At 38.3% G+C, this 288,358-nt stretch overlaps 2 protein-coding genes across 2 annotated transcripts; one reads left to right on the top strand and one right to left on the bottom strand.

The window, feature by feature from the left end:
• Positions 1–115,058: 115,058 nt before the first annotated feature.
• Positions 115,059–138,561, top strand: EIF3M (eukaryotic translation initiation factor 3 subunit M). The gene is made up of 11 exons (XM_046015606.1): positions 115,059–115,189; positions 117,701–117,833; positions 118,791–118,929; positions 119,211–119,334; positions 119,490–119,584; positions 130,694–130,777; positions 131,781–131,880; positions 132,496–132,577; positions 136,661–136,804; positions 137,838–137,898; positions 138,367–138,561. Exons 1-11 carry the CDS (start codon positions 115,148–115,150, stop codon positions 138,485–138,487), a joined length of 1,125 nt encoding a protein of 374 aa, XP_045871562.1. The 5' UTR covers positions 115,059–115,147; the 3' UTR covers positions 138,488–138,561.
• Positions 138,562–138,709: 148 nt separating this feature from the next.
• Positions 138,710–261,286, bottom strand: CCDC73 (coiled-coil domain containing 73). Its single transcript, XM_046015605.1, has 17 exons — positions 261,149–261,286; positions 237,188–237,259; positions 232,078–232,149; positions 230,171–230,206; positions 229,102–229,176; positions 214,206–214,244; positions 204,301–204,436; positions 203,981–204,060; positions 171,794–171,922; positions 171,235–171,294; positions 169,762–169,866; positions 161,682–161,792; positions 156,356–156,490; positions 147,880–148,054; positions 144,853–146,352; positions 142,774–142,907; positions 138,710–139,175 (listed from the first exon to the last, which is right to left on the bottom strand). Exons 1-17 carry the CDS (start codon positions 261,284–261,286, stop codon positions 138,954–138,956), a joined length of 3,219 nt encoding a protein of 1,072 aa, XP_045871561.1. The 3' UTR covers positions 138,710–138,953.
• Between the last annotated feature and the right edge of the window lie 27,072 nt (positions 261,287–288,358).

Raw genomic sequence — 288,358 nt, 5'->3', positions numbered from 1 at the left:
TTTTATTTGTTTGACAGACAGAGACCACAAGTAGGCAGAGAGGCAGGCAGAGAGAGAGGGGGAAGCAGGCTCCCTGCTGAGCAGAGAGCCCGATGCCCGATGCGGAGCTCGATCCCAGGACCCTGAGATCATAACCTGAGCTAAAGGCAGAGGCTTAACCCACTGAGCCACCCAGGTGCCCTCATTACGTGGATATTTCTTAGTAAGTCTTTTAGATTTGGGCTCCAAAGTTGGTGCCACCCCATAATCACTGTGTCTCCTCAGGCAAATTACATACATCCCCAGGCTTCAATTTCTTTATCTTGAAGATAATAATATCTACCTCCAAGACTGTGAAGAATAAGTGACTTAGGTATCAAAGCATGAAAACTCATGCTTGGCCAGGAAGTGCTCCGATTTTAACAATGGGGATGATGACTGCTATTATTATTGCCTGCAGAATTTACCTGAGGTTTAAAAGTCCTTTGGAAAAAAATAAAAAATAAAAATAAAAGTCCTTTGGGGACCTACTGTCTACAGTGTGGGACACACACTGGACAAGTAAGAGTGAGGGCAAGTGGACAGACTCTAACTGGGAGAAGACGGAATTGGAGTGAGGATGGTCAAAAATGGAAACAAGTGGGGGGATTTGACAGTACTGCAGAAGTAAAATCAACAGACTCGGCAGTGAATTGCCTATGGGGGTAAAGAAATGTCAAGGAAAGCTTGGGTGGCTCAGTGGGTTAAAGCCTCTGCCTTTGGCTCAGGTCATGATCTCAGGGTCCTGGGATCAAGCCCTGCATTGGGCTTTCTGCTCAGCAGGGAGCCTGCTTCCCCCTCTCTCTGCCTACTTGTGATCTCTGTCTGTCAAAAAAAAAATCTTAAAAAATTTTTTAAAAAAATGTCAAGGATGACAAAGTCCAAAACCTTATGATAACATGTTAATTAAAGCATGAAATAAATCCTTATTTTGTTTATGACCTCTCCTGCCCCCTAGCTTTTCCTAGTGTGGTACTCTTTTCTTTCTTCCCATAACAAAGAAACACCATAAAAATAAAAATTAAAAAAATAAAATAAAATAAAGAGCCAAAGGAGACACCAAGACGCATAAACTATTTGGCAAAATAAAACGGAAAACCAGGAGACTTCCTCTACCTGAATTTTGGCTTTTTGTTGCCGCTATGTGAAGAAGACATCATGATCGGCCAGAAAAAGTGAGTGTAAGACAACAGGAGAAGAAAAAATAAATAGAATTAAAAGGTCTGAATTGACAATAGCATAAGAGATAGTTTTTAATTTTTAATGCCTGTAATACAGTTGGGCTGGGGGTGTAGACAGCAGGTGGAGAATAGAGAACAAAGCCCTTTGAGGCTGTGCAGGGTACGGGATGGGGCCAGACGACTGACTGATGGGGAAGAGGGAAACGTTCTGGAGGTCGAGTTGGGACATATGGTTTCCAAACCCCATCTTGGCACCAATGAGTGTTTAAGCCCAGAGCTTACCCACAAGGATTCTACAAGATAGCTCTTGTGTGCCTGGGTTCTGTAAAGCTGCCGGGAGCCGAGGGGAGGTCTGCAGTCCTCAGGAGGAACCCATCTCACTGGCACGTGAGTTGCCCTTAGTATCTCATGGGGCCTCACTGGCTGGAGGGTACTTAAAGGGAGCCACCTTCCTCCAAAAGAACTTCCATGCCCTTCTGCCGCTGTCCTCCCAAAGAGACGCCTGTTAAAGGTGGAATGTTTCTGAGCCGTGGCCCACTAGGAACTGCTGAACAGTGGAGTTTATTTCTGAATGAAACAAAATACCTATTTTTTTCCTTCTGCCTGGGTCTATGATTTGGCTGTGTTTAGCAGAGGAAAGACATACTTTGAAATTGTAGCAAGCATCTGAGCAGATTGAATTTAATGTTGGATACACATGTCGAGGAAAGTCTCCTTTGACTCCTGCTCCTTGTTCACTGGGGTGCAGTGTGACGCTCCACTGAAGGGCCCGCTGATCTAAGCCAGTGCTAGCTGTTAACGGCAAAGGGCGGGAGCGAGGGGGCAGCAGGCTGAGTCCAAGGAGGGATGCCCTTCCCCAGGATGCTTCTAGACACTCTGCTCAGCTCCGCCGTGCCTGGTGAGACAGGGCAAGAACCTAAAAGCTGCTCAAGTTCTAGCTTGGCTACAAACATGCTGTGTGGCCTTTTCCCACAGCTTAGGTTTGGTTTCCCTGGTCCAGGAGATAAAGGGACAGGACTACATGAACTATAAGATTTTGTTTTAGGATTCTGACATTTGGAGCATCAACGGATGCTGGAAAGGAATGCCAGCCATGAGTGTAGGATAAAATTTGGCCTAAGTGTTTCGGAGGGCATTAGCTTTCAAATATTGTAATGGGCATACCCTTTGGCATATAGGGGTCAATTCTTGGGGTATATCCTATGGAAATACTAGCAAAAGTTTGCAAATTTGGGTGTTTATAACTGCAACATATCAGCAACAACTTATGTGTCCACTAGTAGGAAAGTGGTTAAATAAATGTGCTACACAACCATAATAAAGAATAAAAAGTAGATAATACTTTAATATATTTTTATAATAATATATAATAGAAATATCCAAAATATATCTTTTTTTTTAAAGATTTTATTTATTTATTTGACAGAGAGAGATCACAAGTAGACAGAGAGGCAGGCAGAGAGAGAGAGAGAGAAGCAGGCTTGCTGCTGAGCAGAGAGCCCGATGTGGGACTCGATCCCAGGACCCTGAGATCATGACCCGAGCCGAAGGCAGCGGCCTAACCCACTGAGCCACCCAGGCGCCCCTCCAAAATATATCTTAAAGTGAAAAAGTTAAATTGTTGAGTAAAATATATACAGCTTGATTATGTTTTTTCCGAAATGAAATCCAGATATGTGTAACATATTTTATATTTAATTATATATGCATATGCATTACATTTAATTATATATGCATATATATATGCATACAGAAAAGGTTGAGAAGGTTCCACACCAAAAATAATAGTGGTTCGCTCTAGGGCTGCACAGTTCAATATGGTAGCCTCATGTAACTACTGAGTACTCACAGTGTGGCTGGTGTGACCGAGGAACTGGGTCTTAAAATTTTATTTAATTTTAATTACTTCATATTTAATTAAAAACCTGTCCTTCAACTGTATGTTTTAGGAGATCTAAATACAGACAAGTATTTTCTTTTTTTTTTTTAATATTTTATTTATTTGACAGAGAGAAATCACAACTAGACAGAGAGGCAGGCAGAGAGAGAGGAAGAGAGAGAGGAGGAAGCAGGCTCCCTGCGGAGCATAGAGCCTGATGCGGGGCTCGATCCCAGGACTCTGGGATCATGACCCGAGCCAAAGGCAGAGGCTTTAACCCACTGAGCCACCCAGGCGCCCCCAGACAAGTATTTTCAATGAGAATATAGCATCCATTGAGATGTAAGTCTAAAATACACATCAGATTTAGAAGGCCTAGTACTCAAAAGTGGTAAATATCGCAATAATAATTTTCTATTTTATTAATAATTTGATAATATAGATTACATGTTGAAGTAAAAATAGTTGAGATACATTACATTAAATAAAAGATATAATTACAATTAATCTCACCTGTTCCTTTCTACTTTTTTTAACATGGCTACTAGAAAACTTTAAATTACATATACGGCTCACATGATATTTCTAACACGTACTGCTGCTTTGGGGAATGTGATAGAGGAGAGGCTAGACTAACTTTTCATTTATATACTTTTGCATTGTTTGATTTTGTTACAGTAAGCCTGGATTACTTTCATAATTTATGAAGAATAAAGACCTTTAAAATGTGATAATAAAAAATTCATTTCTAGGATGTATTTTGATATATAAAGAAAATATTTGAGAAAACACTCCCTCTAATTTGTTTCTTTTGGGATGATGTGTCAGGGTCTGAAATAAATGTTTTACCATCAGGTCATTATAAAGTGGAACTCACATCGTGATGTGTCTGTGATTTACCAGTATCTTCTAATCGCTTGACCCTTTCTTGGACGACTGCTATCCTCAGCAAGTATACTTCTGCCTGACAACCATCCCAGCTGTGTTGGAAGAGGATTGTTTCTCAGAGAGTAGGAGTTAAGCCCACGAGAGTTAGGAAAAAAAAGAGAAATAATCCTTGAAGAAATCTCCCCTCTTCTCTCCAGCTCCCTCCTCCTGCATCAAGATTCCCCAAAGCTTTGGGGATCTATAGTCCTAGGCTGAACTTCCTACCTCGCTAAATGACAAGGCCAGGATGTTAATGTTCCCCACGCAGACACGTCTGTGTTATACATAAAGATGTCTGTGTTACACATAAACACGTTATGGCTGTAACAATATCACTTTCAAAGGAGCACTAATCCAATGAAGTCATCGAGTCAGAAAACATTTGTTTCTCCGTGTCTTGTGTCTGAGCTGTGTGTGAGAGAGAAGAGTGAGAAGGAGGGGCAGAGGAAGGATGGAGGTAAGGAAGAAGAGAGAGAGAGGACAATTTTAAAAACCCCACTTTGCAGAGACAGCTTTTCAAACTGTGCCTCTGGTTTCTTCTTTGTTTGCTATGGTGTCACTTCCTTATGCTTTTTCTGTTTGAAAAGTTGATGATAATCTTTTCTCTAAAAAAGGCAGATATACAGGTGACCCAAGTCAATATGTTGGGTAGGAAACTGTGGGGTTTGAATGGATGTCACAAGGTGACAGGTAGAGAAGAAAACATTGGCAGTTCTTAAAGTTCATAAATAGCCAACTCCATGTTTCCCTAAAACCCTAGATCACCCATATCATAGCTCATGTCTGCCTAGATCATATTCGCCTGTTTCTATCTGTCTTCCTTGGTAGGTCCTCCTATCCCCAGCACATTGCACAGAGTCTTGCAAATAGTAGACTCTTAATAGAAGTTTGTGGATTGAATGAGTGAAAGAATGAACAAAGGAATAAATGGATCTACCATTCAAGGGTCAGTCTTTTTTTTTTTTTAAAGATTTTATTTATTTATTTGAGAGAGAGACAGAGAGAGAGCATGAGAGGGGAGAAAGTCAGAGGGTGAAGCAGACTCCCTGTGGAGCTGGGCCCTGATGTGGGACTCGATCTTGGGACTCTGGGATCATGACCTGAGCTGAAGGCAGTTGCTTAATCAACTGAGCCACCCAGGTGCCCCTCAAGAGTCAGCCTTATCTAAAACATTAATGCAATTAGAATTTCATCTCAAAAATGGACTTGTAAAATTTTCCATCTTACTTACACTATATTTATTAAATGCGTATCATGAGCTAAAATAAAAGATGTCTAAACAAAGCCAGATTTTACACATACACATACACACACACACACACATACACACACATACGGTCCCAGCCCTTATGATGTTTACCATCTGGGGAGAAAGGGAAGGTAGGGATCAGATATAAAAACATAAAATTAAAAATCACAAATCGTAATAAGTGCTCTCCAGGATATGATCAGGGCTAATGATAGAGAACAAAGCAAGGGGCTGTGCCAATTTCACCAAGCCAATTTTTCTCTTCTCTGAGCAAGTGACATTGAAGTCAAAGCCTGGAGGTTTGGGAGTCAATTCTTAAATAAACAAATTGGAGGTGAGAGGGTCCAGGAGAGAGGAAAAGCCTTCCACACACCTGGGAGCAGTGCCTGCTGCTTCTGTGACTTACCACCCAAATGTGTAATGTAATTTGAATTTGACTTGATTCATTTGGGTTTTAGGGTCCATGCTAATTTGCATGCCTGACTAGGTGTCAATGTCTGTTGGAACCCACGTGCTCAGAGTATAAAGAGGGTGATTTCCCTTATGAGAAGGGCAATGTGATTATAAGGGGATGTTCTGGGAGTGGGCTGAGGGGTGGCTGGCACGAGGCTGGTAAATTTTGCTCGCTTGTCTTCAAGGTTGTTTCATCCCTCTTCACATTAGCTTCTGCATTTCAGATCTGCTCACTATTCAATTTCTGCTTTCAATATATATATTTTTTGTTGACAGTAATTATATGAGATTCACAAGAGTATTCTTACTTTTCACTTTATTTATACTCCTTGTCCCTTTTGAATATTTTAAAATATGAGTTTTTATACCTTACCTTATAAAACTAGTAAACACAATTGTGAACTAGATGTGTAGTTCTGTTTAACATGGTGACCCTATGACCATTATTGGGAATTAGTTTTCTTTCTTCCCGATTATTAATGCAATATAATTTCAGTGCAATTAGATTTAGAAAACTCAAGAAAAAATAAAAATAAAATAAAATTCTCTCTAATTTAATCATCCGGAGATTACCACTGATAATATCTTGTTATATTTCTTTCTCAATGCCTTTTTAAAAATAGAATCAAATTCTATTGTTAATTTATAATTGACCTTTAAAAACTAGAAACTCAATATATGTAGGCACCTTTCCATGACAATAAATGCCGACCTTTTGTATGGCTCTATCATAATTAAAATTAGTGGATATTTAGGTTGCAATTTTCACCATAAAATTAACTTTTAATCTACATTTTTAATAATATTTATTTATTTATGGGGGGAAGGGGCAGAGAGTGAAGGAGAGAGAAACTCAAGCAGACCCAATGAGTATAAACTAGATGTTTGAAAATGTTCGAAAATCTAGGCTGACCAAATCAAATTCAGGGTTGTTTCCTAATGTCACTAAACAATTTAAACAGCAAGTTTCTCTTAAAACGTCCTTTCTTTCTTTTTTCTTTCTTTCTTTTTTAAGATTTTTTTATTTACTTGAGAGAGAGAAAAAGCAGGTGCATGGGAGAGGGGCAGAAGGAGAAAGAGGGGAAGCAGACTCCCTGCAGAGCAGGGAGCCCCAGGCAGGCGTCCGTCTCCTGATCCTGAGATCCTAACTTGCGCCAAAACCAAGAGTGGAAGGCTTAACTGACTGAGCCACCTCGGTGCCCCACAAAATGCCCTTTCATAAAATATCAATTTCTCAGGAGGTTGGTGGTGATGCATAGGGCGCAATGCCTCTGAAATCTGTCTAATGCTTAGTTTGAAGATTTGCTCACATCTGTTGTGTGGAGGGGGTGGGGCGAGGGTAGGGGTGAGTCCCCGCTCTGATCACAACTGTTACTGCGTGGCCACCATGTCAGGCAGGGGAGGGGCGGGGCAAGAGGCAAAGCTCCAGGTGCCCAGAAGTGGGCCGGCTGGAGGATTCTAACCATCAGAGGCCTCCACCTGCCAGGACTTGAAAAAGAGAACCTCCACCGGTTTCCCTCCAACAAAACAGAACATCAGCCAGCGCCAGTCCTCCTCGTGCAAGATCAGCCTGGCTCAGGCCGATGAACACACAGAGATCCGTTCCACCTTCAAACCTGACATTCCCCTTAGTTACCATCCTGTGATTTCCAAAAGTCTATTTTCTGTTTCTTTTCGGCTATAGCAACCTGCTCTCCTAAATAATTGCTTCTTTATCTGGTGGGGCAATTACAGTCTGTGACTAACAGCTGTGGTTCATAAACATGAGTTTCACTGTTTGGGTCAGTAGTTCTTAACCTTTTCTGAATGGCAACTCCCCCAGCTGATCTTGGCATTAAGAGAAGCACCTTTCCTGAGCACTCGGGTTGGTACTCAATAGAGCAGTTTACTCTTGGAGGGTTCTGTTTTCCCAATATAAAGGAGTTGATTTTTATTAAGTTGCGAGTCCTGGCATCTAATACCAAACATATTTCTGGATGCTGATTTTATTAGTGATTTTAACTTTGTCCATTGAGCTTTCCTTTCTATTCCAAATGGTCTACAATAGGTATGTCTTTTTTTAATTTTAATTTAACTTTATTTTTTTTAAAAGATTTTATTCATTTATCTGACAGAGATCACAAGTAGGCAGAGAGGCAGGCAGAGAGACAGGAGGAAACAGGCTCCCCGCCGAGCAGAGAGCCCGATGCAGGGCTTGACCCCAGGACCCTGGGATCATGACCTGAGCCAAAGGCAGAGGCTTTAACCCACTGAGCCACCCAGGTACCCCGGTATGTCTTTTTTTTAGATTTAGGGAAAAAAATGGTCTTTCAAAAAGTAAGTCTCAGGCTTGATGAAGAGTCTTAGACCTGACACCAAAAATCACAATCCATCAAAAAAGAGGTATAGATTACAGTTCAGAAGAATTCAAAGCTTTTGCTGTGTGAAAGACTATGTAAAGAGGATGACAAGACAAGCCGCGGACTGGGAGAAAATACTACTTGCAAACCACACATCTGACAAAGGATTTGTATCTAGAACAAAGAATGCTCAAAGGTCAACAGTAAAAACAAAGAATCGAATTAGGAAATGGGCAGCCTATAAGAGACATGTCATTGAAGAGGGCATACGGGGGGCAAAAAAGCACAAGAAAAGGTGTTCAGCGTTACCAGCCATGAGAGAAATGCATTTGACCATGACCAGAAACCACGACACTCCTCCTGAGGTAGCTAAAGTAAAAAATTAGTGACAATGCCAAATGCTCACAGGGAATCGGAGAAGCCAGATCTCTCATACATGGCTGGTGGGAACGTAAAATGGTACAGTGACTTTGGAGAACGGCTTGGCAATTTCCTAGAAAACTGAACGTAGACTTTCCGTATGACCCAATTAATCCCTGGGCACGTATCCCCCAGAAATGAAAGAACCCGAACAGGAGTATTCATAGCAGCTTTACTCGCCGTAGCCAAAATCTGCAAAACACCAAAACATCCATCAATGACTATTTCATACCTTTTTGATGTATTTGTTTTAGAATGTGAGAATGTATTGCTTAATTTTTGATTTGGAATAAAACTCACTTAACATAAAACATCATTTTTACTTTCTTGAGTGCACAATTCAGTGTGTTTTTAGTTTATTCACAGTATTGCGCAACCATCAGCATTATACGATTCCAAACATTTTCATCAGCCAAAAGGAAACCTCACACCCATCGGGTCATTTTCCCTCCCCTGCAATAACTAATCTCCTTTCCACACAATGATTCCAGGTATATGAACAGTGCCTATGCATGGAATCCTACAACAGGATACAAGAGTCTGCTGTGCCTGGCTTCTTTCACCCAGCATAATGTTTTCAAAGTTCATCCCTGAAGTAGCATGCATCAGAACTTCACTGCTTTTTGTGGTCGGATAATATTCCATTGCACAGATATATTTAATTTTAATTTTTTAAAAGATTTTATTTATTTGACAGAATGAGAGAGAGAGATCACAAGTAGGCAGAGAAGCAGACGCCTGATGGCGGGGCTCGATCCCAAGACCCTGAGATCATGACCTGAGCCAAAGGCAGAGGCTAACTCGCTGAGCCACCCAGGCACCCCTAATTTTAATTTTGGATACAATTTTTCTTTGTTCCCTTCCTGCAGGTCTCTTCTACATTGGTCAGTTTAGCGAACTGCCTCCAGCCTGGACTGCTGACCTGTGACCTCCCATTACTCAAACCCAGGCTGACATATGTGGGCTTCGTTCCCTCACTTCTCAGCGTCTCCTCCTGAAATCAAGACGCTTCCTCGGGTAGGTCATTAATTGGGACTCAGAGGATCTCTACAGGGGAGGTCTCCTTGTGGCACATCAGAGGTGACTGGTATCAAGGTGGAAGGGAGGGGAGACAGCCAGTCTGTCTATGGAGCTGAACCAATTTGTAGTCTCCTAGTCACTTGACTCACCTTTCTAGAACAAGGAGCACTGAATCTTTTTCCCAAAGCAAAACTTTCCTAAGCTGTTTTGGGAGCACACACATTTTGCCTGAGTGTCCTTACTCTCTGCATGGTGCTCCTGAGTCCAGAGCTATCTGTCCCACGGTGTTGCAGTCACCAACTTACCCACTACCAAGCACCGTTTCCTTCCATCACTGATGTCATAGCTGGGCTGAGCTGACTGTGCCCATGGTACATTGGTGTCTTAGTGAACACGAAGCCCAGTTACTGGGCCCTTATGATGTGTAGGCCCCAGACTGAGCCCTTTGCCTCTGACTTTGGGCTCACAGCAATTGCATCAGACCAAAGCTGTTCTTACTCCCCGTTTAGATTCAGAGGCAGAAGCTCGAAGAGTTTCAGGGTCCAGTCCAAGATCATATCACCACTGAGTGACTTGGGGAGGTTGCAACACAGACCAGACCGATGGGTCATCCAAGTGCACTGAGAGCCTAGGCTCTGCAGCCAGACTTCCTGGGTTCCAATCCTGGCTCCTTGTCCATTACCTATTTGGATTTGCCTCCGTTTCCCTACCTGAAAAATGGGACTAATAATAATACCTACCTTGTCGTGTCATTGTAAAAATTAAATACGTGAATCTGTTATGGCCTGAGAGCTCTGTGTCTGGTGCATACTAAGGGCCATGTGAGTGATCACTGTTGTCATGGTTGTTTTTATTACGTTGAGTCTTAAAAATAGGACAGTGAGGCAAGAAAAAAAATGACCCGAATAGACACCATTTCATGTTGCCTCATGAGCTCTCTTCTGGCCAAGTGACACAGCACGCACTTCCTCCAAGCTGCTGCTCCCAACCCCAGGGGCTTTCAGCCACCCACAAAGCCAAACCAACCATTTCCAAAGCCACATTCTTCAGGTCAGCGATAAGTCGCTGTAGTAACAGGAAAGGGGACAAGGGGAGCATAACTCTTTCCTATAAGAGCCAGCCACAGATTTTCTTTGGAGAAGCATATTATGTGGTCACCCGGGACATTGCCTTTTGTCCATATTTAGGATCACCTAAATAGCTTAGGAGCACGGATGCTTTGTGTTTCTCTATTTCCACAACACAACATGGACCATCGGTGCTACAGGAAATACAGCCATCAGTGCCTTTAACTCTAATCGGATTAGAGAACCAATTCCAGGAACTCCAGAGCCGGTTCAGAAAACTCATCTTTACCAAAGGGTGTCATGAGACATTACCTGCCTCACAGAGACGGGTTACAAAGGTTAAGAGACCTGCAGCTGAGGCTTTCTTCACTCCTCTAAATTGGTGATGGCTTCAGTCCAGGCCAAAATCAGCTTCAATTTGGAATCCCAATCAATAGCCCTGTGAAGGACTTCGCTTTGAAGGGCCCTAAGTTGGCTGAAGGAAGATAGGTCTCACCATCAGATGGGCTAATGCAGGTGGGTCTCCTTGAGCTCAGGGAGCTACAAAGACTTTTTGGGCAGAGCGATAAGAATGTTACTGCTGGTATAGGACCATATGTCAGGTTTATAGCTCTGAGTCCCTCACACAAACTCCAGGCTCTCATGACCTTCAGGAAAGACAAGGTTTACAGTTGATCTAATTGAGAAGGAAGAGGCTCTTTCCAGAATCCCTGAGTATAAGGAATGCCTGATTGAGGAGAGGGGGTGAGAGAGGTGGCAACATACCCTTAGGACTGGTGTCTAAGATAAGTGCCCGTAGGGGCGCCTGGGTGGCTCAGTGGGTTAAAGCCCCTGCCTTTGGCTCAGGTCATGATCCCAGGATCCTGGGATGGAGCCCCATGTCCGGTTCTCTGCTCAGCAAGGAGCTGGCTTCCCTTCCTCTCTCTCTGCCTGCCTCTCTGCCTACTTGTGATCTCTGTCAAATAAATAAATAAAAGATTAAAAAAAAAAAGATAAGTGCCTTTAGAATTCCCTGGGGTGGGGGAGGGGACATCTCTATAAAGAATCATAAGTCTTTAAGATTTTAGAAACTTACCTTGATGTGGCTTTATCAGCATTCCTATTACATGCGTTAGTAGAAGGTACTTATCTCCATGGCACCATCACCTAACTGAACTCTTTTATTTTATGATAAAGAAGCTGAAGCCCAGAGTCAGACAGCAATATAGTAATGAAGGCCCAGAACACAAGATGGCAGCCTTCAGTCTAGTTTTCCACACTCAGAGCCACGCTGCTAAAAGATGATTCTAAAAATGTCCTTCTACACAGATCATTCCTCCTCTCTCACAAGGCTGGTGGGTCCTTCCCCGCAGATAGTTCTTTTTTTTTTTTTAAGGCACCAGGCACTGCCCCCCAGCAGATAGTTTTATCCACAAACTATTCAGAGTCCTCTAAAGCCTGTCTCACCAAGAACTGGAGCTTCTGCCGAGGTGGGGAGGGAGGATTCACGGTTGGATTGAGAATGGAAGTAATTAAAAGGCTCAACAGAACAATCCTGCTGATTCAGAATGACTAGAGAGTGGTCTTCCTGATTACCTAGTGTTTCTGCTCATGCTTACTGAATGAATGAATATATGGAGAATTGAAATGTAATACGAGCTGTGCTACTCAGTTCAATCGAGTCTTTCTTCCCCTAGTGTGCCGAGGTCATTATGATGAGTATGGGTTACCGTTCTGGAGAATTCAAACAATGGCGAACAGGGTTGACAATTTTCCCTTTAGCAAATTTTTGGTAATTTACTGACCCTGTTGTAGAAGGTGAGGGTGTCTAAGCTTGCTCTTTTCTTTTTTAAAAAGTGCCTCTTACACTGTTGGTGGGAATGCAAGTTGGTGCAACCACTTTGGAGAACAGTGTGGAGATTCCTTAAAAAATTAAAAATAGAGCTTCCCTATGACCCTGCAATTGCACTGCTGGATATTTACCCCAAAGATACAGATGTGGTGAAAAGAAGGGGCATCTGTACCCCAATATTTATAGCAGCAATGGCCACAGTCGCCAAACTGTGGAAAGAACCAAGATGCCCTTCAACGGACGAATGGATAAGGAAGATGTGGTCCATATACACGATGGAGTATTATGCCTCCATCAGAAAGGATGAATACCCAACTTTTGTAGCAACATGGACGGGACTGGAAGAGATTATGCTGAGTGAAATAAGTCAAGCAGAGAGAGTCAATTATCATATGGTTTCACTTATTTGTGGAGCATAACAAAGAAGATGGAGGACATAGTGAGATGGAGAGGAGAAGGGAGTTGAGGGAAATTGGAAGGGGAGGTGAAACATGAGAGACTATGGACTCTGGAAAACAATCTGAGGGTTTTGAAGGGGTGGGGGTGGGAGGTTGGGGGAGCCAGCTGGTGGGTATTACGGAGGGCACGTATTGCATGGAGCACTGGGTGTGGTGCAAAAACAATGAGTTCTGTTATGCTGAAAAGAAATTTTAAAAAAAAAAGTGAATCCCTTCATATCTGTCTGCTTATCTTTCTTTTTTTCTTTAAGATTTTATTTATTTATTTGACAGAGATCACAGGTAGGCAGAGAGGCAGACAGAGAGAGGAGGAAGCAGGCTCTCTCCTGAGCAGAAAGCCTGACGCAGGGCTCGATCCCAGGACGCCACCCAGGCGCCCCCATCTGCTTATCTTTCCCTTAGCCTTTTCTTCATAATAATATCGTAAGGAATGTACACACACACATCTAGTTATCTGAGACTTCGGTTGATTGGACCCTAGTTAGCCAGTTAATGGGACCATCACACAGAGGATTATGTCTTAAACATCTCCCCTGAATTCTCTGTTAACAAGACAGGAGACAGGCCATGGGTCACTTGATCCTTTTTACTTCATTTAGGAACATGAATCTTGAGGCCAAGAGGCAGAAACCAGCCCATTGGCACAACTGGCAACTAGACACAAAACAATTCAGTGATGGGTTCAAGAAAAATGAGGTCAAGTTTAAAAAATAATTTAAAAAAATTCAATGACCAGGGTGCCTTGGTGGCTCAGTGGGATAAAGCCTCTGCCTTCAGCTCAGGTCAGGATCCCAGGGTCCTGGGATTGAGACCCGCATCAGGGTCTCTTCTCAACAGGGAGACTGCTTCCCCACCCCCTCTCTCTGCCTGCCTCTCTGCCTACTTGTGATCTCTGTCTGTCAAATAAATAAATAAAATCTTTAAAAAAAATTCAATGAGTAGTTCAGGTACACTTTAACTCATTACGTATTTTTGAGCAGGCAATGAATGAAACACAAAGAAGAGTATGTAGAGAAATGTTTCGTAAACTAAGTTAACAGAGGCTTAGTGACACCTTTTTTAAAATTTATTGCTTCTTAGCTTAAGCTAAAATGTTTTAACATTTTATAAAGTAATTTTTTAAAGTCACCGATCAAGATTTATCTACATTCAGATAGATTCTGCTGGCTCATGTCCAAAAGACTTGGCCCTCCTGAGGGTAGTATCCTTTGCTTTTCTTCGAGTATCTTATTAACACTTTTATGTCTCAGGAATTATGCCAAGTATCAAGGCTACAGAGGAATAAGACCCAGCCCCTGTCCTATGGGAACCGACATGAGAGACTAAACGCTCAAACATTTTCTCACTGTCACCATCATTTTCTTTCTTAAAATGCCATCCATCTGAGCTTCATAGACAATGCTCCTTACACGTCCTGTGGTTTCTCCGCAGGGTTCCTACACACTTGCTGCTTAGTTCTCTTTAAGATGTACACGTAGTTCAAATTAAACAACTTCTCAGAAATGCTGCTGTGCCTTTTTTTCCTGTCTTTACCTCGTCACACACCCTCCCACCTCCGGCCTGGTTCTTTCTTTGGCTCTTGATCTGAAATAACAAGGCACTAAACTGAGTTGAGAAGGGCCTGCTTGTCTCAGGTGCCCCACATGGTGCTCACTGGTAAGGGTTTTGTTATATCTTTCTTTCCCAAGTTTGTCCTAGCCTATTTATCCCTAGACTGTTTTCTTTCATATTAATTAACCATTATTATTATCCACTGAAGCATTATTTGTAATAGCTAAAAAAAAAAAAAAAAGGCAAAACAGAAGTAATCTCTATCTTCATCTGTAGTAAGGGAGTTAACTCAGCTATGGCATATCCATACAATGAAACTCTCTTCATGCTTTAAAGAGTGAAAGGTCTTGGGGACGCCTGGGTGGCTCAGTTGATTGAGGGTCTGACTCTTGATTTTCACTCAGGTCATAATCTCAGGGTTGGAGGATCGGGCTCCGTGCTCAGTGCTCAGTGGCGAGTTGGCTTCTCTCCCTCTCTTTCTTCCTCTCTCTCTGCCCCTTCCCCTGCTCACTTATGCTCTCTCTCTAACATAAATAAATAAATCCTTAAAAAAAATAAAAAGAATGAGAGGTGTCTCAAGATGTTGAACGCATAAAAACAGAGATTGGAATGGGCCGTCAGAGGCTGGACTTTGGAGGAAACAGGGAGATGCTGGTCAAAGGTTTAGCTATGGCAGGATGAATAAGTTCTGGAGATCTAATGGACAACATGGTGGCTAAAGTTGGTAGTACTGTATTGCATTCTTGAAATTTGCCAAAAGAGTAGATCTTTTCAGTACAATAGTAACTCTATGAGGTGATATGTTAAATAGCTTGATTGTGGTAATCCTTTCACACTGTACACATAGATGAAAACAACATGTGTTCAACACGTCAAACATACAGAATTTTTATTTGTAACGTGTGCCTCAATAAAGCTGGGGGGTGGAAATGAGAGGTATGTATGATACATTGTAAAATTTTAAAAGGCAAGTTAGAAGAACAATATGTTCTTAAAAATACATGTGTGCATCTGTAGAAAGTGATGTGAATACACCCATACAAGTGTTTGAATGAAAAACATTTTAGGAGATAAACAGACTTAACAATGAGGAGTCTAGCAAGTGAGGCAGGGAAGGAACAGATGAAGGAAGAAATGCACTTTCTAATTCTGCACTTTTCTATTGATTATTTTGACAATGAATAGATATACTTGTTATAAATAAATAAAAAGGAGAATATAATATTTTCCTAGAATTTCAAAACCATATATTCTTCTGGACTTTTTAAAAAAAGATTTTATTTATTTATTTGACAGAGACAGAGAGAAAGGGAACACAAACAGGGGAGCAGGAGAGGGAGAAGCAGCCTTCCTGCTGAGCAGGGACCCCCAAAGCAGGGCTCGATCCCAGGACCCTGACATCATGACCTGAGCAGAAAGCAGACGCTTAACGACTGAGCCACACAGGCGCCCCTATTCTTCTGGACTTGCATAGCTGTTGAGTTTTCACATACTTTGATAATACCCTTATCTCCTCTTTGATAGCTTCAGGGAATTAAGGCCCCAGGCTAACAAGTGTGTGCCCCCCTTTCCTGTCTGTTGCTTCTCCAGGTTCCCCATCCCCTGGGATAATACAGAGTGTGTTTCATTCAGACTCATTGTACACCATTCCCAGAAATCGTGGTCACGTAATAGATGGACATCCTGGAAAATCTATTCTCCAGGCCCTGAAAGGAAGCCAGAGTGGTATGATTTTCAACTCACAGATCAGGAAACTGAGGCATGGAAAGTTGACCGGGGCTGCACAGGCCACATGAGAGGTTAAAAGTCATGAGATGGGGCACCTGGGTGGCTCAGTGGGTTAAGCCGCTGCCTTCGGCTCGGGTCATGATATCAGGGTCCTGGGATCAAGTCCCGCATCGAGCTCTCTGCTCAGCGGGGAGCCTGCTTCTCTCTCTCTCTCTGCCTGCCTCTCTGCCTACTTGTGATCTCTCTCTGTCAAATAAATAAAATCTTAAAAAAAAAAAAAAAAAAAAGGTCATGAGATGTGGTGGAAAAGGTCTTGGGTTCAAAGCCCTGAGCCCCAAGTTGAAGTTCTTGACATATTACATTTTCTTTAAGCAAAATTTTAACTCCCTGAGCCCCAGTTTTCTTGTTGGTAAAATAAGGATTAGAATGCCTGCCTCCCAGAGTGGTACTATTATATGAGAGTATTTCATTTTTTTCCCCATTGTAAAGCACCATATATATCATAGGACCAACAATCAGAAAATTAGATGTGAACAGCCAGACCATTGTGGTTGCATATACAACTAGACTTTGTTTGATTTCCTTACACTCAAAACACAAATTTATAACTGTCTTTCAAACATCTTAGAAGTAGTCGCTTTGCCTTGAACGGTCTCGTTCTTTAAACTCAAGCTTTTTAGTTCTCCGCCCCAAATATTTCTCTTCATGCGTTTTAAAAGAGGCACAGAAGTATCAGTTCCACAAGGAAGGCAGCAGTACTCTACTAGAATGCCATACCAAATTGGAGAGAAGTCTAAAAGCAGATTAAAGTTGTTTCAAATGCTTCAAAGAGGAGGAAAAATCTAATCCCCCAAGGCTTCTTTAAATCCAGAGTCCTTAATTTCACAAAACTTCCCAACTCTTTTAAAAGGCCCAAATATCATTTTACAGTGTGAAGGAGTAATGGAGCACATTTCCCAATTTTTAAGAACATTCTTCCTTCCTTAAAAAAGGGCTCGAGAAAGCTGGGTCTCCCCTCACAAAGGAACTGACCCAAGTGGATGACGACCTGCCGCCTTAGCGGGGAGTGGGGGCAGCCGTCCCCAGAGCCCTGAGCCTGGAGTTGATGGCTAACGACTACCTGGAGAATTCCTCAAAGAAGCAGTGTCAGGCCCTTTCCCTGTTATTTCTGGGCGCGATTTTCACCTCCGTCATTGTGTGGAAGAACGCCCAGTCCCTCTACTGTGTAACACTGAAGGAAAGAAAGTTTCCAAATGAGAAGAAAAACAAGGCTCGTTGTAACAGACGCAAGTAGGACCCCTTCTACTGCTTTAGAAAACTGTTCTTCCTAAGCTATCTTCACCTGCCCAGAGAGGCCATCCCTTGTCCTGAAACACTTCTCCTGACTCTTCCCTTGCTGACCTATGGAAGCAATGATAAGAGCCCCCATTAGAGCACGAATACGGGTTGAGATGACTTCAGTACCAATGACAAAGCATTTGACACTTTGTCAAAGGGCTTACATGAGGCAGATACTATTATTAGCCCCATTTTACAGATGACCAAGTTGAGATCTGAAAGCCTAATGCAGCCGCCAAGTGACACGTAGCTACTTAAGGGGTTGAGCAGGTACTCGAACCCAGATCTTTTTGACTCTGAAGTCCATGCTTAGCCAGAACAATGCACTGCCTACATACAGACCACATGGCAAGGCCCTGGTTGAACACTTCTGTTCTACTTCATCGCTGACGTTATTCCGCTAACAGGTATTACGGTTAACAATAGCGGCCTGTGTCCCTTCTAAGGATGCTCAGTGGCTTACACACCTGGTCTCATTTCATGCTTCCCAGCAGGTGTAAATGGAACAGACTACTCTGACCCTGGAAATAATTTCTGCCTCTTCTGTCAGACTTTTCTTCTCTCCTGTTCTCTTCTCCCTCTTTCTTCATCTCTGAGATGTTCTGGTTGCATTTTTGCCTTGCCTTCAGACTGGCCTAACATGCAAATCTTGTCGTGAAGAAGACGGTGACGGGAGACATCTTTTCAGGTGTCTTCTGCTTTAGCTGCCGGGGAAGTGAAGAGTGTCCCCCTCTGCTCTCCGTCTTCAGGACACCTCCCCGCGGAAAGTGCCAGAACGGTGACCTCAGCCCACAGCTTGAACGCTGATTGGAAGTCACCCAGCTCCCGAGGTGATAAAGTGTCCTTTCTTTAAAAAAGGAGATAAAAATAGCTAAGAAACAACACTTTCCTTAGTTCTCTGAAAGGTTGGCATCCTTCCAGGACAGACTTATGTACTTTTTGTACTCGGAGGAAAAAAAGAGATGGGATCTGATCCAAGAATGGTCCTACAAACGAGAGAAATATGGAGCAAGCAGCTGGAGCCGAGCGGCCAAGTGGTACCACCAGCTGCAGGCCCATTAATTAACATTCCCTGGTATGTAGCAGCTTCGGTGACCTTGATTCTTGTTGAATTCACAGAGATAATTTTTACAGAGCCTCCACTTTTCTCGCCGCAGTGTATTTACCCAAGGAGTACCTTGCATATTTCCCCCCATCTCTCTGAGCAGTAAATTTATTCTAATTGCGAAGAGATACAGTAAAAGCCTGATTGAACACTTGGCAGTTTATAGAGATTTATTTCTGGGGCTTAAGGGGGTTTTTAGAGTGTGTGACTGGAGCGGGGTGGAGGGGAGCTGGGGAAAGGAGCCCAGGAGAAAATGTAGATTTAATGGATCTATAAAATGACCCCTCTAGATAAAGGCTTGTTCCAAAGACTCTTAAACAGCCTGACCCAAACCAGGGTCTGTGACAGCCAGTCCGACATGAGGTGTCTGAAGAATTGCATATTCCTCTCTGGGTTTTCGGGTTTCCATATGAAATTCGTTATTCCCCACGCAGAGGTGGGACAGGGGTGAGTCTGTTTTCCAGAAAGAAGAAGCATATTTAACTACAAATTTCTAAGTACTAAAAGCTATGAAAAGAGGCTAAAGTAAACCTCCAGCACCAGCCCTTAAAATCACTCAGCCTTTTCTCTAGCCTTCTGGAAGCTGCATTCCGAATTTTAAGCAAACTATCCTGGAAGGTGAATCATGAGAGCCTGCCTTTTGTACCACGATTTCTGTCCTTCAAAACCTAGTTATCCATGACACTTCCAGCCGATAGTGAGACAGACGGACACACTCTCCTCATGGGGCCTTCTGCTCAGAGTCGACTTTGCCTGTACACACCACTGAACTTTTCCACGAAATCCTTCTAGGCTTTTGATCCCATGAGTGACATTCGTCTTTTTGCAAAGCAGCTGCTTTGCAAGTTTTGCTGAAGATGAATTTTAGGACTTTCAACTGTTAACTCTGTTATATTGTAAATCTACTCACCATACTAAAATAGAGACCTTTGTTCTGGAAGAAGACACAAGATAAAAAAGGATACAAAGTAGATGCTAGTGAGGAAGAAGCCTGCAAAGTTGGTGACTGGCCTCTTTGGCCAGAGGCTAAATGGGGAGTGCGTGAGCGGTCTGGGATGTCCCCTGCATTTTCGCTTTTTCTCAGGAGTTGGCATAAGGAGACCTTAGGAACATGTTTTTTTAAAAGTTTTTGAAGTTTAACACATAGGGGGGAAAAAGACCATTTAACAAGTTGTTTTAAAGTTAACACCCAAGTCAAGGCATATATAATATTGCTAACTTTCCCCCATAAGCCCCTACCATGCTCCTCGAGAAAGCTGCTATTGTGGTGTTTATGGGAATCACTTCTGTGCCTTTTAAAATAATTAGTTAGCACCTAGGTGCGCATCTATATAGAATAGTTTAATTTTATATTTTAGAACTTTGTATGGATGGAACTCCTGCCCTGTTTCTTTGTACCTGGCTTCATTTGCCATTACATGTGTAAGAACCATTCATCCATTTTGTATGGAGCTAAAGTTCATATTCACTGTGGCCCAGTCATGGTGGCACGGTATTTTTTTATTTACAGAACTGTTACATGTACTGTTGGGGGATGGCAAGGTTATTTCCATTTGGGGGCTGCTGCTAATAAAGCTACACATGAAAATTGGCTCGACTGGCCTGGTTGGTGCCTAACAATGCTATTTGAACAAAGCTTGAATCAAAATTAGTGCTAGGTTTAGGGACATCTGGGTGGTTCAGTTGGTTAAGCGTCTGCCTTCAGTTCAGGTCACGATCCCATGGTTCTGGGATCGAGCCCCACATCTTGGTCCCTGCTCAGCAGGGAGCCTGCTTCTCCCTCTGCCTGTTGCTCTCCCTGCTTATACTCTCTCTCTCTCTCTCTCTCATACACTCTCTCTGGCAAATGAATAAATAAAATCTTAAAAAAAACAGGTTAGTCCTAGGTTTATTGACAGAATGGACAAGATTTGTCATTTGTCCATTCATCCAATAAACATGAACAAAACTTCTACTGCAGGACTAGTGAATATGTGACACAAGCTGGTCTATGCTCACAACAGACATTACCATTCATATGGGCGTCCTTTCCTGTTGAGTCTGACGTGCCTTCAGAATTGTTCAAAGCATGGTCCTCAAAGCAGCTACTATTAAGGATCAGAGATGGGAGTGTGATGGTTAATTTTCTGTCTTGACTTGGCTAGGCCACAGTGCCCAGATATTTGGTCAAACATTATTCCAGACATTTCTATGAAGGATTTTTTTTTGTTAGTTCAGATTATATTTTTAGTTAAGATTTACTCAAAGTCAGTAGACTTTGTTTGGACTTTTTATTCAGTAGACTTTGAGTAAAGTAGATAACCCTCCATAATATGGGTGGGCCTTGTCCAATCAGTTGAAGACCTAAGAGAAAGAAGACTGACTTTCCCTGAGAAAGAAAGAATTCTGCCAGAAGGCTGTCTGGATTCAAACTACACCTCTTCCCTGGGTCTCCCACCAATGGACTACCCTTGCAAATTTTGAACTTGCTATTCTGTGGGATCATGTGAGCTAATTCCTTAAACTCCCCCCCCCCCCACACACACTGGTTCTGTTTTCCTGACTAATACAGGTGGCATGATATTGGCATAAGATTGTCTGATCGCAAAGGAACAGAAAGCTTCTCAGACTAAGTAAAAGGGATTTATTGTTGATAGAGTGGAATCTATTAGAATTAAACATCAGGGAATACTTTAAGATTTAGTATTACCCTCCTCAATAGCAAATCATTATAGCACTGTTTTCATCTGAGGTATTTTCTAAAATAAAAATGTGAGCTTAGGGGTGTCTGGCTGGCTCATTTGGAAAAAAAGCATGCAACTCTTGATCTCAGGGTCATGCCTGAGCCCCACCTTGGGTTCTACTTAAGTAAATAAAACTTTAAAAAAACTGGCGAGGGGCGCCTGGGTGGCTCAGTGGGTTGAAGCCTCTGCCTTCGGCTCAGGTCATGATCTCAGGGTCCTGGGATCGAGCCCCACATCGGGCTCTCTGCTCAGCATAGAGCCTGCTTCCCTCTCTCTCTCTGCCTGCCCCTCTGCTTACTTGTGATCTCTCTCTATGTCAAATAAATAAATAAAATCTTAAACAAAATAAAAAAATTAAAAAACTGGCGAGTGTATATACAATTTCTCCCCTAGTTTGTGAGTGTCGTCAGATGTTCTCAGCCAGTGAGATCTAGAGCAGAGAAACTATTCTGACCTTCTCAGCCATTGAGCATTAATGTGTACTACTGGGGTTCTTTCCAGCCAAGAAGTTAAACTCCTCACTACACTGGCAAAGTTGGATGTGTCCTATGATATATATTGTTTGTTTTTTTCCTGCCCTAACCTCCCTTTCTGCCATCACTTTTGTGTTCTGACAAACAGATCTGACCCAGACTGGCTGACCAGAATGTATAGCTAATAACACCGGAACTCCTGCAAAGAAATAAAGGGGAAAGTGTCATGTTAGATGTTAGGATACAGGTTTTCTGGAAGCTGTAGGTCCTCCTACGCATTGGATAAAGAAGCAGAAAATCTAGCTCAGCAAGTAAATTGGGATATCGCTGGGGGAGTCTTTGACTTAGGTAGGTCTTCATGATGGGTCAGGGAAGCTCAGGATTGACCAAAAATATATGACAAGGAGCTGGAAGAAATTATGGAAGAGAGGCTGGAAGAGCATTGGCTGGTGTGCAAAGCCTGCGTCACATCTCTATGGGGATGGTGCCAGCTGGGGCTCCTCAGGCTGCTGCTTACTAGGGAGGGGTGATGGCCAGGCTTCTGCTCTGAGTCATATGCTTCTCCACCAGGTTCCCTACCACACTCTCCCCTCTGCAGATCAGCCCTGTCTGTAAGGCTCCTGGTTCCCACAGCTCCATCACTGGTTTGGCTTTGGATTTTTGTAGCAGGTGTCATTGATGTCCTGCCCAGGTCCTCCGGCCCACCTTGGAGTTCACCTGCAGGAGTGGTAGACAGTCCCCATGGACTGGCAACTCCCTACCTCCAGTATCCATATCTCTCTGCTTTTTGAAGAGTTGTTTTGTTTTGTGTTGTTGTTGTTGTACCAGAAAGCTTGCTGGGGGCACCTGGGTGGCTTAGTTGGTTAAGCGACTACTTTGGCTCAGGTCACAATCCTAGAGTCCTGGGATCAAGTCCCGCATAGGGCTCCCTGCTCAGTGGGGAGTTTGCTTCTCCCTCTGACCTTCCTTTCTCGTGCTCTCTCTCTCTCTCATTCCCTCCCTCTGAAATAAATAAGTAAAAATCTTAAAAAAAATAAAAATAAATAAAATTTTAAAAAAAGAAAGAAAGAAAGCTGTTGGACTGCAGGCATGTGCATCCCCAAACAGGGGCTGTCAGGAGTCAGTGCATAAACGCCCCAAACTTCCGGTTCTCCAGCAGGATCTGAGGTATGGCCCACATGGTTTCTCAGGGCGGGTCAAGAGGGATTAAACCACAGTTTCCCATGGTGGTAACCTGCTTGTTAACATACCTTATATTGGCTTTTCTCCCTGCTCTGTCTCCCTTCCCCCACCCTCCCTTGTACTTCCTCGAATGACCTCCCAAATGAACTTCCTGCACCGAAGTTCTTGTCTCAAGGTTGGACTTTGGAGGTCACAGTTTTATGTGACCTCCCAGTGGCCACACTTTCTGACTCCTAGCCCTTACGACTCTTAAGTTCAGAATCCTGTAAGCAAATCTGATTTGTCCAGATCAAGGGTGACACATGTGTTCCTGGTTCACTTAGCTATGGGTTGGGTCGCGGAGGCAGTGGGCTTAGTGTTATTTCGGACATGAATGACTTTTCTTGTACATCTGTCTTCTCCATGCCAGGTGTCGTGCTGGGCAATCGGACACAGAGAACAAAACCCAATTTCTGCCCTTAAAGAGTTTTAGTTGAGAAGTAGACTTATAAATAATACTTATATCACAAAATGGTAGGTTCTAGAACAGTGGGGGGAGGGTTAACAAATGTTATGGAAGTAAAGTAACTATAGGTTGGGGCACCGAAGGGTGGGTAGAAGCTCATCCAGAGAAAGGGTAGAGAGAGGATTTTCCAGGTAGAGGACAGAATGAGCGATGAGAGAACACAGGCATTATCTTACCTTAGCAACTTCTCTTTGTGTTTTGTTTTCTTTCTAAGAGGAAGAGTGAGGCACCACGGGAGAACCTCAGGTGCTCTGGGTTTGAGCCTTCCGTTATTTTCCACATCAGTGGGAAGGTGTCCACATGTTTTGAAGCCAAGGGACATATTACTTTACAGTAGAGGGAGAAAAGTTAGAGGATGTTGGAAAATGGAGAACTGGAGCATAGAGCCAGGATAAGCAGACTGTGTTATACAGCTCATGGCAACTGCTCTTGGAGTCATTGGGAGTATTATTCATTATCACATAAGTTAATGCTTTGGATGAGCGCCCGTGACAAGCCAAACTGCCTGTCTTCCACAGACCTGCAAGAGACTTCTCCTCACATGGAAGGGGCCTGACGGTGAGGATGACTTTGAAAATATTTAAGCACCATATCACAGCTAGCAGACCAGTTAAGACGACACAGTCCACAGACACTGGGATGCTTGCACAAAGTATGTGCAGGCCGGACCGCAGCCCTGTCTTAGGGACCATCAAACCCAACACTGGTTTGGCAGGAGAGGTTGAAGGACTAATCTGAGACCATGGGGTGACAGGACTGGGAGTGGGAGCCACTCCTGCATTCACCCGCCCTCCCTCTCCGCTGCACATCAGACTCCTCCCAGGCCTCAAGGCCCGCATGGGACAGGTGCGCTACGGGTTTGTCCTAGACTTGACTCATACCCACGGCTGCCCACAGACAGGGTGTCTGATTCTTGAGGGATCCCAAGTGGGGAAAGCTTTGGTACCTCCCCTCAAAATTATAGCTCTTACACTGCTTGTGCTCATGTTGAAAATTCTTTATTCACTAGTAAATAAACATCTATCATTTATGTTTTTATCTACATCTACTATTTATGTTATGTAATGTATGTGGTTACAAGCATAATTTATTTGCACACATATCACATAACATATGGGAAAGGATGCAGGGAATAGTCCATTTTTAAGTTGCCTATCAGATGTGTACTATGTCTCTATTATTTTCTTTAAATCCACCTAATTCTGACTCCAAGTCCCCATCCTGCCAGGCTAGTGAGAAAGGTAACTATCTACCTCCCTCTTTTCAATCCAGAGGCTTGGGCGGAAGTCCAGAAGTCTTTTGCAAGACCAAGGCTCTGCCTTATCATCATTATTCATTTGTTCAACAAATATTTATTGAACACCTACCACGTGCCAAGCCTGGCTCTTGGAGCTGATAAGTAATGATGTACAGAAGAGGTTAAATCCTTGCCCTCTGTTCCAGGCTGAGGAGCACTCTGTTCCTCATTGGTGAGTCTGAGATTGGGCCTCCCTCGGAGCTCACGCAGCCCCTCCCCACTAGATGCTGCCTATCTAGGCACTGCTAGGAAGCAGGGAGAAAATCTCCCATCTAGATGATCTGCACTCCTTCCTGAGGGGGACCTCTTCTCCTAGACTCATCACTTCTCAAAGTCATCCTCCCTGAGCCCTCCCTCCCCAGACCATCCTTCATGGTGCCTCAAGCCACAAAACTTTTTTTAAGATCATAAATGTCATGTTTATTTCTTATCATAACATCCGTACATCAGAAGTCTCAAAACAAAATTATCTTGTATTTAATTCAATGACTTTTTAAAAAGCTGTGGTGTGGTAAGAATCATGTGAAATTTACCATCTTAGCCATTTTTTAAGTGTTCAGTGGCATCAAGTACCAAGGTGCAAAACTTTTATCCCAAGAGGTTGCAACCGATTTTTAGCTCTGCCCAAATTTTCCAAGCAAAGCACTGCAAAGCCTAGAAGTCTGTTTGAATGAAGGGAAAGGGAACCAATGTAATATTTTAGCCAACCACCCTGACATACAAACATTGTAACTGTCAAAAGAAGTTACAGTGCTGACTTGTCCCTGCTGAACTTTATGCCACATTCCTACCATACACATTTGGTCAACACATGTGCGTAGGAGTGTGCGTGCGTGTGAGTGTGTGCGTGTGCGCACGCGTGTGCGCATGTGTGTGTGCACATGTGCACCTGCATTTGTCCAGCAGCTGGGCCTCAGGAGACTCTGAAAGGTGGTTCTGTCCGTTACCAGATCACTTTTAGTCAGGGTCCTGCTGCCTCTTGCTGATCTCCTGAGAAGGAGGTTAACCTCCACACCACTCTAACCTAAATCCCACGGTCACTAGCTGGGAACGTCCCCAGTAAACTCACACTGGGTCAGGTGTTTTCTGATCAAGGCACAAGGATTATTTGGGGACATCTACATTGTAACTGGGGACGCTGATGACTAAAAAGCTCCCAGGACACAGAAGAATGGATCTGTAAGGACCTAATTTCGTTCATTGTGACAGGACAAGATGTTTTGGATGGAGGAATAGTTTCGTGCTTCACTCTCTTTTAAGGATGCTCATGCGATTTTCACATGTTTATCCAGCAATTTAAAACATGTGTGTTTGGGGGGTGGAGGTGGTTTGCAGCACTCTTCCTTGGCAATTTCATCTTCTGCAAATGGTGTAAACCATGACTGCTGTGCCATGGACTCTGATTTCTGACTTCCTCCTGATTCTGTTTTCATAAACCCAGCTTCCTGCTGGATACCTCCCCCAGGATACTCACGGAATCTCAAATTCAGTATGTGCACAACCCAAGTCATTATTTCCCACCCCTGAAACCAAGCGCTCTTCCTGGTGTTTCTATTTCTTTTTTTTTAGAGAGGGAGAGAGAGCATACATGAGAGGGTGTGGTGGGAGAAGGGGTAGAGGGAGAGGGAAGGAGAGAATCTTAAGCAGGCATCCCGGATCCTGATGCCCTGGGGCTCCCTCTCAAGACCCTGGGATCTTGACCTAATGCAAAGGCAGATGCTTAACCAACTGAGCTACCCAGGTGCACCTGGTGTTTCCATTTCTTTTAATGGCGGTGTTCTCACCGTTCTTTGTGTTTACAATCTTCAGATGATCTCTGGGTCTTTCTTTTCCCTCGCTTCCCACATCTGGGTAATTAGAATATTCTCCAGATGTGATCTCCATAAGATCTCTCCATCCACTCCTTCCTTTCCATCCCCACCACCAGTGGCCTCGTTCTGGCCCTCCTGGGCTCTTACCTGAACCATTACTGCAGCTTCATAGTCGTTTTCTTCACATTGGTGTCTGGTCACTACTGTAGTGGTCTAGCTCAGTCTTCCTGGTTATGTTTTCAGTCATATTGCTAGACAGTGAGCTCTGCATTTTATTCATTTTTATATCCCAGTGCCCAAGATGGTATTTGGTACATAGTAGGTACCCAATTAAGGCTGGATTGAATTATGTTGTTTTTCTACTGAAATTTTTCCAGTGGCTTTCCATTCCCTACTGAATGAAGCTACAGCCTGGCATTCTGAGCCTCTGTTTAATAGAGTGGGTTATCACTTAACTAAACTAACTGCTTTTCTGCAAATATTCTCTCTACTCCCCGAAAGTGAGTTGAAACTAGAAAATGGAAGAGACATAATATTTGAAGCCACAGTGGCTGAGAATTGTTCAGAACTGACAAAAAGATTTAGGAAATACAGCCATATACCTAGCAAGATACATTAAAAAGAAGTTTATACCTTAGACAAGTTTATAGGGAAACTGGAGAACACAAAAGACAATGAGAAAATCTTAAAAGCAGCTTGGAAGAAAAGAAATATCACCTACAAAGGACTGACAATTAGACTCTTGGTAGACAATAGTAACAACAGTAAATGCAGAGACAGTGGGATAATATATTCAAAGCATTGAAAGGAAAAACTGTCCCCTGTATATCCAGAAAAGCTTTATTTCATGAATGAGAATAAAGTGAAGACATTTTCAGATCAACAAAATCTAGCCAAACTTTACTAAAGGAACTCATACCCATCCCTCCAAGATTCATCTCAAATGTTATTTCTTCCATGGAGCTCTGGCCTGATTCTCCTGTTTTAAATTTTAGTAGCAATTTATTTGATCCTGTCTCATGATGCTTATCAAATTCACAGGCCGAGAATACATGTGCCTTTTCATAACCTGCCTCACTGCCCACCCCCGGTGCTCCTGACCTCTCTCATTAAAGACCCTAGGAACATTTTCGTGTCTAACTCACCTTAACTTTTTGTATAATTCCTCTCATGATATGTGTGTGTAGTAGGTGTTTATTAAGTATTTGTTGAAGCTCACTGGTCAGTCTTCTCCTATGGTTTTTTTCCTCTGTGTTTCTTAAACTACATCTCCCCAAAGATGTTCCCTTCAAAGAGGGTGTTATGATCAAACGCTCTTCAAAAAAGCTGTGTGGAGTGCTATGTCTCCCTGTTGGAGATCCACAGTTTAATATGCGTATGTTTGCAGTTCCCTAAATTATCCGATCATACAACAACTCCTTCTACTCTTTACCCAATGAATATCTTAAGCGACTGGTGTTTCTAATGACACATTTATAACAGAAGACAATGACTTATTTGAGTATAAGCCAGAGAGTCAACATTTTGAATCCCAGTTCTGTTAACAACTAAGCACATAATTAGTTTTAAGTCATAGGTCCTCTGGCTCCTTATCTGTGACATATCAAAGCAGATCATATCATATCATAAGCAGTCCCCTCAAACTCTATAAAGTTCCATGAATTAAAGAGCATTGTCTCTTACAGTCAACCAGTCAGTCATTCCACACATATTAAATTCCTTGTATGTGGCAGTGTGTGAAATACTGGGCATAGGGGCACCTGGGTGGCTCAGTTGGTTAAGCCGCTGCCTTTGGCTCAGGTCATGATCCCTTTGGATCAGGTCATGATCAGGGTCCTGGGATCGAGCCCCGCATCGGGCTCTCTGCTCCGCGGGGAGCCTGCTTCCTCCTCTCTCTCTGCCTGCCTCTCTGCCTAGTTGTGATCTCTATCTGTCAAATAAATAAAATATTTAAAAAAAAAAAGAAATACTGGGCATATAATGATGAATACGATCAGCATGATTTCATTTTGCTATCTGTTGAAGATGATTTTCTAGAGCTCACTATGAGAACATTGGTCTTTGGCTTCCAGAGTCAAATTACCTCTGGTTAAAAATTGAGCATTTACTATCTCTTTATTATGTATATCAGGTTGTGGAATGAATCTTTAGAATCAAAATTTATGGTCTATCTAGGCTTATGATTTTTTTATCCAAGAGTTCCATTGTAAGAATCAAAAATTTAACATCATCTCTTAAGTGTCTTTAGATTTTCATCTTTTCATCATAACTTTAAATGTGTGTCTTCCATTGTCTTTTGTAAAAGACAATCCTCTGTAGTTTAAAAAGCAAATTCTAGCGATATGGCATCAACTGAGCACTATTGTGTATCGACATTGTCCTAAGCATTTCACATATATTATCTCATTTAATCCTTATGACAACCATGAGAACCAAGTGCTAATATGATTCCCATTTTACAGTGATTCAATAACTTGCCCAAAGTCACACGGCTGGTGAAGTTGGGCTTTGACCCAATGCAGAATGGATCCTGACTCTGCACTCTCTACTCTAATATTTAGCTGCTGCTCTTCTTTAGACACTGTCCAGAAAGTTTTCTGATGGAAAGTTAAGAGTTAAGATCTCTGAAGAGCTGAACAACCATATGGGATTTTTAAACATCTAACTTCAGCCAGGTAGTATACAGTGAGGAGGTAATGAAAAATTAAAACCTTTTTTTTTTTTTTGGCTAAGTAGTAATCTTTATGGTTCTGAACATACCCATGTGCCAGAGAACTGCACTTCAGATAATAAGTTAACATAAAATTGGTGGTACAGTTTAAACCTGACAGCTTTCTGGGTCTGATAGATTCTGTGAAAGTAATTTTAAAGATAAGATTTTACTCTCAAATCTGAAATCAGTTCTTTAAACACTTCCAACACCATCCAGTCTTTATGAACTAGTTTCAGTTATATGGAGAAAAACTACAGTGCTAGGAGGAGAGGAATCTTTTCATCATAAAATATTGTATTGCCAGAAAAGAAGCAAAATAATCAAAGAAACGTGAACCAAACAATGTCAGTGAGAATTCTTGGCATTTAGTTTTTGAAGCCATTTTGCATGGAAATGAATAGAATATAAACACAGTACTTCATCTAGGATATGGCAAGAAACGTCAAGATTGTAATGTGCATTAAGATAACATTCCAAACCTATCCTTTCAAGTTTTCAGCCAAGAATTTGTTTTTACAATTTCTTTGCAGTTGGCAAACAGCTAGACTCTGCTTGAGATATTAGTTTTCATGCTTATGGTCCCAATCCCATTGTGTGTAACTGTTCACTCACTGTATGACCTTGACAAACTAACTCCCCTCCACCCCAATCCAAATTAAGGAGGTGGATCCGTTAGGTCCCTTCTGATTTTAAAATTCTATGGTTCTAGCCTATGGATTATAACATGAACACCATAAAAAGTGCTTGTTAGAGGGGATTGGATTTTTTAGAATTCAGGCTACTTAAACATCTTTAATTGACCTACCTTTGAGCCAGTTATAAAGAGAATGTAAATCACAGCAGCCAAGGCCCATCCGTGTTTTATTTGTTTTTGGTCCTGGTCAGCAGCTTCTGTGTTTATTTCAGATCCCCAAGCACCTCTGTCCTTCCCAGAGACAGTCTGTCCGTGTGCTTCCTTGACTCCCCAACACGAATGGGGTCTGAGAGACTCTGGGCAAAAGAACCAGGGATCACACCTGCCACAGGCCATGAGATGACCTTGAACGCCTTCCTAAACTGCAAGGAGGTGTGGACCCTGGGGGACCCTGTCCGATTGCCCCTCCAGACTGAAGTGCCTATGCCCTCAGCTGCGTTGAGGGTTGGCTGCTGACAGTTCTCCAGCTCAGACCTTCTCAGGAGAGAGTTTTTGGATGAAGAGAGCAGCTTTGCCCAAAGCCACCACACTTCTAGGGCATCCTACATCTAAGGATTGCAGATTCCGTGGAGAGGCTGGTTAAGGATCCTACTGCCTCAGTGGGGTCCAACTCTGAGGGGCCAGTCAGTGCCTGAGCTCCGCGCCTGTGCTGAGCGGTGCAGCTTCTCCCGCGGCCCATAGATGTCGCTCCTGAGCACTCCTCCGTAAACTTCCCGCCCCAAGATCTCTTTCTCAGAGTCCCCTTCTGGGGATCTAGACCTGCCACAAAGACTTATTCACCTGAGGTGGAACTGGAGATCTGCTTAGTTCAGTGCTGGGTCTAGAGGTAGATTTCATCTTTAGCAAAATAGAAGTAATAAGTACTCCAGAACATTCTTTATTGTAAGGAAATGAGGAAATGAGTCCAGAGCACATAGGAAATGATTAGCAGCGATAATTTAACGTTTATTGAGCAATTTCGTGCCATGGCATGTACTTCACCACACAAAAACTCCATGAGAAAGATAATATCCCTATTTTACAAATAAGAAAACCGAGATGCAGAAAATTTAGGTAACTTCTCCAACGTCACACAGCTCAAAAAGTCAAGAATTCAAAACCAGGCAGCAAGACTGCAGAACCAGCGTTCTTAGCTAAACCCTTGCTGTCTCCCATGGCTAAGGAAAAAAAAAAAATTTTTTAAATTTTTTTATTAACATATAATGTATTGTTAGTCCCAGGGGTACAAGGTCTGTGAATCGCCAGGTTTACACACTTCACAGCACTCACCATAGCACATACCCTCCCCAATGTCCATAACCCAACCACCTCCCCCTACCCCCCCAACCCTGTTTGCTTGTAAGAGTCTCTTATGGTTTGTCTCCCTCCCAATCCCATCTTCTAAACAAAAAATCTTAATGTATTTGCATGACGATAAATAAAAGCCCAATCATGTCCCCTGATTCCAGAAAGACATTTAGCAAGGTAATTGTAAAAGAAAAATTTTACGAAGAATTTTTGTACTCCTATCATTTATATTTTTGTGTTACTACAGATTATGTGTTACTATAGATCCTTTGTGTTACTATAGATTAGGCTTATTTTTGCTTCGGATCAACCCTTTCTTATTAGGGGAATAAATGAAACAGTTGGAGGGTGGGGCACCCACCCTCGATGTGGTAGTAGTTCATCCATTAGACCATCTATTTTTGTTGTTTCTATTTTAAGGAAACATGTGCTGAATTTCTGTTTTAGTGATCATGTACTAAGTATAAGGTTATTGTCAATAAAACAATGACATGTTTCATTATTAGATAGTAATTTTGCATCCTAATAGGGTTTAGTTTAGATCATATTACCTAGGCTTTTAAATATCTCCCTCCCTGGATCATTGGGAAGTACACCGTAATGGGGGAGAGGGGCACTCTGGCAAAGGTCCCTGCTGTCCACTCCTGACCCCTCAGTTATAGTCAATTTTTGTGTTCACTTCAGACTAGCTGTCTGTTATTATCCAATGGAAGGCCTTTGTTTCACATTTCACTTCTAACCTAAGCAGATTTATGCCATAATTTTTAATCTTAGGGGATAATGTGTTAACAATGCTTGTTTGGACCCCTGTTATACCTTTAAGGTCAAGGAAGTCTGTTTTACTCTTTAAGGCACAATCTGTTAAAGTTTTTATGATTTGCTAACAAAGTGGTTTTTCATCTTCTGCTATTAGATAACTAAGGTATAAGAGAGCTCCTTCTACACCAAATAAATTAAACATCTAAATAATTTACAGCTCCAGGTATGTTTGCCAGACTAGCATAACTGAATAAAGTCAACAGATTAAATGTTCCCTTGGCAATCTGTAAGGGTATGAGATACAGCACCTGGGCTGCTCCGTTGGGTCTCGTTATTAAATCACAAGCAAAAGCTCAGAATCCCAGGGTCCCAGGTGGCAGGTAGGAGCTGACTTTGGAGGACAGAGTCATAGCAGTCGTTACCCATGACTTAGGAAGCGAGAAACTCTTAGCACGATTGAGATAGAGAGAGAAAGAGAAGGAGAGAGGGAGGGGGGAGGAAGAGAGCGAGACAGAGAGAGGGGTGTTGGGGAAAGACTATATGTTTCAATGACGGAAGATTCTAGTTCTTTAGTTATGTCATTAAACTGGAAATTCATCAACATAACTGTGTATTTGTGCAATCTCTGAGCAAAAGTTAAAAAAGGGGAATATTTTGTGTGTGGAACTACTATCCACTGTCAAGGTCAGACCAAGAACTTGCTAGAAGAAAGGACAACATTTTCCTCTTTCTAATTTCATAGAAAGGCTTCGACCCGCACCTGCTTTTGCCTAGAGAAGGAAGGTTTGATCAGCAGAGCTGGTGGCAGCAAGAGAAACATTAGAGCACAGGATCCAAGGAGTTATGTGTAATATCCAGTCTAATTCTTGGGAAGATGTCAAATGCCAGAAATCAGTCATCTCATCTTTAACAAATGGAATTTTTCAACCCAAAACATGGTTTTAAATTGGCACATTTACTGATAGGATGATCAGTATGGTTTGGGGGAGGATCCAGCCCTGCCACAGATGGGGAAGAGGGGGTGAGGAGAAGCAAGTATAAGTTTAGGCAGAGGAAACCCTGTTTCTGGATCATATTCATTGCGCTCAGCAGACAAACAGGGTCCCATTCAAAAACAATAAATACCTCTCTCCTCTCTAAAGATCTCATGGAAATATAAGTGCTGTAAGGAGAATATGAAAGGCAGAACTCTGCTTATATTTCTTAACTCTTGTTGGCACAGCTTCTCTGGAGATGAATGGGAGAGCAAAGAGGAAAAACAACCATTCCAGGTGTATTGTATACTGCTGTCTTTAGTAATTACTAGACTTCCGGTTCTACGCTAGCCCCTTTGGGGTGGTGTAAGAATTGGAAGGAGAGTGGGGACAAGGGTGGGTGTGTGCGTGTGTGATGATTTAGTGTGCCTGACCTACAAAGTATCTGAATTTAAGGTAAAACCATTAAATTGGGTTCATTGCTGAATTCTCACGGGGCACAGTAACCTTTTCATTTTCATTTAGGAAGAAAGGGTGGAAGAGAAGCTTCCCATGCCTGGTTTGTAAATACGGCCTTGAAAATGTCCGCAGACGTATTGTTGTCTTGTTGAGTCTGCAGCCAGGAAGACAGAAATCACTGCAGGAAAGCAGGTGTGAACGTCCCCCTACTTCAGAGACAGCTCTCTTTGAAGCTGGAAAATCAAGGACGCTGGTACCTTCAAGGAAACAAGGATATAATTATCAAAACCCCCAACTGGCCAGTGACCTTCCATTCCTTAGGCCACCCTACTCCCTTGGCTGGCATCAGCCCAGGTCCTCACAGACTCAGCTCTGTGTCCTGGACCGCTCAGACCGAGGAGCAACCCCCTCACACACCCTTTGAAAGCATTCGTAATCTCTTTCTCCTGCAGTGCTCTTGCTGACATAAATCCGCCAGCCCCTTGGTGGGGGGGGCGGTCTGAGCCCTCCATGGAGGGAGGCCCATTCAGGCCAAGTGGAGTCTGAATGGCTTAGCGGTAGGATTTATGCTTCCCCTCACCTGTGCCGTCTGTCTGTGGCCCCTACCCCAGTCTGATTTTGAAGGTTTGAACATGACCCCCTCCCCCAGCTTTTTGCCAAGCTTGCCATCCTCACCTCAGTCACAGGGGCAGACGTCTCAAGGCCGTTGGAAGCTAATAACAGGGACTCTCAACTCCTTTTTATATTTGAAATGTTGAAAGCAGAAGCCTAATAAAATGAGTTCAGAAAAACAAAACCTGCAATAAATTATCATTTGAAAAGAGTGGCTAAAGAACTCATCTACTCTGAATACCTAGGGGCTCTTTCTCAGCTACAGCGATAATCCAGCATTTGGACTCCCTTCCCTGTGCAAAAGCCTTGGCTGTGTTCTCTTAGCATAGATTCTTCTCAGCTTCTATAAACCAAGTGTCCAGAATCAAGAGTTACACAACACTCCCCACCCAACTCCTTCACACTGTACACACACACACACATACACACACACACTCACTCGCTCCCTACCCAGCCTTGGTCCTAAGGGGTCCACTGAATTGTATTATTTCTTTTTGACCATAAAGAATTTATCCTACATCATCATCCATCAGCACTCACTGCAATTTTACATCTTATTTATTTTAAGATAAGAGTAAAAGTCTACTTCCTTGACCTCATAAAGACTACTTATGTGTAAACTGATTTATTTAATGAAAAAACACCAGAAGCATTATTCCCTGTAAAAGCAGAAGCAAATTAGAGATGCCCTTATCACTGTTGTTTTTACTCCATGTTTTGGAATTTCTAGACCAGTCCTTGCTTCTCAGGACACATTTAGCAACGTACGGAACCAATTTTGGTTCTCCTAACTTTGACAACTGGAGTGCCGTTGGCCCCTGGTGGGTAGAGGCCGAGAACGTTGCTAAATACAGCCCCCACAACAAAGACTCTTCCAGCCCCAAATGTCAGTAGGGCCTAAAGTAAGGAGGAACCTTGCTCTATACAATGCAGTATGTGAAACATAAATAAGAGAAATAAAGCTTAGAAAATAACTGATTTTTATTGTCATTAATTGCAAAGAACATGTATCATCTAGAAAAGCAACCCCCTCCAAATTAAATAAACATCATTAAAGTTCATAAAATAGTAAATAATGTACCTGGATAAGATGTTTTCAATTATGTAAGAGACTTAAGAGTCTTTAAATTTTCCTACAGTTTTGGTTATCTATTCTACAAAAACTTCCTGAGGACAAAAGGATTGGTTTTATAAAAGAACACTTAGGAGATATAAGATGATTTTTACATTTTAAAACTATGGGAAAAAATTAAAAATTTTAATAACTAAGTCTAAAACACTGTAATACAATATTATAGGAAACCCAAGTGGACATATCTTCCCCAACTATAAGCTGGACTTTGAGAGCTTTTTAAAAAAGTTTATTAAAGCGTGAAAGAATTGTTCGGGGGTAGTAAATACACACACACACACACACACACACACACACACAATCTCTCTTTCTCTCTCTCTCTCTTTTTAGCAGATCAAAACTTCCTCAGTATTTTTAAATGAAGGTAGTATTCAGATGCATTATTGGAAATTGAACTAGTCTATCACAATAGATCATTATGATCCAGTAGATGAAGCTTCTTGAGGGGAGGGCCCATATCTTATTCATCTTCCTATCTCCATAACTGACACCTCCCAAAAACCCAATGTTTGTGAATGAATGAAATAAAGAGAAAACACTAACAGTAAGAGATGGTCTTTGAACTCACTAGTCAGAAGTTAACATAGAGCCACAACAATTATAATTCAACATCTAAGAACCCACATCTGAAAGGATGAATAATAGTCAAGATTTTAATAGGAGGTTTTGCCTCATGTTGCAACTATAAAATGTACAGGCTGAAAATAGAGCGAGTGAACAAGAATCAACCAGTGATATTTGACTAAGAACAGTAAATTCGGTTTTTAAATGTTGAGGACCTGAAAGAGCCTATAAATACCTATATGAACATAGCCTAAATATATCAATGGTTTCCTTGATCTTTCATTCATTTTCATGACAAGCCTTCAAAACTTGAGGGGAAGGGAGGGAGGAAAGAAAAAAGGAAGGCCAGGTGGAAAGTCACAATCAGGAAATAATCAAAAGCTTTCGCTTTACCCCTTCCATCCAATCTCACAGGCTCACCCGAGAACGTTCTATCCTGAATTTTTTTTTATTATGTCCTGAATGTTTAATAGCATTAATTCCACAGTTTCAAGGGGTTGAAAACCCTACAATCCAGTTTAATATAAGGTCATTCAAAAATCCCATATTGGGATAGATTCGTGATCTGAGAAGCCTCAGACAAGTTCACCAGGGAACATATTCCAGTATGTTCTCTTGGTCTGTTTGATATAAATTTCAAAGCTTAGGGACAAGAAAAATCGCAGTTACTATTCATTGAGCACTTGTTATGTGCCAGACATCTTCCTAGGGAATTGTTCGTACATTTTCTCAGCTAGCCATGATATGATAGCCTTCCAGATGAGGAGACAGATGTGATGGAGGTAATACAAGAGGGCCACCCATAAACAGGCAGAGCCAGCCACACCTGCCAACCCCCAAAGCCAGACTCCTACGTACCACATTGCAGGTGTCTCCAGGATATCATATTTCTCTCCATAACCCACTCTTCATGGATTTGGTCATAAAATCTCCAGATCAGCAAGCATTGCTGAGACCGGGAACATAAAGGAAGTGCACGAAACAGTCCTGGGCTAGAAGGACGTGCTGTCTTCTTGAAGATACATGATAAAGAGCAGGTGGTGAATAATACCTACTATAAAGACTTCTAAAGGAAAGTTAAAGCATGTGTCAGAATGGATGATATAGCCAATAAACATGTGGATGACCAAGAAGCAGAAAGAGAAAATACCAGATGGCATTGGTAGGGAAAGTCTCATTGAGGACCTTAACCTACCAAAGATTCGATAGGACACTCGCAGGATTTAGACAGAGGAAGAAGTAGAGGTTGTTCAAGTCAGTTTCTCCCCACCAGGGCTATTAAGCCAACAGTGGTCAGGTGTGGGTCTGTTCCGAGCAGAGCATGGCCAAGAGACAGCACCCAGAGTGACACCAAAACCAGAAGCCAGGAAGGCCACCCCTGAGGTGTCCATATGGAGGCACTGGGCCAAAGGCAGGAAGCAGGAACAGGGCAAAAGGTAGGAACTCGAGAGTTCAGTCCAAAGTCAGAGAATTGGGGAGGAAGGGAGAAATGAAATCTGGAGAGCCTTCCCAAGCGGCTTCATCCTAAAGGCAGACACCCCTAATGAGACATGGAGCCCCAGCTCAGAGTGGGGAGCATGCTGTGAAGGAGTTGAGGAAGGCTGTGCAAGAATGAATGTGTGAGTATGGTCCAAGGTCTAAGAAGGGACCAGCTAGTCTAAAACGTAGGGTGCATCTATGGAGAGTAGTATCAATTGGATGAGGCCAGCTGAGAGACTAGAGGACCATGGGCAACAGCCAGCTTATCAAGACACAAAAGCAGGTCTAGAGTCCTATGAACAAGTATCCATTCCCATGATGAATCTGACTGTTTGAGACGGGTTGAGTCCTTTTTTGTATTCCACCACCTTCCAAATTGGGAATCTCGGCTCTGACCCTTACCAGCTGTATGGCCTTGGGAAAATTACTTAACCTCTCTGTGCTTCAATGTTCTCATCTTTAAAATGACCATAATGATTGTACCTACCTTGTAGGTGGGCTGTGAGGATCGATCCTGTTCATATATGTCACTTGCTCTGCACAGAGCCTGGCATGTGCAAGCGTAATGTGAGGGTTCGCTGTCTACGGTTCCTTCCCCATTTCACCACTGTGTAGGTTAAGGATTCATAATTGTGGGGGAGGTGGGCAGGAAGACAAAGAGGGGGAGGGTATCTTGCAGCCATTCCTTCTCTGAATCACCCTGAATTATAAATGCGTCTTTTGGAAACTGTCCAGCTCCTGAACATCTTGCCTGTGTCCAGAGCAGCACAGAGAAAGCTGTCAAGTTGGCTGTAGAGACTGCACATTTCTAACAGCTTTGGATCCCAGTATCCCTGCCTGGCCTCTTGCCCCGTCAGCAGTGTGCTGGGCTGATGTCTAAGTGAGCAAGTCCCTTTCTGAAGTTCTCACAATTCTAATCCCTAGCTCTGAGCCGCCAACACGCTTTCCACGTGATGCACATGATGTCAGCATTATTTGCTCATATAGATCAGGTCTGTGTTTCATTCCATGTAATAAATGTTGCTGGAGCAGCTGTATGGCCCACATTCGAGTGGGGAGACAAATGATAAACCAGATAAGTAAGTAAAATATGAAGTGTTTTAGACAGCAAGAAGCATTAAGGAGAAAAAAATCAAATGGGAGAGGGGGATTGGTTGGGACAGGCAGAGTACAATTTTAGAATTGGTGGTCAGAGAAGGTGTCACTGAGAAGGTGACCACTGAGCACAGACAGGAAGAAAGTAACACCACCTAGGTGTGTATGTGAGAAGAGGATCTTTCTGGCAGAGAGAAGGACAAGAGCAGAGGCTTTGAGGCAGGTGTATGCCTGCCATGGGGTTGCAGGAACAGCCAGGAGCCCAGTGTGGCAGAAGTGGGGTGAGTAGGGAGAGCCAGAGGGAGAGCAGGAAGGTCATGGGACAGGAGCACTTGGCCTCAGAACCCCCAGTAAGGATTCTTTCTAGGGGGATGAGGTGCCGCTGGAGGGTGTGGACGTGATTTGACTTTTACATCTGACCAACTCTGTCTTCCTACTGGGTTAGAAATACACTGAAGGGATAAGGATAAAACAAGGGAGAACAATGAAGAGGATATTGTAATAATCAGATAAGAGGCGAAGGTTGACAACAAGAGAAGGTAAGGGGCGGCAATGAGAGTAGTTAAAAGTGTCAGATGGCTTGAATATGTTTAGAAGGTATACCCAATAGGATTTCCTGGTAGACCGGACAGGGGTGAGAGAAAGGCAAAGCAAAGCAAAACAAACAAAAAACCAGGAGACAAGGGTGCCTGGGTGGCTCAGTGGGTTAAGCCACTGCCTTCGGCTCAGGTCATGATCTCGGGGTCCTGGGATTGAGTCCCACATCGGGCTCTCTGCTCAGCAGGGAGCCTACTTTCCTTTCTCTCTGCCTGCCTCTCTGTCTACTTGTGATCTGTCAAATAAATAAATAAAATCTTTAAAAAAAAAAACAAACCAGGAGACAAGAAGGACATCAGTGACTTTGTCGCCAGTAAGTGAGAATGGAGTTGCCTCTGAGATGAGGATGTTTGAGATGTCTGATTCAACATCCAGGAGTGAAGAAATCTGGGCTGCAGGTAAAAATCAATATCAAAAATAGGTCTCAAAGCCCATGCTCTAACTAATACCTTACAAACTTGGAATTTGGGGACTTGTACCTATTTTGTGTGGGAGTGGTAAGAACAGCTTTCCGGAAGTAACAAGAATAAAAAAACTAATTAACAATCTCAAAACTTAGTTTCAGTTATGACTTTCAAACTCTTGATCTTTCCAAGCTTTCTCTGATTATTGAGGCCCTTCTCTTACCCTCTTACTCAAATAAAACCTATCTATGCCCAAATCGGTTCTGGCATGAAAATAGTGGGGCTATCACTCCCAGTGGGAATGAAGGTACTTTTCACAACAAACTTTACATAAACAATGGTTCTTGTTTATGTTAACACTCTTGTGTTAACACTCTTGGAGGACCACAATGAATTCAGGCACCCCTTCCACTCTTCTGTTCCTTAGGCTACTGACTGTCTAGAACTCTTGGCCATTTCAGAGTTTTTCTATTTTGACAAGGGAGGAAGATTGCAGGTCAACCTAATCATTCAAAAAACTATGCAATGCATCAGGAAATTCATCAGTGTCCATCTCACTTGAGTTTTCTTATCTAGGCTATAGATTAGAGGCACTGTGATTTTTTTATTAAGATAAAATGTATTATTTGCTTCAGGGGTACAGGTATGTGAATCATCAGTCTTACACAATTCACAGCACTCACCATAGCACATATCCTCCCCCATGTCCATAACCCAGCCACCTTATCTGGATTGTCTCCCTTCTCAGTCCCATCTAGTTTCATTTTTTCCTTCCCTAGCCCCCAAACACCACCCCGCCTGCCTCTTAAATTCCTCATATCAGAGAGATCACCGGATAATTGTCTTTCTCTGATTGACTTATTTCCCTCAGCATAATACCCTCTAGTTCCATCCACGTCATCGCAAATGGCAAGATTTCATTTCTTTTGATGGCTGCGTAGTATTCCATTGTGTATATATATATATATATATATATATATATCTCACCTCTTCTTTATCCATTCATCTGTTGGTGGACATCTAGGTTCTTTCCATAGTTCAGCTATTGTGGACATTGCTGCTATAAACATTCAGGTGCACGTGCCCCTTCGGATCACTACGTTTGTATCTTTAGGATAAATACCCAGTAATGCAATTTCTTGGTCATAGGGTAGCTCTATTTTCAACTTTTTGAAGAACTTCCATACTGTTTTCCAGAGTGGCTGCAACAGCTTGCATTCCCACCCACAGTGTAGAAGGGTTCCCCTTTCTCCACGTCCTTGCCAACATCTGTCATTACCTGACTGGTCAATTTGAGCCATTCTGACTGCTGTGAGGTGGAATCTCACTGTGGTTTTGATTTGTATTTCCCTGATGCCGAGTGATGTTGAGCATTTTTTCACATGTCTGTTGGCCATTTGGATGTCTTCTTTGCAGAAATGTCTGTTTATGTCCTCTGCCCATTTCTTGATTGGATTCTTTGTTCTTTGGATAGTTTGATAGGTTCTTTATAGATTTTGGATACTGGCCCTTTATCTGATATGTAATTTGCAAATATCTTCTCCCATTCTGTCAGTTGTCTTTTGGTTTTGTTGACTGTTTCCTTCGCTGTGCAAAAGCTTTTGATCTTGATGAAGTCCCAATAGTTCATTTTTGCCCTTGCTTCCCTTGCCTTTGGTGATGTTTCTAGGAAGAAGTTACTGTGGCTGAGGTTGAAGAGGTTGCTGCCTATGTTCTCCTCAAGGATTTTAATGGGTTCCATCTCACATTGAGGTCTTTCATCCATTTGGAGTCTATTTTTGTGTGTGGTGTAAGGAAATGGCCCAGTTTTATTCTTCTTCATGTGGCTGTCCAATTTTCCCAACACCATTTGTTGAAGAGATTGTCTTTTTTCCATTGGACATTCTTTCCTGCTTTGTTGAAGATTAGTAGACCATAGAGTTGAGGGTCTATTTCTGGGCTCTCTATTCTGTTCCATTGATCTATGTGTCTGTTTTTGTGCCAGTACCATACTGTCTTGATGATGACAGCTTTGTAATAAAGCTTGAAATCTGGCATTGTGATGCTGCCAACTTTGGTTTTCTTTTTCAATATTCCTCCGGCTATTCATGGTCTTTTCTGGTGCCATATAAACTTTAGGATTATTTGTTCCATTTCTTTGAGAAAAGTTGATGGTATTTTGTTAGGGATTGCATTAAATGTGTAGATTGCTTTAGGTAGCATAGACATTTTCACAATATTTGTTCTTCCAATCCATGAGCATGGAACATTTTTCCATTTCTTTGCATCTTCCTCAATTTCTTTCATGAGTACTTTATAGTTTTCTTTTCTTTCTTTTTTTTTAAAAAAAGATTTTATTTATTTATTTGACAGAGAGAGATCACAAGTAGATGGAGAGGCAGGCAGAGAGAGAGAGAGAGGGAAGCAGGCTTCCTGCTGAGCAGAGAGCCTGATGCGGGGCTTGATCCCAGGACCCTGAGATCATGACCTGAGCCGAAGGCAGCGGCTTAACCCACTGAGCCACCCAGGCGCCCCACTTTATAGTTTTCTGATTCTTTGCCTCTTGGGTTACGTTTATTCCTAGGTATCTTATGGTTTGGGGTGCAATTGTAAATGGGATTGACTCCTTAATTTCCCTTTCATCTGTCCTGTTGGTGTAAAGAGATGCAACTCATTTCTGTGCATTAATTTTATATCCTGACACTTTACTGAATTCCTGTATGAATTCTAGCATTTTTGGAGTGGAGTCTTTTGGGTTTTCCACATAAAGTATCATATCTTCTGCAAAGAGTGATAGTTTGACTTCTTCTTTGTCAATTTGGATGTCTTTAATTTCTTTTTGTTGTCTGATTGGTGAGGCTAGAACTTCTATTACTATGTTGAATAGCAGTGGTGGTAGTGGACAGCCCTGCTGTGTTCTTGACCTTGGGGAAAAAGTTCTCAGTTTTTCCCCATTGAGAATGATATTCGCTGTGGGTTTTTCATAGGTGACTTTGATGATATTGAGATATGTGCCCTCTATCCCTACACTGTGGAGAGTTTTGATCAAGAAAGGAGCTGTACTTTGTCAAATGCTTACTCAGCATCTATCGAGAGTTTCATATGGTTCTTGTTCTTTCTTTTATTAATGTATTGTACTTACAGCCCAGAAATAAATCCCACTTGGTTGTGGTGAATAATCCTTTTAACATAATGTTGTATCCTATTGGCTAGTATCTTGGTGAGAAGTTTTGCATCCATGTTCATCAAGGATATTGGTCTGTAATTCTCCTTTTTGATAGGGTCTTTGTCTGGTTTGGGCATCAGGGTAATAGCTGGTCTCATAATCTGAGTTTGGAAGTTTTCCTTCCATTTCTATTTTTTGGAACAGTTTCGGGAGAATAGGTATTAATTCTTCCTTAAATGTTTGGTAGAATTCCCCTGGGAAGCCATCTGGTTCTGGGCTTTTGTTGGGAGATTTTTGATAACTACCTCAATCTCCTTACTGGTTATGGGTCTGTTCGGGTTTTCTATTTCTTCCTGGTTCAGTTTGGGTAGTTTATACGTCTCTGGGAATGCATCCATTTCTTCCAGATTGTCAAATTTGCTGGTATGTAGTTGCTCATAATATGTTCTTACAATTGTTTGTATTTCTTTGGTGTTGGTTGTGATCTCTCCTCTTTCATTCATGATTTTATTTATTTGGGTCCTTTCTCTTTTCTTTTTGATAACTCTGGCCAGATGTTTATCAATCTTATTAATTCTTTCAAAGAACCAGCTCCTATTTTCCTTGATTTGCTCTACTGTTCTTTGGGTTTCTATTTCATTGATTTATTTATTATTTCTCTTCTCCTGCTGGTTAGGCTTTCTTTGTTGTTCTTTCTCCAGCTCCTTTAGGTGTAGTGTTAGGTTGTGTACTTGAGACCTTTCTTGTTTCTTGAGAAAGGCTTGTATTGCCATACACCTTCCTCTCAAGACTGTCTTTGCTATGTCCCAAAGATTTTGAACAGCTGTGTTTTCATTTTCATTTGTTTCCATGAATTTTTTAAATTCTTTAATTTCCTGGTTGACCCATTCATTCCTTAGTAGGATGCTCTTTAGTCTCCATGTATTTGAGTTCTTTCCAACTTTCCTCTTGTGGTTGAGTTCTAGCTTCAGAGCATTATGGTCTGAAAATATACAAGGAATGATCCCAATCTTTTGGTATGGTTGAGACCTGATTTGTGACCCAGGATGTGATCTATTCTGGACAATGTTCCATGTGCACTAGAGAAGAGTGTGTATTCCTTTGCTTTGGGATGGAATGTTTTGAATATATCTGTGATGCCCATCTGGTCCTGTGTGTCATTTAAGGCCTTTATTTCCTAGCTGATTGTTTGCTTAGACAATCTGTCCATTTCAGTGAGGAGGGTATTAAAGTCCCGTACTATTATTGTATTATTATTGATGTGTTTCTTTGATTTTGTTATTAAATGGTTTATATAATTGGTTGATCCCATGTTAGGGGCATAGATATTTAAAATTGTTAGATCTTCTTGTTGGACAAACCCATTAAGTATGATACAGTGTCCTTCTTCATCTCTTATTATTGTCTTTGGCTTAAAATCCAATTTATTTGATATAAGGATTGCCACCCCAGCTTTCTTTTGATGTTCATTAGCATAGTAAATTGTTTCCCACCTCCTCACTTAAAATCTGGAGGTGTCTTTGGGTCTAAAATGAGTTTCTTGCAGACAGCATATCAATGGGTCTTGGCTTTTTATCCGTTCTGGTACTCTGTGTCATTTACATTCAAGGTAACTATTGAAAGATATGAATTAGTGCCACTGTATTGCACTGTAAGGTGACTATTATTGCATATTGCCTCTGTTCCTTTCTGTTCTGTCACTTTTAGGCTCTCTCTTTGCTTGGAGGACCCCTCTCAATATTTCCTGTAGGGCTGGTTTGGTGTTTGCAAATTCTCTTAGTTTTTGTTTGTCCTGGAAGCTTTTTTATCTCTCTTTCTATTTTCAATGACAGTCCGGCTGGATATAGTACTCTTGGCTGCCTGTTTTTTCTCATCTAGTGCTCTGAATATATCATGCTAGTCCTTTGTGGCCTGCTAGGTCTCTGTGGATAGGTGTGCTGCCAATCTAATATTTCTACCATTGTATGTTACAGACCTCTTGTACCAAGTGGTTTTGGGATTTTCTCTTTGTCATGGAGACCTGTAAGTTTTACTATTAGATGACAGGGTGTGGACCTATTTTTATTGATTTTGAGGGGGTTCTCTGTGCCTCCTGGATTTTGATGCTTGTTCCCTTGGCCAAATTAGGGAAATTCTCTGCTATAATTTGCTCCAGTATACCTTCTGCCCCTCTCTCTCTTTCTTCTTCTTCTGGGTTCCCAATTATTCTAATATTGTTTCATCTTATGATATCACTTATCTCTTGAATTCTCCCCTTGTGGTCCAGTAGTTATTTGTCTCTCTCTTTTTCTCAGCTTCTTTATTCTCTGACATTTGGTCTTCTATATCACTAATTCTTTCTTCTGCCTCATTTATCCTAGCAATAAGAGTTCCCATTTTTTATTGCACTTCATTAATAGCTTTTTTGAATTTCAACTTGGTTAGATTTTTAGTTCTCTTATTTCTCCAGAAAGGGATTTTAATTATCCAGAAAGGGATTCTCTAGTATCTTCCATTTTTTTTTTTTGAGCCCAGCTAGCACCTTGATGTCATTCTGAACTCTAGTTCTGACATACTTTTTTTTTTTTAAGATTTTATTTATTTATTTGACAGACAGAGGTCACGAGTAGGCAGAGAGAGGAGGAATCATGCTTCCTGCTGAGTGGAGAGCCCGATGTGGGGCTCGATCCCAGGACCCTGGGATCATGACCTGAGCCGAAGGCAGAGGCTTTAACCCACTGAGCAACCCAGGAGCCCCTGACATATTTTTTTAAAGACTTTATTTATTTATTTGACAGACGGAGAGCACAAGTAAGCAGAATGGCAGGCAGAGGGAGAGGGAGAAGCAGACTCTCTGCTGAGCAGGGAGCCTGATGCAAGACTCAATCTCAGGACCCTGGGATCATGACCTGAGCCAAAGGCAGCCACTTAACCAACTGAGCCACCTAGGCACCTTCTAGTTCTGACATCTTACTAATGTCTGTATTGATTAGGTGCTGCCTCTTGTTCTTTTTTTGAGGTGAGTTTCTCCACCTTGTCATTTATCCAGATAAGAATAGATGAATGAGAGAAAAAAATACTAAAAGGGTAGCAACAACCCCAGAAAAATAGAAACTAACCAAATCAGAAGAGACCCAAAACCGGGGGGAGAAGAAAAGAGAAGGGGGGGCAGAATGTGTGTGTGTGTGTGTGTGTGTGTGTGTGTGTGTATGTATGTGTGTGTGTGTGTGTGTGTTAGACTGGTGACGGAACAGGGCCACACAATTGATTTTGGGTGTATATTGGTCTATTAGAAGAAACTGTTCCTAAAAATTTTAAAGAAAGAAAAATATATATATATATATGTATATACATAAACACACACACATACATATGGGTTAAAATGATGAAGGGATGAAATATGACCATAAAGATGAAAATTTTAAAAGATGGTAAAAAAGGAATTGATAAGACAAGAAGTTGGTTGAAAAAAGAAAAAAAAAGAGGAAAGAATGTGATCAGGCTGGAGACTAGAACAAAGCTATGTGCTAGATTTAGGGTATATTTTGATCTGTTAGAAGAAACTGTATCCCAAAATTTTAAAGAAAGAAAAACCTATATAAATCTATATAGAAAATAAGGTTAAATACAATGAAGGGATAGAATATGACTATAACAATGGAAATTTTAAAAGATTTTTTAAAGGTATTGATAAGATAAAGTAGTTTAAAAAACATTAAAAGAGGAAAGAGGAAAAATTTTAAAAATAGAATAAGAAAAAATAAAATAAAAAAAATTAACTTTGAAAGACTAAAGAATCTTGGGAAAAAAGCCGTGAATTCTATGTGCTATGTTCCCATTGCTCTGAAGTTTTGCAGTTCTCATTCAGTGAGCTTGGTCTTGGCTGGATGTTCTTGCTGATCTTCTGGGATAGTGACCTGTTGCAGTGATTCTCAAATGTCTTTGCTGGAGGCGGAATTGCACCGCCTTTGCCAGGGGCCAGGCTAAATAATCTGCTCAGGTTTGCTCTCCTGAGCTTTTGTTCCCTGAACGCTTTCTGTAGAGCTTTGGGGGATGGGAATGAAAATGGCAGCCTCCCAATCTCTGGCCTCAGAGGAGCTGAGAGCTCAGGGCCCTACTCCTCAGTGTGCCCTTGGAGAAAAGCAGTCAATCCCTCCCATCTCCTTGGTCTCCGCACCCCACACTCACCCGGTCTGTGACCAAGCATTTCTATCTCTGGCGCAGAGTCCTGTTTGGAGTCTCCAAACCCAGCAGATTCCTGCAGCATGCTCCTGCACTGCTCCTCCCAGAGGAGGAAGGAGGGGATCTCTCTGGATCTGCCACCTGTGGGGTCCCTGCTCGAAGAGCAGTAGTCTGACCCTGCCTCTTAATCATGGCTTAAGGTAACGCTGAGCTGAGAGCCCCCTTCTTGGCTCCATCATTGCAGCTGGCTTCCCCGCTCTGATACCCGGGAGCTCTGACACACTATGACACCCCTGGTCCTTTTGTGTCCCGATGGGTCCTGAGACCACACTGTCCCTGCAAGGGCTCCACTCCCCGCTTAGCCTCTGGAGCGATGTCCCTCAGTGGAACAGACTTCTAAAAGTCCCGATTTTATGCTCTGCTGCTCTATGCTTCCTGGGAGCCAGCCCCTCTGCCCCCCACCCCCCACCGCCTCTGCAGTCTGTCTTCCCATTTGTTGCCTCGGTTTCACTTCTCCACATGTCCTACCTTCCAGAAAGTGGTCGCTTTTCTGTTCCTGGAATTGCTGCTCTTCTTCTATCTCCTGTTGAGTTTGTAGGTGTTCAGAATGGTTTCATAACTATGCAGCTTAACTCCTGGGACCTGATGATATTTAGGTCTCCTGCTCCTCCGACATCTTGCTTCCCCACCACTGTGATTTTCTAAGACTGCACACAGAAGAGGAGGGGCAGCTGATCATTGCAGGCATAAAAGACCGAGCTAGACCTAAGAGCAGATGTCTTCTCTCACAGATGTAGAAAGTTTGGGTGCTTATATCCTTTCTGTCCTTTGCTTAGGAGGGGGATATGCAATTTGGATTCACAAACATGTATTGACTTATTGACACAGCAGGAGTTAAGTGCCTTCCTTATGTTACTCTCATGTAATCCTCACATCAGCACTGAGAAGTGTAGGGTATTATTTTGCAGTGGGGGAAAATGAGGTTCAGAGGGCACAAGCAAACTGCCCAAGGCCAAGCCAGCTGTGAGTGGCAAGAGTTAGCCTTCCAACCAAGTCTTAAGGGGCTCTTACTCCCATGCCATGTTTTTGCCTCATAATATGAACAAATAATGAAAGGTTTAAGGCAAAACAGATGGTCTCTAAGCCCAGTGGTAGCCGAAGATGACTTGTCTTCTCTTTAGAAAGGAAATATCCATGTGGGAGAGGTTTCACCTCAGAATGTGGAGATTACACTCTTAGTTGCCAGGAGAAGGTGGGTAAACACTTTATTCAAAGCCTCAAAGATGTGATAACAGAGACAAGATTTTTCCTTTTTTCATTTGCCCAGGAGAGTGTCAAAATTCACAACCATAAGACACACACCCCAAATGTGTGTGTATATCTGTGTGTACATGGGTGGGGGAGCAGAGAACACCAGTCAGTACTTACTCGGGGTAGGTCCAGATGGTCCCTGACTATCATCGTTGGATTTATGATTTCTCAACTTTACAATGGTGGGAAAGTCACATGCATTCAGTAGAAACTGTACTTTGAGGGGTGCCTGGCTGTTTCAGTTTGCAGAATGTGCAACTCTTGATCTCAGGGATCTCAGAGTCATGATTTTGAGTCCCACGTTGGGCATGGAGCCTACTAAAAATTTAAAAAGAAAGAAACTGACCGTACTTTGAATTCTGAATTTGGATCTTTTCCGGGGCCAGCAATGTGCTTCTGTCTTGTGATGCTGAGTGAGGCAGTGAGCCGCAGCTCCCAGTCAACCATGCAATCACAAAGGTCAGTGACAATTATATTCACAACCATTCTGTCTTGCAGTTTTAGTACGGTATTTAACAAATTATGTGATATTCACTTCATTATAGAATAGGATTTGTGCTAGATAATTTTGTCCAGCTGTAGGCTAAGGTAAGTGTTCTGAGCACATTTAAGATGGACTAGGCTAAGCTATGTTCCATCAGTTAGGTGTATTACATGCATTTTCAACTTACTGTATTTTTTACTTAGGATGGGCTTATTGGGGCATAATGCTATCATAAGTCAAGGAAGATCTATATTCTCTTAAGTCCTTTCCATGCGTGATTGCTCTTAATCTTTGCATATGTTCTTTGAGGCATTCTCCCCTTTATGTTCCAGAAAAACAAACCAAGAGTCTTTCAGGTTAAGGTTTGTGTAATTACTTATAGTACTCAAAGCTTATGAGAGGCAAGATTCCCACCCAACCCCTTGGTTGTAACTCCCATTTTCCCTGTAGCCCAAAACACACCATTTGAAAATAGTACTTTTATTGAAATGGCTACCCTTACATGTCACCCATAGACATGTAAACTGATAGCTTGCAGACTGAGACCATGGCACTTTTGATCCAATTATAAAAGTAAGCCTATTCCTTCAGTCCACTAATTTCATATCTGAGAATTTTGCCTAAGGAAATAATCAGGCATATGTGTGCAAAAATTAACGTGCAAGTAAATTCTATACATTTTTATTTGAGTTATTTATTTTTAAGTTATTAATACTGTTGCTAAATTCTTAGATTCAAATGTTTACTAGTAGCTAGGTGAGATCCATTATGGTACATCCATGAGGGAAATGTTAGGAAGTCATTAAAAATTATGGTGTAGAAGAATATTTGATAACAGGAGGATACTGCTATCATATATTCAGTGAACACAAGCAGGTGTTAACCCACTGTAGTATACCTACAGGATATATAAGTATGTGTTGAAAAAAATACAAAAGAGATACACTGAATTTTCTGAAAAGACATGACCTCACTTAATTCGACTGAAAGCTGACAAGAAGGCTTCCTTGACCAGAGGTTCAGTGCAGTGTCTGTGTGAGGTTCTGTCTTCAGCATGTCTTCCCACCTCATGGAACAAAATCCAGATTTCTTAACTTAGGCTGGAAAACCCTAAACAATTCTGGTCTTCTGGACATCCATCCACCCTCCTTCTGTGTTGCTCACTATGCTTCCCCTACACAGGCCCTTTTCAGCTCCTGGACTGCATGTGCTCAACCCTAGTGCTGCACAGGGACTTTGCACATGCTGTCCCTTCTACCAGGAATGTTTTCTCCCATTCTAATGATTGGTTTCTTTCTTCAGGTCCCAGCTTAAATGTCACCTTTTCTGTGGAGTTCTTCTTTGACTGCCTCACGTAATGTAAGTATTCCCCTCTATTCTCCCCCATAGTATCCTGTTCTTTTTCTTTTTTTACACACGTGATAATTTGTAATGACATATTTATGTATTTTACTTGTTCAGTGTCTGCCTTCTTACGGAAGGTAAGCCCTCTGAAGCTAAGGTCCACATCTGGTTTGCTCACCACTGTACTAAGTATCTACTCATGGCAGGCACTCAAGAAAGACTTGTTGAATGAATGGATAAATGAACAAAGATAACACAAAATTATTAGGCACTGACTCTACACCTAGAAAAGTGCTGTGGAAGGTTTAGAAGGTCTTCAGAGAAAGGAGACAGGAACTAGATAAACAGTGGCTGATTATCAATGTAAATCAATATAACACACAGGCTATAAGAATTCATACAAGGAAATGCTTTGCTTATCTCTAAACTATTTTCTAAGAATGGCTCATTGGATGTGAACTATGTCCTGAATCCTAGAAGTAATATGAAGTGGAGATATCACTGAGCACAGATCTCCCATTTTTCTTTCTTTTTTCTTTTAATTCAATTAATTAACGTATAATATATTATTGGTTTCAGAGGTACAGATCTGGGGTTCAACAGTCTTATATAACACCCAGCGCTCATTACATCACATGCCCTCCTTAATGTCCATCAGCCAGTTACCCCATTCCTCCACCCCCAGGTCTCCCATTTTTCTAAGGGTATCCAGTTCTAGATACATCGGTTAAAGTGGAGCCAACCTCTACCACTTGGAATGTGCTCACTTTTGCCCCACACAGTCCCTCCAAATCTAACTTCCTTCCTGAAGCAAGAGGAGAGAACCTGCTGCACTTGTCCAAAAAGAGCTTGTCCCAAATCCCTAGAGCTGTGGTTCACAAGTAGAAGTCATGAGTCTTCTGAAGACCCACACAAAATACCAGAAGGGTAGGAAAAGAAAAAAACGCAAAACAAAACAAATCTCTTTTCTGCTAAAAGAGAAATCTTCATAGATAAAACCTGGCAGAAGGCTTAAGAACAATTGTAGGGAAAAAGAAAACAGTTTATTCTACACATTTTATTATTTTTCCTGTAGCAGACTACAAAATGGCAACCTTTATCTGACTCTAAAAACAAACACATAGGGTGAACTTGGGGCCCATCAGTGTTTGGAGGGAATGTTGCCTGTGGACATGAATTTGGGTGTTTGCGGTGGGGGGCTGGGATGGCATGAATATTTTCCAAGCCTTTTTCAAACAGTAACTTGTATCTGCTACCATGCTATCAATTTTTCCAACAGTGGATTGCAAATTCACCTCATAAATCAATCTGTACAAGAGGTCAGAAGCCAACCACAGCCAATTAAAACCTCTCAGCAATAATTCATCTAAGATCTGAGTAAGGATTTTTTTTTTTAACAAGTCCTAGGAGGCTCTTGTTTATTCTAATCAGATCAGAAGAGGAAGAACTAAATTGGGTAGAACCTGCATTTTTCTCTTATCCCAGAACACAAACTCAGATGTTTTTATAGGGAAAGGAAGGGGAAAAGGAGAGAGATATGAGGAAAGAGTGGGCTGAGAAATCAGAACACTTTCTGGGCCTAAAGCAGTGTTACCGAGGCTCTCCCAAGGCCAGACCTGTGCCTAACTGGCTCATTCTGGGGTGCTTCGATTCCAACCTCTTTGGCGTCTGAGTCTTGTCAGTATTGTGCCCAACAAGTAAATACAGTTCAACTACGATTCAGCGAGTGTCTCTGACAGGTCAGGCCCTATGGAAGCTTGAAATAAATCCGGTATGTTTGTTGGTTTTTAGAGGACTGTAGATTACAGGTTACCCAGAGGTGGGAAATTGCTGGAACAACTAGGAGGCTGTAGAGCAAACACTCTAAGTGTGTAAATACGTGGCTGTACGCGCACATATTCATATAGTACAACTCTACCACCGTAATGATAGTTTCGCCGTCGTCCTGTGTTGAAAGCGGGGCCAACTCAGAGAAATCACAGCTTTCTGAACTTCTGTTCTGCGTCTGGGAGATGGGGATAACATCCCGACAGCATAGGAATGAGGGAGATGAGACAAGATGTTGGCAAAGCGTCGGCGTGCTCTCTGGCCCCCACAGCGGCCGCCAGTTCTGGCTGTAAGGAAACACACTATGGGATTCTGGGCCCCCCGGCAGTGCTCCCTGCTCCTCAGCTCACTGGGTTTTGAACTCCTCCCTCCTTCAACAAAGTAAATAGAAACATTGGCTTTGTCTTCCCGGTTGCTATCTTTTCGATTTCATCCAAAGGGTTCCAAAGCATTAGGTTTGTCAAAGAACTCATAACTGTTTTATTTCTCTGTAAAACCAGAGTAGTTTAGCTATTTATGATCTGGTTCCCTTTCCTGGGACATTCTCTTTGTCTTCAGCTTTTTCCAGATTTTGAGACACATGCAAAGGAAAGCTGGCAGCAAGAGACACTGTCTTCCTCACCAGAGGTCTCTCGGCAGCTACCGTCTCAGGGTGAGGAGATGGTGTGTGTGCTTGAGCCGAATTTGGCCACAGAATTTGGGTTTACCAGGGTGACCAGGCCCACCACCACACCAGCCAGGAGCGAAGAGCCTGTCAGAAAACATGGTACACCTCAGTCTCTCAACTGCTGGAACAGATGGTATTTCAATGACACTGGCCGGGATGAGTCTAAGAGTAGAGTTAGTAGTCACTTTTCCCATCAAGTCCTGGGCGATTCCTGAGAAAATGCACATGGAACCAAATCCCATTCCACACCCAGGACTCCAGAGAGGGGGAAGGAGAGCGGAAGGTCACAGTGGATGTGATCAGCCTGATTTCGTCCCTCTCCTGTTCGGTACAGATCACCAGCAGGGAAAACACACCCAGAGAGATAGGAGTGTTCTTGGCATGAGGTACTCAGGTATCTCTCTCAACTCTGCCAGGAAGACAAGACACCAGCACTCCCTCCCACTCGGCCACGTTGGGGCGAGAGCACAAACAGAGACCCTGCTGCATGAATCAAGGTAAGAGCTAGGGGAAACTCACGCATCCTGAGAGAGAAAAGCACTGTGACACCAAGCCGAAACCCCTAAATCCGGCCTAGCGCGAACAAGGATAAGGAGGCTCCTTCCAGCTGGAAACAGAACAGCCCTCATAGAGTTATTTATCGCTCGCCCACCGTGTTTATTATTGTTTGAGAGCCAGAGAAAGTGGCTGTGTTTACAGCAGGTTACGGGGATATCGGAACACTCCACAGGGGATTCGTGAGGCTCCTGGAGCCTGACAGAGATTAGGAAGCATAGAGACGCCCCTCCTAGACACACACATATTCTCTAATTACACTCCGTGTGTGTGTTTATCCGAGGACTGTGAGCTTCTTGAAGATAGGGGTGATGCTTTATATCCTCTACATCCTCTCCCAATCGTTCTTTACAGGAAGTGAGACTTATGAAGCAGGAGCTTCATAAATATTTGTGAAATGAGCTCAGTCAGAGAACAGAATCTGCTCCGATTGTCAGTAAAAACAACTTAATCTTCAGCTACTACTGCAGAATCTAGTATGTGAGGAGCCAGATTAGCCAGGGCAGGAGGAAGAGAAGAGCAAAAGTTAAAGGTAGATGCTGCTCCTGGCCCTCCCAGTGGGGTGAGGAGAGTCACACCACCTTTCACAGCTGACTCCATCTATTAGTATAATTTTTTTAAACTTTCTCACTAAAATCTTTTGAACGTTGCGGTCAAATCCCCACCATTTCTCATTTTAGACATAAGGCTTGAAACATTTTTTAAAAAGGAATATATGGGGGGGAAAAAAAGGAATATATGGAGATCCCCTCGCACAGTGCCTGGAATATGCCCCCAGACGCTGGTTTCCTTCTCATTTTCCCTGTCTTCTGGGCTTTAATTCATGGAAGTTGGAGTAACCTGATGCAGAGTCTTTCCTAAAAGCACAATTTGGCAGGAAAAAGGAGGATGAGGGCCAAGTAGACGTGTCAGTGAGGAACGCAGGGAAAGGTGCTGTTCTGGTGGACACTCTAGTTTGCGAGAAAAGAAATATATGTGGGAATATCTGCAACCTCAAGGCCACTTGACTTGATGCTTAACAGCCAGGCTGAACCCAACATGCAGGAGAAATCCAGCTGACAGAAATCTTCCTCAGACTCTGCTCAGAAAACGCTTTCTATGGCCTAGGTCATTATCGTAGTCATGTATCTTGTCACTTATCTCCCCACTTTGAAAAAGAAAATACGTTCACAGACTTTATGAAGAAACTTGTGTTCACAGTGGAAGGTATGGCACAACAACTAATAACAGAAGGAAGTGAAACCTTCCCATAGTCCTCCAACCCCACCCCCATTTTGAACAAGGAAATTTGAATTTTTGCGAAATTTAAATTGGTTGTGGCCTATAATGGCGTTTACTCAGAGGAAATGTGGATTTATAATGTGAAATAATTGTGGTTTTTGTTTGAAAGTTCTTTAAATTCTTTATGAGGCAGAGGAAATAGAACGAAGACACCCAGATTCTATAGAAATTTTTAAAAATACATAAAAATATGAGAATAACATTGTGGATAACTCTGTTTTCTAGCTAACTTAAACTCTGATATGGACATAACCCAGTTTTTGAGAGATCTTTGACAAAGTTGATATTTCTCAAATCTGTGTGAAACTCCTTATAAGTACTGATTGGAAAGGTATAGAATTTAGTCAAAAAAGTCAAAGTGAGAATCTGAGGCTAATTTTTTCCTCTGATTTTGTTTGATTCTGTTAATTTTTTTCTATTTTTTTCTCTCCCAGCCATGTGTTTTCCAATGCCATCATTTTAGCTTCAAATACTGTAACTATACTTTTAGTTTATCACAATTTTGCATTTAGGTGTAAATAAGATCTTTTATTCAATAAATAGTGATTGGATTGCTAACTCTGTACCAAGAACTGAGTTTTAAAAGGCTCTGAGTCTATATTTTCATACAGTCCTTCTTCTTAAAACATAGTAATATTTCAATATACTTTTCATATGCCCTAAAAAATAAACAAGCGAAACCAACTGGGATGTAGAGGGAACTTATGAACACTAACATTAACAAACACTGACAGATGAATACCATAACTACTCTAAAAACAGGGGATGAAAAGAATTGACTTAAGTAACTATGGAAAACAGTATCTTGACTAGGTATTGTCAGGCTAAAGGCAAAAAAACACCATTCAAATGCTGTCTTCTACTTAAAAATCTGTATCTAAAAAAAAAATCTGTATCTCGTTAAACGTTTACTAGAACATTTAATAAATGAATAGGCTGTGGATAATCACAGCTGGGTTTCTCTGTGTTAGAGAAAGAAGTTACAAGTAAAGGAAGGGGAAAAGTTAAAATGAACCCTGTGGATTAGAACCCAAGTTATCAATATAAATTCATATTATTATGTACACACACATATATGTAGACATATGTATACATGAATACATGTATTTTATATGTATGTACACACACATAAACACAGATATGTACACATAGGAAGATACATACAGAGATGTAGATGGTACTGATGGATATATATGCATGGTTTAAAATCAGAATACTTCCTAGCTCTGTCTACTGAGAGGGCCTAGAAGCAACGGCCTCCAGTCACAATGAGCACAACTAATGCCCAGATCTTGGTTTGTAAACACCATTCTCCAATAAAAGGAACCAAGGCTTCTTGGAGAGATAGTAGGGCAGGGACAGAGCCGGGAAAATATAAGATGAGTCTGGAAAATGTTGTGAAGCCAGAAAGGAGGGAAGTGCTCTAAATAAGATGGGGGCATGTCAAAAGAAAACAAAAGCCTACTTACGAATATTCCTAATGGACAAGTTTGGACAATCTGGACAACAAAACAAATACTGATACCATTGGATTTTGCCCATAGAATAACATGAATATTCATGAGACCAGACTGCTATAAATATATGTGAATAAATAGGTAAATAAATAAATGACTAAGAAGAGATAGCTCTTTCTCATAGTAGAATTCCAAAGAATGGATGTAGAAGTAAATGTGGAAGTAGAAAATCACCATTAGGTAAATATTACAGTAATTCTTATTGCAGACAAGTTTACAGATGAATGGTTAAAAAATGCACAAATAAATAAATCAGTGTACAGGGGCACCTGGGTGGCTCAGTCAGTTAAGCAACCAACTCTTGATCTCACTCAGCTCAGGTCTCAATCTCAGGGTTGTGAGTTCCAACCCTGCATGAAGCCTTAAAAAAAAAAAAATCAGTGGAAAAAATAGACGATGTGCAAAGTCTCCTAGTATCTCTGTCAAGATATTTATTAACTATGAAGGGAAAGGTTGTAACTTTATAGTGGATAAACCTTTGCAGATACCAACTTAACCAAGTAACCAAAGTTACACTCTCCGATAATAAAACATATCGACATCATAAACCCTTGATTTGAGAAGGACAGAACATCATTTCTGTAGTGTTCTTGCCAAAAATTTATAACCTTACTTCATTTGTGAGAAAAAAATTTAAAAATCCAAATTGAGGGACATTCTACAAAATGAGGAGTACTCTTCAGAATTGTCTGGGTTATGAGAGACATGAAAATCCTAAGAAAGGAGATAGGAGATTTAACAGGTAGATGCACTGGAGAAGCTGCATAAGATCCTGGAATAGAAAAAAGAACATTAGTGGAGAAAGTAGTGATATTCAAACTGTATCAATGTTTGAAAATTATGCTATGGTTATGTAAGATGTTCACACTCACAGAAGTGGGGTGAAGGTATCCAGGAATCCTCTACACTATTTTTTTTCTTTTCTTTTTTTTTTTTAAAAGATTTTATTTACTTATTTGACAGAGCGAGAGAGATCACAAGCAGGCACAGAGGAAGGCAGAGGGGGAGGGGGAAGCAGGCTCGCCGCTGAGCAGAGAGCCCCATGTAGGGCTCGATCCCAGGACCCTGAGATCATGACCTGAGCTGAAGGCAGAGGCTTAACCCATTGAGCCACCCAGGCGCCCCTCCTCTACACTATTTTGACCACTTGTTCTTGTAAATTTAAAATTAGCTCAAAATAAAAGTTAAAATAAGATTTAAAAATATTTTAGCCCTCAAAGAGAATTTAATAGGAAAAAGATAGTGGAGGAAATTGAAGGCCCCACCTACATAGTACATTCATTGCCACATTTGACTTCTCTTATTCTGTTTTCCCATAGCACTTACTACCTTCTAACATATTATATAATTTACTTAGTTATTATAGTTAGTGTGTATGGCATGCTCCCCTATAGAAGACAGGAGGGAGGGTCTTTGTTTCGTCTACTGGTTTATCCTGAGATTCCAGAATAGCGTCTGGCTCAATGTAAGCAATCAATATATATATGTGTGTGTGTGTGTGTGTGTGTGTGTGTGTGTGTGTGTGTGTGTATTTGATAAATGCATGAATGAAAATTTGCAAAAGAATAATTACAATGCTCTGGTTTCTCTTCAGATCGCATAAATCTTTCGCCTTTTACTAAAGAATAATTGCAAGATAGATATATTAAGTAGATGCAACAAGCTCAGATGCCTTCAGGGTTTGGCCAGGTAACTTAAATATGTGAAGGGGTGTCTGTTTTGTTCACTAATGTAGCTCAGGTGGCCCAGAGAGGGCCTGGTACACTTAATAAATTATTGTTTGCTAGAAGAATTAATGTAAGTTTTTTTTATTAATTGGGTGCAGATCACACATCTGGAATTTCAGTAGTGTGTTGATTGTAGAACCATGACTACCTTGACGTATCAACATGAAAGGAGGAAAAAACTAAATGGATTGGTAAATGCCAAGATATTCTGGTTAATACTCCTATCTGCTCCATACTAAAATTTTCACTTTCTTTTAGATTCAAAAACTAAGTTTGTTGGTGGGAAATGATATTTCTCAAAAATGCTATATTAAGATGTATGAGAATGTCACATATTGCTGGTGGCAACATTAATTGCTATAACATTTCTAGAAAACAATTAAGCATTATGTATCAGGATCTTAAAAAAAAAAAAAAGTGCTTAGGTTTTCACAAAACAATTCCTTTTCCGGAATCCATCTTCCAAACTGAACTGTGTAGATAGAGTAACTACAGAGTTAGTTATGAGTTAGAGATAGTTAAGAAATGAAAGATAGACCAAAAAACTAAATCAATAATGGGAAAATGAGTAAGTACATACAGTATATTCAAGTTGTGGATTATTTTCCAGACACTACAATCCATGTTTATGAATCGCTTTTAATACCATGGGAAAGGGTTTGTATTAGAATGTTGAGTGAGAAAGAGGAGGATACAATTGGGGTGCCTGGGTGGTTCAGTCGGTTAAGTGGCTGCCTTCAGCTCAGGTCATGATCCCAGGGTCCTGGGATCGAGTCCCGCATCTGGCTCTCTGCTCAGCGGAGAGCCTGTTTCCCTTCCTCTCTCTCTGCCTGCCTCTCTGCCTACTTGTATTCTATTTGTCTGTCAAATAAATAAATAAATAAATAAACCTTAAAAAAAAAAGAGGAGGATACAAAATTGTGTAGGTAGTATTATCACAATAATATACAATATGATTTTTCAAAAGTGGAAATATGCACATATGTAGGCTCTTTGGAATTTCCCCCCTTGCTTCTCTGTACATTTCTTTACTTTTCATTAACATACACTAGTTTTAAAATCAGAAAGGATGTTAATGATAAAATACAACACATTTGATTGATTAATCTTAAAAATACTATGAAATAAAGAAAAAGTCAAATGACAAAATAAAATTTATTTAAAAACTTATAGTATTACCAGAATAAATGCCAAATGGATCCAGGATCTAAATGTAAGAAATAAAAGCAGAGCATTACTAAAAGGAAAAGTGGACAAATTCCTTTATAATCTGTAGTGGGGGAAGCCTTTCTAACTATGACTCAAATCCTAGGAGCAATAAAAAGAAAAAAAAAACTAATAAATTTGAGTGCATTAAGGCCTTTTAACAGAGAAACAAAACATAGGCAAACAACAATAACAACAAAGATAAATGACAAGGGTATTTGCAACTTTTAATATAAAGGGCTAATTTCCCTATTGCTTAAAGGACTTTAAAATTTGAGAAGAAAAATGGCAAAACCTGAAAGAAAAATGGGCATAAAACATGTCCAGGCAGGGGCGCCTGGGTGGTTCAGTCAGTTAAGCCTCTGCCTTTGGCTCAGGTCATGATCTTGGAAGGGGGCTCTTGGGATTGAGCCCTGCATCTATCAGACTGACTTCCTGCTCAATAAGGAGTCTGGTTCTCCCTCTCCCTTCCTCTATTCCCTTGTGCTCTCTGCTCTCTCCTGTGCTCTCTCTCTCTCAAATAAATAAATTTAAAAAAAAAAAACATGACCATGCAGTTTATAGAAAAAGATATACAAATGACTCTTAAGTATATGATAAGATGCTCAACTTATTTCATAAGAGGACTGTAAATTAAAACCACACTGAGACACCATTTCTTACCTATTAGCTGGCAGAAACCCAAAGCTTGATAATACCGTGAGGCTGTGGGGGAACAGGCCTCTCATACATCACAGGTAGGATATAAGAGTGCATTCCTACGGAGGAGAATTTGGCCATAACTATCAAAATTACACACACATTTATCCTTTGACCCACCCATACTCTATGAGAGTGCCCTTCTATTTTTCTTTTTACTCTCCTTGCTCATAACCTTGTGTGCAGTTTACAGCTAGTGTACTATCAAGGCATTCTAAGGAGACCGAGTCTTACTCTTGCCACTTTCTACAGACAGATCTTTCTGGGAATGATCAGATGGGTCTGTTTGGAAGTCAGTGCTGTTTTTCCATCACCAGGGGGATTGCTGCGGAACGCCGCCCCCAAAGTTCATTATCTCAGCATTTAATGTTTTGTTTTTGTTTTTTCAAAATACAGAAAAGTAATTAGAAGACATGATGGGCAATAACCTCTGTGCCAAATTACCTTGTTTTAATTTGATGATGCTTTTGAATTGTTCAAGCTCAAATAATTAATTTAAAAACTGCCAGTCTCTTGATAGGATTTTTTTTTTTTTTTGGAATGTGCATGCCAAGTATTATAAAGAATGTTTTTCATGGTAAAATCTTAACCCCCTAAGACACACAATGACCACCGGACCACTGATCTGCTTCAAATATTCGAAAGATAATAAGCCACAAGTTCACAGGAGAAAATTATTGCCTGGCCAGCCTCTAGCAGTCTAGGTCTGACTATTTCTTTAGTGACATTTATAAAACCCCATTTCTTTAATCAGATCGTATGAAGACTGAATCAGGTTTCAGATTCACTTCGGGTTGATAATTGAGCTCATTCCTGAAAGGCCTGAGGAGCACAAAAGCACTGAAGTGAAACCATGGAAATTAGTGATTTGAATAGGAGAATGGTGAACTTTAGTAAAGCAAACATTCCCCATTGGGGCTCTCATGGAATAAGCTTTGCCAAACTCTAATAAGATTAATGAAGGTAAAATTAAGGCAAACACGGGGAACCTTATTTTCTACGAAAGGAAAGAAGAGAGAAGGAGAAAAAAGATCAACCTCATTTATACCCTTAACTATATAATTATGGGTCCATGTGGAGGGGCGGGCAGCACTCTCCTTCTTGCTGGGGGAATGCAACGACTAGTCCTTTCCCGAGTTGTGGGTTTGCCTTTGGAATAGTTGGCTTCCCTGAATAATACAGGACCAAAATTCCGGGCCATCTTTTGTAAATGTTTGTTCTCTACCAGGGCAGGGCGACTTCCTAAGTGGGTAAACTGGCTGGAGATCTGAGCAAGTTTAGAAAGGAGAGCCAGGCCTGACCTTGAACTTCATGGGCACTGCGCAAGGCAGCGCACACACCCTTCACCCTGGCTTGGGGCCCTGATGCACAGCCCCAAGGAGCTTCCTAATCAATCACTCACATCCCCTCACCACACTGTCCTTGGGGGAAGTCTCCAAACCGGGTAGGCACACCCTGCCTTAGGAACATTCTTCCCTCAGCTATCTGTGTGGCTTTTTCCTGTCCTTCTTCAGCGTCTCACTCAAATGCCCCTTCTCAATGAGGCCTTCCATCAGACCTCCACTGCCCCCAACACCCCCGTCCCCAGCTCCATTTTTCCTCTTTCTCATTGTTATTGCCTTCTAACTTAGTATTAATGATCGTATTCACTGTATTTATTATAGGACTCCCCTGGTACAACATAAGCTCCCTGAGCACAGGTTTTTGTCTGTTTTCTGCTGTGTTCTCACTGATAGAGGAATGGTACCTGGTGCACAGAAGGCATTTATTAATTTTTGGCTGAATAAGTGAATGAATTATCCTGCACTTGCCTTAACGTGACTCTATCCATCTTGATCACGATTGTTTTCCTTAGTGGATTTTAAGCTCCACACAATCAGGGATGGTATCTGTGTCCCCCAGTAGATCATCCCAACACCTGGCACCAAGCTCAGCACACGAATAGGCCTTCCACAATCACTTATTGAATGAAAGAATTAAACCATCCTAACAATCTTTCTGAAGATATCAAAATGGGAATAAAGAGCCACAGATTCCAAGTAACTTTGGGAAAATCTTTTGATCTTAGTGGACTCAGCTTCTGCATATAAACAATGATAGGATTGGACCAGAGCAAAACAAGGTCCTGTCTAGTCTTGGGATTCCATGGACCCATGCCTTCCTAGTGTGTCTTCCTCTCTTATCCAGTTTATTTTTTGAGTATAGTTGACACATAATGTTACATTGGTTTCAGGTGTACAACTTAGTGATTTGACAAGTTTATACATTATGCTATGCTCACCACAAATGTAGCCACCATCTGTCCCATTACATTACTATTACAATATCATTGACAATATCATTCCTTATGCCCTACCTTTTATTCCCAGGACTGTCATTCCATAACTGGGGGCCTTCACCCGTTTCTTCTCAACAACTCTTAAAAGTCCAGATCAAGTATGGTTACTAAGATGTATGCTCTTAGAAATTGTTTGATGTGGAAGTTGGGGTTCCCAACAGACATTTTAGACAGTCCCAGAGGTTTGAGACATGTACATGGGATGGAAGAAACTGGCTCATCTGTTGACAAGAGAGCCACTGCCCAAAGTCTTGAGTCTTTTTTTTTTTTAAAGATTTTTATTTATTTATTGGACAGAGAGAGATCACAAGTAGGCAGAGAGACAGGCAGAGAGAGTGAGAGGGAGGCAGGCTCCCTGCAGAGGAGAGAGCCCGATGTGGGACTCGATCCCAGGACCCTGAGATCATGACCTGAGCCGAAGGCAGCGGCTTAAACCACTGAGCCATCCAGGCGCCCAAGTCTTGAGTCTTTCTAAGGATGGATAAATTGATTTCAGATAAGAAAGTTATAATTTTCTTTTTTGAGAAATTTTTAAAAGTTTTTAATTTATTTTATTTTTTAAGTGATTTCTATACCCAACATGGGGCTTGAACTGATGACCTCCAGATCCAGAGTCTCATGTTGCTCAGACTGAGCCAGCCACGCACCACCCCCCTCATAAGGATTTTAAAAAATAGTCCTATGTATAGTAGTCTATCTGATTGCTAGATCATTTTTATTGTCGTTTGAGATTCAGAAATCTTAGACACGTTACTTCAGAAAATCACAAGACCCACAGAAGTGATAAAAATTGTAGAGTTGAATGTCTTCTGCAGTTCATGAGAACTGACTTAGGGGTGTCTGCTCATTTATTCGGGGCCTTTTCAAAAGTTATCCCTTTGTTCTAAAGTCTAGGTCACTGTCCTGGTTTCTAGTGTCAGATGCCCGTGTGGTCTACCAATACCTCTTGAAATCATGAACTAAAGTCTTGATCAGTTTTCACAGCAGGTGTAAGAAATGGTGTAATTAGTAAAGCATGTAGCAAGATACTTTCATATTTCTATCCCTAGTTTATTTTTAATGTTCTCACTGCTTTAAAAACTCACTGCAAATATTTGGCTTTGATTACACTATACTTACAAACCTGCCAGTTTTTTGTGGGCCGGGAATGCCCATGCTTTTATTGAGTCTACATTCTCAATAATCAAGAGCATGAAAATATTCTGAAGTTGACTGCATTCTGTTTTACATTTTTAAATTCATTCTAACTCAGATAAAGCTACGTTTGAATGGTCCTTGCCTGATCATGACCAGTGTTCCCTGGCTTCTCCAAATCATCAAGTCTATCCCATGCTACACCACCTAGCACCACCGAGCAGCTTCCTCGGGATATGGCCAGGTCTCCTTAAACCAGGTGGCCCACCACAGATTGAATCCACCCCCAATGAGGTCTTCAACAGAGACTCAACCAAGCTGAAAATTGATGGGAACCAATGTTCGATGGTTGAAGAGATGACATTTGAAGACTCAAGGCAAAAGAGTTCTCTGGAGAGGGAACAGCATGTGCAAAGTTCCTGAGGTGCAAATATGCTTTATATGTACAAGAAGTTGAAAAATACCGGTGACACAGGTGTATGGGAACTGAAAAGTCACATGGAACAAACCAACCTAAATAAATTTTATTCTTCATTCCCAAGTCTCTGCGGCACAGTTTGGTATAAGTGACAATACTGGCAAGGCTAAATGTTTTGGATTCAGGTTGGAGTTCCCCAAGACAGAGATTAGATCAAAATCCTATTTCTGGGCTTCTTAGGCTGACTAATCTTTAGCTGGTGGTTGTTTAAATAAAGTTTCTCTACCTCTGATCTAACTTCTTTGCATTCTAATCTCTACTCTCCCCTTTCTATTCTTAACCCCCTTGGCTTCCAACACAGCTGCAATGTCCAGCTGCAATGTCCACAATCCAGGATCACCTGAGCTGGTTCACAGCTGTCTTCCTGCCCTATCAGAGCTTCTTGATAGATGACCTAGCAGGTCAGTTTCCTGATTGTAGCCTCTCCCTATATCTGAGAGCTGTTCGTTTTCACCCTTTGTCTTCCTTCCACTTCTGCCTTCTCTCTCTCTCTCTCTAACTCACACTTCTGGCAGCCCTACATCCATACTCTGTCTGGTCCAGGCTGCTTCTAGGTACTCTAGGCTTTGATGGCGGCTTTGTGCCTGGAGCCCACTTCCCCAGCCCGAGGACCAGCCCAAGGGCAACATTGAAAGAACCACTATTGGGTTAGAAGCAATGCTGGCAGCACATAAGGAATTGGGGCTGGGACATCTCTGAAACAACCTGCACGGTGTTTACCTTCAAATATTAACCACCTCTAGGGCACAAGTTTCTGTAGCTCAATCAATTCCATCTCCCAGCTCAGCACCTCCTTATTTTCCAAGCCAAGCAACTTGATATTTTGTTATAGATTTGCATTATCTTTGTTTTGTGAATATGTTAATGTTGCATCCCAACAAGATGTAGAGTTCTTGAAAAGCAAGAACAGTGTCCTGTATTTGATTTGTAAATTTTGTCAGCCTTAATAGTGTTGTGCGTATATACAGATCGATCGTTGTCTTAATTCAGCTGGGAGTTTTAGGCACCGGAGCAAAGGTGTTGGCGAGTGTAGTCCTTCTTGGTAGATCTGTGTCACTGGAGCTAAATGCTCCCTCTAAATGCTGTCTAAAGTTAGAAGCTGGGAGGCTGAGCAGTAGAGCACTCCCACGTCCCTGAAAGGTCCACAGTTGCACAATTCAGGACAAAAGGGCAGCCCTTCCTGCTTCATGTGATAATTAGATTGTTCACTCATTTGGTAATTCAGTGAATATTAGTATTTTCTGACTCATGCTCCTCTACTGTGTGTGAGGCAATGTGCTAATCACCATGGAGGACATACAAAAAAATTCTGAACCGTGATGACTGGGGTGCCTCGCTCAGCCTGAATTTCGATCAGATAAAAATCTCAGCTCTTCCTCTCGGAAGAAGACTGGGGGCAGAATCTGCAAACAATGGGCATCACACGTCAGTATCTGGGCTGCTGGCTGGACTCTGTCTCTGCTGGAACGTGCTGTCCGGGTGGAAAGCAAAACGATGGATCAAGACCTTTTTAAATCAGGACCGCCACACTTCAGAACTTCCCTTTTCTTCTTGTAGCAGGATGTCAAATGCATTCCAATAAACCACAAGAAATCCTGATAGGAGAAAGGAAGATTTTTAACTACTTCATGTTCACAGACTTTATCCTAAAATGGACTTCCAAACTTTATCCACGATCACAAATGTAATGAAACAAAAGGACTTCAAAATCTGTTTCACTACACTGGGATACTATTATGCTCAAGACATGTGCTAAACAGAGGTTTCATTCATTCATTCATTCAGTCAGTCAGTCGGTTAGTCAGCCAGTCATTGGGTTGTTTGTTCTTTCCTTCATATAGTTATTTATTTAACAAATGTTTACTGAGTGCATACTAGGGGCTGCCCACTGTGCTAGGAACTACAGGTAATGTAAAGATGAATAAGATACCACCTCTCCGGGCTTAAAGCACTTAGAAAATGAAAGAAGGGATAAAACATGTCCTTAAAAAACTATGGATAAGGGGCACCTGGGTGGCTCAGTGGGTTAAAGCCTCTGCTTTCGGCTCGGGTCATGATCTCAGGGTCCTGGGATCGAGCCCCGCATCGGGCTCTCTGCTCAGCGGGTAGCCTGCTTCCTCCTCTCTCTCTGCCTGCCTCTCTGCCTACTTGTGATCTCTGTCTCTCAAATAAATAAATAAAAATCTTTACAAAAAAAAAAAAAACTATGGATAAAATATGTGATAAATTATCCTAGAAAATTAAAGGGCTGGGAGAACAGAGATCTGGCCTGAGACAAGGGCTTCATAGAGGAGGTAGCTGGGGCCGAGGAGAAAGGGTGGGAAACGAGGATGTGGAAATGGGAATGGGGTTGAGGATGAGGCATTTTCACCACCAACATAATTAAGCTATAGAGTATTTATATCACACCCGGAAGCTCCTTCATTTCTCCTGTAGTCAGTCTCACCATCCCACGCCCCTTTGTTGTACGGAAACCGTGATTTGCTTTCTCATATAGAAATAAGTTTTGGCTGCTTTAGCTTCATTCAGAGGAATTTTACAGTATCCAGTCCTCTGGATCTGGCTGTTTTCATCCAACATACTTTGGGATTCTTTCATGTAAGTGTTCATTCATTCCGGTAGTTTGTTCTTTTTAATTGCTGAGCTGTATTCTACTGTATGGGCGTGCCACAATTTCTTTACCTATTTACTTGTTTTCCGGTTTTAAAAGATTATGAATATGGGGGCGCCTGGGTGGCTCAGTGGGTTAAGCCTCTGCCTTCGGCCCAGGTCATGATCTCAGGGTCCTGGGATCGAGCCCCGCATCGGGCTCTCTGCTCAGCAGGGAGCCTGCTTCCCCTCTCTCTCTCTCTGCCTGTCTCTCTGGCTACTTGTGATCTCTCTCTCTCTCTCTGTGTCAAATAAATAAATAAAATCTTTAAAAATAAAATTAAATTAAATTTTAAAAAAGATTATGAATATGAATATTCATGACCAAATGAACAAGTCTTTGTGTGGACATACGATTTCATTTCTCTTGGATAATACCTAAGAGCAGGGGTGTCTGGGTAACTCAGTGGGTTAAGCCTCTGCCTTCGGCTTGGGCCCTGATCTCAGGGTCCTGGGATCCAGCCTCGCATCAAGTTCTCTGCTCCGTGGGGAGCCTGCCTCTCCACCTCCCACCCCCGCCTACTTGTGATCTCTCTCTCTCTCTGTGTCAAATAAATAAAATATTAAAAAAAAAAAAAAAAGAAACCTAAGAGCAGAATTCCTGGATTATATGAAAAGTGAATGTTTTCATATAAAAGCAAATCCAAGTTGTCTTCCAAAGTAGCTGCACCATTTTACACTCCCACCAGCAGCTGACGAGAGTTCCAGTTACTCCACATTCACTCACACTTGGTACTGTGATTCTTTCTAATTTTAGCCATTTTAATAGGCATGTAGTGCAATCTCACTGTGGTTTGTTTTTTTTTAAGATTTTATTTATTTATTTGACAGAGAGAGAAATCACAAGTAGACAGAGAGGCAGGCAGAGAGAGAGGGAGAAGCAGGCTCCCCGTTGAGCAGAGAGCCTGATGCGGGGCTCGATCCCAGGACCCTGAGACCATGACCTGAACCGTAGGCAGAGGCTTAACCCACTGAGCCACCCAGGCGCCGCTTTTTTTTTTTTTTTTAAGATTTATCTATTTATTTATTTGACAGAGATCTCAATAGGCAGAGAGACAGACAGAGAGAGAGGGAGAAACAGGCTCCCCGTTGAGCAGAGAGCCCGATGCGGAGCTTGATCCCAGGACCCTGGGATCATGACCAGAGCCGAGGGCAGAGGCTTTAACCCACTGAGCCACCCAGGCACGCCTCTCACTGTGGTTTTAATTTGCTTTTCCCTGATGACTAAAGATGTTAAGTATTTTTTTCATAGCTTGTTAGCCATTGCTATAATTGTTTTAGTGAAGTTTCAGTTTCAAATTTTCTGCCTATTTTAGTTGGTTTTTTGTTTTATTATTGAGTTGCAAGTGCTCATTATATATTTTAGGTTCAAGTCTCTTATCAGGTTTACCTGTTACAAATATTGCCTCCTAGTCAGTGGTTTACTTTTTCTTTTACTGTAATGGTACTTTAGAAGAGAAGAAGCTTTAAATTTTAATGAAATTCAATCTACCAAGTTTTTCATTTATGGTTTATATTTTCTGTGTCCTAGCTAAGAAAACTTTGCTTTCCCAAAGTCACAAAGACTTTCTTATATATTTTCTTCTAGAAGTTTGTTTAACTTTGACATTTCAGCATATGATCCATTTTCATTATGATTATGATTAAATTTTATGTAAGGTTGGTCGTAAGGGACAAGGTTTTATTTTTTCCATATGAATCTCCAGTTGGAACACTTCCACCTCCTGGGGGAAAGAAAACTCTTTCCCTGTTAGATTATTTCGACACTTCTGTCAAAATTCCCACAATCTGGGGCACCTAGGTGGCTCAGAGGGTTAAAGTCTCTGCTTTCGGCTTAGGTCATGATCCCAGGGTCCTGGGATCGAGCCCTGCATCGGGCTCTTGGCTCTGCAGGGAGCCTGTCTCTTCTCTCTCTCTCTCTCTGCCTGTGTCTCTTAGCCTACTTGTGGTCTCTGTCTGACAAATAAATAAATAAAATCGTAAAAAAAAAAAAATTCTTACAATCTGTTTCAGTCTCTTTCTGGGCTCCATACATATTTATTCCATTCATCTAGGTATCCATCCTTACACCAAATCTACGCTGTTCAATTTATGTAGCTTCACAGCAAGTCTTTCAATCAGGTAAAGCAATTTCTCCAACTTTTTCATCTTTTACAAGAAAGCCAATTTGATTTGCCTTCATAACAACCTGTTCACCGAGAGCAACAGCACAGATACAGCTGTGAATGATATGCACACCACCACCAATTTCAAATACTTTTTTACTCCACATTAAGTTTCTTCACTTAACACAAGCATTACTTCCCCCTCAACACTGTGCTCCACCAAAATTCATATTTGTGTTATTACCAGAAACATAAATTATTTTATCTTCAGTGCTGAACTTTTTTTTTAATTTCTTTTCAGCGTAACAGAATTCATTGTTTTTGCACCACACCCAGTGCTCCATGCAATGCAGCGCTGAACTTTTAAACTAACTTTATGATCGCATTCACAATAATGGAAGAAATGGCAGGCGTTTCAGCCTTGACCAAATGAACTTCCAAATAGTTTATTTACTCTTATTTCATGAATTGGATTAAAACGTGGAATCACTATTGAGATTAATTTCAGTGTCTATTTGAAACAATTACTATAATACATATAAATCAGGCATCATTTAATTATTTGCAAACTTCTGCTAATGGAGCCAATGTCTTAACAGCTTTTGCTTTATTTCTTGTAAACGCACAAGAAAAACAAATATATTGGGTGTCTCTTGTTCACTTCCGGTCATGTCAGCCTCCCTGGTTCTGCTTGGGTGCCACACTAGAGCACCCTCAAAGTCTTCCGTCTCAGCTCTGCACCTTCAGTTTGGATTTCTTCCTTGTGCTCCAGAGCTTCCTGGTAAGACGTCTTGCAGAATATTTGGCATACATGTACTAGCTAGAAGGAAGATAATGGTCCCTGGAAGGAACTTATGACCAATGGGACCAGTCACTAAATATTATCCCTTTCTTCATCAGAAGGGCTTTCTTGAGATGAGCTTAATATGGCTCATCAGGCAATCTCATGGACTGAACGATAAGTCACATGGAGTAGTGACCAACTTTGATACACTCCTGTATGTTGACTCTGCCTCCTTCCCTCCTTTGCTCTTCCTGTCCCGAATTTCTCCTACCCAAATCTCATTCACCAATAAAATATTTGAATATAAAGATTTATCTCATGTAGAGAATTCAAATTCAAGTAGTCAAATTAGAGGGATCTGGGTGGTTCAGTTGGTTAAGCGACCCACTCTTAATTTTGGCTCAGGTCATGACCTCAGGGTCGTGAGATCGAGTCCTGCGTCTGGCTCTGCACTCTGTAGGGTATCTGCTTCTCTCTCCCTCTCTCTCCCTCCTTCTGCCTCTCCCCCTGCTAGTGCACATGCTTTCACTCTCTCTAAAATATATAGATAAATCTTTTAAAAAGATATAGCCAAATTAATTTATAAAAAGGAGAAATCAGGGGCGCCTGAGTGGCTCAGTGGGTTAAAGCCTCTGCCTTCGGCTCAGGTCATTAACCCCGGGGTCCTGGGATTGAGCCCCGCATCCGGCTCTCTGCTCAGCAGAGAGCCTGCTTCCTCCTCTCTCTCTCTCTCTGCCTGCCTCTCTGCCTACTTGTGATCTCTCTCTGTGTCAAATAAATAAATAAATAAAATCTTTTTTAAAAAATTAAAAAATTTTTTTTAAAAAAGGAGAAATCATCCTTTAACAAGTGACACCTGAGTATAACTTCTGAAGCTGGTGTCTTGTCTTCTTAAACTAACTACTAACCTAATACTTCTTCAGAACATTATGTCTTCTAGTTTTCATCAGTCAGTGATATTCACCATAGATCCCATACAGATGGGATGCAATATTATGTGCAAGTTCATCGACTTCAAGATGCAAATATTTTTTATAAAACAAAACTTCTGTCCCTCTTTCCTCCCCCTTCCTTCCTTCCCACTCTTCCTTCCTCCCTCCCTCCCTTCCTTCCTTTCTTCCCCCAATCCTTTTCGTTACTGCTGCAGGGAATACTGTAGTGTGCTGTCCAGATTCCCCCTGCAGGACCGTAGCAAGGTTCTCGCAGGTGCTGGGAATGCTGGCTGTTGACAGCTCACAGTTAATTCCATATCCAGGAATTGCCCTTGGCTGAAATATTCAAAGTCATGTTCTTTCCCCCGGTGTGTGTGTGGGGCCGGGGGCAGGTAGCTCCCACCCTATAAAATCGGCAAATGGCAGCAGGATGGAAGGTGGTGGTGAGGTATAAAGATGTGGCCCACTTGCCTCACTTCAGGACAGTCTTGATAGAGCAGGCGATTCCAGAACCCCCATGGGATCAGCTGAGGCTTCGGCTGCACCTGCATCACAAATCAGTTTTCCTACTGCCCAATCCTGCTTCCCTCGCTCCCTCACAGGTGTTGTTCCCAATAAACTCCCTGGAGACAAACCTCCATTTCAGAGTCTGTTCCTCAAAAATCCAGTCTAAGACAGCTGTCGAAAGGGTTTTTTGCAACATTTTTAAAAAGCATTTCTAAACAATGAAATAAATGTTATTTTCATCACGCAATAAATAATAAAGCCTCTGACCTCTGTACTAAGAGCGTTGAGGCTATTCTCTATTCATTCTTTGGTAGGACAGCTCAGCCTGTATTCCCTGCATACATTGCATGTACACCTGACCCATAATTTCCTCATTGCTCTCTGACCCACCCACTCATGGTCTGGCAGGTGTACCAACAGACCAGCAGAAACAGCATCATTGACTGTCTCTCCCACCATCTCTGGAGATAGAAGGACTTAGCTGGCATGACTGATCCTACCTGAGGGCACTTTGGTTTTCATCAGCAAGCACTCTGCACACTTGTCCTTGAAAGGAAGGTGTTGATTTCTTTGCACCTTGAAAGGGTCCGGTAAGGAGAAGAGGACTTGTCTCCAGATCGAACTATGCATTAAGGTGAGAATTCCATCCATTACACAACCATTTCACATGCAGTGGAGATCATGACAGAATCCGGATGTCCAGAGTGGAGGTCTGTCAACCCCCCCCCACCCAGCTACTCATTCCACTATTAATAAAAATATCCCATTAAAAAATGAAACACAAATGCTGGTACAAATGCTGGGTGGGAGTTAGGAAAATAGGCACCAAGTGTGTCTGGGGTAAACCAACACACACAGTCACCCTAATTTATAGGTAACAGAATGACAATGAGGCTGTGTGTTCAAGAACATTCTCTCATACCCTACAACCTTTAGTGGTTGCAAGAGTGCCCTTGGCAACACCAACACAACCAAAATAGCTCGGAAGAAAACTAAAATTCTCCATCCTATAGTACACCCTTGGGAGATGTCACAGAAGTTAGTGATAAGCCAACAGCATGGTCTTGATGAATATTCAGTGGGTAGAGATCTTTATCCATACAGGATGTAAGATAACCAGGGTCTTAATGATGAAAAACAACAAACCCAAACTGCCAAGGGTCAATAGCCAATTTCCAGAGTTTCCGTGATAAGTACATGTCAAAATTTCCTCCAGTCTAGGGTGATGGCATCCATGGCCAGTGGGAGCTGAATCAGAAGTTTAGATAGGTAAAATGACCATTTTGGATAAGGTAGATTTAATTGAACAACTTAAATGTGACTGGTTGCATTCTATTTATGTTAGGAAAAAAGTAAATATTTCAAAGGGTGAAAAAATCAAGCAGAGTTTGCTTTATCAACACAGGTTCTGGGCCTCTCCACTACGGATTCCAATTGTGTTATTTAAAATCAGAGGCCTGGGATGCCTGGGTGGCTCAGTCAGTTAAACCACTGCCTTTGCCTCAGGTCATGATCCTAGAGTCCTGGGATCGAGTCCTGCCTCGGGCTCCTTGCTCAGCGGGGACCCCGCTTCTCTCTCTGACTCTGCCTGCCACTCTGCCTCCCTCTGTCTCTGACAAATAAATAAATAGAATCTTTAAAAAATAAAATAAAATCTGAGGCCTCTGTAGCAACTGTAGAAATACCTAGCTTTTACACTTGAAAGAGTGGGGAAGGGAGTCACTTACCACTTACATTAAATTTAGAAAGATGTCAACTAAATCTTTTAACCCAATATCAGACACAGATTTCTATGCATGTGTTAGAACTTCATACACTTTAAAAGGATGTCTGGGTGGCTAGGTCCATTGAGCCTCCAATTCTTGGTTTCGGCTCAGGTCATGATCTCAGGATCTTGAGATTGAGCCCCAAATTGGGCAAAGTCTGCTTGAGATTCTTTCCCCCTCCCATTCCCTTCCCTTCTCCTGTTCCTCCCCTGCACTCTCTCTCTCTCTCTCAATCTCTCAAATAAATAAAATCTTTAAAAAAATAAGAACTTTACACACCTTAAATCTCTATTGGAACCCCATGGCCTTGTGATCATTAAATTAATTAATACATGCAAAACACTTAGAACAGTGCTTGACACCTGGTAAATAACTTTATAAATATAAGATGCTGGTATTAATTTTCTCTGGGGGAGAATTAGAAACAGGAGAAATTTCAGAAATAGAGTTAACGGGGAAATTTTCAAGCAACTTTTGAAATGTCTGTTTGGGATTTTTCCATTCATTATTCATTTATTCAACAAAGTATTTGTTCAGCACTCGGTTGTTGTAACTATTCTGATTATTTGAGGCTGCCTGTCATGTACTCAATATAATTTAATCACACCAACATATGATCAAAACAATTCTATTGTCGCATCTAATTCCTTAACCAGCTGCAACGGACTCAGATAAACCATATAATAAAAATTTATGAAGAAAATAGCGTTTAAAATAGTTTGTAGATTAAATGAATTCATTCTGATATTCAATTTCCAGATAATAATTGCCCTTCAGAAATGCCAGCAAGACACAAGAAGCTGTAAAGTCAGAGAAATGTGAACATTAACCGAACAGCAGGGTCAGTTATGATGTCATTAAATAAAACACACACTCACATAAGCAGAAGCCAAATAGACCATAAAACAGTTGATTCCTTTCCACATAGAAAGACCAAACGCATCTATCTTAAGAGTGGGGACAATGTATGCCAATTAAGTTGTATATTAGATATTTTCCATCAACTGAACAACTATAATCAGAAGCTCCCAGGATTTGATAAAAAAAAAATACATTTAAAGCATGTGACAGTATAAAATAATTTTAGCCAAAACAAAAAAACCCCCAAAACACCAACAAAGTATCAATAAAAACATTTGATACACCTAAATATTATTTTAATATAATGGGTTAAATAAGATACATCAAAATGAGAGTATAATAGATATAATTAGTAGTCATCTGTAAGTTTTGGTAAAAACTTTGGGCTTATGTCATGATCGCGGGGTCCTGGGATCGAGCCCCACATCGGGCTCTCTGCTCAGCGGGAGCCTGCTTCCTCCTCTCTCTCTCTTTCTGTCTGCTTCTCTGCCTACTTGTGATCTCTGTCTGTCAAATAAATAAATAAATAATGTTAAAAAAAAAAAGTCCACCAAGATTAAAATAATTTACATGAGGGTGAAACCGATGGTGGAAGTACAATGAAAATATAAATTCAAGTGGAAAGAGAAATGATATAAAATACTGACTACTAAAAGAGTAGATTTGTATAATATTTCAAGGGCAAGGAAAGGCATCAGATCACTGAAATACTTTAAATATTTAAAGTCCAGTTTTAGGGACTCCTGGGTGGCTCCATCGGTTCAGTGCCTGCCTTTGGCTCAGGTCGTGATCCCAGCGTCCTGGGATGGAGTCCCACTTCAGGTTCCCTGCTCAGCAGGGAGTCTGCTTCTCCCTCTGACCATGCTTTCTTTCTCTCTTGAATAAACAAATAAAATCCCTTAAAAAAATAAAAGAAAATCAGGGACAACTGGGTGGCTCAGTGATTAAGTGTCTGCCTTCAGCTTAGGTCATGATCCCAGGGTCCGGGATCGAGCCCCGTCTGGGGCTTCCTGCTCAACGGGAAGCTTGCTTCTCCCTCTCCTACTCCCCCTGCTTGCATTCCCTCTTTCGCTGTGTCTCTCTCTCTCTGTCAAATAAATAAATAAATAAATAAAATCTTTAAAAAATAAAGTCCAGTTTTATTTTAAAATGTCAGTGTTTACAATGAACCAGAAATTATTTCATCCGCAACTTTCTAAAGTTTCATTTCATTTCATATCATTTCATGATAATACTTCTTTTTAGAAAAAAAAAATTATTTCTTTATTTATTGAGACTGAGAGACTGAGAGAGCAGCAGGGAGAGGGAGGGGGAGAGTCTTGAGCAGAACCTTCACGGAGCACAGAGCTCGACACGGGGCTCAATCTCACGACTCTAAGATCACAACCTAGCCAGATGCCTTAAGCGACTGTGCCACCCTGGTGCCCCATGGTAACACTTTTTGACGGTCCACATAAATTGTGCAAGGGGATGCATAGTTTTTCAAAATGGAGTTGGTATGTATAAGAGCGACGCCCTGTAAGATCCCTGTGGCTCTCCCTGTCTGCAGACACAGGGTCCACATCGAATCCAGAAGGATGAAGAATCCGCCGGAGCCTTGAACTAGGGACTGGGCGGGGGCAGCTCTTGCAGCGCAGCAGCAAAGGCTGGGAGACCGAAGAGGAAGACTGACATAGTGAAGACAAGTGTTTCAGTACAGCTGGAGTGAGGCGCCGGGCCGGTAGCTGAGGCCATGGGGGTCGACAAATTCCGGCTGAAAAGTTAGAATAAGCAGAGAGGCGGAGGGCAAGGATGGAGCTTCGGGGACAGAAGAGTTCGAGAGGAACCCCTAGGGACACTAGAAAAGTATGATTCAATCAGTGGGAAGGGAATGGAGAATAGGTATTCTGAAAGCCAGCTGGGAGAGTTTTAACAAAGGGAATTGACAACAGTGTCCATTGGACTTAAAGGTAAAAGGGTTTGCTGTGGAATGTGTTAGTTAGGGGTCTCTGGGGGGCATGCCTGAGAAAGCAGTTTAAGTAGCAAAAGGGGTAGTGTGAAAAGTCAGAGCCAGAGTTGAACCCCGAAGCAGGCAGCTGCAGGAACTTAACTGGGAGCACTGGCGGGATTCCTCAGGGTGAAGCCATGCACCAGCTCAGCCCCAGTCACTCCCCCAGTACCTGGGCTTCTATTCAAACGTCTGAGAGATTGGCCCAGCTCAGGTCAGGTGTCTTCCCTTCCATTATCAGCCACGGCCATGGGGTATGGTAACACAGCACAAATGGCTGGTAGGGGGTTATTCCTGCATATTTGGGGCTAAGTTAGAGAAGCGGGACCCACTGTGAGTAGGGAGCCACCCTCGCCGGGGTCTCCCACAGATTGCCTCTGCAGAAGTCACAGGATCAGAAGTCAGACTGCAGTGTTCAAGGAGTGAATGGGAAATGAGAAAGTCGGCTTTGAAGAACTTGGCCGTGATAGGACAGAGAGAAGTGGTAACCAGAGTGACTGGATTAAGAGAGGGTATCACCAATGGAGCCTTCTGTACACGTCCAGGGTTTCCCCTCTCTCCCATGCACATAAGAATCTGCTCTTAAAATCCATCTATGATAGTTTCTCAGTGTGCTTGAGCTATAAAATTGTTGATGGCAGCAGAGGGAGTGGGGTTGGAGGTAGGAGAGGATGGACTCTAGATACAGAAGTCCTTCGTATCTCCAAGGCACAAGTTTCTAATATATAAAATGGGGAATAATAAGAACTGTGGAGGAAAAAAAAGAATTGTGGAATAAGCAAATGACAAAACATATGTAACTCTATAAACTGTAAAAAACCAAACAAATAATATAATAAAACATCCATAACAAACATGCAAAGTAGAAGTGGCTCACATACACAAACTATACTCCTGAAAACTCTATGCATTTGTTAGTCCAGTGATATTTTTGTTTTGGAGAGTTTAGAACTTTGGAGCTGAAAAGGTGTATAATGAGTATCTTCACAAACTCTGATTTTGTTTAAAAGAAATGTGCCCAGGGGCGCCTGGGTGGCTCAGTGGGTTAAGCCTGGGCCTTCGGCTCGGGTCATGATCTCAGGGTCCTGGGATCGAGCCCTGCATGGGGCTCTCTGCTCAGCAGGGAGCCTGCTTCCCCCTCTCTCTCTGCCTGCCTCTCTGCCTGCTTGTGATCTCTGTCTGTCAAATAAATAAATAAAATCTTAAAAAAAAGAAAAAGAAAAAGAAAAATGTGTCCATATCTGCACCTGGGTGGCTCAGTTGGTTAAGCTACTGCCTTCATCAGGTCATAATCCTAGAGTCCCGGGATCTCATGATCCTAGAGGCCCATGATCGACTCCTGCATTGGGCTCCCTGCTTCTCCCCCTGGCCTTCCTCCCTCTCATGCTCTCTTTCTCTCTCTCATTATCTCTCTCTCTCAAATAAATAAAATCTTAAAAAAAAAAAGAAAAAAGGAACGTGCTCAGAGACGCTTAATAACTCAAAGTCACACTGCTACTAAGAGACAGGATGAGAACTTGACTCAAACTTTCCTTAGTATGCAACTTCTTGCATTTGATTTACGTGTTGAAGTGTAACATACTTTTTCTGCTTTAAGCATATGTGTTTTTTTTCAAGTTCTTTCCACTATAGTGAAATCTACGTCTGTGGAAGTAAGAGAGAGATCTACGTTGCATCATCTCAAAGGGGAAGAGAAATTTCTTTGGATCACAGAGTCTTTGCCTTCTAGTTGTAAGGATAAAGAAATCACACTGGTATAGCTAAAGGGAATGGCTACTTTGGGCCAGCAGCAGCCTGAAAATATGTAGCCGTCTTGGGCGCACAGGTTTGAATCTTGGCAGGGTCAACATGATAGCTTAACCTTTTAAGACAGATAAGTTGAGTTCTTGGAATGCCCCTGTTTAGTGGGCTTGCAGGGGTCTTTTGGATGAGCCCCTTGCTAAGTGAAGTCTGCTTTGCATCAACTTTACACAATCTCGAGATAGTCTAAGACTGGATCTCCACGAAGCCAAAGTCAGCAATAGGAAATTCAGTCTATCAGCTCTTTATTTGGCCTGGGAGAAATTGCGGTATTGACTACTGCAGCAGTATTTACTGGAGTGAAGTTTGGAAACTGTCTACATGCTCAAAAATTAGGAAATGTTTCAATGAATTATGGTCTATTTGTATGAAGGAATATTGTGTGGCCAATGAGATTTTGCTTCCTTAGAATCCAGGCATCTTCTACAGTTAATTTTTTAAAAATCGTTTAATTTCTATTTTTGACACATGTTGCCACAGCATTGACTAAGCCCGGTGAAATCTTATATAAGTCCCTCTATAATGCTTCCACTTACCAGTTATTGCATTGTCTACTCCATCCTGTAGCCTCTTAACCATGACCACCACAGAAAACTTCTGAGTTCCAACAGAACTCATGAGGGTGAGGTGTATTTGTGTAACTCCAGAAGTGGGATTTTAATTCTTTATAGTATACTGAAAGATGGGAAAACTCTTGAAAAGTTAAAGTGTTACATAAATTTCAGGGTCATTTTCTCTGTTAAATACTTTTCCTAGTCTAATTAAATAATTAAATACTTTTTCTACTAAGTACATACTTTCTCAGTGTCTAATTCTGGCACTCTAAGAACAGTACTAATAAATGCAGACAGGTTCTGATCAAAAACTCTGTAATACCAAGTTTTAGAAAATATATGGAGAAATTGAAACGCTCAAACATTGCTTGTAGGAATATAAACTGATGCAGCCCTTTTTGGAAAACAGTTTGGCAGTTCCTCAAAATGTTAAATATGGAGTTACAATATGATCCAGAAATCCTACTCCTAGGTATATATACACGTATGAGAAATTAAGATGTTGTCCACACAAAACTTGTGCATGAATGGTAAGAGCAGGCTTATCATAGCCCAAACGGAGAGCAGTCCAAATTTCCATCTGAATGGAAACTGACCAATGGATAGACAAAATGTAGTATATCCACACGATGGCATTCTATTCACCCACAGAAAGGAATGAAGTACTGATGTCTTCTACAGCATGGATGAACCTGGGAAACATTACACTCAGTGAAAAAAGCCAGTCACCGAAGACCACATAGCGTGAGATTCCATTTACATGAAACATCCAGGATAGGCAAATTTACAGAGAGAGAAGGTAGAGTAGAGGTTGCCTGGGGCTGAGGGGTGTTTGGGGAGAAAATGGGGATTGACCACTAATGGATAGTTTCCTTTCAGAGTAGTAAAGTATTCTCAGATGGATTGGGGTGCTGGTTACACAGCTCAGTGAAGATACCAAAACCCGTTGAACTGGCTGCTGTGAATGGGCGAGATGTAAGGTATGTGAATTGTAGCTCAATATGGCTATTAAAAAAAAATAAACTCAGATACAGAAAGGCTCTTTGATTAGGAGCAAGGTCACACACACTGGGAAGTGGAATACTGAAAGGTTTGAGGTGCCTGAAAGGTAAGATTTCAGACGAATGGGGAAAGGCGTATCCGAAGCCACCAACAAATGGGGAAAACACCCAGTCGAAAATTCAGATCAGAAGTGCAACAGATCCAGACTAATTTGTAAGACACTGTCAAATGCTGGATGACAAAGCTGGTGCAATTACAGAAGCTAAATATAAACAAAAGCGTTCAGCTGTATGCCTGTCCCATCAAAATCATTTAAGTTACCCCAAACGTCCGTGGAAAACCATGATTTGCATGGTATTTGGTAATACCAGCTCTGTGATTTCCTTAACCCATTGATCCTAACCTGCCTATCAGAAGCGGAGACAACGTTGATATATCTTTTGCCTTAGCCAGAGGGAGGAAGACATTCCCACATAATAATCACATCCTTATAGAAATTGAAAACGTATGTTCCAGCCATGGTGGTCTTACAAAAATATAAACACATACAGAGCTTCTCGATTCCGTGTCATCATTCATTTTGCTCACTAGAATGACCAGAGCTTTGCCAGGCTACACGATGATGGATCGCTTTTTCATAAAAGGATATTTTATGAAATATTGAAATGTAGCCCATTTCTACCTGATAAATGCCGGGACCTGTAAACTTTGAACCCTCGTTGGCCTTTGTTGCTTGTGACCTTGTTTAAATGATTAATGTTCTTTTAACAACTGTAGGCTGCAAGAGGAGGGCTGCACAGACTGTGTACAGATCCTTTATTCGAGGCAAAATCAAGTTGTTCAAACAGAGAACTGCTCACGAAGTACGCTCTAGGACGCGCAGAGTTGTATCATTTTTTACTTCAGTCGCCCTACCAAAGGCCAGTGTTGTATTTTTGTGATGCATGTTTTTTATTTTAAAAAGTTGCAAAGGTCCCCTCCGTTTTTTAAATTCCTGCCCCCAAAATTGTTGACACAATTTCTCCGTCATCCCCAAACTCAAAGTGAGTAGACAGATAAGATTATTTTATCACACACTTAAAAATATTATTGTTTTATCAAAGTTCAGGAGCATTTTGTGCCACTCTGCCGCTATCATCAAAGTTGGGGAATTGAATCATTACGGAGCTATCTGAAGTCTCAGGCCCCACAACTCTATCCACTGTTAATATCCATCACTTAAATATCAAAGATCTGCATTTGCCAGACGTCAATAGAACTCGCGTTCAGGGACTCGATGAAAAATGGACTGGATCTTTCTTCATTAACATCACTCTGGAAATAGTGAAGACATAACAAATTTTTCTCACTGGTTTTACACCAAAACTGAAAACAAAAGCAAAAAAAAAAAAAAAAGTTCTTCTGGCCTACAAAATGTTTTATGAACCCAATGTTGCCTGAAAAAACTCATAGGAAATAAAATTGGAAGTCTTTAGCAACTTGCTTGGTATACATCATTACTTCCACTGGGTAAAAGGAGATGTGCAATTCTAAAATGAATGTGTTTAATAAAATACATTTTCTTAGGACTACAGCAAGAAAGATCCTCCTTGTTTAGGGATAAAGGAGAGTGAGAGGGTTACCCTATTCTGGTTAGGGGGAGCAACTATGCTTTAAAAATATCACCTACCATGAAATCAATGGATTAACACATCAGCACTACAGACAAGGCATTTCTTTTTTTTTTTTTAAGTTTTTGTTTAAATTCCAGTTAACTAACATACAGAGTATTATTGGTTCCAGGCATAGAATTTAGTGATTCAACACTTCCATACAACACCCAGTGCTCATCACAAGAGGTGTTCCCTTTAATCCCCGTTCCCTGGTCCCCCATTCCATCACACACCTCCCCTCTGGTAAGCGTCAGTTTGTTTTCTATAGTTAAGTGTCTCCAACAAGACATTTCTTACCTTATTCAGGATTCACATCACTGTTAGTAGGGTTTGGGGTTAGCAATTTACATAAAATATCACTAGAGGTAAGTTGCCTTTTTTTTTTTCTTAATGGCTCCAAGGTTAAAGTTGAAAATACCAACTTGAGGTTGTGCAGAGATGTGGCCATACTGAATGTCATTTCCACATTTTCCAGTAAATCACTTCATTATCCATAATAATAATCTTCACTGGCTTTACAAGTAATTGCTTTGCTAAACTTAAAGGAAGTCTGATTTTAATTTGCTATCTACATCTACATTCTCATATTCTTTTTATAGATTTTTAACAAGTTATCAGTAGAATCTTCTTTCACTCAAACATAAGTGAAAGTTTTATCTATCTTGAGACATCACTAAAATAATTTATTGCTGGGGAAACAAAACCTTTTGTCTCAAAATATATTTCTTCCCGACAGCTGTGGTATTTCAGGGAAAGCACCAAAGCTATGATGGTCTGGACTGCAATCAACCATTCTTAATAGGAAATTTTACAGACTTTTAATAAGATATCCTCAAATAATTTATGGGGCGAGGTTTTGAAGTGAAGAGGCATTGTTTGGCAATATGTTCCTCCTCTAATCTCAGGAAATTTAAATAAAAGAGTGCTCATTTCCTCTGAACTCAGCAGTTCTCCTTAAAAAAAAAGATTAAGAAAAACACCTGTTAAGACAGTTCTAAAACACGGGTTACTTGCTTCAAACAAAATTGTGCTAAAACAAACAAATAAACAAATACTTTAGTACCACTAAGGACTTCTCTTGTAAACTTGCTGGTCTATCACAGGTTAGGAATTTCCACAAGCAAATCCACAAGGCCAGGGTCAGTTGAAAATCACCAGAGAAGAGTCTCCTGCTTACTAAATGCATAGAGTAATCCCCAGGTCACCCTGTTCCATTGGACTAATGGTTCCAATCTGTCCTATGTCATGGCCCCCACCCCACCCAGCTGTGTTTGGTTTGGTTTGGTCTGGTTTGGTTTGGTTTGGTTTGGTTTGGTCTGGTCTGGTTTGGTTTGGTTTGGTTTGGTTTGGTTTGGTGTTATCTTGATGCTACTCTTCATTCTTTCCATTAAAGTCATACATTACATTTATCTTCTTTGATTTTCCACCACTTTGTTGGTTTTGTTTGATTGGTTGATTTTGGCTCAAAATTTTGTTTTCCTACTAAAAAAAAAGGTGGAAGTTTGAACTCTCTTTACCTGTCATTATAATGGTAATTTCCTCATTTTAGGATATGCCAACATTCATTCCATTTGGTGCCTGCATGGAGTAGAATATGGACTAGAACCATGTCTCTTGTGCTTTTGCGTGCACGCAAATCACTTGGGTATCTTGTTCAAAAGTTAGTTCTGCAAACTGGTCACCAGGGGGGGGGAGCTGGGTAAGGGGATGGGCAAAATAGGTGAAGGGGATTAAGAGTACACATATCATGATCGGTACTGAGTAATGTAAAGAATTGTTGAATCACTATATTATACACCTGAAACTAATATAACACTGTATGTTAATTAAACTGGAATTTTTAAAAAATTAATTAATTACTTTTTTAAGGTAGTTCTGACCTAGTAAGTCTGAAATGGGGCATCTCTAACAAGTCCCCCTCAGATGATGTCAATGCTATGGGCCATTGATCCACACTTTGAGTAGCAAGGACTAGATGATATCAAAGATCACTACCAATTTTAATGCCATATCCTGGGGGGTCCTGTGGGGTTTCTGTGGGGGTCCCTGAAGAGTCTATGAAATGTTCCAAAATCCTGATCAGAAAATTTTTTAAAATTTGAAAGTCACATATATTGCCCTTCTTCAAGAAATTCAACCAGGAGAATAAAAGTAAACCTAACACTAGCTGATTAGCAGCAAGTATGATGTTGAACATATCTTTGTCTTGGGTCAAGAGAAAATTATTTTATTCATTCTCATGCTACCTCTATCTCTTCCCCTCTCTTTTCTTCCAGTAACCTTGACCTCTCTCCCACACACATATTCAGTTGGGTAGCTCCTGTACTTACATAAATTTTGCTTTCAGTCATCAACCATCATCCAGAAACTCACAGTTGTACTGTTAGAAGAAGGTACCAAGGTATGACTCTGATCAAATGTACACAAATTTACTCAAAGCATAGTTGTATTCTCAGGGAAGGATGGGAGGAAATGTGGATTCATCATATATGCTCCTAAGATATCCTGAGGCTTTAGCCACTAATCCAGGAGACTTCTTCCTCCAGTACCAGCCCATTCCTATATCATTCATACTCTCTATGCAGCTAGAGATGGATGATTCTTAAACTTCCAGCCAAGATATAAATCAAAACTCACCCCAAACTTTAAAAGTCATTGACTAGCTTAGAATCTACTGTTGTGGATTGGATTTCATGGATTTTTCTTCTTTTCTCTTTAGAGTAAGAGATATACTAATTTAGAAAGGTGGAAAACTGGCATCTCAGTTTTCTCTTTCTGTTTTCTGTATTTTTAAAAATTATAGATCAAGGGAGATGACTTCAATTTTCCACTTCACTTTGTACATGAATACCCAGTTTAATGAAAGAAAAGACTTCAAGAACAGTCATGTGATAGTGGCTAAATGTAAGTGAAAAGAATTTTTAAATCTTTCAAGAAATTACTTTTTTGTATCACAGTCATGTGATAGTGGCTAAATGTAAGTGAAAAGAATTTTTAAGTCTTTCAAGAAATTACTTTTTTGTATTAATGTATGACAGGCCTTAGGTCAGATCGCTTGAACTATTCAGAGACTAAAACAACTGAGGTCTGACATAAATTCAAAGGCTTTCAGCAAAAGGGCAAAGCAAACAAAATGATGGAGGATGGGACAAGGGAGAAGGAAGGGAAGAGCAGGCTAGAACTGAAACGACTGCCTCTCCCTGGGAAGGTTTTTCTTTGGAGAACATTTAGAGTCGTGAGGGAGGAAGGGACTATCAGCTTAGCCAGTATAACCAGTCCAAGGGATCAACAGTAAAGCAGATGATGCAAAGGGACGACCCTCAGTTCCAATTATTTATTGCTGCATAACAAGCTGTCCTGAACTTGGTGGCTTAAAACAACAGCTCTTCATATTGTGTCTTATAATTTTGTGGGTTAGACTTTTGAGAAAGGCTTGACTATTAGGGTACAGAAGTCACTTGGGGGTACTCATCTAGTAAATGGTCTTATTTGTAGGATCCACGATGGCTTCACTTTCGGGTCTGGTGACCAATAGGGATGGCTGTAGGGCTAGGCTCAGCTGGGACTGTCAACCAGAATGACTTCATGAGGCTTCTCCGGTGTGGCAGCTTGAGGGGTCAGACTTCTTACAAGAGCCAGTGTCCCAGTGAACAAGGTGGAATCTGCATGGCCTTTGATGACCCCATTTGGAGGTCACACATATCGCTTCTCTATACTCATTTTGTCGAAGCAGTCATAAGCCTGCCTGCTTTCAAAGGAAGGGAAGACACATAAACCCTAATTCTTGAAGGGAGAAGTGTCAAAGAATTTCGGTCATCTTTAAAAACTGCTACACCCTCAAATCCATGAGATACATCTAGAAAGGATAGACATCTCAAACAAGTGTGCCTTTTTTTCTCTGTGCATGTGTAAGAGGGTGCATTTGAAATGAAAGCTGCATCTCCTTATTCACATTATATTCAAATACATGAAGTTAATTTTCTAAAACTTTATTACTCATTTTAGGAATAACTCAGTTACTATTTTTTTTAAAGACTTGATTTTGGGGCTCCTGGGTGGCTCAGTAGGTTGAAGCCTCTGCCTTCGGCTCAGGTCATGATCTCAAGGTCCTGGGATCGAGCCCCGCATCGGGCTTTCTGCTCAGCAGGGAGCCTGCTTCCTCCTTTCTCTCTGCCTGCCTCTCTGCCTACTTGTAATTTCTGTCTATCAAATAAATAAATAAAATCTTAAAAAAAAAAAAAAAAGACTTGATTTTGGGTTACCCGGTAGCTCAGTTGGTTAAGCATCTGTCTTTGGCTTAGGTCAAAACCCCAGGGTCCTGGGATTAAGCCCCACATCCGGCTCCTTGCTAGGTGGGGAGCCTGCTTCTCCCTCTCCCTCTGCCTGCTGCTCCAACTGCTTGTTCTCTCTCTCTCTCTGCGTCAAATAAATAAATAAATAAAATCTTTATTTAAAAATATTTTATTTTTAAGTAATCTTTACACCCAGCGTGGGGCTTTAACTCACAACCCCAATATCGAGACTCATATGCCCTACCAACTGAGCCAGCCAGGTGCGCCATCAGTTACGGGTTTTTACATTACCCACTACTGGTATTGTATTCTATTGCCATCTACTTTGTAAAGCATGCAGATATTGGTAACCATTATCAGCTACAAGACAATAAATTGTAGCTCTTGCTAATAACTGTCTATGTACTATAAGGTATTTTTCACATTAGGATTTTACTTAGTTCTCTTGAAAAACAGATAATGAATGGATTGCAAAGCCTTTTTTTTTTTAAGATTTTATTTATTTATTTGAGAGAGAGAGAAAGAGAGCATGAAAGGAGAGAGGTCCGCAGAAGCTGCAGACTCCTTGCCCAGCAGGGAGCCCGATGTGGGACTTGATCTTGGGACTCCAAGATCATGACCTGAGCCGAAGGCAGTCACCTAACCAACTGAGCCACCCAGCTGCCCAGTCTTTTTTTTTTTTTTTTTAATTGAGGTGTAGTTGATATACCATGTACATTAGTTTCAGGTGTACAACATAGCAATTGTACAATGTACTAATAATTGTACTAATGTACAGGTGGTAAGTCTATACATTATGATAAAATCTTTTGATACCTATGAACTAACTATTACATGGAGACACAAATTATTATTGTTAGTAATGTGAAAATTAATAAAAGGAAATCTCGCTTAGAATGGGAGGCTGACAGAGGAGCTTTCACACCCCACCATTCGTCATCAGCTGCAGACCCCACAAGAAGAGAGGAACCTTGCCCTGGAAGAAAGGCTTTTCTCCTCTGCCTACAGCGGCCCAGCCGCTGGGAGGCAGTCACAACTCAGCCAATGAAAAGCCGTCATACTTTGAACTCCCAGTTTAAGCCAATGGACTCTTCCTTTCTAACAGCACCCCCTCCCCACGCCCCCCCCCCCCACCTGCCGCATGAAAAGACCTGTCCTCTGCTTCGCTCTGCAGACTTAAGCTGTGATGTGCTGTGGTTTTCTTATCTGGAACTGCCATTCGGTGCTATTCCCAAATAAACCCATTTTTTTGCTAGTAAAATGATTGGCAGTTTGCTTTTTTAAGGTTAAGAGAATGGTAGTCATTGTGTGTTTCGTGGCTTTGTGCCAGATACTGTTTTAGATCATTGAGCTACGATTTCCAAACTCCTGCCCATAAATTTTTAAGTAGGTTATTGAAGTTTTATCAGTAGAAGTAACTAGTAAAATAAAATCCTAGGAATTTTTTTTTATGAAAGGGAGTGATATAAAATGATATGTAGAACTTTATGTAAATCACTCATTATCTCACATATTGCTTTTCTCTGTTTTGGCAACAGCTGAGATTTGCATGCAGTTAAAAAAATTAAGTTGGCAAGAATCTGAAAAATCAAGGGCCTGGCGCAAGGTCACTTATCAGGGAAAGCGGCACCCTCACACCATCTTAAAGTATGTCTAAGCTCCTGATTCTCATAGATAATGTATTCCTTAACAACCTCTCTTTTTATTTGCAAATCAGTTCAATATAAATACACTTGGGGAGTGGCTGGTAATGGGTACCGTGACCGTTTTAAAAACTTTTTTGGCAAAAAAGACTCCACTGAGCTGTACATTTTTTTAAAAATGAATTTTATGGTATGCGCGTTGTATCTGAACAAAAATGTAACTATACAACTTACAGAAAAATTAGGGAAAGGAATGTTATTACTGAAAACCTGAAAAAAATTACTTTAATTAGCAAGTGAAGTTATTGTATACAAGATGTTGTAGAGCCTAATCCAATTTATATTTTCTATCATTGTGCTGACAGCCACAGAGGGGTATTAAATTCTGCAGGAGGGAAGATGAATAGTGAGTTAATCTTTGCCACTTGTCCCCACTTACTATCATCACACCAGCCACACTCCCTAAACTGCTCATTAAAATGTCATGGAAAGAATGTGACCCAACCTTTTCAGCCTGGCTCTAGGCTGAGACCTAGAAGACTACGAAGGCTACCAAATCAATATGGAAACTCACTCTATTAGATCAACTATTCAAAGTAAGGCTTACTTTGTAACTGAGTGGAATCCAAAGCACCAAAAAACTCCCACCAACCTGAAAATTGCTACGTATGGTTATTAGGATTTGTTTGCTTGTTTGTTTAATACGAACAGCTTCTTTTTTTTTGGTCTTTTCTCCACTTAATTGGTTTTAATCTCTTATTCAGGCTCATACTATATTAAAAACACAGTTTTCATTTGACCCTTTTTCTCCCAGGATGCTTGCCAATAACTAGTACTCAGCAGGTATGACAGTGGTACTAAAGTACTGAGCTATTACACACAAAATGTCTTTTAAATTTCAGACATAAATTGGTTAAGAAAAGTTCTTGCATGAAGTTACCAAACCCTAGGGTTGTAGCTATAATTCAATAGTCCCTACCATATTCTACTGCAATAAAAATATTGTCCCAGATTTTTGCCCCTGGAGATCAAGTATATGATGGATTTGCCTCTGGAAATAGGCGTGGTACTGCTTGGGCACAGAGAGAGTAGATCAAAGTCCCAGCAGAGCAGGAAAAGGGTGTCAGCAAACACCTCCTTCTGAGTTGTAGGGTACAAGACACTCAAGCAGGGAAGTCATCTGGAGAGCCTGGCAGTGCCCTCTCTTGGGCTTCTCAGGTCCCTATGGGCCCTGAGTGTCCTTGTGATGCCTACAGCCCTCTGATGCATCCCTCCACTCAAGCTGTCACCTCTGACCATGCCCTCTGCTCCCTAATTAGTCCTCCCATATCTCTCCATCAAAGCTCCTATTTCCTCCCCAATCTCTCCCCATAAATGTTAAAAAAATGATATGGAATATTGACAAGATGATGCTTTGAAAACTGCACAACTCTCTAGAAAAGGCCTTTATTATTGTAACTCAGGATAGTGTATTTGCATATTAACAGAGGCTGTTTGTGGTGATACTTTGGCCCAAGGTAATGGTAGAATGGTAAGCAAGAGGAACGTTTTTTGGGGAGAGAGAGGTTTCTCATCCATCCGTCCATCCATCCATCCATCCATCCATCCATGCAGACATTACATCATACAGCTGCTATCTACTCTGTGATGTTATTAAACATGTAAGTCTTCTAAATTTCTGAATAGAGACTGAACTTTACATCTTGAATACTGAATTGCCTATTATTGTATGTTCACGGTCCATAGGACTGAGAAAATGTGGATCACTCACTTCAGTGAGTTTCTGTGTTTATCAGAAGCTTATCATTACACCAGGAGGTTAATTGTCCCAGGGGTGCCTTCTACTCTAACCCTTTAAATTGCCTATCCCACCAGGCACCACACCCTTGCTCTTCCTAAAAAGAACTCACAAAGGGGTGCCTGGGTGGCTCAGTGGGTTAAAGCCTCTGCCTTCGGCTCAGGTCATGATCCCAGGGTCCTGGGATGGAGCCTACATGGGGCTCTCTGCTCAGCGGGGAGCCTGCTTCCTCCTCTCTCTGTCTCTACCTGCCTCTCCGCCTACTTGTGATCTCTGTCAAATAAATAAATAAAATCTTAAAAAAAAAAAAACGCACAAAGAGCAGATGTCTCCTGGAACCCATGAGGCCCTTTCCCCACATTCTTTCATCACTGTGTTATTTCTCTCCAGTCTCAGATCCCTGGCTTCACCCCCTTACTCCATCCTCACTCCCCCTTCTGTCTGAAGACGGGGGCTTTTTGAACTTCAGATTCTCACCAGATTCTAAAGTCTGTTCCCTGTCTCCCAGTTTTGGTATCCCACTTAGTTTCAGAGGAGAACCTCCACCTGCATGGAATCTGACAGGGACCAGCTCAGTCTCCCAGCAAAGGGGTGGGAGAATTCCTACCCCAACACTAGTAACTGCTATGTAAGATAATTATGGGTTACAGAATGTCTTCCTTAGATTCAATTTTGCTGGGACAACCTGAGAAAATGACTCTTATTTTGTAAGATTACAAATCTCATTTAACCGACCTTAGACGATGCTGGAAACAGGACATATTCTTGTGTGTCTTAAACAGAATATTGCACAGCATGGTATTCTATGCCTTACATTTAACTTCAGGAGGTATATTGTTGCTGAAAGGTTGCTGTGCATATAGAGGTAGAAATAAAGAATACCAGGATCATCATCATCATCATCATCATCTTCTTCTTCTTCTTCTTCTTCTTCTTCTTCTTCTTCTTCTTCTTCTTTTTTTACAAAAATAAGATACCTTCTGATGCTTCATAAATTAAGATAAATTTGGCCAATTTAGACTTGGCCCAAAAGTCTTTACACAGACAATGCTGTTCTTTTTTAAAAAAAAAAAAAAAAGAAAAAAATTTTTTTAAGAACATTGCTTAAATGTTGCCCTTGGCATTGTACATTAGGTGTGTTTAGTTGTTGTGGAGTCACTTAAGGGTATGATATGAAGGTTGGATCCATAGACTTTTAAATGTAAATAAACTGGTTTGAGTTTAGCTATCACCAAACAGACATGCTCAGAAGAAATCTTTGTTCTCCCGTGATCCATGCAATTTCTATTTCCAAGTGGTAAACATAGTGGATTAGCACTTGGCAGCCACCCACCCTCCTGGTAGGAGTGTTCTTATACGGCAGAGGCTGGAAAGCTGAGGATAAGGACGCTTCCTAGAGTCACTTGAGGCTAGGCGTATTATTTCCTAGGATTGCCATAGCAAATTACCGCACATTAGATGGCTTAAGACAATGGAAGTGTATTTCTTACAGTGCTGGAGGCCAGAAGTTCAAAATCAAGGTGTTGGCAGGGCTGTGCTCCCTTGATGGTTAGGGCAGAACCCCTGTTTCAGCTTCTGATGGCTCCCGGAATTCCTTGCCTTCATCTTCAAGTGGCCTTCTCTTTTCTCTGTGTCTCTTATGAGGACACTTGTCATTTGATTTCTGGCCCATCCAGATAATCCAGGATAATCTCATCTTGAGATTCCTAACATAATTATTTCTGCAAAAACTCTTTTTGCAAATAATGTCACATCCTCAGTTTCTGGGTAGACATATCTTTGGGGGAGCCACCATTCAATCCATTATGCTGGAGTTTCTGGATGTGAAGTAGGTTATGGTCATTAGATGTACTGTGTAGATGTTGGAATGCAGAAATGCAGAGGGAGCCATCTTTCCACTTCCTTGGCTGAAACTGTTGGTCGTCACAGTTATGAAAATCTTGGGATTTACTGCAGCAAGTTAGTAGGGGACAGCCTTTAAATTTGTGCAGATCAAGTCAGTTGCTGTACAATGGCATGTAGCTAGAGCCCTGTGTTTGTGACGGCAGCAAGAAGGAAGGTGATTCCCACCTTCCTAATTGAGGCAGAGGTAACAGTACTCCTGGTGGATCGGCTCTTTGGTGGTTGTTCTGAGAGTAATTCTGGGTGTCCAACTATAACCTTATATAAAATCACTTTCTTTTTCAAATATCAACTTGGGCAACTAAACCCTGCCGATTCATTCCTGTTTGGCCAATATATTCCTACACGTTTTTTTGAAAAGAAAATACTACTATTTAAAATAGTATCACTTTAGAGTTTAGATTGAGCCCCATACTGTCTCCTATGTCTGGCTCATGGTGACTAGACCACAAAGTCATTTGAACAGTGAAGCACAAGGCCTTTTTTTTTTTTTTGCAATGAACTTGTCTATATGGTACAGTATTGGTGAATAACTGATAACAACACATTTGCCAAAACCTAAAGAAATTCATTCACAGCACAGAGTGAATCCTAATGTATTGCAAATTTTTAAAACTCCTTTAGGAGGCTAGGGGATCCTCCTGGAGAACATGACAAAATTATCAACTCCATTACAATTGTATGAGACAATCTCCCTGAAGGAGTGGGGGAGAAACATGCTGACCCCAGTAACTTTGGAAATGAGTAGTCTGTAAGATTAAAGGCCAAAAGGCCTTTTTAAAAAAATCACTTAAAGTTCCCCTTTTTAAAAAAGATTTTATTTATTTGATGAGAGAGAGACAGAAAGCCAGGGAACACAAGCAGAGGGAGTGGGAAAGAGAGAAGCAGAGAGTCCTATTCCGGGCTTGATCCCAGGATCTGAGCCAAAGGCAGACCGTAATGACTGAGCCCCCCAGGAGTCCCTTAAAATTCCCTTTTAAGTGATTCTTTGCCTTCTTCATTCTTACCTGGGACATTCTGTATAGAAGACATAAGAGAATCCTGGCCTTTTCTCATAAATAACCTGCATATTCTCAAAAATGCAAAATTTGTTCTAAGCTAATGCAGAAGATGTACAGTGGTGGCCCCAGGGCCTGATTCCAGCCACAGACACATTTTGTTTAGTCTGCACAGTGTTTTAGGACTACTGGAATTAGTTGTTTATATTTCAAAATCTGAAGATAACATATAAAAATATGGATTTCCGGCTTTTTAAAAAAATCAGAAGCTCTAGCAAGACTCAGCCCATATTTGCATCTGGCAGTGTGTGTGGCGACAACGGGCAGCAGCTAAGAAGATGTCGGCTTCTTTGCACAGACCTGTTCTCCCGTCTGCCATGGGCCTCACCACTCAGGTTGCCTTGTAATTTAAGATGCTGCCCTGACATCGGAGTTTGCAGCTCCTGGGATACTGGAGAGATTCGGGGCGATCCTCTGAAATCCTGTGAACAGGATGAATTTTGTTCTTTCGGCCAACCTCATTGCCCCTTGCCACACCTTTCCCCATCTATCAGCCTCACTTTACCCCTCTTTCCCAAGGCTTCCCAACTTGCTTCCTGTTTTCCCAGAGAAATGTAATCCGGCCACGTAGGACTCAGCCTTGCATCCTTTGCATTTGCAGAGAAGAGAATCTAGAAAAGCCTGTTTTTAACTGAAAGCAGTTCATCTTTAATGACACTATTCTAAGCACCAGGAGCCATATACTTGGCCAAAGCCTTTACGTCACCATTTTACCTTTTCAGACAATAGGTCTCTGTATTAAAGCTTGAGAGGTATGTCAATTTGAATTGAGATTCTTTTGTGGTTTTTTTTTTTGTTTTAGATGTGGACATAGTAGCAGTGAAACATACTAGCTAGTGAGTGTGGAGGGTTGGAAACCACTCATTAAATTTATTGGTTCTTTGATGTCCCGTTCATAGCAGACTGTCATGGTTATTTTGCCAAAAAAGTCAAAGTCATCAAGTCAAACACATCAAGTTGTGTTTTTAAATGGGGATTGATACACTTTTATGAAAGGGACTTTGTGTGGAATTTTAAAAGGACATCCATTTCCCTTCTTCCTAAGTACAGTAACCTTGCCGTGGCCCCTTGAGGCCATTCAACACCAGCGTGAATCCGCTGCTCCTTTGTGAATTTCACAACCCATCCCACAAAATGTTCTGACTTTTTCACCTAAATATCAAAAACTTTCAGTTAGCCAAGAGAAGAAAACATCATTATCAAAAGCCTTTCTCATACTCGATTCTATGGAAACCACTGACCATATATAGGAAAAATAGCGGGCAGCTGAAGTTTAGATTGGGGCATTCATCTTTCCTTTGCGATAAAAAGTTAGGCTTGGCGACTCAGGACCTCGCTACACGCTTCATTGGCAGAAATGCTCTGTTTCTGCTTGAAAGCGTGGGCATTTCAGAAGTGCCTCCCCTCGCCAGGATGAGTAAAAACAATATCATTTTCCCTGATAGCTGCTGAATTGAAGGGAAGGATTATTTATTTAAACTTTTGAAGCATGAAGCAAAATGCCGCCAGTGTCCATCCCAGGAACCATAAGTCAGGGGGAAGAGTTTACGAAGCGTTTGGTCAGCAGGGTGATTCCCACTGTCTCGTGTAAAACACACACGCAGCAGGAGCCTCTGAACCCCTATTAAAAAAAGCAATAGTTTCAGCTCCTTAGTTCCCACTACTGCACAATCCCATTACCTCTTCTTTCCTCGCAAAAACATGTTTTGAATTATTCCTCTGCTGATGGGTGATGAAAAGCTCTTTTACTACTTGCTAACAGTCACTGTTATTACTAAGAACAGTGCTTCTGCAAGCCTTTGCTCTTCCCGCCTCCCACCCTGCTGCTGTAAGGACCCATTTTATAACCCTTAAACTGTCCCTGCTCCCCTTCCCCCAGGGGACTTAAAAACAAGGCCCAGAAACCAGCTCCAGGTGTAGAGGCCACGAAAAACAAGGCTGTACCCACCTCGGGTTTAGCCCTGACACAAGTACAGCCATCTTGGCAAAGCAAAAGCTGGCACCTTGCACTGTAAAAGTGGGTTAGCATAAGAATGGCCGTCCTGAAGGCCGGGAAGCCATTTTACTGAGCATCCCTAACAGGCCATACTGCATACGTGACTTGAAATAAGAGAAACTAGCTAAAACCTGGGAAAACAACTTAATCATATACCACCAGGGAGGCTAGGTGGTGGCACCACAGGGACCAGATGTTAATAAAAAACAAAGAGTTAACTTGCAGAGATCACAAACCTGCAAGACAGAGTCTCCCTCGATTTACAAATGTCCTAGTGATTTACAACAAAGAAGCCATCTTCTCAATAGCCCAATTTCCAGAGACAAATAGCTCAGTTCCTTGAGGCCTAAAGTCGCCCTCCCCACCATAAAACTGAAGGAGACTGAGGCGGAAGGAAAGGTAAATAAAGTTAAATTTCTTCTAAACCTAAATCTCACTTAACTGCCAGGGTGACGCCGGGGTGGCAAAAAGTTAAACAAAGTTAAGCTGTCAAAGTAAGGCACAAGATATGTATGTAGCTATGAAAAAGTGCCTTGAAAATGCTATATAAATCCTTGGCTTTGAGTGCTCGGGGTCCTTGTTGAAACCTGCTGCGCTGGGCAGATGCTTGGACCCCAGCTAGCTGGAAATAAACCTTGCTGTGTGACTTGCATTATCGAGAGTGTTCTCTGTCTCATTGAGGGGTGGTCGACTCCATACCCTAACAGCTGCCAGCCCCAAGGAACGCCACCAGTTTGCCAAATCCCATCACGTTAGCACTTCATTGCTCCTGTGAGTTCCGCATGTTCCTTAAACCTGGCTCTGGGTACCTGCATTCGGACCTCCCACCTGGAGCCTCCAAACACCTTCTCTCCAGAGCGGCTCCAGACAAAGTCTGAGTTGCTGAAACGGACACGGAAGGTGAAGCTTAACGATTCCGAGAAGCCTTAGGAGGCTTGCAACTTTTCTGATTTTTTTTGTTACACTCCGAGTTACATGGCCCTACTTCTTATCTCTCATTTTAGGATGAGTTTCTGTGTTTCCTACGGTCACTCTAACAAATTACCACAAATTCAGTGGCTTAAGACACAGCAAATGTTTTCTTTTCTAATTCTGGAAGACAAAAATCCAGACAAAGTCCTTTGGAGCTAAAAATCAGCAGCAGCCAGTCCCGTTCTTTCTGGAGGCTCCAGAGGAAAATCGATCGTTTGCCTTTTCTGCCTTCTGGGGGCTGTTGGCCTTCTTTGCCTTATGGCCACATACCTCCCATCTCACTTGGGTAGTCATATCACCTTCTTCTCTTCTATAGTCCAATCTCCCTTGGTTTCACACTTTGAGGACACTTGGGATTATATTTAGGGCCTATCTGGATAATCCGGGATAGTCTCCCCATTCGAGATCTTTCATCATAAGAGCAACAAAGTTTCTTTTGTCATAGAAGGTAATATGCACAGGTCCCACGGATGAGGATATGGGCATATTTTGGGGAGCACACGCTTTCTGCCTACCATAGCTTCCAAGTGTTAATCAACGATATTGTTATTATTTGCTTCTAGACTATGATTTCCTTTTCAAATTTAGACATTCAAAGAATATAGTGCTTTATCAAAGTAGTAACACTTTCAGGGGGAAAATCTTCAGGAATCTTGTGAGCTGCTTTAAACGGGTGGTTCTCTAAATGTCCATAGTTTTTTTGTTTTGTTTTGTTTTTAAAGATTTTATTTATTTATTTGACAGAGATCACAAGTAGGCAGAGAGGCAGGCAGAGAGAGAGAGAGAGGGAAGCAGGCTCCCTGCCGAGCAGAGAGCCCGATGAGGGACTCGATCCCAGGACCCTGAGATCATGACCTAAGCCGAAGACAGAGGCTTTAACCCATTGAGCCACCCAGGAGCCCCAATATCCATAGTTTTCGATATTTGAATCTACGACTTTTTTGGGTTTTGTTTTTTGGGTTTGTTTGTTTGTTTGTTTGTTTTTTAATTCAAAGAAGTCCCATTTTCCATAGGTCTCAGATTATGTCTTCTAAAGACCATTTTACCACAAAAAGACTAGAGCTCCTTGTATAAATAGTTGATGCCAGGAGTAGGGGAGGAAATCTGCTAGATGAGCCTAGAACATTTCAGATAAAAGCTGGAAAAGAATCCTGAATTTTTTTTTTTTTTTTTAGATTTTATTTATTTATTTGACAGAGAGAGAGAGATCACAAGTAGGCAGAGAGGCAGGCAGAGAAAGAGGAGGAAGCAGGCTCCCCGCGGAGCAGAGAGCCTGATGCGGGGCTCGATCCCAGGACCCTGAGATCATGACCTGAGCCGAAGGCAGCGGCTTAATCCACTGAGCCACCCAGGGGCCCCTCCTGAATTCTCTTAAAAGGAGTCAAGGGACAATTTGCCAAAGCTCCTACTGGCCTATAATCACAATGGATTGAAATATAACGAATACATATAAATCCATGAGTTTTAATTGATATTTAAAAAATATCTCCCTTGTTATCTTTGGAAGATGCTAGGGAATCAACTTACTACTTTAAAATCTGGTCAATTAAAGGCAAGAATCAAGCATTTGTCCTGCTTCTCTTATATGGACTATATCCTGGGGTAATCAAATAGTTGAATAGAGAAAGTTTCTCTTTATAGGATTATTTCAGCTGATAAATAATGAAGGAATTCTAGAATTAGGAAAATCAAGGTAGTCCCTAATGAACTAGTGAATCGTGCAACCCTAGTGAATTAACAGATCTATGTAATGATGATACACAGTTGCTAATATCACAAAAACTAAAACAACCAAGTATAAATGCCTGCTGACAGAACACACTCATAAACCACTACTTATAAAACATTCTTCCAAAATGAATCTAATCAAAACTCTGGATCTAATAACCAATTCACAGGAAATGGAAAGACAAAAGAGACACGTTAAACATACTGGGTTAAACGCAATTTGTAAAATCTACATGTGAGGTTCCCTATAAAACCAAAATGGCAAGACAAAAAAGATGGCTTGGAAACCTGTAAATTAAGCCTGGAAATAAATGGCCATGTTAGTCAGTCACAAGGCATCAATTCAGTCACTCTTCATTCAAGCAAATCACAAAAATCAAACAATAGTAAGAGAGGCTTGAACTCTGACTAGATATTTGATGATGTTAAAGAATTAGGATTAATATTTTAGGTGTGATCAGTTTAAAAAAGAAGTTCTCATTTAGAGCTGTGTACCGACATATTTTTAACCAAATGACAAATGGGATTTGCTTCAAAATAATCTGGAGTGGAGTGAGGATCAATGGGTTAAACAAGATTGGCCCCAAATGAACAACTATTGAAGCTAAATGGTGGGCGCACAAGAATTCATTACACTCTTCTCTCCACTTTTGTGTGGGTGTGGGTTATTTTCACAATTGCTTTTTGGTTTTGCGGTGAAATCCTGCTTTTTCTTTTGGCTTTAACCTAACAATATCAATAGCAGTAATACTAAACACAGATTATTTAGGGTATTTAAAAAAAAAATAAACACAGTTAAATGTCTTTAGCCCTTCCTTAATAGTCCAAAACTCCCCACGGACTTGTTAGTAGGGAACATAAGTTCCAAGTTCGGGCGCTGGCGCACCAGCTAGCTCTTCTATACACTTTACATCCTACATGAATTCTTCTTGACTGTCCCACTGTGTTTTGTTATATATCAAGGCTAGACACAAGATTTAAACATGCTATAAATCCTACCAAGTTCATAGATTGGTCTTATTACCTGTTCTCAAATATCTTGATAATATTCAAGGCTGTAAATCTCAGATTGCTTTCTGCCCTAATGCACCTTGCCACTGGAAAGAGAATTACAAGCAGACTTCACCCCATCACCTAAGGCAGACTTTTCTGGGGAGAAAGGCTGAGAAATATACACATTTTTAAAAAATAATAGTATGGTTATTAGTCTGTAAGGATCATCCAACTAAAGAGTTAGCTATCTCTCCGGAACTACACAATTCTCCATAAACCAGACTCAACACCTGGAGTCATCACCAATGTGTCCCATGTCCTCTTTTGGGAGCCTCTTTTTAAGTGGCTGCTATGTGCAAGGCATCATGCTTGGCACAGGGAAATGTGGCACATTCCTTTCCAAGAGGAGATCAGTCCAGTGGATGGGAGAGAATGAACATGAATAAGCATATCTGGTCAATGCTCTGATGGAAGTCTTCAATTCTCCAGTTTTTGTGTGTCCTCTTTCCCTTCAATTCCCAATGGACTTCGTCTGAACCAGTATCCTCTGTGACTGTAGATGGCATGGTCCAAGAGACATTAGAGTTCAATAGGTAAGAGCAGAGACTCAGCTGCCAAACTGCCTGGGCTTGAGTCCTGGCTTCACTACCTCCTAAATGTTTTAGAGGTATTACATTCCTCTGTGCCCCTGTTTAAGTAAAAATTTCTATAGAAATTCTCTCTGCTCACAGCAAGACTGTCTTTTACACGTTGTTCTGTGAAGTAATGCAGCAACTCACCCTGAACTGCTCTATCCCAAAGCAGGATTTCCTTTTAGTCCAAAGGAACATTCTAAGTTGCTTTCCTTACAAATACGCAAGCAATCTTCTTTTAAAGAAGAATTCTGCATCTGTATAAAATATTGTAAGCACAGAGGATGAATCTGGCATGGAAATCCAAGAAGGCTTCCCGGAAGAGGTGACCTGTAAGCTTTAAATTATTCTTATTTCAATATTCTCCCCCAAACATCTATTAGGGTAATGCATGAAGAGGGACTCAGAAGAAATATGGCAAAACATAAGCAATGAGTCACTCAGGGGGAAGGACTTCTGGTAATTATTTTCTTCTTTATATTTGTGTACTTCCCAACTTGCTGCAATGCATGTATTACATTTGGTACAAGAGGATGAGATGGTATTTTAAAATGTCTCATATATGTTTTTTTTTCCTTTCCATTTCTTTTGTCCTCACCAACTCCATGGTATGTCACTTTTATCTGAACTCTCTCCCCTGCTCAAGTCCTAATAGTGGCTTCCTCCTACTTTCTCCTCAAGCCTTCTTAACTCTGCCATTTCAGGCTTCTTCATATTCTTCATAATTCATCCCACCCTACCCACCTCATCATATTCTCCACTGCACCCTCTCATCATGCAAGGATAGACTCCTACCTTTCAGCAGGAAAATGACTGCCTTTTTCCTATTTCTGAGGGCTCTCAGGAAAATACCCCACAATGGCTAAAAATCCTCTGTAGGGTAGGTGGTAAGAAGTAGAACTGAATACAGAGATGCTGGCATGTTTATCTTCTTTCTAGGAATTGATGTTATTCATTTACGAGAGTCTTAATTGCTGTCAATAGCTGCATTTCATAGATAGGGTTAAGTAATTGCCCACGGTCATACAACACTGAAAGGCATGAGAGCCTAGATTAGGACCCAGGTCAGTTGGACACCAAAGCCATGCTCTTGCCTTCATACCATGCCCTTGGCAAGAAGAACATGTCATACTTATATTCACTAACAGTTGTGGTAATTGGTAATTACCAATTACCAATATTGACACAGTGACATTGAAACTGAAAAATTATTTCTAGCCAAGCTAATTCACTCCCAGAGCTCTTTTAGCTTATGGCTCATAATTTTGCACATTTTATACGTATTCTTGCTAATTGTTTCTTATGTATAAATCTCTTCTCCTTAATTAGATCACTGGTTTCGGGAAGTGATGACCATGTGCTAAGCACATACTAAATGCATACTAAGAATTCAGAGACTAAGAACTTCATTTCACTTGAAAGCTTGCTTTATCAAAATAATATTTCAAAGGTTATATAATTCCTAACTAAAAACCTTGAGTAACAGGATAATTTACCAATTTAGGACATGTTTAATAAATGAAATAATATTTCTACAGAGGCCAAGAAAAAGGTAATGTATCCCTTATTAAACTATTTATTATATCATCCTTTCTCAATCTTTCCCAAACACTGAGGGTTCTGCCAGTCTCACAAAGATACACACACACCTTGTCACTGTAATCTACAAAAGAAAGTGCAGATGGATATACAAATTTTATTTTTTTAATTTCATTTTATTTTTTTGGACATAAAAATGTTAAATGCTATGTGTTTACAGAACAATGGGGGCTAGCCGGAGATAGGAAGATAGCATTCAAAATGGGTGAAACCAACTCAAACTTGCATTCAAGAAGGAACCTAAAGAAATAATTTAATCTGTCTACAATCTGTTTTTACCCAACAAATACCTGAAAAGGGAACAGCACGTGGGAGACTAACCCCCGATATTTCTGCAATGAGGCTTTTTCATGTTGGTTCCCAAGTAACTCATAATTTTGAAAATTTCAAAATGTCATAATTTGTTTATTAGCATTATTTTTAGAAGAATAGATTTCATGCTGCCACCAAATATGAAATAAAATTTTCTACCTGGTGAAATATTTCCCTGGACTATTACCCATTCTGCCTCATAAGAGGGAGTGGAATGACAGATGTGCTGTTATTAGCAAATCATCATCTCCATTAGAACAAATTTCATGAGTGTCTTTTCTTGTAGGGAGTCTCAACTCCTTCAATCTCTGCCCCCTTCCAGCATTTTCCTTTTGGATTGGATCATATTTTCATGTACTTGTTTTCATTTCCTAGAAGGATTATGCCTCTCCAGGTAGACTCTATGCTCTCCGGGGCTGGTTTTCTTTATATTCTGTAAACCCCCTTAGCTCTTTGTAGTGGCGCGCTGAAATAGCCAGTCAACAAATCAGAGCGTTATTGGATTTAATTCTTTTAGGGAAACAGGAGTGGGGTCATCCCTCTGCGTTGCTCCTTGATTCTTTGGGCTTCTCTAAAACCGCATTTCCAAACACAGAACAGCTGAAATAACAACAGCACATGCTTGCCTTTTTCCAGTACCATACACTTTCCAAAAGGTTTCCATGTATCTTATCTATTTCTCACCCAAATCCTAGGAGGTAAGTAGACCAGATATGGCCCATCTCATTTGATAGATGGTAAAACAGAGGAAGAGGGAGGTTAAGTGACTTGCCCAGACTCTCACCACTCCAGTACATCTGCCAGAATTATCTTTTTAAAAATAAATATAAACATGACATTCCCCTGCATAAAATCATCAACAGGACCCCGGCTGTCTAGGGGGTAAAGTGCAAACTCCTTAGCGGGGCACACAAGTCCCTTCACATCCTGGCCCCATGCTCCTTACCAGCTTCATCTTCTACTACTTGGCGGGGCACCCCACACTCCCCAGCCACCCACAGCTGCCCCCCACACACTCACACATCATTAGCACTCAAGCCTGCATGCCTTTGGATCCGTGGCTTCTGCTCCCTGGAATGCCCTTTTGGGTTTAAACCTTTTGCTACCCCCTGAAATCCCTATTCGGCCCCCCACATGTAAGAGACATGAAACCTCCTTTATAATCTTGCTTCTGACTTCCTTTCTGTTGAGCAAACTGGCCACGCTTTACAAGCCACCGGCCCGTACCTGGTTGCTCCCCTTTGCCCTGCTCTATTTTTGTCTTTTTATCCCCACAGAACTTGTTACCTTCTAACATACTATGTGATTTGCTTATTCTTTAAGGCTTCCTATCTGTCTCCCTCTGCTAGAATGTCCACTCCTCTAGGGCAAGGACCTTTGATGATTTTCTTCACCTTTCTGTACCCCCAAGCACCCAGGACAGAATCTGACACATGATAAGTGTGTGGGAGATTCAGAAAGCATTAATTAAGGGACCACAGTTCTGACACTGAGGCTACAGAGTTGAAACACATTCCTTGGGCTGGGAGGAAGGGAAGCGAACTCCAGCATTCTGGTGCACAGAGCAGGGAGTGCAGTCATGGTGGTAAGTGGAGGGGCAGGAGTGAGATGAGAACACAGATAAGGGGGAGCCAACAAGGCAGGAGCCTGGCAGGTGTAGATGAAAGCCACAGACAGGAAAGGCTTAGGCTCCATCCAGTGGGTGATACAGAAAGAGAGACTTGACAGCCACATGCAAGTTCACCAAGTTCAGAAGGAGGTGGGGGAGAATATTTTCATTTGAGAAATTACAAGTCACTTTTTTTAGCTTGGTCTCTAGATGCATATGGGGGTAAGATAGAAGGCCAGAGAACTAATAACTGTAGGGGAGACACAGAGCTCTCAAACATAACTACATCTTTGCCTCAGAATCAAATGTAACCGGGTTGTTTATACCTCCCAAACAACAATGTTCCAGAACACCACTTTTTGGAGTGCCTGGGTGGCTCAGTCCTTAAGTGTCTGCCTTCAGCTTAGGTCATGATCCCAGTGTCCTGGGATCAAGCCCCATATCGGGCTCCTGCTTCTTCCTCTCCAGCTCCCCTGTGCTTGTGTTCCCTCTCTCTCTATACTATCTCTCTGTCATAAATTAAAACAAAAACAAAACAAAACAAAAACCCACACCTTTTCTGAAATGAAAAATTGCTAGATGTTATTAATTCTGATGTTAATAGTTTAGAGAGGAAAACAGTCCGGAGTCTGGGCATTTCACCTCGATCTCTTGAGACTCTAGAAGAAAATTCTAGAGTACATACCTTGAAATATTAATCCTGCTCATTCATGAGGCTTCTGGATCAGCAGGAATTTCATATGTTCTTCCTTATCAAGCCTTTTCTTTTGCTCTTTCAGAGTCTGAAAAGAATTTTTGTAGCTAGGGCGCCTCAGTGGGTTAAGCCGCTGCCTTCAGCTCAGGTCATGATCTCGGGGTCCGGGATCAAGTCCAGCATCGGGCTCTCTGCTCAGCAGGGAGCCTGCTTCCCTCTCTCTCTCTCTCTGCCTACCTATCTACTTGTGATCTCTCTCTGTCAAATAAATAAATAAAATCTTTAAAAAAAAAAGAATTTTTGTAGCTAGAGTGTATCTAGATGAGTTGTGGTAGTTGGCTTAATTTCAGGAGAGTAATATTTTTTATTGTTTGAGTAGCTCACTGTTTTAAACCACCCAATGAATGTCAAGCACTGTAATAGGTCTTTTGCTACAAAGACTAATAACATAAGGTCGTGGCTTTTCCGAGGCTCACAGACTGGTAGGGATCGGCCGACGTATACGTATAATAAAATGTAGTGATCAGATATGGAAGTTTGCATGGGATATAGAGGGCAGACAAAGAAAAGAGTGCTTTATTTTTCTAGAGAGAGAGAGAGCAAAGGGGAAATGGGTGTATGTGGTTTCCAAAAAGAGATGATGCTTAATCAGTCTTGAATGATAGTGTGTGTTCTTCAGCGGACATTGGACAATGGACATTAAGGGTAAATGGGAAAGCACTAAGCAAAGGCTTGATGATGTGAAACAAGCTGGCAAGTTCAAGGAAGTACAAATAGTTCAAAATGTCTGAACCTGGCCTGTGTGTGCCTGTGAATGTGTGTACAAAGTGGGGCATAGGACTATATGCCACTGTAAGGAGTTGAGATTTCATTCGATAGGCCAGTGTTTCTCAAACTGTGATCTGAGGAACACCTGACTCAGACTTTTCTAGAGCTTCCTCATTAAAATGCAAATCCCTGGGCTCTTAGGATTCAGAATCTCAAGAAGAATGATGGGTGAGGTTGGAAAGACCAAGGCGATGCCTATGTAAAATAAAGTTTGAGGACCGCTATTACATGTAATTCATTCATTCTCATTGTGTAGGTTACAATGAGAGACATTTAAACGTTATAAACAGAGGACAATCAGGTTTACTTTTTTTTTTCTCCTTAAAGATTGTATTTATTTATTCGATAAAGCTCAAGAGAGCACAAGCAGGAGAAGAGGGAGAGGGAGAAGCAGGCTTCCCACTGAGCTGTGAGCCTGATGTGGGGCCTCTATTCCGGGACCCTGGGATCCTGAACTGAGCCAAAGGCACCACTTGACTGACTGAGGCACCTTGAGAAAACACATTTTTTGAAAAAGATATTTAATACAGTAAAGCCGCTTTCGAAAATTGTTTGGCAAACATATATATGCCTTGTGTTCCAACGACCTCTTCCTTTGATGTATACCTAACTGAAATGTGTACTTATGTTCTTCAAAAGACACATACTAGCATATCCACAGAGCTATTGAAAGATGGAAATGACTCAAATGTCCATTAACACTAGGAAGGATACTATAGTGTAATATATTTACCCAGCGTAATAGTAAATAGAATGAGAATGAATGATCCACAACTGCATGCAGCAATACGGATAAACCTTACAAACACAATGTTGAGGGAAAAAAGCCAGAAACCAAAGAGTACACACTGTGTGATTCCATTTATATGTAACACAAAAACAGGCAAAACCAAATCCATACTGTCTGAGATCAGAATAGTGGTTACCCTTGGGAAGGAGTATTGTGACTGGAGGATGTTTTGAGGTTCTCAAAATATTATCTCTTTATCTGGTCCTGGATACATCAGAATGTTCAGTTTGTGATGCTTTATTGGGCCGTACATTTATGATATGTGCAGGGACGTCCCTGGTGTATTTAGGTGTGTGTTTTAAGTAAGAAAAATTATATATTTATTTATAGAGCACAAGCGGAGAGGGGTGGGCACAGGCAGAGGCAGAGGGAGAGAGAGAATCTCTAGCAGACTCTGCCCACACTGAGCACAGAGACTGATATGGGGCTCAATCCTACAACCCTGAGACCATAGCCTGAGCTGAAACCAAGAGGGGAAGCTCAACTGACTGACCCATCCAGGCACCCCACCACCCGGTGTACTTATTTTTAAGCACCTTCCTCCTCTACATGACAAAATAATTTTCAACAATAGTCATGAAATAAAACTAAAATAATAATAGTTATAAAAGAAACTTAGACTTTGAAATCTTTTTAAGTTAAATTTTACATGCGGGTGTGTGTTTGTGTATGGGTATATGGATGTATACACACATACACATTATATACAAGGTTTTAATTTATTGTGGTATTGTGATTCATAATAAGAAATGTTTAGGGGATGCCTGGGTGGCTCAGCGGGTTAAGCCTCTGCCTTCAGCTCAGGTCATGATCTCAGCGTCCAATTGAGCCCGCATCTGGGTATCTGCTCGGCGGGGAGCCTGCTTCCCTTCTCTCTCTGCCTCTCTGCCTACTTGTGATCTCTGTCGGTCAAATAAATAAATAAAATCTTTAGAAAGAAAGAAATGTTTAGGTCCTCATCGCCCTTTCTGGTAGAAATCTCCCCAAACCCTGGGAATTTCCTGTGCTCAGAGGGATAAAGGTGTCTCTTGTTATGTTAATGAGGTAACCTGCTGGCTAGGGGCTGGCTGATTGGAGAACCAACTGAATGATTAAAAGATTGAAATTTCCTGTGCCCCCACCCACTCCCCTCCTGGTGTGGGACCGGAGATTGCACCAATGGCCAATGGTGAAATCAATCATGCCTTTGTAATGAAGCTTCCATAAAAACCCCGAGAGGACTGTGCTCGGAGAGCTTCCAGGCTGGTGAACTTGCAGTGGTGCTGGGGGAGTGTGGTGCCCTAAGCATGGAAGCCCCGTGCCCTTTCCCCCTACCTTGTCCTACACATCTCTTCATCTGGCTGCTCCTGAGATACATCCTTTTATACTAAATCAGGGATCTGGTAAGTGAAATGTTTCTGAGTTCTGTGAGCGGCTGTAGCAAATTAATCAGACCTGAGGAGGCGGTCACTGAAAACACCAATCTATAGCCGGTTGGGCAGAAGTACAGGTGACAAGTCCCCTCAACTTGGAATTGGTATCTGAAGTGGAGGAGGGAGGTGGGGGGCCGTCCTATGGGACTGAATTCTTAACCTGTGGAATCTGATGCTGTCTCTGGGTAGGTGGTTGGTGTCCAGGAATAGAAATCTTTTGCCGGGCTAGGGAAACCACCCCCTACACACACTCACACACACTGGAAATTGATAACAGAATTCTATTAATAATTAACAAACTTAAAAAAAAATTCACTGTTGAAGATGTTATTCAAATGCAATAACGTATATTACATATGAAGTAAAATTTGGAAAGTAAAAATTTTTATGAAAGTTTCTTGCAGTACTCTGGGTTTCACGGTTCAAATTTTGAATACAACATAAAACTTGAAGTAGTCATGGATTGACAGAATTGAAGTAATTTAAGTTCTGTTTCTTTGTCTTTACCTTCACCACAATGTCAGTTGTTTATTTTGAATCCCTTGAACATGGAATACGTAGGACCACATGGGTCAGAAACACAATCTGTGTGGAAAGGCAGCTCAAAAGATTTCAGACCTTCAAGGGTTACTCTTGAGATGTCCACACGTAGCTGAGCCCACATGTGCCAGGGCCCAGCTATATAACTGGATGTCCTCCAAATTAAATTCCTTATAGAATATAGTGCTTATTAAAAAATAAGAAAAGTGTGCCAACTTGTTTCTCATATATATGATATATATTTATTTAATATGCTTTATAAATATATATAATTGCATCAGAATAATATTTATTAATGTATTTACATATAAATTAATATAGTTACAAGTATATAAGAGCATCAGATTCCTTATGTTAATATATATATTAGCATATTTTTAAAATATAGAAAATACTTATATGTATTTAGTTCAGTAGTAACTGCACTGATTACTTAGAACTTAACCATTTTTTTCATGGAGGACTATTCTGTCCGTCACATTATTTTATTTGTTTGTTTGTTTTTAAATTTTATTTATTCTTTTGAGAGAGAGAGAGACAGAGAGGGCACAAGCAAGGGTACAGGCAGAGGGAGAGGGAGAAGCAGGCTCCCCACTGAGCAGGGAGCCTGATGTGGGGCTCGACTCCAGGACCCGGAAATCATGACTGAGCTGAAGACAGACACGTAACCATCTAAGCCACCCATGCGCCCTATCCTTCACATTATTTAGAAGAAATTGTGCAGGACGTAGTAAAAAGCAGGATGAGCTTTGTTACTGTTTTTAAATGATCCACAGGCAATGTACTTCCTTGTTGTTTGTACCCGGGAATGGACCCCTCCCAAGACCGCACCCCTGGTATGCCGCCAAATATGTGTGCTTTTCTGTATGCATATTATGTTTCAATAAAATGGTAAAAAGAAACAAAAGGACTATCTGGGGCAGCTCACAGAAATGTTGAGTGAGCTGGATAAGTAAGCTTGAGGCTGCTCTTAAAACAACACCTGAAACTGCATGGCCTACCCGGCCTCCAGAAGCCAGAACCACTACTGCTCCCCCAGGGGACCTGTGAGGACAGGCCACCGGCACTGTAGACCCTGAAAGCCAGACGCCTCTGCTGCCACCTTTGCCAAGCAGGTTACACATCGAGTTTTCTCCTTCAAGTTGTCGGTTCACAAACAGATCCAAGTGGGTCTAACTGATGGAGCCTAAGGTCAGATGTTGGGGAATTTGTTTCCTGAATTCCCCCTCGGGGGACATAGCCATCAGAAGGCTGGGAATCACAACAAGGATGTCCCAAAAGTGATAAATAGCCAAAAAATAGGAGACAGCCCACTACAATCTCCTTCTTAGCTGTGTAATATCGATACATCTTTGTTCTGTACTTAATAACACCTGAGCAATCACACTAAAATTCTCCAAAAGAACATAATGCAAATATCTCTCGGGCAGCTAAACATGCTACCTCTGCCCAAAAGGGAGATTATCTTGAAGGAAAAAAAAAAATGTTCCTCCACGTACTGCATGCAGCTCAGAATCTTAGCCCAGGATGGTGTGTGGCTCCAGATGTGTCTCCTCAGGGTCCCATGACCTTAACACAAAGACACGGTGACGCCCTCCAATGCACAGAATGTGCAATAGAGAAAGGTCAGGATTTCTATAACAACTGCAGCTCAGGAAAGAAAAGAATGGGAAACAGGGCAGTCAGAGCAACCCTCAAACGTAGCGGGGTTGAGGACTTTTTGCTGTGGTGGTGGTATAAGATCTCGGTTAGCCCATCTGAGAGCTTCTGGTTCTGCCTTCTGGAGAAGTCCTCCGAGTCCATTATCCTCCATGGCATCCTATGAGAAGTGCTTTGGGAAGGATGCTTTCCTAGGGGCCTCACAGAACTTCATAGCCCACTTTACCTCATAGGTATGAGTTTAGGGTCCTGGGTGGCCTTACAGATTGAACAATTAGTGGCTGTTCCCAGAAAAGTCTGAAGTTTCTTTGGCGATAGACTGTTGTGAGACAGTTGTCCTTGGGCTTCTTGCATCTGTATGTGTCTGAGGCACGATAGAGCCTTCAGTTTCCAACTATCTTTTCAAGAGTGTTTATGTAGAAGACACTCCTGTGGAAGGTAACAGTCGTGTTTCCCTCCACAACAAAGGTCAAGCATGCTTACAGTCCCTTATAAAGTATTTGAGCTCCCTAAGCTTGAGGTTCCTTTCCTGGGACGGGCACATCAGACACACATCTGGGCCCATCTTAGACATGAAATGATGAGGGTCTGAAGAGAAACATAAATTAAAAGGATAGAAAAGCTGTTCAGGGGACACCTGGGTGGCTCAGTTGGTTAAGCATCTACCTTGGGCTCAGGTCATGATCCCAGCGTCCTGGGATGGAGACCTACATTGGGCTCCCTGCTCAGCAGGAAGCCTGCTTCTCCCTCTGCTTGTGCTCTCTCTCTCTGACAAATAAAATCTAAAAAAGAAAAGCTGTTCAGAACTGGGGGATATGGTCCCTCCTTATGCCCAGTGTTTCCTTCCAAGTGAAGAGAACTCTACAAATTGTCCCTCTGGTCTCCGCCTATCTTTCTGTGCCTCTGCCCAGTGGGAAGGGGAGTGATTGCTCGGATCAGTGCGTGTGCGAAGAACAATAAGGATCATCTCACATCCACCATTTTCCACGGGGGGCGGGGGCGGGTCTCCCGTGGTATGCAGCCTTGTGCTGGGAAACTGGAGGTATCGTTCTCCATGAGCCTGCATAGTGGGGATCCAGTCTGTTACTGCCTCTTTTTTCTCTTGGGCAAGCTTGCCATGGAGACCATAATAAGTTCAGTGCTCCTCTGTGGTGTAAGTCTTCCCACGTCCGAGGCCTCCCTATCCAACCTTGCCTGTGGCCACGTTGGTAAATCTGCATAATTCTGGAGCTGATGTCTACCCAGTATATTAAGAGGTCAAAAACCATGACTTACCTCTATTAGTAATGAAGATGCTATTTTGTCCCACCTCTGCCTCTCCTGTGCATTCTTTATTTCCTGTTAAAAAACAACTCTGTTGATATAATTCACATACCACACAATGCACCCATTTCAAGTCTGTATTTCAATGGATTTTAGTATATAGATTCGCACTGTCATGTAGCTAGTACCGCGGTGATTTGGGGAACACATCCATCACCCCACAAAGAAACCTTTCACCTTTTAGTTATCAGACCCCATTCTCCCCCCTTTACCCCCACCATGGAATTGTACAATATGTTCTGTTTCTGGTTTCTGGCTTCTTTGACTTAACATAGGATTTTCCACGTTCATTTGTGTTGGAGCATGTATCTGTCCTCCATTCCTTTTTACTGCCGAATAAAATTCCATTGTGTGCATATACCACATTTGGTTTACCCATTCATCAGCTGATGGTCATTTGGCTACTATGAATGTTTTTGGCTATTATGAACAATGCTGCTATGAACACTTGTGGACATGTTTTTGTATGTTTTCAATTCTCTGGACGTATGTTTTCAATTCTCTGGATGCATACCTGGGAGTGGAATTGGTAGGTCACATAACTGTATGTTTTCCAAAGTGGCTGCCCTACTTTACATTCTCATCCTCAGTGTATGAGGGCTCCCAATTCTTTACATGCTCATCAACACTTGTTACTGTCTTTTTTATCACAGCCATTCCAGCAGGTGTACAAGGGTATCTCATGTTGGTTTGATTTGCATTTACCAGGAAGCTAATGAATAGTCTTTCGTTGACCTGGATAGTGGTTATGTGTGTGTTCACTGTGATAATTCACTGAAGTGTGCGCTTATGATCAGTGCATTTTTCTGGACATATTATACTTCAGCACAAAAGTTTATTTAAAAGTACATATTCCATATCAGGAAAAGACTTCTTACATTCTATTTTAAAAATGCAATCATCATCGCCTGTCAAAAAAGAAGAGATAAGAGCAGTGGCTTTAAAGGGAGACAGACTTGAATAAGAATCCATACTCTGTGTTTCCCGGTGGCAAAGCTCCCTAACTCTTCTGAGCCTCTGTTGCTTCGTCTTTAAATACAGTTTCTTTAAAAAGTAGTAATACTTTACAGGATTGTGGTTAGTGTGGCTCATGTGGGAGCTCAAAATAATGAGTTTTTTCTAAAAACATAGAACTTACTTGCTCGTAAAAGCTTGTCTTGCATTTGCATTCTTTGCAGCTGATAAGCCTCTTGACTAGTGAATGCGTTTTTCCCCTTCTGGTATAGACAGCCTTTCTGAAGTCATTAAAAAACATAAATGATGAATGTGTCTTCGTTAGATTCAACAGAGTTATGAACGTTTCAATGTTTGGTTATGTCTTGTGAAGTGAAGAAGTTAACCTTATGAATTTCCTCTTACTACAAAGACTAATGGGAAGATTAATGTTTTCTAATGCTCCAAGTGTTGGAGATTTAAGGCACTGTATTAGTTTTACTACTCAGTCTACAGCTCAGGTGCAATATGTTCCAGTGAGTCACCAATCAACTGGCTTAAAAGGCTGTTTCATCTATAAAGTCACTATAATCATACATTGCATCACTAGCATAAAATTTAATTATTAGCTGTAAATCTCTGAGATCCTAAGATGATAGTTGCTTTGTAAATTCAGTGTTACACCACAACAGCACTAAAACAGATTCCAAGATGCCCACCACAAATACACATTACCAAAATTTGTGAATTTACACAATTTACACAAGTTTAGTTATATAAACTTCTTATTTACAAAAGTATGACTTTAGATTTTAGGTTTTTCTCTCTGTGTCAGTCAGGATTAGGTTCAGCTGTATATAAGAGAAATCTAATGTAATGGTGGATTAAACAAGTTGAAGATTTATTTTTCTCTTAAGTAAGATAAGTCCAGAGGTAGGCAGTCATGAGCAGGCACTCCATCTTCCTGATGTTATCGGGGACATGAATTCCTTCCATCTTTCCTCTCCATCATCATGGCTTTGACCATTAAGGCCACATCTTGGTTTTAGTTTGGTTGCTGCAATTCCTGCCATCAAGTTTAGAAAGAAGGAGAAAGGGGCAAGGGCAAAAGAATCAATCAGCTTCCAGGCTAAGTCTGCTCCTTTTTTAGAGTTTTCCAGAAAGGTACTCTCCAAATCCACATTTACATCTTACTGGCTATCCCTCTCCAAAATAAGGCTGATAAATTTAGTTGCACAGAAGGGTACATTGCCATGCCTATGCTATGGGGAGGGCTTTGCTACCAAGGAGTAAGAAGATAGATAGCAGGTTGACAAGTGGTAGTCTCTGCCACACTTTTTTTTTTTAACTCTTTTTTATGTCTTTCTAAAATGTTATAATCATCTATTTTCCATTCACAATTAAAATTTGAGGCAATTTTCAGAGATCTATTACAAGTCATTTTAGGTAACTGTTAAAGTATCATTCACTAATACAATAACTATTTATTGAATTTGTTTGTGTCTGACACTTTGATAAGTGAAGAGATACAAGATACTTCTCACCCTAGAAGTCAGTATACATTGATTCAGTAAAAGGATAATGATTATTAATTTAAATGATGCCTATTTCAAATGGGTTATCCTTGATAAGATAGCATTACTATTAGGTAATCAACTACATGTACTATTTTAACATAAAAATATGCTTTCCCTTATCAGGTGAATAATTTCACAGTGTTGAGATGCCTGATAGAGACTTCAAGACAAATTTTAGATATCAATATGCAAAGCATTCTCCTTATAGAAAAATTATAGTTTTGGTCCAATAATAAAATTTCAAGTAAGTATATTAATATGGCCCTTGCTAATAGAATAATTGAAAATATAACGAAATCCATGTTTTTCAGAATGCTTGATCGGAAAGAGCAAAGAGATAGCACTAGAGGAAAAGCAGACAAATTAAACAATAAGAAAAACTATAAATATTTGTTAGTATTTTTCAGGTAAAAAAAATCAGCCAAGAGAATATCATCTTGCAGAAGACTGGAGCTTTGAGCTTCTTGGCAATTCATTTTTTGAAAGCTTCTAGGTATGTTTTTAAGAAACTCTGAAGATTATAGTAACAGATTGTTATTGTGGTGGTATAAATGACAACTCTTATTTTATTGCCTTTAACACACTAGTGACCTGTATTTTATTTCAGGCATAGGATGAAGTTGAAACCAGCCAGCTCCAATTTCAACTGGCTACAGACTTCTTCAACTGGCTCCAAATTTCTTTATCTTAAGTATTTGGAACATGTGGACATGCTATATGTAGAACAGTAGACAATATTTCCTGTATCACTTGTCTAAGTTAAGGAGACTTACATGAAAAAGGAAAAAAAGTCTATGGAAACACTTATTTCATTTAGCAAAAATAAAGCTAAAAATTTTTTCATTCCTTTAAAAATCAATTTGACTGGAGATATCTTTTTTTTTTTTTTTTCAAAGTAGGTTCATGGAGCCCAAATCAGGGCTTGAACTCATACCCTCAATCAAGACCTGAGCTGAAATCAAGAGTCAGCCATTTAACCAACTGGGCCACCCAGGTGACCCATTTTTAAATGACTATAAGCCATGGGAATATACAACATATACTTTTTCTCATGAGGTTGGTCCCTATCACCCTTTTCAAAGTAGTTCTCCTACCCAGTGGCTATTAGGAATGGAACCCAATTCCCTATTTTGAAAATTAGGAGGAAAGTTTAGAAAAATGGATTTCAAGCTGAGGCACATAAGCTTCCTATCCCCATTCAAGATGTATTCTTTAATTTTACTCTTTCTGGTACCCCACATACCTAAGCAGTATCTAGTACCTAACAGAGATAAATATGTATGAATGAATCAGTGAGTGAAAGGTTAAAAGTTTCAAATGATTTTGCCCATATCCTTCCACCATCTCCCTCTCAAGAACTTCCCTTGAAAGCATATTCTTTTACTTCCCAAGGACCATACAATGAAGAAAAGTGGTAAAAAGGGTAAGACTTAGAAATGTTTGATGAAATGGCACGTGTCTTTTTTGTATTCTTAGAACTTAGTTGGTATTCTTGGGACTTTGCTCTAAGGTGTCTTGGAGGAGGAACTCAGGGATTATTTTTTCAGGACCAGTAGATATGTATGGACTATTTGCTGGGTGATGGGCACTGAGGATGGGAGCAAGGAATGCAGTGTAAGCATGACAAGTGAGGTCCCTGCCCTAGGTTCAGTTTCTACATCATCAAGGGTATTCTCTGCAAGAATGAATCCTTTTAAGTTTGGTCTAGCCAGATGTTTCTGTACTCCCCATCCCTCCTTTTTTCCCCCTTCACCTACCATTTTTTATATTGAGATATAATCATGATATCAACAAACTACATTTTTTAGTGTACAACTTGATAAATCTTATATATGCCTACAAGCAGGACACAATCACCACAATCAAGATAATGGACATGTCCATAACCCTCCCCCAAAGCTTCCTTTTATGCCCCTTAGAAATCCAACTATCACTCCCCTTGCCTAGTCCCCTGCACTCAGGCAATAACAATCTACAGTGCTGCTACTTAAGTTAGTTTGTATTATCTAGAATTTTATATAAATGGAATCCTCTAGTATGTCTGGATTCTTTCATGCAAAATTATTTTGAGATTCATCCATGTTGCATATATCAACAGCTCATCTTTTTTAATTGCAGGATAGTATTCTATCACATGGATATATAACAATTTTTTTTTAATTTATTAGCTGTTGTGGAACATTTAGGCTGTTTCCCATTTTTGGCTATTACATATAAAGCTGCTGTCTTTTGGAAACTAGTTCCTCAAAAAACTAAACATAATTACCATACAACCCAGCATTCCACTTCTAGGTATTTGCCCAAGAGAGATATAAACCTGTGTCCATGCAGATTCTTGTGCATGATTGTTCACAGAAGCATTATTCATAATAGCCAACAAAATGGAAGCAACCTAAATATGCATCCCCTGATGAATGGATGAATAAAATGTGGTAATTCATAACAATGAAATCTTATTAAGCAATAAAAAGGAATGAATTACTGATACACACTACAACTTTGAAAGCATTATGCTAAAAGAAGCCAGACACAGAAGGCTATATATTGTAGGATTCCATTTATATGAAATGTCCAAAATAGACAAATTCATAGAGACAGAAAATAGAGTAGTGGTTGCCAAAGGCAATTATTCCAGCACTGTTTGTTTAAAAGACTAAATTGCCTTTGCATCTTGGTCAAAAGTCAGTTGACCATTGTGAGTCTGTTTATTCTTTTCCTTTCATCTGTTTGTCTGTCTAGATTACTATTACCATTACTATTACCATTCTGCCTTCCTACCAGCAATTTATTAGAATTCTAGTCGTTCCACATCCTTACAGCACTTGATATTGTCAGTTTTTTCTTTTAATTAGCTATTATAGCAAGTGTGTAGTGGTATCTCATGTTTTTAATTTGCAGTAAAATTGGGTGGTTCTTTGTCTTACTGATTCTCCCATCGTTTTAAAAAATTTAATTTTCCCTTGTTTCCTAAAAAATAACTATCTCAGGTGTGTACCATGGCCTTCTTATTGTGTTTTTGTGCATTATTAAGTAAGAGGCAAGCTTGTAATTGCCATAAGTTTGCCTCAGAATATTAGAAGGCATTGACTTGAGTTCAGGACAAAACTTTGGAGTCACCTTGACTTTCTCTTTCTCTCACACCCCACATCTGATGTCATTAAATCTTAACAGCTTTACCACTAAAACATCTAGAATTCAGTTTCTCACAACCACTCCACCATCTTCTCTAATTCCATCTTCTGTAATAACTTCCTAACTGGTGTCACTACTTTCCCCCCCGGCCCAACCTACCTCAAATGGCAATACACCTGCCAGAGTGATCCTTTGCAAAATAAAGTTTGATCTCCTCACTCTTCTGCTCAAAACATATCAGAGGCTTGCCAATTCATTAAAAGTCAAAGCCAAAATTCTTCTTATGGCCTAGAAAACCATGATCTGGCTGGTCATGGCTATTTTCATTTGTTCTTTCCTCTTCTCTTACTTATAGCCAGCCCATAGGCCTGCTTGCCCCTACCTTGCTGTTCTTATGAATGAAATGCTTTCCTGGGGGTTTCTTACTTCGTACTTTCCTTATTTTATTCAGTTCGTAATATACATTGAACAGTTTCCTTCCATCACCGTACCTAAAAAGGCATGAATACAAACTTATATACAAACCACCCTTTCTCTCCGTTTTTCTTTTTTTCCTTCCTCCTCCCCCTTCTGCTTTTACCTTTTTCGTAGTGCTAGTTAACACGTTACATACAGTAATTCTTTAGTAATAGCTAGTACATTCAGTGCTCACCGTGTTTCAAGCGTTGTATATATTAATTTACTTAATCCTCATAACGGCACTGAGGTAAGCACTTTATTATTCTTATTTTTCCAAGAAGCTGATACACTGATGTTAAGCAGTTTCCCCAAATCACACGTCCATCCAATGGTACAGCGGGGATTCCATCCCTAGGAGTTCTACTCTGGAGGCCAAGCTGTAAAACGCCATCCAGGACTGCCTTTCTAATTACTTTGAGACGCTTGTGTCCTGCGCACCCGCTAGAACGTAAGCGGCAGGCGGGAGCAGCTTTTGGAAACTAAGGTTATCCCCCGCGCAGAAAACACTGCCTGCCAGCAGGTCCCTCAATAAACACTGAAAAGTGGGATAATTTTAACCCGAAAAAAATTGTCGGGCCCAGCAAATAACGTAAACCCCGAAAGCTCTTTTCGTACTGCCAAGAACCAAGGCTCGGTGGCTGGCGGTAACAACAGAGGTGCCGTGCGGTGCAGCCTGAGGCTGGCGGGCAGAGGGGATGTGGCTGCAAAAGAACAGCTATTTGAGGGGCACCTGGGTGGCTCAGTGGGTTAAAGCCTCTACCTTCGGCTCAGGTCATGATCCCAGGGTCGTGGGATCGAGCCCCACATCAGAGTCTCTACTTTGCGGGGAGCCTGCTTCCTCCTCTTTCTCTGTCTACTTGTGATCTCTGTCTGTCAAATAAATAAATCTTTAAAACAACAACAACATCTATTTGAGCACAGTTTTCGTTGACCGAACTGGCTTAAGATTTCATTAAGGAGGTGAATGAAGTAAGGCGCAAGGCGTGAACTCACGCGAAGTATAAATACCTGACACTATTCTTTTTTTTTTAATTTTATTTATTTGACAGATAGAGATCACAAGTAGGGAGAGAGGTAGGCAGAGAGAGAGAGGAGGAAGCAGGCTCCCTGCCAAGCAGAGAGCCCGATGCGGGGCTCGATCCCAGGACTCTGGGATCATGACCTGAGCGAAAGGCAGAGGCTTTAACCCACTGAGCCACCCAAGCGCCCCCCTGACACTATTCTAAAGGCTAGAAGCAAAAGGCGATGCCAGGGCCGGCTCCCGGGAGAGCGCGTCCGCGAGACCCGCCCAAGTGCGCGCGCTCCCATCCAGCGCGCGGTGGGATTGGCCCTCTGGCCCTGCCTATCTCGGTGACCCCGCCCTGCAGGCTAACCCGGAAGCGGTTGTGAGGCAACCCCGCGCGTTACAGCTCTCTTTCCGGTCGGCGTGGTTTTGTGAGCGGTGAGACTGCCGTGCCCGGACCTTCAACATGAGCGTCCCGGCGTTCATCGACATCAGTGAGGAAGATCAGGTGTGCTCCCAGGCAGCGAGTGCTTCCAGGACGGGGTTGGGGGAGACTCAGGGGTATGAAGGTTTGAGCCAGGGCTAGGCGGGCGGCACGCCGCCCCGCGGAGCCGGCTCCGGGGCTGAGAGCCAAAGCTCACTCCCTACACAAGACATAGGGAGGGAGCCCGGCCGTGAGATGAGGCGCGGCGCTAATTTCTGGCTTGGAGTTGAGGTAGCCCGCCGACCGTTGTTCCCAGCGCGTGGACCGAGGTTTTAAGGCCAGCTTCCTGGTTGGCGTCGGGACTCTTCCAGTCTGTGTCACTTCTGACGACACTACTTTTTGACTGGGAATGGTGCCTGCTTCCGTCTCCCAGACGCAGCCACATCCGGAGTGGGAGGTGGCTAATCTTTAGACGGCGTAAGCAGTCAGGGAAAAATTATTTTATAGTAAAGTTGGAATGCTTTTATTTTGTGATCACAGAGGCAAAGGTGACCCTATTTTAAACGGAGGCCATACTTTATATTTTTACTTGTACAAGAGTGAGAGTTCTGAAATCTGAAAGTAGAGCGTCAGTTTCACCCTCATGCCTTGAAGCATACGTCTGGTGAACCATCGTAATATTTTTAAATTTTTTATTTCGGGCTTGGTCTTTTGTATGCATGGCAGATACTTCTCATTTTTCCCATAACAAAAGTTAAACTGTAGTTGATAGAGAACTCCTAAGTTTATTTTGTAGAACTGAAAACCATATTCTGTGAAGTCGTAGGTGTTGTTTTATATTTTTTGCCACCCCACTAACATGGAAATTTGGTTTCCATAGAGTTGAAAACACTATTACTATTCTAAGGTAACTCTTAGAATTACAGGTGTTGACTTTTACTCCCATGGTAGAAGTGCAGATCCTCGGCCCTGAAAAACCACTAAGAAGGGGAAATGAAAGGAAGGCGATGGGGGGCACTCGGGGAGGAGATAAGGCTGGGGAAGGAGTTGAGCACATTAGAAAGGAAAACGTGGGGAAAAAAGCATATGTGGTTATTAATGAAATCACATTACCAACAAATTGACTATTAGATTACCCTAAAAAAAGTTTGATTTTAACATAGGAAAGAATTTGTAGATGGAGAAAGTTCTTGCTGATGGCTTTATTTTAGTTTTAAAGATAAGTTAGTTTCATTTCTAGTTAGGTTATGCTACTTTTGTAATACATCAGTTTTGACACCAACCATTCCTTTCAGGTAGATATGTGATTGCTTCAGAAGTTCAACTTTGGTCAGATTCTGTGTTTGAGTAGACTAAGAAACGGAGTTCAGAATTTTGTCTTTTTCTTTACTTGTCCTACTCCAGCTACTTGTAGCCAGTGAGGATGACAGATAAAAACAATAAACTGATGGTCGATGGTTCTTAGAAAAAGTTCACTTTGTACCTACGAAGCAGAAGCTGAAAAAAATGCTTTTTTGTGGGTTGTGTGGTTTGTTTGTTTTCTTTTGGTCCATATTATGTTTCCTTCGTAGGGAAACACGTTCCCCTCTAGTGTTTTTATGCTCTTTGATATGGTGATGGTGGTTTCATGAAATCTAGTTTATAACGCCAACTTATAGGTGAAGTTACTGTGTTGTTATCGGAAAGGATAGGGCCATCAGATATACAAATTTAACGTATCTTTTTTAGGTAGCCAAACATGTTTGTGGGTTTAGAAAATGTGACACCTGTGCATTTACTAATGGTATCCTTTCATCTCCCTGCTTAAGTTTTCATTTTATTACCTTAAATACCATCTACATTGATGTTTGGCTGCCATAAATACTAACCCCTCAAAAGGGCACCTTACTGAATATTATATATATGTTTTAGAGAACAAAATGTCTGAAAACCTGGATGTGACATTGTAGTTACAGGTCCCAGGGTATTTTCTGATTCAGATATGTAGTTTGCATTCTTAAAAAATAGTTATAAAGTAGATCCAATTTGGAAAAGTATCATATTCAAAACAGTCAAAGGCATCATTTTTTATCTTTGTGTTTCCCAGAATGCTTGTCTCATATAGGTTCTCTTTATTTTCTCTTATTAACAAATGATTACCTTCACGAATGGCAAATGTCTCTAACTTTTTAAATTGGCTATATTATATATACTTGAGAATAATAAAATTTCATTTCTTTAAAACAGGTTGAATTTACCAGGTCAGATAAATTCTCCCCCACACACAAGCCCCTCATAAGCACTTTAGATATATATTAGAAGTTTTTGTGTGTACTGGAAGTTCAGAAGCAGTAGGTGGTAGGAGAGAAATTCTGAAGGTGATCCATGTGGGTCATACTGGGTTTGTGTAGCCACTTGGTTTTGTAGAGGAAAACCTGTGGCTCCTGTAGGGTTGTGAGGGGGACTGATGTGGGAGAGAGGCTTTTCAGCATAGTAATTTAAAGTCGTTAAGTATAGTATTTACTTCTTATTTTTTCAAAAAAAGAATGGTTTGGTGTCTTGAATTTTGGCACTGTCAGTTTTAGAAGTGTATAGAAATCTTACTTGATTCAACAGGCTGCTGAGCTTCGAGCTTATCTGAAATCTAAAGGAGCTGAAATTTCAGAAGAGAACTCTGAAGGTGGACTTCATGTAGATTTAGCTCAAATTATTGAGGCCTGTGATGTGTGTCTGAAGGAAGATGATAAAGGTTTGTTTTTAATTTTTTTGTAATGTTTCTTATTAATCAGAAAGGATCTGCTTTTAAATTTTTCTTGTAAAGTATATTTGTCTTGGAGTTGTTAAGCCCTCATGTCTTTTAATCCTAACCTTTGCACATGCTTTTAGGTTATTCTAATCTGTTATACCTGTGAAGTAAGCCTATTTTGAAAAAAAATCTTTTTTAAGAGCTAATGTTTTTTGAGTGTTAAGTGCATACACTCAATACTGATAATTTCAGAAAAATGAAGAAAAATGAAGCTATTCTTTCCTTTTCATAGTTTTACATTAATACCAAATGGGATATAATTTCCAGTAATCTAAAAGACAGTTAATTATTTGGTTGATGCCCTATTGATTGACATAAAATGGGAAATTTTGAAAACTGGGGGTCGTATAATCTTTAGTTAAGGTTTGAGATTAAATTTGGTTTTTAGTTAATACCTTAGAGTCAGAAAGCAATGGCTCAGCCGGGAAGTTGATCACTTTCATTTTTCAGTAATTTCCTATTTATATATAAACGTTTTCTTCACTTGGGAAAGCATTTTAACTTAAGACCGAAGGAATAACTTCCAAACAATTGAATATCTTGCCAGTAAAAATTGAAACCACATATATAGACGTGTATATCAGTCTTCTGTTTACAAGTTGGAAACCAAATCTTAGATAATAATCCTTTCTCTTTAATAAAATGTACAGTGTTTTCTGGATGTTAGCTGTGTAACAGAATTAGTGTCATTTGAATTCATGTATAATATATTTTTAGCCTAATGCCCACCATTGAAGAAGAAGTTTCCTCTGGTGGAACTGTTTTGCAGTAGGTAGATTACATCTTCCTAAAGTATCTTAACTTTGATGGTCTTTGATGTATTAAAACACTGGAAATACATACTTAATTAGACACATTAAGTATAATAGTATCACTCTTGTGTTATCCATACATGTGTAGATGTTGAAAGTGTGATGAACAGCGTAGTATCCCTCCTGTTGATCCTGGAACCAGACAAGCAAGAAGCTCTGATTGAAAGCCTGTGTGAAAAGCTGGTCAAATTTCGGGAAGGTGAACGCCCATCTCTGAGACTGCAGTTGTAAGTTAAGAACTGAAAGAGGCTCTGTTTTTTAAGAAGCTCTTTTTATGACACTGTCATTTAATGGTTAAAAGCAAGAATTAGAACTTGACTGTCACCTGTGGCTCTGACTGGTTGTGTTATCTTGGACAAGTCATTTAACCTTTCTGCACCCCATTTGCCTCCTTGTAATGTGAAGTTATTAATGGTGTCTCAGGTTTGTTGTGAGAGCAGATAATGTCAACTTAATCATCATAGTTACTGATCTGAAACACTGTTTTATTATTTTTTTTGTTAACTAGGCTAAGCAACCTTTTCCATGGGATGGATAAGAATACTCCGGTAAGATACACGGTATATTGTAGCCTCATTAAAGTGGCAGCATCTTGTGGGGCCATCCAGTATATTCCAACTGAGCTGGATCAAGTGAGTTACTGTGTGGAATACTTGTTCTGCTTATAAGAAGTGCAGACTATATTATAACTAAAATAGCAAATATGTATGTTCTAAATGTTACCTTTTAAATGATGAAACTATGTTCAGCTGTGCCACTAAATTCCCTCCTTTTGTCAATCCTGTAGGTTAGAAAATGGATTTCTGATTGGAACCTCACCACTGAAAAAAAACACACCCTTTTAAGGCTCCTTTATGAGGCACTTGTGGATTGTAAGAAAAGGTATTCAGAATTAACGTACTAACTTAAAACTTCACAGGCAATAAAAGCAGTTGTGGCTGTTTTTAAAAACAAGTGAAGTAAGTGATTTTGCTCTGTTTTGTTCTTCACAGGGTTGCTGTAAATTTATTTCTGTAAATTTCGCCTACTAAGTTAAACATAACTACAAAGTTTAAAATAGTTTTCCCCATCTTTAAACGTTTTGAAAAGCAAGACTTGCTTTTGTTCTAAAAATGGTACAACTGTTAATCCGAAAGCTCTGTGTAACTTTAGACTAAGTTATTTAATGATGCTTTGATGTCTTAGTATGGGATAGTGCTACCACTTTTGTTTAGTGATAGGGACTATTAGTCAAAGTTTCCACAATCAGCCTCTTGTATAAATAGTGCCCCCAAGATCAAATTTTGCAGTAGACTTTACTAAATGAGTACCTGTTGAGCCTCTACAAGGTCTTGGGTTTCTAAGGTTTGTAATTCAACCTAGCAAACTTCATGCCTAAAATACTTAACTCTGTATACCCAATTTTAGGATGCTTACCAAATGGTAGGTTTGGCTCAGTTTTCAGAACTAGTGTTAAATGATAATCTTACCTTTTTGACCCAGCTTTTCCATTTTTCTTTTCACATAATGGAAAAAGTAAATAGTCTTGCGTTAGTTTTATTGATGCACAATTTTTATACTGGCTTATAGAGCTGGGTATTTAATGTATTAGGGTCAACAAGGTTAATATGTTTCTAGTAAGTAATGTAAACTTTTTGCAACTATTTAAATTTAACAATGTAAGAGGAAGTTTTGTTATTAAAGTTGGAACGTTTTATTAGAAAAGAGGAGAAGTAGGGGGATATTACACTAATAGCCTGTTTCATTCTGATCAGTGGCTACCACCTATTATAAATCGGCAGACTTACGACAGCATTCTAGCCAGTAGTCAGTAAAGTGTTAAGAGTAAATAGTTTATAACAAAGACCATTTCAAGTGGAGAGAGCATTAAAAGCTGTTAGAGAAAGAATCCTTATTTTCATTCATACTTCAGATGGGCATGCTGTGCATCCAGACTACTGGAATTTCAAGTCTTGGCTCTCCTGCTTGTTGTATGACTAAATAACTTAACCATCTCTGTTAACTCTGTTTCCAGTTTCAGAGTGAAAATAATAGTAATACTTCTCTCATAGGCTGCTGAAAAGATAATATATTCATCTACTTTTTAACACAATGGTTTCATTATTGGGACAGCACTCAGTAAAAGATATTCTGGGTTAAGCCTCTGCCTTCGGCTCAGGTCATGATCCCAGGGTCCTGGGATCAAGTCCCGCATGGGGCTCTCTGCTCAGCGGGGAGCCTGCTTCCCTCTCTCTCTCTGCCTGCCTCTCTGACTACTTGTGATCTCTGTCAAATAAATAAATAAAATGTTTAAAAAAAAAAAAGATATTCTTACTATCCTTTTCATTTTTCAAGCTCACGTTTAAGAAGTTAGTCTTCTTTCTGATAGAGCAATTTAAAATGATGAGTGTTACGGTTTCCCTCAGAATGTCTGGTGCTTATCAGAGATGAGGAGTACTTACTGGATGCTCTCTGTAATTGCTGTTTAGTAGGTCCTTCGTCTGTTATATGTAGAAGGGAAGTGACTTATTCTAAGGAGTTCCAAATCTAATTTTCAGAGAAATTGAAATAGGATATCAGCACCCATTTAAGCTCTACTAGACATGTCTTGATGTTAACATACTAGAAAACACCTGAAGTATTTGGCACAGATTATCACTTTTTCCTTCTTGAAACACATTCTTCGGTTGGTTTTTGGGGCCTCCATCTCTCCCTGTCTTTGAAGTGTAGTTGACATATGGAACATTAATTTCAAGTGTACAACATAGTGATTCTACATTTATCTACAAGGGGCTTCTCTCTCTCTCTCTCTCTTTCTCTCTTTAGAGATTTATTTGTGAGAGAGAGCACGCGTGTCACAGTGGGGGATGGGCAGAGGGAGCGAATCTTCAAGCAGACTCTGCTGAGTGCGGAGCCTCATGCCAGGCTCCATCTTAAGACCGGTGAGATCATGACCTGAGCCAAAATCAAGAGTCAGATGCTTAACTGACTGAGCTATGCTGGTGCCCATCAGTTCTTCACTTCATTCACAGCTTATTTGTGGGTTCCTTCTCTCAACATTAGGATAACTTATTCCTGGGATGACTTCTGCTCAGTTACATTTATTCCCTATGCATGTTGTTTTTTTTGTTTTGTTTTGTTTTGTTTTGTTTTGCTATGATTTTGGGCGAGGCTGAGTACCAAATGCAAGATCATTTTTTTTGTTGCTAAGTTGTTAAAGTTCGGTACACTTCACATCCCTTTCCTCACCTACTAAAATGTCAGTGGTGCTTCCCTAACCCTAACAGCTGCAGCAGCTCCCATGCACTTACAAATGCTCTGCAGGGCACCTGGTTGAGAGCCACTGCTGCCTGAGTGCTCTCATTGAGTCACATGCCTTTAAATACTATTTATATGCTAGTGGTTTTCACGTGTTTATCTCCTGTATTTCTCTTCTGAACTCCAAATACCTAGCTATTCCTGTTGAACATCTCTGTTTACTCCAAAGACATCTCCTACAACAACTGCAAAAATGAACCTTTTTTCTTCCTAAATCTTTTTTTTTTTTTTTAACCTTCTCCAACTCAGGAAATGCCATTTCTATGCTTCTAGTTACTCAAAACCCAAAACTGGGATTCCTTTGTGGTTCCTGTTTTTGTCTTATACTCCATGTCTAATCCAATATCAAATCCTGTCAGCTCTGATAAATCGAAAGTCAGTCCAGTTTCTCACTACTTCGGATGCTACCGTGTGGTCTAAGCTACCATTATTTCTAATTTAGATTTTTGAAGTAGCCTCTTAAATGGTCCGTGTTTGGGTCTTGTCCCTCTACAGCCAGTTCTTAATATAGCTGCCAGAAAGTTCTGTTTAATATGAAAGATCAGATTATATTTTCCTTCTATTCAGAACCCTCCCGTGGCTTCTTCGGGAGGCCAAGCCAGCTCTAGAATCTTAGTACTGGCCCTTCTGCGTGGAGCACACTTCTCCCAGGTAGCCATGTGGCTCCCTTCGGCTTCTTCAGATCTACTTGTTATTTCATCAGAAAGTACTTCTCTGGCCAGCTGTGTATATAACAATATCTCCCCTATACCCTTGCATTGTTTTTGTTTCATCCCTATTTCATCATTTCCTCCTTGGACTTCTTACTAATAGACTTACTATATTTTAATGTTTATTATCTGTCCCCACTAGAATGTAAGTTCATGAGGGCAGGGACTTTATTACTCAAACAGTGTCTGACATGTGGTGGGCACTCCATATTTGTTAAATGAATGACTGTTTATGAAATACGTTGCAAAGCAGTGGCTACAAAAGCAGAGATGTACAAAAGCACATGAAGTGGTAGTTTATGGAACTAGAGTGCATGCCCTTCCTGAAGGCTTTTAGATTAAAAAATGTTAAAACACCTTGAAAGTATAAGATCCCTGGTTTTTTTTCCCCCTATTTCTGATGTTACAGAATTAGTTCCCAGTATTCGAGTGTTTGTTCCTTCATTTCTAAGAATAGGTGCAGTCCAGTGATCATTCCACAGTTCCTGTTTTCCTCCACCTCTCAGCACTGTGTGACTATGATAACCCCTTCCCTCATAGAAACTTCTCTTGACTTAGGTGACACCTCTCCTTGTTTTTCTCCAATCTCTGTGGCAGTTCATTCTCAGACACCTTTGTAAATTATTCTCTCTGTTCCATTAAATACTACTATTCCTCAAGATTTTGTCCTAGGACCCTTTTTTCATTCATTCTGCCTGGGTCATCTCATCTGTTCCCATGGCTTTTGTCATCTGAATGGACATGTCTTTTTTTTTTTTAAGTTTTATTTATTTGACACAGCGCACGCGCGCACACAAGCAGATAGAGCAGCAGGCAGAGGGAGAAGCAGGCTCCCCACTGAGCAGAGAGCCCGATGTAGGGCTTGATCCCAGGACCCTGGGATCATGACCTAAGCCAAAGGCAGCCCCATAACTGAGCCACCCAGGCGCCCTTACATCCATGTCTTTAACACAGGCTTCTCTTCTGTGCCTTGGATCTTTGTGTTCAGCCGCTTTCTACCTTTTTCTGCATGTTTCCACTCAGGTATGGCACATAGCTGCCTCAAACTCAGTGTGACCAAAATGAATTGGTCATTTTCTCTCTCTCAGTCTCTTTGTTCCTAAGTGAGACATCTTGAAGTATAATCAATTTTTCTCCAGTCTGCAACCATAATGATTTTGTGAAATACAAGTTTCAGCAAATTTTTCTTGAGGATATATTGCAAAATTCATAGTGTGTAAGACCTTTCTGACACAGACTTCCAGGTTACCTACTGAGGTAGCTTGGGCTTGGAGAATGTGATAATAATCATGCCATTTTTGTGTGATACATTGACAGACTACAAAAACTGCTTTTTTAAATGGATATTCCCTCCCTCCGTTTCCTCCCAGCACACAAACCTTTCCTCTTGGTTATTACACCCAGGATGTTGTGAACTTGTGTCCGCTGTCCCAGTCTAGACCAGGGACTGGCACCTTTTTGTATGGTCCACGAGCTAAAAGTGGTTTTCATTGTTTTAAATGGTTAAAAAAGAAAATCAAAGGGAGAATAATACTTCATGACATATGAACATTATATGAAATTCAAATTTCAGTGTCCATAAAATTTTATTGGAACAGTCATACTTAACTCATTTATGTATTGTCTATGGCTACTTTTGCCAAGACTAGAGTAGTTGCAGCAGAGACCACTGTGGCCTACAAAGCCTAAAGTACTTCCTAGCTGGCTCTTCACAGAAAGTTTGCCTGCCCTTGGTCTACATGACGTACAGTCAACTTCATTTCTCTGCCTAAAGCACTACTGTCATGGTGAGGTTAAATGCCTCTCTCCTACAGCACCCTCTACTTTTATCATGGCATAAAACAGCCTTAGAGGTTTGTGAGGTTATACATTCAGTGAAGGCTAGGAGCCTTATCTGTCAACTGTTGTGCATGCCCAGGATATTTGGCGCATTATGGGCCCTGGATGAATAAATGTTGCCCACCCTAAGGACGGTAGAAGAGGATGGCTATTTTATTCAAATAAAACAAGTTGCTGTCATGTTGCTGATTTAAATATTAAGATTGGTTTTTGCCCAATACACGTAAAATGTAATTTTCTTTCCTGCTTCTGAATTACAATTCTGAGATACACTTCGCCCTTTTAGTAAGAATGCTTGTATCTATGGGCCCGTCCTTCATTATCTTATATTGGCGGTTGGTGAGTGCAAATCATGTAACATTTTTTTGAGCCTTGATTGTATGTCAGACACTGCACTTTAAATGGAATTTTTTATCTGGTATTTGTGAATTCAGGTCTCTTTAGCTGATAAGATACATTAGGTTGAAATATATTGTGGCTGCTAAAACTGGAAAATGAAATGCATGTGTGTTTGTAGAGTATCTCAAGATAATTAACAATGAGTAAAACAGGTTTTCATTAAAATTTCTTCAGATTCTTACAGTTCTGTCACAATATATAAGATGCTGGTTACCACTTAACCACTTCTGTATTTACATTTGTATTTTTTTTAAAAGATCTATTTTATTTTATTTTATTTTATTTTTAAAGATTTTATTTATTTGTCAGAGAGAGAGCACAAGCAGGGGGACCAGCAGGCAGAGCAGGCAGAGGGAGAAGCAGGTTTCCCGCTAAGCAAAGAGCCCAATGCAGGACTCGATCCCAGCACCCTGGGATCATAACCTGAGCCCGAAGGCAGATACTGAACGGACTGAGCCACCCAGGCATCCCAATATTTATTTATTTTAGAGCAAAAATAGGGGGAACGGGGGGGAGAATCTCAGGCTGACTCCTCATTGAGCATGGAGCCTATTATGGGTCTTGATTCTACGACCCCAAGATCACGACCTGAATGAAAACCAAGAGTCAGACACTGCGCCACTGAGGCACCCCTACGTGTGTATATTTTAATAAACCTTAGTTTGTAGAAGGTTTAAAATACCATTTAAATTTTTTTAAGATTTTATTTATTTATTTGACAGAGATCACAAGTAGGCAGAGAGGCAGGCAGAGAGAGAGGAGGAAGCAGGCTCCCCACTGAGCAGAGAGCCCGATGTGGGGCTCGATCCCAGACCCTGGGATCATGACCTGAGCCAAAGGCAGAGGCTTTAACCCACTGAGCCACCCAGGCGCCCCTAATTTTTTAAAATAAATTATACAGCTCCTACTACAGCCAGTTCTTAATATAGCTGCCAGAAAGTTCTGTGTAATATGGAAGATCAGATTATGTTTTCCTTCTGTTTTGCCCAAGTTGAATTGAATATAACTGTCCAATGATTCCTCAGTTTAAAGGAAGAAATAAAGGGTAAAGATAAATATTTTCTAAGACCTCAAATTGAATGAATACATTTTGTGCTTTTTACTGCAACTGAAATTGATCATCTTCATAATTTTAAGGATAATTTAATTGGAAGAATATTTTTAGTAGAGTTAGTTAAATACATGGCGTTGGCTCAACTTCGACCATGCTATTCTAATAATTTCTAATTTATTTATTTATTTATTTATTTATTTCCCCACCTAAGCACGCTGTACTTGGTCTTGCCTTTGCCCAGAAGTTATCCAGCCTTCACCTCCAACAGTTTTTATGGTCAATTATTTTATTTTACATCCTTTACATTTCATCTTATATATCATTCCTTTAAAGAGAGGCTTTCCTTGTGTACTCCCTGTCTTTGCTTGTGTTACTCTTTTACATCACTATTTGTTTCTTTCATGGCACTTACTTGTGGGATTTTTTTTATCACTTTATTTTTTTATCATAATAAGTCCTCTAATCCCCATTCCCTGTTTCACCCATCCCAACCACCCACCTCCCTCTGAATAAACCATCAGTTTATTCTCTGGGGTTGAGAGTATGTTTCTTGGTTTGTCCCCCCCCCCCTTTGTTTTCTTTCTTAAATTCTACATATGAGTGAGATCTATGGTATTTGTCTTTCTGTGACTGACTGACTTATTTAGTATTCTCTAATTCTATCCATGTTGCAAATGGCAAGTGTTTTTAATGGCTAAATAATACTCTTGTGTTTGTATGTATACACACACACTCATATATTTATCTTTATCCATTTATTCATGGACACTTGGGCTGCTTCCACAGTTTGGCTATTGTAAATAATGCTGCTGTAAACATAGGAGCGCGTGTATCCCTTTGAATACAAACTGGCTGTGCCAGTTTGCATTCCCATCAGCAGTGCACAGGGCTTCGCCAACACCTATTTCCTGTGTTTGATTAGCCATTCTGACAGGTGTGAGGTAACATCTCATTGCAGTTTTGATTTTCATCTCTCTGATGATGAATGACATTGAGCACCTTTTCATGTGTCTGTTGGACATCACCCATTTTTAAATTGGATTATTTGTTCTTTGTGTGTTCAAGTTGTATCAGTTCTTCATATATTTTGGATCCTAACCCTTTATCAGATATGTCATTTGCAAATATCTTCTCCCATTCTGTAGGTTGCCTTTACTTTCGTTAATTTTTTCCTTTGCTGTGCAGAAACTTTTTATTTATGATATAGTTCCAGTAGTTCATTTTTGCTTTTGTTTCCCTTTGGGAGACAGATCTTAAAATACGTTGCTACAGCTGATGTCAGAGAAATTACTGCCTGTGGTCTCTTCTAGAATTTTTATAGTTTCAGGTCTTACATTTATATCTTTAATCCATTTTGATTTTATTTTTGTGTATAGTCCAGTTTCATTCTTTTGCTTGTAGCTGTCCAGTTTTTCTAGCACCATTTGTTTTTCCCTGTTGGATATTCTTTCCTCCTTTGTCAAAGATTAATCAACCATGTAATTGTGAGTTTATTTCTGGGTTTTCTCTTTTGTTCCATTGACCTATGTGTCTGTTAAGTACCATACTATTTTAACCATCTCTTCATGTTGTAATATGAAATCTGGAATTGTGACACTTCCGGCTTTTTCTTTTTCAAGATTGCTTTGGCTTTTTTTTTTTGTGGTTCCATTCAAATTTTAGAATTGTTCTAGTTCTGTGAAAAATGCTGTTAGTATTTTGATAGGAATTGCATTAAATGTGTTTTGATAGGAATTGCATTAAATGTGTCCATTCCTCTGGGGTAGTGTAGACATTTTAATGGTGTTCTTCCAATCCATGAGCATGTAAATGTCTTTTCATTTCTTTATGTTATCTTGAATTTCTTTTATCGGTGTTTTATCATTTTCAGAGTAGAGTTCTTTCACCTCTTTGGGTAAATTTATTCCTAGTTATTTTGTCATTGTGATTGTAAATGAGATTGTTTTCTTAATTTCTCTTTCTTTTGCATCACTGTTAGTGTATAGGAATACAGCACATTTTTGTACATTAATTTTGTATCCTGTGAATTTACTAAATTCATTATCAGTTCTAGTAGTTTTTTGGTAGAGTCTTTTGGGTTTTCTGTATATAGTATCATGTCATCTGCAAATAATGAGAGTTTTACTTTTTTACCAGTTTGGATGCCTTTTATTTTTTTTATGTTGTCCAATTGCTGTGTCTAGGAATTCAGTACTGTGTTGAATAAAAGCGGTGAGAGTGGACATCCTTAGCGTCTTCTTGGCCTCAGGGGAAAAGCTCTCAGTTTTTCACCATTGAGTATTTTGTTGGCTGTGGGTTTTTGTATAAGGCCTTGTTTATGTTCAGGTATGTTCCCTCCAGATCTGCTTTGCAGAGGGTTTTATCACAAATGGATGTTATAGGGGCGCCTGGGTGGCTCAGTTGGTTAAGCATCTACCTTTGGCGCAGGTCATAATCCCAGGGTCCTGGGATCGAGTCCCACATTGGTCCCCTTGCTCAGCAGGGAGCCTGCATCTACCTCTGCCTGCTGCTCTCCCTGCTTGTGCTCAAACTCTTTCTCTTTCTGACAAATACATAAAATCTTAAAAAAAAATTAATAGGAAATTAACTTTAAAAAATGGATGTTGTACTTTGTCATATGCTTTTTCTGCATGTATTCAAATGATCGTATTGTCCTTATCCTTTCTCTTATTGGTGTGATACATCACACTGATTGCTTTGCGAATATTGAACCACTCTTGCATCTGTGGAATAAATCCCATTTGATCGCGGAATATGATTTTCTTAAGTATTGTTGGATTTGCTTTGCTAATATTTTGTTGAGGATATTTGCATCTATGTTCATGAGAGATATTGGCCTGTTGTTCTCCCTTTTGTGACGTCTTTATGTGGTTTTGGTATCAGGCCTTATAGAATGAATTTGGAAGTTTTCCTTTTCTGTTTTTTGGAGTAGCTTGACAAAAATTGGTATTAACTCTTCTTTAAATGTTCTGTAGAATTTGCCTGCAAAGCCATCTGATCTTGGACTTTGTTTTTTTGGGATTTTCTAAATTACTGGTGCAAGTTCATTGCTGGTAATTGGTCTGTTCAAATTATGTATTTCTTCCTGCTTTAGTTTTGGTAGGTTATAGGTTTCTAGGAATTTACCTGTTTCTTCTGAGTTGTCCAATTTGTCTGTATGTAGGTTTTCATAATACTCTGTTAAAATTGTTTATTTCTATGGTGTTGGTTGTTACTTTTCTTCTTAGTGATTTTGAGACCTCTTTTTTTTTTTCTTTTTAATGTATTTCGCTAAAGGTTTATCAGTTTTATTGATCTTTTTCAGAGAATGACTTCCTGGTTTCATTAATTTGTTCTGTTGGCTTTTTTTAGTTTTTATATTATTTATTTCAGCTCTGATCTTTATTATTTCCTTCCTTTTGCTGGATTTGGGTTTTAAATTCTTTTTCCAGCTCCATTAGATATATATAAGGTTAGGTTGTTCATTTGCGATTTTCTTGCTTCTTGAGAGTTGGTCTGTATTGCTATAAACTTCCCTCTTATTGCATTTTTCCTGCATTCCATAGATTTTGGACCATTGTGTTTTCATTTTCACTTGTATCCATGTAATTTTTGATTTCCTCTTTGATTTCTTGGTTGACCAAGTCATTGCTTAGGAGCATGATATTTAACCTCCACGTACTTATGCTTTTCTTAGATTTTTTTTCTTATTGTTGATTTCTGGTTTCATAGCATTGTGATCAGAAAAAAATACATGGTATGACTTTGGGTTTTGTTTTTTGGTTTTTGGTTTTTTTAATTTGTTGAGACCTGTTTTGTGATCTAAAATGTGATCTATTCTGGAGAATGTTTTTTGTGTACTTGAAAAGAATGTGTATTCTGTTTTAGGTTGGAATATTCTGAATATAGCTGTTAAATCCCTGTGGTCCAGTGTGTCATTCAAAGCCACTGTTTCTTTATCAATTTTCTGTTTGGATGATCTGGCCATTGATGAGTGGGGTGTTGAAGTCCCCTACTATTACTATACTACTATTGATTTTTTTTTTTTATGTTATTAACTGTTTTATATTTAAGTACTCCCATATTGGGTGCATAAATATTTACAGTTGTTAAATCCTCTTGTTGGATTGTCCCATTTATGATTATATAGTGTTCCTCTTTGTCTCTTATTACAGTTTGTGTTTTTAGGTCTATTTTGTCCAATATAAGTATTTCTACTGAAGCTTTCTTTTGACATCCATTTGCACATTAAGTGCATCTTCTGGTCTGAAATGAGTCTTTTGTAGGCAGCATATAGTTGGGTCTTGTTTTTTTAGTCCACTCAGTCATCCTCTTTCTTTTGATTGTTTAGTCTATTCAACAGTCAGAGTAATTATTCATATTATTTATTGCAAGTTTGTTACTTTGTGATTGTTTCTGTAGATTTTCTCTGATCCTTCTCTTGCTTTCTTTCATAATTTGTTGGCTTCTAGTGATATAGTTGGATTCCTTTCTCTTTCTTCTTTGCATATCTATTACTGATTTTTCATTTCTAGCTACCATCATGGCATTTATTTGTTAGCTGTTACTTTTCCTTAGTTGTTGGTCTTTCCTACTAGAAGGAAAGTTGTGTGATTTTTCCCATAGAGCAGGACCATGTTTCTTGGTAACCATTGTATGTATCCTCAACGTGTAATGATATTCTGAAATTTCTAAAGCAATATTTCTTTTTAGTGATGCTGCTTCAAAAGTCATGGTGGAATTGCTAGGAAGTTACACGGAGGACAATGCTTCCCAGGCTCGAGTTGATGCCCACAGGTAATACTGAACATGTTGTCTTTCTGATGGGGGCTACCTGCAGCTTGGAGGTTGAGCTCCAGCAGAAATTATGTTTGCATCTCCCAGCCCAGTGATCCCGAGCCATTTGATACTGTGTGCTCTGTGGTGATTCCAGTGTAGATACTAAAATCCAGGGCTTGGTATTGGAATAACCACAGATTGTATGTGGAATAGCCACATCATACTTTCTGTTTGAGGTATTGCTGGTTTGGGTGTGATGACCCCAGCCTGAGAAGTAGAACTTAATTTCGGGTTGATTTTATCTTAATGTTAAAGTATGTAGATGAGGAAAGGTTGGTAGCATGCTAATAGCCCATTGCTAATGAGAATAAGCTCTTCAAAAATAAGAGCTAATCCAAATTAGCTCATTGCTAATGAGAATAAAGGCTTCAATCCTAGGTCTATGTAGTAGTAATAATAATGGAATCAGTTTTTAAATCTGTGAAACAGAAATAACTTGTCTATAAGGTATGGCTTTACAGGGACCTAGGTGTTGCTAGAAAGTGTAGTTTGTGGGAAAGATATTTAACTCTGAGGTAAGACTATTTGCATTCAAATACTCCACCACTTAATTAGTACTTTCTGGGCAAGTTCTTTTGGCGCTTGTTTCATCACTGATAAGAGGCATGGTAACGTAGTGTGTCAGGGGGTGTGAGGGTTAAGTGAGGTAATACACGTAAAGCACTCTACCTCGCACCTGGGAGGATGCTGCTGCTGTTTTAATTACTCTTTCACTATTTTGGTCATGATTTCTCTCCGGCTATGTTTTTGTTTACAACCACTTTATTATTATATTTTGTTAAAATAGATACACATGATACATAGATTTTTTTGGCCTCACAATCTCAATCCTGTAGCTTTTTTTATGCTGTGATATTAACTCTTAGTTTACTGAATTAAATATATTTTGCAATCTCTAAAAGTTGGTGAAAAGTTTCTGAATCTCAGGACTCTAAGCTTGTATTTTTGTTTCTTAATAAAGGTGTATTGTACGAGCATTGAAAGATCCAAATGCATTTCTTTTTGACCATCTTCTCACTTTAAAACCAGTCAAATTTTTGGAAGGCGAGCTTATTCATGATGTAAGTACTTTATCTTTAATGTGAAAAATGTTCTTTTTCCTAAATGTAACATATTGAAGCAGAACTCTTTGTATTAATGAACATGACTGTTAGATCTAGAAAGAGAACTGGTGTTTGTTTTTTTTTTAGTATCAAGAACAGAATGAAATTTAGCTCCAGCCTTTTTTTCCAGTCACTGAATGTACCTGTTCTTTTTCCCTTTGCTTCATCTCCATACTTGCCTGACTATTATGAACATAAATAATATGTATTTCTTTTTATATGTCGTGTCAGGTAGCCCCAGTTAGGAAGATAAATCTGATATTTAAGAACACATGAACACACTTCTCAAGTATAGATATAAATACATTTTGGATTAGTTTCCGTCTGCATTGTGCTGTTCCCACTGTCTTTCAGGGTAGCTCACTTAGAGTTCACTGTATTTACAGATTCTTCATCTAAATGAGTCTTAATGAAAGCAAATGGTTTGGATGGTAATTTGATCAAACAGATTGCTATTTCTACACTAAAAGAAGCATTGAGAGTTTTATTGCTGCGAATTAATGTCTTAAAAATACGTTGAGTATAAATCTTGATTCTGTATTGAGTAATTTACCTTTATTTTTCTATCTATAGCTTTTAACCATTTTTGTGAGTGCTAAACTGGCATCATATGTGAAGTTCTATCAGAATAATAAAGACTTCATTGATTCACTTGGTAAGTTTTGGAGTTTATTCCTTGTGGGGGTATAAAGAAAGATGGGAACATGCTCTTCAGGAACTCTCATGTACTGTAAAATCCAGCAAATATGACTTTGGCCTTTTGTTTAGATTATCCTAACCAGTGAAATACGATAAAACAAGAACAAACAGTGAACAGCTTAAAAGATTATTCAGAATGAATTGGGAATCAGAAACAAGAAGGTGTGGGAGGTAGCGTTTGTGGTGGAAAGAGCATGAAACTGGGAGTCAGAAAACCTAAGCCTTTTTTTTTCTATAAGAGAGTTGTTGGACTTTGGGCCCTCCTTATGAGGTCTATTAGACCATGCTTCTTTGAGGTAAAGTTCTAGGAAGAAGCAGGTGTTGGAGCAGATTCAGATAGAAGTAGTACCACTGATACATGTGTTTTTAAATTGTGGAATGGAGGATGGAGCAGAAAAGCAACTTAAAGGATCACCATTACTTTGATCACAGTGGTGACTTTTAGAAGTACTCATTTTAACATTTGGTGACTTAAACCACTTTATTATTTAAAATAGAATTATTTGTTTATAAAAGACCCTTACTCTTTATATTTTTGGTAATGTTTAAAAAAGAAGCCATAGTTACATAATTGAAACAAGTGGGTTTTTTCCCCTGTAACATATTTTATTCTTAGTACACACTCCCTCCTTGATATTAACAAATTCTAGAAGTATATGTATTGTTAAGCAAATCTAAGTGAAGCTGTAGGTGGAATTAGAAATCGAATTACATGATGGGAGAAACTTTCTTTACTACAGTTTGTTGAAGACAGCATAGTCTGAGCTTTATATGATTTTCATCTTTGAATTTTTTTCTAGAGGATCAGAGCTCTGCATTTGCCAAACTGAATTTAATCTTATCCTCATTGAGCAAATTCCATATATATTCAGTATTTAATTTCCTTCTGCAGCATGTTTTTAACATACTGAAATTACAAAGAGAAAAATTAGAAAATCTGTAGTTGAACAGATTTAAATTGATCTAAAATCAGCAGGTTTTTTTGGAGAGTGAAGTCAACTATGAAACTGAGGTGCTTCGTTTTTCTGCTAGGCAATAATCAAAACACCTTAGCGGTTTGTTATATTTTCCATGTTAATACTGAAGTGTTAGTCTCGTGGTTTGAGATACAGATGAAGGAACTCTTTTATAATCTATTTTGATCATACGTATTATCCTCAATTTGGCAATCATTAATTCCTATCATATGTATATTTTGTGCAGCCATTGGAATTGGGGAAGATTGAATTATCCTGAACATAATAAGGCATTTGAAATATACCAAGATAAAGTAGATGCAAGTGTGTTTGTGTAGAATGCTTTGCCAGGTGCACTAGACCCAGAAAACCACATTCTGTCCCAGTTAATTTGTTTTGTGGCATGAAGCTATGTGATGGAATGTTAATGTCAGCAACCTCTTTATTTACGCACCAAGGAAAAAGGAGTAGTAATTAACACTTTGACACTCCCCCATTGATGTGTAATTGACTGTTTCAAAGGAGCACTGGTTCATAAGCTATTGCATGCATTAAAATTACGTTTTCTATATTGCAGCATTTTAAGACGGGTCAGTGACAATGCAGAAATTGCTCAATGATGCACATTTTTTTATTACTGCATTAAGGTTTTGACATATTAGTAATGAATAAATGTTTCCATAAAATTAGATTTTTTTTATAACTTTAAAATTGAAATATGACATGGAACACTGTGACTTCCTCTTTGAAGGTAATGTTCTGGTTTCATGAAACAAAGCAGTTTTCTACAAGTCTTTAACTCATACTTCACTGGCTTAATAGTATTGATTTTGAGAACGAGTTCTAACATGCAGGTTTCCACATGTAAGATGGATAATGATTTTACATAATCACTCTAGAAATAATCTTCGTTTCTTTGATAAATTCTTAAATTTATGGTAAGCTTGTAACTACACAAAGAGTAGCAGTAAAATAGTATTTCGATTATATTTTAGAAACTTCAGGAGTGAGTATCATTTTATCATACTAAAAGAGATGCCCAGAGAACTGGAAATGTTACGGAATTTTCTTATATTTAAAAATATTGGGAAAAATCTTTAGTAGTTCTCTGTGATAGGAAAAACACAACATTTCTAATTTATGGTGCCAACTGGGAGTCCAGTCCCTGTTTTACCTTTAGTTTCTTGAACATGTATGCAAATAAGCTATCTTTCATTAGAAATGTGTAAAAGATGCTTTCGGCAAAACATCTTACTAAATATGTTTATATTTGGTTTTATATGTATTGCTAACATTTATTACAATTGAAAGTCTGGTTACAAAAGTCTAGATTCTACAGGTGGCATCACTTTATCAAAACACTCTGTTTTATTAACACTGACAACTTGGGCCAACTGTAAGCATTATCCCGTGTCAACTGAATTGCCCTAACATGTCTACATGTAATCTGGTGTTATACAGTTGCTACCTTCTTGCTTCAGAAAGTTAATCAGCATCTAATTTGCATTTGTTAATTAGGGTTAATGTGCACTAATTGATTTTTTGATGCTTGTAAATTTCCATTAAACCCAGTTAGCAATACTTACTTAGATACCTCATTCATTTGAGTTATGATGATCATGTTTTTGTTGAATCTGTGCCAAATAGAAGGCCTGCATCATAATTACAGCTAATTAACAGATGATTATGTCCTGTATTAATGGGCTTCCCTTGTCTTCTGCTAATATGTGTTATAAATTTCAAGTTCATTTATGGAGTGCTTAGAACTTTTTTAACAATAGAAACTTGAGGCTCTTAATTATTAGAGGGTACATGATCAGTCATTTGCTCAGTTTACATAATTTGAAATTTTAGAGAAAAGGAACATGTAATTTTAGATTTTTAGAAACTTGTTTTTGTAAGTTAGTATCAAGTCAAGTATATATGATACTGTGTTATAATTCAGTTTCCACTTAGGAACTGGCAATAATTAGATATTTAGAATTTATAAATATTTATGTGTATTACTAGTCATTTATAAGCAAATGTATTTTTTAGGCCTAGTACTGACACTTCAACTAATTAAGTCATTTAATCTCTTGGCTCTTCAGCTTTCTTTTTTTTTTTTCTCTTCAGCTTTCTTATTTTTTAAAATGAAAGCATCAGGACTGGGTAATTTATTAGGGTTCCTTTTGGGTCTAATAGTTGTTTGTGATCTCAATAATTGTTAACAGCATGTTTCACTAGAAGTTATAAGGCAAAATTGGAATTATTTATGCAGTTTTGTACTTCAGGTATCACTGTTAATGGTACTATCATAATTTTATCTGGTAATCAGTGTAGCCCATAATTGCTAAATGATGACACTTTTGACTTTAAGATGACACACTTTTAACTGTTAAATCCAGAGTGACCTGGGAAATGGAATGTTTTCATAACTGAATGTATATAAAAATATTTTAAGACTTCGTGTGTACTAGTAATACTGACAGAACAAAAAGATAAGGACTCCTGTGTTTAAATGGAGAGCAAATAGTAAAAATAAGCTTAAATAATTAAGAAATTTTTAAAAAGATTTTTTTTTATTTACTCGACAGAGAGAGACAGCTAGAGAAGGAACACAAGCAGGGGGAGTCGGTGAGGGAGAAGCAGGCTACCTGCTGAGTAGGGAGCCCTATGCGGGGCTCGATCCCAGGGATCATGACCCAAGCTGAAGGTAGACGCTTAATGACTGAGCCACCGAGGCTCCCCTAAAAATGTTCTTATGAAATAAACTTTGTACATTTTATCTCCTAGAATGTGTAACTATAAAAAATGTAAAATGTGCAGAAGTTCTAGGACTTAAGCAAAATACCATTTTATAGCCCATTCTTAACTTTGAACCTATGACCTGTGTGGCACTATAGCAGTAAAGAAATGTAGCTCTAGAAAAATAATTGTAATACTCCATAATTAACTATAGAGTGAGTTTATGGTTTGCAAATATAAGCAGCTTTGTCAAAATTACTCTGTAAATGCTCAGTGACTTTTGACACAAGAGTTGTAATTGTGCAGATCTTTAACTAGTATGGATGTTCATCAGACTTTACCACTGTGTTATTCAGGTCTATTACATGAACAGAATATGGCAAAAATGAGACTGCTTACTTTTATGGGAATGGCAGTGGAAAATAAAGAAATTTCTTTTGACACAATGCAGCAAGAACTTCAGATTGGAGCCGATGATGTTGAAGCATTTGTTATTGATGGTAAGACAATTAGAATATTATCATTTTTTTCCTAGAATTTCTCTCTTACCTTGTGAAATATAAGATTTTATATCTTGGAGTGCCTGGCTCACTCAGAGCATACGATTCCTGATCTCAGGGTCATGAGTTCAAGCCCCATGTTCAGCATGGAACCTGCTTAAGAAAACAAAAAAGATTTTGTATTTTGAAATTGAGTTGTATTCTGACAAAGCTGCGTTCTTTTGTAGCAGATGTGTATGTTTGGACTTGTAGAGTATATTTTTAGTAGAATGAAGATACAGTGGAAATACAAATTGCTCTGTAGTTTTTTGGTATTCTGTCCCTTGAAATCACACAAAGTAAAGGCCTTTAGACAGTATACCATAGTGGTTAAGAGCCTAGATTTTAGTATTAGACCTGGGTTTGAGGGCCAGGCCTTCCTTTGTGAAACAGGAGTATAGGGCGTTAATATGTGGTTGGGAGGATTAAATGAATTAACGCAAGTAAAGCACTTTAGCCCAGTGCCTGGCACATAGTAAATGATCTGTAAATATTAATCATAATCCATTTTTTATCATTGGCTAGAAACAGGACCTTTACCAACAATTACATTATAATACGATTTAATTGTTACTCGGATTTTTTTTCCTGGGCTGCCTAAGTTTGAAAGTTGGGAGAATTGTCCAGTCAAGATTAACGTACAGAACTACTGACATGGTTTCTTTTTAATGCTGTAAGTCTCAAACTGTCCTATAAAGGAGTAATATCTTACTAGGAAATTATTGTTTTCTCCCATATGCAGTTGTAGGGGAGAATACTTAGAATACTTAATAAAAACTGTAATTTTTGTATAGATTCACCCAGGAAAGCATAGGATAAATGTGTGACCTTCTTTTGGTTCCATCACACTATTTTGTTTGTGACTAGATTCAGAGAGCTGGTTTAGAAAATGATGTTTGAAAATGGTCAAGTTCATTGTGGTTTAGTTTTATATCTTAGCTGTTTTTCTTGGGGATTTTCCATATAACATATCATGTAAAACATCTTTTTTCAGCAGTAAGAACTAAAATGGTCTACTGCAAAATTGATCAGACCCAGAGGAAAGTAGTTGTCAGGTAAGACACACTTTAAGACTTTCCAGCATTTTGTAGAACAATTTAGTTTGTTCTGATTATTTCACTTAAATGTTTAGAGAACCAAGGTGGTGTTCTTAATCCATTGACTGTAGTTAAATAGTTGCTATTTATCATAATTTTATTAAAGTTCAGACTGAATGTGATTAGCTTATTTAATGAAAGAGTCCTATTTTCCAGCACATTTCATTTAATGGCTTAGCATTGGCTAGAATACTAATGACTTTTGTGTCTGGTTTATGTAGTTCAGGAAAGTAGAAGGTTTAGGATCAATATGATAAAGATTTTTCTTTAAATAATTTAGAATGATAAGAGAAGAATTAGAAGCTTGGGTCTTTCATGTGTATTTAACCTTGTTTTTAACTCGATATAAGTGTGTAGTATTCTAAAAGAATGCCAGAAGGATAAAAAGTTGACGAATAACTTTGTTTTTAATTTTTCAATTTTTAGTCATAGTACACATCGGACATTTGGAAAACAGCAGTGGCAACAACTGTATGACACACTAAATGCCTGGAAACAAAACTTGAACAAAGTGAAAAACAGCCTTTTGAGTCTTTCTGATACATGAATTTTTATGCTATATATAAAATTTTGTTCTTTTTGGAAAAAATCTAAATCATAGTAAAACAAACTGAAATTTGACTACAGTCTGGACATTTATGTCTTAAGTTTAAAAGAAATGTAAAAAGTCACAAGTTTCAGAGGATACAAAGTAATCAGTTGCAAAGGGTCACTATCTATCTTGTACATGACTTAAGTTGTGTTCTGCAAGGAAGGGGGTTAAAGGTGCAAGAGCTTTGATGAAAGGATATATGGAGGAAAGCAAATTTAACTTAGGGGAATTGGATGCCGGCAGCCATCTTATCTATCTTAAATGAAACATTTGTAAAAACATAACTTCATCACATCAAAAAAAATTGGAAAACTGAGTATAACTGGAAAGCTTTAGGGGCAGCAATTTGTTCTAGTCAAAACCATATAATTGATATTTCAGTTAAATCAGTTCACCACTGAAAGCATTTATCAACATTCTTCTAATCTGTCATTTTTTCCAACATCTCTTCCGCTTTTCTTTTCTTAGGTTGGTTGTCATTTTCTAAGCTTAGGAAGTTTTCGATTTCATTAATTTGATTTGTTACCAGGCTCTGCCAGTCATCTTCACCAGCAGATAGTGCTGCCGCATCAGTAAGATCTTTAATCTTGGTTGCCTGAAAATGGCTTTGGAGCAGAACTGATTTCAGGGGCTTTATTTCCACCTAGGAAAGACCAGACTTGTTTTGCTTACCATTGAAATTACTCGTTTTTTTTTTTAAGTCCTTAATAAGAGTTAAAAGAAAATCCTTAATTAATTCTGCAATTATTAGTATGTGAAAAAGCCACCATTTTTCTTGACTAATTTTCAACTACCACCTTAATTTGGCAAGAAAAAAAACAATGTGAATCTGGAGGCTTATGCCTATGTAGTAGCTCCTTAAGTTCCTAATAAAGTCCAGGGATACCATGAACATTTTCTGAAAAGTCTTAAGCTTACGTTGAAAGAAAAGATATTTAAAACAGTTGCAGATCAAAATCTGTTTTGATTTCTCTTCCCTTCCCAAATGTGTCTGTTTTGTGTCTTCTAATCAAAACCAGGAGAATATTAAAAATGCTAATGGAGGAGGGCACCCGGATGGCTCAGATGGTTAAGTGTCTGCCTTCAGCTCCGGTCATGATTCTGGGGTCCTGGGATTGGACTCCCTGCTCAACAGGGAATCTGATTGTCTCTCTCCCTCTACTGTTCCCCCTGCTTGTGCTCTCTTATTATCAAATAAATAAAATCTTAAGAAATGCTAACAGAGATAGACTGCCAGGTAGAAACTGCCTCTTACTTTGATTCCTCTCCTGCTTCAGAGCACCATTGTTGGACAAAATGGAAAGAGCAGTGAGGTATTTGGAAGTTGGCATGTTTCCAAAGCACTGCATTGGGTAATACTTACTTTTTAACACAGTATTATAAAAGTTTTTCATTTTAAGATTTTTTTTTTTTCTGATAGTAATTATAGAGAGAGACAAGATGGTGGGGAAGTAGGAGGAGGCGCCATTTGAACCTGAACCCTAAAGTAATTTTACTTTTTCCCCTATTATCTAAACTTCCAATAAAGAAACGAAAATCACTAGTCATCTGTCCAGAGAGACCAGTCAACATTTTGGTACGGCTTGCTTCTAGTCTTTTTTTCTGAGCATATTTGATCATTCTATAGAATTTTGTATTTTGGTTTTTCCCCTTTGTGGGCTGTTTCCTAGGTCTTAAAGATTCCTCATAAACCATTGTCAGTGACTGCACAAAATTTCTTGGGGGAAAAAAATGGTTAGTGGTCTTCTGATTGCAGACAAAATCTGGTGGTAAAAGGCTATTATGTATTTTATTTTATTTTTAAAGATTTTATTTATTTATTTGACAGAGAGAGAGATCACAAGTAGGCAGAGAGGCAGGCAGAGAGAGAGGAGGAAGCAGGCTCCCCACGGAGCAGAGAGCCCGATGCGGGGCTCGATCCGAGGACCCTGAGATCACGACCTGAGCCGAAGGTAGCGGCTTAATCCACTGAGCCACCCAGGCGCCCCAAAAGGCTATTATGTATTTTAGAAATAAAGAACAGAGTAAGAATACATTCAAATTACCTAAAATCTCAACTACCATTAAACATTTTGATGTAAATATTCTGGTCTCTTCTGTGTGTATATCTATACTTGCAAAATCTGGATCATAATTATATCATTTTCTGTTCTGTGTTTAAAACATTTTATAGCATTTTCCTCTTAAAAGTCTAAGAATATGGCTCCATTATATTCCATGTTCCATAATGTGGTATGTTGAAGTTGCTTGGAAATGCTTACTATTGTAAATTAGGCTATAATGAATATAATTTGTTTACAGATCTTTGAGTATTATCTTACATTAGAATCTCCCCATTTGACTGGAAACCGTGCATATGCATAACGTTTTCAAAGTGAGATTATATAGTGATAATTTTTCAGTGAGCTTAAATGTTTACATTTAACCTCAGTTCCCTACGGGTTGCTCGTTTTGGATGGATCTATTTGGCTCGTGAGAATTCTACAGTCAGCCACAGTCCCCTTGAACTCTTAGCCTCTGATCCTTGTGGTGATTCTGTGTTCATAGCTGACTGCCTGTGTCTTTATAAAATAACAGATGAAAAACCAAAGTATCAGCACAGGACTTCACAGAGACCATGGGCAAGTCGTTTAAGTTTTGTGGCCTCACTCTTAGCACTGTTTAGTTGCAAAATGCTATTGTATTATAGCTGATAATGGATAAGAATGTGTATAAATGTGTATTTCTGGTAATATCTGGCATGTAAGTACCCAGCGTATGCATTTAGCTCACAGGGCCAGAATGAATGTAAGTTATACATGCAGTATGGAGAATGGATCTAGAGAAATACATCAAATCTAAATTTAGGTTGCTGATTTTGATGTAAACTGACTGATGGTCTGTATGATTTAATTGGGTTCTCTCACAATGCTTGATGCATTTTGGTGCATTTGGTATCAAGTGCAGATTACTAATTTTCCAGAATCCTTGACTTTTTATCTTGATGGAGAGAAAGAAGACATTAACACATACCTGCTCTAGTTTCTTTCCCCTTAACTACCTACTCGTGGGAGGGGCAAGAGCAGGTATGACTGGAGAAACAAGATGTAGTGTCAATGAAAGTTTACACTTAACAAAACTTGTCCTATTGGGCTTAATTGAGGTTTTGCAGCCTACAGCAGTAATTCTAGTGGAAGACATGTTGCTACATACTGCTTTGCTCCTTCCTTTCCCGTCACTTCCTTTTAAAAATCACTTCATTCCTTCTGTACCTCCTCTTTCTGCCTTAAAAGATCTACTCTTTGGCCTAAAATTTCCCCCAGTCAGATTACCAGTCTTCTTTGCATTTTAAAATTTAAATGAACTTAATTTTAAAAGGAAAATAAAATACACTGTTAAAAGCTGGTAAGGCTGTGCTAGTGCTGTAATTTTTGTTCTATAGGTGCTAAGGGAAAGTTACTTAATGTGTACCTCTAAAATTGAAAAAAATATACAATGACTTTAAAATCGGCCACTGTGCAGTCGGTTTTTTTCTGTAAGTAATCTTTCCTAAACCTTTTAATACCTTTTAGCAGTTAACACCTATAATTGCCTATTTTTAAGATTCTAAACAGTACAGGCTTTTTCATGCTCAAGTTTTACACTCTAAGATAAAAAATAGTTTATAAATTTTGCCAAAAACCTGATCAGCTGTGGTCAGTTGCTTTTCATATGACAAATGGACTTGTGGAGCCATGTAATTTCTACAAATACTTTGCTTAAAGTATATATAAATCCATACTTAAAATATCACATATATTAAGGGTATTTGATCCCTTTGCATACTGTGTTCTAATGGAAATAATTTAAATTTTTCTTTGCAATAGTTTTACCAAAATGATGTAATTAAGCACGATCAAGAACAATGGAACTTAATTGATTGCATTATTTTGAGACATCGTTTATTAAGATAAAATTTTAAATGCTCAAATGCCCCTACTCCTAAATTTCGGTGACTAAAAAAAAAAGAAGTACATACATAATACACTACCTCACACTGTCCTTCCCAAAACAGGCTGGGTTATATCTATTTGATTTATACACTGTGACTTTTTCCTGCTGTTTTCCATCAACCTTAATTGTGAAAAATGGTGCCATGTTGCCCTCTTGATATTATTTTGGAGATCAGTTAGGTCTTAAAGCATCCAGATGCACACAGTTCTACACGTATCTGTAGAATTAGCTCACTAAGGTCTGCTTGGCAATATTTTTAATTGACTTACGTGTTCTGTGGGAAAAGAAGAATCGTAAAAAGTCTTTGCAGTCGCATTCCTCTCTTCACTGGGCTCTCCCTTGGGATCTGGATGGATACTCGAGTTATTCAAAGTGTCAGCAACTCTGTTAATGCTGGTAGTATCTGGTTGACAAAGAGGAAATGGCAACAACTGAATTTTATTCTCCAGGCACTCATTTTAGGACTGAACTTGTTTTTCTCTGATCCTATCTATGCTTTTGTATTTTAAAAGTAACTATTTTGTTTTTATTTTGAATATTCTATAGTTTTCACTGACTTTGCTCTTAATATACATTAGGCACTTCATTTCAGAAAACAAAATTTTATTGCTACTTTCTAAAACCTGCTGGTTTCACGCTAAAATGAGTGAAATGGTGTAAATATCTTCTAAGACAAAATAACTCCCATAAAATGTTACCCTAATTCCCCTGGTTATTGCATTGCCACAGATGTAAACATACTAAGATTGAGGGGAAAAAGTCTTAATCAACTAAAAGTCAGATTTATAAAATATATTTAAAGAAACTGGCCACGGTAAGAAGCCCAACAAACAAGCTGACTAGTAGGGGCCACTGGAATTTAATAAGTAGATAATGATTTAGAGAAACATGTCAGCTTTGAAGGTTAAAAGATACTTGTATCTTTTATGAGTGGATATTTTACAAGTTGAATTTCTACAGAATTTTCAATCTCCTCTTCCATTCTTTTTTGTATCATTGAGCTGTAACGTAGAAGAAAAGCCTTGTGAGAAAACAGTCAACATGAGATCAGTGCCTTAACAGCACTTGCCTAACTGCAGCATTCAACAGATTCAAAATTAATGGAATCTGAAGTTAATACATTTTACTCTATTAGGAAAGTTACAATGTGTAAGATGAGGTTTTACAGTATTTTGGTGGTTTCCGTTTTTCCCTGCATTACCTCTCTATGCTAGTAAACCTGATATGCTTATTTTGCTTTTAATTCCCAATTTTTCTCTTCAAAGTTCCATTAATTGCCTCTTTTTAAAAGAATCTGGTAGCTCTGAGGGCTGTTCAGAGCTTTCCTTGTAATCTGCATTTCTTTAATGGGTCTAAAATCACACTGTTCAACGGCCAAGTTCCCTCAAAAATCTAAGAATATCTTTAACAACCTCAATAACTTTCACTACGAGATTGCTATTAACAAAGTAAACTTTTTTCATGATAATCTTAAACTGCTATTCATTGTTAAAGTTACATCTGCACAGCATTTATACATGATATGTAGTATATTTCTATTTTTAAATATTTTTGGTAGGAAAAATTTAAAATACACAAAAATAGAATATGAACTTAGACCATCACCCAGCTTAAACACCCATCAGTGTTAAGTCCTATGTATTTCATCCATTTACCTTTCCCCCTATTTTTTATTCTAGAATATTTTTATAAAGCAAAATTTGGACACTTAATTCATGTGGTGGTTAGGATGCACTATTCTCTGAAATGTTGAATATTTGAATGTTTTAATGTTGGTACATAACTAAGGGATTCCATTTAAAGTGTTTGAGTTACAAATATAGTGATACGAAATGTATTAATGTTACACCTCAACAGTGTTTGTAAAATGAAAGGTGGATTCTGGTGCTGGTGAAGGGAAGCTAGAAGTAGCAAAGTCAAGGAAAGAGGGAGAAAATTGGGAGAAGAAAATGAGGGAAGTTTTTTCAGTATAGAATGAAAAGGAATAAACATGACCATTGGCAGATGCCTTATCAACAACTGAGATTCTAATTAGATAGTTGTTGCTAATTTAAAATTAATGACCTGGACCTGTGATTGTTTCTGCTATTTCCAGTTCCTTGGTGAAATTTTTTAAAATTTCCAGTATGCATTTGCACCTTAGTACATGTTGATATTAGTGGCTCAGATTTAGGTGAAAAGAAATCCACTCATATTTCCTACTTTTACATATATACATGTATAGAGTATCTTAGGATCAGGTAAAAAAAATATGCAAGTAGTTCATTTTACACATAAACAGCCCCTTTATCAGCAATAAGGAGTAGAAATTCAAATTTTAAAAGAAAACATAAACATTGTTTTCTTACCTGGTCCAATATCCTTCCTGATACCATCATCGTTTTTGCAAAGTGTCATTGAAACCACATTTTTGTTTGCTGATGGGCCTACTGGTCTCTCCTTCAACAAAGGAATGCTAGAAGTTGAAGTGCTCAGTGTTTGACTTTCAGTTTGATTTACTTTTGACCAAGGACTGGGGTCTAAGAAATTCACATATACTGGAATTTTCTCAGTTTTTTTATCTGAAGTTGAAAGATCAAAAGCTGACCTTCCACTTCTGTTTACTAAATCTCCAGATGGCTTTATGTGAAATGAACATGATTCTTCCAGCTGTCCTTCACTGTAAATTTTTCCTGAAACGATGTCATTTAATGACTCTGTTTTCTCTGTATTATTTAACAATGAATGCTGTCTTTCATTGACATTCACAAAAAGAAAGAGGTCATTTTTTGTGGCATTAGTTATCTGAGTCTCATCAATCTGACTCTCTTTATTAGAAAACTGTATTTCTGTGGAAGTTTGCATAGGAACAGCAATTTTCATGTCTTCAGCTTGTGAAGTATGTATATTCTCATTTTTAGCCTGAAGATGGGAAGTGGTTGCACTGTTTTCTAAGTATCCCAGACAGTTCTTTAGCTGGCTAGTATGCATCTCATTCAGATTTTCCCGCATAGTTCGTTCACCAGGGCTTGAGTTGGGTTTCACCAACATAGGCATAATATTAACATTTTTATCTGAGTTCTTAAGAAGTACTTTCAAATTCTCACTGAAAGCAGCCGATGAAATGGGCTTGTTAGTTGCTGTGTCAGAGGGAATAGTCGGTTCAGGTCTCTCTGAAGTATCATTACCGATCTGCTGGAAAATTGGAGTTTGTTTAAATGGCAATACACTGCACTCACTTTTCTTATTTAACAGTTGCATTTGGTTTATTTTACATTGTTTATCCTCTAAGATAACATTACTTGACTCCTGTAAACTGTATTTCTGACACTGAACAGCATTCTTTTCTACATTGAGAGATGAATCCAGATCTGCTTTGGTTTGGTCACTACTTGTAATTTCCTTCTCTGTGGCATTTTCTTGAATCCCTGGAAGCAATCTGAACCATTCAAATCGTTCATCTTCAGAAACATCTTTCTTTTGATTTGTATGCTGAGCCACCTCACTTAGGATATTGTTAGATGATCTGCTATTATCAACCTCCAGAGGGGCATCTGCATTGTGAAGACCGAATCCTTCAGTTCTTTCTAGGAGTATCTTTTCTGTTTCTATTGATCTGTCTGCCCCTAAAAAAGAATTTTTTGGTAATTTAAATTTTGTACATCCATTGTCTTTTCCTGAACCCACCTTGTCTTTTATTTCTGCAGTAACTGCTTTTCTAAAGTCAGTAACATTCAAGGTTTGTGCTTGATTAACTAGTTCTTTTTCTGTGCCGAGGTTTTTGCTTAGGGAGATTTCACTCTGATTTTCATCCTGAGATACAGTAGGATCAGTTTCATTCTTGGAGCTTTCTTCAAAAAGCTGTAAATCTGTCATGAAGAGAACACAGTAAATTTTTATATTATACCCTAAAACCTGCTTTTATAAGACATAATGTATTAGCTATTTATGTAAAAACATTTAGCCTTAAATATTTCACTGGCCATTACACAAACATTACGATACCAATTTTACTAAATATTGAATTCTCTTGTCATAATAACATTTAGCATGCTAAATATTTGGCTCTTCTCATATTAAATTTTGATTTCACAAAGTATTTTTGGTTTAAAAAGAGGGAAGTTGAGGGTATTAGGAAACGGTTTTTAGTTTTCTAGTCTTTTACACTCCTTTTGAGCATACAGTACAATGCCGTGTAAACATACAGCCAAGTGAATAAAAATGAATTTATCCTAACAAGTTAGACTCTAATTTCTATTACTACTGTCAAACAAATATTTAACCAAGGAACCTGAAGATCTAATTGGCTTTATTAAATGATTCACTGAATCAGACTGCATCCTATCTAGCAAAGAAAAAAGAGCCCCATTGAGCTACAAAGAAAAAGGTTTTTAAAGGTAGAGAATGAATAGACAAAGGAAATTATTAGCAAAGAATACATTGTTTGAGGCAAGGCTGCCCTCCTAAGGGGAAACAAAGAGGTCTGTCAATGGATTTCTTACTGCTGATCAGAAGATTCCAGGTTGACTAATTAAAGGCTACATTCCTGAGGATTGAAGCTGCAGTTTGGTTGGTATTAAGTTTTGGTTTGCTGACATGGGTTCTTAACACGAGTAACTCCATTTTGGGCCTGTGGTTTTCTTTTTTACCACTTCTGAGGATCCAGAATTGCTAGCTGTTTCTTCAAGACTGGCAATTACCACTTTTTATTCATTATCTTCTAAGTATTTTAAAGTTTGGAGATACTTTTGTGCAAAAGTATAGAATACTTAAGAAATATGTTTTATTCATCTAGGTTTTAACCATAGATTTCAAATTTTCCATACAGTTAAAAATAACCTAGAATACGAAATTCAGGACTTGAAGAGCTTTAGTCCATTCATTTTCTCTACAACATCTCCACCAAGTGGTTGTTCAGCCTAGGTTTGAACACCTTCATAAAGTAAGTCTATGGTCTTTATAAGCAATTCTTTTTCAAGATGGACAAGTTTCGTAAATTATTTCAACGGTTACAGAAAGGCATCTGAACTAAGAAAAGTGCTCTAGGTCGGATACTCAGAAGGTTATTCATATCCCAGAGAACACACTCCACAAAGCAGTGAATGCAGGAAACTGAATGCAAAAAGCTATGGAGGAACTGATAAGGAAAGGCAGAAATAGAATTTTCCCTAAAAATACTGACTATAAAGAATATCTCAAAAGAAGCCATCTTAAGACATACACAAATGAAAAAGAGTTTCTTCAACTACAGTACAGGATCCTCAAAGCAAAGACTTTAATTGGTACTCCCCTGAATTCCGTAGGTGGCCTTGCACAGCACTTTGACAGATCCTTTATTTGTGGAAGAAAGGGGGAGCTCAGTATTTAAAATTAGAAAATAGCAATATGCTGGTTACCTTCTACATTGACTTCTATAAACGGACCCTCTTTCTCCTCTTCTCTGTAGTTCGTATCTGAACAAAAACTCAAAGTATCTTTCTTTATTTCTTGCCCAGAATTGTATTTCTGTATGATGTTTTCTGATTTTTCCATTGACATTTCAATGTTTTTAGTATTTACTTCTGGAATATTCTAATGGAAAATGGAAAAAAAATACCTTTAATGTAAAAACATTGTTAAATAGTATAACAATTCTGATAAAAATTCTGATAAATTCTGATAAATTTATTTTATCTGATAAAAGTACAATCTGTGTTTCAAGTCAACCATTCAGCAATTTATATTTGAAGGCCAAATGACTTACTAAATGTAGTATACTACTCTTTGTAATAAGATCTCTTCAACCTCATTTTGTATAGTTTATCATGTTTAAACAAAACTGAGACCCTCTGAGGTTTTCAATATGCATTCTACATTATTATATAACCTCACACATTATATATAATAAAATAACCACTCATTAAAAGCAAGGTAGTCATGGTGAGCAAACTGTTTTGAGTATTTGGTATTTTTATGTATCTTGAAAGTAGTGGATCAGTTCAACATCCTTTTATTCCCTCTATATTCAGCACATAGCCATGGAAACACTGCACTAAGCTTTCGGATACAATAAAGAACAGCCTACAGACCCTAGCCTCAAGAAACAATCCAGGAGGAAGATAGGAAAAGAATAATCTAGATGAGGATAGGAGGCACTCCAGGGAAAACAAAAGACATACACAGATGCTAAACACAAGCGAGATTATAGTCTTCATGAATAACTCAGGATTTCTTTCAGCTAGAGCTTAGATTGCTGGGAGAATGGAGAGATGGGAGGCTTGAGGTAAGCTATGCCCAGGTCATTAAGGGCAAAATACAGCATGCTAAGGGTTTCCAGGAAGACCATGAGAAGTCACTGAAGGGTTTTAGACAAGGTAATAAACACGATCTGATTGGAAAGACCATTCTGGCTGCAGCGTCAAGAATAGATTAACGTTTTCTGAACTTCATTGGTTAAAAACTGCTATGAAAAGTAAATGTTCTACAACACAGCACACCAGATACCTACTCAGTGAGATTATATTCTGTTTTCTATGCTACGTTATTTCATTTTTTAAAGAATGCTGGTCACAGACCACTAAACTAATTTACATGAACCACTAATAGTCTGCACCTAGAAGTCTGAAAAATACTAAATTAAAGGGAGACAACATGAGGCAGAGAGATGGATCAGAAGAGTGTCCTACTGCTATAGTCCAGGTGATATCAGTAGAGATGAAGAACTGAATAGATACATGAATTATTTATGAGCTAATCAACAGGACTTGATGAATGATGGGATATAAAACAGAGTCAAGACTGACAGAGTTTAGATTAGGTATATAGAGGTGACTGGTGGATGTTATTTACTCAACTAGAAAACAGGAGTAGTAGCAGGTGTGGATGAAAATGTCATGGGTTGTTTGAACCTGCTGAGTGTGAAAAGTTAGTAAGATAATAAGGTAGAGATGTCTAATGAACATCTAGATTTATGAATCTGGAGCTTATGAGAAAATTTACCTAGAAATGTAGATTTGAAAATCATTGGTAGAGAGGTGGCCACTGAAGATGTACAAGTTGATGAGACTAACTAATGAGAGTATATTTTGAAGGAAAAAATGGGTAAAGCATAAAATGCTAATGAAAACCACAAAAGAGGCAGAAGAAGAGAAGCTTGCAAAGGATAAATCTGTAAAGGAGAATGACAAAAACAGTATGGTAGCTACCAGGAGCTTTAGTAGTCTTGGATAAATATGGGTTCAAATCTGGTTTCAGTACTTAGAAAGTATGAAATCTTAGAAGAATATAGTAGTTAACCATTGCTGTGTAACAAGTTACCCAAACTTAGAGGTTTAAACCAGCAAACATTTATTATGCCATAGTTTCAATGAATCAGGAAATCACAAATGATTTGGCTTGGTGACTCAGGGTCTCTCATGAGGTGCTACGCAAGCTGTTGTTACTGGAAGCCTTAACTGGGGCTGGAGGGTCTGCGCCTAAGAAGACTCACTCAATGGCTGGCGGTTGGTGCTGGCTGTTCGGTGGGGTGCCTAAGTTCTCTTCTATGGGGCCTTTCTTCCTCCAGGAACCTGACTTTACAGGGAGAGAGATGGACACAGGATCAAAAAAGTTTTTTTGTGTACCTTGTAAAATGAGAGAAACCTTAGCACGTTTAATTGTCAATGGAAAAATATAAACTAGTAACTCACAAAAGAAATACAACTGACAAACATAAGAAAATGTGTTTGGGGCACCTGGCTGGCTCAGTTGGTAAGCATCTGCCTTTGGCTCGGGTCATGATCCCAGGGTTCTGGGATCGAGCCCCACATGGGGCTCCCTGCTCGGTGGGGGGCCTGCTTCTCCCTCTGCCTGCTCTACCTGCTGCTCCCCTGCTTTGTTCCATTCTTGTTTTATCTCTCTCCATCCAGAAAAGTGAATAAAATCTTTAAAAAATACATGTTTAATAAAAGTGAAAATTAAAACTGATTAAGGTAAGAATTCAGAGAGTTTGGGTATACATGTGTGTTTATATGTGGTTGGTGGGAGTATAATCTTTCTGGAAGGCAGTCTCACAATATGTGTCAAAATTATAAGGAGCAAGCTCTTTGATCCAGCAGTACTATTTCTGGAAATTTATCCTAAAGAAATCATCACAAAAGTACACAAAGATATTTGTATAAGGATGTTCTACAGTAGAGGAGTAGAGAGATTAATTATGGCACATCTCATTCATACAATTGGAACTGTGATACATGTCAATTTCTACTGACTTAGAAAGCCACTATTTAAGTTAAAATAAAAAGGCAGTTTCTTGAAAGGTTTAATATAGACTTAGCAAATCCACTCTAGGTTTATACCTCCCCAAAACTGAAAACAGAGACTCACACAGATGGCTGAATGCCAGTATTCAGCAGCGTTATTCACAGTAGCCAAAAGGTGAAGACCCAAGTGTCATTAACAAATAAATAGATAAACAAAAGGTGGTATATTCATTCACTGGAATATTATTCTGCTGTAAAAAGGAATAAAGTTCTAATATAGGCTCTAACATGAGTGAACTCTGAAAACCTCATGCTAAGTGAAATAAACCAGATAAAAAGGACAAATATTACACAATTCCACTCATATAAAATATATAGAATAGGCAAATTCATAGAGTCAGAAAGTAAATTAGAGGTTACCAGAAGCTGGGGAGAGGGGAGGTAGGGAGTCACTGGTTAAACAGTTTCAATTTGGAATGAATCTTGGAAATAGTGGTGAAGACTGCACAACACTGTACTTAATAATTAATTGTAATTAATGCAATTGAATTGTAATTTTAAATGTCAACAGAAAGGACCAACATGATGGATCTAGCAAAAAAAAATTTATTATAGATGTTCAGATATTTAAAGGACATGAATATAATAAAAATATACCCCCCCAAAAGAATCAAATGGAAATTCTAGAGAAGATATATACACTATCTGGAATAAAAACTCACTGTATAGGCTTAACCAAGATTAAACATATTAGAACAAAAGATAATTGGACTTCGGGGCACAGAACAATAGAAACTCCCAATGGGAGAAGACAGAGAAAAAAGACTGAAAACAATGTACAGCACCTGATAACCTGGGGGACACTATCAAGCAGTTTAATGTATGTGTAGTTGAAGTCCCATAAGAGGAGAAGAAGGGGACAAAAAAAAATCTTTGAAGAGGTAATGACCAGAAATTCACCAAATATTATGAAAATTCATTCCACAGATTCACAAATCCTTCAATAAATCCCAAGCAAGATACACACAAAATCAAACCAAGGCAGGATATGATAAAGAAGGATGTGAATGTACCAACTGTAGACTTGCCAGAAGCAATGCAAGCAATAGTGCAACAGCGTCTCCAAATGAATGAAGGAGAAAACTATCCATCTAGAATTTTAGATCCACCGAAAATACCCTTTACAAATTAAGGAGAAATAAACACTTTTCCAGACAAATAAAAGCTGAGAGGATTCCTCACCAGATATGCACACACTTACACAAACACACAAATATTAAAGGAAGCTCTTCAAGCTGAAGTACTAGGATACCAGCTAGAAACCTGGATCTACACTAATGAATAAAGAGTGCCTGAAATGGTAAATATGACTGACGGTAAAAGACATTTTCTCTAATTCTTCATTTTCTTAACCAGGTTAAAAAAAAAGGTTAAAATTTTAAAGTAAATAACACTATATGGTAGAGTTGATAACATGTAAAAGTAAAGTGTATTATAAGAATAACACAAAAACCAGGAAGGAGAAAATGAGAATATAGTATTGTGAGCTTCTTCCTAATCAGAGAATTGGGCATAATCTTATTTGAAAGCAGAACTATAATCAATTACTCCAGAAAAAACTTGGCAATCTATGGCCAGTGTGCCAAATATGGCCTACTATTTTGGCAAATATACTTTTATTGGTACACAACCATACCGATTTATGAACTACACAGATCAGAATAGTTTAAGTAGTACATTTTATGTTATGTATTTTTTACCAGAATAAAAAAATACAAGGAACAGTTCTCAAAGAGAAAAGACTTCCTCATGTTATTACTCAACATAAAGGAATTATGAATATTCCCTTTAGAAAAAGTCACAGGATTTAAAAGGATACATAAGGCAAGCACTAATCATTAGTGCTTCTCCCACTAATTGGGAGAAGCACTAGTCTTCTCCCACTAACAAGTACACACAAAAAAATCAGTAGGGATAGAAAAGACTTGAATAACATTATCAACCAGCCTGATGTAACTGACAGTTATAAAACATTCAACCAACCAATAACAATACACATTCTTTCAAGGGGACGTGAAATATTCACCAAAATAGAGGCACTTGGGTGGCTCAGTCCACTAAGCGTCTGCCTTCAGCTCAGGTCATGATCTCAGGGTCCTAGGATCAAGTCCTGTGTCTCTCTTAGGCTCTCTGCTTAGCAGGGGGTCTGCTTCTCCCTCTACCTCTGCTCCTCCCCGCCCCCCCCCCCATTCTGTGTGCATGCTCTCTCTCAAATAAATAAAATCTTTTAAAAAAGAAGAAAAATACTCACCAAGATAATAGGCTTGGCTAAAAAGCAAGTCTTTTTAAAGAAAACCCTTAATCTCACAAACTGAGGGGTGCTGGGGGTAGGGATAGGGTGGCTGGGTTATGGACATTGGGGAGGGTATATACTATGGTGAGTGCCGTGAATTGTGTAAGCCTGATGATTCACAGACCTGTACCCCTGGAGCAAATAATACATCGTATGTTAATTTTAAAAAGGATATTTATATTTAAACGGATATATTTATATTTAAAAGGATAAAAGCCTTACAGAAAATGTTCTCTGACCACAACTAAATTATAGCTGAAATCACTGAAAGATATTTGGAAAATTCTCAAATACTTGGAAATTGAACCACAGTTATAAGTCATGCCTATGGTTTATGCCCATACCCATGGATCAAGGAAGACCTCACAAAAGGAATTTTTAAATATGAATAAGGATGAAAACACTACATGTCAGAATTTGTGGGATGAAGCTATAACAATGCTTAGAGGAAATTTTATAGCTTTATATGCTTATATTAGAAAACAAGAAAGGCCAATAATCAATTGTCTAAGTTTCCATGTTAAGCAGCTAGAAAAAACGTATCAAAGCCAAAGTAAGTAGGATGAAGGATCGTTCCAATTTTAGTATATGTGCTGCCGAAGCGAGTACAGTAGGATGAAGGAAATAATAAAGTTAACAGCAAAAGCCAATGAAATAGAAAATGAACAAACATGAGAAGGAAATCAATGAAGTCAAAACCTGGTTCTCTGAGAAGACCAATAACGTTGAAAATCTAGCTAAACTGATGAGAGAGAGAGAGGAATAAGGAGGAAGAGAAGGAGGAGTGGGAAGAAGATGAGGCAGGACAACACAAATGAGAGGACATTAATAAGGGGGAATGTAATAATAAAGGAATATCAGGAGCAACTCTTTGCCAACAAATTTGACGACTCAGATGAAAAGGACAAGTTCCCTGAGGGACAAAAATCACCAAACACCACTGTGGTGTAAGTGTCCCAGATAGCTCCCTGGTTCCATGATTTGCGGTATACAGTTGTACTAAGGACTAAGATCTCCAAACAGCACAGGGAAAAGGCATATCGGGGTAGAGTCTGGAGTAAAGCAGGTACAAACTTTCAGGAGTCCCATCTTAGTGAAATCATACAGGACATGCTTATCCTGCAACAGTGAATTGTGACAACAAATGTGAATTTTCCTCCACGAGGTAAGCTCATCAGAGATTACGTGCACAAGGTTTTTTTGGGTGCTGGTCATGCAGGCACCACCTGCCTAGCGCACGCCAGAGCTCTGGACTCCCAATAAGAAAACACAAGTTCAGAGTAAAGCACGATGTTTAACTAACACTTTAGGCACAGTGAGCCACTCCTGGCAGTTAGGAAATGGTGGGGAACCTTCTCCAGAACCAAGTTTCCACGTACCAGTCAAGGGCCAACTTTGTATGCAGGCCTTTCTGAGGATAGCATTTACAGGCCTCTCTGTTAACTATTTCTTCTGCACACCAACACAAGAAGAATTAAAGTGAACTGCCCTATCAATAATACTGAGCTTGTTATTAAAAATATTCCCACGAAGAAAAAGCAGATAGCTTCAAAGCAAATTCTATCTAATATTTAGTAAAGAAATACTACCAACTCTACACAATACTCTTCCGGGAATGGGGAACACACTCTAACTTATCTTATGAAGTCAGTATTACTCTGATATGAAAACCAGACCAAAAGAACACAAAGAAAAAACAAATGAAACCTACAGATCAGTATTCCTAATCAATGCAAAATCCTTAACATAGCATTAACAAATTACATCCAATCATCTATTAAAAAGATAATAAATATTTTAAGAATGCAGTGTTATTTTAAATTTGTAGATCAATTAATGTAATTAATTGGCTAATAACATTAATGGAATAAAGAAAAAATTATCTCAACAAATACAGAAAAACCATTTCACAAAATTTAATACCCATTCATGGTTAAAAACTCAGCAAACTAGGAACAGAAGGAAACTTACTCATTCTGATAAAAAACATATACAAACAATGTATAACTAACATCCTATGAAATGGTTAAAGACTAAAAAATGGAGAAACAGGGCGCCTGGGTGGCTCAGTGGGTTAAGCCGCTGCCTTCGGCTCAGGTCATGATCTCAGGGTCCTGGGATCGAGTCCCGCATCAGGCTCTCTGCTCAGCAGCAAGCCTGCTTTCCTCTCTCTCTCTGCCTGCCTCTCTGTCTACTTGTGCTCTCTCTCTGTCAAATAAATAAATAAAATCTTTAAAAAAAAAAAAAAAATGGAGAAACAAGGCAAGCAAGTCCACTGTCAAAACTTTCATTCAACACTGTACTAGAGAGTCTTAGCTACTGCGATAAATTGAGAAAAAAGTAAAATTCATACAAAGCAGAAGGAAATAAAACTTCCTTAAATTCACAGATGACATAATATACACAGAAAACCCAAAAATTAGAAGAAAAAAAAACCCCTACCATTACAATAAATTTTAAAGGGTAATAGGGTCAATGTATAAAAATCAAATTTTACTTCCATGTACTAGCAAGAAACAATTAGAAAAATAAACTTTCAAAATACTATTTATAATAGGATTCTAAAATATGAAATATTCAGGGATAAATTTCACAAAACACTTTAAAGACTTACACAATGAAAATTACAGAACATTTCTGAGAAAGATATTAAAGAATGTCTAAATAAATGTAAAGATATACCATGTTCACAAATTGGAGGACTCAATACTGTTGAGATGTCAGTTCTTCACAAATTAATCTACAGATTCAACACAATCCAAAATCCTACAGTCTTGGTTTTTTGTTTTTTTTTTTAGAAACTGACAAACTGATTCTAAAAATTATCTGGAAATGCAAAGGGTGCAGAATAGTCAAAACAATCTTGAAAAAGAAAAAGAAAATCAAGGACTTGCACTACCACATTTTAAGACTTCTTACAAAGCTACAGTAATAAACAAGTGTTGTGTATTGACTTAATGATAAACATATAATCAATGGAACATAATAAAGAATTCAGAAATATATCCACACATATATTAGATCAACTAATTTTCAAAGAACGTACCAAAGTACAATGAGAGAGAAAAAAAGTCTTTTCAAGAAATGTGTGTATAATAACTGAAAATCCATGTCCAAAAAATGACCCTCAATCCTTCTATAATATTGTACACAAAAATAAACTGAAAATGTATCACAGACTACATACTTATACTCATTTTTTTTAAGTTGGGACCCTGAAAATATAAAGCAGAGAGAAAATCATCAGTAATGGTCCTAATTTCTTTAAGTTTTATGCCCCCCCAAACACTTGAATTTTACCTGAAGCTTCTTGTCTTTCTCAAACTTCTTCTGATCACATAATTCACTGCAATGTTCTTGTAACTTAGTATGAGTTTCTTTAAGTGATGATAACTCATTTTTTATTTCATTAATTTCCCCATTAAGTTCTTCAACCTAATACAAAATTTAACCAAAATGAATAGTTATATAAATGTGTTTTGTATGAGGATGCCTCAGTGGCTCAGTCAGTTGAGCATCAGACTTGGTTTCAGCTCAGGTCATGTCTCAGGGTCCTGAGATGGAGCCCTGTGGTAGGCTCTGCTCTCAGCAGGGAGTCCGCTTGAGATTCTCTCCCTCTGTCCCCCCGACCGCCCCGCTCACATACACTCTCATAAATCAATCAATCAATCAATCAATCTGTTTTGTATGATGATATTTTATTAACACAAATTTTTGGAAATAGTAAAAAAAATTAAAATGATCCCAAAGTAATTACTAATATTGAGAGCTACCATTCATTGAATTGTGCTGAGTACTTAAATACAATTTCATACTCATAAAAATCCCCAATTTACAGGTGAGAAATGTGAGGCTCCCAGAGGTTTAAGTAATTTGCCAAGATCAGGTGGATATAGTCAGGCAGGATCCAAATCCAAAGCTAAATATAGGGGTTGTATTCTTAATTACTACATTTAACAATCTCTTCTTACAAATGAAAAATTATTTTTTAAAATTCTCTAAAAGTTACACCTTCATTACTTTCTTGAAGTTTTATTTTCTTGTTGCAAATCAGACATACAGATTTTATCTCAACTGAGTGACAAGTACTAAGCACGAAGTAGTGCAAAAATAACTGACATTTGAGCCTGATATTTACATCCAGACACGGGGCTTTCACTGGCTGTTTAAAATCTCTTTCGTGGGAACCTCAAATATAAGACAAAGTAAGTGCCACTGAGTCCCTGTGGAGGCTAGCAGACATGAACTCCCCTGTTACTTCCCGTCATCTCATCTATTCTTAACTTTTTGTTTTTTTTAAAGATTTTATTTACTTATTTGACAGACAGAGATCACCAGTAGGTAGAGAGGCAGGCAGAGAGAGAGGGGGAAGAAGAGGAGAGAGCCCGATGCAGGACTCGATCCCAGTACCCTGGGATCATGACCTGAGCCGAAGGCAGAGGCTTTAGCCAACTAAGCCACCCAGGCACCCCTATTCTTAACCTTTTAAAAGATCTATCTGTGCAAGGTGCTTTTATTCCAAGGCTCAACTTTCCATGAGTTTTTTTTATCCCATCCTTTCCTATTCCCCTCAAAGCTTAGTTATGGCACTAATCTCTTCCCTGTTGCTTATTCACAATTCTTCCCACCATACCAGCATGTTCTCTTCCACCTTACAAACAGAACTAGAACAAGAACAAACCTTACAAAAGGAACAAATATGCTCTTCTCACAGTCTTAACTCATTTCTCTCCTCGACCCAATTACTCTCTCTCTCTCTCTTTTTAAGATATTTTATTTACTTGAGAGAAAGAGAGAATGAGAGAGAGAGCCTGGGGGCGGGGGGTGCGGTCAGAGGGAGAAGCAGACTCCCCGCTGAGCAGGAAGCCCAACATGGGACCCCATCCTGAGACTCCAGGATCATGACCTGAGCCAAAGGCAGTTGCTTAACCAACTGAGCCACCCAGGTACCCATCTCTCTCCCTTTAAAAGAAAAAAGATCTATTTCTTTTAGAGAGAGGAGAGAATGTGCATGGGTTTGGAGAGGGGCAGAAGGAGAGAATCTTTAAGCAGAATCCCTGCTGAGCGTGTTGTATGACGTGGGGCTGGATCTCACGACTCTGAGATCATGAACTGAGCTGAAGCCAAGAGTTGGACACTTAATGAATTGAGCCACCAGGAGTCCATCTCATTTCTTTAATATAAAAGTCCACACTTGGCTACTTCCAAATTCCAACTTCCCAACCCTCCTTAACAACCTGACTCCTGCCCTCACAATTCTACAGATCTTCCCCCCCGACACACAGATACCACATGCAAATTAGCCAAAAAGCCTTTTTCCCAAGTTTCATACCAGTTAACAGCTCTGCAGCATGACTGTGTTGACTCCTTGTTCTTGGAACAGCCTCTTTTCTTTGTTTTCATGGTATTACTCTTCCTATATCCTCCTACTTTTCTCACTGCTCTTACCAGGCTCCTCCTCCCACGGTGTCCCAACACACACACACCCTACTGTTTCTTCTTTAACCCTCTTCTCTAGTCCCCTGCCTACCTCTCTGCCTACTTGTGATCTCTGTCTGTCAAATAAATAAATAAAATCTTTAAAAAAAAGAGAGTTTTTTTCTAAAACTCAAACCTGACTATGTCACTTCTCTTCTTTAATATTCTCAGTGACTTTCCATTACTTATAAAGTAAAATTCAACTTCCTTAGTAAGGAGTCTCTTGGAAAATGATCTCAACCTATTTTCCAATGTCACATTCCACATATCCTGTGCTTTATTCAAATCAGACTGCTCATCACTCTTGAAAATACAGTTTCATGCCTCCAAGATTTTCCCTTTCTTTACCAAATGGAATGCCAACAAGATGGAAAGAGAAGTGTAGGAAATGGGCACATATTGTTGCTTATTTACACGTTCAAGGCCAAACTAGTATCATCTTTTCTCTAAAATTTTCCCCAGCGCAGCTAAATAGATATGATTTATTTTGTTCTTTCGTAGTAATTTGTTAATACTATCAAAACCACTCCATGCTATTGTGGTCAATTTCATAGTTATCTGTCCATTTGAATGTGAGCTCTTTATTGAGCTTTGTATCTTGGGCATCTCTGAAAATCCAGTACCTAGAATAGTGCCTAATACACAGTAGATGCTCAACAAATGGTATAAATTGAGTTCCTTTTGTGACCTGCGCTTTCCTCTAAATAATTTCTGAATATCCTCATTTATTGTCTTTTTGTCTATATATACCCATTAGCTATATAAGTAGTCGAATGAAAACAGATACACATTAACTGTTTTTTGTAATATTTTGATGAATTTTAACTATACTGTCTAAAGATATTCACAAAATTTTATTTGTACAATATCTCTTTCACTGTTTTCTGGGAAAACAGTTTGTGTGATTCTATCTTATTTTTATCTGTATCTTTTTAAGTTTTTAAAAACCCATCTGGATCCAATCTTAGTAGCAATACCTTCACTATTCTTCACTCAAGAATGGTGAAAAACTTATATAACGGTAGAAATATGATTAAAGAGCAGATCTAACCTCCCATTCAAGAAAACTCTTAAATAGAACCATAGCAGCTTTTTCTTAAAAAAAAAAAAATTTATTTGAGAGAAAGCATGTGCATGAGAGGGAGAGCATGAGCAGGGGGAGGGGTAAGGGGAGAGTGAGAAGCAGACTCCCCTTTGAGCAGGAAGCCTGATGTGGGACTCAATCCCAGGACCCCAGGATCATGACCTGAGCTGAAGGCAGACGCTTAACTGACTGAGCCACCCAGGCGCCCTCAGCTTTTTCTTACTTAACTATGTTCTGTTTAGTACTAAAGCATGTGCAAGTGAAATGACCGTAGAAGCTACAAAATCCTATTTCACACAAATTTATAGAAATTTGTATGATACAGATTTATAGACTGAGGCCTCACTAGTGAAACTGAATGGTTATTTCTTAATTCAGTACACTTTTCCTTGTGGGAGGGGCATGGTTATGGTTTCAGGGAAAATGAATGTTTAATTTCTGAGTGCAACTAATCTCTCTTTTTTGGGCATGGTTCACATGTTTTAGTATATCCTCTTTTCATTTTACAGTTCTCCTTATCCTGACAGTACCATTTCCATGATTTTTAAAAATCAGGAATGAGAAGGAAGTGTTCGGATGCAATGTGAATTTGCTGAAGTTAGAATGAATATTACTACACTTGTTGCTTAATAGTGAACTATAGAGAGTAAGCATTTTTCAGTATTTTGATACAACTAACCATGAAATGCTTTTTGAGATTTGGATGAATCTTATTAAATTCATCAGTGAAGACTTGATCTGTCCAAAATACAAATTAAGGGAACATGTTAGTTTGGGAATGAAGTGAAAACTCAAGAGTTACTTATATAATAATTTATATCAAAACCATCTACAAGAAAATGTTTATCAAACTGGTATTTGGATACATATTAGTATAAAATATATTACATTATTAAGTATTACAAAAATATAGCATAATTAGTATAATAGTCCAGAATATAATCTTTCTATCCCAAAATATAGTTTTCATAAACTCATAGTGACCTTCTACTGTGTGTTAATTCTTTTAAAATAATCAAAAAGAAATAAAAATACATATTAAAATAGAATAATCAATTTTGGGGTCTACCAATTTTTAAAGTGAACCTTTAAATTTTACAACTTTAATTTATGCCATCCATTTCATACCTTTTTTAAAAAATTTTTCCATTTTATTTATTTTTTCAGCGTAACAGTATTCATTCTTTTTGCACAACACCCAGTGCTCCATGCAAAACGTGCCCTCCCCATTACCCACCACCTGTTCCCCCAACCTCCCACCCCTGACCCTTCAAAACCCTCAGGTTGCCCCAACCTCCCACCCCTGACCCTTCAAAACCCTCAGGTTGTTTTTCAGAGTCCATAGTCTCTTATGGTTCACCTCCCCTCCCCAATGTCCATAGCCCGCTCCCCCTCTCCCAATCCCACCTCCCCCCAGCAACCCCCAGTTTGTTTTGTGAGATTAAGAGTCATTTATGGTTTGTCTCCCTCCCAATCCCATCTTGTTACCATTTCATACTTTTATTATCTACTTTACTAAAATGAAAATTTAGTGTAAAATAAACAGATGTGGTTTAAGGAAACAGCTATGTTTATAACATATCAGCTCTTCACGATAAAATGTTAATACTACAGAATTCCACTACCGTACACATGTTCTAAACATGGCTTTAATACATCTCAACAAAACTGCTGAGGAAAGCTAAACAGATCAGCTAATAATACCTATATAATTACTTTAATCATTTTCTAAAATACTATGTAGTTGTTTTATGAAAAGGTAAATTAATTTTTCTTTGTCACATATGGGAAGTCATTCAAATTATATATATCAATATTTATATTAATATAAATATACACACACATATATCTGTGTGATTTTTCATGCATGAAAGCATTACAGGCAATTTTATTAAATTTAGCTTTTCAACAGCATTTACTTTTTGGAAATACAAGTGCAAGAAGGATGTGTGTCTGACTCTATTCCTTTATTATTTTTGCAATATTTTCTTAGCATTTAATAGTTATTTTAAATGTCTACAACTACTTAAAATATTTTAATATTTTAGTATTTTATAAACCTACATGCTTTTTCCAAGTTTTCAGTGCTTTCTCATGCTCATTTTGAAGATTAAGGAACTTTTCTTCATTTTCTTTTACCTTCTCCCTTTGCAGCTCATTATCTCTTTCAAGGGTCTGCAATAAAATTAATTATCCAAAAAATAATCAATACCACATTAATGAATTTTGATGTGTTTTATGTTGCTTGGACCTTTGCTTCTAACATGCTGAAAGTGCCATACAGATCAGTGATAATGTGCTATCTCAACAATAATTTTCATAAATTAACAGAAAGGTGCTTATAGTTTAGTTAACAGGAAATAGGGGGAGGTTATGAAAAAGAAATGGCTATAAAAGGGTATAAAAACATTGCCATTATTCAGTTTCACTGCATAAGTTTTAATGTACTGAAAAAGTAATATAAAGTACAGCACTGAAAAATATGAAATGTAGCATAATCCAGCCTAACTCTACTACAAAATTTTAACTACCACAAAACATTTTTTCCGTATCTGTTTATTTTAGAAATTAACTGGCTAGAAAACCCTTAAATATAATTTTAATTTTTTAAATTTCAAATTAACACTTTTTATAGTACAGCTTCAGTATTTACCATATTAACTTATTACTGCATAAATTAACATAATATAATCACCACTATACAACCCTCTCCCCCCAAAAAACCTTTAAGAGTAAAAATACTGTTTTCTAAGACAAGAGTTTTAAAGCTCTTAAATTACTGTCACCAGTATTATTAGGTTTCTTCAGAGTTTGCTGATAATCCAAGTAAACTTCCATAAAAAGATAGTTAAGAATTCTACCCACATGTCTAATACATCTGGAATTTTTAAAGTTCATTTGTTTATCATTATTAAAGTTATTTACATTCAGAGTAAACATTTCAAGCCACACAAAGGACAGAGAAACAAAGGTAACGTGTCCCTCTATTGGCTCTCCAGTTCTCCTCCCCCAGAGGTAACCACTCTAGCAGTTTCTTGCATAGCCTTCCAGAAACTGTCTCTATCTTTTTTAATACAGATGAGACCATACCATATATATCATGATCTTCTGCAATCTGTTTTTTCTTAAAAAAAAAAAAAGAGTATTTCTTGCTTACTCTCCGTACCATTAAGTACAGATCTATCTCATTTTAAAGGCCTCAATAGTATTCCATCTATTTAAAGAGTTTTCTATTATATCTAGAATATCAATACACAATGACATAATTATGTAAAATTATGGCAAATCTAATAAAAAGCATTTTACAGTTTTAACATTAAAATTCTCCTCCAGCATATAAAGAACATTATTGCACTTTGATAGCCTTCAGTGAATACCTATTTGCCTGCCTTTACTTCAAGATAATGTAACTCTTTATAGAAGTCATGTGTTTTTAATATATAGGCAAATAATAGAGCAGTTTCTAAATATTTACAATGTGTTTATTTAATAGCCATTTACTATTTTAACATCCTAACTAATAGTATCTATTTATACTGATAACACCATATTTTGGAAGAGACACAAATCAAAGTTTAAGAGATGTGAGAAAACATACTACGGCATCTATGTAGTAATAATAAATGACCAAGAGCAGTATGTTCTTAAAACAGTGTATTAGATGTCAGTTGTTTCCTGTCCCCACCAATGCCTCATCTAAAAGAAACTGCCTGGGGCGCTTGGGTGGCTCAGTGGGTTAAATCCTCTGCCTTAGCTCGCGTCATGATCTCAGGGTGCTGGGATCAAGTCCCACATCGAGCTCTCTGCTCAGCAGGGAGCCTGTTTCCTCCTCTCTCTGCCTACTTGTAATCTGTCTCTGTCGGAGAAATGAATAAAATCTTAAAAAAAAAATAAATAAATAAAAGAAACTGCCTATATCAGATACTCTGTTTCCACATTTTGGAGATTTTCCATCCTTCTATTACGATTTGGACCATTGATCTTTCAGTCTGCTACACTATTGAGTGACCTCTGAGGATTTCCTTCTCTCTTCTGGGGTTGGTCTCTTGGTTCCTAGATCCTATTGTTTCATCTTTCCTGGTTTATTCCTGTGTCTTGGTAAAGTAAACCTTCCTTTATTTTTTTTTTTTAAAGATTTTATTTATTTATTTGACAGACAAAGATCACAAGCAGGCAGAGAGGCAGGCAGAGAGAGAGGGGGAAGCAGGCTCCCCGCGGAGCAGAGAGCCCGATGCGGGGCTCGATCCCAGGACCCTGGGATCATGACCTGAGGCGAAGACAGAGGCTTTAACCCACTGAGCCACCCAGGCGCCCCCCTTCCTTTACTTCTTGATAAAAGAGGCACAGGTGGCACATTTTTTGAGGTCCTGCATGTCTGAAAATACCTTTTTTCTACCAACACATAATGATTCATACAGTACAACTCTGCTCTAGAAATCAATTTCTCAGGGGCACCTGGGTGCCTTGGTCCATTGAGCTTCCAAGTCTTGGTTTGGGCTTGGCTCATGATATCAGGGTCATGAGACTGAGCCCCATGTGAGGCTCCACACTCAGCAGGGAGTAACCTTGTGCCCCTCCTTCCCCCTCTGGTCCTCCCCTTTCTCTGTCTCTCAAATAAATAAACAAAATGTTTAAAAAAAAAATCAATTTCTCTCCAAGCACTGAAGGCATGGTTCTATTATCTTCTGTCTTCCAGCACTACCCGTGAGAAGTCGGAAGTCATTATGTTGCCGTTCTTATTCTTAATCCTTTGTGTGTGACCTTATTCTTTTTTCCACAGTTTTAGAATCTTCTCTTTTAGTATAAAATGTCATAATGATATACATGGGTGTTGAGCAAAACAAACTCAAATTCTTCAGTTCTACGTTACGTTCTCATTATTTCTTTGGTCATCTCCTCTCCATTTTCCCTGTTTTCTCCAAAATTCACCAGACCTCTTGGAGTGAATCCCTAATATTCTTTCCCTTCTGTCTTCCATCTTCTTGTCTTTTGGTTCTACCTTCCAGAAAACTATCTCAATATTACCCTCCAATTTTTCATTGTACTTTTTATGTCTGCTGAAATATTTTAAAGTTTCTCTTTTATTCTTGAGTGTTTCTTTTTCTAAAGACTCCTAATTCTTGTTTTTGTGGATTAATAAGTGTATTTCTCTTAATGGAGTGTGTTCTCTTAGATTCTCTATTTTTTTTTTTTTTCACTATCCTGTTAGTTTTGTCTGATTTTCATGGTAGGGACTTTCTTCAAGTGCCCAGTGATCCTTAGCTACATGTTCATATTAAGAATAAGTATTAAAAAGCTGGCTAAAAGTTTTGTCAAATGATGGGCTTTGCTGTAGGTTAATCTGGGTGAGCAGTTTCACTGGGAGCACTTAACTGGAACAGCCTGAGCAAGTTGGTTTCCGCAGAAAGGAATCTTCGTTCTCCTGTCTGGAAGTGGTAAGGCTAGCTGTCCTCTAAATCGGGAAACAGAGCAGGGAGGTCTCAGATGTCAGTACTTAGATTTCCACCCTGTTTTCAATATAATTCTCTCAGTAACATATATTGGTAAACTGGCTCCAAAGTTTCTTTTTACAGCCTTTGCCAATTTGAAACATTCCCGCCACGGGCAATTTCAAGCCACCACTAGTTTCACAACCAGCTCACAGAATGACAACAGCTCGAACAAACAGCTCTCCTGGTATAAGCCGTCTCCATGACACTACTGAATTTCCCCACCTCAGCCGTCCCTCAAACTCTCCAACATAAATCTCCAATCTCCTGCCAAGTAGAAGACAGGCAGTGACGTGTGTGCAGGCTAGGGAAGAGAGTTTGAGGGAAGCTAGCTTCTCGCTTCTTCCATAGGCCTTCTAGCTCCTGGCTTCAGTCGCACATCAGCTTCTGAGGCACACCGTGCTTGCAGTTCCTGAGCATTCCTGCACCTCTGGCTGGGTTTCTACTTTCTTTCATTTGCTAAATGAGCTGCTAATTTTCCATTTGGTTCCCACTTGAAACTTAATTTTTATTATTTCTTCTTTTACTTGTCCCCGTGGATTTATTAATGTCATTTTATTGCAGTTTCAGAAGGAAACAGAAGTTAAGGTGTGGGTTCAATTCAACATATTTAACCAGAAGCCCAGATCTGGCAACATCTGTACTTAGGAAGATTCTGAATGGATTCATTTTTAATCATTCATCAATTTAATAAAATGTAATGAGCTCCGACTATGTGCCAGATACTCTTTTAGGCTCTTAATGCTACATGTACGAAACTATTAATATTCTCAAGGAATTTAGACTCTAACAGAAAATTATTTGTATCTGGATTAAGAAACCCAAAAACCGTCCTGAAAAAATGGGTATTGCAGCAAGTCAAAATAAAATCCTCTGTTAATGTTTTAATATACCAAAAACTAAGTAATTTATCCTGATTAATACTATGGCTATCGGAGCAAACTAAGTAAATTATTCTTGTTAACACTATGACTACAGCAGCAGAACTACACTTACATTTAGACTAAACTATAATTAAATCATAGTAGAAAATACTCTCTGTCATGGGAATTCAGGTTTCTATTCTTCAAACTGTACTGTCAAAAAAAATGAGACAGATGACAGCATGATTGCAGAGCACTGAAAAAAAGTAGGCCATTATGAACAGTAATGATCCCTTTTAATATAGGTGGAATTAGAATGCTCCTCAAGAAAAACATTTGAGATATCTATTCAGCATAATCCTCAGCAACAGTTCAACATTAATATTTGTTATACTATATATCAGTGGCTCTCCAACACCAGTCTGTAAACCAGTACTAACTCATGACAAAATTTCACTAGTTAATGGCTAACAAAGTCTATGCAAGTCACCAAAGGTCTTTTCTTGTAAAGGACTGTATCTATTCTGAGATTATATCCTTAATACGTGGGGCTAGAATATTCTTTTTTATAAAATAAAAATGATGACTGATGGTTTTGCTCATTTTTAATGTCCTTACTTATCAAAATAAAAAGCTGACAGTTCTATCCTGTTCTTGCCATTACTTTGCAAAAAATTTCCATTTGAAATTTAGTTTCTCTATGTACTATTGAGGCTCAAATAATAATGGTGCTTGTTAAAGAGGCATCCGGATTATCTAAGATACTGGCGCTTAGAGGTAAAAGCCCTGGCACCATAGTTATAGTCCCTGTTAACTCAAAGAACATGTGACTGTTTGTCTGTGTCTACTGCACGCTCTGCAGAATTCAACAACACATAAACATGGCATTTAGAGCCCATGAAGGGTAATTTAGAAAGTGGTTTTCGAGTAAGTGATCGAACAAAAGTGGCAGGTCTCACAGATCTAGGAAGAATACATTAACAATGCAGTGTTGTAGAAACAGTGCTAGAGTATAATCAGGTCAAAAATTTAGTTTTGGGTTTGCCACTAATTAGGAAAGCTTGAGCTATATTGCTTACACTTTTTGGATCTCTAGTTCACCATGAAATGAATTGATGGGATTGGCTGATCACTAATATTTTGTCTGGCCTAAAAAATCTATTTCAACTCCTTTAAATGGACAATATAACAATCCTGATAACTGCTGCTCATAAAGAATTTGGGTAAATTTTATTCTGTGTTTTTTGGGAGAAGGTTCAAAATACTAAAAGTTCCAGTCATCTATCTATAGGGTGGGTAAAAAAGATGGGGGGATACTTGCTTATAACTGGACTTTCAGAGAAAATTTTTTTATTAGTCCTACTAGAGGAACTGAAGAGTTTAAGAGGAAGAGTCTGACGCCAGAATACTTCCTCCCTCTCCTAGGTCTAAGTTTTACAGTACTGGGGGCAGGAAAGAGAAATGAAGAAGGCAAAGCTCTCTTTACATGATGAGTCAAAGAACATCAATGGTGAGGAGACAAATCTTGGATTGTTTAAGTGAAGTGTGGTTCCATTCAATGATGAAGTAGTCAGCACAATTTGTGGGGCCCAACACAAAATGAAAAAGGCAGTGAAAACACACTATTGAAGGCACCAAAGTACAAAACCTCTTCCTTCCTTCAGGGTCACCCCTTTCTTTCTCTCCCTGTCAACTTATCATGGTGCTTTTTATTTTCTATTTAAAGTCATGGATCCCTGGGCAAGGGGATACTTACAGGGCAAACGCAGATCCTCACAGATGCTTAAGGACCTCACCACACAGTTCAGCACTAGCAAGATCCACCAGCTACGGGGTTCTAACTCCTGCAGGCTACTAGACCCATACACTGTGCCCTGGCTGGAGGTGGGCAAGTCAATCTTTCTGTCCCATGGGAACCCTGCCCCAATCCATGATAAATGGGCAACCCCCAACCGACGGCAACTGCAGGCAGAGATATACCTCAGTATCTGGACTGAGGAACTCACTCCCTGCCAACTCATTTACCTAATGTGTAACTGTCACTGTCAACTGGAGACACCGGATGCTGCAGGGCACATACAATGGACCCAGACCCTCACTGTTATATTTAGGTCTCCACCAAAGGTAAGGAACAACAGTAGAACACAGACATTTCCCCACCAATGTGACCACAACAGTGGTGGGGCAGAAGCAGACAGGATGAGGACAGGCAGGGCCCAGGATAACAAAGCATGGAAGAGACAGCAGTCAAAAACTGGTCCTAAGAGTCAGCAGGAGACAGGAGAAAGCTCAGGCTCCAAGCCCCTAATGCATGCTCCCTTTTCCCATCAGACTTAATTGACAAACATAAATTCAAAGATAAAAATTAATAAAAATTTCAAGAGAGTGAGCATAGAAGGTTAAACCTGAAACACAAAACCCTTCTGAGTACGGGTCTCTATGCAGCTGCACCTATTACACACCCAGGAAGTTGGCCTTGTCCTCCGCTGACAGTGGTCTTTACGTGGGAGGCCACTGTAGTTTTCTTCTTTTTTTTATTTAATTTTATTTTTTCAGTGTTCCAAGATTCATTGTTTATGCACCACACCCAGTGCTCCATGCAATATGTGCCCTCCTTAATACCCACCACCAGGCTTACCCACCCTCCCATTCCCCTCACTTCCAAAACCCTCAGTTTATTTCTCAGAGTCCAGAGTCTCTCATGCTTCGTCTCCCCCTCCAACTTCCCCCAATTCACTTTTCTTTTCCTTTCCTTCTCCTAATGTCCTCCATGTTATTCCTTATGTTTCACAAATAAGTGAAACCATAAGAAATGGTCAGCTTCACCTTCATTACCAAGAATCCCTTCAGAGGAGCACAAATATCTTCCACCGGTCACCCCAGTGAAGCACATTCCCAGCTCCTTCTCTTACATTGGACATCCCATCACTTGGCCAGTAGCACACAGAACAATTTCTGTCCTTCCACTAACCTCCATGTTCCTTCATGGGGAGCCACCAAAGCTCTCTCTTCTGCATCTTTCCTGGGCCATATAGTATCAGAACAAGCATATTACACTTCAAGTCCCATTGGTACATGTCACTCCAAAAACTTTTGTCCTTAAAATCTCTGGACCATATCTGTGCACTTGTCTGTATGGTCTCGGTAGAATTCCAAACTTCAAGAAACATATGCCAAGTTCTTCCACATGAATTGACCATATTTTACTCTGGCAACACTAGAGTGGACCTTCGAGTTTCTACAGCATCTCAAGCATCCATCTACGAAAAAAGATGGCACTTTCCCCTTTTTGTACTCCAGTCTTTACATGATTTTCACATAGACTCCTTCACATAGTTTATGAAGGAAAATGTACTCCCAACATCCCTCCCAACCAGGGATGTAATAGAAAATCCTCTCTTATTGAACTCTCACTCCCAAGACATCAGTGATGATAACTTCCTTCCTCCTCCAATCATTTTTTTGGGTCTGCCCTCAATTTCTGGAAGTTCACTAACTGTTCTCTTCTATTTTCAGTTTTGGTTTTGGTCACAATTCTAAGATAAAGAAAAAGAATCCCATCCAATCTGTTATGAAATAAAGTCAGATACTTGATAAAACTGAACATTTAAATAGTAACTTAAATGTTTAAAAAAAGTTCATTACTCTAGACATTGATACCAAATTGATGAAGAAGGCCATATCTTACCCCTAAAATTCAAAATGATCTTGTATAAAGTTGGGCAGATAAATGCAACTAGACATGTAAAGCTCATTAAATGGAAATATATTTTCTATATCTCTATATACAACCTGATTTTTTTCTTTTAACATCTTCAACTTTGCTTCCAGTTCAGTACTAACTTGAGTTTGATGCTGAAGTAACTGTTGCATATGTTGGAAAGAAATGATGATATCCTTTAAAAAAGTATACATATGGTATATCAGTTGGAAGAAATTTAAGACTGAAGGTATGTTTCTAAAGTCATTCTTAAACTACATTTTCTAATTTCTTAACTTACCTTTATAGTTTAATTTCAACATCATAATAAATGAGAGTGAAATAAACTAGTAGCACATTTTACTAAATATATAAAATTACACTAAATATATAAAATAATTACATTATATGATTACTATATCCAAGAGTTTTTCAAATAACACAGTTTTTTGAAATGGACCATGAATTATGAGACACTACTGGAAATTGTGAAGCATTTAAAACCAAATCTTTTGTTCGCTTGTCTTAAAAACAGTAAATCTATCATTATTGAAATGTCATATTGCTAATGAGCTAGGATGTCACAGTATGTATTCAGAATGAAATGGAGGAAAAACAGAAAAACAGAGGGGAAAAAAAAGAAACAGGAGAACTTTTCTTTCACAGACCTTTTTTAAATAGAGGAATTATAATATCAAATAGATTCAAATGAGAGTATAACATACTAGAAATGCATGCTCTAAGCATACATACATTTCAATAATTATCTGCTGGGTACCAATGGTCTAAATTATCAAGGAAAAAACAGATTTATTATTCTTTTTATTTACTTATCAAATATTTTAATGTAATATTTTTCCAAATGTATTAAGACATAATTGACAGGGGCGCCTGGGTGACTCAGTTGGTTAAGCCTCTGCTTTCGCCTCAGGTCATGGTCTCAGGGGTCTGGAATCAAGCCCCACATCGGGCTCTCTGCTCGGTGGGGAGCCTGCTTCCCCCTCTCTCTGCCTACTTGTGATTTCTCTCTGTCAAATGGATAAAAAAAAAAAATCTTAAAAAAAAAAGACATAATTGACAAATAACATTCTGTAAACTCAAGTTATACAACATGATGATTTGATAGATACATATAGTGCTAAACGATTACTCTAATAAGATTAATTAACATCTCTATCACTTCACATAATTACCATTTTTGTGTGTGTGGTGAGAACATTAATGATCTACTCTCTTAACATTCAAATATATAACACAATTTTGTTAACTAAAACCAACATGCTGTACATTAAACCCCCAGAACTTACTCATCTCATACGTGAAGTTTGTACCCTTGGACAAACGTCTCCTCATTCCTTGGCTTTATTTTTTAATGGAGCATATGTGAGACCTGCCTGGTTAAAAAGGTACATGTGCATCCATTCAATAGGCTCTGAGTGCTTACTATGTGCCAGGGAATTGACCTAAACACGATTCCATTTGTTATTTAACTTAATTTATTTCCCATATTATACCTGGTTTTAAAAAATATTTACTGGCTCCCAAAATATCTTATGATTGCTTGCCTTTTTTGCTTCTTGAATATGTGTGATCTCTTCATTAATCTTCTTATTTAATTCCAACTCCTTTAAAAAATGAGTAATTTTCAAGTTATGATATAAAACTCAGCAAATTCTACATTTAATTCAGTGATCCGTATGTTTAGGAGAGTCCTGACCCCTTTTTACCCCAGAGTACCAACATTTGTTTGCTGGTGAAGCAGTGGCTCCTAGTGAAATAAAGGTGATTTGAGATGGCCAACACAGGCTGCTGTGCAAATTTATAAATATTCATGTCAAAAAATTACAAAATTCTCATCTCCAAAAGCTTTTCTGGAGATGCCACTGTACCATAGATTACCTGACATTATATGAGAGTAGAAATATAATGGTTTACAGACAAATTTTATTGTCTTAAATTCTTGGTGATAATGGCAAAAATTGCCTAATAATGAAAAATAATTCACGGTATCTTTTTTTTACTATGTATGTTAACTTTACCAAGAAGGAACATTTTAATATTATAAACCTGAAATTCTCTTTTTACAAAAACACTATAGAAACTTGGATATATTTTATTAAATACCATGTTGAATCTTTCCTGAAGTTCTTGAAATTTCTGTTCTTTAATTGTTAAATGGATGTTTTCTTCTCCCATCTTATGTTGACATGTGACCTTGGACTTTATCAAGTCTGACGTAACATTTTTTAGTTCCTTAACATAAGAAATATAAACAGTAAGTTCAGTATAAACATTTTATCAAAGCGAGATATTTTTTGACAGTTTTAAAGTCCATTTTAAACATATCATTATAATTTACTGTACTTCACATATCAAGATAATACTACTGATCCATAAAGGTCTATTTCCCCTAGTTCCCTTACAAGATAATTAGCCAAGGTAGGAATACTATAGGGATAGAATGCATGATTTTTTCCCCTAAAAAGAGCATTCTAACCAAAATAACTAACCCACCAGAAGTAGGGTATTTTTATTTATTACTTATTCAAAAAAATCTACTGAGATAAAAAATAATAAAAGATTATCGATTTCCAGGTTCCTTAGCACCTAATAAGAAAAATTTATGTGAGAAATAATCATAATCTAATGTGATGAGGGCTATAGTACAGAAATGTATAGAAGCATAAAAAAGAAAAGGATTGGGGTGCCTGGGTGGCTCAGTGGGTTGGGGCCTCTGCCTTGAGTCTTTAAGTCTTTAAGTCTAATTGAGCCTTTAAAGATAAATTTGCAAAGAGGACAAAAAAGTAGCCATTCCAGACAAAAAGACTATGCATGCACAAACGTACAGAAACATGAAACAGTATGGCCACTTTTCAGGGAAACAGAATAGGTTACAGCTGGAGCTAATATGTATTGGATGAGGGAGCAGAGTAGAGCATTCATGGTTACGGCTAGAAATCTGACAGGATTCAAGTATTGAAAGGGCTTTATAGGCCAAGATAAAACGAGCTTTAATTTTATCCTATAGGCAATGAGGAATTAATAATTGAAGGATTTTGAGTAGGAGAAAGACGTAAGATTTGTAATTCAGAAAAGTAACTCTAGCATCATTACAGATTATTAGAATTGAGGAAGGTACAAAAGAAGTCTTCATTTGTGAAGTTACATGTCTATTGAGCTTAATTTATATCATCCAAATACATTAAAATTCTGAAATACCAACTTCTGAATTGGCGTGTAATTTATTATTCTGCTGTTCTGTGAATACTGACTATATTAAATATTCAAGAACCCAATTTTCACATTTTTAACTACATAGTATCTAACCTCCCTTTAAATTTTGGAGGAATTGTACATTATAAGAGTCCACTGTCCACCAGAAGAGCCAGAAATGCCAGATAGTAGCTTTTTAAGCATGAGGCTAGATTCTGGTAATCAGATGTACCCGTCCTGGATATTGGATCAGGAAGCAATATCACAAAGAACAAGAACTGCTACAAATCCTTCTCCTAAAGGCTTTAGGGACAATGGTAGTAACATCACATTTCCATGGACAACAATGGTACTGCTATAGCAGAAGCAGCATCCACTACAGTCAACAGTGACAGTACAACCTACAATGTATAATGGTCCGTGTGGAAGTTGGTTTCATGGTGTGTGGTCTTGGATACTGCATAGTTTCCCTTGTTTCTGACCATTTTCTAAGTCTGAGATGACCAACATCCAAATTCCTTTGCTAACAAAAATCATCTTAGAGTTAAGAATCCTGAAGAATATACTTTAGTTTTTAAAAGACTGTATATAAGAACTGAATAAATAGTAACAACAAACAACTCTTTTGTAGAAAAAAAGTTAATTCATTAGGGTGGTGAGATTACAAGAAACTTATTGTCTTCATTGTACTGATTAGAATTTTCTTTTTTTTCTAAAGTAAACACATATTTCTTAAAGTATCAGTGTATAGGATATACATATATATAGTGTAGTATGTAACAGTATATAAAACTATGGAAATAAGAGCAATCACTCAGTTATTAGTTAGAAGAGAGAAGATGGCAAATGACTGTGTCCTGAAGAATTCCAACACACATGGATTCCAGAAGAAGCTACTATGGAAGGCTGAGAAGTACAGTCAACTGAGGTAGGTGGAAAATCAAGAGTGTAATATTCAGAGAGCTGAAAAGCGAGCAGCGGAAAATAGGGCTGCCAATGTGTCCATGTCTACATGTTATAGCTTCAGATGCCACATGAAAACTCACCCATAACTCAATACCTAGTTCAAAATCCAGGAGAAAGGATTAATGGTTTTAGTTCACATGTGCCTGTCAGATATGTGCATTGCATAAACGACTGCTAAAGTAACCAGGCATGGGTCAAAAGAGAGGACTTGACTCTTAGAAAAGCAGTCAGACAAATTAGTGGCCGATACAAAGAGAACAATCAGCAAGTACTGAATAATGAAAAAAGTCTGAACAAAAGAGGTATGCCTTGAAGACTGAGTAGTATACCAGATATCCTCCATTTGTCTGTCCTCACTCTCCACCCTTTCTTCACACTGCTTTGTCCCCTGTGTGTTGATATCTGTGGATATAGCAAACAATTCTTCTTGCGCTCTGACTCCTGGTTGGCTTCAATCTCTGGAAGGCACCAGCAAATCAGTATGCTGGGAAGACAGAGAGATTGAGGTATTTCCTTGTTTCCTCCCCACATGACTACAAAATGACAATAGCTCTCTACCTTTACCAAAGGTTACACCTCTTTCCAGGTTCCCACTATCTGCTTCTGTCCCTTGCCCTCTCAGGTTTATGTGGTATAATCATTCTCCCACTGCTTCTATCCCTGTGGTGCTTCAGACCTCCTCCTGGTTTCCCTGAACTCTGCCCATAACTTTGTAGACAGCTGTTTCATCAAATTTTTCTCTTTTACCCATTCCAAGGTGCCATCTATTTCCTGACTTAATCCTGTTCAATACAAATAAACTGAAAGAAGGGATTTTAAGTGTGGGGAGGGGCTATGGAGGAAAGCAAAGGCAAAAAGGAAGGAATAATGAAGAATTATGACAATTGAAACAAAGATATTACATTAAATAGAACAAAGGATGCTTAAGAAGTAGTAGGAAATGATGTTGAAGATATAGAATGGGGCCAGACCACAGAAGTTATGAAAAGTCAATTAAAGAAGTATGGGACTAAATCAGTATGTTATACACCTACACTTGCACAATGTTATATGTCAATTATAACTTAATAAAGCTGGAAAAAATTTGGGACTTGATTTGGTAGGCAAAAGAGAAGTATTCAATCTACCATTCCTTCTCTATATATATACTAAGTATCTAGCGTAGCAGGCACATAGAAGCATATGAACTAGTAAACAGTAAAGTTAGATTGGCAACAAGAATGAATAAAAACCAAGGGTGCTTGGGTGCTTCAGTCAGTTAAGCATATGCCTTCATTTCGGGTCATGATCCCAGGATCAAGACCCACATCAGGCTCCCTGCTCAGCAGGGAATACTGCTTCTCCCTCTTCTCCCTCTCATGCTCATGTGTGCTCTCTCTTGCTCACTTTCTCTCTCAAATAAATAAACACCTTAAAAAAAAAGAATGAATAAAAACCAGATAAAAGAACACTGGCTAGGGGCACCTGGGTGGCTCAGTGGGTTAAAGCCTCTGCCTTCATGATCCCTGGGTCCTGGGATGGAGCCCTGCATTGCATTGGACTCTTTGCTCAGCAGGGAGCCTGCTTCCCCCCTCCCTCGGCCTTCCTCTCTGCCTACTTGTGATTTCTATCTGTCAAATAAATAAACAAAATCTTAAAAAAAAAAAAAGAACACTGGCTAAGGTGCTATTTTATCAATCCAGGCATGAGATGATAAATGTCTATATTTTTAAAAATGAAGAATGGCAAATATGAGATATTCTAAAGGAAAATATAACTGAATAGACAAAGAGAATGAAGGAAAAAGATTATTCCAGAGTGTCTAAGTGAAGCTAAATGAAAAGAAAAACCATGAAATGTGAAAAAGAAAGCATGACAATGGAAAGGAAATCGGAAGTCTTCACTGAAGAAATAGGTGAAAATATATTAAGACAACAAGAAACAGTGATGAACAATGTTCTGCAACTATTAAGAAAGCCAAAAAAGCACAAATCATTATGCCTGAGCCATAGGTTGTTATATTAAAAAATATATTAAATTATATTAATTATATTAAATTATATTTTTTTAAAAGTCCTTCATTCATATTTTTTTGAATTACAGAAGGTTACATGAGATGAATTCGCTCAAAAGAAGTTTCAGTGTTCCAGCAATGGTTCATCTTCACAGTCAGCAAGAGGATTTCCTTTGAAAGGAGAGCCGCATGGATTTGGGGGGACGTGGAGGGAGAAAGGAGGGAGATAGAGAATGAAGAATCAATCCAGTATGTGCCCTGCTGACCCTGAAATTATAGTACGTCATGAAAGGAGATGACCTTCAGGCAGCTGAAAATATAGAACTGAGACAGAGGGAAACGTAAGGCCGCAAATATAAAGTCATCTGCATGAAGTGAATGACTGAATCACAGATATGAGAGCTCACTGAAAGAGACCACAGGATAGAACTTTGGAGGACTGAAACAACAAGGTAATCAGGGAGCCAAAGGAATTTGTACCAAAAGACACTTAAAAAGCGAGCTATCATACAGATGTTATAAAATGAACACATTTTGTACTTTAAACATCTATTATCTTTTTACAAAACACAACATTATTCTATAACTAAAAACACCAAGTATCAGTAACAGGATGCTTTGATTACAAGTATCAGAGACCATACAAATAATGATATTTATTCTCCCACATAACAGGGAGTCCAAAGTTGGGTAGGTTCTCCACTTTTTTTTTAATATTTTATTTATTTATTTGACAGAGAGAGGTCACAAGTAGGCAGAGAGGCAGGCAGAGAGAGAGAGAGGGAAGCAGGCTCCCTGCTGAGCAGAGAGCCCGATGCGGGACTCGATCCCAGGACCCTGAGATCATGACCTGAGCCGAAGGCAGCGGCTTAACCCACTGAGCCACCCAGGCGCCCCTCCACTTTTTTTTTTAATATTTTATTTATTTATTTGACAGAGATCACAAGTAGGCAAAGAGGTGATGGGGGGTGGGGCGGGGAGCAGTCTCCCTGCTGAGCAGAGAGCCCAATGCGGGTTGGCTTAACCCAAGCCAAAGGCAGAGGCTTAACCCACTGAGCCACCAAGGTGTCCTTGGTTCTCCACTTTTATTCAACATAGTACTAGAAGACCTAGCTCCAGCAATCAGACAACAAAAAGAAATAAAAGGCATCCAAATCGGTAAGGAAGAAATAAATTTTCACTATTTGCAAATGACATAATACTATAGATAGAAACCTGAAAGACATTACCAAAAAACCACTAGAACTGATAAATTCAGAAGGTCACAGGATACAAAATCAATGTAAAGAAATCTGTTGCATTCCTATACACTAATAATGAAACATCAGAAAGTGAAACTAAAAAAAGTAATCCCATTTATGGTTATACCAAAAGAAAAATAAAACATCTAGGAATAAACTTAACCAAAGAGGTGAAAGACCTGTACTCTGAAAACTATAAAACACTGATGAAAGTAACTGAAGAGGAAAAAAGAAATGGAAAGACATCCCATGCTTATGGATTAGAAGAACAAATATTGTTAAATTGTCTATACCATCCAAAGCAATCTACACATTTAATGCAATCCCTTTCAATATGCCAACAGCAGTTTTCACAGAACTAGAACCAACAATTCTAAAATCTGCATGGAACCACAAAAGACCCTGAATCCCTGAATAGCCAAAGCAACTTGGAAAAAGAAAAGCAAATTGTTGGAGACATCACAATTCTGGACTTCAAGTTATATTACAAAGCTGTAGTAATGAAAACAGTATGGTACTGGCACATAAATTCACACACATCAGTGGAACAGAATTAAAAAACCAAGAAATAAACCTATAATGATAAGGTCAATTAATCTTCAACAAAGCAGAAGAGAATATCCAACTGCTGACAGTCTCTTCAACAAATGGTGTTGGGAAAACTGGACCACTTTCTTACACCATACACAAAAAGAGACTCAAAATGGATAAAAATCCTAGAATACTAGACCACAGGCAATAATGTCTCTGACATGAGCTGTGGCAATACTTTTCTAGATGTGTCCCCCAAGGCAAGGGAAATAAAAGCAAAAATAAACTATTGGGACTACATCAAAATAAAAAGCTTCTGCACAGCAAAGGAAACAATCAACAAAACTAAAAAGACAGCGTATGGAATAGAAGATGTTTGAAAATGACAAATCCAATAAAGGGTTAGTATCCAAAACATAAAAAGAACTTATAAAACTCAACACCCCCAAAACACATAATCCAATTAAAAAATGGGCAGAAGACATGAAAGACATTTCTCCAAAGATGACATACAGATGGCCAACAGACACTTGAAAAGATGCTCCACATGATTCATTATCAGGGAAAGGCCAATCAAAACAACACTGATATAATACTTCACACCTTTTAGAATGGCTAAAATCAAAAACACAAGAAACAACAAGTGTTGGGGAGGATGTGGACAAAAGAGAGTTCTCGTGCACTGTTGATGAGAATGCAAACTGTATGGTACATCCACTGTGGAAAACGGTATGGAGTTTCCTCAAAAATTAAAAAGAAGTGTCTGATCCAGCAATCACACTATTGGGTATTTACCCCCAAAATACAAAAACACCAATTCGAAGGGATATATGCACCCCTGTGTTTATAGCAGCAGTATTTACAATAGCTAAACTATGAAAGCAGCCCATGTTCATCAATAAATTAATGGATAAAGAAGATGTGATATATACATATATATGCATATATATACACACATATACATATGTGTGTGTATAAAATCCCAAATATTTCACATACTATGGAATATTGTTCAGCTATAAAAAATAATGAAATCTTGCCACTTGCAATGACATGGATGGAGCTAGAGAATACAGTGCTAACTAAGTAAAAGGAGTCACAGAAAGACAATACCACACGATCTCACTCATATGTAGAATTTAAGAAACAAACAAGCAGAGACCAAAAAAAAAAAAAAAAAAAAAAAAAAGAGAGAGTGAGAGAGATACAGAAAGAGAGAAAAACCAAGGTTACTGATGATTACCAGAAGGGAGTTTGGTGAGGGGGATGGGTGAAATAGGTGAAAGAGAGTAAGAGTACACTTATCATGATGAGCACTGACTAATGTATAGAATTGTTGAATCACTACATTGTACACCTGAGACGAATATAAGACTGTATATTAACGATATCAGAATTAAGAACTTAAAAAAATTAAAATAAAAAAAACTAAAAATTTGGGGAGTTTCTTGTGTTGGTTGACTCAGGCACTCAATCAGGATTCAGGAAATTTAATAAAGACTATGTATTATCAAAGATTAGGGTATTTTCATTTCTCCACTTTCCATTCTTGGAACCGTCCTCTTTCTTCCAATGCTGGGACTACAACAAGGAGCCAATTTAGATACTACATAGCAACAGTCGCTTCCTGGGACTCCTTCTGAAGAGTAAGAAAATTTTTCTTTGAATCACTTTTTATTGGCTAGAATCAGATCACAGGCTCATTCCTGTGAAAAATGGAGATTATATTAACTGCCTTAGAGACAGAATGATCATATAAGGTGGACTAAATACTGGCGGAATTATCACAATGCCACTACAAGAAAAATTTCAGCTAATGTTGTAAAATACACAGGTTGTTTAGAATATTACTGACTACAAATATTATACAGTATAACAGAAGATAAATGGAGAATATTTTTGACAAGATGATTGACATTGGGTAATTCACCTCCCTTCCTTTTTTTAAAAGATTTTATTAGTTAATTAATTAATTAATTAATTTATCTGAGAGCAAGCTAGCGATGAGGGGCAGACAGAGAGGAAAAAAGAATCTAAAGCAGACTCTGCACTGAGTGCAGAGCCCAACCCAGGGCTTGATCCTACGATTGAGAGATCAGACCTGAGCTGAGACCAAGAGTCACTTTACCAACTGAGCCACGCAGGCACTCCTCACCTACTCTCTTTAGGTTTCAGTTCCCTTTACAAAAACAGGAGAGGTTGGATCCAATTAATGGTTTTTAAATTGTGCTCTGAGAAGTCCTAGACGGTCTGCGGACACCATTAATAGCTGCTAATAGAGGAGAAAGAGCCCTTAAGTATAGCTCCAGTGTTCCTCCAAGCTTCCTTTTAAGCAAAAGCAGCTCTACCTTATTTGTTTTAATACGAAGTTTTCACATCTTGAACTGAGGGTTCTGCAGCTCAAAGACAAAAACAAGATTAGATGATCCCTATGATTTTAAGAAATTTAAAGATGATCTGAAGAAGATAGTTTGAAGAGAACCGGATGTTGTAGAAATAGAAAATAGTTCAACCATGAAAGGAGAAAGAGCAATTGATGAGTCAGAAGGAGTTTCAGACTTTCCTATCTGATAAAGGAATTTAAAGGCAAATGAGTCTGTGTTTCAATTGTATTAAAAGACTACACATATAAACTATCTACAGTCTGTGGCGCAGAAAACCTGAATCTAACAGAGCTACCTTAATCCTAATCTTAACCTAATTTTACTTGCAAGTAACAATAATCCCATAAATTTCTATGGCATGTTTGACTTTCTGAATAAGACAATAAATGCCTTATATTTATTACACATATATAAAACAAGAAAGGTAGGGGTCATTCTACTCATATTAAAAACAAGAAAACAAAAGGGGGAAAGGAGAAAAGCAATGCCCGTATAGGTCTGGGTCAAGCACCTCTTTGAGATGACTACAGTTGGAAGGTTCAGTTTGAAAGAAAAAGGTAAAGTGATGAATTAAGGCAAACAGAATAAATGAGAAATATTATTCAGGGAATTATATGTAGGCAGAAGACACTTCAAGACTGCGTAGAGTAGTGGGGACTGAAGGACGAGAGGCAGAGAGAACAGATTTGAGAGCACCAAGGTACAGACAGAAAAGGATGTTTTGGCTGGAGAAAGAGGACAATGAAAGAGCCCAAAGGAAGTAGTGTTTAATGATAAAGTTTCAAGGTAGGGACACATTACTCTATAGATCTTGAGAATCAAAGCATAGAAGGAACTACTGTTTCAGGAGTATGAGTAGTAAACAATTTCCCTTTTTGATAAATATATGGTTTCTAATGGGGAATAAGAGAAGAAACGTATGTGGACAAATTGTTTAGGCTGCTATCACTATTAGGAAGTTAAAATTGTGGATTCTGGAGTCAAAATTTGTCTAGGTTCCAGTCCTGGCTTTATTTTCCTTGTTATGTAACTTTAGGTAACTTTTTTAACTTCCTTCTGTCTCAAGTTCCTCATCTGTAAATTAGAAATTTAATTTTTAAAAAAATAACAAGTCTTGTGCTGTGTAATACTCCCTGCAACAAGTATTTGTTGAGTATCTACTAAATGTCAGGCACTATTACCTGTTATTACCACTAAGTGAATCCAAGGGAATTCTAGGATTATTTCTTTCTACTTTTAAAATAAAGTCTTAATAATGGTATAATAATGGTATAATAATGGTATAATTAAATATTCTTTTATTTATTTAAAGAATTAAGAATCACTTTTTCATATCTAAAAATAAGAATTTTCCTGTAGACCATGAGCTCCTCAAGGAAAGGTACCATGTTTTATATTCATCCCATAGCAGCCTAATATATTCAATGAATTTAAAAGGAACTAAACATTATAATGACGATAAGATGAAAACTGATAAACATGATTATGAAAAAAAAATGTGACTTTACCTAATATAAGATTTGATGAACACAAAGGTTGATTTATTCAGGATAAAAAAAAAAGGCAATAAAAATATTTGGTAAGAGCAGTCGATGTGAGCCAGACAGAGTATTATTAATGACACAACAGTTCACAGTCAATTTGAAAGACTAAATAGAAAGTGGTAGGTTTAAGTGTAGTGCTGAGGGTTTAATCACTGATTGAACCAGCTGGCTACATTCCATTCAGTATAACCACCACAGCCCTACAGATCACCATGTATATAGACAGATGCTCATGGTTTAAATGTGAATAGACCAGTACAATAATGGAAGAATAAAGCTAGTAGATGGTGAGTCACTAGCATTATATTAACTTTAAAAGAACAGTATATTTTTTGGCTAGAAAATAACCATGACTATTGTAATCTACAGCCCTAAATTTGTGAATTTAAAATAGGTTAATTCATTATAAGTACAGATCCAAGAATATGCTAGAAAACAACAATTACAGAAATAAGACAGTATAATAAAACATTACACTAGACTAGAGGGTCTTTGACTTAGCAAATTTATTGAACAAAAGAACATATTGACCTTGTTATTTTCACCCTGGATAAACATTTGAAAACATGAGATGGTAGTCAAATTGACTATGGACTCTGAAGGATATTAAAAAAACAACAACAACTAGTAATTTCAGCAATTAATTTAACTTCTTAAAAATTTAAGAGGTTAATTCAAAGGAAAATGTCTGTTAGAGGACCCCAAAATTTTATTTGACAGAGAGCAATCACAAGTAGGCAGAGAGGCAGGCAGAGAGAGAGGGGGAAGCAGGCTCCCTGCTGAGCAGAGAGGCGACGCTGGGCTTGATTCCAGGACCCTGAGATCATGACCTGAGCCAAAGGCAGAGGCTTAACCCACTGAGCCACCCAGGTGCCCCAGGACCCCAAAATTTTAATCTCAAATCAGATTTATGGGATGTTTGGCTAATTTTTATATTGTTACCCAGTATTTAGTCACATATCATCTGAGTATTAAAAACAGATCTTCTGTGCTCAATTGATTCTACTTTTTTAAAAACCCACCAAGAATACTGGACTTAAAATAATGTACATCTTTCTTTACACAATGGTGTTTCAAAAAACGTGCTTTCAAGTTGCTTTCTTTGTGTACTAAATTGGTACTTTTTTTCCCATTTTATTTATTTTTTTCAGCGTAACAGTATTCATTGTTTTTGCACAACACCCAGTGCTCCATGCAATACATGCCCTCCCTATTACCCACCACCTGGTTCCCCCAACCTCCCACCCCCGCCCCTTCAAAACCCTCAGGTTGTTTTTCAGAGTCCATAGTCTCTTATGGTTCATCTCCCCTTCCAATTTCCCTCAACTTCCTGCTCCTCTCCATCTCCCAATGTCCTCCATGTCATTTGTTATGCTCCACAAACAAGTGAAACCATATGATATTGACTCTCTCTGCTTGACTTATTTCACTCAGCATAATCACTTCCAGTCCCGTCCATGTTGCTACAAAAGTTGGGTATTTATCTTTTTTTTTTTCTAATAAACATATAATGTATTTTTATCCCCAGGGGTACAGGTCTGTGAATCACCAGGTTTACACACTTCACAGCACTCATGATAGCACATACCCTCCCCAATGTCCATAACCCCCCCCTCCCCCAACCGCACCTCCCCCCAGCAACCCCCAGTTTGTTTTGTGAGATTAAGAGTCATTTATGGTTTGTCTCCCTCCCAATCCCATCTTGCTTCATTTATTCTTCTCTTATCCCCCTAAACCCCCATGTTGCATCTCCACATCCTCATATCAGGGAGATCATATGATAGTTGTCTTTCTCCGATTGACTTATTTCACTAAGCATGATACCCTCTAGTTCCATCCACGTCGTCGCAAATGGCAAGATTTCATTTCTTTTGATGGCTGCATAGTATTCCATTGTGTATATATACCACATCTTCTTTATCCATTCATCTGTTGATGGACATCTAGGTTCTTTCCATAGTTTGGCTATTATAGACATTACTGCTATAAACATTCGGGTACATGTGCCCCTTTGGATCACTACGTTTGTATCTTTAGGGTAAATACCCAGTAGTGTGATTGCTGGGTCATACAGTAGTTCTATTTTCAACATTTTGAGGAACCTCCATGCTGTTTTCCAGAGTGGTTGCACTAGCTTACATTCCCACCAACAGTGTAGGAGGGCTCCCCTTTCTCCGCATCCTTGCCAACATCTGTCATTTCCTGACTGGTTAATTTTAGCCATTCTGACTGGTGTGAGGTGGTATCTCATTGCGGTTTTGATTTGTATTTCCCTGATGCCGAGTGATGTGGAGCACTTTTTCATGTGTCTGTTGGCCATCTGGATGTCTTCTTTGCAGAAATGTCTGTTTATGTCCTCTGCCCATTTCTTGATTGGATTGTTTGTTCTTTGGGTGTTGAGTTTGATAAGTTCTTTATAGATTTTGGATACTAGCCCTTTATCTGATAGGTCATTTGCAAATATTTTCTCCCCTTCTGTCAGTTGTCTTTTGGTTTTGTTGACTGTTTCCTTTGCTGTGCAAAAGCTTCGATCTTGATGAAGTCCCAATAGCTCATTTTTGCCCTTGCTTCCCTTGCCTTTGGCGATGTTCCTAGGAAGAATTTGCTGCAGCTGAGGTCGAAGAGGTTGCTGCCTGTGTTCTCCTCAAGGATTTTGATGGATTCCTTTCTCACATTGAGGTCCTTCATCCATTTTGAGTCTATTTTCGTGTGTGGTGTAAGGAAGTGGTCCAATTTCATTTTTCTGCATGTGGCTGTCAGATTTTCCAAGCACCATTTATTAAAGAGGCTGTCTTTTTTCTATTGGACATTCTTTCCTGCTTTGTTGAAGATTAGTTGACCATAGAGTTGAGGGTCTATTTCTGGGCTCTCTATTCTATTTCATTGATCTATGTGTCTGTTTTTATGCCCCTACCATTCTGTCTTGATGATGACAGCTTTGTAATAGAGCTTGAAGTCCGGAATTGTGATGCCACCAACTTTGGCTTTCTTTTTCAATATTCCTTTGGCTATTCGAGGTCTTTTCTGGTTCCATATAAATTTTAGGATTATTTGTTCCATTTCTTTGAAAAAAATGGATGGTATTTTGATAAGGATTGCATTAAATGTGCAGATTGCTTCAGGTAGCATAGACATTTTCACAATATTCTTCCTATCCAGGAGCATGGAACATGTTTCCATTTCTTTGTGTCTTCCTCAATTTCTTTCATGAGTACTTTATAGTTTTCTGCATACAGATTCTTAGCCTCTTTGGTTAGGTTTATTCCTAGGTATCTTATGGTTTTGGGTGCAATTGTAAATGGGATTGACTCCTTAATTTCTCTTTCTTCTGTCTTGTTGTTGGTGTAGAGAAATGCAACTGATTTCTGTGCATTGATTTTATATCCTGACACTTTACTGAATTCCTGTACAAGTTCTAGCAGTTTTGGAGTGGAGTCTTTTGCGTTTTCCACATATAGTATCATATCATCTGCGAAGAGTGATAGTTTGACTTCTTCTTTGCCGATTTGGATGCCTTTAATTTCTTTTTGTTGTCTGATTCCTGAGGCTAGGACTTCTGGTACTATGTCAAATAGCAGTGGTGATAATGGACATCCCTGCTGTGTTCCTGACCTTAATGGAAAAGCTTTCAGTTTTTCTCCATTGAGAATGATATTTGCGGTGGATTTTTCATAGATGGCTTTGATAATATTGAGGTATGTGCCCTCTATCCCTACACTTTGAAGAGTTTTGATCAGGAAGGGATGCTATACTTTGCCAAATGCTTTTTCAGCATCTATTGAGAGTATCATGTGGTTCTTGTTCTTTCTTTTATTAATGTGTTCTATCACATTGATTGATTTGCGGATGTTGAACCAACCCTGCAGCCCCGGAATAAATCCCACTTGGTCGTGGTGAATAATCCTTTTAATGTACTGTTGAATCCTATTGGCTAGTATTTTGGTGAGAATTTCTGCATCTGTGTTCATCAAGGATATTGGCCTGTAGTTCTCTTTTTTGGTGGGATCCTTGTCTGGTTTTGGGATCAAGGTGATACTGGCCTCATAAAATGAGTTTGGAAATTTTCCTTCCATTTCTATTTTTTGGAACAGTTTCAGGAGAATAGGAAGTAGTTCTTCTTTAAATGTTTGGTAGAATTCCCCTGGGAAGCTGTCTGGCCCTGGGCTTTTGTTTGTTTGGAGATTTTTGATGACTGTTTCAATCTCCTTACTGGTTATGGGCCTGTTCAGGTTTTCTATTTCTTCCTGGTTCAGTTGTGGTAGTTTATATGTCTCTAGGAATGCATCCATTTCTTCCAGATTGTCAAATTTGTTGGCGTAGAGTTGCTCATAGTATGTTCTTATAATTGTCTGTATTTCTTTGGTGTTAGTTGTGATCTCTCCTCTTTCATTCATGATTTTATTTATTTGGGTCCTTTCTCTTTTCTTTTTGATAAGTCTGGCCAGGATTTTATCAATCTTATTGATTCTTTCAAAGAACCACCTCCTAGTTTCATTGATTTGTTCTATTGTTTTTTTGGTTTCTATTTCATTGATTTCTTCTCTGATCTTTATGATTTCTCTTCTCCTGCTGAGTTTAGGGTTTCTTTCTTGTTCTTTCTCCAGCTCCTTTAGGTGTAGCGTTAGGTTGTGTACTTGAGACCTTTCTTGTTTCTTGAGAAAGGCTTGTACCGCTATATATTTTCCTCTCAGGACTGCCTTTACTGTGACCCACAGATTTTGAACCGTTGTGTTTTCATTATCATTTGTTTCCATGAATTTTTCAATTCTTTAAGTTCCTGGTTGACCCATTCATTCTTTAGAAGGATGCTGTTTAGTCTCCATGTATTTGGGTTCTTTCCAGCTTTCCTCTTGTGATTGAGTTCTAGCTTCAGAGCATTGTGGTCTGAAAATATGCAGGGAATGATCCCAATCTTTTGATACCGGTTGAAACCTGATTTGTGACCCAAGATGGGATCTATTCTGGAAAATGTTCCATGTGCACTAGAGAAGAATGTGTATTCTGCTGCTTTGGGATGAAATGTTCTGAATATATCTGTGATGTCCATCTGGTCCAGTGTGTCATTTAAGGCCTTTATTTCCTTGTTGATCTTTTGCTTGGATGAACTGTCCATTTCAGTGAGGGGAGTGTTCAAGTCCCCTCCTATTATTGTATTATTATTGATGTGTTTCTTTGATTTTGTTATTAATTGGTTTATACAGTTGGCTGCTCCCACGTTAGGGGCATAGATATTTAAAATTGTTAGATCTTCTTGTTGGACAGACCCTTTGAGTAGGATATAGTGTCCTTCCTCATCTCTTATTATAGTCTTTGGCTTAAAATCTAATTGATCTGATATAAGAATTGCCACCCCAGCTTTCTTCTGATGCCCATTAGCACGGTAAATTGTTTTCCACCCCCTCACTTTAAATCTGGAGGTGTCTTCACGTCTAAAATGAGTTTCTTGTAGGCAACATATTGATGGGTTTTGTTTTTTTATCCATTCTGATACCCTGTGTCTTTTGATTGGGGCATTTAGCCCATTAACATTCAGGGTAACTATTGAGAGATATGAATTTAGTGCCATTATTAGCCTGTAAGATGACTGTTACTGTATATTGTCTCTGTACCTTTCTGATCTACTACTTTTAGGCTCTCTCTGCTTAGAGGACTCCTTTCAACATTTCCTGTAGAGCTGGTTTGGTGTTTGCAAATTCTTTCAGTTTTTGTTTGTCCTGGAAGCTTTTTATCTCTCCTTCTATTTTCAATGATAGCCTAGCTGATAGAGTATTCTTGGCTGCATGTTTTCCTTGTTTAGTGCTCTGAGTATATCATGCCAGCTCTTTCTGGCCTGCCAGGTCTCTGTGGATAATCTGCTGCCAATCTCATATTTTTACCACTGCATGTTACAGACTTCTTTTCCCGGGCTGCTTTCAGGATTTTCTCTTTGTCACTAAGACGTGTAAATTTTACTATTAGGTGACGGGGTGTGGACCTATTCTTGTTGACTTTGAGGAGGGTTCTCTGCACCTCCTGGATTTTGATGCTTGTTCCCTTTGCCGTATTGGGAAAATTCTCTCCAATAATTCTCTCCAATAGACCTTCTGCTCCCCTCTTTCTTCTTCTTCTGGAATCCCAATTATTCTAATGTTGTTTCGTCTTATGGTGTCACTTATCTCTCGAATTCTCCCTTCATGGTCCAGTAGCTATTTGTCCCTCTTTTGCTCAGCTTCTTTATTCTCTGTTTTTGATTGCACTTCATTAATAGTTTTTGATTTCAACTTGGTTAGATTTTAGTTTTTTTATTTCTCCAGAAAGGGCTTTTATATCTCCAGAGAGGGTTCTCTAATATCTTCCATGCCTTTTTCGAGCCTAGCTAGAACGTTCAGAATCATCATTCTGAACTCTTGATCTGACATATTACCAATGTCTGTGTTGATTAGGTCCCTAGCCTTCAGTACTGCCTCTTGTTCTTTTGTTTGTGGTGATTTTTTCCACCTTTTCATTTTGTCCAGATAGGATATGAAGGATCAAATAAAATACTAAAAGGGTGGCAAAGACCCCAGAAAAATGTGCTGTAACCAAATCAGAAGAGACCCCAAATTGTGGGGGGGAGAAAGGGGATAAAAAGAGTTTTAGGGAAAAAAAAGAAAAAATTTAAAAAATAAAACAATAAAGAAAAAATATAAAAAAGAAAAAATATATATTTTAGATAAATTAGTCAAAAAATGTTAAAAAAGGGTAAAAATTTTTAAAAATTTAGAAGAAGAAAAAAGAAAGAAAAAAAATTGAAAAAAAAATTAATTTAACTGCAAGACTAAAGAATCATGGGGAGAAAGCCATGAGTTCCGTGCTTTGCTTTTTCCTCCTCTGGAATTCCGCTGCTGTCTTAGGTACTGAACCTGTTTTCCTTGATAGATGAATCTCGTCCTGGCTGGATATTTTGTTGATCTTCTGGGGGAGGGGCCTGTTGTAGTGACTTTCAAGTGTCTTTGCCCAAGACGGAATTGCACCACCCTTACCGGGGGCCGGACTAAGTAATCCGCTCAGGTTCGCTTTTGGGAGCTTCTGTTGCCTGAACGCTTTCCGTAGAGTTCCGGAGGACAGGAATGAAAATGGCAGCCTCCTAGTCTCCGGCCCAGAGGAGTCGGAGAGCTCGGGACCCCACTTCTCAGTGCGCCCCCAGAGGACAGGACCCAATCACTCCCGTATCCCCAGCCTCCAGCCACACTCCGAGCTCACCCAGCCCACGACCAGTTCAAGGTAACCCCGAGCTGAGAGTTCAGTCCTCGGCTCTGTCTCTGTAGCCGGCTTCTCCGTTCTAACACCTGCTATCCTTCTGTGACCCTGCGGGACCTGGGGCCACGCTGACCCCGCGTGGGCTTCACCCTGGTTTAGCCTCTGGAGCAATGTCCCTCAGTGGAACAGACTTTTAAAAGTCCTGATTTTGTGCTCCGTTGCTCTGCTGCTTGCCGGGAGACGCCCCCCCCCCCCCCCATGGTCTATCTTCCCGACGTTTTAGATTCACTTCTCCGCCAGTCCTACCTTTCAGAAAGCAGTTGATTTTCTGTTTCTAGAATTGCTGTTCTTCTTCTCTTTGATCTCCCGTTGGATTTGTAGGTGTTTGTAATGTTTAGATAAGCTATCGAGCTGATCTCCTGCTACCTGATGTAGTCTCAGCCTGCTACTTCTCCGCCATCTTACTAACTCCTCTAAATTGGTAGTTTTTAAATTTGTAACTTTGAACTTTTAGTTTTTTTATATTGGGTTTTCCTAAAGCAAGATACACCTATAAGAAATAAACATTCAAACAACTTAGAAATTATTAGATGCCTTTTATACTAGTTTTATACTAGTAATCTATTCTAGATTCAATCCTAAAATGCAAAGTTCTACAGATAAAAGTACAATTAAACAGAAATATATGTTGCTAAAACATATTTCTATCAAGTGGCTTTTAATTCTCTGAATAAAAGGATTCTTTTTTTTTTTTTAGATTTTATTTATTTATTTGACAGAGAGAGACACAGCAAGAGAGGGAACACAAGCAGGAGGAGTGGGAGAGGGAGAAGCAGGCTTCCTGCCGAGAAAGGAGCCCAATGATCATGACCTGAGCCAAAGGCAGATGCTTAACGGCTGAGCCATCCAGGCGTCCCAAGGATTCATTTTTCTAAAAGTTATTTTTTCTGTCAAGGTTACAAAGTTCAACAAACTTCTATGCCTTTCTACACTTTTCAACAACCGAAAACATGGAGCTTTGTAATCAGCTAGGTTTTCTAGGAGATACTCTAAACAGCATCAATTTCTATTACAAAAATTGTTATGAAACAACAAGGAAGTGGGAAAGAAGAGGGTAAGAGTGAAAACTCAGTATATGGCTGACAAAAGTAAAAAATAATCACTTCTTATGTCTTTCCTTTTCTCTTATATATTAATTACTTAATCTTAAGAGCATAATAAATTAAAATCAGAGACCTCCATGAAATTATTTTCCACTGAAAATATGCTTTTGATTTTATAGCCCTTATAGCTTTTAAATATCCTGAACTTTTAGTACATTGTCTGTTTTCTAACCATTTTATTCAAAGCTGTTAGTGCAGCAAGTAAACAGCACATGCTTTGATCTCATTAAATTACAACTTATAGTTCCTAGAGTCATAAATATTGTGCTCTTTTTTCCTTTACCCCTCCTTTTCTGGTACAGGGTAGTCTGTTAAATATCACTATCTCCTAGAGTGCTCTGACGTTTACTCAGACAAATAGCAGAGGTTATGAATGCTGCTCACAGATAGTATCAGGAATTCTTCATGATTGCCATAATGGTGAACCCAACATTCAGAACTGTAATATCTAGTTTAATCTAACAACTAAGTTTGGTCTGTTTAACTTTGCACACACACACAAAAAATCCATCTTATAACAAACCAATAGCTTAACTGTTCTGAACAAAATCATAAAACAGAATGAGAGAAAAATAAAAATTATCTTTGGGAAAATTAAGGATTAAAAGTTTTAAGTGAGTGATATAATCAATGTTACTAGAATGAATTAGCTTCTAAAAAAGACAATAAAGGGGGCGCCTGGGTGGCTCAGTGGGTTAAAGCCTCTGCCTTCAGCTCAGGTCATGATCCCAGGGTCCTGGGATCGAGCCCCGCATTGGGCTCTCTGCTCAGCAGGGAGCCTGCTTCCTCCTCTCTCTCTGCCTACTTGTAATTTCTGTCTTTCAAATAAATGGATAAAATCTTTAAAAAAAAAAAAAAAAGACAATAAAGAATGAAGAAGTTTTCTTAGAGCTGAAAATTAAGACTTGTACAAAATACAATACACTTATACCTAGAATGTCTGAAATATTAAAAATAGCTGTTAAAATATATTTTAAATTTTTCACTCTTTTAGCCACTCAGACTTGGAAATTTCAGGGTAATAAAATTCTCTCACTTTACCCCTTTATACACTCTCTCTTCTAAGAACTGTTTGGTAACATAGTCACTAACTGTAATGCTCTCAGGAGAGAGAGGCCACCGCTGCATAACATATCAGTACATTTAGTTAGCCCTGGCAGGGAAAGGGATAAGTGTGCTCCTGAGCAACACTATTCTACTTGTGCAAAGAAAAAGACATTCTTTTTACTCTAAACTACTAATGGTGTCTCTCCATGGATTTACATGAGCCTCATCTCCATCTACAGGTCAGTCTTAAACTAACATTAGAAATATGGGTATTATAATGAAACATTTGTCTTTATTTTATGAAAAAACCCACATAACTTAGTACAGAAACTTAGAAGGTATAATCCCTTTATAATCAAAACAAACTGAATAAAAGCATATGAAAATTTTAATATAACCATTAAATTAATATGATTAATCCACTAAGTCATGGATTTAAAAAAATTCAAAAAAATTTATTAAAAAATAAATGAATCAAAAAGACATCACTGAAAATGTGCTTAGTCACAACTCTTCAGTCTCAGTATTTAGTTATTTGTATTTGCATTTGAAGTTTAGATTGATAAAAATGAATGGTCCTTTTAACAATCTTCTGATTTGAAACTACAGGCAAATTTTTAAATTACAGGTTTTCTTTTTATATTAAGGGAGACAAACCATAAATGACTCTTAATCTCACAAAACAAACTGGGGGTTGCTGGGGGGAGGTGGGATTGGGAGAGGGGGAGCGGGCTATGGACATTGGGGAGGGGAGGTGAACCATAAGAGACTATGGACTCTGAAAAACAACCTGAGGGTTTTGAAGGGTCTTGGGGGAACAGGTGGTGGGTGATGGGGAGGGCACGTTTTGCATGGAGCACTGGGTGTTGTGCAAAAAGAATGAATACTGTTACGCTGAAAAAATAAATAAAAAGGGAAAAAAAATAAAAAAAAATAAAAAATAAAAAACAAAAGTTCTGCAAACATCAAAAAAAAAAAAAAAGCCATCTTTAATATTCCAGGATGTGACTGAAAAATAAATGTTTTCTACATAAAAACTGTCTAGTTTGCTAGACAAAATTAAGACTTTCAAGGGATAGTAACATATGCTTACTACCCCCTTCTGTTTTATACTGAGCTAGTCCTAGGCTCTTCCTTTCTGATCGTCCAAAAAACCAACTTATTTGCAGTTATAAGACCAAAGAACTAGATAGAATAGTGTTACAAATATTAATGGCCTTTGGACTTGGCTTAGCATTTAGAAGACACTTCAATCTTTATCCTAAGTAATCCTGCTTTCCTTGAAACAATGCTAAAACAGAAAGTAGTAAAATTTCCTGATTTCTTGAATTATACATAAAAGTATGTTATTTATCTCACAGCACAAAATACTTCTGTTCAAAACTTAAATCTGTTACTCTAGATTCTTAATAAAATTTTAATTTCATAAAATTATAGTTAAATATAAAAACAGGGGGATTTATTTCCAGTCTAACAACTAAGGAGCTTACACTTTGTCCTGACAGCACTTTATCCTGACAACAAGTAAAAGCTGAACAAACTCAAAATCAACAACTCCTCTTAGATCTGTGAGAGCAATGAGGTTATAAGGCAAATAGCTACCTCAACAACTGGAGAGACAGAGTGGCAAATTACCAGAGCAAAAACCCACAAACAGAAACCTCTGCAGGAAATAGTGCCAGTGTAGGAAAGCCTGAATTGTGATTGACTAACTGCCAGAGGCTCAGTATAGACAACTCTTGACAGTTAAAAAAAAAAAAAAACAAAACAAAAATAAAAACCAAAAAACAGACGACTGAGTCACAGGGGGAACCCTCTCCCTGATACATACACACAGTTTTGTGAATTTCACTTCCAAGACCTCTCACAGTTCTAGAAAAAAATTCCCTCCTACTTCCAGGAGAAAGAGAGGAAAAGCAACCATTTTGAAATATGTCAGGGCAGGGACGCCTGGGTGGCCCAGTGGGTTAAAGCCTCTGCCTTCAGCTCAGGTCATGATCTCAGGGTCCTAGGATCGAGCCCCGCATCGGGCTCTCTGCTCAGCAGGGAGCCTGCTTCCTTCCTTTCTCTCTGGCTGCCTCTCTGTCTACCTGTGATCTCTGTTTGTCAAATAAATAAATAAAAATTTAAAAAAAAAAGAAATATATCAGGGCATTCTGTTCTTCTTAACAAGGACTGATCTCAGGAGAAATTATTGGACCTGACCCTAAACTACCCCAGGAAAGGGTAATACCCAAAACGAGCCCCCTCCAACTATGCTGTACTACCCAAGAGAGAGAAAAAACTGAGAAATACTGTGAAGTTCACAGTCCAGTGACACAGGCTCACCAAAAGAATGAGACCTCATCATAGGACACTTCACAACCACCCCCCCAACAACCTGAACCTTACCATTACATTACTAAAGGCTATTTATTGCAAATCCTTTCACATGTATCTCATGTCCATCTTTCAAAAACCATTATAAAGCATACTAAAAGTTGAGAAACACAGTTTGAAGAGACTAGACAAGCATCAGAACCCATGTCAGATATGGCAGAAATATTAGAATTAGAATAATCTGGAATTAAAAATAAACTAATATGCTAAATGCTTTAATGGAAAAAGTAGACAAAACATAGGAGAACAAATGGATAATGTAAGTAGAGAGGTGGAAATTCTAAGAAGCAAAAAGAAATACTTTAGCTCAAAAAAACACTGCAATGGAAATGAAGAATGCCTTTGATGGACTCAATAGCAACATGGACAAGATCGAGGAATATCAATGAACTTAATATGATGGCAAAATTCGTGCTCGCTTTGGCAGCACATATACTAAAATATGATGGCAAAATTCAAAAACTCAAAACAGAGAAAGAAAACTAAGGAAAGCAAAAGAGAATATCCACCAACTGTGAGACATCTACACAAAATGTAACATATGCATAATGGAAATACCAGAAGGAAAAGGAAGAGAACAAGGAAAAGAAGCAATATTTGAAGCAGTAATGACTGAGAATTTCCCTAAAGTAATGTCAGACACCAAACCACAGATACAGGAAGCTCAAAGAACACCAAGAAGGATAAGTCACCAAAAAATTTGTACCTAGACATATCATATTCAAAATTCAGAAAATCAATACTTTAAAAAAAAATACTGAAGAAGCCAGAGGATAAAAAACCACCTTACCTACAGAAGAACAAAGGATTACAATCTGACTTCTCACACGCCATACAAGCAACGAGAGTTATGTAAAATATTTAAAGCATTGAGAGAAAAAACCACTAACTAGAATTCTGTAACCTCTGAAATTATCCTTCAAAACTGAAGGAGTGGGGCACCTGGGTGGCTCAGTGGGTTAAAGCCTCTGCCTTCAGCTCGGGTCATGGTCCTGGGCTCCTGGGATCAAGACCCACATTGGGCTCTCTGCTCAGCAGATAGCCTGCTCCCCCCCCCCCCCACACTCTCTCTGCCTGCCTCTCTGCCTACTTGTGATCTCTGTCAAATAAATAAATAAAATCTTAAAAAAAAAAAAAAGTGACGGAGAGGGATGCCTGGATGACTCAGTCAATTAAGCGTCTGCTTTTGGCTCAGGTCATGATCCCAAGGCCTGGGAATGAGTCCCACATCAGGCTCCTTGCTCAGTGGGAAGTCTGCTTCTCCCTCTGCCTGTCACTCTCCCAGCTGTGCGCATGCTCTCTCGCTCTGACAAATAAAAAAAAAATAAATAAAATCTTTTTTTAATCCTTTTTTAAAAGTGAAGGAGAAATAAAGACTTTTAAAGACAAATATTGAGCAAATTTGTTTGTATTTGGTATGTTATTTGAAAGCAAACTTGGTTTACCACAGATACACTGTGAATTCCAGGACTAGCACTAAAAAAGCTTTTTAAAAAGTATGATTGAAATGCAGAAAGTAGAGAAAATGGAATCATAAAATGTACAATTAAGACCACAAATAGCAAAAAAAACTATGGTACATATTAATCCCAATTATATCAGTAATTACCTAAAACATCAGGAGTCTAAAATACAACAACCAAAAGGTAGATTATCAGAGTGGATCCAAAAACAAGACCCAATTATATACTGTCTACAAGAAACTCACTTTAAATATAAAAACACATATTGATTAAAAGTAAAGGGATGGAGGATATACTGTTCTAACACTAATCAAAATAAAGTAGGAATCACTATATTTATTTTAACCAGAGTAGATTTCAGAGAAAGAAAAGCTACTGAGGACAAAGAGGGGTATACATGATGATAAAGAAGTGAATACTCCAAGAAGACACAACAATGTCTTAATGGGTATATGCCTAAAGAGTACCAAAATAGAAGAGGCAAAAGCTAACAACTGCAAAAAGAAATAGAGAATCTACTATTATATTTGGAGACTTTAATATCCCTCCATCAGAAACGTACAGATCCAGCAGGCAGAAAACAAGAAGGATCAAAGTTGAACTTCGTATCATCAATCAAATTGATAAAACTAAAGTGTATAGACTACTTCATCCAAAAACAGATTAGAAATTCTTCTCAAGCTCACATGGAGCGTTCACCCAGATAGACCACATTCTGAATCATAAAACACAACTTAACAAATTTAAAAGATAAAAATGACACAATTTCTGTTCTCAGACCACAATAAAATTAAAATAGAAATCAATAAAAACCTGAAGAAACCAAAATACTCTGAGATTAAACAGCACACTTCTAAATAACACATGGGGCAAAGAAGAAATCTCAGGACAAATTTTTAAATATTTTGAGCTAAATGAAAATAAAACTTTTCAAAATCTGTGGGATGCAGAGAAAGCAATGTTTACAGGGGAATGTATAACATTGAATGCAGATATTAGAAAAGAAAAAAGATCAAAATATAGAAACAACCCAAGTGTCATATGACAGCTGAATGGACAAGGACAATATGGTATATATACACAATAGAATATCAATCAGGTCTCAATGGAGAAAAACTGAGAGCTTTTCTGCTAATGTCAGGAACACGGCAAGGATGTCCATTATCACCACTGCTATTCAACATAGTACCAGAAGTCCTAGCCTCAGCAATCAGACAACAAAAAGAAATTAAAGGCATCCAAATCAGCAAAGAAGAAGTCAAACTATCACTCTTCACAGATGATATGATACTATATGTGGAAAATCCAAAAGACTCCCCTCCAAATCTGCTAGAACTTGTACAGGAATTCAGGAAAGTGTCAGGATATAAAATCAATGCACAGAAATCAGTTGCATTTCTTTACACCAACAACAGGACAGAAAGAGAAATTAAGGAGTCAATCCCATTTACAATTGCACCCAAAACCATAAGATACTTAGGAATAAACCTAACCAAAGAGGCAAAGAATCAGAAAACTATAAAGTACTCATGAAAGAAATTGAGGAAGACACAAAGAAATGGAAAAATGTTCCATGCTCATGGATTGGAAGAACAAATGTGAAAACATCTATGCTACCTAAAGCAATCTGCACGTTTAATGCAATCCCTATTAAAATACCATCCATTTTTTTCAAAGAAATGGAACAAATAATCCTAAAATTTATATGGAACCGAAAAGACCTCGAATAGCCAGAAGAATATTGAAAAAGAAAGCCAAAGTTGGTGGCATCACAATTCCAGACTTCAAGCTCTATTACAAAGCTGTCACCAAGACAGTATGATACTGGCACAAAAACAGACACATAGATCAATGGAACAGAATAGAGAGCCCAGAAAAAGACCCTCAACTCTATGGTCAACTAATCTTCGACAAAGCAGGAAAGAATGTCCAATGGAAAAAAGACAGCCTCTTCAACAAATGGTGTTGGGAAAATCAGACAACCACATGAAGAAGAATGAAACTGGGCCATTTCTTTACACCACACATGAAAATAGACTCAAAATGGATGAAGGACCTCAATGTGAGAAAGGAATCCATCAAAATCCTTGAGGAGAACACAGGCAGCAACCTCTTTGACCTCAGCTGCAGCAAATTCTTCCTAGGAACATCGCCAAAGGCAAGGGAAGCAAGGGCAAAAATGAGCTATTGGGACTTCATCAAGATCGAAGCTTTTGCACAGCAAAGGAAACAGTCAACAAAACCAAAAGACAACTGACAGAAAGGGAGAAGATATTTGCAAATGACCTATCAGATAAAGGGCTAGTATCCAAAATCTATAAAGAACTTATCAAACTCAACACCCAAAGAACAAACAATCCAATCAAGAAATGGGCAGAGGACATAAACAGACATTTCTGCAAAGACGACATCCAGATGGCCAACAGACACATGAAAAAGTGCTCCACATCACTCGGCATCAGGGAAATACAAATCAAAACCGCAATGAGATACCACCTCACACCAGTCAGAATGGCTAAAATTAACCAGTCAGGAAATGACAGATGTTGGCAAGGATGCGGAGAAAGGGGAGCCCTCCTACACTGTTGGTGGGAAGGCAAGCTAGTGCAACCACTCTGGAAAACAGCATGGAGGTTCCTCGAAAAGCTGAAAATAGAGCCACCCTACGACCCAGCAATCACACTACTGAGTATTTACCCTAAAGATACAAACGTAGTGATCCGAAGGGGCACGTGCACCCGAATGTTTATAGCAACAATGTCCACAATAGCCAAACTATGGAAAGAACCTATGTCCATCAACAGATGAATGGATAAAGAAGATGTGGTACATATATAATGGAATACTATGCAGCCATCAAAAGAAATGAAATCTTGCCATTTGCGACGACGTGGATGGAACTAGAGGGTATTATGCTGAGCGAAATAAGTCAATCAGAGTAAGACAATTATCATGTGATCTCCCTGATATGAGGAAGTGAGAGGCAACATGGGGGGTTTGGGGATAGGAGAAGAATAAATGAAACAAGATGGGATCCGGAGGGAGACAAACTATAAGAGACTCTTAATCTCAAAAAAACAATCTGAGGGTTCTCAGGGGATGGGCGGCAGGGAGAGGGTGGTGGGGTTATGGACATTGGGCAAGGTATGTGCTATGCTGAGTGCTGTGAAGTGTGTAAACCTGGCAATTCACAGACCTGTACCCCTGGGGCTAATAATACATTATATGTTAATTAAAAAAATAAATAATTATATTTATAAAAAAGAATATCAGTCAGGCGTTAAAAAGGAAAAGATCTTGTCATGTGCAAAAACACAATGGATCTAGAGGATTACACTAAGAGAAATAAGTCAGAGAAAGGCAAATACTGTAAGATTTCACTTATATGTGGAATCTAAAACACAAAACAACAACAACAAAAATAAGAAACAGACCCATAAATGCAGAGAACTATGGTTTGCCAGAGGGGCAGGGTGGTATGGGCAAAACAGGTGAAGGGGAGTAGGAGATACAGGCTTCCAGTTATGAACAATAAAGTCACAAGACACAGCATAGGGAATATAGTCAGTGGTATCATACTATCATTGTATGGTGACAGACAGTAGCTATAGTTGTGGTGAGTGTAGCATAATGTATAGACTTACTGAATCACTATGTTGCATACCCAAAACTAAGGTAACATTATGTGTTAACTACACTTCAATTAAAAAATTAAAAAGAAAAAATCTAAAATCAAATATCTAAACCTCAGATTTAGGAAACTATAAAAAGAAGACCAAAGTAAATTCAAAGTAAGCAGAAGAAATCATAAAAAATTAGAGCAGAAATCAATAAAAACAAAAGCAATAAATCAATAGAGAAAATCAAAGAGACCAAAAGCTGATTCTTTGAAACAATCAATAAAAGTGATAAGTCTCGGGGCGCCTGGGTGGCTCAGTGGGTTAAAGCCTCTGCCTTCGGCTCAGGTCATGATCCCAGGGTCCTGGGATCAAGCCCCGCATCGGGCTCTCTGCTCGGCAGGGAGTCTGATTCCTCCTCTCTCTCTCTGCCTGCCTCTCTGCCTACTTGTAATTTCTGTCTTTCAAATAAATAAATAAAATCTTTTTAAAAAAAAAGTGATAAGTCTCTAGCCAGGCTAAGGGAAAAAAAAAAAAGAAGGGACACAAATTACTAATATCAGAAATGAAAAAATAGATATAACCATAGATCCTATGGACATTAAAAAGAAAATTTTAAAAATGTTATAAAAATTCTATGCCCACAAGTTTGATAGCTTAGATAAAATGGACCAATTCCTTGACATAATATGCCAAAATGCACACAAGAAGAAACAGACAATTTAAAAAGACCTATAACCATTAAAGAAATTGAATCAATAACTAATAATCTAACAACAGAAAGCACCATACCCAAATGGGTTCACCAGTGAATTCTATGAAATATTAAAAGAAAAATAATACAAATTCTGTATAATCTCTTTCAGAAGATAGATGCAGATGGAATACTTAGAGTTCATTCTATAAGGCCAGCATTATCCTAATAACAAAACAAGACAAAAACATTACAAGAAAACTACAGACCCATATTTCTCGTGAGTGTAGATAAAAAAAATCTTCAACAAAGTAAGAGCAAATTGAATCTAACAATGTATAAAAATAATTATACACCATGATCAAGTGGGATTTATCCCACTTATGCAAAGCTGGTTCAACACTCAAAAATTAATTAATGTAATTCATTACACCAATAGGCAAAAGAAAAAAAATCACACAATCTTTTTAAAAGATACAGAAAAAGCATTTGACAAAATCCAACACCTATTTATGATAAAAATTCTCAGCAAACTAGAAAAAGAGGGAAATTTCCTCAACTTGAAAAAGAGCATCTAAAAAGAAAACCTACAGCTAACATCAAACTTAACAGTGAAAAACTTGACACTTTTACACTAAAATTAAGAACAAGCCAAGGATGTTCCCTCTCACCAAACTTTTTAACACCACACTGGAAGGCTCAGCTAATGCAGTAAGACAAGACAAAAAAAAAAAAAAAAAAAAAAAAAGACATACAGATTTGACAAGGAAAAAATAAAACTGTCTTTGTTAACAGATGACACGATTGACTATGCAGAAAATCTAAAAAAAAAAAAAATCAACAAAGACCTGCTGGAACTAATGAGAGATTATAACAAGGTTGTAGAATATAATATTAATACACGAAAGTCTATACTGGAAAAAACCTACAGTTCTTCCCTCTTGTATAAGGAAAAATCCAGTTCTTCCTCCTGTGTTTTTTTCCTGTGTGTCTCCTTTACACAGAACACTTCTGACACTTCTGGTTACCAAATGTGTGGAGGTTTTCATCCACCAAGCAATTCTTTGCAACATCAGCTGTGTCCCCACAATTTAACTCACTTCCGACACTATATTTCTTGAAGGCAGGGTCAAATCCCAAAGGTTAAGGGCTCAGTCCCATAAGACTGCTTCCACCCCACTTCAGATGCCAATTGCAAGTCCAGGTGTTTCTGACTGATTAGCTATAAATAGAGGTTCCCACGATCCCTCCTCTTAGGTTCCATTAATTCACTAGAATAGCTCACAGAACTCTGGGAAACACCTAAGTTTACCAGTTCTTTAACAGATATGATAAAGGATACAGATCAACAGCCAGAGGAAGATACACAAAGGGCAATATCTGGGAGGGTCCTGAGCACAGGGAATTCTGTCCTGGTGGAGTTGAGGTGTATCACTCTCCCTCTGAAATGATACTACTGGGATTTTATAGAGACTTCCTCACGTTGGCATGATCAATTATTAACTCCATTTCCAGCCCCTTTCCCCTTTATGGACTAGAGGGAAGTAGGGGAGAAGCAGGGTTAAATGTTAAGCTTCTAATCATGACTTGCTCTTTTTGGCGATCAACCCCCAACCAGGAGCTATCCAGGATCCCACCCAGAGTCACATTATTAAAACAAAAGGTGGTCCTAGTGCTCTTACCACTTAGGAATTTATAAGAGTTTTAGGAACCTAGTTGTAAGGATTAGGGTGAAAGACCAGATATTAGAACAAGAGATAGTCTTAGTTCTTTTATCACTTGGGAAATACAAGTGATAGAAAATGGGGGCAGATATTTTCTATGAACTCATGCTCTTAATTTTTGTTATAATTTTTAAGCAAAAATTAAATGCTTAGGTAAAAAAATCTAACAAACTATATAAGACCTATATGAGAAGAATTATAAAACTCTAATGAAAGATATTAAAGAACTAAACAAATGGAGATATATTCAATATTCATGAATTAGAAGAGCCAGTATTTTCAAGATGTCAGTTCTTCCCAACTCGGTCTACAGATTCATTACAATCCCAATCAAAATCTCTGCAAGTTATTTTGTGAGTATCAGCAAACTAATTCTATGGAAAGGCAAAAGGCCCAGAATACCTAACTTAATACTGAAGGAGAAGAACAAAGTTGGAGGACTGACACTACCCAACTTTAGCACTTGCTATAAAACTACAGTAATCAAGTCAATGTGGTACTGGCGAAAGAATGAACAATGAGATCAACAGAACAGAGAACCAAGAAAGAGACCCACATAAATACAGTCAACTGAGAGTTGACTAACTATCAGCAAAACTAATCTTTTCAACAAATGGTCATGGGACAATTGGACATTCACATGCAAAAAAAAAAAAGTGTGGGAGGGGATTTAGACTGAGATCTTAGACTCATCATAAAAATTAACTCAAATGGATCACAGACCTAAATGTAAAATATAAAATAATAAAACTCCTAGAAGATAATACAGGAGAAAATCTAGCTGACTCTGTGTAAGACAATGACTTTTTATTTACAATGTCAAAGTTGACAATCCACACACAAAAAAATCTAGTAAGCTGCACTTCATTAAAATTAAAAACTTCTGCTCTGCAAAAGACAATATCAAGAGAATGAGAAGTCAGATCACAGACCGGGAGAAAATATTTTTAAAAGCTCTATCTGATAAAGGACTGTTATCCAAATTACACACAGAATTCTTAAAATCAACAACGATTAAAAAATGGATAAAAGATCTGAACAGACACCTCACCAAGAAGATATACAGAGCACAAGTAAACATATGAAAGGATGTTCAACATCATATGTCATTAAGAAATTACAAATCAAAATTGTTAAAAGAGAGATACCATACACACTATTGCGAATATGCGAAATCCAAAACACTGACAACCTCAAATGCTAGTGAGGATATCGAGGAACAAGAACTCTCATTCATAGCTGGTAGGAATGCAAAATGATATAGCCACTTTGGAAGACAGTTTAGCAGTTTCTACAAAACGAAACATACTCTTACCACATAATCCAAACAATCATGCTCCTTGGTATTTATCCAAAAAAGTTGAAAACTTATGTGCACACAAAAACTTGCATATAGCTTTATTCATGACTGCCAAAACTTGCAAGCAACCAAAATGTACTTCAGTAGAATGGATAGTTTGTGGTACATCCAGGAAATTGAATATCACTCAGTACTTCAAAAAAAAAAAAAAAAAAAAGCAAGCTACCAAGCCATGAAAAGACATTAGACAAAACTTAATGCATATTACTGGAAAAAGCCAATTTGAAAAGGTTATATTCTATATGATTTCAACTCTGTAACCTTTTGGAAAAGTCTCCAAAACTGTGGAAATAGTAGAAGAGTAATGGTTTCCAAGGGTTGGGGGAAGGGACAGATGAAAAGGCAGAGCACAGAGGATTTTCAGAGCAATAGAAATATTTTGTATGATACTATAATGGTGGATACATGTCAATAACATTTGCCCAAACTCAGATAAAGTACATAACCAAAAGTGAATCCTAATGTAAACAATGGGATTTGAATAATACTAATGTGTCAGGGTAGGTTCATCAATTGTAAAAAATGCATCACTCTGATAGGATGTTGATAAAGTGGGAGAGACGACTTCTTCCTTTCCTACCACTCTCAACTTGTATCAGTGAAGATATTTTTAGTGCATATTATGGAAAATTAAACTGGCCCAAACCAAACTAACACAGATAATAACGGGAATTTACTGACTCACATAACTGAAAAGTGTAGAGGTGAGGGAATGGTAGGGTTGGAGGATCCAGGGATTCAAAACTGTCATCAAAGAACAGGTTTCTTTACTTCACACCAATCTGGCATCCACATTATCAGGTTCCTCCTCTTTGGTTTCTCATGTAGAGAAATGACTGACCAGAGTGGGGATTATATTCTTCCTGTTTAATAACCACTAAGGCCATTAGTCTACTTCTGAGCCAATGACTGACATGAGGAATAAAATGTTTATGGCCTTCTGCCAATTTAGATCTCAATGTCCAATGTACTCCTTCACTCATGATGCTCCAGTCATACCAGACTTTCTCCAGTCCCTCACATATACCAAACTCTTCCCTATACTTAATCTTAGCCAAAAGTCTGAGAAATGATTACTAAAATTCTTTCCTGCCTCAAGACTTTTGTATATGCTCTTCTCCTTGCCAGAGTACTACCTACTCTGTATGATACCCTTTCTAGGTTCCAGTAACTTACCTTCTTCTTGTTTTTGGGGTCCAGTATGGGGACATCTCTATTGCCTGAAACATTATTCTCTTCCCTCCCTATCCCTTCAATAGTAATAATCCAATGTAATAAATTCACCTATTATGTTGTCATCACATCCTTTACTTTTTCTTCATATCATTTTAACAGTTTTAAATTATTTGGTCTGTGGCATTATGTATTTTGTGCTTAACTCCTCCATTCGACTATAAACTTCAAAAAAGCAGGAAAATGTTTTATTTTCTTCAGACCTCTATCCTTAGTGCCATGAAGTACCTGGCATATACAGTCATTCAAGTACTGAATGAATGAATGAATGAATAAGTGGTGTTGAGACTGACATACAGTGAAGATTAGCCATTCAGGTCACCATAAGGCATACTACTGGTGACAAAGAATATTTTGAATGAGTGAGGACAAATTCCTTCATTGCATTTATTGGAATCATAACTCACAGTTTATGAATCTGTATTTAAAACATTTTATTTTTCTTTATACCAAAAAATGTACCCAACTTTTTCTAATACTATTTCATAAAACTAATTAGACTATAATTTTACCTAACACTATAAAACTGTATCAACCATACCTTCTTCAAACTGCATATTTCAGATTCTTGTTTTTTATTTAAAGCTGAAAGTCTTTTGTTTAGCTGTATTGCTTCCTGTACTGCAACATGAAAAACATTTAGAAAAGCATTATATTCAATATCCATTTTAAGGAAAGTATCACCAAGATGGACAGGGAAAATAACCTTAGTGCACTGCGTATAATTATTATTTGAATTTAAATAATATTAAAATGTCACTTAGTATTACCAGTAGCAGGTAAGTTCAATTTATTTATTATAAATAAACCCATTTAATTATTCCCTTTTAAGTATATAAGTTTAAATAAGATAGTACCTACCATTTCGTTCTAACTTTTCATGATTCTCTTTCACCAATCCAAATTGACCTGTTATGGTGCCATAATATTTCTCAATTTCATTCAGTTGCTTCTGATGATCTTCTTTAGCCAGAAGATGTAACTGGACTTTTTGTTCCTATTTTGAAGTTATTTAAAATGTTATAAATATATAACACATATAAAACATACACACACACACATATATTTAAACATACATAAAAATTGGTTTTAATAACTTTTGTTACAAAATAGGCCATGAAAAAGTGCTGAGTACATCATAGGGAGGAAATTGTTAGGGAGATATTTCTAAACCTATGTAAAACTAAAGACCTTTTTGTATTAAAACAAGGTAGTCATTTAAATTCATAGTGCTCTTGTTTATAATTTCTTTTTCAAAAACCAACTAGTTTCAGGGATGCTGGGTGGCTCAGTAAGTTAAGCATCTGCTTTTGGCTCAGGTCAGGATGAGTCTGCATGACGGGGGGAGCCCGCTTCTCCCTCTGCCTGCCTCTCCACCTGCTTGTACTCTCTCTCTCTCTCTGGCAAGTAAATGAATAAAATCTTTTTAAAAAATCAACTAGTTTCATTTGTAGAAGAGTTAATTAGTCCATGCCAGCACTAAGCAAAATCATGGGACTATTAAAGCAGTACTCTTCATAATTTAGGAAAGGAATTCTTTTCTCTAAATTTGGGGGCACAATTATGAGTGAATTATTGAAACTCAAGTAATTTTTCTTTTTTTTAAAGATTTTTAAAATTATTTGATGGACAGAGAGACAAAGAGAGAGGGAACACAAGCAGGGGGAGTGGGAGAGGGAGAAGTTGGCTTCCCGCTGAGCAAGGAGCCTGATGCAGGGTTCAATGAACATGACCTGAACCAAAGGCAGACGCTTAACAACTGAGCCACCCAGGCACCCCAAAACTCAAGTAATTTTTCTGATTTTAATAAGCACAGCCCCTTTTCATTGCATTAAAAAATTGAATTATGAGTATAATACCTATCAGAGATAGAGAGGCAATACAGTATAATAGAAAGTCTACTTAGGTTGAGAAATGTAATTGGTGAAAATTGGACCCAACATATATTTTAATATGGGCCTTCACTGCTTTTGGCTAAAGCAGCTTGTTTGTCATACTTAGAAATAGGACTTTAAATTTTAAAAAATATTGTTAATAAAATCAGTATTTTTTTATTTTTTCAAATTATGTTAGTAACCATACAGTACATTGTTGCTCTCTGATGTAGTATTCCACGATTCACTGTTTGCATATAACACCAAGTGCTCCATGCAATAGATGGCCTCCTTAATACCCATCAGCAGGCTAACCCATTCCTCCATGCTCCTCCCCTCTAAAACCCTCAGTTTGTTTCTCAGAGTCCATAGTCTCTCTCGGTTCATTCCCCTTCTTCTGATTCACCGTACTTCATTTTTCCCTTCCTTCTCCAAATGTTCCCCATGCTATTCCTTATGTTCCACAAATAAGTGAAACCATATGATAATTGTCTTTCTCTGCTTGACTTATTTCACTTAGCATAATCTCCTCCAGTTCCATTCATGTTGATGCAAAAGTTGGGTATTCATCCTTTCTGATGGCTGAGTAATATTCCATTATATATATGGACCACATTTTCTTTATCCATTCGCCTGTTGAAGGGCATTTCAGCTCTTTCCACAGTTTGGCTATTGTGAACATTGCTGTTATGAATACTGGGGTGCATATGGTCCTTCTTTTCACTACTTCTATATCTTTGGGGTAAATACCTAGTAGTGCAATTGCTGAGTCATAGAGTAGCTCTCTTTTTAATTTTTTGAGGAATTTCCACACTGTTTTCCAAAGTGGCTGTACCAACTTGCATTCCTACCAACAGTGTAAGAGGGGTCCTTCCACAACCTCTCCAAAATTTGTTGTTTCTTGCCTTGTCAATTTTTGCCATTCTAACTGATGTAAGGTGGTATCTCAATGTGGTTTTGATATGAATCTCCCTGATGGCTAATGATGGTGAACATTTTTCCATGTGTCTGTTAGCCATTTGTATGCCTTCTTTTGAGAAGTTCTGTTCATGTCTTCTGTCCATTTCTTGATTGGATTATTTGGTTTTTGGGTGTTGAGACTGAGAAGGTCTTACAGATCTTAGATATGAGCCCTTTGTCCGTAGTGTCATTTGCGAATATCTTCTCCCATTCCATGGGTTTCCTCTTTGTTTTGTTGACTATCTCCTTTGCTTTGTAGAAGCTTTTTATCTTAATGAAGTCCCAAAAGTTCATTTTCACTTTTGCTTCCCTTGTCTTTGGGAACATGTCTTGAAAGAAGTTGCTGTGGTCAATGTCAAAGAGGTTACTGCCTATGTTATCTCCTCTAGGATTTTGATGGATTCCTGTCTCACACTGAGGTCTTTCATCCATATGGAGTTTATCTTTGCATATGGTGTAAGAGAATGGTAGTTTCATTCTTCTGTATATATTTTCTGTCCAATTTTCCCAGCACCATTTTTGGAAGAGACTATCTTTCTTCCATTGACTATTTTTTCCTGTGTTTTCAAAGATTATTTGACTACAGAGTTGATGATCCATATCTGGTCTCTCTCTTCTGTTCCATTGGTCTATGTGTCTGTTTTTTGTGTCAGTACTGTGCTATCCTGGTGATCACAGCTTTGTAATATAGCTTGGAATCAAACAACATGATGCCCCCAGCTCTGTTTTTCTTTTTCAATATTTCCTTGGTGATTCGGGGTCTTTTCTGGTTCCATACAAATTTTAGTATGGTTTGTTCTAGCACTTTGGAAAGCATTCCTCAATTTTATAAAATTCATCTTCAAGGGGGCCTGGGTGGCTCAGTGGGTTAAGCTGCTGCCTTCGGCTCAGGTCATGATCTCAGGATCCTGGGATCGAGTCCCACATCAGGCTCTCTGCTCCGCGGAGAGCCTGCTTCCCTTCCTCTCTCTCTGCCTGCCTCTCTTGTGATTTCTCTCTGTCAAATAAATAAATAAAATCTTTAAAAAAAAAAATTCATCTTCGAAAAACCCACAGCAAATAATTCTCAATGGGGAAAAGCTGAGAGGCTTTCCCTTATGATCAGGAATACAACAAAGATGCCCACTCTCACCACTATTTTTCAACATAGTACGAGAAGTCCTAGCAACACCAATCGGATGACAAAAAGAAATAAAAGGTATTCAAATGGACAAAGAAGAAGTCAAACTTTCTTTCTTCACAGATGACATGATACTTTATGTGGAAAACCCAAAAACTCCACCCCCAAATTACTAGAACTCATACAGCAATTCAGTAATATGGCAGGATACAAAATCGATGCACAGAAATCAGTTGTTTTCTTACACACTAACAGTGTAACTGTACAAAGAGAAATTAGAGAACTGATACCATTTACAATAGCACCAAAAATCACAAGATAGCGGCACCTGGGTGGCTCAGTCATCAGGCATCTGCCTTCAGCTCAAGTCGTGATCCCAGGATCCTGGGATTGAGCCCCTCATCAGGCTCCCTGCTGAGCAGGAAGCCTTTTTCTCCCTCTCCCACTTCCCCTGCTTGTGTTCCTTCTCTCCCTGTGTCTCTCTTTGTCAAATAAATAAATTTTTAAAATATTTCTTAAAAAGTCATAAGATACTTTGGAATAAACCTAACCAAAGAGGTAAAGGATCTATACTCTAGGAACTACAGAACACTCATGAAAAGAAATTGAAGACACAAAAAAAATTGAGGATACTCATGGATAGGAAAATAAACATTGTTAATATGTCTGCATTGCCCAGTGCAATCTATATTTTCGACGCCATCCGGATCAAAATACCAATGGCATTTTTCAATAACATTTTTTTTAAAGGTTTTGATCTTGACATGACATTGGTAGAACCACTGATTGGTTTCAGAAACTTTCATTCATTTTTGTCACATGCTTCAGCACTAGTGATGAGCAGTGATAAAGAACAATAGTGAGTCTACTGGCTGGCACTCAGTAATTGTTTCCTGAATGAACTGTTGTCCTGTGGAGTGGCAGCAGTGTAAATTTGTTAGATTTACCTGGCCTGTATCTGTTTCCCTTATCGAATATTATCACAATTTCCTGGTTGAGTCTTTCAGGTTTTCATTACATAGTATCATGTCATCTACAAATAATTAAAATAAGAAGTAAAGGAAGAAGTAATTCTTCCTTACCACTTTGGATGCCTTTTATTTCATTTTGTTATCTAACTGCTGTGGCTAGTACTTCCAGTAATATGTTGAATAAAAGTGCTGAGAGTGGATCTCCTTGTCTAGTTACTGATCTTAAGGGAAAAGCTGTTTTTCCCCATTGAGGATGATGTTAGCTGTGGGTTTTTCATAGAACACCTTTACTGTACATTGAGGTATGTTCCCTTTAAACCTATTTTGTTAAGAGGGCTTTTTTTTTTTTTTAATCATGAGTGGTTATTGTACTTTGTCAAATGCTTTTTCTGCATCTATTGAAATGACCATATGGTCCTTTTCTTCTCTTATTGATGTGATGAATCATGTTGTTCATTGATTTGCAAATACTGAACCATCCTTGCATCCCTGGAATGAATCCCACTTGATCATACTGAATGTTTTTTTCTTTTTAATGTATTGTAATGTAATGTAATAAGTGACTTATTAAGGGCATTTTGCATCTATATTCATCAGGGATACTGGGCAGTCATTCTCTTTTTTAGTGGTGTCCTTATCCAGTTTTGGTATTAGGATAACCCTGGCCTCACAGAATGAATTTGTTTCCTTCCTTTCCTCTTTTTTGGAATAGTGTGAGAAGAATAGGCGTTAACTCTTCTTTAAATGTTTCATAGAATTTGCCTGTGAAGCCAGTTGGTGCTGGACTTTAGTTTTTTGATTACTTATTCAATTTCTTTGCTGGTGATCAGTCTATTCAAATTTTCTATTTCTTCCTGCTTTAGTTTTAGTAGGTTATGTTTCTAGAAATTTATCCATGTCTTCTAGTTTGTACAATTTGTTGGCATATAGTTTTTCATAATATTCTAATTGTATTTCTGTGGTATTGGTTTTATTTCTCTTCTGTCAATTGTGATTTTATTTGAGTCCTTTTGTCTTTTTTTTTTCTTGATAAGTCTAGCTAGAGGTGTATCAACTCTATTTTTTTCACAAAACCAGCTCCTGGTTTCATTGATCTGTCCTATCATGTGTTTTTTAAGATTCTAGATCATTTATTTCTACTCTAATCTTTATTTTTTTCCTTCACTCTGCTGGTTTTAGGTTTTGTTGTTGTTCTTTTTCTAGCTCCTTTAGGTTTAAGGGTAGGTTGTTTGAGATTTTTCTTAGTAGTCCTACATTGCTAAATACTTCCCTGTTAGAACTGCTTTTGCTGCACCCAAAGCTTTTAGACTGTTGTGTTTTCCTTTTCATTTGTCCCCACATACTTTATTTCTTCTTTTATTTCCTGGTTGACCCATTCATTATTTAGTACCATGGTATTTAACCTCTATATATTTGTGGACTCCAGATTTTTTCTTGTGGTTGACTTCTAGTTTCATAGCATTGTGGTCAAGGAATTTTTCAATTTTTCAGCTTAGATCAATTTTTAATGTAGCCTTTATGAGAATATTGTCCACTACACAGTAATATAAGCTTCCTTAACCTTTCAGTTAAAAAGTGGTAAATATAATAGGCTGTCAATGCCTGTAAAGATGAATAATCCTGATAACTAAAACTGCAGCAAAGAATAAAGTGATTTAATTGGTTTTCTCTACATACATAGAGCTCTATACAAATTAAAATAATTTGTGATATACTCTATTCCAACATCTTTTGCTTAAAGCCAAAGCTAGTTCAATTAAATTGAAGTTATTTGTTAGCATGACATAATTCTGATTTCCAAATACATAAACCTAGTCAGTGGCCATGATATTATAAAGACTTTCAAATTACATAGGCACCCATAGCTCATTAGCCCATACAGGCTCATATGGGACTGTTTCTATATGAATCTACTTGGCTGCTCTGATTTAGTTCTGATAAAGAGATGAAGAGGCTAGTTGTCAAGTTTGCTGCTGATTGCATGTCAGCAAATAGCTTAAATTCTTTGGGAAGCAACAAGAAACCAGATTGGTATCACTTGTCTGAGAAACCCAAGAACATTTTAAATAATAATATAAATAACTTTATGGCATTGTTATTAAAACTTTAATATTACATATTATATCATGGTAAAGATAATTTCGTTAAGATGACTAAAAATTAGCTAAGTACATACTGTTTTCATTTTTTTTTTAAGATTTTATTTATTTGACAGATGGAGATCACAAATAGGCAGAGAGGCAGGCAGAGAGAGAGAGGGGGGAAGCAGGCTCCCTGCTAAGCAGAGAGCCCTATGTGGGGCTCGATCCCAGGACCCTGGGATCATGCCCTGAGCCGAAGGCAGAGTCTTTAACCCACTGAGCTACCCAGGTGCCTCTGTTTTTATTCTTTTTACCTCTATGAATTGGTTCAAGCTATTTTCTTTTCTTTTCTTTTTTAAGATTTTATTTATTTGACAGAGAGAGAGAGATCACAAGCAGGCAGAGAGGCAGGCAGAGAGAAAAGCAGGCTCCCTGCCGAGCAGAGAGCCCAATGTGGGGCTCGATCTCAGGACCCTGAGATCATGACCTGAGCTGAAGGCAGAGGCTTGACCCACTAAGCCACCCAGGTGTCCCTCTATTTTCTTCTTTTACACAATTTTACTACTACATGCAAATACTCTGTCCACAGATAATATCAGGATTCATTGCTTTCCAAATGCAAACTTAAATTTTAACAAACATGGGTGCCTGGGTAGCTCAGTGGGTTAAAGCCTCTGCCTTGGGCTCAGGTCATGATCCCAGGGTCCAGGGATCAAGCCCCACATCATGATCTCAGGGTCCTGGGATCAAGCTCCGCATCAGGCTCTCTGCTGAGTAGGGAGCCTGCTTTCTCCTCTCTCTCTGCCTACTTGTGATTTCTCTCTGTCAAATAAATACAATATTTAAAAAAAAAATTTTTTTTAACAATCTATGAAAAACAAGGTTAGAGGAAAAGACAGCATCTGCATAATTAACATTAAAGTCTACATGTACATTTGTCTGCATATGTGTGGTTTAAAAGATTATTTTAAAGCTTCAAGACATTAAAATAGGAATAACTTAAAAATAGTATTTACACAAAACTTTTTACAACTACGTTTACTAATAAAAGGCACAGCTGCTCATTTCCCCCTTATTTCCTTATGGATACCAATTTGAAAATCTTTGGGAATAAAATGAATTTCCCTTAAAATAATTCATTAAAGTAAATTTTAGTGAAAAGGATAAAAACTCAAAAAGAAACTTCATTCTTCGAATCTATTTTGCAACTTACCTTTAAATTTCTTCAATATGACCCCAAAATAAATCAATGGGGTTATAAAACTCACTTTTTAAGAAACCTATGGCATCTTTCTTAAAGTGTTTTCACCTTTTTTAGTCACAAAGATAAGGTATATAATACTTAAACTAACTTAAAGTTACACCAATATTATGTGTGTACAGATACAAATTATATTTAATAATTATAAAGACTGTTCTCATACATGTCTTTATTCTAAAAAAATTAATGAAAGGAAAAATATGGTAATTTTAAATCATATGAAACCTTCAGTACTCAAACTTTAATTCAATGAAGAAAAATAAATCTCTCTTTTAAGTCTTTTCTTTAGAGGAAAGTGATATACAAAAAATAAAATATAACTAGGAGATGGTTGGATATGTTTTTACTTCATTTAGTCAGTCTTATCAGCTACTCATTACAAAATATAGTCACCTAGTATGGAAGATTTTCATCAATCACCAAATCACAATTAATAGTTAATCATTTGATTTTGTTCAAAAGAAAGAGTACTCTTAGGGATAGGTGAATCCTTTAATTCATACTGTGTTAATTTATCTAGAGACATATTACCAACTCTACACAAAAACCAGCTTACTGAATTCCCAAAAGAAAGAAATTCACTAGTAATTAAGGGTTCACCTATAGGAGATCATGAACTTCTTTACAATTTTCTTAATACTGTTTTGAAAAATTTGGGGGGGCACTTAACTTTATCAGTTGCTTCCCAAAATCCTGCCTTGACGTAAGTGACCATTTTTTTTTCCTATCTTGCCTATACAGTTAAGTTACATAAAAGAAAAATGATTTGAATAAAATAACATTAACTAAATTACTGAATACAGTACTTTGAATAAAGGTCATCTGAATTATACAAGAATAATGTAAAAAGAATAATGTAAGAATGTTTAGAAAAAAGATTACTTTTAAATCTTTATTATCTAAAATACATTTAATATTCTGTCAGAATGGGCACAAAATCTTAATTGTACATATCAATACATAAAATTATTTAATGCAAAATTTAATGCTCTGAATTGATAGAAAAAAACATTGTCACTATAACCCAAATATCATTTTAGAAGGTTCTTAAGAGGTGGTCATTCACATTAACAAAGTGACTAAAAACTTTTTCCATTTTTTCTAAGACTGTAAGGATCTGTTTCATGAAATTTTAAAGTGGAATAAAATAAAGCACATTTTATGTTGCCTTTGATCTTTAACTTGTAGCCTTATCTCCCAGGTCAGAGGGCACATTATTCAATTTCACTATATTTTGTGTAAAACCACTGTAGCGTTGAAGATGACTCTCAGTACAAATGTCATGGTACTTAAAGCTAAACCAGAATCTAGTTTTTCAGCTTCTTAATTAAAATCATAGTTTAAAATAGTCTGACAATATTATCTTTATTCTTTCCAGTTGAATAGTGACAGAATTTTCACATCTTTTATTCAATCAAGCTTAGCAATCTTTTTAAGGCTCTTTTATTTTCTAAAACATCAAAAACAATTTCACAAAGCAAAATGGTTACTTTATTTTTCTGTATTTAATAAGAAGTGATTTCTCATTTGTTACTTCCCATACCTACAATATATAAACTTAACTCAAACATTACTTTTACTTCTCTTACAGTCTGCTCCAAAGAAGGAAGATTGAAATAGTCTAAGTCCACCCAAAAAGCCCTCAGAAGATTTAAGTGGATATGGGAGAATTTTGCTCAATCAAAAATACAGGAAAATAAATCCTTCTGAATCAAATAGGGATAGGAAGAGAGAAGATCCAATAAATATTCCATAAAATATTATGCTGTAAAAATTTAAATATTAAACTTTAATATACCATAGAAGAGGAAGGCACAACAAACACTTGTTGAATGATAAAGAATGATACCCTATCCCAAGTGTCATATTCAAATGTCACTTCATTTTATTTTAATTTTTTAGGCAATCACTAATAACTGCATGCTTGCATACATACCTAGAAAAGATAATAAAATAGGTTTTGTAATTATTTCTTTGTTCTTTGATATTAAAATAAGATATCAATAATCTGGGAACTATAAAACTGTATGTAAAAATATGTAAAAAATTTTTTAAAATATGTAAAAACTATGTAATCCAGAAATAAATTTGTGAAGTAAATTCATTTAAATTCATTTAAACTCATTTAAGCTATATTTAACATTGTAACATTGTAATTCAGTCCTTTAAAGGGAATATTAATATCCAGTTTCAATTTTTTTTTAAAGATTTTATTTATTTATTTGACAGAGAGAGATCACAAGTAGGCAGAGAGGCAGGCAGAGAGAGAGAGAGAGGAGGAAGCAGGCTCCCTGCTGAGCAGAGAGCCTGATGCAGAGCTCGATCCCAGGAACCTGAGATCATGACCCAAGCCCAAAGCAGAGGCTTAACCGACTGAGCCACCCAGGCACCCCTCAAGTTTTTAAAATATAAATGCCACATTTATACTGACAAAGATACTACACACATTACATTATGTGCTAATCTGGGGAGTGGGTGTGTATTTTGTGATCACCTTACCATTTCACTTACTTTCTTCTGTAAAGAATATTTAGAAACCTTGAAAAAAAAAAAGAAAATTCATAATTCTGCACTTATCTGTTACAAATTCCTCCTGATATTAAAATTGTATGCTATACAACGAGGTATTTATTTCCTACGCACTATTTTTTCCTTGGGACATTTTTTTCAAGATGTTATTTACCGTAACTTTTTTCTATATAACAAAACAATATATTCATTAATTATTCAAGATATATTTATGGAGCACCTACTATATACCAGTCACTTTCCTTAGGACTCGGATACAGCACTGAACTAAGCAAATCCCTGCCCTCTAGTGGCTTTCAGTCTAGTGGAGGCAGTATAATTACTCATTTCAGCAGAATAAGTTCCAAGAAGTAGAATTCCTCTTAATTGTTCCTTTTCCTAGACTTTTAACAATTCTTACATAGTCCTCTAGAGTGGCTGACCAAGTTAAACTCCAACAAGCTGTGGATGAGTGTTCATTGATTATGTTTGTTAAATTTTAAGCACAAATAGCTACTTCACATTTCCTATGCAATCAATTTAGCACACTGCCTTGAATAAACTGATACTTTTATTTCATTTTTGTGAAATAGGTCATTTGCGATTTATTTCTTCAACAAATAATGAATACATACTATAAGTAAAGCACTAACATACACATTGAGGGTATAGTACTGAACCAAAAAAAAAAAAATCCTGTCCCGATTAAATTCTGGAGATTGTAGAAAATAAGCAATATAAATAAGATAGGTGGTCTATTAAATATTAGTAAGTACTAAAGAAAAATAAATCAAGGAAGGAGATTACATAAGATGCCCAAGAAAATCCTTTCTGAGATGGCATCTTTTGAGTCAAGACTTGACAGGAGTGAGGAAGAGAATTTCAGCAACTGGAAAGGCCCCAAGGTAAGAGAACATCTGGGTGTTCAAAGAACAACAAGAAAGAGTAACTGGAGCTTCTTGCAGACGTGTGTCTCCCCTTGTTCCGTGGGCTTTCCTCACAGCATGACCCCCAAACACCAGTCTTTGATCCTGCCTCAAACAGAAACTGAGATTGCCTCCTGCCCCCAAGCCAGAGGAGACATCACCCCTCTCCACTTGCCGAAGGGAGACACAGAACAGCAAGAAGCACCTGAACATACTGATGAAGTACAAGATGAAACAGACTTGCTGAACAAGCCAGTGAGGAAATTCTGAGTAGAACAGAAATATAAGAAACTCCGACCATTTTTTCAAAGACACTGAAATTGATTGCCAAAATCCCAAATTTGGGGGTAACAACATCTGTCAATGATCCACAAGCATCTGTACTGCTTGGGAAGGAAGAGGAAGAGGCTTTGCATTATTCGACAAGAGTCAAAGTGACATAATTCAAAGATATAAAATCAGGTTACAGAATAGATTTTTATTTTGATGAAAACCCTTACTTTGAAAATAAAATTCTCTCCAAAGACTTTCTTCTGCATGAGCGTGGTGATCCATCTTCAAAGTCTACTGAAATCCAGAAAGGATCTGATGAAATGTTCAAGTCAAACACAGAATAAAGCAAGCAGGAAGACACAGCCTGAGGAACTAGAGAGCTGCTTCACCTGATCTACTGACCATTCTGAAGCAGGCGCACTTGAGTTAGGAGACATCACCAAAGATGATACTTGGCCAAATCCATACAGTACTACTTGGTTCCTGATATGGATAATGAAGAAGGGGAAGGAGGAGAAAGGACTGGAAGATATTGATGAAGAAAGTGAAGAAGATGAAGATGATGATGGGGGTGGGGAAAGGAGAAGAAGAGGATAAAGGAGAGGACTAATGAAACTATGATGGAGTCCAACCTTCTTTTCTGAATTTTCTCAGTCCCGGGAGCAAGCTATAGTATCCTCCACCCACCTCCTCTTGTGCTTATTTGCCCTGTTTTTTGAAGCCTCTTTCCTCTCCCTATATAAAATGGTTCTCAACTTTTTGGGGGGCAGGGGGATACCTTGAGCAGAATACACTGGGAAAAGAATCTCTCTTTCCGTTCCAAATTCATTTTTATTCCTTCCTGTCACAACAAAAATTTTATGGAATCAACATCCCTGTGCTCTGTGGGGGAAAAAAAAAATCTGCTCCTTTAGGTCTGCTGGAACCTGGAGGGTGCTAGGCCCCTGCGTAGCAGTGCATAGAATTCTAGCTTTTTGTCCTCCTTTCTCTGTATATTGGACTCAGAGATTACATTGTGTCTGTACGTGAATAGGACAGTTAGCACTTACCAACATGTATCTGTCTACTTTGTTTAAAAAGAGAAAAAAAAAAACTTTAAAAAATGGGGTAATAGAATGTCAGCAAAAGGGAGGTTTGAGATGTTTAGGTAGGTTAAGAGGGCATTTTGACAACATGTCTTCTCCTTTGGAATGTTTAATTGTGATGTTTAACGACATCCTGCAGTTTAAGTTGACACTTTGAAAATAAAATTGAAATAAGTCAAGCAGAGAAAGACAATTATCATATGGTTTCACTTATTTGTGGAACATAAGGAATAGCATGGAGGACAGTAGCAGAAAGGGAAAAATGAAGGGGAGAGTTAACAGAGTGAGAGATAATTATAAGAGACTATAGACTCTGAGAAACAAACTCAGGGTTTTAGAGGGGATGGGATGAGGGAATGGGTTAGCCCAGTGATGAGTAGTAAGGAGGGCACATACTGCATGGAGCACAGGGTGTGAATGAATTATGGAACGCTACACCAAAAACTAACGATGTACTGTATGATGACTAACATAACAAAATAAAAAATAGCATAATAGATAAGATAAAATAAAATTCTCTCCTAATGATGACTTGAGTCCTACCACTTGATGGGAGAATCAGCAGAACCTATAGGTTTAAAACCTATAAACCTAAAAACCTAAAAAACCAAAGGATTTTATTTGGGATGGACATTCTCTACTATAATTGTGTTCCTGTTTATTTTTAGATTTCTTTTTGTTTCACTGGAAAGGAAAGATGAAGCTCAGTTTTAAATGTTAAAAGTGTACGAGTTGCTGTTACAATAAAATTAAATGTGTACACACACACAAAAGAACAACAAGAAAGCCAATGTGGCTGGAAGAGAACAAGTAAGGGGAAGAACAGCAATAGAGGAATTTAGAGAAAAGAGGAGGCAAGCGGGGCAAATCATTGTCGGTCTTATAATGCATGACAATACAGAGTTCGGTTTTTACCCTGACTGACACAGGAAGACTTTGAAAAGTTCCAAGCACGAGTGTAACGTAGCCTAACTTGCTTTTTTAAAGGGTCACTCTGTTAACACTAACAAAGAACACAGGTGGAAGCAGGAAAACCACTTAATAAGCTACTGTCCTAATCCCGATGAAAGAGGACGATGGTTTTAATAATGAATGTAGTGAGATGTCGTCTGATTCTGGATATACTCTGAGGAGAATGCTGAAAAAAAAAAACTGCAAAATGAAAAAAGGAAGCCATAACTAATGAGGCAAGAAAAAACAAAGAAGTTTTCAGGAGGCAGATATTTTTTAAAGCAAAAAAATCATGTTCCTGGTTTTGAATATATCAAATTTCATGTAAATCCAGGCAGGACTGGGGGCTGGAGATACATATTTGAAAGTCCTTTGCACATAGATCCCATCTGAAAGACATGAGATGGTATGAGATTGGAGTATTTTTCAAAGCATACAGACAAAAGAAAAGTAAAAGGGCAGATGTCACCTAGAAAAATAGGAGGAAAACAAACTTCAGAACACTTCCACTCTAATCCTGAATTTATTATTTGCTCCTATAATATTTAATTTTATGTGGCAACTTGACTGGAACAAAAGATGCCCAGATTAAACATTATTTCTGGGTGTGTCTGTGAGAGTGTATCTGGATGACATCAGCATTTGAGGCAGTGGAATGAGTAAAGTAGAATGTGCATTGGCTCTGTTTCACTGAAGAACCTTCACTAACATAGGTACTATTTGCCAAATGTAAAACTAATACATCTAAAGCAAATTTACAAAATTCTTTCAAATCACTGTTTGTTCTCCAAACGTTAACACCTCTGCATTTAATTATTTCTGAATCATGATTCACAGCTACATTTTATCAGCATCTCTAGAACATTTCTCAACTTAAAGAGCTACCACTTAGTAACATTCCTATGAAACATAAGTAGAATTTCAAAGTAATGCAACTAGACTGACATGAAATCTTTTTATGGAGGCTATTATACATAATGATTTTTTTCATTCTAAAATTACACAGAAGGAGATTATAGTATAAAATATAGACGTCTCTCTAACACAGGAAAAAAACTATACTGGCACTAATTAATTTATTTAGTATAGAAGACAATTTCAAAGAAAAAGTACAAATATCTTCCTATTATATATCTCTTACTTTGTGAAATATTTTATAAAAAGCAGACTATGAAATGCATTTCTTTACAGCAAACCTTATTTTCCCATTAATTTTTTATTAACTGGTTTTATGTTATTTGGGAATAAACTCCATCAAAACTATGTTTAAAAATATTTAACCTTTTCCCCTTCCTGAACAATTCAGTCCTAAGTCCACAGGACAGACTAGGGTAAGGTAAGTGTCCATGGGGAAGGGAGGAAGGGGTCACAGTGACAGCATTCCAGAACAGGGTATCAGGCCTGAATGAGGAAAAGAGGGTCCCAATGAGAAGGAGGGAAATCTACCGTGGGAGTCAGGCTGAGTAAGGTACTATTGCAGGTAATATGGTATTACATACAGAAAACCTGAGGGGCCAGAAGACTCTCAATCTCGGGGTCTTAAGTTCGAGCCGCAGGTTGGGTATAAAGATTACTAAAGAAAAGAAAAAGAAAACCTAAAAGACTCCACCAAAAACTACTAAAACTGATAAATGGATTCAATAAAGTTGCAGGATACAAAATCAATGTGTAAAGATCCGTTGTATTCCTATACACCCATAATGAAGCAGCAGAAAGAGAAACTAGAAAACAATCCCACTTAAAATTGCACAAAAAATAAGACATCTAAGAACAAACCTAACCAAAAAGATAAAAGACTTATACTCTGAAAACTATAAAACACTGGTGCGCCTGGGTGGCTCAGTGGGTTAAAGCCTCTGCCTTCGGCTCAGGTCATGATCTCAGGGTCCTCGGATCGAGCCCCGCATCAGGCTCTCTGCTCCGCAGGGAGCCTGCTTCCTCCTCTCTCTCTGCCTGCCTCTCTGCCTTGTTGTGATTTCTCTCTGTCAAATAAATAAAATATTAAAAAAAAACAAAACAAAACTATAAAACACTGATGAGGGATGCCTGGGTGGCTCAGTTGGTTAAGCGACTGCATTCAGCTCAGGTCATGATCCTAGGGTCCTGGGATTGAGTTCCGCATCCGGCTCCTTTCTCAGCGGAGACCCTGCTTCTCTCTCTGCTTCTGACTGTCTCTCTGCCTACTTGTGATCTCTCTATCTCTCTCTCTCTGACAAATAAATAAATAAATCTTAAAAAACAAACAAAAAAACCAAAAAAAACACTGATGATTGGAATTGAAGGTGACACAAAGAAATAGAAAGATATGCCCTGCACATGGATCGGAAGAACAAATATTGTTAAAATGTTTGTGCTACCCCAAGCAATCTATACATTTAATGCAATCCCTATCCATATGCCAACAGCAGTTTTCACAAAACTAGAACCAACAATTCTAAAATCTGCATGGAACCACAGAAGACCCTGAATCCCTGAATAGCCAAATCAACTTCGAAAAGGAAAAGCAAATTGCTGGAGGCAACACAATTCTGGACTTCAAGTTATATTTTACAAAGCTGTAGTAATGAAAACAGTATGGTACTGGCGCATAAATAGATGCATAGATCAGTGGAACAGAATAAAAACACAAGAAATAAACCCCACAACTATATGGTCAATTAATCTTCAACAAAGCAGAAGAGAATATCCAACTGTTGAAAGTCTCTTCAACAAATGGTATTGAGAAAACCAAACCACTTTCTTACACCATACACAAAAAGAGACTCAGAATGGATTAAAGACATAAATGTGAGACCTGAAACCTAAACCTGTGGTCTAGATTAGACCACAGGCAGTAATGTCTCTGACATGAGCTGTGGCAGTATTTTTCTAAATATGTCCCCCAAGGCAAGGGAAATAAAAGCAAAAATAAACTATTGGGACTACATCAAAGTAAAAATCTTCTGCACAGCAAAGGAAACAATCAACAAAACTAAAAGGCATCCTATGGAATGGGAGAAGATATTTGCAAATAACATAGGCAATAAAGGGTTAGTATCCAAAACATATAAAGAACTTATAAAACTCAACATCCACAAAACAAATAATCCAATTTTAAAAAGGGCAGAAGACATGAAAGACATTTCTCCAAAGATGACATGTAGATGGCCAACAGACACATGAAAAGATGCTCCACCTCACTCATTGTCAGGGAAAGGCCAATCAAAACTACACTGAAGATATCACCTCACACCTGTTAGAATGTCTGAAATCAAAAATACAAGAAACAACAAATGTTGGGGAGGATGTGGACAAAAGAGAGCACTCATGCACTGTTGATGAGAATGCAAACTGGTACAGCCACTGTGGGAAACGGTATGGAGTTTCCTCAAAAATTAAAAAGAAGTGTATGATCCAGCAATCACATTATTGGGCATTTACCCCCAAAATACAAAACACTAATTCAGAAGGATACATGCATCCCGATGTTTATAGCAGCATTATTTACAATAACCAAACTATGGAAGCAGTCCATATCCATCAACAGATGAATGGATAAAGAAGATGTGAGATAGATAGATAGATCTATAGATAGATAGATAGATCTCAAATATTCCACATACTATGAAATATTATTCCACTATAAAAAAGAATGCAATCTTGCCATTTGCAATGACATAGTTGGAGCTAGGTGTATAATGCTAAGCAGAATCAGTCAGAGAAAGACAAATACTATATCATCTCACTTAATATGTGAAATTTAAGAAACAAAACAAATGAGCAAAGTTGAAAGAGAAAGGGAGGCAAACCATGAAACAGACTCTTAACTATAGAGAATAAACTGATGGTTACCAGACAGGAGGTGGATGGGGAGCTGGGTGAAGTGGGTGACAGTGATTATGGAGAGCATCTGTCATAAAGAGCACTAAGTGATGTATGGAATTGCTGAATCACACTGTACACCTGAAACTAATATAACACTGTAGGTTAACTATACTGGAATTTAAAAAAATTTAAAAAGAAGTGGAGTAAGGTGAGGAGGCAACCCTGAAAAAGGGCAACCCAATTCATGGTGTCAGAGTCCAAGCAGGGAAAAGAGGGCATCCATATTAGGAAGGAAGCCATGGCAAAATGGTAAACTGGTTGTATACAGGGTAGTTTAACATGGAAGTAAATATATTAAGGATAAAGAATGTCACATTTCTCACTGTAAGAGGAAAGAAATGTATAAACACAGAAAGGAAATAAGTTAAAATTAATAACCTCATGGTTTCATATTAAAATTGGAGGTAGGGGTGCCTGGATGGCTCAGTCACTGGGCGTCTGCCTTTGGCTTGGGTCATGATCCCAGGGTCCTGGGATCGAGCCCTGCATCAAGCTCCTGCTCAGTAGAGCAGGCTCCTGCTTCTCCCTCTCCTGCTCCCCCTGCTTGTGTTCCCTCTCTCGCTGTGTCTCCGTCTTTGTCAAATAAATAAATAAAGTCTTAAAAAAAAATTGGAGGTAATGTGATTTCATGGTTTTTTATATACATAGGTTGTTATAAATAAACATTATAAATTATAAACATAAATATAAATTATATTTCTGTGTATGTAAATACATACATAGATCTCTGTCCACCAAGAAAGTCTGAGAGCAGTGATGTATCAATAGCAATGAGTACAACAGTGCCCAGATCTTTGCTTCTATATACCATTTTCCACTAAAAGGAACCAGGGCAACATGGTGAAATGATTCATTCCAGTGCAAGGTCAGATAAATTACAAAATGATCCTGGCATATTTTGCTATCCTCTAAAAGCAGGAAAATGCTGAAAGAATGAAGACATATCCAAAGGACTCAGTAGTCAGCTTTATGGACTCTCACTAGCCAAATCAAGGATAATTTGAGCAACAAAATAAGTGATAGTCACAGATTTTAATCCATTAAAAAAAAAAAACTATGAATCTATACTGATAAAAACAAATAAATGAATATAGGAAACGTTTGGTGAGAAACAGAATATTTACATAATTTCAAAGTATCTCTTTACAAAATACTCTGATTACAAAGGGGAAAGAGAACCTTTTTAATGGAGAAATTTTTTGAAAGAACAACAACAACAAAAATGTAGAGATGAAGAATGTAGTGAATGCACTGAAAAAATGCAAGAGAGAGCCTTAAGGCCACACTGAATTGAATAGAAGAACTAGAGAACTCAAAGTCAGATCATTTGAAATTATTCAATCAGAGAAGAAAAACAAGTGAAAGAGGATAAAGAAAGCCTAAAAAATTTATAAAACAGCATCAAAGGAATCAATATAAGCATTATGAGAGTCCCAGAAGGAGAAAAACAAGAGACAGAAGAAAGCTTACTCAAAGAAATAATGGCTGAAGACTTCCCAAATCTTGGGAGGGAAATGGACATCCAGATTCATGAGACTCAGAGGACCACAAACAGAATGAACCAAAAGAAGAATACACCAAGACACAGTATAATCAAGTTGTCAAGTCAAGGGAAAAAAAGAGACTCTGACAGTAGCAAAAGAAATGCAATTCACCAAATTTAAAGAAACTCCAATAAGATTATCTGTGGACTTCTTAGCAGAAAGCCACAAGCCAGAAGAGAGAGGGATGATATATTCCAAGTATCAAAAGAAAAATCTGCCAACTAAGAATACCCATACCTAACAAAAGTATCATTTAAAAAATGAAGGAGAAAGTCTTTTCCAAACAAACAAAAACTAACAGAATCAGTTACCACTTGTCTTGTCTTATAAAAAATAATTAAGGTTCAGTTCTTCAAATTGAAACAAAAACATGCCAAACAGCAATGCATAAAGCATATGAAAATATAATTCTCATTTGTAAAGTATATAGACAAATACAGAGAAATTCAAGACTGAATCAGCAGTACATAAATTCCTTTTAACCCTTATATAAAAGTTAGGATATAAAAGTGTATTAATGAATACACAATATAAAAAAATGCAAACACTGTCCATAAGAACACAAAGTTAAGGGGGCAAAATATAGTGCTTTTGCATGCAATTAAAGCTGCTGTCAACTTTAAGCTGTTATAACTACAAGATATTTTAGGCAAGACTTCAGATAACCCTAAAGATAAAAACCCATAATACATATACAAAAGCTAAAGAGAAAAAAAAAAAAATCAAGAAAATCACTACAAAAACATCAAATAACAAAGGTGGACAAGCGATGCACAAAATTACCACAAAACAGAAACCAATTTACAAAATGACAACAGTAATTCCACACCTACCAATAATTACTTTATGTATAAATGTATTAAACTTTCCAACCAAAAGACATAGTGATAGGATTAAAAAAAAAAAAAAAGATGAAGTGATATACAGCTGTTCCTGCTTATCTGTGGTTTCATTTTCCATGGTTTAAATTACCCATGGTCAAATGCAATTCAGAAGCAAATGATTCTCCTTCTGATGTATCTAACATCACATCATTCACCTCACTTCATCTCATCACATACAAATTTTATCATCTCACACCATCACAAGAAGAACGGTGAGTTTTATTTTTTAAAAAATATTTATTTGAGAGAGAAAGAGAACAGGGGGAGAGGGAGAGAGAGAATCTTTAAGCAGACTCCCTTCTGAGTGCAGAGCCTGATGTGGGGCTTGATCTCACAACCCTGAGATCATGACCTGAGCCAAAATCAACAGTCAGATGCTCAGTTGATTAAGCCACCCAGGTGACCTGAAGGTTGAGTTTAGTATAATAAAATATTTTAAGAAAGAGAAAACAAAGAAAGAAAAAGATCACATTCACATAACATTTATTACAATATATTATTTATAATTGTTTTATTTTACTATTAGTTATTATTGTTAATCTCTTACTATACTCAATTTACTTTACCATAGATATTTATGTATAGGGAAAAAAACAGTGTATTTAGGGTTCAGTATGATCCATGGTTTCAGGCATCCACTAGAGATCTTGAAACATACTCCCTGTTGATAAAGGAGGACTACTGTATTATCTACAAGAGACTCACTTTAGATTTAAGGACACAAATAGGCTGAAAGTACAGAGATGAAAGAGATATACCGGATAGTAACTAAAAATAAAGCACAAGTAACTATACTTTTATGAGACAAAATAGACTTCAGGTCAAAAATCTGCCTGTGGAGACAAAAAAAAAGATCATGATATAATGCAAAGGAGTCAGTTCAACAGGAAGCTATAACAGCTGTATATGCACCCAACATTGGAGCACCTAAATATATAAAGCAAATATCAAGAAATCTGAAGGGAGAAATAAGCAGAAATACAGTAATAGTAGGAGACATTAATGCCTCACTTAACAATAACGTACAAAACATCCAGACAGAAATTCTATCAAGCAACAGCTGACTTAAACCTCACTATGGATCAAATGGACCTAACAGATAAACACAGAACTCTTCACCCTACATCAGAAGAATACACATGAAACATTTTCCAGGATAGGTCATGTTAGGTCACAAAACAAGTCCTAAAAATTTAAAAAGATCAAAATTATTTTGTAGGCATCTTTTCTGCCTACAGTGGAATGAAACAAGGATCAATAACAATAAGAAAACAGGAAAATTCACAGGTATTTAGAAATTAAACACCACTCTTGAACAATCACTGTGTCCAAAAAGAGGGAATTTTAAAAGTATCTCTAGACACATAAAAACAATAACACAAGGTAACAAAACTTCTCAGATGCAGCAAAAGCAGTACTGATGGGTAATTTTATAATGATTAATGCCCCTACATTAAAAAAAGACATATTTCAAATAAACAATCTAATCTTACATCTCAAAGAAGTAGGAAAAAAGAGAACAAGCTAACCCAAAAACCAGCAAAAGGAAATAAAGATAGAACAGAAATAAATTATAAACAATAAACAGAAAAACAATAGGACAAAAATCAATAATCAAGAGTTATTTTTTGAAAGAATAAATGAAATCTACTAACCCTTAACTAGACTACCAAAGAGACAGAAGATTCAAATCAGTAATGTCAGAAATGGAAGGAGACATTACAGTGGATGCCTCAGAAATAAAAAGAAAAAGTATACACCAAAAAATTGGTTAACCTGGTAGAAATGGATAAATTCTTGGAAACATATAACCTGCCAAAATGGAAGAAAGAAGAAATGTAAAGTCTGAACCTACCCATCACAAATAAGGAAATTGAATCAATAATTAAAAGCCTCCCAAGGAAGACAATCCCCAAACCAGACAGCTTTATGGATAAATTCTACAACATTTGAAGAATTAATATCCCAACTTAAATTCTTCCAAAATACAAAAAAGGAAGAAACACTTCCAAACTCATTTTATGAGGCCAGCATCACTCTGATATCAAAGTCAGAAAAAGACAATAAAAGAAAAGAAAATTACAGGTCAATATCCCTGATGAACACAGATGTGAAAGTCTTCAATAAAATTCTAGCAAAATCAACAGCATGTTAAAAGTTCATACACGGTGACCAAATGGAATTTATCCCTGGGCTGCAAGATGGTCTGGTATATAGAAAATCAATGTCATAAATCATATTAACAGAATTTTAAATACCACATGTTCATCTCAATAGATGTAGAAAGTACATCTGTCAAAATTTAACATCCATCCATAATAAAAATACTCAACAAAAGAGGTGCACAAGGTAAATGACCCCAACACAATAAAGGCCTCATATAAAAAGCCCACAGTAAACATCACCATCAATTCAGTAGAAGGCATGGATATTCATTCCTACCACTTTCTTCAACACAGTGCTGAAAGTCCTAGCCAGAGCAATTAGACAAGAAAAGAAATAAAAATTTCCAAATCAGAAAGAAGTAAAATTTTCTGTTGGAGAGGACATGATCAGATATTTGGAAAGCCCTAAAGACTCAACAAAAACATTGTGAGAACTAATAAATGAGTACAGTGAAGTTGCAGGTAAAAAATAAACATACAAAAATCAGCCATATTTCTATACACAAACAACAAACTATCCAAAAAGGAAATTAAGAAAACAATGCATTCACAATAACTAAAAAAAATTATTTAGGAATAAATTTAACCAAAGAGGTAAAATATTTGTACACTGAATATTATAATGTACTGATGAAGGAAATTTTAAAGACAGATAAGTGGAAAGACATCCTATGTTCATGGACATAAGAATATTGTGAAAATGTTCATATTATCCAAAGTGATCTACCAATTCAATGCAATCTATCAAAATCACAATATTAATCTCTACAGAAATAGAAAAAAAATCCTAAAATTCATACAAAACCACAAAAGCCCCTAAATAATAAAATAATAGCTAAAGCAAACTTGAGCAAGGTAGACAACGCTAAAGGCATCATGCTTCCTGATTTCAAAATATATTTCAAAGTTACAGTGATCAAAACAGTACATAACTGGTATAAAAACAGACATATTCGTTAATGGATCAGAATAGAGACCAGAAATCCATGCAACTACAGCTAACTGATCTTTAACAATGGCACCAAGAATACACAATGGGGAAAAGATAATCTTCAATAAATGGTGTTCAAAAAACTAGATATCCAGATGCAGAAGACAAATCAGACCCTTATCTCACACCATATACAAAATCTCATACTATGTACAAAAATCATCTCAAAATGGATTAAAGACTTAAATATAAGACCTGAAGCCTTAAAACTACCAGAAGAAAAAACACAGGGGAAAAGTCCTTGACATTAGCACAAGTAGTGACTTTTTTGGATATGACACCAAGAGCGCAGGCAATAAAAGCAAACTGGAACTATGTACATAAAACTAAAAAGCCTCTGCAAACAAAAGAAATAATCAACAGAGTGAAAAGGCAACCTATAATGGGAGAAACATTTGCAAACCATGTATTGGATTGGGGTTAATATCCAGAATATATCAGAAACTCATACACTCCACAAAACCAATATAAAAATTGGGCTGAGGACCAGAATAGACTTTTCTAGAAAGACATACAAATGGCCAACAAATATATGAACAGGTGCTCAGTATCACTGATCATCAGGGAAATGCAAATCAAACCCAAAGATGTATCACCTTATACCTATTAGAATGGCTATGACCAAAAAGACAAGCGATAACTAAGACTGGTGAGAATATGAAGAAAAGAGAACCTTCTTACTACCTCAATCAACTCAAGAAAGAAAGTTTATCATATGCTTAAACAAATCCACATTATGATGTGAATTACCAGATTAAGGCAGTGACTATCAGGATCCCTCCACTGTAAAAACATATTTTGGTCTTTGTAATTAAGGTTATCTATAGAGTGGTAACTTCAAAATCATGTATCTTCTCCCATAACAATATTTATTTTACTTTGTATCTTGTTTTATTGCTTGTCTTCCCCCACCTTGAATGGAAGCTCCATAAAAGTAAAGATTTTTGTCCTTTTCATTCATTGCTGTATCTCCAGCACTTAGAACAGTGCTTGGCACAATGCAGACCTTTAGTAAATATACTTAACGAATCATCATTAGCAATACATCTCTGTATTCTATATGAAACTGAACCACCTAAAGGCAAATGTAATGTTTTTGACATCTCTGTATTTTCAAAAAAATAAGCAACAGTACTTAACAAATAATCATGACTGGCTTAATGCTATTTTATTTTCACTTTTAAGGACCACAGGTAATCAGTTATATAGGCCTGACTTGGTTTTTTCACTTATAAAGTATTAAAAATAACATATTTATTTAATTGTGTTACAGTAAGAAATAATGAAGCTATTTTAATATTTCTTTTTAAAATAAAAGATGAGACAGTAAACAACAAGTGTTGGAGAGGATGTGGAGAAAGGTGAACACTGTTGGTGGGAATGCAAGTTGGTGCAGCCACTTTGGAAAATAGTGTAGAGATTCCTTAAGAAATTAAAAATAGAGCTTCCCTATGACCCTGCAATTGTACTACTGGGTATTTACCCCAAAGATACAGATGTAGTGAAAAAAGTGGACATCTGTACCCCAATGTTCATAGCAGCAATGGCCACAGTCACCAAACTGTGGAAAGAGCCAAGATGTCCTTCAACAGATGAATGGATAAAGAAGATATGGTCCATATATACAATGGAGTATTATGCCTCCATCAGAAAGAATGAATATCCAACTTTTTTGTCAACATGGACGGGACTGGAAGAGATTATGCTGAATGAAATAAGTCAAGCAGAGAGAGTCAATTATCATATGGTTTCACTTACTTGTGGAGCATAAGGCATAACATGGGGGACATCAGGAGATGGAGAGAAGTGAGTTGGGGGAAATCGGAGGGGGAGATAAACCATGAGAGACTGTGGACCCTGAGAAACAAACTGAGGGTTTTGGAGGGGAGAGTGGTAGGGGGCTGGATGAGCCTGGTGGTGGGTATTAAGGAGGGCACATATTGCATGGAGCACTGAGTGTGGTGCATGAATCTTGGAACACTGAAAAAATAAAATAAAATAAAATTTAAATAAATGAATAAACAAATAAATAAGAGGAAAAATCCTAATTTGAAATTCAAGGCTTTCAGGAAAAAATTACAAAGTTATGTGATATATGAATGTTTGTCAACTTTGTTTTGCTAACATACATGTTTAGTGGACAGTTTACTAATACAATGCTAAAATGCCAAATTACTTTTTTAAGCAATACTAAATTACTTTACCTGTAATGCTTTTAGTGTTTCCTTCAATCCTTCTATTTCTTTCTCTTTTATTTCTGTAGTAAGTTGATATTTTCCCTTTAAGTAAAAAAACTATACTTCAGTACTTTCCAATGTAAATGATATTATCCAAAGGGAAAATACAAAAGCTCAAAATCCAAAACCTCTACTTTAAAACTAACACTTCACAGCTTTAAACATGGATCTGCACAACTTACATTCCTGATGACTTCAAAATATGAACTTACAATAAGGCCTTTATAAGATGACATATACCATGAAATGAAAATTATAACAAATCATTTTATCACTATAATATTATAACAAAGATTTATGGAGGCTTCAGTGCATAATAATATTTACAGAGGCTTCACTGCACGATAATCATTTTATCAATAGAGCATTCCTGAGAGTTTATGGACACTATATAATTATCTAATTCACATAGCTAGAATAAATATATTCTAACTTTATTTATTTAGAAAAAACATATTCTAAATATATTCTATCTAATAAGTTACAAGTATATTTGTCTTATAAAGATATGGAAGAATTATTTAAAAGGCCTTTGTAAATAGTACATTCATTAATACAATAAAAACATGTATTAACTATTAAATAATTAGAGAAAATATTTACTACTAGGTGAATTTCTAGTTCAGAGTTGTATCTTCTTTTCCAACTGGTCTGCATCCAGATGCAAATCATTTAATGTTTATTTAAACAGGTAGTTATACTGAAAAAGCACTAAAAATATACTCAATAGAAACTTTACAGTAGAATAGAAAAAACATTAATTTGGGGCTGAAGAGATCTGGGTTCTAGTCCCAAATTTGCCATTTTAGAATGAGAGCTTCAGCTTCAGCAAGTCATTTTTAATCTTGTCAGGCTTCAGTATTACCCACTGTATAATGATAAGGGTAACATGATTTACTTGGCTCTTTTTAATTTCTAAGATTTTAAGCAATTAACAGTCTCCATTAATCTAGTGCTAATCCTCCTTTTCATTGTGAACAATTGATAATTAAATGCACTTAACTATGCTTTAACTTATTAAAAAATTAATAAATACCTTTTCTTCTTCCAAGGCACACATCTTCATTTGCAACTAATAAACAATTTTAAAAATTAAAATATAGGTCAGTAAACTGTTGGCAGTGATTTACACTGGTCAGTGACCCTATAAAAATATTTTACATGTCTGTACTACTTGAACTTAATACAATGTGAATGTGCTACCTTTATATTGAGAAAATAAAATAACAAAAGGTATGAAAGGGGGCAAAAAGCCAGTCACCAAAAGAAATGGATGATTTAATCACATGATTAGGGATACCAATCATCCTTGAAAATTTAGCTTTTCCTTCCACGAGTTTTTTTCTTAAATGTTTCAATATTTTGCCAACTACTCTTTAGTAACACATAATGTTTTCTGAAGGCACACTTTTATGCAATTAGTATCATTTGTATTAGATTGACAGTATTTTCTGAAATTTTTTTAAAAGATGCATGTAGCTGACTCATAAATAAACAGTGATATTTTAAGACAGTAACTAGGGTCAACATGCCCAAGAAAACTAATAAAATAGTCTAAGAAACACAAGGATACTAGGTAAAATTGTCAAGAAGTCAAATTTTTCTTTGGAACATCTCACCACATCCCTAATTCACATTCAACAATCGGGAAAAGGAGAAGAGTGGGGAGGGGAGGGGAGGAAACAAACCAAGGGGGAAAAAAAAAATAGCCCAAGAGCAAGAGCACTTTCTCCATTACCCTTCAGATACCCAGATATTCTTGTTTTGCCCAAAGTCCCTTGTGACGAGAGAGACATGGATTTGCCCTCTCCTAAATACTATGTAGCATATTGGGCTTCTGCTTCCTTAGTGTCCAATTAAAACTCCCATAATTTTGAGGTCTGAGGCTAATCTCAGATTAAAAGGAAGAAAGTTTATCATCTGCTTAAGTAAATCCACACTATAGTGTGAACTACAAATAACCTCAACCTATAAGGTGCATTTCTTTTTATGCATTTCTCTTTCTTTTTTTTTTAAAGATTTTACTTGTTTATTTGACACACAGAGAGAGAAATCACAAGTAGGCAGAGAGGTAGGCAGAGGCGGGGTGGGAAGCAGGCTCTCCGCTGAGCAGAGAGTCCAACGCGGGACTTGATCCCAGGACCCAGAGATCATGACCTGAGCCAAAGGCAAAGGCTTAACCCACTGAGCCATCCAAGCGCCCTATGCATTTCGCTTTCTAAACATACACACTTGTATGGAGAAAAAGACAAAAAAGAGGGAAAGAAAAGGAAAAAAAAAGGGTGATGCTGGAATGACTAGAAGGAAAAAATTTCTTGAGAATATTTTTCATGAGCAGATTTCTTACACTTACATTTTCTAACGAGGGACTAAAGAGAAATTTGAGGTACTAAAGATCTACAGAACTCAAAATAACTGAAAGAGTTGATATTCATCTTTTTAATCATATATACACATACGTGTGTGTGTGTGTGTGTGTGTGTGTGTGTGTGTGTGTTTTCTCTGCTCTTAGTTGCTGATAGTATTTATGAAGGCCTCAGCGCAACTATCACATTTCCTCATCCTTCACATCTCCCTCCTTTCATCTCAGCTTTTCGTCAGTGATCTATTTCTGGCTTGGGTAAAGGAGGAAAGCAGAAAAGGCAGGATCCTAGGATACTCTAATCAAAGAGAGAAAGGGGAGAAGGGAGAGAAAGAACAAGAGGGCACACATCAATAACCTAATTTATTTAGAACAGATGGAAATACATCTCCAAGAAAACAGTTTTCCCAAGTTCTCCCCTTAACTAACGCATTCTACTACATGTTATTTGTGATTCAAAATAACTTTATTTCCTGCTTCCATTAACACTCTTTTTTTCTTCAGTGAATATGCCTAATATTCAAATGAGGGGGGGAATAAATATTTGAAACTGTAGTGTTTATCTATCTTTATAAAATTACCTGCTTTTTAAAAGCTGCCATTGCTTCTTTGTGTTGCTTTGCTAATGTTTCCTTTTGATTCTGAAGAGTTTCCTATTTTAAAAATTATGAAAATTTAATTAAAACAAATTTGAGCACCTTTCAGTTTTAACTTTTAATTAGGTTCATAATTTAAATAAAAGTCAAACATTTATTGCATACATTATTGTATGCTCTTGAAATGCAACTTTAAATCCATTCTATGATTTTTTTTCCCACCTATCATGGATCAGCATACAATAATTATTCTTTCAGTTGCTTCTTCATGATAAAACACATTTCTTTAAAATTTTAAACTCTAAACATGGCTCAGGGTGCCTGAGTGGCTCAGTCGTTTTTTTTTTAAGATTTATTTATTTTTTAAGATTTATTTATTTATTTATTTGACAGAGAGAGAGAGAGAGAGAGAGTGGGGAGTGGGAGAGGGAGAAGCAGGCTTCCCGTTGAGGAGGGAGCCTAATGTGGGGCTCAAAACCAGGACCCTGGAATCATGACCTGAGCCAAAGGCAGATGCTTGACACACAACTGAACCACCCAGGCACTGTGTCCAACTCTTGATAGTGGGCTCAGGTCATGATCTCAGAGTCATGGGATCAAACCCCACTCAGGGCTCACAGACCCCATGCTGAGTCTGCTTGAAATTCTCTCTCTGCCTCTCCCCTCACCCTGCTTGCACACACTCTCACTCTCTCAAATAAATAAATTTTTAAAACACACACACACACACACACACACACACACACACTGACCGTGGCTGAGTCCAAAGCTTTCTTCAAGAAAATATTTCATCAAAAGTTATCAAAATTAATAGTCTCAGTATACAAGACGCCTATAGTCTTTTCGAGTTTCCAAAGAAACCCATTTTATTATCTAAGCACAAATGTTCAGAGGACACAATTCTTTAAATTCATCGAATTTTTTTATAAAATCAAAACCACCATAAGGCATTTTTAAAAATCCACATATAGGATTCCATTTTTTTTTTCTTCTCTTCTCCCCTTTTTTAATAGAAGCTGTGTGTTCTGTTCTTCAGATTCAAGATGACTTTGAACTTTTTTTCCTATGTTTAGTGAATAATTCTCACAATTAAAAAGAAATTAGATCTAAAAGTTGGAACCGCTTTGAATGTTTCTGTTATTTGACTCTAGGTTTCTAAATATATGTTGATTTACCAACTTAAAAATTTTATCTGACTTCTATTATGATAGTTGGAGTTGGGGTGCCTGGGTGGCTCAGTGGGTTAAAGCCTCTGCCTTCGGCTCAGGTCATGGTCCCGGGGTCCTGGGATCGAGCCCCATATCAGGCTCTCTGCTCAGCAGGGAGCCTGCTTCCCTTACTTTGTCTCTGCCTGCCTCTCTGCCTATTTGTGATCTCTGTCAAATAAATAAATAAAATCTTTAAAAAAAAAAAAAAAAGATAGTTCGAGTTTGGCTTTCTTGTATAACCTAACATCTGCTCCCTCTATTCTTCTAAAAGAGTTACATAAAAACTGTGACTTAAATCAATCTTCAGTATTTATACTATCATGACTATGCAATGTTTATTCACTGCTCACTCATATAATATATTGTAATTACATTTCTACCTAACAGAGCTTCTTATTTTTTCTGAAGTTAGCAATTATTTTAAAATATTTTAATTCTTGGGGTGCCTGGCTGGCTCAGTCTGAACAGCATGGGATTCTTGGACTCCAGGGTGTGAGTTTAAGCCCTGTGCTAGGCATAAAGAATACTAAAAACACAAAATAAACTTTAAAAGAATTTTAATTCTTATAACTTATTTTAAAAAGTAGTACTACCAATTCCCAGATCTGAACCAATGGTTCATAATCTCAAATGAAAAAAAAAAAATGAATAGAAAAAGCAAAGTGAGAAGATCCCAGGAATGACAGGAAATCACAAAATGCACAGGAAGGCAGACAGGTTTAGAAAAGCTATAGATGTTGGATAAAATCTTTCAGAACCTATTGTCCAGTTCTCTGTGAAAATAAATTAGACTCTAATCCACTCCTGTAAGCAAGGAAAGAATTTATTGAAGACCTCAGGGATAGGTTCTCTGAGGAGTACATTCTCAAGTAAATGTGACCTCTAGCTTTCTTCTTACTTTTTGTGACTAGCCTTAAACCTGGAAATAGGAGATTTAATATGCAACAAAAACCGGAATGGGAAATAGCCCCATTACGAGATCTCAAATCCAGATGTTCAAAAAGCCTTTGAACAAAAGCAGAATAAACTGGAGGCCTTACAGATAAAACAACTTAATGCTCCCACTCTAGTCATCAAGCACTAAAGTAGTGAGCCTCTTGGTAGAGACACTTGTAGATATTTATTATTTAAAAAGGGGGCGGGCTATGGGGAAAAACTTTTCTGAACTAGCTAGAAAAATGAAGGGGAAAAAAAACAAGTGGGGAAATCAATGATACTGCTGAGGGCAAATCATGCCCCCAAGTTCTCATTTTATCCTCAAACTTGCAAAGAGAAATTTCTCTAAATATTAAAAGAAACTTGCAAATACTTTACTTACACCATAAATCCTGCCATCATCACATAACCTCTTCCTCAGAGTCACTGAGCTACTCAGATAGTGAATGTCTCCAATAATCCAGATACTCCCCACCGTGTCAGCCTCCAACTGTTATCCTTGGATCCTCAAGTGAGACATATTATTTTCTCCTTTTTGACACCGCACCCATTAGCATAAGAGAAAGGAATCTACTATGTAAACAGAACTGCAAAATTAAATTCTTCCCTGATTTTTTTTAGATCCCTGAGGATTTTTCTATTGTAATCAGATCACAGCTAATTAATTCAATTACTGATTTACTGGTACCTTTGGTATGACCAAATTAAGATCTCTTTGAAGTAGCATTCTTTGCTGGCAAAATGTCTTACTGATATTAGCAGCAAACCTCTACCTAACTTCATATAATGTCTCTAAAACCAGAAGTTAAGAACTAGAGCCAATAGTCTAAAAGTCTAATAGAGAAAGGATCAATCACATTTTATACCAGTTTTCGAAAACTGTTGTTTCCCAGTCAAGAAACCCAATGGGTAAAGATAAAGATCTGTTCAAGAAAAATAAATAAAATAACCATGGCCCTAATTCTTTGTAGTACTGTGCCCAAATACTGTTTTATCTTTACATATTTACCACTGTAAATACACGTTCTGTTTCCCATAATGTCCCTTTAGATCAAGATGGTGTGACCCGTTTTGTCCTGGGAAAGTCAACAATTTATCTGGATAGCTCTATGCCTCAGGGGTTTACCGAGAAACCTTAAGGAACTTAAATTTCTCTGTAACTGCAATACATGGGCAAGTTTCTATTTTTCTAAAGATGAGGAGAGCTCTAACACTGATTCCATTTAGCCACTTACTGCTTTAGCTCAAAAGGACATAAGAATTCCAAAAAAAGTTTGGTATTTTGTCAGAATAAAAAACGCCACCTTTATCATTCACTAATTTATATTATGATTTGGATCTATTTCTAGACTCTATTATGTTCTGAGGAATACCTATCCATGTATGCTACACCAAGCTACCTTAATTACGACAGTTCATAAGAATATATTTAAAAACTAGCATAACGGGGCACCTGGGTGGCTCAGTGAGTTAAAGCCTCTGCCTTTGGCTCAGGTCATGATCCCAGGGTCCTGGGATCCAGCCCCGGGGCATTGGGCTCTCTGCTCAGCAGGGAGCCTGCTTCCACCTCTCTCCGCCTGCCTCTCCATCTACTTGTGTTCTCTGTCAAATAAATAAATAAAATCATTAAATAAATAAAAAATTTTTAAAAATAAAAACTAGCATAACTACTTTGTTCTGTTCTTTTTCAAAAATTTCCTAGACACTCTTGTACGTTTATTTCCATATAAACCTTAGAACAGTTTAAGTACAGCAAGCACACTTAGTATTGGATTGTATTAAACACACTGATTAATTTAAGGATATGGATAACTTTATACTGTTGACTCTATCCAAAAATAAGATATGACTTCACACTTTGAAACTTGGAGTTTCAGTTTGTACTTGGTGTTTATCTGCTTTTTCTTTCTGCAGAGAGGTTCGAGACCTGTGCCTCATAAAATCCAACTCTAGTTTATTCCTTTTGTACCTGTCTGGTCTCAAAATTCCCATCATTTCTAGTTTGAGCTATCCTCTGTCACTTGAATTCTGATTCTGATATGTTACCTCCAACTTCCTATTTCAATACTGCCAAATAGTGAAAAGAAGGGGGGCCATCATAATTAAAATTTCAATTTTTAGCTATTAAAATTATTTGATGGAAAGACAGGAGAAGGACATCAAAAATGCTTCTATATAAATAAGGCTAGAAAAAGAATCAGATCTGATGCTACTTGTGGTTGTTTTTGTTTTTGTTTTTAGCAGTCTCCACATGCAGCATGGAGCTTGAACCATGACTCCGGGATCAAGAGTCACGGGCTCTACTGACCAAGCCAACCAGGTGTCCCTCTGATACTGGGTGGTGTTGTGGTTGTTGTTGTTTTTAAATATTTGGTTACATATGTAATAAGAGTCTGGGAAAATAAAGAGGTTTTACTTCTTGGAAAATATTTTGACTCCTTTATAATACACAATGTGTTTCTCAGACATTAAATAGATCATAGTTGTTTTCAGCATTATTATCAGAAATCCTGGAAAAAAATTTCATTCTTAGTGTTCTGGTGGCCCAAATGTTATTAAAAAAATTTTAGTCAGAATTCTCTTGAGACTTTGTTTAAAATGATGCATAATCCCCAAACATGTTTAGGAAATTTAAAAATTCAAACTGCAATTAAGGACTAGAATACCTCTTTAAATAGATGTTAAAAAGACTAATCTGAAATAAAAATTAAAAATACTCACTTTTGGGGTACCTGGGTGGTTCAGTTCATTAAGCATCCAACTCTTGATTTCGGCTTAGGTCCTGATCTCAGGATAGGGAGACTGAGCCCCACATCAGCTCCACGCTCAGAGGAGTCTGCTTGAGTTTCTCTCCCCTCTACTCCTCCCCCACCACTCACGTGCACTCCAGTGCGTGCTCACTCTCTCTGGGGTAAATCTTAAATCTTAAAAAAACAACAACAACAACTCACCTTTTGCCATTTAAGTTCTTGTGTCTCCATGATAATTTTCCCAATCTGCTCTTCATATTGAGTTTCTGCTTCCTAAATAAAAAAGAAAAATGGGGGGGGGGGCGCCTGGGTGGCTCAGTGGGTTAAAGCCTCTGCCTTCCGCTCAGGTCATGATCCCGGGGTTCTGGGATGGGCCCCGTGTGGGGCTCTCTGCCCAGCAGGGAGCCTGCTTCCATTCCTCTCTCTCTGCCTACTTGTGATCTCTGTCTGTCAAATAAATAAATAAAATCTTAAAAAAAAAAGAAAAATGCTAGGAAAATTAGGACTTTAAAACTTTACATTTCTTTTCTTTCTAGAGAGGTAAAAAGAGCATCCTCTCATGCTTACAACAAGAAACAAATCTGGGAAAACTGCAAATTAAATAGACAAACCCATCAGAGAACTAAGGTCCTAGATCATTCAATTAATCCAAACTCTGGATAATTCTCTCCTGCAGGGAAAAGAAAACCACAGCATTTGCTTACCTCTGACATAAACGGCTGAGTACCGGTAAGAAAACTCAGCTGAAAGTTCTTAGTAAATTGCTAAAGGCACTAAGTGGACTAGAGTAAGAATGTGAGTTCCCAGGAGCCCCAGAAATAAGGAGGTTTTATACTTTTTACCAGTTGTTTTCCTCCAGGAAGCCCACCAAGTGCTTACAGGGAAGGATGGGAAGAATCCAACAACCTGAGAAGCTCTCCCCTGTAGTACTGGCTGGGGAAGAGAAGAGCATCACAACCCATTTTCCCTACAGACCAAGAATCTTTTTTTTTTTTTTTTTTTGACAGACAGAGATCACAAATAGGCAGACAGGCAGGCAGAGAGAGCCGGGAAGCAGGCTCCCCACTGAGCAGAGAGCCGGATGTGGGGCTGGATCCCAGGACCCTGGGATCATGACCTGAGCCGAAGGCAGAGGCTTTAACCCACTAAGCCACCCAGGTGCCCCCAGACCAAGAATCTTAATCTGTAAGGGAAAGGGCAGCAAAAATGATTCTTAAGAACACTAGCGGAAACTTTCCACAGCTGAGAAAGGGACCATGGTACCTGGACAGACCAGTCTTCCTCATGTCCCCTAAGGAACAAGAGCCTAATCTACAGGGGGAGGGGCAATAAAAACTACAGTGTGAGAGCTCCTGTGGAAAGCCACTGCAGCTGGAAGCAGTCTAGGAAAATAAAATAACAGCTCAATGGTGGGTGGGAGTGGGGGGTGGTTGGTGCAGAAAAACAGCAGGAATACAGTAGGCCCAGCATTAAAAACAACAGAAGGAACAGAACTCTTATGAGGACCTCAACCTTAGACAGAGTTTCACCTAAGAATTGAAGCTTAATAAAGTCAGAGAATACCCGAATTCCCCCACCCCACAGCCACGACCAGACAAACAAGCATTCAATAAAAAGAACAGGGAGATCACCTGGGAAGGCTGCAAAGACACAAAGGGAAGACCCGAAGTCCAGAAACAAGGCCCAAACCCAAGCAGGAAAGAGTTATTTACAAAAATCCTCTGATTTTGTTTAAAATCATGTAACACTCCTAAAATAGCCTACACCATAAATACAAGGTATCACTAGAAAAATCTGAAACTCTGTTAAAAAATTCAACAGGCTGAGAAACAAACTGAGTGTTTTAGAGGGGAGGTGGGTTAGGGGAGTGGGGTGAGCCTGGTGCTGGGTATTAAGGAGATCACATATTACATGGAGCACTGGGTGTGGTGCATAAACAATGAATCTTGGAACACTGAAAAAATAAATTAAAAAAAATTCAACAGAAGACTTGAAAAGTACCTATATACAGTGTTGAAGGTATGCCCCAACAAACATAGAGAGAGCCCCTCTGCAAAACCTGGGAGTTGCTTTTTTTTTTCTTTTGGCTCCTGGTGTTTAAGGAAATCTCTGCCAAACAAAGCACTAGCTGATCATTAAATTAAGAGCACAATGACTTCGGTGGCCACACATGACATAAACAGCAGACTTCACAAAATTTTTTCAGAAAAGTCACTAAACAATGACAACAAACAACAACCCTGGGGAGGGAGAATATCTGATTTCCAGAGTTGCCACATATTTAAAATGGCCATGTCCAGTTCTCAACAAAAAATGCCAAGCATACAAAGAAACAAAGTGTGATCCATACAGCCCCCTCCCCCTCCAAAAAAAAGTTAAAAAGAACTGTCTCTGAGCAAGTGCAGACAAGGGACTTACTAGACAAAGACTTTACATCAACAATTTAAATATGCTCTAAGAGCTAAAAGAAACAATGTACAAAGATACTGCAACCATTAAAAAGTTAATAAAGGAATGTTACAAATAATTTTATGCTTATAAATTTAACAACTTACAGAAATGGACTAATTCTTCAAAACCCCAAACTATCAAACCTCATCCAAGGTGATATAGACAATCTAAATAGCCCTATAACCACTAGCTAAAAAGCTCCCCAAAAATAAATGCCTAGGCCCACATGGTTTCACCTTTAGAGAATTCTACCAAACATATAAAGAATTAACACCATTTTACACAGTCTTTTCCAGAAAAATAAGAGGAAGGAACACATCCTAACTCATAAGTCTATACTATGACACCAAAACTAGACAAAGACAGTACCAAAAAAAAAAAAAAGAAAGAAAACTAACAATACCTCTCACAAGTTTTGATGTAAAATTCTTCAACAACGTATCAGCTAATGGAATCCAACAATGTATAAAATGTTATACACCATCACCAAGTAGAATTTATTCCAGATATATAAGGCTGATTCAACAATATTAAGTTGATATATCTCGCCATATCAATAAGCTAAAGAAAAAATCATATGACCATCATAATTAACACAGAAAAGACAACAGACAAAACCCAACACTCATTCATAATAAAAACTCTCAGCCAGTTTCCAGAGAGAATTACCTCAATTTCATAAAATGTCCTCATAAAAGCACTATACTTAACATCATATTTAATGATAAAAGACTGGATGGATGGAAAGGCAAAGAAAGGAAAAAAGGAAAGAGAGAGAAAGAGAGGAGAGAAGAAAAGGAAGGAAACAAATCAGACAGAAATAAACTGTCTCTATTTGTGTATGACATGGTCGTATACATGGAAAACCCCAAAGAATCTATAAAAAATCTACCAGAACTAATAACTGAGTTAAACAAGGTCTCAGGATACAAGATCAACACCCCAATTATCATGGTTCTATACACTAACAATAAAAAAGCAGAAAACAAAATTAAAAACACAATATAATTTATAATCACCCCAGAGAAAATGAAATATATAGACGTACACTTAATCTGTATGCTGATAGACACAACAACATGGATGAATTTAAAACATCACGTTGAGTGAAAGAAGTCTTACCTAAAGGAGTACATATGTATGATTCCATTTATATGAAATGTCAGAAAAAACAATACTAATCGACAGTGGAAAATAATCAAAAGAGGGTTGCCTCCTGAGGAGGAAGTAAGGGTAGAACTGGCCTGGGTAGACAGAAACACTTTATATATTGATAAGGGTTATATTTCACAGATGTATGCATCTTATCAAATCCCAAAACAGCTGGATTGAAAATGTGCAATATACTGCTTTCTTTACATGGGCCTGGTTATATACTTCTCTTTTAAATGAGTTCTGTGATCTTACTGTGATTTAGATATTCTAAGCACTTTTTATGTATTAATTCAATCATAGGTATAATTTTTCAAGGTAAGTACTCTTATTATCATCATATTATAAATGAGGAAACTAGGTTAGCAAGAAAATAAGTAACTCGTCTAAATGCACAAAGCAGCTAACCAGCAGAGCTAGTATTTGAACCTAGATGATCTATCTCCAGAGCCTCTTAAACATGCCATTTTATTACCTTTAAGATTGTGAGTGCCATAGAACAGTATGGATTGTTATGATACACTCCTTTCCTTCAAAAACCTCAGAATTTAACCTTCATATCCCACAGAAGATAGACATTCAAAATCAAATTACCTAGTTTAAATATATAAGTACATTCTAATATTCTGTAGAACGTTTCAAAATAACTAGAAATATTTGTTGTATAGAAAAACAAAAGCATTAAGAATTGCTACAAATGTTCTTAGAATATTTTTCTATTTCAGAAATCTTTATAATAGACTAAGTTGAATAATATGAAAACAGTAGCTTTAATATCAATTAGGAAAGAGATTCTTTAAAACTGAACTGAACTTTTAGGATATTCCATGCATATTAGTGACATTTATCTTGAATACTTTGTAGCTAATCAAACTAAGAAACTATCTGGAAGAATGATTAGTATTTTATTAGACAACATAAGAAACTGATTTGTGCAGTTTCGTAGGAGGTAGATTATGAGTTTGAAAAGGAGAATAGAAGTACCCAGTTACAGTTTTGGCTGCTTGGACATGTGCCTGCTGTATATACTATGTCCCTGAATCTGTTCAGGGTCAAGAATTGAAGAGGCTTGACCAATACACAGCACATCTTGTAAAACTACAGCCTGAAGCAAGCATTTTTAAAAAAAGCATGACACTTTCTAAAGGTTATAAAGAGTAAATAAACCATCAAATTACTCTTCTTTTATTGTTTTTATAAAAACACTTAAATCCTTGTAGTCCTAAGGCAGATAATAAAAAATAAACACCTCTAAGATTCTATATTCTTAGATACTTTATTGAAGTTACAGATGGGATTTTCTTACCAAATTTAATAGATTTTTCTCATTGACAGTAAGGATTTTTATTAATAACTTTTGAAAGCTGCTTAAAGAACTAATGAACGATAAAAATGAAAAGTTCCAATAAAAAGATAATAATGTTTAAAATAAAACATGTAGTTAAATTAAAATCCTAATATAGTAAAAGTGTATTATACTGTTACCTTTCAGCATTGTAGATAACACCCATTTTATCAGTTTTCCATGTGGTATAGAGATATATATTCTATAAATCATAATAATTATAAAGGGGTATGATTCTACTCATAGCATAACTAATTTTATGGGGCACTGAAATGCTGCTTAATGTTATTTACCACATACTATACCATTACTTATACCCAGTTTTCCTGCACAATTTCCTTAGCAAATCATTGCTATTTTGGAATACCCAAATTTCCTCTGGCTGTAATTTACTGCTAATTTGAAATTCTAAGATTTCCTTCTGTTCATGTATTCAAAAAATCTAATGCATCCTTTCTCTGAACTCCCATACTAATTTCTCCATAATTCTATTATCACACATAATATATACTATGTGAGAATATAGTAATTCATTTGCATGGTTAATTAGGTGATTATATTTCAAATTCTCTCAGGGCAAGATTGAGTAATGGTTTTTCAAAGGTTACCAAATGAATACATATTTTATTTTATTTTTTTTTAAGATTTTATTTATACATTTGACAGACAGAGATCACAAGTAGGCAGAGAGGCAGGCAGAGAGAGAGAGAGAGAGAGAGAGAGGAGGAAGCAGGCTCCCTGCCAAGCAGAGAGCCCGATGCGGGGCTCGATCCCAGGACCCTGGGATCATGACCTGAGCGAAAGGCAGAGGCTTTAACCCACTGAGCCACCCAGGCGCCCCATGAATGCATATTTTAAAAGTGAAAGTTCTATGGTAGAGCTCTTTTATCCCCACTGTATAGATGATTTGCCTGAGAAATATAGTTTGTTTAAAAACTTTCAACCCACTTTCTACTTTTACAGTCTAACAGATTTCATATTAAAGTCTGGATTTCTAGTTTCTCTTCAGTAATTGGAAGAACTGATAATACAGAGCCCATTGTTCTATATGACAACAAGTTTTTGGAGCTAATGGCAAATACAAGTCTAACTGAAGACAAAGGCTCTCCAATTAAACACAATTCCTACCTTATCCGTATCACGTGCAAACTACCCAAATCCTGAAAGAAAGTGAATTTGTGACCCCTCTGCCACTGGTTCATCTCCACGCATCCTAATACCCTAGGAGTTTAGATGAAAGGCTAAGGAGCTAACTCATCAGTTATTATGTAATCTGATAGGGAAATCACCAGAAATGTTATCTAACTTCTAAAAAACATACATTATTGATTCAATGTAAACTAATCTGTTGACTCAGATTGTTTATGTAAAGACTGATTTAAAACATTCAAATTTTTTTCTAAAATATCATCACCAATTTAGGTCAATATGAAAAAAATGAGTAACTTTGTTAATGACAGCATAGTTAGGTACTTAAATACAGTTTAGTGGAGTAAGAAAGTCTCTGACTTTTATTATCTTTTGTATTTCACTTCTTTAAAGAAACTTTACTAACTAACCCTTTACAGTCTGGCCCAATTTTATGTTGACTGCATTAGTCCAGTTAATTTATTATATATATTAATGGAAGAGATTTAGACAAGGAATAGAAAGATCAGAGTACTAGTCTCTTAAAAGCTCTGGGCTTTAGGTTGGATTACAAGTTATCTCAAGTCACTTCCACCTCTAAAATTCTATAATCTCATGATCCTGAAAAAAAGACTAATCACCACAAGATGAAACTAGAGAGGGAGACAAACCATTAGAGACTCTTAATCTCAGGAAACAAACTGAAGGTGGCTGGAGGGGAGAGGTGGCTGGGTGATGGACCCTAGGGAGGGTATGTGCTAAGGTAAGTGCTGTGAATTGTGTAAGACTGATGAATCACAGACTTGTACCCTGAAACAAATAATATATTACATGTTAATTTTTTAAAAATACATCTCTGGGGCACCTGGGTGGCTCAGTTTATTAAGTGTCTCACTTTGGCCCAGGTCATGATCTCAAGGTTATGGGATCAAGCCCTGCATCAGGGTCTGTGCTCTGTAAGGGTCTGCTTGTCCCTTTGCTTCCCCCCACTCAGGCTCTCTCTCCCCCCCAAAATAAATAAATAAAAATCTTTAGAAAAAATACATCTCTGATCCCAGAGTCCTGGGATCTAGCCCCACATGGGGCTCTCTGCTCAGCAGGGAGCCTACTTCCTCCTCTCTCTCTCTCTGCAGGCCTCTCTGCCTATTTGTGATCGCTGTCTGTCAAATAAATAAATAAAATCTTAAAATATATATATATATGTATACATATATATATATAAATACATCTCCGAGACCACTGACAGAAGGAAGAACAGAAAGATGATCCTGACAATCACCATTTCTCAGATCATTTGAGGCTGAGAAATTGAGGCAGATCCACCAGCAGTCTTATGGGGGTTGACTTAGTGTTCAGGATACACCAAGAAGGAGAGATTCTGGAAAATAATACTCTAGGATTTTAGATGAAAGGCCAAGGAGATACACTCTTAGGGTAGATAGAGGATGGAAACAGACTAGCCCTCACAAGGAAACTCAGCCTCCAATAAGCTCAGTCTCTGATGGATAAGATGATCTGCCCCATCCAAACTTCCAAAAGCAAAAATGCAATTCTCTGGATGAAGATAACATCATCTAAAGCCTCAAATGCTCTTTGCAACTTTTCGTACACAAAGGCAGTCATTTAAGCAAAATTTACCATACATCCTGGGAGGTAAGTTAAATGACCAAAACCAAGAAGAGAAAAAGAGACAATAGAAATGGATCCATAAGAAGTCCAGATATTGGAGTGTATACAGACTTTAAAATATATAGAACTAATTATGCTCAATAAATTATATGACAAAATTAATTTCAATAGAGGACTGAAAATTATAAAAGAAAACCCAAATGGAAATTTCACAACTGAAAAATACAAGACGTGAAATTAAGAACTTAATAGATGGACTTTATCAGCAGATTAAATAAATTAAGGAAATTAGTAAACTGACAGAGGAAAATAACCAGACTGAAACATGGGCAGAAAAAGAAAAAGGAGAATACAACAAAAAACTCAATAATGATATAGGAGATTTGAACAAGATTGACAAAGTTGCCCAAATTCAAATTCATAGAATACTGCATGCAAGAAATAAAGAGTATGTATTTTTTTCAAGTTCATTATATACTTGGCTATAAACCAAAACTCCACAAATAATAAATTACTGAAATTATTAAAGAATGTATTATCAATATAATAAAATTATGCTTAATATCCATTGTTTAAAGTTTTAAAAAAGTAAAAATTTTTTTTTAAGATTTTATTCATTTACTTGACAGAGATCACAAGTAGGCAGAGAGGCAGGCAGAGAGAGAGGAGGAAGCAGACTCCCTGCTAAGCAGCGAGCCCGACGTGGGGACCTGGGACATGGGACCATGACCCAAGCCAAAGGCAGAGTCTTTAACCCACTGAGCCACCCAGGCGCCCCAAAAAGTAAAATTTTTTAAAAGAAGTAATATACTTCTAAATAACTCATGAATCAAAGAAGAAATTACAGTGAAATTTAGAAAATACTTGAACTGAATGATAAGATAAAATACATAAAAATTTATTGAAGAGGCTGTCTTTTTTCCATTGGACATTCTTTCCTGCTTTGTCGAAGATTAGTTGACCATAGAGTTGAGGGTCGATTTCTGGGCTCTCTATTCTGTTCCACTGATCTACGTGTCTGTTTTTGTGCCAGTACCATGCTGTCTTGATGATGACAGCTTTGTAATAGAGCTTGAAGTCCGGAATTGTGATGCCACCAACTTTGGCTTTCTTTTTCAATATTCCTTTGGCTATTCGAGGTCTTTTCTGGTTCCATATAAATTTTAGGATTATTTGTTCCATTTCTTTGAAAAAAATGGATGGTATTTTGATAGGGATTGCATTAAATGTGTAGATTGCTTTAGGTAGCATAGACATTTTCACAATATTTATTCTTCCAATCCAGGAGCATGGAACATTTTTCCATTTTTTTGTGTCTTCCTCAATTTCTTTCATGAGTACTTTATAATTTTCTGTGTATAGATTCTTAGTCTCTTTGGTTAGGTTTATTCCTAGGTATCTTATAGTTTTGGGTACAATTGTAAATGGGATTGACTCCTTAATTTCTCTTTCTTCAGTCTTGTTGTTGGTGTACAGAAATGCAACTGATTTCTGTGCATTGATTTTATATCCTGACACTTTCCTGAATTCCTGTACAAGTTCTAGCAGTTTTGGAGTGGAGTCTTTTGGGTTTTCCACATATAGTATCATATCATCTGCAAAGAGTGATAGTTTGACTTCTTCTTTACCAATTTGGATGCCTTTAATTTCTTTTTGTTGTCTGATTGCTGAGGCTAGGACTTCTAGTTCTATGTTGAATAGCAGTGGTGATAATGGAATGTCCAATGGAAAAAAGACAGCCTCTTCAATAAATGGTGCTGGGAAAATTGGACAGCCACATGCAGAAAAATGAAATTGGACCACTTCCTTACACCACACATGAAAATAGACTCCAAATGGATGAAGGACCTCAGTGTGAGAAAGGAATCCATCAAAATCCTTGAGGAGAATGCAGGCAGCAACCTCTTCGACCTCAGCCGTAGCAACATCTTCCTAGGAACAACGGCAAAGGCAAGGGAAGCAAGGACAAAAATGAACTATTGGGATTTCATCAAGATCAAAAGCTTTTGCACAGCAAAGGAAACAGTTAACAAAACCAAAAGACAACTGACAGAATGGGAGAAGATATTTGCAAACGACATATCAGATAAAGGGCTAGTATCCAAAATCTATAAGGAACTTAGCAAACTCAACACCCAAAGAACAAACAATCCAATCAAGAAATGGGCAGAGGACATGAACAGACATTTCTGCAAAGAAGACATCCAGATGGCCAACAGACACATGAAAAAGTGCTCCACGTCACTCGGCATCAGGGAAATACAAATCAAAACCACAATGAGATATCACCTCACACCAGTCAGAATGGCTAAAATTAACAAGTCAGGAAATGACAGATGCTGGAGAGGATGTGGAGAAAAGGGAACCCTCCTCCACTGTTGGTGGGAATGCAAGCTGGTGCAACCAATCTGGAAAACAGCATGGAGGTTCCTCAAAATGTTGAAAATAGAACTACCCTATGACCCAGCAATTGCACTACTGGGTATTTACCCTAAAGATACAAACATAGTGATCCGAAGGGGCACATGTACCCGAATGTTTATAGCAGCAATGTCTACAATAGCCAAACTATGGAAAGAACCTAGATGTCCATCAACAGATGAATGGATAAAGAAGATGTGGTATATATACACAATGGAATACTATGCAGCCATCAAAAGAAATGAAATCATGCCATTTGCGACGACGTGGATGGAACTAGAGGGTATCATGCTTAGTGAAATAAGTCAATTGGAGAAAGACAACTATCATATGATCTCCCTGATATGAGGACATGGAGAAGCAACATGGGGGGTTAGGGGGATAGGAGAAGAATAAATGAAACAAGATGGGATTGGGAGGGAGACAAACCATAAATGACTCTTAATCTCACAAAACAAACTGGGGGTTGCTGGGGGGAGGTGGGATTGGGAGAGGGGGAGGGGGCTATGGACATTGGGGAGGGTAAGTGCTATCGTGAGTGCTGTGAAGTGTGTAAACCTGGCGATTCACAGACCTGTACCCCTGGGGATAAAAATACATTATATGTTTATTAAAAAAAAAAAATTTGGAAGGGGAGGCGAACCATAAGAGACTATGGACTCTGAAAAACAACCTGAGGGTTTTGAAGGGTCAGGGGTGGGAGGTTGGGGGAACAGGTGGTGGGTAATGGGGAGGGCACGTTTTGCATGGAGCACTGGGTGTTGTGCAAAAAGAATGAATACTGTTACGCTGAAAAAATAAATAAAATGGGGAAAAAAATACATAAAAATTAACTAAATACCATCTCCAAAAGTTCAAAATAAAAAGAAGAGCAAATTGAAAAAGGAAATAAAGAGCAGATATTAATATAAACAAGCATGCAATAGAGAGGATCAGCAATGCCAAAATTTAATTCTTTAAAAAGACAATTGATAAACCCTTAGAAAGACTGACGCGAAATTCCTACTCATTCACAATGTCTCTGCATGAGTTACTCCTTCCATGAAGCCTTCCTCACTACCCCTAGTAAAGCTAGCCACGTCCTTATCCATACTCTCATAATATATTTTACTCTCTTCTGTTATAAATTATAATCTCTAAACCTGGCATAGCAAATGTGCATTAAATGTTAATGACCAATTACAGTCTTCCATACCTACTATATCTAAAAATAAAAAAGAATCAATTTATACTATAGTATTCCTTGAATTTTCACTGTTTCGAAGTCCTAATTTTTTAATAACTTTTTATTTTGAAATAATTTTAGCTTTGCAGAAGACTTGCAAAGATACCCAACTTCCCTAACACTAAAATCTTACATAAGTACATTTACCAAAATTAAGAAAATAACACTGCTACACCACCATTAATTGGACTACAGAGTTTATTCAGATTTCACTAGTTTTTCCACCAGTATTAGTTCCAGGATCCAATCTGCGACACCATGTTATATTTTGTCATCATGTCTTCTTAGGCTTCTCTTATCTCTGATAGTTTCTCAGTCGTCGTCTTCTTCTTCTTTTTTTTTTTAAGAGAAGGACAGAGACAGAGTGAGAGGGAGGGAGAAAATTCCAAGCAGGTCCATACCCAGGGTGGAGCCCAACACAGGGCTTGATCTCACAATCCTGAGATCACAACCTGATCCAAAATCAAGAGTCAGATGCTTAACCAACTGAACCAGGCAGGTGCGCCCAAAATAGCCTTTAAAACAAAGACTGTAGCAAGAGATAAAGAAAGGCACTATGTAATGATAAAGGGAACAATCCAACAAGAAGAAATGACAGTTGTAAATATCTATGCACCCAACATAGGAACACTTAGCCATATAAAGCAATTATTAACAGATATAAAAGAAAAAAATGACAGTAATACAATAATAGTAGGGGACGTTAACATCTCATTTACATCAATGGATAGATCATCCAGACAGAAAATCGCAAGGAAATAGTAGCTCTAAATGACACATTAGACCACATGCAACTAACAGATATATACAGAACATTCTATCTGAAAACAGCAGAACACACATTCTTTTTTTTATTAACATATAATGTATTATTTGCTTCAGGGGTACAGGTCTGTGAATCATCAGTTTTACACAATTCACAGCACTGACCATAGCATATACCCTCCCCAATGTTCCTAACCCAGCCATGCTATCCCTTCCCCCCAGTCCCCCAGCAACCCTGTTTGTTTCCTGACATTAAGTCTCTTACGGTTTGTCTCCCTCCCCAGTCCCATCTTGTTTCATTTCCCTGATGCTGAGGGATGTTGAGCACTTTTTCAGAACACACATTCTTTTCAAATGCACATAGACCAACCTCCAAGATATTATGCCACAAAACACAAAACACATTATGCCACAAAACAAGTCTTAATAATTTTAAGAAGACTGAAATTGTATCAAGTATCTTTTCTTAGTACAACACTATGAAACCAGAAATCAATTATAAGAAAAAATCTTGAAAGAACACAAATACCTGGAAGCTAAACAACATGTTACTAAATAATGAATGGGCCCACCACAAAACCAAAGAAAAAAAATCAAAAAATACATGGAGACAAATGAAAATGAAAACACAATGGTCCAATATCTTTGAGATGTAGCAGACAGTTCTAAGAGGAAAGTTTATAGCAATACAGGCCTACCTCAAGAAACAAGAAAATCTCAAATAAACAACCTAACCTTACTACCAAAGGAGCTAGAAAAAGAACAAAATCCAAAGCTAGTAAAAGGAAGGAAATAAGATTAGAGCAGAAATCAATGAAAAGAGACTCAAAAAAAATAGAAAAGATTAATGAAACCAGAAGTTGATTTGAAAAGATAGAATTAATAAACATTTAACCAGACATATCAAGAAAAAAAGAGGATTCAAATAAAATCAGAAATGGAGGAGGAGAAATAACAACACTACAGAAATATAAGAGATTATAGGAGAATATTTTGAAAAATTATATGTCGACAAATTGGACAACTTAGAAGAAATAGGTAAATCCCCAAAAACATAATCTTCTAAAACTGAATCGAGAAGACAGAAAATTTGAACAGACAGATTATTACTAATAAAATTGAATCAGTAATCAAAAAACTTCAAGCAAGTAAAAGTTGAGGACCACATGGACAGGACAAGTGAATTCTACCAATGTATTAAAAAAAGCTAATACCAGGGCACCTAGGTGGTGCAGTCAGGGGAGCATCTGGCTTTTGGTTTCAGCTTAGGTGGTAATCTCAGGGTTGTGAGATGGAACCCTGCACTGGGCTCTATGCTTGGTATAGTCTGCTTGGGGTTCTCTCCCCCTCTCCCTTTACTCCCTCCCCTATTCAGGCTCTCTCTCTAAAATAAATAAATCTTTAAAAAAATAGTTAATACCTATTTTTCTCTAACTTTTCCGAACAACAGAAGAGGAGGGAAACCTTCTAAATTCATACTACAAGGTCAGCATTACTCTGATAACAAAGTTAGGCAAGACACTATAAAAAAGAAAACTAGAGGGGCACCTGGGTGGCTCAGTAGGTTAGGCCTCTGCCTTCAGCTCAGGTCATGGTCTCAGGATCCTGGGATTGAGCCCCACATCGGGCTCTCTGCTTAAGGAGCCTGCTTCCCTCTCTCTCTCTGCCTGCCTCTCTGCCTACTTGTGATCTTTGTCTGTCAAATAAATAAATAAAATCTTTAAAAAAAAAAAAAGAAAAAGAAAAGAAAACTAGAGGCCAATACCTCTGATGAACATAGATGCAAAAAAATCCTCAATAAGATACTAACAAACCAAATCCAACATATTAAAAAAAAATCATTCACCATGAGCAAGTGGGATTTATTCCAGAGATGCAAAGATGGTTCAATATTCCAAATCAATCAATGTGATACATCACATTAACAAGAGAAAGGAAAAAAACTATGATCATCTCAACAGATAAAAACAAAGCATGTGACAATATACAACATACATTCTTAATAAAAATGTTCAACAAAGTGAGTTTAGAGGGAACATACCTCAACATAATAAAGGCCATATTTTAAAAACCCACAGATAACATCATATTCAATGTTGAAAAACTGAGAGCTTTTCCTCTAAGATTGGGAATAAGACAAAGATGTCCACTCTCATCACTTTTACTCTACATAGTACTGGAAGTCCTAGCAACAGAAATCAGACAAGAAAAAGGAAGAAAACTCATCCAAACTGGTAAGGAAGAAGTAAAACACTCATTATTTGCAGATAAAAAGATAATATTTACAGAAAACCTGAAAGACTCCATCAAAAAACTACTAGAACTGTTACATGAATTCAGTAAAATTGAAAGATACAAAATCAATCTCTGTATAATAATAATGAAACAGCAGAAAGAGAAATTAAGAAAACAATCCCATTTACAATTGCATCAAAAATCATAAAATACCTTAAAATAGATTTAGCCAGAAAACTAGAGAACATTAACAAAAAAAATTGAAGACAACAAAAGCAAATGGAAAGATACTCAGTGCTCATGGATTGAAAGAATTAAAATTGCTAAAATGTCCATACTACTCAAAGGAATCTATAGATCCAGTGCAATCCCTATCAAAATACCAACAGCATTTTTCACAGAACTAGGACAAATAATAGTAAAATTTTTATGGAACCACAAAAGACCCTGAATAGCCAAAGCAATCTTGAGAAAAAACAAAGCTGGAGATATCACAATCCCAGATTTCAAGATATACTACAATGCTGTAGGAATCAAAATAGTATGGTACTGGCACAAAAACAGTTACATAGTCCAACAGAACCAAACAGAAAGCCTAGGGCACCTCCGACAGCTCAGTCAGTTAAGTATCTGCCTTCAGCTCAGGTCATGATCCCAAGGTCCTGAGATTGAGTCAATATCGGGCTCCCTGCTCAGCAGGGAGTCTGCTTCTCCCTCTACCCTTCCCCCCACCCTGCACATGATCTCTCTCTCTCTTAAAAAAAAAAAAAAAAAAAAAAAGCAAGAGTGAGAGAGCCTAGAAATAAACCCATCAATATATGGTCAATTAATCTACAGCGGGGGGTGGCAAGAATATACAATGAGGAAAAGATAGTCTCTTCAATAATGTTGGTAAAACTGGACGGCTACATGCAAAAGAATGAAACTGGACCACTTTCTAATACAATACACGAAAATAAACTCAAAATGGATTAAAGACCTAATCCTGAGACTTGAAACCATAAAAGTCCTAGAAGAAAACATATGTAATTGGCCTTGGATTTTGGCCTTAGCAACATTTTTCTAGATATGTCTCCTCAGGCAAGGGGAAAAAAATTAAACTATTGGGACTACAATAAAACAAAAAGCTTCTGTATAGTGAAGGAAACCATCAACAATACTAAAAGGCAACCTACTGAATGAGAGAAGATATCTGCAAATGATATATCTGAAAAAGGGTTAATATCCAATTAAGATATATTAAGATATAAAGAATTTACACAGTATTATATGATGACAGATGGTAGCTACACTTGTGGTGAGCACAACTTGTCAAATCACTCTGTTGTACACCTGAAACTAATGAAACACTGTGTGTCAACTATGCTTCAATTAAAAAAAAAGAATATATACAACTCAATGCCAAAAAATAATTAAATTGAAGATGGGCAGAAAACCTGAATATTTTTCCAAAGAAGACATGGAAATGACCAAGAGACACATGAAAAGATGTTCAACATCATTAATCAACAGAAATGCAAACCAAAACTACAATATCACCGTACACTTGTCAGAACACCTAGAATTAAAAAAATCAAGAAATGACGAGTGTTGGTGAGGATGTGAAGAAAAAGGAACTCTTGCGCACTATTGATGGGAATGTAAACTGGTGCAGCTGCTACAGGAAACAGTAAGGAGATACCTCAAAAAATTAAAAATTGTAGGGGTGCCTGGGTGGCTCAGTGGGTTAAGCCTCTGCCTTCGGCTCAGGTGGTGATCCCAGGGTTCTGGGATGAAGCCCCACACCAGGCTCTCTGCTTAGCAGGAAGCCTGTTTCTTCCTCTCTCTCTGTCTCTCTGCCTACTTGTGATCTCTGCCAAATAAATAAATAAAATCTTTTAAAAAATTAAAAATTATAATACTGTAAGATCCTGTAATTCCATTACTGGGTATTTACCTAAAGAAAACAAAAACACTAATTAAAAAAGACAGATGCACCATGATGTTTACTGCAGCATTATTCACAAAAGCCAAGATATAGAAGCAACCCAAGTTCCCACTAATAGGTGGATAATGAAAATGTGGTATGTATTTACAATGGAATATTACTCAGCCATAAACAAGAATGAGTTCTTGCCATTTGGGACAAGTGGATGGGCTTAAGGATATTATGCTAAGTGAAATAATTCAGATACAGAAAGACAAGTGCCACAGAATTCCACTTACATGTGGGGTCTAAAAACAAAACAAATGAACAAAGAAACAAACGAACTCTTAAATACAAGAACAAACTGGTGTTTGCTAGAGGAGAAGTGGGTGGATAGATGGGTGAAACAGATCAAGGGAATTAAGAAGTATTAAACTTCCAGTTATAAAATAAGTCATGCACATGAAAATTACAGCATGAGGAAGATAGTCAATAATATTGTAGTATGGTGACAAATGGGGACTACATTGATTTTGTGAGCACTGAGTAATATGATTGTTGAACAATATGTTGTATACTTGAAACTAATATAACACTATATGTTAATTATACTTCAATTTTTTAAAAAAAATCACAGTAACTTACCAAATAATTTAGGGAAGATACTGCTATGCAACTATTCTATTTCCCCTATGAGTTTCACCCACTAGTATTAGCATTCATCAGTGGATCTTGCCTGTAGCAATTATTACTATAATGTTTTAAGGGCAATTTTCTATTTCTCTCCTTCCTTCTACATTTATTAATTGGAATCTCCTGTAAAGAAGATTTGTTCCGTCTCCCCCATTTATTTATTCAATCATATATTTTTATCAGTAGGAAATAATGGATATTTATTCTTTGGGTTATTATCCAATACTATCATTATTTTGTTGCTCAAATTGTTCCAGCTTTGTCCATGAGAAGCTCTTTCAGGTTGGCTTCTATATTCTTTTGAGGTATTCCTTACTTCCCAGCACTACAAGATATCCAGCCCTGGAATAAGCCATTTCTCCAAGAAGTCCTCGTTTCTTTTATTAGATAATGATATTTAGAACCAAGATCTGGGCCCTATATATGATTGCTGATACTAGGGTGTCACTATTTCTAGGCTTTTTCAGCAGAGCTAGAATATACTAATTCATGTAATACATATGTATCTTTTGAAAAGCTTCTTGTCTATATTCACTTTTTTCCAGTTTTGCTGAGATAAAATTGACACATATAATAATGTATTATTATTATAATGTATTAGCTTAAGGTATACAACATAATGATTTGATATATGTATATATTCATACATTTTCTTATAGATGAAGATATAGATACGTCTATATTTCTGTATCTTTTTATCTGCATACAATGAAATCGTGAGTTCATACTAGTATCTCCAACTCTTATCTAGCACCACAGAGCTTAGTCCAGCTTATCTGTAACTTCTTCCTTCAACAGAGAAAAACATTCTGCCTACTTCTCATTATCTACAATTTTTGCTTATTTGTTCAACCCTGGCATACCTGTACTTTCAGTCTTACCCCCATGAGAAACAAATTAACCAACTAGAGAGAGTGTTTATGTAACTTTTTGGTGTTATTCTTACAGTATCTCATCCAATACTGTTTTCCAAAATTACTTAAGTCAGCGTCTCTTCCCACCAATTTCTTTCACTAAAGTGATGTGATTTGGTTAGCGAAACAGTTACAGGTATTTTCACAGTCTGCATTCCATCTTGGAATGCTCCTGAATCCTGACTGAATTTTCACACACTGTATAGTTCAGTTTGTGGTGTAATTTTATGGGTTTTGACAGATATACAGAGTAATGCTTCCACTACTATTTTACCATAAAGAACAGTCTATCACTCCCCAAAATTCTTTTTTGCATTCCATTTACAGTCAATGCCTAGCAACACTTGTCAATCACAGATTTGTTTTCCATCCCTATAGGTCTGTATCTTCCCAAAAGTCCTATAAATGCACTGGATCTGGCACAGCCTCTCAGATCTGGCTTCTTTCACTTAGAAAGATTCACTCAAAATTTAATTAACTTGAGATTCACACTTTCGTTTTTGAAGATATTTTAGGAGAACGACTTCTAGGTTGGTAGTTACTCTTTTAGTACTTTAAAGCGTCACTGCCTTGTCTTTGGGGCTGAATAATTATTACTGAGAAGTCCACTACCAACTGTATTACTGCGCCTTTGAAAATAATGGGCCTTTTTCTACTTCTGGCTTCCTTTAAGATTTTCCATTTGATTATAGTCCTTCTGTGATGCATCCAAGTGTGATTTTCTTTGTATTCATCACACTTGGGTCTTGCAGATTTGTAGGATTTTGATTTGTATGAATGTTTTATAAATATTTATCCTTTCTTCCGTTTTGCATGAAGCAAATATTTTCTCTCAGCCCCTGGTTTTTAGACTTTGTTTATGGCAGCTTTTATCCCATAGAAGCTAATAATTTGTATGTCACCATAACTAGCAATCTTTTCTTTTAGGTAGGGTAATCTCTTTTACTGAGACTATAAAAATTAAGTCTCACATTTTCTAATACATATACATTTTTCCTTTGCATTTGATTTTTAATAAAATTTTTGAATATGAAGTATTGTGAATTTATTGACTAAAGTCATTTATTGACAATCTATCATTATTTTCCCCATTGGATTCATTTATTCTTTTACTGGTTTGCTTATTTCTACAACAGTGTCACATTTTTAATTATTATAAGATTAGGGCATGTTTTATTATCTTTTTTTTAAATATTTTTTATTTATTTATTTGACAGAGAGAGAGGTCACAAGTAGGCAGAGAGGCAGGCAGAGAGAGGGAGAAACAGGCTCCCCACTGAGCAGAGAACCCGATGCGGGGCTCGATCCCAGGACCCTGAGATCATGACCTGAGCCGAAGGCAGAGGCTTAAACCACTGAGCCACCCAGGCGCCCCAGGGCATGTTTTAATATCTGATAAAGCAAGTAGCACTTCATATCTTTTGAAAAGCTTCTTGTCTATACTCATTTTTCCAGTTTTGCTGAGATAAAATTGACAAATATAATAATGTATTATTATAATGTATTAGCTTAAGGTATAAAACATAATGATTTGATATATGTATATATGCATACATTTTCTTATAGATAAAACTTTAGAATCATCCTGCCAAATTCTGAAAAAATCCCCCCGAGTTTTGATTGACATTAAATTTTTAGATGTTGTCTTAATCTGTTCAGTGTTCTATAACAAAATACCACAGACTAGGTGCTTATAAGCAACAGAGATTAATTTCTCACAGTTGTGGAGACTGGAAATCTAAGACTGGGATGCCATATGGCCAGATTCTCTTTCTGGTGACAGATGATCGCCAGTTCATAACCTCACATTGCATATGGGGCTAGGGAGCTCTGTATAGGGGCTAGGGAGTACTAATTCCATCTATCAGGGCTCTTCCCTCATACCTTAATCACCTCCCAAAGATCCTACTGCCTAATACTATCACACCGGACATTAGGTTACAACATTTGAATTTTGGAGGGACACAAATATCCAGACCATAGCAGATTCTTTGAAGGAACACAGAAATGAGAAACATAATCACTGAAATATAAAACTCTAAGCAAGTAAAAACATCCGAAGAGACAATTAGGAAACAACAAAACAAAACACACAGAATGCAGTAGAGAGGTAAATACATGAAAGATATGAAAGAGTTAAGAATCATAAAAGATAAAATGACATGGTCCAACATATGATCTAACGGGAGTTCCAGAAGAAGGTAACAGAAGAAATAAGGAAGAGGCAATTCTCAAAAAGATCATGGCTGAAAATTTTCCTAAGATTCAGGAACCAAAATGAGTCCCAAGAAATGTAAATAAATACTCACACAGACTCATAAAAACTGCAGACCATTAAAGATTAAAAAAAAAAAAATGCTCCACAGAGCAAATAGAAAGAAATGATGGATTACCTACAGAGAGAAAATTAAATGAACATCAATTTCTCAACTGCAACAAAAGAATTCAACAAAATCTCTTCAAAATACTAACAGAACATAAATGGCAATTTACAAATCTATGGCAAAATAAAGACATTTTTTGGCAAGGCCAGGGGAGGGGAGAAAGAAAAGAGAAAAGAAAGCCTTTAGTTTTCCATTAACAGAACTTACAGTATAAAAACTAATCAGAAAAAAAATGTAAATTAGCTGGGCCAGTTTCTGGAATATATAGAAGAGAGCATCAGTATTTTTAACCAGAATAAAGCTTCGGAGACAGCTAGAACCTAAAATTACTCTTTCTTTACAGCTATCTCCAACATCAAATCAAAGATAACTTACCATGACTGCATGTTTTCTCTCTACTATTTAGGAAGATATAAACCCTATTCATTTGCTGATTAATGTGAAATTTTTAATATGTCTTCATAACTAAACGAAGTCTGTAGTTGGTCAGTATCTTACCTCCTGAACAATATAAGGACCTAAGAATCAATTCCACTGGGATGCCTGGGCGGCTCCACGGGTTAAGTCGAGCCCGACATCAGGCTCATCATCAGGTCATGATCTCAGGGTCCTGGAGTCGAGCCCCACATCAGGCTCATCCCCTCTCTCTCTCTGCCTGCCTCTCTGCCTACTTATGATCTCTGTCAGATAAATAAATAAAATCTTTTTTAAAAAAAGAAAAAGATTCCACCCAAATATATCAATAACTGTGGTTCAGTATTTTGTTCTACATTTTTTAGCTTTACAAATTAAACATAGTTATTACTTTTTATTGGATCTCATTCTTTTTTGTTTTCTTTTTAAAATGCTAAATAAAAATATCTCTTCATAGACTACCAAGGGGAAATATTAAATTGTTCAGTGAAGACTCAGGAGAGCAGGGAGGGCATATGAGCTAATCAACACCTCATAAACAGGTCCCAAATAAGGTATTTTCTTGCTTAGCTGTGTCATACATGCCTGCCCAACATTTTGCACAAAAATATTCAGGTAGCGGGGCGCCTGGGTGGCTCAGTGGGTTAAGCCGCTGCCTTCGGCTCAGGTCATGATCTCAGGGTCCTGGGATCGAGTCCCGCATCAGGCTCTCTGCTCAGCAGCAAGCCTGCTTCCCTCTCTCTCTCTCTGCCTGCCTCTCTGTCTACTTGTGATCTCTCTCTGTCAAATAAATAAATAAAATCTTTAAAAAAAAAAAATTCAGGTAGCTTTATTCATAAGAGTCACCAACTGAAAACCACCCAGGCGTCAACAATATAACAATATACAACAATATAACAAATTGTGTTATATTTATATAATAGAATAGTTGTCGGGGCACCTGGGTGGCTCAGTAGGTTAAGCCTCTGCCTTCCGCTCAGGTCATGATCTCAGGGTCCTGGGATCAAGCCCCACATCAGGCTCTCTGCTCAGCAGAATCATCCTGCCAAATTCTAAAAACCTACTGATGTTTAAGATAGCAAATGAATGTGCTATGGTGAGTGCTGTGAAGTGTGTAAACCTGGCGATTCACAGACCTGTACCCCTGGGGCCAATAATACATTATATGTTAATTTAAAAATTAAATTAAAAATAAATAATAAAAAATTAAAATAAAATAAAACAACAAATTAATCTCAAAAATATCATGGCGAGTAAAATTAACTAATCCCTGATGGAAAAAAAATGGAACAATGGTTTCTATATAGGTAAGGATGAGAAATAAGTTAAAAATGACATGGAGGAACTCTCTGGGAAAATTAGTAATGATCTGTATCTTGACAAGGATTTGGATGACACAGTTATGAGCATTTGTTAAAACTCATGAAAGGGGGGGGTGCCTGGGTGGCTCAGTGGGTTGAAGCCTCTGCCTTCAGCTCAGGTCATGATCCTAGGGTCCTGGGATCGAGCCCCGCATCGGGCTCTCTGCTCAGCAGGGAGCCTGCTTCCTCCTCTTTCTGCCTGCCTCTCTGCCTACTTGTGATCTCTGTCAAATAAATAAATAAAATCTTAAAAAAAAAAAACCTCATGAAATGGTGCACTTAATAACTATACATTTAATTGTACAGTTGACCTTTGAACAACTATTGTATTTTTGAAATTTTCCTAATAAATTATGGGAGGAAAAATTAAATTCCTCAATAGGAATAAGGTGCTAACATCATGATAAATGTGAAAACCAATATATCTCTTTTTCCAATAAAGGGGAAAAAATTTTCCCCTTCTTAAGAATAAAGTTCTCCTTTCAGTGAAGAATATTAGAAGTAGCATATACTTCTGCACTTAGCTATTAAAAACTCAATTCCTGTTGCTACACGGAAACTCTCAAAAGACTTTTAAAACAAGCTTATTTTTTAAGTTAGAAATATAAACAGACTAAATATAATGCTTGAATCACAGTAAAACAGAATATGAAGTTCTTAATAGTTACCTAAATTTGCTTTAACTTAGAAAACATACCACTTTAAGTTATTCTTACAAAAATCATTTTTTACTGCTTAACCAACATATCCTTTTTTAGCAGGATTTCCTTATTAAATTGGTTTTAATCATACAGATAATAAGTATCTTTATATAGAACGAACATTGTAGTAATTAAATTTTCTTATTATGATAACAAGTTTCAATATTTTTAAATCCTAGAACAAGAATCACATAATAAAAATGTTATTTCAGATCTTTTTCTTTAGAGCTCAATTTCAGCAAAGCCCCAATTCTACTGATTCTCCTTCCTGTCTCTCTTTTTTTTTTTTAAGATTTTATTCATTTATTTGAGAGAGAGCACAAGCAGGCAGAGCAGTAGGCAGAGGGAGAGGGAGAAGCAGGTTCCCCACTGAGCAGAGAGCCTGACAGGTGTTTAAATCCCAGGACCATGGGATCTTGACCTGAACCCAAGGCAGACACGGGACCAACTGAGCCACCCAGGCACCCTCCTTCCTGTCTCTTCCGTCCTATCTTCAGAGTTATATATAAACCCTAATGACCCCATCCCTCTTTCATTATTACAGTAGTTTTATAGTCTATTTTTTTCTCCCCATAATCTTACCAACTCCTATCCCATCTTACAGAAAACTGACAACACACGCTTCAAATTTAGATCTACGGAGTCTCAGAAATGAAAGGCTTTTGAGGGGTTTTGAACAATACAGATCTGCTGAATCAAACAACTTTTACAATTTTATATAGGGGCACCTGGGTGGCTCAGTTGGTTAAGCATCTGACTCTTGACTTCAGCTCAGGTCATGATCTCAGGGTTGTGGGATGAAGCCCCATGTCTGGGTCCCAGCTTGGCCCTCTCTCTCCCTCTGTTCCTCCCCTGCTCGTTCACTCTCTCTCTCCTTCTTCTCTTTCCCTCTCTAATAAATACATTTTTAAAAATCTTAAAAAACCCAATTTTATGTAGATATTTCCCTTCAAATAAATACGTCATGAGCTACCACTTTAAAAAGGACATTTTATTCTTTGAATCAGAACACTTACCACAGACATTTATTTTGTCACTTAAAAATGTACTGCCCTGTTTCATCACTTAATCACTCATAGGCACATATCTCATAGCCTTTAACAAAAATGTAATCTCCTGAAAAGCAACCCTTTTTTCATCAGCCATGGTGTCTAACTATGTGCTACCTATGCACTCCAAGGCACTTGGTAAATACTAGCTGGCTTATTAAGTGTTTAACAACCTGAAAATCCTTTTTACTTTTTGCTTTGTAAATTCTTTTTCCTTCTGTGATATCAACTAGATCTGTCCAAAATTTTCTCTTTTACTTCATTATCCAGACTGTATTTCTTTTTTAAAAATAAGAAGTTATTTTGCTAGGCCTTTTTTTCTCCTTAAACCAAATGGCTGGACAAAATTAAGTTCCCGGATTACAAAAATATTTTTAAAATGACCTTACCCTTCTCATCCGCAACTCTTCTAATGCTTCCAGTAAACTTGTTTTGAAATCTAATAGCTGAATTGAAAACATTGTCTCCGAAGAACTTGGAAGAGCAAAGGTAGATGATGGTGAATCAGCTTTAAAATCATTCTCCATATTAACATTCATTTCCTGTAATATAAAAAGGTTTTAACTGAAAAAAAATCATTTACTTAAGTTTTTAAAGTACAAGCAGAGTTACCATAAAAATATAACAACCAGTATCCCATAATCCTCTAGGTTTAACACTAAGTAACAGTTTTGTCATCACTCCTGTTCTGATCTTGATACATAAAACACTGAGCAATGATGATCCACCCACAGTCCCTCTGCGACTGAGGCTTTTTCTGTTACTTTAGTATCTGTAAGACTAAATTTTCTGCCTGCCCCTACACACCACAGTCCAAAAGCTAGATTCCTAAAGTTCAGTAATTGCTTTGTATCGAGGCTGCCAGACACTATGCTTCCTAACTTTGCCTTGATATACAGCATTCTGTAAGGATGGTATGAATACTAACAGTAATGCAGTCTTTAAACTCTACAAAGTTGAAAGATGAATAATGGAATAACTATATTTTATTAAAAACCAAGACACTTATGTATCTTTCAAACCCAGATAATGTATGGATCGGGCTGCAAGAAACTTCTCAACTTTTCATAGTAACAATTATCAATTCATCGATAGTTGGAAAGAAATGCAAAGGGAATCCTATACACCATTCACCCAGCCTCTCTCAATGTTAATATCTTGCAGAATAATAGTCTACTATAAAAACTGTATATCTGACATTGGTATGATCCACATAATTTATAATAATTCTACCAGTTACACATTGACTCATGTGTGTGTTTAATTTTTTGTAAGTTTATTATATCTATAGCTTCATGTAACTCCTGCTGCAGTCAAAATATAGAACTGTACCATCAACCATGGTTCCCTCATGCAGATTCTTAGTTTCTATACCCACTACTACACTAATCTGTTCTCTACTTCTATAATCATTATTGCAACAGTATTATATAAGCGGAAACATACATCATGTAACCTATTAACTGGATTTTATCATGGGTGCCTGGCTGACTCAGTCAGTAGGACATGTAAGTCTTGATCTCAGGGTTGTGAATTTGAGCCCCACATTAGGTACAGAGATCACTTAATTAATTAGCTAATCTCCCTAATAAAAAAAGATTGTTTTTTTTTCACTCATAATAATCACCTTGAAGTTCATCTAAGCTGTTGTATCAACAGCTATCGCTGTTGTAATAGTCCATGGTATGGACATACTATGGTTTGTTTACCATGCACTTACTCACTGAGAGATATCTGAGCTGTTTTCAGTTCTGAGTTTTATGAAAAAGGCTGCCATGAACGAATATTCATATACAAGTTTCTACATGACATTAAGTTTTCATTTCTTAGAGGTAAATGTCCAAAAGTATAATTGCTGGGATGAATGAATAGAGTCCACTTTTGGTTGCAAAAGAAACTGCCAAATTATTTTCCAGAATGGTAGTACCATTTCCCATTCTCACTGGCAATGTATGAGTGATCAAGCTTCTCCAAATCCCCACTAGCATTTGATGTAACACTAATTTTTATTCTAGCCATTCTGATAGGTATTATTTCAGAAAGTATTACCGGCATTACCGAGAGAAACAGAGCCAACAGGATGTATATGTACAGAGAGAGATAAATTTATTTTAAGGAAATGGCTCATGTGATTGGGAGTCTGGAAAACCTGAAATGTTCAGGGCATGCCAGCAGGCAAAACACTCAGTGAAGAGCTGATACTGCAACTTGGCCGAAGGCAATCCAGAAGCAGAATTCCTTATTCCTTGGGGAACTTGAGTCTTTTCCTCTTTAAGGCCTTCAACTGTTTGGATGAAGACCACCCACATTATGAAGGATAATCTGCTTTACTTAAAGTCTACTGATTTAAATGTTACTCTCATCTAAAAATCACCTTCACAGCAGTATCTAGATGGGTATTTGGCCAAATACATTTGGTCAATATATTATTTTATATTTTTTAAAATGAGTTTACCTTTCATAGCCTAGCTAACTTGACCATAAAATTAACCATCACAGGTGTGTACACAACGAACTTCCTTAAAGGGAAACTTCCACTCCTGAAAATGATGGATTATGTTATCTGGATGAACCCTCCAACTAAAAACAAATAATAATTTTGAATAAAATGTTTTTAAACTTTTTAAAAAGTATCAAAGACCTAGCAAGATAATTAAAAAAATCATGAAGCCAAATTCTAAATTCCAAAAAGACCATGAACCAAAAAATAAAATAAACACAAAAAACCATCTTTACACTGCATGCATTTTCCAAATTGAAGAAAATTAAATAACAGCATTGATGACCTCTGGTTTGAGAGATAGGGAATCCAAATCTAGGGCCTGCCAAAGTAGGAAGTCAAATAAGAAACCTATTATATTAAGTAGAATTCAGAAGCATTAAACTCAGGAAAGGTTGAAGAAAAATAACCTACCTTCTATATGATAATTGCCTAGGTGTCAAGCAGAAGAAACATAAAAAAGAAGAGAACAAGAGACAAGGAGGGAGAAAATTAAAAATGTCACATCCCAGAAAGTTGTAAACAACTTAATTTCAGATGAGTTTGTTAGCAAAGATTCTTTCATAGGAGGTGAAAGAAACTTCAACTTAGGATTACGATTTCAAATGCTTCTAGACTGGTAGTGCCCATAAGAACCAGGCAGAACCAAATAAAAATTCTTTCCAGAGAAATATAACTGTATTGCAGGTACTCAAAAAATCTTCAAAAATATTTTTCAAGGGGCACCTGGGTGGCTCAGTGGGTTAAAGCCTCTGCCTTTCACTCAGGTCATGATCCCAGGGTCCTGGGATCAAGCCCCGCATCGGGCTCTCTGCTTGGCAGGGAGCCTGCTTCCTCCTCCTCTCTCTCTCTGCCTGCCTCTCTCCCTACTTGTGATCTCTATCTGTCAAATAAATAAATAAAATCTTTAAAAAATATATATTTTTTTTCAAGGACAATAATTAAAACATAAAGATAATCACACATACAACACAACAGTCCATTCTGAGAACAAGCAGGAAAAAAATAAATAGAAACAAGCACGCATCTACAGATTTTGCCATTATCACAAAAAAATTAAAGAATAATCCTTACTATGTTTAAAAAAAATAAAATCAAGGTTGAAACTATCCACAAAGGAGATTTTTAAAAGATCCCAGTATAATTTCTAGATAGGAAGAGTATATAATCAACTGATAACTTAATATTTCTGACAAAGGCTAGGCATAGCTGAAGGGAGACGGAGTATAACAGGAAACAAATTAGGGACAATATCAACGATGCAGCAAGGAAATATAAAAATGGAAAGTACAGAAGATTGGTTAAGAAAAACTGAATCTAAAGTGAGAGGCTATACCAATTCCACAAAGAAGAAGAAAGAAATATTAAAAGAGACATAAACTATATTCTGAAGAAATAACAGCTGAGAATTTTCTAGAACTGAAGAAAACACGAAGATTCAGATTAAGAAGTCCAATGAATCCAAAAATACTGCATTTGATTTAATTCTGACTGAAAAGAAAGAAGCATGTGGGTTGCATTGAGAAACTGAAGAGAAAGGGGTCAATTTTTTTGTTTTGATTTCATGTTGAATTAATTGTACTTAGTTCATGGCTTACAAACATCTTTGGTCCATGTAGTCTACACCTTTTAATACTGTTTTATCCTTTTTAGTACTTGTTTTCTAGTTCCCTTCCCAATCTTTACAGACTACCCCTAATACTTTTCATATACCTTCTTGAATCTGTAGTTATCCTCTTAACATACATAGTATTATGGGTATGGGCATTTAATTCACAGAAATTCTATTATGCTATACAGAAAAAAAGAAAAAAGAATTGCAGGGGTGCCTGGGTGTTTCAGTTGGTTCAGAGTCCAACTCTTGGTTTCAGTTCAGTCATGATCTCCAGATTGTGAGCTAGAGCCCTGCCTTGGATTCTGCACTCAGTGGTGAGTCTGCTTGAGTTTCCCTCTCCCTCTGCCCCTTTCACATGCATGCGCATGCTCTCTACCTCCCTCTAAAATAAATAAATAATAAAATAAAAAGAATCGCAGTGAATCCAAAATGGATTTTAAAAATCCATATCTCTCCATATATTTTTTTAATTTCTTTTTTCCCCCTTACTTCTCCCCCCAGTTTTGGCTCTCTTCTAATTTGGTTAGCATACATTTCTCAGGGGTCTTTGCCACCCTTTTAGTATTTTATTCTCTCATTCATATATTCTTTTTTTTTAAAGATTTTTTCTTTATTTATTTGACAGAGAGAGAGATCACAAGTAGGCAGAGAGGCAGGCAGAGAGAGAGGAGGAAGCAGGCTCCCTGCGGAGCAGAGAGCCCGATGCGGGGCTCGATCCCAGGACCCTGAGATCATGACCTGAGCCGAAGGCAGCGGCTTAATCCACTGAGCCACCTAGGTGCCCCATCTCATTCATATATTCTTATCTGGATAAAATGACAGGCAGAAAAACTCACCACAAAAAAAAAAAAAAAAGAAAGAAAGAAAGAATAAGAGGCAGTAGTGATGACTAGGGACCTATTCAATACAGACATTGGTAATATGTCAGAACTAGAGTTCAGAATAATGATTCTCAAGGTGCTAGCTGGGCTCAAAAAAGACATGGAAGATAGTAAAGAAACACTTTCTGGAGAAATAAAAACCCTTTCTGGAGAAATAAAAGAACTAAAATCTAATCAAGTTGAAATCAATAAAACTATTTTTTTTAAGATTTTATTTATTTATTAGTCAGAGAGAGAGAGAGAGTGAGCACAGGCAGACAGAGTAGCAGGCAGAGTCAGAGGGCAAAGCAGGCTCCCCGCCGAGCAAGAAGCCCGATGTGGGACTCAATCCCAGGACGCTGGGATCATGACCTGAGCCAAAGGCAGCTGCTTAACCAACTGAGCCACCCAGGCGTCCCTGAAATCAATAAAACTATTAATGAGGTGCAATCAAAAATGGAGGCTCTTACTGCTAGGATAAATGAGGTAGAAGAGAGAATTAGTGATATAGAAGACCAAATGATGGAGAATAAAGAAGCTGAGCAAAAGAGACGAACAACTACTGAACCACAAGGGGAGAATTCGAGAGATTAGTGATATCATAAGATGAAACAGTATTAGAATAATTGGGATTCCAGAAGAAGAAGAGAGAGGGGGCAAAAGATATACTGGAGTGAATTATAGTAGAGAATTTCCCTAATATGGCAAAGGGAACAAGCATCAAAATCCAGGAGGCACAGAGAACCCCCGATCAAAATCAATAAAAATAGGTCCATACCCTGTCATCTAATAGTAACACTTACAAGTCTTAGTGACAAAGAGAAAATCCTGAAACAGCTCAGGACAGGAAGTCTATAACAGGGGGAAGAGTCAAGATAGCGGGGAAGTAGCAGGCTGAGACTACAGCAGGTAGAAGGAGATGAGCTAGATAGCTTATCTAAACATTGCAAACACCTACAAATCCAACGACAGATTGAAGAGAAGAACAGCAATTCTAGAAACAGAAAATCAACCACTTTCTGAAAGGCAGGACTGGCGAAGAAGTGAATCCAAAGCAAGAGGAAGACAGACCGCAGGGGGAGGGGCTGGCTCCAGGCAGGCGGAAACATGGAGCACTAAATCAGGACTTTTAAAAGTCTGTTCCACTTAGAGACATCGCTCCAGAGGCTAAACCGGGGTAAAGCCCACAAGGGGTCAGTGTAGCCCCAGGTCCCGCAGGGTCACAGAAGGACCAGGGGTGTCTGAGTGTCCCAGAGCTCACAGGTATTAGAACGGGGAAGCTGGCTACAGAGACAGAGCCGAGGAGTGAGCTCTCAGCTCGGGGTTACCTTGAACCGGTCACAGGCTGTGTGAGTGCAGAGCACGGCCAGGGGCCAGGGAGATGGGAGTAATTGGGCAATCTTCTCTGAGAGCGGACTGAGGAGTGGAGCACCAAACTCTCGCCTCCTCCAGGCCAGAGACTGGGAGGCCGCCATTTTCATTACTGTCTCTGGAATTCTATGGAAAGCGTTCAGGGAACAAAAGCTCCTGAAAAAAAGCTCCCAAAAAGCGAACCCGAGTGGATTACTTAGCCTGGCCCCTGGTAAGGGAGGTGTAATTCCGCCTCGGGCAAAGACACTTGAGAATCACTGCAACAGGACCCTCCCCCAGAAGATCAACAAGAAATCCATCCAGGACCAAGTTCACCTACCAAGGAGAGCAGGTTCAATACCAAGGAGAGCAGTGGAATGCCAGAGGAGGAGAAAGCAAAGCAAGGAACGTATGGCTTTCTCCACATGATTCTTTAGTCTTGCGGTTAAATTAATTTTTTTCAAGTTTTTTTCTCTTCTTCTGCTAAATTTTTTTAGCTTTTACTGTTTTTTTTTAAAGATTTTATTTATTTATTTGACAGAGAGAGATCACAAGTAGATAGAGAGGCAGGCAGAGAGAGAGAGAGAGAGAGGGAAGCAGGATCCCTGCTGAGCAGAGAGCCCAATGCAGGACTTGATCCCAGGACCCTGAGATCATGACCTGAGCCGAAGGCAGCTGCTTAACCACTGAGCCACCCAGGAGCCCCTACTGTTTTCTTTTTTAACGTTTTTAACTAGTTTATCCAATATATATAATTTTTTCTTTATATTTTTTCTTTTTTTTAATTTTTTCCTTTTTTTTTTTCTGAAACTCTTTTTATCCCCTTTCTCCCCCCCCCACCATGATTTGGGGTCTCTTCTGATTTGGCTAAAGCACATTTTCCTGGGGTCTTTGCCATCCTTTTAGGATTTTACTTGCTCCTTCATATATTCTTATCTGGACAAAATGACAAGGCGGGAAATTTCACCACAAAACAAAGAACAAGAGGCAATACCGAAGGCCAAGGACCTAATCAATACAGACATTGGTAATATGTCAGATCTAGAGTTCAGAATGACGATTCTCAAGGTTCTAGCCGGGCAAGACAAAAGCATGGAAGATATTAGAGAAAACCTCTCTGGAGATACAAATGCCCTTTCTGGAGAAATAAAAGAACTAAAATCTAACCAAGTTGAAATCAAAAAAGCTATTAATGAGGTGCAATCAAAAATGGAGGCTCTCACTGCTAGGATAAATGAGGCAGAAGAAAGAATTAGTGATATAGAAGACCAAATGACAGAATAAAGAAGCTGAGCAAAACAGGGACAAACAGCTACTGGACCACGAGGGGAGAACTGGAGAGATAAGTGACACCATAAGACGAAACAACATTAGAATAAATGGGATTCCAGAAGAAGAAGAAAGAGAGAGGTGAGCAGAAGGTATATTGGAGAGAAATATTGGAGAGAACTTCCCTAATATGGCAAAGGAAACAAGCATCAAAATCCAGGAGGTGCAGAGAACCCCCCTCAAAATCAACAAGAATAGGTCCACATCCCGTCACCTAATAGTAAAATTTACATGTCTTAGTGACAACGAGAAAATCCTGAAAGCAGCCCGGGAAAAGAAGTCTGTAACACATAATGGTAAAAATATGAGATTGGCAGCAGATTTATCCACAAAGACCTGGCAGGCCAGAAAGAGCTGGCATGATATATTCAGAGCACTAAATGAGAAAAACATGCAGTCAAGAATACTATATCCAGCTACGCTACTATTGAAAATAGAAGGAGAGATAAAAAGCTTCCCGGACAAACAGAAACTGAAAATTTGCAAACACCAAACTAGCTCTACAGGAAATATTGAAAGGGGTCCTCTAAGCAAAGAGAGAGCCTAAAAGTAGTAGATCATACCTTTCTTGTCTATTACTTTTAGGGAGACAATATACAGTAACAGTCACCTTACAAGCAATACAATGGCACTAAATTCATATCTCTCAATAGTTACCCTGAATGTTAATGGGCTAAATGCCCCAATCAAAAGACTCAGGGTATCAGAATGTATAAAAAAACAAAACCCATCAATATGTTGCCTACAAGAAACTCATTTTAGACGCGAAGACACCTCCAGATTTAAAGTGAGGGGGTGGAAAACAATTTACCATGCTAATGGGCATCAGAAGAAAGCTGGAGTGGCAATCCTTATATAAGATCAATTAGATTTTAGCCAAAGACTATAATAAGAGATGAGGAACGACACTATATCATACTCAAAGGGTCTGTCCAACAAGAAGATCTAACAATTTTAAATATCTATGCCCTTAACATGGGAGCAGCAAGCTATATAAACCAATTAATAACAAAATCAAAGAAACACATTGACAATAATAGTAGGGGACTTTAACACTCCCCTCACTGAAATGGACAGATCATCCAAGCAAAAGATCAACAAGGAAATAAAGGCCTTAAATGACACTAGACCAGATGGACATCACAGATATATTCAGAACATTTCACCTCAAAGCAACAGAATAAACATTCTTCTGTAGTGCACATGGAACATTCTCCAGAATAGATCACATCCTGGGTCCTAAATCAGGTCTCAACCGGTATCAAAAGATTGGGATCATTCCCTGCATATTTTCAGACCACAATGCTCTGCAGCTAGAACTCAATCACAAGAGGAAATTTGGAAAGAACCCAAATACATGGAGACTAAACAGCATCCTTCTAAAGAATGAATGGGTCAACCAGGAACTTAAAGAAGAATTGAAAAAATTCATGGAAACAAATGATAATGAAAACACAATGGTCCAAAATCTGTGGGATACAGCAAAGGCCGTCCTGAGAGGAAAATATATAGTGGTACAAGCCTTTCTCAAGAAACAAGAAAGGTCTCAGGTACACAACATGACCCTACACCTAAAGGAGATGGAGAAAGAACAAGAAAGAAACCCTAAACCCAGCAGGAGAAGAGAAATCATAAAGATCGGAGCAGAAATCAATGAAATAGAAACCAAAAAAACAATAGAACAAATCAACGAAACTAGGAGCTGGATCTTTGAAAAGAATTAGTAAAATTGATAAACCCCTGGCCAGACTTATCAAAAAGAAAAGGGAAAGGACCCAAATAAATAAAATCATGAATGAAAGAGGAGAGATCACGGGGTGCCTGGGTGGCTCAGTGGGTTAAAGCCTCTGCCTTCGGCTCAGGTCATGGTCCCAGGGTCCTGGGATCGAGCCCCGCATCAGGCTCTCTGCTTGGCAGGGAGCCTGCTTCCTCCTCTCTCTCTGCCTGCCTCTCTGCCTGGTTGTGATTTCTCTCTGTCAAAGAAATAAAAAAAAAAAAAAAAGGAAAGAGGAGAGATCACAACTAACACCAAAGAAATACAGACAATTATAAGAACATACTATGAACAACTCTACATCAACAAATTTGACAATCTGGAAGAAATGGATGCATTCCTAGAGACATATAAACTACCACAACTGAACCAGGAAGAAATAGAAAACCTGAACAGACCCGTCACCAGTAATGAGATTTAAACAGTCATCAAAAATCTCCAAACAAAACCCCAGGGCCAGATAGCTTCCCAGGGGAATTCTACCAAACATTTAAAGAGGAACTACTTCCTATTCTCCTGAAACTGTTCCAAAAAATAGAAATGGAAGGAAAACTTCCAAACTCATTTTATGAGGCCAGCAACACCTTGATCCCAAAACCAGACAAGGATCCCATCAAAAAAGAGAACTACAGACCAATATCCTTGATGAACACAGATACGAAAATTCTCACCAAAATACTAGCCAATAGGATCCAACAGTACATTAAAAGGATTATTCACCACGACCAAGTAGGATTTATTCTGGGGCTGCAAGGTTGGTTCAACATCCGCAAATCAATCATGTGATACAACACATTAACAAAAGAAAGAAAAGAACCATATGATACTCTCAATAGATGCTGAAAAAGTATTTGACAGAGTATAGCATCCCTTCCTGATCAAAACTCTTCAAAGTGTAGGGATAGAGGGCACATACCTCAATATTATCAAATCCATCTATGAAAAACCCACCACAAATACCATTCTCAATGGAGAAAAACTGAAAGCTTTTCTGTTAAGGTCAGGAACACGGCAGGGATGTCCATTATCACCACTGCTATTCAACATAGTACCAGAAGTCCTAGCCTCAGCAATCAGACAACAAAAGGAAATTAAAGGCATCCAAATCAGCAAAGAGGAAGCCAAACTATCACTCTTTGCAAATGATATGATACTATATGTGGAAAACGCAAAAGACTCCACTCCAAAACTGCTAGAACTTGTACAGGAATTCAGTAAAGTGTCAGGATATAAAATCAATGCACAGAAATGAGTTGCATTTCTCTACACCAACAAGACAGAAGAAAGAGAAATTAAGGAGTCAATCCCATTTACAATTGCACCCAAAACTGTAAGACACCTAGGAATAAACCTAACCAAAGAGGCTAAGAATCTATACTCAGAAATCTATAAAGTACTCATGAAAGAAATTGAGGAAGACACAAAGAAATGGAAAAATGTTCCAGGCTCCTGGATTGGAAGAACAAATATTGTGAAAATGTCTATGCTACCTAAAGCAATCTACACATTCAATGCAATCCCTATCAAAATAACATCCATTTTTTCAAAGAAATGGAACAAATAATCCTAAAATTTATATGGAACCAGAAAAGACCTCAAATAGCCAAAGGAATATTGAAAAAGAAAACCAAAGTTGGTGGCATCACAATTCCGGACTTCAAGCTCTATTACAAAGCTGTCATCATCAAGACAGCATGGTACTGGCACAAAAACAGACACATAGATCAATGGAACAGAATAGAGAGCCCAGAAATAGACCCTCAACTCTATGGTCAACTAATCTTCGACAAAGTAGGGAAGAATGTCCAATGGAAAAAAGACAGCCTCTTCAATAAATGGTGTTGGGAAAATCAGACAGCCACATGCAGAAAAATGAAATTGGACCATTTCCTTATACCACACATGAAAATAGACTCAAAATGGATGAAGGACCTCAATGTGAGAAAGGAATCCATCAAAATCCTTGAGGAGAACGCAGGCAGCAACCTCTTTGACCTAAGCCGCAGCAACATCTTCCTAGGAACATCGCCAAAGGCAAGGGAAGCAAGGGCAAAAATGAACTATTGGGATTTCATCAAGATCAAAAGCTTTTGCACAGCAAAGGAAACAGTTAACAAAACCAAAAGACAACTGACAGAAGGGGAGAAGATATTTGCAAACGACCTATCAGATAAAGGGCTAGTGTCCAAAATCTATAAAGAACTTATCAAACTCAACACCCAAAGAACAAATAATGCAATCAAGAAATGGGCAGAAGACATGAACAGACATTTCTGCAAAGAAGACATCCAGATGGCCAACAGACACATGAAAAAGTGCTCCACGTCACTCGGCATCAGGGAAATACAAATCAAAACCCCAATGAGATATCACCTCACACCAGTCAGAATGGCTAAAATTAACAAGTCAGGAAATGACAGATGCTGGCGAGGATGCGGAGAAAGGGGAACCCTCCTACACTGTTGGTGGGAATGCAAGCCGGTGCAATCACTCTGGAAAACAGCATGGAGGTTCCTCAAAATGTTGAAAATAGAGCTACCCTATGACTCAGCAATTGCACTACTGGGTATTTACCCTAAAGATACAAACGTAATGATCCAATGGGGCACGTGCACCTGAATGTTTATAGCACTGATGTCTACAATAGCCAGACTATGGAAAGAACCTAGATGTCCATCAACAGATGAATGGATAAAGAAGATGTGGTATATATACACAATGGAATACTATGCAGCCATCAAAAGAAATGAAATATTGTCATTTGCGATGACGTGGATGGAACTAGAGGGTATCATGCTTCGTGAAATAAGTCAATCGGAGAAAGACAACTATCATATGATCTCCCTGATATGAGGAAGTGGAGATTCAACATGGGGGTTAGGGGTATAGGAGAAGAATAAATGAAACAAGATGGGATTAGGAGGGAGACAAACCATAAGTGACTCTTAATCTCACAAAACAAACTGAGGGTTGCTGGGGGGAGGGGGTTTGGGAGAGGGGGTGGGGTTATGGACATTGGGGAAGGTATGTGCTATGGTGAGTGCTGTGAAGTGTGTAAACCTGGCGATTCACAGACCTGTACCCCTGGGGATAAAAATACATTATATGTTTATTAAAAAATTTAAAAATTTTTTAAAAAGTCTGTAACATACAGTGGTAGAAACATTAGATTGACAGCAGACTTATCCACAGAGACCTGGCAGGCCAGAACGAACTGGCATGATATATTCAGAGCACTAAATGAGAGAAAATAGGCAGCCAAGAATATTATATCCAGCTAGGATATCATTGAAAATAGAAGGAAAGATAAAAAGCTTCCGGGACAAACCAAAACTAAAAGAATTTGCAAACACCAAACCAGCCCTACATAAAATACTGAAAGGTGTCCTCTAAGCAAAGAGAGAACCTAAAAGTAGTAGACCAAAAAGGAACAGAGACAATATACGATAACAGTCACCTTATAGGCAATACAATGGCACTAAATTCATATCTCTCAATAGTTACTTTGAATGTAAACGGGCTAAAGGTCCCATTCAAAAGACACAGGGTATCAGAATGGATAAAAAAACAAAACCCATCAATATGCTGTCTACAAGAAACTCATTTTAGACCCAAAGACACCTCCAGATTTAAAGTGAGGGGGTAGAAAACAATTTACCATGCTAATGGACATCAAAAGAAAATTGGGATGGCAATCCCTTTATCAGATAAATTAGATTTTAGGCAAAGACTATAATAAGAGTTGAGGAAGGACATTATATCATACTTAAAGGGTTTGTCCAACAAGAAAATCTAACGATTTTAAATATCTATGCCCCTAACATGGGAGCAGCAAGCTATATAAACCAATTAATAACAAAATCAAAGAAACACATCAATAATAATACAATAATAGTAACCCCCTCACTGAAATGGACAGTTCATCCAAGCAAAAGATCAACAAGGAAATAAAGGCCTTAAATGACACACTGGACCAGATGGACATCACAGATATATTCAGAACATTCCATCCCAAAGCAACAGAATACACATTCTTCTCTAGTGCACATGGAACATTCTCCAGAATAGATCACATCCTGGGTCACAAATCAGGTCTCAACCATACCAAAAGATTGGGATCATTCCCTGTATATTTTTAGACCACAATGCTCTGAGGCTAGAACTCAGTCACAAGAGTAAAGTTGGAAAGAACTCAAATACATGGAGGCTAAAGAGCATCCTACTAAAGAATGAATGGATCAACCAGGAAATTAAAGAAGAATTGAAAAAAATTCATGGAAACAAATGAAAATGAATATACAACTGTTCAAAATCTGTGGGACACCACAAAGGCAGTCCTGAGAGGAAAGTATACAGTGATACAAGCCTTTCTCAAGAAAAAAGAAAGGTCTTAAGTACACAACATAACCCTACACCTAAAGGAGCTGGCAAAAGAACACCAAAGAAACCGTAAACCCAAGCGTAACAAATAACATGGAGGACATGGGGAGATGGAGAGGAGAGGGAGTTAAGGGAAACTGGAAGGGGAGATGAACCATGAGAGACTATGGACTCTGAAAAACAACCAGAGGGTTTTGAAGGGGCGGGGGGGGTGGGAGGTTGAGGAACCAGGTGGTGGGTAATAGGGAGGGCACGTACTGCATGGAGCACTGGGTGTGATGCCAAAACAATGAACACTGTTATGCTGTAAATAAACAAATAAACAAAACAAACAAAAAAAAAAAAACCCTAAACCCAGCAGAAGGGAAATAATAAAGATCAGAGCAGAAATCAATGAAATAGAAACCAAAAGAACAACAGAACAAATCAATGAAACTAGGAGCTGGTTCTTTGAAAGAATTAATAAGATTGATAAACCCCTGGCCAGAGTTATCAAAAAGTAAAGAGAAAGGACCCAAATAAATAAAATGATGAATGAAAAAGGAGAGATCACAATGTTGTGATCTCTCCTCCATAAACAATTATAAGAACATATTATAAGCAACTATATACCAGCAAATTTGACAATCTGGAAGAAATGGATGCATTCCTAGAGATGTAAAAACTACCCAAACTGGGGCGCCAGGGTGGCTCAGTGGATTAAGCCTCTGCCTTCGGCTCAGGTCATGATCCCAGGGTTCTGGGATTGAGCCCCGCATCGGGCTCTCTGCTCAGCAGGGAGCCTGCCTCCTCCTCTCTCTCTGCCTGCCTCTCTGCCTGCTTGTGATCTCTGTCAAATAAATAAATAAAATCTTAAAAAAAAAAAAAACTACCCAAACTGAACCAGGAAGAAATAGAAAACCTGAACAGACCTATAACCAGTAAAGAGATTGAAGCAGTCATCAAAAATCTTCCAACAAACAAGAGCCCAGGACCAGATGGCTTCCCAGGTGAATTCTACCAAATATTTAAAGAAGAATAATACCTATTCTCCTGAAACTGTTCCAAAAATAGAAATGGAAGGAAAACTTCCAAACTCATTTTATGAGGCCAGCATTACCTTGATTCCAAAACCAGACAAAGACCCCATCAAAAAAGAGAATTACAGACCGATATTCCTGAGGAACATGGATGCAAAACTTCTCACCAAAATACTAGCCAATAGGATACAACAGTACATTAAAAGGATTATTCACCACGACCAAGCGGGATTTATTCCTGGGTTGCAAGGCTGGTTCAACATCACAAATCAATCAATGTGATACAATACATTAATAAGAAAGAACAAGAACCACATGATACTCTCAATAGATGCTGAAAAAACATTTGACAAAGTACAGCATCCTTTCTAGATCAAAACTCTTCAAAGTGTAGGGATAGAGAGTATATACCTCAATACCATCAAAGCCATCTATGAAAAACCGAGAGTGAATATCATTTTCAATGGGGAAAAACTGAAAGATTTCCCGTAAGGTCAGGAACATGGCAGGGCTGTCCACTATCACCACTGCTATTCAACATAGTACTAGAAGTCCTAGCCTCAGCAATCAGACAACAAAAGGAAATTAAAGGCATCCAAATCAGCAAAGAAGAAGCCAAACTCTCACTCTTTGCAGATGATATGTGGAAAAACCAAAAGACTCCACTCCAAATCTGCTAGAACTCATACAGGAATTTAGTAAAGTGTCACGATATAAAATCAATGTACAGAAATCAGTTGTGTTTTGATACACCAACAGCAACACAGAAGAAAGAGAAATTAAGTAATCAATCCCATTTACAATTGCACCCAAAACCATAAGATACCTAGGTATAAACCTAACCAAAGAGGAAAAAAATCTGTACTCAGAACACTATAAAGTACTTATGTAAGAAATTGAGGAAGACACAAAGAAATGGAAAAAGGTTCCATGCTCATGGATTGGAAGAACAAATATTATGAAAATGTCTATGCTACCCAAAATAATCTATGCATTTAATGAAATCCCTATCAAAATACCATCAATTTTTTGCAAAGAAATGAAACAAATAATCCTAAAATTTATATGGAACCAAAAAAGCCCCAGAATAGCCAGAGGAATGTTGAAAAAGAAATCTAAAGTTGGCAGCATCACAATTCCAGACTTCAAGCTCTATTACAAAGCTGTCATCATCAAGACAGTATGGTACTGGCATAAAAACAGACACACAGATCAATGGAACAGAATAGAGAGCCCAGAAATGGACCCTCAACTCTATGGTCAACTAATCTTCAACAAAGCAGGAAAGAATGTCCAATGGAAAACAGGCAGCCTCTTCAACAAATGGTATTGGAAATTGGACAGCCACATGAAGAAGAATGAAACTGGGCCATTTCCTTATACCACACACAAAAATAGACTCCAAATGGATGAAAGACCTCAATGTGAGAAAGGAATCCATCAAAATCCTTGAGGAGAACACAGGCAGCAACCTCTTTGACCTCAGCCGCAGCAACGTCTTCCTAGAAACATCGCCAAAGGCAAGGGAAGCAAGGGCAAAAATGAACTATGGGGAATTCATCAAGGTCAAAAGCTTTTGCACAGCAAAGGAAACAGTTAACAAAACCAAAAGACAACTGACAGAAGGGGAGAAGATATTTGCAAATGATCTATCAGATAAAGGGCTAGTATCCAAAATCTATAAAGAACTTATCAAACTCAACACCCAAAGAACAAACAATCCAATCAAGAAATGGGCAGAGGACATAAACAGACATTTCTGCAAAGAAGACATCCAGATGGCCAACAGACACATAAAAAAGTGCTCCACCACATCACTCAGCATCAGGGAAATACAAATCAAAACCGCAATGAGATACCACCTCACACCAGTCAGAATGGCTAAAATTAACCAGTCAGGAAATGACAGATGTTGGCAAGGATGTGGAGAAAGGGGAACCCTCCTACACTGTTGGTGGGAATGCAAGCTGGTGCAGCCACTCTGGAAAACACTATGAAGGTTCCTCATAAAGTTGAAAATAGAGCTACCTTACGACCTGGCAATCGCACAACTGGGTATTTATCCTACAGATACAAATGTAGTGATCCGAAGGAGCACATGCACCCAAATGTTTATAGCACTGATGTCCACAATAGCCAAACTATGGAAAGAACCTAGATGTCCATCAACAGATGAATGGATTAAGAAGATGTGGTATATATATACAATGGAATACTATGCAGCCATCAAAAAACCTGAAATCTTGCCATTTGCAACAACATGGTTGGAACTAGAGGGTATTATGCTGAGCGAAATAAGTCAACAAGAGAAAGACAATTATCATATGCTCTCTCTGATATGAGGAATTTGAGAGGCACAGCAGGGGGCCGCAGGAGTAGGAAGGGAAAAAATCAAACAAGATGGGACTAGAGAGAGAGACAGACCATAAGAGACTCTTAATCTCAGGAGACAAATTGAGGGTTGCTGTGGGTTGGGGGGAGGGATAGGATGGCTGGGTTATGGACATTGGGGAGGGTATGTGCTATGGTGAGTGCTGTGAATTGTGTAAGACTGATGATTCACATACCTGTACCCCTGAAGCAAATAATACATTATATGTTAATTAAATAAAAGAAATACGGGTAAGAAAGCAATTGATTCTATCAACAGGACTTACAATGAATGTTATAAAAAAGATAGCATCAGTACTAGACCTTAAATATTAGTCTGGCAAAGACAATGGGGGGAAATAAGCAAGATAATAACTATATGTTTACACTGTATCAATTTACCAATAGAAATGTGTACTAGATACTGCAAACTAGATGAAGTGCCACTCAATTGTGAGAGCCAGTATTGCTATTTTATTCATTCTTGTCTCCCAGAGCCACACATTACATCTGGCACATAACAGTACTAAATAAAACTTCATTCAGTTCAAAACATAGCAAATTTACTCCAGCTTTAATGCCTACGTACTTGCTATTCCTTCTTCAAGCAATGCTCTACCTCCACATTTACACAGAATTTCCTTCATGTTTTTCAGGTCTCATGTCAAATGTTACTTCTTCAAGGGTGCCAGAATGGCTCAGACCTCCGAGTGGCTAACTCTGTTTCAGTTCAGGTCACGATCTCAGGGTTGTGAGATCAAGTTCCACATCGGGCTCCACACTCAGTGTGGAGTCCACCTGAGATGCTCTCTCTCTTTCTGCCCCTCATCCGACTTGCACACTCCCTCTCTCTCTAAAAATAGATCTTTAAAAAATGTTAGCTCTTCAATATGCATCACACCCCATTACTCTTCAGTAATTATCTGTTAATTATCTAATAACTTCATTAAATCTCTTCCTATAAAAAGTAAGCTTTGAAGAGTACCTGGGTGGTTCAGTTGGTTGGGCATACGAGTTTTGGTTTTGGCTCAGGTCATGATCTCAGAGTCATAGCATTAAGCTCTGCAATGGGCTCCATACTCCCTGCAGAGTCTGCTTGAGATTCCCTTCCTCTCCCTTTGCCCCTTCCCCGCCACACACATGCATATATACACATATGCATGCACTGTCTCTCTCTCTCTCTCTCTTCATTTCTCTCAAATAAATAAATAAATAAAATCTTTAAAAAATAAGTTTTGTGAGAGTACAGTCTCATCTATACTGGCCATGCTATGTCTTCAGCACCTAGGACAGGGCCCAATAATACAATAATACCCAAGACTACATAAATATTTGTTGAATATTGAATGAATTTACTTCATTTCCCCAGTCCTGAAAGATATTTAGTTAGTAACTCTTGCTATAGGCACATAATCATTCAAAGAGCATCAGACTGAGAATCAGTTGATATTAACAAATCTATTAAATGGTAGTCACGTTAATTGCAGACAAATTGCTTGACCTTTCTGGATCTACTTTCTTACTTTATCTCTAATTTTACTTCCAGCTAGAAGTTCTATCTAGTGACATCATGTGAACAATTCTCAATGCATCTTCAGTTGACTATCTCAGAAGTATTCTCATTTTTTTTACCTCCAATTTAACAAATCAAAATTTGGACTTTTTCACCCTCAAATTTTTTAAACTCCAATTCTGTCAGTAGTATCAAATATTTTATTTAAATCTCCAAGATGAACACTCACAAAATCTTTGATCTTTGTCTTTCTCTTTCTCTTTTACTCCCCTTCATCTCCTAAAATCTAATATCTAAATAGACCTGTTTGTTCTTCCTTCTAATAGCCCCTTAGACTCATTCTGCATCACTCCTACTGCTATCAGTCAAGTCAGACCCTCATTATCTCAGACATGAGTTATAATCACTTTTTCCTATTATCTCTTTAATCTTCTCTCCTTCAATCTAATCTGCATATTTCTCCAAAACTATTTTTCAAAATACCACTTAAATCTCATCAATATCCAAATTCAAAAGGGCTCTCCTTATCTACAAACCAAGTCCAAATGCATCTGCCTGACTTTTAAGGGTTCCCCACTTTCTAGTTTCATCCTCCTTTTCAATTTTCATCTTCTGTAAACAAAAAAGTTCCCAACAAAGAACCAAGATGTCCTCTACTATAATTTCCTTTCTGTCTCCTACCTAATCCATGCTTACTCCCACCTCTATACCTACAATAAATTTTCAATCCCCCATTATCTAAATTCTATCCATGTTTTATGCCCAATTCAAGACCTCTTTTCTCCAAGAATCCTTCCCTGAGCACTCTACCCCATTCTGATCCCTCCATTCTTTAAATTTCTGTTGTATGCTTAAATTCAACACAACATTTAATAATAATTCTCCAGTTTTTCTATTTGTGTTCAATCTGTCTCTCACATGGGATGTTTTTTAAGTGCAAGAACTATTCTACACTTACTTCATTTATGATCCTGCATCATTTAATACAGCTATAGGCACAAAGAACTCAGTGAATTAAAAGGCAACTAAGAGAGCTTTTGTGGGGCACCTGGGTGGCTCAGTGGGTTAAAGCCTCTGCCTTCAGCTCAGGTCATGATCCCAGGGTCCTGGGATTGAGCCCCACATCGGGCTCTCTGCTCAGCAGGGAGCCCACTTCCCTCTCTCTCTCTCTGCCTGCCTCTCTGCCCACTTGTGATCTCTGTCTGTCAAATAAATAAATAAAATGTTTTTTTTTTTTAAAGAGCTTTTGTTTGTTTTTTAAGTAGGCTCCACGCCTAACATGGGGCTCAAACTCAAAACTCCGTATTAAGAGTCGGACATTCTACCAACTGTGCCAGGCAGGTCCTCTTAGAACTTCTTGCATATTACAAAACAATTTCAACTGTATTTTCCACTTGATCCTTAAGTTGCTTCTCTGATGTGTTCAGGCCTACACTTGCATAAAAACTAAACTGTTCTGGGGCTCCAGGGTGGTTCGGTCAATTAAGTGTCTGACTTCAGCCCAGGTCATTTTCTAAGGGTCCTGGGATCAATCTCCAAGTCAGCTCCCCACTCAGTGGGGAGTCAGCCAGTCCCTCTGCTCCTCCACCCCGCTCATGTTTTCTCTCTCTCTCTTTCTCTCAAATAAATAAAATCTTAAAAAACAAAAACAAAACCTTGACTACTCTAACACCTGTGAAACCTTGGAGTAAAAGACTAATTTTTCTGAGACCCAGTTTCCTAACCTGATAATAAATTTCAAGTTTAACCCAAAAAGATAGGCTCATTTTAAGAGATCAGCATTTTGAAAGCTTGAAACATATTTTTAGATAGATTAACAACCCCAATCAGCTAAATTCATAAATGTGAAGAGAATGCAGGAAAAATCTGTAACCATGTCTGATTTCAATTTATATACTATTGAAACTAAAAAATATTATACATAATTATACAAATGTTTTAAGTATTATTCCTATTTTACCAGAAAGCTGTACTTCTTTAAATAGATCTAATTTATTACTTACATTAAAACATATCTCAAAAGAGATTTAAGGTACTGAATTAAGACACTTGCTACATTTTCATTTGTGATTTTTTATTACTACAGAAGACTAAATTATCTCCATCAGAATGCTCCTTTATATGGGAAATCAGTGTCAAAATATTATTCATTTTTCAGACACACATTTCGGGGCACCTAACTGGCACAGTCAGTTTAACATCCAACTCTTGGTTTTGGCTCAGGTCATGATCTCAGGATCATGAAATCAAGCCCCCCAGCAGTCTCTGTGCTCAGTGCTGAATCTGCTTGAGATTGTCTCCCATCTCCTTCTGCTCCTCCTGCTCATGCACACATACACTCTCTCTCTCAAATAAATACGTCCTTTAAAAAATAAATAAATGTGGGCACCTGGGTGGCTCAGTCAGTTAAGTGTCTGCCTTCAGCTCAGGTCATAATCCCGGGGTCCTGGGATGGAGTCCCACATCAGTCTCCCTGCTTAGGGGCAAGCCTGCTTCTCCCTCTCCCTCTGCCTGCTGCTGCTCCTGCTTGTGTGCACAGGCATGCTTGCTCGCGCACGCTCTCTCTCTGTCAAATAAATAATAAAATCTTTTTTTAAATAAATAAATAAATGCACTCTAAGTATACCTACTTAGTGACTCAGTATTTGTTTCTTGCTACATATAACATTAGTTTTGGGGTAGTTTTAAGTAAGAGAAAGCACAAGTGCACATGCAGGAGTGGGGGCAGGTTGGGGGAAAGGCAGAGGGAAAGGGATAGAGAGAACCCCAAGCACCCTCCATGACCAGGGGGAGCCTTATGTGGGCCTCAATCCCACAACCCTGAGATCATGACCTGATCTGAGATCAAGAGTCAGAAGCTTAACCAACTGAACCACCTAGGCACCCCATAATGTTACTTATCTTAGATACTCAAAGTTCAGAGACTGCCTGGATGGCTCATTCGTTAAGTGTCTACCTTCAGCTCAGGTCACAGTCCCTCACTGGGCTCCCTGCCCAGTGGGAAACTTTTTCTTCCTCTCCCACTCCCCCTGCTTGTATTCCCTCTCTCGTGGTCTCTCTATCAGATAAATAAAATCATTTTTATAACTAACTAAATAAGTAAATAAATACTCAAAGTTTGAAATCATTAACCAAATATTTACAAATTTCGGAATAATAATCTCTATGTCAAAGGCAGAAAATTATATTACTTTTTTAATAATCAACAGTGCTAAATAAACAACAAGAGCAACGAAATAAATCCAGGTTTCTCCAAGTGTGGTTCCTGTATCAACAATATCAGTAAGACCTAAAGGACTTTTAGAAATACAAATCTTTGCCTATGTTACCTTGATATTGGCTACAGTCTCAATAGGCTATCGTTTTTTATAATGACAAAATGGCTGCAGGCAGTTACCAAAGCTACAAACTTCCTTGCTCCTTCTTCCCACAAGGAAAAGATGGCATCCTAATAAAAGTCCCAAGGTTCTCTATTTGGGGCTGCATCGGTTACTTTTCCAACCCTGAACCCAGCTCCACAAGCTCAACCTCAGGATCCAGGTTAATCTCACCAACATCACTAAGCCTGAAAAAGTGCAAACTACTTAGGGAAATGTCAGGTACTGTTAGCAGGAAAAAGGAAGAATATATGGGGGTCAATAAAAACAACTCTCATAATAGCTTACCACACAGCTCTAAATGAGTTAAAATACAAGAGTAAACTCACTGCTTTTTTTCCTTTGGATTAAAGGCAAGTGCCACATTAGTAATCCAAAAAGTATATATAAAATAACATCTTTAGGGGCACTTGGGTGGCTCAGTGGGTTAAAGCCTCTGCCTTTGGCTCGGGTCATGATCCCAGTGTCCTGGGATCGAGCCCCGCATAGGGCTCTCTGCTTAGCTGGGAAGCTGCTTCCCCCCTCTCTCTCTGCCTGCCTCTGCCTGCTTGTCATCTCTGTCTGTCAAATAAATAAACAAAATCTTTTTTTTTAAGATTTTATTTATTTATTTGTCAGAGAGAGAGAGAGAGCGAGAGTGAGCACAGGCAGACAGAGTGGCAGGCAGAGACAGAGAGAGAAGCAGGCTCCCCGCTGAGCACGGAGCCTGATGTGGGACTCGATCCCAGGATGCTGGGATCATGACCTGAGCCGCTTAACCAACTGAGCCACCCAGGCATCCCAATAAACAAAATCTTTAAAAAAAAAAATTTTTTTACTAATCAAATTAGCAGTTTTTTTAATAATTACTATCTAAGGGCACAAGAGTGACTCAGTTAACTAAGCATCTGACTCTTGGTTTCAGCACAAGTCATGGTCTCAGGGTCGTGGGATCAAGCCCCACAGCAGGCTCTATGCTCAGCGGGGAATCTGCTTGAGATTCTCTCCCTCCCTCTCCCTCTGCCCCTGCCCCAACCTCTCATATGCATGCTTTCCCTCTCTCCTTCCCTCTCCCTCTCTCTCTAAAAATAAATAAATATTTTATTCATTTTTTACAAGATTTTTAGTTATTGGGGCACCTGGGTGGCTCAGTGGATTAAAGCCTCTGCCTTCGGCTCAGGTCATGATCTCAGGGTCCTGGGATTGAGCCACGCATCGGGCTCTCTGCTCAGCGGGGAGCCTGCTTCCTCCTCTCTCTCTGCCTGCCTCTCTGCCTAGTTGTGATTTCTGTCAAATAAATAAATAAAATCTTTTTTAAAAAAAAGATTTTTATTTATTTATTTGACAGAGAGACACAGTGAAAAGGAATACAAGCAGAGGGAGTGGAAGAGGGAGAAGCAGGCTTCCTGCCGAGCAGGCAGCCCAATGCAGGGCTCGAACCCAGGACCCCAGGATCATGACCGGAGCTGAAGGCATACATTCAACAACTGAGCCACCCAGGGGCCCCATAAATCTTTAAAAAATACTTTCTAGTACTAGTAAAGGGATGGTGAAACTGGCATTCAATCAATTCTGGTAGAAATATAAGCAGAAACAATCCTATCGAAAACAATTTAGAATGCCTCAAGAGTCCTAAACTATACAGATGTATACTCACTTTACTTCTGAGAATCCACACAAAAGAAAAAATCCTAAATGTACAAAAATTTCCACTTTAACAGATTTACTACTACTTATTCATAAAAACAAGAAAGAATAATTGGAAACAACCTAAATGTCCAGGAATAAGAAAATAATCAATTACATTATCACCACCTGGTGCAATATATGCAGCCCCTTAAAACGAAAATAGCTAATATTTGTTGAGCACTAATACATGCAAGACACTCTTAACACTATATTCAGTTCTCAAAAAAAACTTTGAGATATTTACTATTAGTATTTCTATTTCAGAAATGAAAAATCTGCAACATAAGGAGATTATGTATTTGCCCAAGGTTACACATAAGGGATGGAACCAAGATATAAACCCAATAATCTAGATCCAGGCTTGTATTCTTAACCACCACATTACACTACCTCTCCATATTGTGTTTGTGTAATTTATAACAATAAAATCCTTATGTATGTTTTCTAAAAAGCAAACAATCAACAACAAAAACAGAACTTAGAGTCTTCCAGTTAAAGTTAGTGGGTTGGAGGGACACCTGGGTGGCTCAGTCAGTTAAGCATCTGTCTTCAGCCCACGTTATGATTCCAGGGTCCTTGGCTCAAACTCTATGTCAAGCTCCCCACTCAGCAGGGAGCCTCTACCCCCCTCTTCCTCCCCCCAACCACTCCCGCATGCTCTCTCTCTCAAATAAATCAATAAAAAAAATTTTTTTTAAAAGATAGTAGGTTGGGAGCGCCTGGGTGGCTCAGGGGGTTAAAGCCTCTGCCTTCGGCTCGGGTCATGATTCCAGGGTCCTGGGATCAAGCCCCACGTCGGGCTCTCTGCTTGGCAGGGAGCCTGCTTCCCCTCCTTTCTCTGCCTGCCTCTCTGCTTACTTGTGATCTCTCTCTCTTTGTCAAATGAATGAACAAAATCTTAAAAAAAAAAAAAAGATAGTAGGTTGAACACAAGTACTTAGTTCAGCCCCACTAAAATAACAGCAGGCAATTTAAGAGATAAACCTTGGGCAAACCAAATGGGAAATGTGACAGAAACAAAAAATATTGTTTTTTGGCCAGCAGATAGTGGAAGAGCAGTATTTACAAGACCTGAGAAAGCAAAGCCAGTAATACAGAAAAGTGGGAAGCAATCTGACTTACATCACTCATCCCCTTTCCCTACACCCCTCCCCTGATTCCTCCTCCTCACCCCTGCAAAGGTCTAGTGATACCAGAACCCTTAAAGGTGAAGGCAAACGTGTCTGAAAACAGGACAATTGCTTGGAAGTCTTTTTAAAAAAGAGGTTAGACCCCTGATTCCCTTTCTCTTTCTGGTTAGCCAGATGACTCCCTTCCCTCATCTGGACAGATTAGAAGTTGTTCTAAAGGTGATAAAAGCAGAGAGTCTCTACAATAAAGGATAACAGCTCGGGGTTGGGGGACCTACTATCCTCATAAGTGTACATACCAAATGTTGAAACAGCCCTACCTGACCAGCCTTCTTCTTCTACGGGGCTCCCACAGCGGCTAACAGCCAGACAGCTCTTGAAGCAGAAGACTGAAAGTATGTTTTCAAGGGAATTTGGGCCAAGAGAAAAAACATAAATATATCATACTGGGAGCTTCCACACAAAATGTTTTAGTTGGATTACCTTAAAGACCACAGTCCATAGACGTACCCACACGTTTAGAGCTTCTAATCCACTTTTCTGGTGCCTCATTCTTAAGCAACAGCAGAGAGCTAAAGACCAAAAGACTTTCGAGGGTAAGTGTCTAATTTTGCACAGAGACCAAAACAAATGCAAATTTTTTAAATGCAATTTAGAGGAAGCAAAGATTAAGCAGAGGGAACACTTTCAAAAGAAACATCTTTAATATTCTCATTGAAAGCTAAGACCACACATTTCATTTATGAAAAAAGGAAGATGCTATGCTAAAAGGAAGACTCCCAGAAATATTTTTTTTATTTAGTAGAAATAAAGACAGAATTGAAGAAAGCTTAACAAAAAGAAGTGCAAAAAGTCAAAGCAATACAGGATTGAAGAAAAAAATACTAGAGGATTCATTCAGAAGTTCCAGTAACTACACCCTAGAAGTTCCAAAAAACATATAGAGAAATGAGAGAATAAACACCTGGTCAGTCAGTTAAGCATCTGACTTCAGCTCAGGTCGTGATCCCAGGTTCCTGGGATGAAGTCCCACACTGGGCTCCCTGGTCTGCCAGGAGTCTGCTTCTCACTCTGCCTCTCTCTCTGTCCCTCATGAATAAATGAATAAAATCTTAAAAAAATAAAATAAAATAAATCATGACAAGTTGTCAAGACTGATTTTCTCAGAACTAAAAAATATGAGTTTGCAAAAAGCTCATGAAGTGCCAGCACCAAGACAAATCATGGTAAAATAATAGAACAGTGGAGAAATGGAGAGGTCCTACAAGCTTCCAGAAAGAAAAAAAAATTCCACACAAAGGATGAAGAATTCGAGTTTTCAATATCTACGATAAAATCTAGAATAAAGAAGCTAAGTCTTCAAAGTTATCACCAAACTGGAATTTTATTGCCATGCCAAGTGTGGAGGTAAAAGATATTTTTAGATTTGCAGTTTCCAAAACAATTTACCCTCCATGCATTCTTTCTCCGGAAGCTACTTAAGGACTTCTACAAGGAAGAGGAAGATATGGAATCCAGGAAACAAGGGACTCTAAGTGAGAGAGAGAGGAAACAAAGCCCTGCAATGGTGAAGGGGCTTGTACAGCTAGCAGTCTAGATTGTGCTTTAGTAGGTTCTGGTAGAAAGCTCAGTAGGATGAAATGAACAGATTATCAACTGTTTTTAAATCACTAAGAAGAGTTTTACATAAATGAGGAAAGTCTGGGGTTGAATTAGTAATGAACACATCAAAAAGTAACAATGGAGGAAACAAGACAATGGTTGGAGGATGTTGTACAGGAAAGGAAAATAATCATAGCATACTACAATGGTTCAGTTATAAATAGCATTTATTCAGTCATAATAATATACATACAGTCGAGATTACAATATAACTATCAGAAGATGGATGGTTGAATAGTATGTGAAGGGAGAGAGGTTAGGGCACAAGATGAAAGAAAGTTAAATTCTTTGCCTCCAATCATAGAGTCTTTAGATAATGCCTAAAACTAGAAAATCAAGAAGTAGCAAATGATAAGTATATTATTTAGACATGTGGAAGTAAATGGCTAAAGAATAAGCTAAAAGAGTTTAAAGTAGTTGCTCTGGAGAAGAGAAAATGGCAGGCTAAACTACTGTTTTTTCCTGAACAAACCAGGTATAAAATTTTTAGTTATTTACACTATGTACTCATGTAACTGATGAAGTGCATACTAAATTTTTTAAGATTCAAGGGGTACCTAGGTTGCTCTGTCAGTTAAGGGTCTGACTCTTGATCTCAGCTCAGGTCTTGATCTCAGGGTTGTGAGTTCAAGCCCCATGTTGGGCTTCACACCCAGCATGGAGCCTACTTAAAAAAAAAAAAAAATAGGATTCAAAATTATATAAGCATCATGATTAAAACCATACCCATATAAATGTCATCAAAAAATACTGAAGGAGAATACATCATTATGGTAACTGTAGTTATCTTTCAGTGATCAAAGCACAAGTGATATTTTCTCCATTCTGCTTTCTATAATGTGTATATATAATGGAGGAAAAAATTTGTTATGTTTTAAACTGTTACAGAATTACTTCAGTTGTAAACCCTCAGAGAGATATATGAAATCAGTTTAGTTTCAAGCAGCATTTTTATGAAAGAGGAGAGAAAAGAACAGGATAGATTAGGCTTTTTTTTTTTTTAATTTATTTATTTTGGTGGGGGGGCAGAGAGAGAGATTCCTCAAGCAGAC

The sequence above is a fragment of the Meles meles genome, chromosome 8 (assembly GCF_922984935.1).
Source record: "Meles meles chromosome 8, mMelMel3.1 paternal haplotype, whole genome shotgun sequence".
NCBI lineage: Eukaryota > Metazoa > Chordata > Mammalia > Carnivora > Mustelidae > Meles > Meles meles.
This window is presented reverse-complemented; position numbering and strand designations above follow the sequence as displayed.

What these genes read in the sequence shown, in the direction of transcription:
- EIF3M (XM_046015606.1), top strand. Translation starts at nt 115,148, where the DNA reads ATGAGCGTCCCGGCGTTCATCGACATCAGTGAGGAAGATCAG. An exon ending in AAGGCGAGCTTATTCATGAT is followed by an intron (nt 131,881 to 132,495) that starts GTAAGTACTTTA and finishes TTCTATCTATAG; the next exon opens with CTTTTAACCATTTTTGTGAG. An exon ending in CAGAGGAAAGTAGTTGTCAG is followed by an intron (nt 137,899 to 138,366) that starts GTAAGACACACT and finishes TTCAATTTTTAG; the next exon opens with TCATAGTACACATCGGACAT.
- CCDC73 (XM_046015605.1), bottom strand. Translation starts at nt 261,286, where the DNA reads ATGGAGAATGATTTTAAAGCTGATTCACCATCATCTACCTTTGCTCTT. An exon ending in AGAAGAAAGTAAGTGAAATG is followed by an intron (nt 204,437 to 214,205) that starts GTAAGGTGATCA and finishes ACTTCAAAATAG; the next exon opens with GAACAAAAAGTCCAGTTACA. An exon ending in TTCAGGAAAGATTCAACATG is followed by an intron (nt 171,295 to 171,793) that starts GTATTTAATAAA and finishes CATTTTTTAAAG; the next exon opens with GAGTTGGAATTAAATAAGAA.